The sequence below is a fragment of the Pinus tabuliformis genome, chromosome 7 (genome assembly GCF_031772625.1).
Source record: "Pinus tabuliformis cultivar Carrire ecotype Pingquan chromosome 7, CPIR1, whole genome shotgun sequence".
NCBI lineage: Eukaryota > Viridiplantae > Streptophyta > Pinopsida > Pinales > Pinaceae > Pinus > Pinus tabuliformis.
Window position 1 is genome coordinate 1782252724 of NC_142293.1, and position 288358 is coordinate 1782541081.

General features: G+C 38.1%; 1 protein-coding gene and 1 long non-coding RNA gene across 4 annotated transcripts; both read right to left on the reverse strand.

Annotated features, from left to right (window-relative positions):
* Positions 1-64714: 64714 nt before the first annotated feature.
* LOC149255487 (uncharacterized) lies at positions 64715-66279 on the reverse strand. The gene is made up of 4 exons (XR_016267248.1): positions 66143-66279; positions 65724-65866; positions 65440-65565; positions 64715-65262 (listed from the first exon to the last, which is right to left on the reverse strand). It is a non-coding gene; the product is annotated as an uncharacterized LOC149255487 (long non-coding RNA).
* Positions 66066-208592, reverse strand: LOC149255488 (RNA polymerase II C-terminal domain phosphatase-like 1). 3 transcript variants are annotated; one of them, XM_089460495.1, is made up of 19 exons: positions 207000-208592; positions 202961-203437; positions 201814-202024; positions 201487-201644; positions 191175-191237; positions 175141-175211; positions 174886-174991; positions 174680-174760; positions 173773-174378; positions 173598-173661; positions 155103-155224; positions 154887-154940; positions 154562-154658; positions 99798-100042; positions 99535-99612; positions 99201-99266; positions 98778-98851; positions 72771-72832; positions 66066-66700 (listed from the first exon to the last, which is right to left on the reverse strand). In XM_089460495.1, the coding sequence occupies exons 1-18, from the start codon at positions 207282-207284 to the stop codon at positions 72817-72819; spliced, it is 2874 nt and encodes a 957-aa protein (XP_089316621.1). In that variant the 5' UTR covers positions 207285-208592; the 3' UTR covers positions 66066-66700; positions 72771-72816. The 3 variants fall into 3 exon arrangements, with proteins under 3 accessions (XP_089316621.1, XP_089316619.1, XP_089316620.1); XM_089460493.1 differs by lacking the exon at positions 72771-72832 and having other exon boundaries at positions 207000-208586; XM_089460494.1 differs by lacking the exons at positions 72771-72832; positions 191175-191237 and having other exon boundaries at positions 207000-208585.
* Between the last annotated feature and the right edge of the window lie 79766 nt (positions 208593-288358).

A 288358-nucleotide genomic window follows, 5' to 3' on the forward strand; every position in this document is an offset into this window, starting at 1 on the left:
AGGCAGCAGCTTGGCACACATACCAAGGCAGCATTTAAGCAAATCCTTACAGCTGAATGTGCAAGCAGTAAAAGGCAGATTTTTCTTGAGCAAACAGCAAAAGGCAGATTTGTTTTTGCACAGAAATCGAGGCAGCTGATTTTCTGCACAAAAATCGAGGTCCGTACAGTCTGTCCATACCGTCCGTACAGCCTGTCCGTACAGTCCGTACAACCGTCTGTACCGTCCGTACAGTCGCCCGTACCGTCCGTACAGTGGCCGTACAGCATTGTGTTGCTGTTTGGAAATTTCTAGTGGGCTGTGAGGCTCAGAAATCGAGATAAGTTGTAAATTTGTTTGCTGATTTTTGCTGAAAATTTCTCACTGTAAAAAGGCATTTCCAGAAATAAAGAAGAGCTCTCAAACTGGTTTTCCCCAAGAGTTGTAGGGGGTTTTTCCAAGGTCAAGTTGACCAAAAATAACTGAGTTTAAATGTGTTTTAATGGCTGTTTTTAATTGCTGATTTTTATTTTTGCAATTTCCAGAATTTGTGTTTTCAACAATATTTTTTTTTTTTCAGTCTGTTAAATGTATGGTTATCAGAATGGGCATTTAACTACATGGGAGAAATAAGGTGAAACTGAAAACCAGGGTGGGAAACAAAATTTTACATGGGACACAAAGTTTTCTCAAATGATACAACAAATTATCATGACCATGGTAGTCTAATTCCTCAACTTGGTGGCATTGACTCAAGTTTTAAAATGCCTCTTGAAAATCAGCATCCTATGTGTATTATTCAACATAACTTTCGGGCATGATAAAATTATTCTTGAGTAAAATGGCTACATTTACAATTGGTCTAGAAATCATATCAGCAACTCTATTATATATACCTTTCTTATACCTGATTACGAAGTGGAATTGTTGTAAAAATCCCATCCAACGAAAGTGCCTTCACTACTGCAATTTAGTTTGAGATTGCAGATATTGTAGACGCTGATGATTGGTGTGAATAATGATTTATTTTCCCATCAAATAATGATTCCATTTATTCACACTTTGTACCAATGTGTAAATCTCTTTATCATACGTAGGATAGTTTATAACAGTACCAATAAAAATCTCAGAATGAAATGAAATGGGCTTACCATGTTGTAAAACAAATTCACCCATGGCATAGTCACTTGCATCTATCTGTATTTCAAAGGGTTGTTTCAAATCTGGCAATTCTAAAACTGGGGCTGAACTGATCTTTTGTTTCAGATTTGTTGTTTTCCTCCCCACCAGAAGACAACCTTCACGCTAGTCAACGCATGTAGTGAAGCTGCTATGGAGGAGAAATTGGAAATGAACTTTCTCCAGTATTGCACTACTCATAAAAAACTCCTTACTTCTGTGACTAATTTGGGTATTGGCCAATTCACAATGACCGAAACTTTAGAGGGATCAATCTTCATCTCACCTCCTCCAACTATGTGGCCCAAATACACTAAGGAATTTTTCCCAAATTCACATTTAGACATCTTCAGAAATAACTGTTCTTTTCTCAAGACATCCAACACTTTCCTAACATCCTTAACATTCTCTTCTCATGATTTGTTGAATATCAAAATATCATCTAAATAGATAATTAAAAATTCATCAAGAAATGATCTTAAAACATCATTCATAACTCTCATGAATGTAGTTGGAGCATTACAAAGACTAAAAGGCATAACCAGCCACTCAAATAATCCATGTTTGGCTTTAAAAGAAGTCTTCCAAATTTCCTCCTAGTTATTCTTACTTGATGATATCCACTTCTCAAGTCTGATTTAGTGAAATACTTTTCATTTTTCAACTGATCTAGGAAGTCATCTATTTTGGGCAGTGGGTATTGATTCTTTATTGTAATCTTATTTAGAGCTCAATAATCTACACGCATGCGTTAGGTTCCATCTTTCTTGGGTACTAATACAATTGGTGAACCACATGGCGAAGTAGAGGGACAAATTATTCCTTTATCTAACAATTCCTAGAATTGTTTCTTAATTTCTAAGCTTTCCAAAATTGACATTTGATACATACCAATATTTGGGAGTGGACAGTCCTGATGTAGCTGAATTTCATTTTGAATTCCCCTTTTTGGTGGCAATCCTTTTGGTTCTTGAAACATGTCTCCATATTGATTAACCACATCAACCAATTCATCTTTCAACTTCACATCACAGTTTGCAAAGGATTCTTGCTCTGATTCATTCTTCTACTTGATCATAAGAAGCACAAGACTCTAGCTGGAATTGACCAGTCTCTTCATTTCACCTACACTTTCAAAGACAGACTAAGCTTTCTGCAATGGGCTCTCACAACGTACTCCTCTCCATTTTTGAACAAATGATATTTGTTTTAAAATCTATGGAAAATGGTTTTCTTGTCATACAAATATAGGTTTCCCAATACAATCCCTAAGATATCCAATGGCACAACATCTAATTCAACTTCATCAATGAAATTTGCGTTGATTGCAAATCTGAAAACACATTTTTGTGTGACCTGCAAATTGGCATCCTTGGTTATCCAACCCAATGGATATGGTTTATGATGAGGCACGATTTCCAGATTCAATTTCTTGACTAAATCTGTAGAAATTAAGTTGGCCTGAAATCCACTGTCAAACAACGTATCGATTTTTGTATGTTTGGAAATAACTCAGATATGGAATAGTACGATTCGATTTTCCTCATTTGAAATGTTCTAGGAGTTATTTGTTGCACTAATACTTGCTACAACTACCTCTTTGCATTCTTTTTTCGTGGCTTTTCCCTTGGTGATTGTGGCTGCAATCTTGGTTTCATCTCTTGAGTTAGAACCCAAGTCTTGTTGTGCAGCAGTGTTGGTCTTATGTTTCCCTTTATTGTTAAATTTCTTCGTTCGTAATTCTGGAGGAAGCTTCAAACAATGCACTTCATCATGTCCCTCCTTGGAAGAATTCTTGCACACGTGCTTCTCCCCTTCTTTCTTAACAGAAACATTTTTCTTCTTCTTTCCTTCAAACTTCTTCCCTTTTTCTCCACTTTGAAATGGATTCTTCTTACCTTCTTCTTGTATATTTTTCCCTCTTGATTCGAGGTGTGTAGCTTGAACATAGAACTCATCAAGATTCATGAGACTAAACATAAGAATGATATGTCAAAGATAGCTATGCAACCCTCTTATGTATTTCAGAAAGGTATCTTATGATTGTAAGTATACTCCTAGAATAAGAGCTCTTTTTCTAAACTCTTGAGTATACTCTTGCACATTTTTCCCTTTCAATTGTCTTAAATTTTGCCAATTCATGATAGCTTTTTTCATATGAGCTAAAGGGTAGAACTGCCTTTTTATAGCAGCAATGAAATCAGACCAAGTAATAGAGATCTTACCATGGTTTCTGATTTCATCTTGAGTCCTTGATTGCCACCATACAAGTTTTGCACCCTCCATTCTCAATGAAGCCAACTGAATTTTGATATCGTCCTCTTGAAGGTTCTGAATTCTACAATACACCTCCAACTGACGAATCTAGTTATCCAACTTCTCTACATTAACTTCACCATTGTACATAGGGAACTCGGATTTAACATCAAGCTTCATAAAAGGTGATTTACCAACCCATTTTGAATAATGATAATGAGTATGAGTAACGGTAGTATTTATGGAAGAGGGTGAAGATTCTTTCGAAGAAGAAGATGAAGAAGATGGTGGAGATGGTGGAGGTTTTCCTCCATTCCTATTACCTCCTTTTCCTTTATCTTCTTTTAAATCACCTCCTCTTGAAGAGCCTTCTCCATTGGGAGGCTTGGAACTTTCTCCTTGCAACATGTTATTCCTCTCTTCATAGAGGACCTTAACCATCTCTTTCATATCAAAAAAATTATTTCTGAAGGTCTTCTCATCTTCTGTCATGATAGGTTCTCCTTCATGAGACATAATCTCTGGAGACTCAACTGCAAATTCTGCAACTTGAGGCTGAACTGGTGTAGAAGACTTTGGCAACCTTTCTCTTCTTCCACTTGACCCAATTTCAGGGCTTTCAACTAGTTTCCCTTCTCCTCTTTTGAGTTTTAACCTTGTAAGCATGACATAAACTTGCAAACAATTAAATCCTTCTTTCACTAAGAAAATCTAGTAAGAAAAAACCAGTGCTCTGATACCAACTTGATCTAAAATGGAGCAGATTAGTAATGTTGTGCTAATTCCCCATTCATAATAAAACCCAATATGCTTATCATTTTCTTTTCAAGTGCTTAAGGATTCAAAACTTTTTCTTAATTAACAGATTCCCATGAGAGTTTCTTATGTAAATGTTATGAACAATTTAACATAAAAACATATGTTGAATAGCAACAATATAACATAAATGAACATCAAAATACAACACACAGCAAGCACATGATAAAGGAGTTCACCCCTCCTGGGCTACGTCTCCTTGGTCCAGCTTCCAATGGCTTGGGCCTCTCTATTATGCTCAAATTACAACAAAAGTGTGTTTACAATACTCAGATGCCTCTGAAACCTGTCTCAATGAGTTCATAATACTAAAAAATGGATATCTAGTCTCTTTTTGCATCCAATTTGGATAAGAACTAAAGAATTTATGACTTCTCCCAGTTCCTCCACTATTTGTTCCATAAATATCTCTAAAACCGACCAAAAACCCCTTTTCTGCTCCAAAATTCGTTAATGGAGAAAAACATTCATCATTCAGCGGGATAAATCTTGTTAGCCTTATCGCAATTGCAATCAGCTAATTTGTGGGCTCTTAACACTGCAAAACATTGATATGTGGTGTTGCGGGCCCAAAGGGTTATTAAACCGAAATATATAACCTCTCGTGTCCGGAATCCACTGCTCATCGCAATCGGCGATCGGCTGTAGGCAAAGGTCTTGTTTACCCAACAGAACACTGTGATTTTGATTCCGTAGGCTTTTCAGGGTGTTAAACTGTGGCATATAAACCTATTGCGTCTAGGGTCCATTGCAATCAGAACTCCACTACATCGAGGTCGATTCTTGTTGCTGATGCGATTGTGATATGAGATTGCATCACATCGCAACTCAACCTTGTAGGGGCCGATAACCTGTTCATCGATCCATCTACTGCTGCAATATACGAATTGCGAGGGCCAATGGTAGGTTTCGGCTTGGCACCTTCTCATTTGCTGAAGACCTTGCCACACCATCCCAATCCTGCCATGTAGGCAAGTCAAACCTGAGCCTTAACTTGCTCTAACGTCTGCATACGAACTCACATTTGAGTGTCATTCACACCGTTGGATTCAGAATGACAAGCTCTTCAATTTGAAGCTGAGTTTGACAAGATTTTGACACTTTTACTTTTGAGCATAATTATGGGCACCTAATCAATAGAGGAGCTACCAGCCAGTAGCTGGAAGACTCAACTACTAAGACATTCTACTAGCAATATCAGTTAGAAAATCTCTTCACTCACAACTCTATGAACAACCATTTGCTAGAAGCCACCACAACCAATGAGCCTCACCCAACACCACTGGACTCTGGAGAAATTTTCTTCTTGTTCTGATATGTCTACTAGAAGGCACCCACCTTATCTACACATTGTCTATAATGAAGCCTCACGCCTTCAACACCTCCATGCAAACCACGTTTCATGCATTTTAAAATTGGGCTCTCAAACTTGCTCAACATGAGCAACCCATTAGCTACAATGATATAAATTCAAAAATGATAAATGAATATATGTAATCCATTCAACATAGCTACAAATATACAATAGACTAGATAGAACATTGTAGCACACTCTCACTCTCACACCAATAATCAATCCACACCCTCACTCAAAATATTCACAAGAATATAAGTCAAAATATCTTCAACAATCTCCAATCAATACCTTGGTTGCTAATACTAGGGACCCCTGTACCATGGTAATATCCTAGTCAATACCACAGGTAAATACCATGGTTATGACAATCCCACAAACACCTATACCATGGTAATTACTGCTCCACACACATAACATCTACACAACTGTCAAAGCACCCTGCAACTAACATGCTAACTAAGCAACATAATCACAAGAATCATAATCATAATACTTGCACATAAACACCAACAAAGTTACACTACAAGCCAAAGATACCAGCAACCTCTCAAACCAACTGCAAACATTTGCCCAGGTTGACATCAATGTTGTTGAAGAAAGTGTAACTAGGTTCGGTCTTCATAAATCTAATTTTGATCTCTGTACTTGTAAAAGAAAAGAAATATTATTTTTGTGAATTATAAAAATGATTTTCTTACTCATTCCATAGGTCTAGCACGTGTCGAAGTGCTATAGGAAACTCAAAGAGTCAGAGAAAATATTGAAGACCTCTTCTTGAGCATATATAAAATGTATATGAGTCAATCTAGAGTCTAGATCAGCTCTCCAAGACAAGTACAATCCTCTTGAAGAAGTCGGCCAGCAAAATGATGTAAAAGTAGTTATGTAGGCTCAAGAAAGGAGACACAATGGTTCACTGACACGTCGGCTAAATATGGAAGACTAACCACTATATATATGGGGCTAGGGTCACCACAGAAAAGACAGAACTCGTATTTTTCTCTGAACTTTGGATGGGTACAAAAAGTATAGGTGGATAGTTTCAGATGTCATTTTCAGAGGTTTGTTATCAAGCTCTGAAAATTCAGATGGGTACAGTAGGACACCTCTGCAATTTTCGTGGATAATTACAGTGAACAAATTATAGTCTCATCCTCCTCGGTGGTGACAATCTCGACATATCTATGATGATGATATCAGGAAAGAACATAGTCACTGTCTTGGTATAAAAGTGATGATAAAGACCTCAATGCTGATCATTATCTCGATATATTGGATGGATATGATACACTCACTGTCTTAGCATAATTTTGACCCACAGTAGCACACTCTCAACATAAGAAAAGCAGTCATGATCTCATCATAATAAAAACAATGGTCTCGACAAGGTCATGATGAAGATCTCAGTACATTAACGAAGACATGGAATCAAGGTCATGATGAAGATCTTGATAAAGGAGTAGTCATGGTGCAACAAGAATGAAGATCTCAGTGGTGCAGTAGTGATGGCCTCAATGGTGCAGCAATGATGATGATCTCAGTAGTGACAAAGAAGAGGATTGGTGTCTTGATCTTGGAGTGGCATAATAGGTCAAGGGTCATGGTCTTGGTATTCATCAATTGGAATCTCTATAAGAAGAATTTTGTGTGGGTTTTCCTCTCCAAGAGGGAGAGATTTTGGCCCTGGCAAAAAGCCAACATCTTGTGTTTTTGTCTCTTTGTTTTTGGTAACTATTTAATGAATATAAAAAGACACACTCTAAAAAGAATAAGTGAAGAACGTGCTAAGAATAAAAAATTATAAATACCTCACAAGTATGACTAGAAGAATATCATTAACTCTAAGTGCCCTAGATTCTTCAACAAATTCCAACCATCAAACACTATAACACAACACTTGTATCATCAATGCACCTACAACACAACCTTAATGCCAACAATATCCCCCTTTGGCATTGATGGTAACCCTAGCTGAACCATCCATTTGACATCGTCCTCATCAAACACTCCCCCTTTTATATCAATGAAGAAGGGTTAAACTCATCATTGGAATGATAATTGAATAATCAGTAACTCCCCTAGACACACGTTGGATGTAATCAAGCAGTGGCAACCATACATCAATCACTCTTCATAGTTGCACATAAAACAATATCAATCTCTTCTAAAGCAGCAACATATCTCCATGTCCTTAACCATCAACAATAGCAGCATCCTATGCACCAACAATAATAGCAACACTCAACTCAATAGCAACATGAGCATCAACAAAAAAATACTATAAACAATGGTTGCAACAAAAATAATCAATAACTCCATCCATAGCATATACTCTCAACCAAGGTAGCAATCTCATATAGAAAACCAACAACAATAGCATAGAAAGTAGCGATCGATATCATCCATATCCATCAAGAAGTAATATCTTAGAGGCATCAAAATCAATAGTATAAAAGCATATGATGGCCATTAATAGCGGTAACATAAACTCTTTGTCGCCTGAGGTAGTAGCAACAACATCCTCATGAAAATAATACCAAAGCAACAAATCCACACCATAGATGATCAGAAAACATACTCCCCCCAAGCATCATCAACATCCTCCAATGAAGACCTCCTCATTGAAAATGACATCTCAAAGAACAGAAGACTAACACTAGCCCAAACGAATTGACCAAAAATTATAGGGCTTTTGATCTGTTATATAAATTTGAAGGTGATGGGAAAATTTGCAAGTAAAATTTGAATTAGGCAATGGATCACTTTACAAAAGAACTTAAAATTATGGTTTTAAAAAGTTAGTTAACAACATAAAAAAATAGACAAATATACCATATCATAAACACATAACAACAAAAATGATAAAGGAGTTCACCCCTCTCCTAGGCTACATCTCTTGGTCCAGCTTCCAATGTTGGGCCTCTTTTATTAAGTGCTCAAATTTGTGTTTACATGGATTTAAAGTACTTAGAATGTAAAAATAATGTCTCCAATAACTCCAGAATAGTAAAAAAACCCCAGTTGGGCTCTTTTTGGGCTCAATTTGGCCAAAACCTAAAGAAGTTATGCTCTCTAGAAGTTTTTATGCTAATTTCTCTACAAACTAGACTGCTCAGCTAATTGTTCTATGAATTCCACATTTCTAAGGCACGCCGAGTGCCAATTTCACCCAGCGCCAGCGAGATTCCTGTCGATTTGGGTTCATTTTTTTGCTTCGTTTAAATGCCCAATAAGGCCTATAGGCGGAAAACTTGGACCACATGAGGCCATGCGCCCAGGGGCTGGGGCTAACTGCCTACCCCCGTCAACATATTCCCCAGGCTCTAGGAAATGGTTTTTTGGCCACCATATAACAGGGGGTCTTTCTCCAAAACTTCACACCCACCCAAACTTCGCTCTTCCTGTGCCACGATCTCGTGTGTCACCATATAAACTGGGGCTAGGCTTAACTATTAGCCCCCTTGATTGTTAGTGCTCTGGTGATTTATTGTCGTCTGGTGGTAAAATGTTATGGGTTCCAAAACCTTGGGTCAGGGCTAAGCCTGAGCCCTCAACTCCCTGCTGCCTGCAGTCTTGTGGGTGGTAAGGTGACCGGGAGCCAAGTCTTAGCTCTAACCCTATCCCCCAACACAACAACGTTGAAACTTTATATATAATTTTGTCACTATGTATATTAAGTTACACCATTGGCATTGTAGTAGAGCATTGTGTTGCTAGTTCTGAGGTCTTTTCTTTGAATTTCCCTAGTGGTAGTTCATCCTTAACCAATTTTCGCACAATACCAGGGTGCCACGTGGCACCTTGTGATTAGGCCACATGGCACCCAACCATTGGGCCACTTAAAATCCCAACCACAAATCAAATGCGCACAAAATGAACCAATCACATGAGGCCACTTGGAAGCATTCCATTGTCCCATAAGGTACAATCAGCTTGCCCAGTCACCCTGCCCAGCCAGTAGTCTTGCATCCAACCTCCAAATTATTTTACATGTTTGGGAAAACGATCAAAACACGATATCAGGAGCATACAATATCGGTTTTGAGTGATTTAAGTTTCATTGGATTTAGGTTGTCGAGCTCTACGCTTTGGAATAGGTTTTGATAACTTTTGAACACTTTGAATTTTGAGCACTTTATTGATCCCTTGAATCACTCCTCCCCACTAGAAGCTTTTGGACCTCCAAAAGACTATTTTCAATCATCAAACAGATGAGGGTACAGTTCCCTCACCCTTCCAATCTCAATCCATTTGGCTTTTCTTGGATTTTTACCTTTGAGCCCCACACAAAGGTACTTCACGTTCCCTCTTTTTGAAGTTCTTGTTTTTCTGTCAAGGATAGTGTCTTGCTACAATTCTTCAAGAAATTTAGGAGAGAAATCTTCTATTGAAGAAATATGAACATGCTCTCCTTGATATTCAAGAAAAGGAGGCTCATATTATCTCAAATTCTCAACATTAAAAAAATGCATACATTTGCATATGTGGAGGCAAATCCAACTGGAATGCGTTATTACCAATCTTTTCTAAAATCTTAAAAGGTCCATACCTTATTGGTTTCAGTTTTTTACCTTCTCCTTTAAGCCTTTCCTTGCTAATGTAAAGCCAAACTTCATCTCCAACTTGAAAATTGTGGTCAACATGATGCTTATCATGCCTTGTCTTGTACTTGGCTTGACTCTTTTCCAACTGTTCTTGAACCATCTGATGCACCAATTGAACTTGTTCAATGAATTGCTTGGCCTTATCAATGTCACTATGACCATCAATAGCAACATATTTCCCAAAGATAAAATCTAAAGGAGATTTTGGTAAGTATCTAAAGCATGCCTCAAATGGAGATGTTTGAGTCGATGAATGCTTTGCCCGATTGTAAGCATGTTGAATGTAGTGTAAGTGTTCATCCCAAAGCTTAGGATGTTTGCTGCAATAACCACGAAGAAGATGTACTACTATTTTTTTCACCACTTATGTCTAACCATTAGCTTGTGGATGGAATATTGTGCTCTTTTTCAACTTGGTTTCCATGAGTCCCCATAAGCTTGACCAAAATTTCCCAACGAATTGAGAATCTTGATTAGAAATAATAAATTTGGGCAACCCAAAATGTACCCATACATTCTGAAAGAAAATTTGTGCAATCTGTTCGGTTGTAACCTACTTCTTACAAGGCATCAAAATACACATCTTGCTAAATCGATCCACCACAACATAAAGATAATCATGATTTTTCCTATACATAGGCAGCCCTCCTACAAAGCCCTTAGAAACAATTTCCCAGGGACAGGAAGGAACTAGAAGTGGAGTATACAATCCTAACTTTCTATTGCTAGGTTTACTAGTAGCACATAAAGAACATATTCTTACATATCGTGACACACTTTCATTCATACAAGGCCAATAACAATACCTTTGTAATTGTGCCACTGTCTTTCCTACACCAAAATGGCCAGCAATAAGAGAAGTATGTGCTTCCCTTACGATGTTGACTCTTTTACCTTGTGGAATGCATAGCTTTCCAAGATGATACAAAATTTTGTCATGAACATGGTAATCTAATTCCTCTACTTGGTTTCCTTGACACAAAGTTGCATATACATCTTTAAAATCATCATCTAAAGCATATTGTTCAACATAGCTCTCATGAATGATAGAATTATTCTTAATAATAATTTAAGCACTAAAAATTGGTCTAGAAAGCATGTCAACAACTTTGTTATAGATACCTTTCTTATACCTTATCACCAAGTGGAATTGCTCCAAGAAACTCATCCATCTGAAATGCCTCGCTTGTTGTAGTGTAGTATTGCAATGGTTGATGATCAGTGTGAATGATAGTTTAATTTCCCATCAAATAATGTTTCCATTTTTTCACACTTTGCACTAAAGCATAAAATGCGTTGTCATGTGTAGGATAGTTAACTACTACACCATTAAAATTTTCAGAATGGTAACAAATGGGCTTACCATGTTGCATCAAGACCGCTCCCATGGCATAGTCACTTGCATCGGTTTGTATCTCAAATGGTTGTCTTAAATCAGGAAGTGCAAGAACTAGAGTTGTATTGATTCTCTCTTTCAATGCATCAAAGGCTTTATGCTACTTGCCTCCCCATTGAAAAACTTGTTTCACACTTTTCAAGGCATGTAATGGAGTTGCAATTGATGAGAAGTTAGAAATGAACTTTCTCCAATATTGAGTTGCTCCCAAAAAGCTCCTAACCTTTGTTACATTATTGGGTTTAGGCCAATCCACAATGACTTTGACCTTTGAGGGATCTATCTTCAATTCACCCTCTCCAACAATATGTCCCAAATACACTAACGAGGTATTTCCAAATTCACGTTTATACATCTTTAAAAACAAATTTTCTTTCTTTAAGACATATAAGACTTGCCTAACATGCCTAACATGTTCTTCATGACTTTTGTTGAAAATAAATATGTCATCTAAGTAGAAAATCACAAATTCATCAAGAAAATGCCTTAAGACGTCATTCATAAATCTCATGAATGTTTCAGGAGCATTACAAAGCCCAAATGGCATAACTAACCATTCAAACAAACCTTTCTTTGTTTTGAAAGTTGTCCTCCATATGTTTCCTTCAACCATTCTAATATGATGATAGCCACTTCCCAAGTCCAACTTAATGAAATACACAACAACTTTCAACTGATCAAGTAAATCATCAATTCGAGGAAGAGGGTAACGATTATTTTCCGTGATCTTGTTCAAGGCTCTGAAATCCACACATATGCACCATGTACCATCTTTATTTGGTACTAAAACAATTGGATATCCACATGGTGATGTGATTGGTTTGATGACCCCTTTATCAAACAACTCTTGGATTTATTTCTCGATTTCTGCATTCTCCATGATTGACAGCCTGTACATGCCAATGTTTGGAAGAGGAAAATATTGCTGCAATTGGATCTCATGTTGGATTCTTCTTTTAGGAGGCAATCCTTCAGGTTCCTGAAACATCTTATCATAGGTGTTAACAACCTCAACTAAATCGGATTTTAATCTTGCATCACATCCTTGGAAGGCTTCATTTTCAACATTCTCTTTTGGATTGATAATCAAGAGTACAAAATTCTTACTAGCATTAACAAGCCTCTTAATTTGTCCAGCATTCACAAGTGATAAATCAAACTTCTTGCTATGTGTTCTAACAATGTACTCAATCCCATTTTTAAACAAGTGATATTTTTTCTCATGGCAATGAATGATGGCTCTCCTATCATATAGATATGGGCTTCCCAAAACAATACCACAAATGTCAAGTGGAATCACATCAAGCTCTACCTCATCTACAAAGTTTGCAGTGATGGAAAATCTCAATTTACTTTGTCACATGAAACTTTTCATTGTCGCATATCCAACCTAAAGGATAAGGATTAGGATGAGTGGTTTCCAATTTAATTTCTTAACAATGTCTTCTGAAATAAGGTTTGTGTTTGATCCGTTATCAAACAAAGTATCTATCTTGGTATGTTTTGAAATGACTCTAACATGGAAAAACTCTATTCTTTCCTTTTCATGTTGAGTTTCATTGAGGCTAGTTGAAGAACTAGTACTTGCAATAGTTTCCTTACCTTTAAATCCCATGGCTTTGATATTTGTTTCATCCTCATAATCGGATCCTAAATCATATTGTGTAGCTACAGCAGTATTTTATTTCCCTTTGTTGTTAAACTTTTGTGGTCTCATTTCAGAATGAAGTTTCCAACAATGGTATTCATCATGGCCTTCTTTTGAATAGTGTTTACATGTGAGTTTTTCTCCCTCCTTCTTTTGACTGAAGCATTCTTCTTCCCTTTTCCTTTGAATTTACCCTTTTCCTTTGTATCCACTCTTGAATGGTTTTTTGTTTCCCTCTTGGGGAATATTCTTCCCTCTTTCTTCTAAATGAGTTGTTTGTACACAAATTTCATCTAGTTTTGTATAGTTAAACATGAAAATTGTGTGTCTCAAATAACTATGTAAACCTCCAATGTATTTGAGTAGAGTGTCCTGAGAGGATAAATCTATACCCAAAATCAAATCCCTTTTCCTAAATTATTGAGTATATCTTTTCACATTTTGACCCTTGGTTTGCCTAAAGTTTTTCCAATCCATTATAGCTTTTTGTATGCATGCTAATGGATAAAAGTGTCTTCTTATTGCAACAACAAAATCATTTCAAGAGGATAAAACCTTACCACTTTTCTTCATGTCCTCTTGAGTTTTTGCCTCCCACCAAATGAGTGTTGCACTTTCCAACCTAAGAGAAGCAAGTTGAATTTTGGTCTCATCATCCTTGATTCTTTGTATCCTACAATACACTTCAATCTGACGAACCCAATTATCTAATTTCTCAACATTTACCTCTCCATTGTACATAAGCAATTCAAACTTTATGTCAAGCTTTAACAAAGGAGTTTTACCATGTCCCTTTGGAGAATTTGGAGGTGTTTGTGAAAGGGTAGAAGTAGAAGAAGATGAGGATGAAGATGAGGATGAGGATGGAGGTGAAGGTGGTGGCTTGTCACCATCCCCTCCATTCCCTTTTGGAGATTTGTCTCCATTTCCTCCATCTCCTTTTGGAGGTTTTGAGCTCTCTCCTTGCAACCTTGAGTTCCTCTCCTCATAAAGAACTTTTACCAGTTGAGACATTTTAAAGAAATTTTTCTAAAATTTCTCTCATCTTCATACATCCCTTCAAGACCTTCTTCATGTGCCATAACTAGTGAAGCTTGAGATATGTGTGTTCTCCTCGAAAAAAATCGAGACCTTGGCTCCACAAGTTCTCCTTCTCCTCTTTTGAGCTTCAACCTTATAAGCGTCATAAAAGACTTGCAAACAAAATAAACCTTCAAAATAACCTTGAGCTCTGATACCAAACTGATCTGTTATATAAATTTGAAGGTGATGGGAAATTTGCAAGAAAAATTTTAAGTCTATTGGGCAATGGATCACTTTGCAAAAGAAATTAAAGTTATGGTTTTAAAAACTTAGTTAATAGCATAAAATAGAGACAAATATACCATATCAAAAACACATAATAGCAAAAATGGTAAAGGAGTTCACCCCTCTCCTAGGCTACATCTCCTGGTCTAGCTTCCAATGTTGGGCCTCTTTCATTAAGTGCTCAAATTTGTGTTTACATAGATTTAAAGTACTCAAAATGTAAAAATTACCTCTCCAATGGCTCCAGAACAGTCAAAAACCCCTAGCTGGGCTCTTGTTGGGTTCAATTTGGCCAAAAATAAAGAAGTTATGCTCTCTAGAAGTTTTTCTGCAAACTGCTCTACAAACTAGACTGCTCTGCTAATTGTTCTATGAATTCCACATTTCCACGACGCATCGACTACCAATTTCACTCAGTGCTAGCGAGATTCTTATTGGCTCGGGTGCATTTTGTTGCTTTGTTTAAATTCCCAACAAGGTCTATAGGCAGAAAACTTGGGCCACATGGGGCCATGCGCCCGAAGGCTGGGGCTAACCTCCCGACCGTGTTGGCATAGCCCCCAGGCCCTTGGCAACGGTTATGTGGATGCCATATAACCGGGGCCTTTCCCCAAAACTTCGCACTCATCCAAAATCCACTCTTCCTGCTCCATGGTCCCGTGTGTCACCATATAACCTGGGGTTGGGCTTAACTGTTAGCCCCCTCGGTTGTTAGTGCTCCGGTGATTTGTTGTGGTCCGGTGGTAAAACGTTATGGGTTTTGGAACCTTAGGTCGAGGATAAGCCCGAGCCCTTGAATCCCTGTTGCCTGTGGTCTCGTGGGCGGTAAGGTGACTAGGGATCAAGGCTTAGCCCTGGCCCCGTCCCCCAACACAACAACGCTGAAAATTTATATACAATTTCACCACTATGTATATTAAGTCACACCATTGGCGTTGTAGTAGTGCACTATGTTCGAATCTCCTTAGTGGCAGTTTGGCCTTAACCAAATTTTGCACAATACTAGGGTGCCACGTGGTAGTCTGTGATTGGGCCACGTGGTACCCAACCATTGGGCCATTTAAAATCCCAACCACCAATCAAATGTGCCCAAAACAAACCAATCACATGAGGCCACTTGGCAGACTATCGTTAGCCCACAAGGTGGAGTCAACTTGCCCACTCACCCTACCCTGTCAGTAGTCCTGCATCCAACCTATAAATTTTTTTCCCTGTTTGGGAAAACGATCAGATTGCGATATTGAGAGCATATTATATTGGTTTTGAGTGATTCAAGTTGCGTTGGATTCAGGTCATTGAGCTCTACATCTTGTCACAGGTTTGGAGAACTTTTAAGAACTTTGAATTTTGAGAACTTTACTGGTCTCTTGGATCAGCGTCATATTCCTTTTACATGGCTGAAGCAATCAATTGATACCAAAAACCTCCTTGGACGCAACATTTACATATTTTCAGCTAATGCAAAGGGACTACATTAATGACTTCATATGACGGACACTAGAAACTATTTATGTCATGACCAAGGACTGAATATCACTAGAGTGATTACATGACTGAATATGCAATGACTATCCTAAACAAACTTCTAAAAATGGAATATACTTTGATTGGTACATTGCCTTACATTTCTTTCTTGAAGCATATTACATGAGCCAGAATAAGGTATACACTGTGTCTTTTTTACTAATTAGCAAATATAATGAGGGAATAGGTGAGATCATGTCCAAACATATGCAGCACAGAACCATCTTCTCTTAGCATCAACACATTTACAAATCTATCAATACTTTGCACCATATAGACTCAACTACACAACAAGCTAAAACATCCTTCATCATCCAAGTCATTGTTCTCGCCATCATCATCACTCTCATGGTTATCAACTATAGGGTTGGTTGGAAGTGGGGCAATTGCTACGCTGCCTATTATCTTCATCTTCATCTTTCTCCACATCCTCAACTTTAGAAGAGGAATATTCACCATCCTCCTGCCCATAGGAATCAAATAAAGAACCATGTTTGAAGCCATTATTTCTTACCTAAGTATTCATTGGATATGGAGGATTAGCACCATGGAGTAGGGAAACTTCTTTAAATGATCTCATTGGAAACAATTTTTTTTTGTTTAAATGGGTAGATCGATGCACAACAAATTATCTACAACAACTTTATCCACTTTTCAGTAAGGCCATGAGGGATGTCCTCCACTCCAACAAAGAAAAATTATGTGCACACACACACATTTAAATTGTCCATCTTCGTTAGGGTATAACACAATGCTAAATAACCACCACCTTGGTGAGAAATCAGTGATTATCCCTGATTTTAGTGTCGAATAGATCGATAAATAAAGTTTTAGTTGTTGCTTGGCCTAAAAGAATGTATTCAAAAAGATAGGTGAGACAGTATTTTTGGCTAATAAGAAAAAGAATGAAGCACCCTGCACTACCTCTAAATTATCTCTCTTACGTTCAGATCTGACTAGATCGTGTCAAATAGAACACACTGTATAAGATTTTGATCTACGTCTTTCACCCAGATGTGTCAATGTATATCCAGTTCAATGCAAGTTCAAACATAATACGAGCCCTCTCTCCATTCTAGCATCGTTAAAAAAATGATAAATACTCTTCTTCAAACTTGACAAAGTCTTCCGTCAATGCCAATCCTGCTAGAGGATGGATCTCTGGAATTCTTGAGAAACGAATCAGGGGTGTTAATATTCATTTGCAGGTGAGACTTGATCATCTTATTTCTGGTTAAGGATCATCTGGTTTCTAGACTAAAAGCTCTCCAAAATTCGGTTATCCCTTCATTTTCATCAGACCATCTACCAATTATTTCTCTCTTGGGAAGGGGATACTGGCCACAAGACATATCGTTTTAAATTCAATTATTCATGGTTGACACACAAGGATTTCATTGATATTGTAAACAAGGTTTGGAATTGATCTGAATTTAAACAAGAACACAACAAATTACAGATATAACCATAAATACAAAGGTGCAGCATAAATAATACTTCCTTTCATTAATATCAAATAATGAAATATGCTTACAAATAGAATGGAAATGAGACTAGCTCGGGCAATGGTAGCTTATCTCTGATAAGAGATGTGGAGGGTACATGCCTCTAAACTGAGTTATAATGAGGCTCAATGGCCTTTTTATTATTGAACAATAAGAGAAAAACCCTAAACAACCAAAACCCTAACCTGAGGAGATGTAACAACAAGAGTTTATGGGCCCCGTTGGGGTTAGTTGGGCAGCCAACTTCCCAGGGTCGTAACTTGGTCATATTATCTCTATTTGGCATGCATGATACCTTGTTGGAAATATCTCTCCAAGGAATAAAACTGAAAACGTGATTTCAATGAAATCTCCCAAAAGGAATATTGCCAAAAAAACATCATTTAGGGCCTCAAAATGGCTCCCGAAGTTCAGGACCCAAAAAACAGCCAAAATAGTAAATTGTGCTACAATTAAGGAAACTGAAAAACTAAAAGAAACAATGGTGGGGTTCCAAGTGGAATAGGCGGGTGGCCACCAATATCCACTTGGATCAGGAATGGACAGTTTCTATGATGTGCCTAATGGATCATTTGAGTAACAAACTGCAATGTCTTAAGTGGGAGGTTCACAAATGGGTTAAAGAACAAAGAATTGTTGACTCCAGCAACTTGGAATCCATCGAAGCCTCTTTGAGGGATCTTTTCAATCTAGACGATCCTCTGTTCACTTCCGAAGTGCGCAAAAATCAGATACTGGAACTAGAAGCTCAGAAAAGAGATTTATACAAGGCATAGGAAGTGGCTTGGAGACTAAAAAGCCAGGCAATTTTGGTTGAAGCTGGAGACAGGAACTCAAAATTTTTTCACAGATTTGCATCTATGAGGCAGAAGGAAAATGGTATATGGAGCATTAGTGGAGAAGGGGGTTCTGTTTTCACTACTCAATCTGATATTGAACAAGTTTCTTATCACCATTTCAGAGCTCTTTTCTTTGAAAAATAACTCCCTTTTAGAGATCAAATGGACTTTATTAACCATATGCCCTCGATGATATAGGATCCTGAGAACGACATACTACGAAGTCCTGTTATAATTGAGGAATTACATTGTGTTCTCCGTGTCTACGTCAAGGAAAAAAGTCTCGGACCGGACGGTTGGGGGGTCAAACTATACATTCATTTCTTTGACCTTATGTCACAGGATCTATTGAATGTTGTGGAAGGGTCTCAGGTTAGGGGTTGTGTTTCGAGTGTCATTAATGCTACTTTCATTGCATTAAGATCCAAAAAGAAGAGTTTGAACTCCTTTTTCGACATTTGCCCCATCTCCCTCTGCAACTTTGTCTATAAGTTCATCTCTAAGCTCATTGTTGTCAAGTTTAAAACTCTTCTTACTGATCATATTTCATCGAAGCAGTTTGGTTTCATAGAGGGGTGTCAAATTCAAGACGTGGTGGATATTGCACAGGAAGTTCTGCATTCTATTAAAGTCAAGAGCCATAATGTTTGCCTTATGAATATTGACATTACCAAGGCATTTGACAGCATCGACTGGGAATTTCTTAGACTGATTCTTTATGAAATTGGTCTCAATATCCATAATGCTAACTGGATTTTGGCTTCTGTGTCATCTGCCAACTTTGCAGTCATTATAAATAGTCTCCCTACTACATTTTTCAAAGCACATCAGGGATTAAGGCAAGGATGTACTTTATCCCCTATATTGATTTTACTTATCATGGAAACTCTTAGTAGGAAAATTATGGATTTCAGAGACAGAGGTTCGATCATGGGCGTCAATATGACTAGATAGACCAATGTCACCCATTTGATTTTTGTTGATGATATTTTGTTTGGTGAAGAGTCATCATATGTTAACTTCTTTCAGATCTGCCTTTGGTCTCATTAAGAATGCTCATAAATCTGAAGTGATTTATGCACAAGTGACAAGGGGTGATATCGATCGGATTTGTGGTTTATTTGGAATTTTTGCTTGGACAGTGGACTTAAGTTTTTCAATGTTTAGGATTTCGAATAAATCTGAATCAGTATAAAATCGTTGATTGGAGTTGGATCATTAAAAAAAATGATCTCAAATTAAAGCATTGGACTTTCAGGTGGCTCTCCATCGAGGGTGGGCTCATTCTAATCAAAGTTGTCCTTCAGTATTCATTTGTATATTGGATGCATCTTTATATGTTGCCAATGGAGATTATACATAAAATTGATGTGATTCTGGTAAGATTTCTTTGGTCTGGTAAAGAGCCCTCTTACAAGATCTACTAGATTGTCTCTTCTAGCCAAAGTTGTTGACTAAGGGGGTTGGGGGATCCTGGATACTCTTTCTTTTAATAGGGCTCTCATATGCAAAAGTATGTGGAGAGGACTGTCGGGTAGGGGTATATGGTCACAGATCATCAGAGGCAAATATTTGGCTTATCAGGATTATGAAGTCTGGATTAAAGGTGGAGCGAAAATTCCCCTCTCATCCTCATACATCTGGCGCAGTATGATGAGGCAAAGACATTGGTTATTTGTGGGGCTTTGCTGGGAGGTTGGTAATGGAAGTAGGATAGAGGTTGGATTGGACACTGTCAGAGGATTCCAAGGGGTACATATGTTATCTTTCCAGCTCCTTCAACACTTGCATGACAGAGGTATTTTTCTTCTATCTCATATTGTTACTTTTTGAGCTCATTCACCTAATTTACAATCTTGGCTTTGGGCAAAAGACATTGATTTGTCTGGTCGTTTGGCTACAGAGTGGACTCTCTATATTAGACAGATTGAGGCTGCAGACATTTTTATCTCAGATGAGATAGATAAGATGAGATGGGTTGGGCAAGTTCATAAGAATCAGATTGTGACCAACGACATTTACAATTCCATTACCATCCCAACTAATTCTGCAGAGGAATACTCTTGGTATCACAAATCTTGGAAATGGAATTTTCCTTTGAAGCTCAAATGTTTTGGATGGCTAGCCTTGAATGATAAAATCCTCACTTGGAAGAATTTAGCTTGCATAGGTTTCATTGGACCAAGTATATACATTTTGTTCAAACAAAATTCTGAGGATGTTGATCATCTCATTTTGAGTTGCCTGATGTTGATCATCTCATTTTGAGTTGCCCGGTAGCCACAGAAACTTTGAATTCAGTCCTTCATGTTTTTACAAATTGATGGGGTTTGGAATCATATTTCCCTAATGGCATGTTTTAAACATTGGTTTCTGTCTCAACAAGTATTTGGTACTTTGCCCTTCTTCATCATTTGGGGCATATGGCGTTGCAAGAATCTCAAGATTTTTGAGAACAAACAAGTTGATATAAGATACTCTGTCATGAGGATTGTGTCATATTTTTCTGAGACATGACCCATGAACCATGTTAAAAAATCTTGGCAGGTCATTTTGCAGGACATCTGGAACAAGTACTGAATGGTTTTCTTTGATGGGGCTTGTAAAATTGGACAATGCGGATGTGGTGTGCTCATTGTTACTGAACCTGGCAAGTATCATCACTTCTAGTGGGAGGGTGGTACTGGTTCCAATAACAGGGCGTAAATCATCACATTATGGGGGTTGTTATATACTGCTAGCTGGCTCAACATCAACACTCTGCAAATTTTTGGGGATTCTAAAGGATGCATAGATTGGATCAAGGGATTGTCATGTTTTGAACCTCCTCTTCTGGCGTATTGAACGATGCACATCCACATCGTTATACGATAATTTCAGCACATTGATTTTAATCATATCTAAAGTGAGCAAAATATCATCACTGATTTACTCTCAAAAAGAGGCATTTTATCAACTCCTAGTTCATTCACTATGTTGCATTCAACCAAGATTCCAGATTTCCTATTAGCACTATTCCTACATCATAGATATATCTATAATATGATATTTTGCTATATTTTTATTTTATTTTTTATATCTGAGCATATGTTGAACAATAGATGATTGTACAATGAATGATAGTATTCAGTTGCAGACCTTAGTCAATTTCTATTTGGTTTTTTCATTTTTCTTTTTTGGAAAAAATAGATGAATATATTGTGACAGAACTATGTAAATGTACTTTATTTTCTTAATATAAAAAAAATGCGTTTTTCCCACTTACAAAAAAAAGGGTGAGACTTGATATTGGATCCCACAACAGAGTCTTGTGTTCACTGCTGAACTCAGTCGACACACCATCGTCTCTATCTGCAGATCCTTCCTTCGACCGGATCGTTGGCATCTACGACCACAGCATCCAATTGATTTGATGCATGAACCTCCATAAAACAAATTACAACCGAGAGGCCCGCCATTCCTGTTCCAACTATGGTGATAGGTCTCCATGAAATAGGTTTTTAAATGTACATCGAATAGATGCCAGTAACGCCTTCGATGATATCATCGATGCACACGTACCGCCATCGAGCTCATTCTCCACTTTGACAACTTAGAAATCTGAGCATTCTTAGATCTCCTTCTCTCATTGGCTATATAACCATAGTTTGAGCAACTTTATACCATGTATCCGTTTGGATTTCACTTGCATGGACCAACTACGTGAATTGCAAGTGACCAGTAGATCCTGTAAGAGCGAAAGAGATCTGAATCCGGCGCCTCAACTTTTCTCAAATCGGACCTGCGCTAAAAGGACCCCACGACGAACCCTTCTCTTCAGACCCTAATATAATTTCCAGTGTAATCCGATGTTGAAGATGAAAGTTTGTCATAGCACAAAACTTAATTTGACCACATTCCAAAATCTTCTTTTCTTGTCTTGGTGTAGATTACCAAGTTTATTCAGAAGCGTTGAGAGAATCTTGTAGTTGAGCCCTTGTCCCGTGTAGCACAGTTTCCGCACAAGTATTTGTCCAATTCTGCTAAGCTGCAATTCGTCGAGGTGGTCCGCGTAGTCGGGGTGGAAGTGTGAGCTCGTTGATGAGACAGCAGGAGACTGGGAGAATAACATGATTGTGTGGCTTCTTTCCCTCCTCATCTGCTCCTCCTGTCTGGCGAAAGTGTGGTGGAACATTATTGGTAGCAGAATTTCAGGGGTTGACGGGCATTTTGCCCGTTATAACACATTTTAGCCGTAATTGACTGTTGGAATTTGTTGTTGCCCATAACCATGGAAACGTTTAAATTTTTTTAGAAAACGTTCTTACGTCCAATTTATTCGCCACTAGATTAAAAACTGGAAAGTTAAGAAAATCAGTCGGTTGAGTATGTGGCCCTGGGACTGACATTTTTTTTAGAAAAGAGGCGATGCCACATGCTCTTGCGTTATTTCTTATTGGTGATCCCCTGAATTGTATGCAAACGCAAACCCCCAGATTGAGACAAGTCATATACCAAAAATCTAAAAGTACCAAAATTTTCATCTGAAATTTCTATGTAAATTTGTTAACGCAAACCCCAGATTGCAAACCCCAGATTGAGACAAGTCATATACCAAAAATCTAAAAGTACCAAAATTTTCATCTGAAATTTCTATGTAAATTTGTTAATTCTGTTGGGTTAAGTTTTAACAATGAGAAAACCCAGAGAAAGATTTTTAAAAATCGGAGACATTCAGCTTTTAGAGAATCTTCGACGGAAATTCTTTCTTGTACAGAGGGCAGCAGGGTTAGAGTTGGAATTTTGTACAGAGGGCAGCAGGGTTAGAGTTGAAATTTCAAAACAGACATTTGTTAAATTTCACAATTTTTGCACCTATTCACCAGTATTTACAGTTTCAACAAAAGAAATATGACTTATATAAATTTCTTACTTGTATTAACGAGAAAATTACTCATTCACAGTTTCAACCAAAGAAATATGATTTATATAAATTTCTTATTTGTATTGACGAGAAAATCATTCATGACGAACAATTTTCCCATCAAATTCCATCCTTGATTGAGGCACTCAAGTTTAGAGTAAAACCACCTGAAGAGTCCCCTCAAATTCACCAACTGACAACGATCTTGACATCGAATCATCCATGACGCATTGACGATGACAATGTTTACTTTACTGAGAGCAGTCTCTGAACATCAAATCATCCATGACGCATTGACGATGACAACGTTTATTTTACTGACAGCAGTCTCAAATATCAGAGAAAATTAGTAAATTTCATTGAGTAGTAATTTGATCGTAGATTTCAGAAATTTAGAAACGAAATTAAATAGTTAATTTATTCATCTCAAATAGTTAACTCCACGCATGTCCCAGATATTCTAAAATTCACATTCTAATGACAGTAAATTCATGCGTGATCTATGGTGATTTGTTTTTCTGAAACAATTCTTTTTAGTGAAATGGGTGTCAGTCATTCTTCATAACTTGTGGGTGATTAAGCCTGGTTTTACCATAGTGCAGGCATTTCCTTCAAGCTGTTTTTTCAGCGGAGTTATCTGGGCGCGTGTTAAAGTATAATTCTAAAACAAAAGAAACTCAAGTTCTGGTGGAAGGTCTCCATTTTCCAAACGAGTTGACTCTAAGCAAGGATCACAGCTTTTTTATTTATGCATATTGCGTGGGAAGGTTAGTTTTCATGGCTCTCTTGATTATGGAATGGGGAAGTTGTTTACATGGGCATTCAACGCTCTTTAATTTTGGCCAATAATTCTGTTTTCCTCCATGGTGGAATGAGAAGGAATACAAATTTTAACTTTAAAAAAAAAAAAAAAAAAATGAGAATTGGTTTTATTGTAAAATTATTTTAATTAAAAATTATTTTTTAATAAATATTATTATGTTTATTTTAGATTTATGTAACATTTATATTATATAAATATAATAAAATTAAGTTTTAATATACTTGTTTAAATCAGTTTGACCCTTCGATAAATTGATTCACTTTGAAATAAATTTATTCCGGATTGAAGATCGAAAGTCCCAGTGAGAACGCTTCATGGATTTTATGATAGATTCCAAGTTATAATTTTTATTATGATTGTAAATATTGTGTATTCAATTGACATTGTGTTATGTTAATCTTTAAAGAAGTTATTCTTGTTTCTCCACTTATATATAATTTTTTTAAGGAATTTGGCTATTTTTTTGTGTTCATTTAAATTTATTAATCCATGGTGTAATATGATAGAATTTATTAATCCATGGTGTAATATGATAGAATTTATTAATATGTGTGAATATGACATGAGATTTTATTTTAATTTTCATTTATTGTTATGTATTGTGAGAGAATTTATTAAATCTTATAAGAATATGAAAGTATGATGTAGGATTTCTTTAAATTTTTTAAGTATAACATGGGATTTCATTTTAATTTTAATTTATTGTTATGTATTGTGTGAGAATTTATTAAATGCTATAAGAATATGAAAGTATGACACAAGATTTCTTAATTTTTTTTGTTTTTGGAAAAGGTAGTGCATATATAAAGAAGAATTTATTTTTTCCTGAGAAAAAACAATGCATTCCTTGTTCCATAAAGAAATAAATACATATATTGGCAAGTCATAAATACATACATTGGCAAGTCTCTTAGAGCAATGAATATCATACAACAATTTGTTCCAATTCAAACCTGTAGAAGAATCAACACTTTTTCAGCACGTACACAAACCCTCAATCAAAATTCGGAAATCTGAATCTGACATTTGACCATCAAAGAATTTTTATTGGATTGGCAGAGTTTGCTTACCAAGAAACTCTGAGCATACCCACAGGCCCTTCAAGTCCAAGTACTTCCTTTTAAGTCCAATTTTTTACTTTACATACATTTGTCCATTTTTTTAATCCTTTAGCCTTCATACTTTTAATATCAATACATATATATTTTTGAACAAAAAAATTGACAATGAAATGGTCATTTGCTATGGTTTTTTTTATTAGGATGGTGAATTTTATTGAAATTTTGCACAGATTTTTCAAAATTATAAATCTAAGTTATTTGTTTGCCAAATGTGGTAGAATTTTTTTAGTAAGTAAATTTATTTATATAGAAAAAAAAAATGTATTTTAATTAGAAGAAATCAAAATTTTATATAAATTATTATGTAAATTTTATTAATAAATATATTTCATCATTTATTTCTTAATATCAAATTTCAAGTCTGTAAGTTATTGATCTATTTTGACAATGGAGAAGATACAACTGAAAAGAACAACAAGAAGACCAATTAATAAAAAATGACAGGATGGTTTTAATCCATTAAAAATGGAAAACATGGTTAATTAAACTAAAAGTATTGAATTGTTTACAAACTAAAATTAATGATTATGATTGCACTGATTCCTCCCAAATAAAAATATATGTTCATATGAAAAACTCATTTAGTGTTGTGATACTTCAAAATATATTTTGGCTCACAGACCACCAGGACATATGGTTACAGTGAATTAAAAAATATATGTGTTTCTGCAGAAACATAAATTATGTGATAATATGATGATTTCTTTTATATTGTTAAAGTTAAAAGTATGTATGCACTCAAAGATCAACGAATATGGATATCATTTATATAGTTAAAGTTAAAAGTATATATGCACTCGGGAATATGGATATCGTAAAGCAAGAAAAAATATAAATATATTATTTATACTATATATGTCCAACTTCATGGTTTTAATTGAGTTATAGTAACTATAATAGTTTAGCATGTTTTAAGAATAAAGTCAAGGATTATAATCATAAATTATTACCAAAATAACCTCTTTCCTAAATTAGTTTTTTATTTATCTTGAGCTATGACTTATTTCTTAAATCTAAATTGACTTTTTATTTATATTTATTTTCTATTTGTAGATAATATCTTTTAAGCTAACTATGTTAAGTTTTTTTTGTAAGTTTTTTAAATTATTAATTTATTGTAATTGTTTTGCATGTAGGTAAATTATTTAAATAGAAATGCCTCCAAAAAGGAAGGTTCAATCAACTATAGACAAATTTTATGGATATTCTAAAACATCAAAGACTTCTAATGTTAAAGATATTCCATCTATACCTGATTTGAATGATGATGCTAATGAAGATATGGATGAAGAGTTTGTTGTTGATCTAGAAATTCTTGGCCATGAAAAGGAAGGACAAGATGGTGGATCTAGTAGTTCGAGGAGGAAGACTTTCTCAAAACGTGAATTTTGAGAAGAGTGGACGATAAAACATCCTTGGGTGTATAGTATCAATGTTGAAGATGGAAAGACTCATATGAAGTGCAAAATTTGTGAGAAATACAAGGGTCAAGGTACGTGGGGTATTGGAGATGGATGTAATACCATTCAATATGATGATGTGACAACTCATGCAAAATCTATTATTCATCAAACATCAACTCAGAGAAATTTGTATGAAACTGAAAGGTTGGCAAAACCCATTACAAAACACATAGTGGCTATAAGTGAGGCTAATAAGGAAAGGGTCATAACCACCATGAAGTTAGCATATTTTATTGCACAAAAGGATATTTCAATTGCTACTTATGAAGATCTTTGTCATCTTCAAATGCATCTACAGATGCCTAATATGCCTTCTCGAGTCGAGTATTCTTCTTACATAAATAGAAAAGCAGCTACTGAATTTATTCACTTTATATCAAATTACCTTGAAGAGGTGCAAACTAGAAAAATGTTAGAAAGTCCATTTTTCTCTATAATGTTAGATGAAAGTATAGACAATGGTTTGGAACAACACCTTGTTGTGTATTTTACATATCTAGACTTAAAAAGTTTGGGCCCTCCAGTTTCACAATTTATGAAAATGATTACTATAGTTCCTAGTCGAAAAAGAAATACTATATATGATACCATCATAAATTTAAAGGAAACAAGGTAGTTGAAAAATGAGAAATAAATAGCAATTTCGAATGATGGTGTTTCATCTAAGGTTGGATGTGAAAATGGATTTGTCACATTGCTAAAGAATGATCTATCAAATCTTATTGGTATCATTGCATTGCACATCGTGAAGCACTTTCAGCATTAGATGCTTCAAAAAAGATACCAGAGTTTTTGTATGTTGAGAAAATAACAAACAATGTATACTCATGGGTTGGAAATTCGGAAAAGAGAAATACTGAACTCATTTCTTTATTAGAGATAATGGAATTATAATCCTTGCAGGTTCTTCAAATCCATGGGATTTGATTGCCCTCTAGGTGTGAAGTGGTTGAAAGACTAGTTACATTAATGCCTGCTATTTTGAGCTTGTGGAAGAGAGAAAGAAAGAATTCATGGTATGATAAGGCAATAACTTTTTCAGTTCAATTTTGTTTGAATATGCTTGTTGATGTTTTGAAGGAGTAGAATAATCTAAACAAAAATTTTCAAGATAATGTGGATGTCACATCACTTGGAATAGCTATTGACCATGCATTAAATACTCTTAAAAGAGATTTCTACAAAACAGATTCTTTTGCAGAAGGTGTTGTACATATTACTAAATTTTTGAAAGACTCTAAAGATGGTTTCCTTGAAAATGTTGACAAAGAGGGTAATACCTATAGACATGATTTGTTGTATATTCTAATCCATGATGAAAAATTGCAACGACCAATGGAAGCATGCATTGACGGCTCCCTTGAGAGTTGCAAACAACTTACAAGAAATTATTTCCAAGCATTGATTGAGAGTTTCAATTAAAGATTTCCATATCTTCATCTTTTTAGTGCGGTAAGGTTGTTTAGTCCTTGTCATTATCCGTCAGATCTTTATGTCAGAGAAAATAATGCAAAGCATTGGCTTGAAATACTTTTTACACATTTACAACATAAAACATGTAATGAAGGTGAAAATGTGCCAACATTTGATATTACATCTTGTAAAAGAGAATTATATCAATTTATTGATGTGGTTTAGTTGAATGGAGAAAGATTCCCAATGAAATATGCATGGAAAGTATTTTCTCAAACAAAATATTGGCACTCTAGGTCTCTAAATATGCTAAAATTATGGCAAGCAATGCTTGCATACGAGCAAGCATTGTCACATGTGAACGAGGGTTCCTTAAGAAAAATATGATCAAATATATAAGGAGAACAAGACTATCAATTAACACACTTGATGCATTGATGTGCATATCATTAATAGGTCCTAACACAGCAGAGGTGGAATGGGAACGAGTTTATGAGATTTGGCAAGCTGCAAAGGAAAGAAGACTTTTTGACAGGTGAGAATTATTAAGTTATATGATTTTTTACTTTGCACAAAGTTTATATATATATATATATATAACTTTTTTTGTCCTCTACTATATTTATATTTTTGATATAACGTTTGTTGTCCTCTACTATATTTATATTTTTGATATGAAATTTTAATGTTCTTTGTGTATTGATGAAATGTGGAATATCGGCATGAATAGTTACATGGATGATGACTGTTGTAAGAAGAAATTGAAGATATCATTTGAAAAAAATTTCATATGTTATTGTTATAGGTTGATGGCACATGAAAAATGTCATCAAGGTTTAAAAATGCCCATATCTTACCAACCTTTTAGAAAATGTAGTAAAAGATGTGATGCATTTGGATTTGATCATTTTGGTATTGTGGCATATATTTCATCCCATTATGCTTCTCAAGATGCATTTAAATTCAATAATATTAGATTATCTTAATCATGACATAAACCATATAGATTAATCTACTTTTGAGTTTTTATTGATAACATTCAATAGTTTTGTTATGTTGGTCATCTTCCCGAGAGCATGTAAGGTAATTCCCACGTTATTGCACTAGGTTTGTGGTTGGCACCCTGTTTGTTGGGAATGGTGGGGTCTTATATGTCTGATAAGATCTCTTTAGTCATATCTCAAATAAACAAATGCTATGGCATGTTCAGGTCAACGACATTTGATTTCACATTCCAAATATTTTATTGTGAGTGTTTCATGCAATTTCAAACCAAAATTCAAGATTTAACAAGTCATTTGTGTGTTATAGTCATTTTGGTCATTTAATTATGTTATTGAAGGGTAATTTTTTAATCAAACCTTTATTGGTGAAGGGTTAATTTATTATGAGAACATCACTCTTGAAGGGAAAAAATTTAAACATAATGTTTCTTGAAAGGAAGCATAAGGACCCAAAATGCCAAAAAAAATTGTGTGACGGGTAAAGAGAAATCCAAATTCCAACCCTGTTGTCGACAATGAGGCAAAATGACTCCAAGACAAAAAAAAAAAAAAAAAAAAAAAACCATGTCTACTTCAAAATATCACTCCCACTTTAATCCCTAACAAATACATAGATTGAGTGGTGTTTGACCTTGGATATAGCTCTTGAGGGAGTTGTATCAGGTACTGCCACTTGCACTTCGCCCATTTAAAAAGAACATTATTCTTTAGTGATCCTACGCATTCCGGAGGTGGATGCATAATTTTTCATTAAAATACTACTACTATGAAATTGTCATCGAAATCACCATAAAATTCACCCTTCACCATGATAAGTATAAATGCCAAATTTTTCAATGTGATCTTACCTTGTCATTCACTATATATGTGCATTACAAACAAAACACTGACAACTCACATAAACCAAAAAACAAATAGATCTCTCGAGCTCTCCCCTTCTCCAACATCCACGGATCAAATCCCCTTAGAACTCTACTGCCTCTATATCCCCAAATAACAACAAGCATTTAGTGGAACTTGAAAAGGAGATCCAAGAAAAGAAAGAAAGAAAGCCACCCATGCACAAGCTTTTGCCATAAACACATCTATTTTGTGCCACTCTAATTTTTGCTTCGTATTTACTCTCTCTACATCTTCTTGTTGAGTAAGATCATGTTCTTGTTGAGACCTTAGGACCGAATTCTCAAATCCTGACTCAATAAGTTTAATAACAATAGCAGATCCCACTACTTACAAATTGAATCGATTCATACTATCTTTTTTAATCAAGATGTGACCCATTTATCAATCAACTAAAAAATCATGCCCCCATAACAAACCCATCAATGTGTCCACAATTAAAAAGAGTTGTCTTTAGTGCGACTTTTTGGACTTTCCGGTGCCGAAATCTGGTAGAAAAAATTGAAGTGGAATATTGATTTTTGTTATTTAAACTGGTTTTTTGACTGTATATATGGATTCAGCACTCTGAAAAACCCCTAAGGCACTTCGATTGTGCAAGGGTTACCCATCAAGCTTGTGATTTCAATAAATTCCTATGGATTTTAGAGAAATTAAACTGGAAAAACCCACCAAAAAAGCTTCCAAAAAATCTCACTAAAGACAACTCCCAATTAAAATAGTTAAATCTCTTGATTTCTTTTTTGACCAAATCAAACTACTGCTTTGAAGACCAAAATGCACCTTTCACACTTACTTCCATTACATAATGTGCAGACTAGATCAACTAACATTTATGATTAGACCAAATCAACGAACTTAAACTCATTTTTGAAATGACCAAGACATTAATGCACTATTTACAAGGGGTGATTTCCATGGATTGCACCAATGGTCATTATGCATGTGCATATCTTCAAACTGCCCAAAACAACTTATTTGATCAAGTCCAAACCAACATTAAATAATAAAGACTTTACAAAGCCCAATCGGACCAAAGTAATTTGTTGATTGAGCCGAGAGGCTCATTCTACAACCCAGTATGAGGGGATGTGTACATTTGTCCGTCCATCCATTTCCCTTTAAAATAAAAATTATGTTCTAAATCGAAAATAAAAATGTTTGTTATAATAAATAAATAAAAATGAATATTCTGTAAAACGAATATATTGTATGATATTTAAATCTTACTTTTCAAAAACATTTAAATAAACTATTTGAAAATCGATTTAACTAATTTATGTCCATATGAACTTTATATACATATATATATATAAAACAATTGTTAAAATAAAATATTTTAATGTTGTATACAAAAATATTCAATGTGGGTTATCATAAAATATTTTAATACGAATTAATATTGACATATACTTAAAAATGTATTAATAATAAAATAAACCATTTTAATTTGTGTGATAAAATGTTTGGATGTACATGTAATGTAAAATATTTTGATATATATTTCAAAAATACAAATTAAACAATGAAAAATAGGTTAAAACTTCCCTTCGATCCGGTATGAATCTCTGAATCCACCAGAGACATTCCAGTTATAGGAGAGCTATTTATGATCGCGATAGATTCGATCCGCTCTTTCATTGTGGTCGTCCAATCATCTTGATCTTTCACATTAATTGTTTGGGTTTCATATCCAAATTGATCATTAACTTCGTATGAATCATTTGCACTACCCATAGGGGTAGTCTCACTTAGTAATTTATTTTGTATCCGGTCATTAAGTTCACTCTTGTCTATATATCCAACTCGTGGAACGCGTCTTATTCCTGTAGATCCCATCAATCGTCTCTTCACTTTTTTGAAGATGGGTTTTAAAAATTTGGCAAAAAATCCTAGCTTTGAGGTTGGATCACCGAAAGGTATGTCAATTTCTAATCCAAAGGTCGTTAAATAACTCCAACGCAATCTTTTTGCAAATTGGGGTTTGGATCTATGCCAAGGCTTCAAACGAAAAGGAAATAGAAGCTTTATAACACATTGTATTTTGCATTCTAAAGAAGTTTGCACATGAAGAAATTTGATCTCTCTCAGCGCATGTTAAATCTATACTTAATGTAGATCTATGCTAGTGGTATGCTAGTGGTATTCTATTAGCAAAAATTCGATCGATAATTATTGAGTTCACATGATGTGAGAAGACTTCAAACACCATGCATTGCAACCTTTTATTTATAATATATTTTGTTCCATGCAAATTATTTCATAACCCGATCGAAAAATACGTTATACTTAGTCTCATGAGGCCAAATCAAGGTACAGCTCGTAGGATTATCATTATAATAAACTTGCATGCCAAGTCAGATAGCATATGCGTTGGGAATCAAATTGTTGGCAATCACTTCTGCAATGAACTTGGGTAGAAAACACCAAAATGTTTTCATATTTCTATTAGCATTTATTTTTCCTTTTTAAAAATCACGATTTGATAAAATGCAAAAACTATAACTTCGACCTCCTCCTGCGAATTCTTTGCAGCTAACAATTACATAGAAAAACTTCAATTTATTACTTATCTCTGATATTTGGCTGTCATTTAAGAATCAACTTCCTTCTTTTACTAACTTTCTCATTCTTATTGCAGGTCCACAAGAGATTCAACCTTGACTTTTGCACGAAAAACCTGGAACTCTGTGCTCAGACTCACCAGGCTAATATTCAATCACAGGAATGAATTTAAGAGAGGGACTTACACCCTTTGTTGATAATAAGTTCCTTGCTGGGAGGAGCTCCTCCTGAATTTATGAGATTTTGCTTCTTCTGTTGGATGCTCCTACAATTTGTTGAAATATGACCAAATTTCTAATAGTTAAAACCTCTCATGTTTCTCATACTTTTTTTTAACACATCCTTTGGCTTTTGTTCTTGATGGTGAATTCTTTCAAAACTGCTGCAAATTTCTGCTTTAGATTTTTCAATTTTTGCCTCATTTTCCCTTTTTGGCTTGATCTGCTTTCTTCAAATTTTCTGCAATTTCTGATCTGTTCTTTTAACTGGTTTTCAATCTATTTTTTAATCTTCCTTGTCTTGTCTAACTAGGTTTTTAGATCAGAATTTTCTTCTTTGAGAACAAACTCTCTTTCCTCAAGAATTTGGAGCAATTTCTTCAAATCTTTATTTTTAGCCATCATCTTTTCAATTAACCTTGCTTGAGATTTGTTTTCGACCTCAAGGGTCACTAATATTTTAAGTTCATTATCCTCATATTCCTGCACTGGAAAAACACCTTCCTCATCTCTTGAGGAATCAACTTCAAAACTCTGATTATCAACTTCTTCAATAACCCCAAAATCATCATCACTAGATTGGCAATGATAAATAAAATGTTCATGATTGAAAATGTTGTTTGCCATACCTTTCACTAGTAGAAGAGGTTCTCTCCAGATTTTGTAGCGGTCTTTACTTGTTTGCAGCACTTCTTCTTCTGAGATTGTTTCCTCTTGTTTTTTTCCATGGTCCGACGACCTTCCCTCAAATGATCAAGCTTCACTGAGAGAACCTTGCTCTGATACCAATTGTTAAAATTGAACTCACTATTGAGAGGGGGAGTAAATCAGTAGTGATGGGATATATTTATCTTTTAAAAACTTTTCATCAAAACGAACAAATCAGTAACCCATAAATTAGTATATGAAACCAGCATAAAATCAACTCATAGAAACACCATGAATAACATCAAAACATTCACGCAAAAGAACACAAAAATTTTCTGGTGTGAAACCGCCTCCATGGAAAAAAACCACCTGTCGCTACTACTGCTCAAAATTCTATTATGTTGAACAAATTATTACATAGAGGAGATATTGCCCATTAGCTTGAAGACTTGACTACTAAGACAATCAATTGGAAAGTCTCTTCTCTAACAACTCTACAAATAACCATTCGTTGGAAGCCACCACAACCAAAGAGCCTCGCCCAACACCACTGGACTATGGAGAAATCTGCTTCCCGTTCTGATCTATCTGCTAGAAGGCACCCACCTTATATACACATTGTCTATAATGAAGCCTAACGCCTTCAATACCTCCATGCAAGCCACGTTTCATGCATTTTCAAATTGGGCTCTCAAACCTGCTCCACACGAGCAACCCAACAACTACATTGATCTTATTCCAAAAATGATAAATTGATATATGTACTCCATTCAACATAGCTACAAATATACAACAGACTAGATAGAACACTCTCACTCTCAAACCAACAATCAATCAACACCCTCACTCAAAATATTCACAAGAATATAAATCAAAATATCCTCAACAAGCTTCGACCAATACCTTGGGTAAATACCATGGTTATGTTAATACCATGGACCCCTGTACCATGGTAATATCCCGGTCAATACCATAGTTATGACAATATCACGAACACTTGTACCATGGTAATCACTATTCCACACACATAGCATCTGCAGCACCCTGCAACTAACATGTTAACCAAGCAACATAATCACTAGGAACATAATCACAAGCATCATAATCATAACACCTGCACATAAACACAATCCAAAGATACCAGCAACCACTCAAACCAACTGCAAACATATGCGCAGGTGACATCAATGCGAACCATCAAACGTTATAACACAACACCTACATCATCAATGCACATGCAACACAACCTCAATGCCAACACCTCACTCAAGTACCCTAGCCTTGCCATCTTAATTTAACCTCTCTCCCTTGTTCCCTTATGCACTTTAACCCTTTGTTGATCTTCCCTCTTCCCCCTCTCTGCCCTATTCTTTCCTCTCTGAATTTTCTCACTACATCCCCCTTCTCCTTTTTCTGTCATTCTATCACTGACTTATTATCATATCATATAAAATAAAATAAAATAATTAACCCTAATCTCATTTTGGTAATAAATTATTATATTAATATTATTAATAATTAATACAAATAATAATTATTATTATTATTAACTTTATTAATAATTATTATTATGAACTTAGGATATTTACAATAATAATTATTAACTTAGAAGATTAATAATAATAATTATTAACATTATTATTACTATTAATTAGCTTCATTATTAGTATTAATTAAGTAATTAATACTAATAATAATAGTAATTAATTCTAAAAATAATGAATAATTATAATTAACTTTATTATTAATTATTAACAATAAAAAATAATAATTAACTTATTGTTAACTTTCATCCTTATTTTAACTATCAAAACTTATAATAATTTAATAAAATTATAAAATTATAAATAATTATTTTTGTTTTGTTGGTCGGTTCATTCCCATTTGATTTTCTTCCATCCCATATTTATTCCCTTCCTTCTCGCTCTTCTCTATAGGAATTTGTCCTGATGATGAGTCTTGTTGTAAGCTCGAAATGTCGACACAAAAATGGCTACTGTGGAATTTCCTAGCACTAAAAATTCTCAAAACACCTAGATCCCTAGGTTGGTGTTAGAGCTTAAAATATTGATGGTACCTAAAGAGACTATAACTTGATTACACCTTAGTCCCACCCCATTAGAGTACCCTAGTCGTGTATCTAACTTGTAACATTGCGTGTGTTGTGAACTCTTCATAGAGCATGTCATTTTGAGATATTCCATGTAACTTTATATATGTAATTATGAATACCTCCCTAGTTAAGAGGAGGTGTTGAAGAATGTAACTAGTGTCGGTCTTCATAATTGTATTTGAGTCATATTGTAATGTATTTGTCAAAAGAAAGAAAAAATATATATATTATAAAAGAAATTGACTTATTAAAGCATGGGTTTCATGCTTGGGTCAATGGTCAATAGGTCGACCCTCACAACGAAGGCTTCTAGGATTTTTGTTGAGTCAAAGTCAAAGTCGTTTTTGTAAAAGACCCTTCTTGGGCTCCTTAAGGTCAAGAAAAAATATTTGATGTGTCTATCCTCCACCAATTCGGCTTCCTCATAAGTCGGACTCAATCTCATCATGTCAACCTCAAAAGTCAGAGTCCAACCACTATAAATATAGCAACCATACTCAACCTGTTTGAGTCATTCAATTCATGAAGTTTATCTTAAATTTGAAGTGTGAAAAACGCTGCAGTTTGAATTGTGAAAAGGAGGTTTTAAAGGGAAGCAAAGAATGACAATGTTTAAATAAAAGAGTGAATTTTCCTAGCAAATGTTTTAGTTACTTTGCCACCTATGCGAATTGCAGGATCAAGGAAACAGTGTTGCAGTAAAGGTTGAAGATTCTAACTGAAGCAAATTTATGTTGTCATAAGGAGGTCGACTTGGTGGATGGAGAAGGGTTTTTGTCTTATTCAAGTGGTATTGGTTGTCTCATCTTGATTTAAATCTATAGTGGAAGAGTTTGACTAGGTTTTCCCCTTCTTAGGGGTTTTGCCCTGGTTGTGTGCCTATCTTTGGTGTCTTTGTGATCTTCTTTCTTGGAATTTGTCTTGACAATGTAAAGGAACATAATAGTAATAATAAAGAACTAAAATAATCACAAGAACTTGTCAAGGTATAAGGGAAATCTTGTTAAGAATACTCAATTGTATGTTGCCCTAGATTTCTCAACAATATGAACCCCAAAAACCCTTATTTTCTTCACTTGTTTAAAAAGATCTTAATTTTCCTTGAGCGAATTATTAAAATGCCTCCTCCTCATGCTTATATTAATTTTCAATGTGGGGAAAACTTGTCACTAGTTGGGGCTAACTTGTCAAAGGTAACATAATTAATAAGCTTCAAAAATTCATATCTTCTCACCCGTGAGGAGTCAGAGGGAGTACCACATATTATTGGAAGCGTCTCAAAATATACTTTCCAACCATCTATTTTATGCTTCCATTTGAGCTAGGTAAATGGAGTAAAAATGAATTCAAAGAAAGGGCATCAAATTCTCTTTTTCTTGGACATCATTTCATGTCAATGACGACTTCTTTCAACATATTAAGAAATACTGTTTTGGATTTTTGATGCCCCATTTGAATAACATATTTTTGAATGTATTTTTACTCCATTTACCTAGAACAAATAGAAGCATAACATATATGGTTGAAAATACTATTTTGAGGCCTTTCTAATGGTATATGGCACTCCCTCTAACTTGTCATGGTTGACGAGAAATGATTTTTCGAATATTCACTATACATTCTACCAGTTGCACAAGCCAGTCTAGCTAGTGGACAAGTCAACTTAGTCTAGACCTTGAATGCACTATAAATAGGCGCAAGAAGGAGCATTTTTGTTCACTCACTTAAGCAAGTTCGTATATATTCAAGCAAGCAAAGAAAAGGAGTTTTAAGGTTCATACCTCATGAACTAGAAGTGAAGAGGAGCTTATTTGGAAAGACTTTCTGGGGAAGGATTTTTTGCACATTTTTGAAGGGTTTTTGGCTTATTTGGGAAAGGTTTTTTGGCTTATTTAAGAAAGGTTTTTTGGCTTATTTTGGAAGGATTTTTGGCACACTTTTCAAAGGTTTCCATTCCTGGTTAGAAGATTGCTTGCAAACCTATTCTTAAGGGTCGAATTGTGTCCCCTTTGAAGGTTGAATTTTAGATGTGTGTAGAGGGTTGAATTCTAGTGTGGAAGGCTTACTTTCAAGCCTGTCTTGAGAGCAGTGACCAATCCCTATTGAGGATAAATTTCAGTACCAAAGTTCTGGTACAAACAAGGAAGAACTCAAGCTTATTTTGAGGGCCAAAATCAGGTGTGTTTGAAGGCGAGTTTGAAGTCTTTTTTGAATACCTAACATTATTCTTTGTTGAGGAGTTCGAACCTTGTGGAGGAGGAAAAATTCTAGAAGTTGAGTTCTAATTGCTTGAGGACTAAGTTTAGGTGCATTGAAGTCCAATTTTTAGCCATTTAGGGCATATTGAGGCCAAGTTCTGTTGATAAGAAGACCAAGTTCAAGGATCATTTGTTGAGGGAAATTTTTTTGCTAAGAAGTTCATGCTTGGAAAACCATTAGGGGAATTTTGAGGTCTAAAATGAGTCTCCTAAGGAAAATGTACAATCAAAATTCACTTTATGAGAACAAATCACATTTTAGGGATGACATCATCCCCAATGGTTGAGGTGGCACTGCTTAAGTTAAAGGTACTTATTTGTCACATTCTCAATGGTGGATAAAATCTCATGGTTAACCATGGTAGTGCTTCAAGTACATTTAGAGTCATAAAATAAAGTACTTATAATAAAAGTCATTTCACAATTTTTGAATAAAATATTATTATTGTCTTTTCATATTTTTTGAAAGAAACAATGCATATCTCTATACAAACTTCATGTCTTTACACACTTTTTCAATAAATATTATATTTGTATATTTTCATATATATATTTTTAAATTATATATTCATCTCATTTTATTTAATATTACAGTTTCAAATTAATTATAAGTTAATATCTATACATGTAAAATCAAAATAAATAAAAATGTGACCTTGTAATTTTAGGATAAATCAAATCTATGAATAATACTAGTATAATATTAATAACAATAAAATCATGTTAAAATTAAAGAAAAAAAATATATTAGTTTTGTATGATTTATGGTTTTTTTAATAAATTGATCTTACAAATTCTGCTTAATTTCAAGTTATTACGTCCCAAACAAAAATTAAATCTTTAATTTGTATAAATTATTTGATAAACTCTTACACAATTTTAAGACAATTGTAACCAGTTTATAAATTAATACATAAAATAATATATTACATTTATTATATTATATTATTTTACTTTTATATCCAAGAATTTTGGGCCTACTCCAAGATCCCTGATGTTCATCGAAAGGATGCTTCAAGGATGCTTTCAATCTATTACATACTTCAGACGTATGTTTCCAACTTGGCATATGGTGGCCACAAATGCGAATGGATTATCCGGGGGCCTGGCAGTCATATGGGATCCAAAATGGATTAAAGTGGTGGCTTTCAAATGTTTTTCAGGCATTTTTCTCCTTGCCTATTTTCGTGGCTCTTCAATGCCTGTCCATATTCTAAATATATATGCTCCTTACAAAGATCGCATCCCTTTCTGGGACCAATTTCTTTCTTCAAAAATTCTTGAATTAAACTCCCTAGTTATCGGTGGGGACCTAAATTGTACTCTTAGCAGCGATGAAATATGGGGAAATGGAAGAAAACGTGACTCTGTTGGTTGTCACATTCAGGATGCCATCATTCAACAAAACTATGTGGATGTCCAGCCATCTAATTTCGGCCCTACTTGGGATAATGGAAGGATAAACGAGGCTTTCCTTGCTAAGAGATTGGACAGATTTCTTCTTCATGAATCTTTGATTGATAGATTTGGGATGCCGATGGTAAAGATCATACCATCATTCATCTCAGATCATAGACCTATCTCCATTCATTGGATAAGATCTGGGCACAGACGTGGATATCCCTTTAAATTTAACCGCACATGGCTTAAAGATGACCTATTTAACAAGCACATTCAAGAATCGTGGCAAACAATATCTCGGACAGGTCAGGCTGGATCCCGACCTTTCTTGGACAGATTGGCTTCTCTAAGGGAGGGAGTAAAAAGGTGGCAAAAGGAAAAAGTTATGTCAAATAGAGCCACCCTGCGGGACATTCAAAAGAAATTGGACATATTATCAGCCCACTTTAATGGTTCCACTATCTCTCAGGCTATCCGCTCCCAAATTTGGGCTTTGGAAAAAAAGAAGCAAAAAATTCTATCAGAGGTAGAAGCCACCTGGCGCCTTAAAAGTCGAGCTATTTGGCTCAAGGAGGGTGATAAAAATACAAATTTTTTTCATAGATATGCTAATATGCGCAGAGAAGTTAATTCTATTTGGAGCATTAAGGATGAGGATGACTACACTTGTTCTACACAGGACCAGATCTCGGATGCTGCAGTAAAATATTTCAGAAAGGCTTACAGTAGGGACATTGGCTCAGATATTGAGGATATTTTGTGGGGAATAGACCCATATCCTACTATGTTTGATGAAGATCGGAACAGTGCTCTATTTTCTGCGGTCTCTGAGGAGGAATTGCTGGCTACAATGAAATCTTTCCAAAAAGATAAATGTCCTGGCCCGGACGGCTGGTCTATTGATTTTTTCATCCATTTCTTTGATTTATTCAAATGCGAACTCCTTAACATGGTGGAGGAATCCAGGACTAAAGGTCATATATGCAGAGAATTAACATCAACATATATCGCATTGATTCCAAAAAAAAGAGTGCCTAACTCTTTTATGGACTTTAGGCCGATTTCCTTGTGCAATGTTCTGTATAAGATCATTTCCAAGATTATTGTTGTTAGGCTGAGAAATACTTTATCTATCCATATATCCCCCGAACAACAGGGTTTCCTAAAAGATCGTAATATTTTGGAGGCGGTAGCTCTCACACAAGAATGCCTACATTCCATGCATATAAAAAAGTCTGAGGCGGCAATATTAAAAGTTGACCTTAAAAAAGCTTATGATTGTGTCGACTGGGGGTTCTTAAGGTGCCTGCTATTTAAGATTGGGCTTGATGGACAATGTATAAATTGGATTATGGCATGTGTGGTTGATGTAAATTTTTCTATCCTTGTCAATGGTATTCCATCTCCCTTTTTCAAGGCGGCTAGGGGTTTGCGGCAAGGTTGCTCTTTGTCCCCTCTGCTCTTTATTCTGGTCATGGATTCTTTGAGCCTTCACATAAAGGGAGCAGACCTCTCCCTATTTGCAGGGGGATATCCATATCACACAATTTTTTTGTAGATGATATACTTTTATCGGCACTGCTTTGTAGGGAGACTTGGATTCGATTACATAAAATTTTGAATTGTTTTCAAAAAGCATCCGAGATGTCTGTAAACGAAGATAAATCTTCATTTCATGTTGAGAATATACATGGGGACCTTATCATATTTATCTCTCAACTTTTCAAGATAAAAGTATATCCGATCAATCAAGGATTGAAATACCTTGGCTTTAACCTGAAATCTGTTGGTTATTCAGCTAATGATTGGTCTTGGTTACCTGAGCATTTTTATAAGAAAATTTCAGGATGGCAATACAAATGCTTGACCATTGGTGGCAGGATGATTTTGACTCAGGCGGTTCTAGCTCAGATAATGGTATATTGGGCACATCTTTTCCTCATTCCAGCTTCCATTATCAGCAGGCTCAACAGGATGACTGCCTTCTTTATTTGGGGCGGACTCAAGGACCAGAAAAAATTCCATTTGGCGAAACTTGAAATGTTGGCCCGCCCAAAAAGCATGGGGGATGGGGCATAATGGACTTAAATTTGTTTCGAAAGGCTTTGTTATGTAAATCTATGTGGAAAGCTGTCATGGGGGATTCCATATGGAGTAATGTTATAAGATCGAAGTATATGGAAAACAAAGCTATTTCTTTCTGGTTCCGAATGGGATACATTGGATCTCCTAGGGGTTCGGCCATCTGGAGAAGTTTCAGGAAGATTCAACAGTTCTTCTTAAAAAATCTGATCTGGAAATTCCAGTCTGGTAAGAACATTATTATTGGCTCGGATGAATTTGCTGGTGGGACTGATAGGATCCATTTTTCCCCACGTCTGATTGGGGCTCTGCACAATAGGGGTATATTTTATTGGGATAAAGTCATACTCAGATGGGAAGGAGCCATACCGATATGGAAATCTGCTGACGACTTGGGTCTTAGGAACACATTAGCTCAACAATGGAATGGGATTGTAATAAACTTGCGGGATAGAGGCATCTACTGATCTAGGGAAGAGGATTACTTAATATGGAAGGGTCTTGGAGGCAGTACTAATATATATGTCAAGCACATTTACCAGCTTCTTATTCAATTAGGAACTGATCAGTGCAATCACATCTTCCCTGCTTCATTCTGGAAAACTCGTTGTCCCCTCAGGATCATTCTTTTTGCTTGGTTGGTTTATCATAACAAGAACCTTACTTGGGAAAATCTCCAGAAGAGACAGTGGTATGGGCCGTCCAGGTGTCCCCTATGTAAGGCTGATGCGGAAAATAATCTCCATTTGTTCATTCTCTGTAAGCAATCTCAGTTTATCTGGCAGAATGTGGCAGCACATTTTGGGCTAAACAGAATCTCCTTCCCCTCTATTGATGAAGCTTTCACATGCTGGAGTGATATGAATAGTGACATGAGACCTATTCCATTGTTAGTCATCTGGGCAATTTGGAAGTGGCGCAATGCTTGTATTTTTCACTCTAGAATGGAATGCCATCAATCAGTTTTTGACTCCATACTGAATATGCACAATTCTCTGGACTCTCAAAAACACTCTTGGATCAGAATATTGGGGAAAGTTCCATCCATGGATCCATTGGGTATCCCTCGTGCCTACTTTGATGGTGTTGCACAGCAGGGTGTTTGTGCTTGCGGGGTCTTAATTATCCCTGTTGTTGGACAACAATATGAAATTTATTGGAATGGTGGGACTGGTACAAACAATAAGGCGGAGGTTATGGCTCTTGCAGGCCTTCTTTCCTTATCTGATTTTCTCAACTTGCAGGGTCTGAAAATTTATGGAGACTCAAAGATGATCATAGACCATGTCCGATCCAAAAATGCCATCAAGAACTATAATCTTTCAGGATGGCTGGAAAGGGTTATGTCTATATGGCACAACAGACCCGACTATTCCATTGAACATATTGATAGGGGCAAAAACACTGTTGCGGATGCATTATCGAAACAAGGTCTACATTCTCAGCATGGCAAATGGACGATGTACATCACTGTGGATACCACTTCCTATCAGATTTTGGATTTTCAAATGCCGGGTATATGACTCTTTTTTTCTTTTGTCCACAAGTCTGGTATGTTCCTACGACCTTTCTTTTGCATTTTATCCTGGATGACCTCTGCCGTTAGTTTGCTATTTCATGTATTTTGTTTAACAGTACCCTCATATCAAAGCTATGCTCTGAAGATGTTGAAAAATCAGTCGGTTTTCATATGTTTCTGGTTACCACAATTCACATATAATGTTCGGTATTTAGATATACAGGTTCTACTTGTATATCTCCATCATATATAGTATGTTTAACATTTCTATGTATATTTTTCATAATGCAATATATTAGCTTTTTTCTTGCTGAAAAAAAAAATAATAACAATAATAATAAATAAATAAATAAATTTAAAAAAAAAAAATACTTTTATATAGTATATTAATTAATTACATGTTAATTAATAGTTTATATTAATTACATGTTATTATATAATTTAATTGTATAATTTAAATAATATAAATTTTAATTAATAGTATATTATACAATTAATAATTTATGAAATTATATTTATAATATATTTTAAGTATAAAGGACAAATGCATTATTTGTTCAATGATAATGATTTTTTCTTGAAAAGTTCATTCTTATTTATAGTCACATCAATACAATTTTTTTATTAATTTTATTTTGGTACAACTTTTCAATTAAATTTAACTATAGTTAGATGGATTGTGGTGCAAAAAGTGAATTGCAAATTCATAAATACTATTTTATTGGTTTAGCTATTATTTTATTATTTCCTTAGAACGCCCATTTTGGACCTCAAAATTCCCCTAATATGAGTGCGTGTGAAGGACATAAGAGCAATTCTGAAGGGCTAAGTTTTTTCAATATATATATATATATATATATATATATAAGCATTTGATGGCTTTCTCACGCTTTGGGATTTCGCGTAAAATCTCTAACCTATGTATATTTATGTGTTTTGCTTTATATTTGTGGATGTGTTTACAAGTTTATGAAGTTACAATTTGTTAATATTGATTCACCCCCCTATCGGTATTATTGAATATTCCAACAACGGGATGGCACAATGTAGTTGTGCATTGATTACTAGCAATTAAATAATCTACAGTGAAAAACAAGTACCTGCTTCCCAAAATTGATGACATATTCAATCAGCTGAGAGGAGTTGCAGTGTTCACTAAAATATATTTGAGATATGGTTATCATCACATTCGATTTTTTTATGAAGACATCCACAAGCCCATGTTTAGGACAATATATGGACACTAGAAATTTGTGGTGGTGCCAAGTGGGCTCAAAAATTCCCAGACCACATTTATGTTCCTAATGAAAAATGTCCACAACCTGTATTTGGACAAGTTTGTATTGCCTGGTGTGGATGACACCCTGGTTTACTCAAAATTGGGGAAGAACATGAAAAGAATTTTAAATCAGTGTTGCAATTGCTAAGGGAACACAATTTGTAGGCCAAACTCGACAAGTGTGATTTCTTCCTATCATAAGTTTAATCTTTGCAAGATGTCATTTCAAGGGAAGGAGTAGTCGTAGATCCTGAAAAGATTAAGGCCATAATGGAGTGGCCCACTCCCTGAAATGTCATGGAGGTTAGCTCCTTCATAGGATTGGTTGGATATTACGAGTGGTTCTTTCAATATTTTTCAAAAGTTGGGCATCCAATCATAGCCTTACAAATGAAAGGAGTTAAATTTCAATGGACATCAAAGTGCGTAGCTAGCTATGAAGAGCTCAAGAAATTGCTCACACGTGCACCTATTTTGAGGATAGCATATCTAGAAAAGGACTTCTTGGTATACACATGTACCTGTGAGGAAGGACTAGGTGGAATCCTACTTCAAGGACATGTAGTTTGTTATATATCAAGAAAACTAAACAAGTATGAGAAGAATTATGTCACTCGTGACTTGGAGCTAGCAGTAATTGTTTATGCCCGAAAGATGTGAAGACATTACTTGCTTGGAACAATATTTATATTGATGTTAAATCATGGAGGACTGAGATACTTGTTTGATCAACCCAAATTAAATGCAAGACAAACCAAATTGTTAGCCCTAATTAGTGAGTTTGATTTTGAGATCAAGCATATTAAGGGTAAGGAAAACAGAGTAGGAAATGCACTCAGTAGAAGTCTACAAATAGGGCACTTGGACGATGTTAGTGGGTTTGACATGAAGGAAAGGGTAAAAGAGGCATTGATACATGATGATCATTTCTAGCGTGTGAAGGAATGATTACAGCAAGAACTAGAGGGAATAATGAGCAAGAATTACAAGCTCATTGATGATGGTGAGTTGTTCAAAGATAGATCATATGTGCCTAGTGTAACCGACTTGAAGAAGCTCATAATGAATGAGTTTCACAGGAGACCTTATTCATGTCGTTCTAGTTATCATAAAATGATATCAGCCATAAAGGAATCATATTATTGACCAGGAATGAAGAATGAGATTGTTGAATACATTGTCATGTGCCTAGAATGCCAACAAGTTAAGGTAGAGTGCAAGCACCTAGCATGATTGTTGCAACCCAATCTCAATCCCTAAGTGGAAATGGGAAGTCATATATATGGACTTCATTACAAGATTTCCTAAGACATCAAAACATCATGATGCCATTATAGTGATAGTGGCCAAGTTAAGTAAGGTAGCCCAATTTATAGTGTTCAAGTCCACCCACAAATCCATTGGCAAAGCTCAGATTTTCATGAAATAAATATTTAGACTACATGGCATGCCTACGAAGATCATTTCAAATTGGGATGCCAAGTTCACTTCTAATTTTTGGAAGGCATTGTTTGCTAGCTTTGGGACTCGTTTATATTTTAGTACAGTATATCACCCTTAGACAAATGGTCAAATGGAAAGGTTAAATCAAGTTTTGGAGGACATGTTGAGGATGTATGTCATGCATCAACCAAGGAGTGGTAAGAATTCCTACCATTAATTGATTTTGCATACAATGACAAGTATCAAGAGTGTTATGAATAAATTAATTAATAAACATTAATAATTAATTAATTAGTTAATTAATAAAATAAACATTAATAAAAATTATTAGTTATGAAAGTAAAAATCAATAGACATGACCAATCAAACCTTCATGACCAATCAATGCCTATTTAGGCACACCGTCACTAAGGAATCTAATCATCAATCATTTTGAAATCAATAATAAATCAAACTTATATACTTTCTTTTTTCAGAGGGAAATCCACATATGGCCGAAGCCTACAGATATTTTTTTACAATACAGCCGAAGCCAGCAGAATATGGCCAAAGCCAGCAGATTAATGGCCGAAGCCAGCAGATTCAATGGCCTAAGCCAGCAGAATACGGTGTAGTCGTTCGAAATCGCCCAGCGAGGGGCCGCCGCAGGACTCGATCGCGGCTGGGAGTACGAAAGCCAACCACCCCCGCTGTCTTAACATGCACGTCATGTGCAGAATCAAACTTATATACTTACATGCATATAAGTATTTTTTATACCTATTTCTTTCTACATTGATGGTATCAGAGCAGTCGCCCCTCTACCTGCAACCGCATAGTCATTGTTCTGTTGTGACTTTAAGTCAATTTGTGCCCTTATCCTCACATTGGTCTATTGCTGCAAAGTTTCTGTCATTCATTGTTTGTGTGTTTCCTACCAATGCCATGTTCTGCTCGTTAACTATTATGCTTGTGTTCATCCCTTATCTTTCGTTACCCTTGTGTTTCCTCTCATCTGATATACTGCAATTGCACAATCATTGTTCCGTCGCAACTCCAAGTCAATCCATGTCCTTATCCTCTTTTTGGTCTACCTCTACAGAGTCTATGTCATTCACTGTCTAAACCATCGTGGTGTACCGATGCAACCACTCCCCTACTGAAGTGCCTTCTATTTCATAACCTATAGGTCGATGTCATGACCTCATTGACCAGTGTGTTGTTTTTCTGACCATCGTCGCTACTCAGACACTTTTCTTATTTGTTGTCCTAACCGACAAACTGCAGCCAATGTCTGTCACCACGCCCGACCTGTCCCCCACCCTCATCTTGTAGATATAATAATATAAATATAATTTTATTATATAGTTAATTTTATTATAGTTTAATTATAGTTATAAAGTAATAATATTATAAATTAACAATAATATATATAAGTAATTATTAAAAAAAATTGCCAGTAAAAAAACCAGATCCATGATGGGGAATAATAATGAAGCAGATGTAAATAAATACCGAGAAGAACTCGATATTGTACATCAATGTCTCAACAACATCGAAAAGACGCAAGCAAAGTTAAAAGAAGGACAATGGGAGATAATTGAAACTTAGAAGCAATTAGCAGCAGATATCAATAAAATAAACAATATTGAAAAAATGTTGCAAGGAATGCAGAACCAAGAAAGCAGATATTTTGATTATCATTGGCGAGCCTTCTTAAAATTAAGAGAGGAAGACAAACATGAAGCTGCTCTTAGGCTTAACGAACGAGAGGAAAGAAATGACCAGCTAGTAGGAAGGGTGAATTCATTTTTTGTAAATCCGTTAAACGCTCAAGAACCAATACGAAGTCCCAAATCTCAAAATAGAGAAGACCCCCAAATCATGAGATTCTGCAAATATACTTCTCAGGTAGTCATTACCATACAAAATTTCCAGGAAAGGAATATCAACGAATTGAAATGGAGCTACCCAAGTACAATGGTAACATCCATAGGGGAGTCATTGTTTGGGTTAATAAAATGGAAGGAATTTTTGAATCAAACCCACCATTAGGTGAACATGATAAAATCATGACAACATCTCGCAATTTGGAAGGAGAAGCATATGACTAGTTCCAATGGTGGTCCGAAAAATGCAACGCCCATTCCTTTTATTGGAATATTTTCGTGGATGCCTTGCTAAAAAAATTCTACGATGAAGAAGTGTTGGAAATACTGAGAGGGGGGCAGGGGGTGAATCAGTGTTTCTTTTCAACTGTTATTTTACCAGTTAAAACATTTATATTCAAAACACAAGATGAACAACAAGAATAAATGCTTTTATTAATATAATCTTTGCAATAAAATAGATACAATATATATATGGTTCCAATCTGTTGCCAAGCACCAACTTGGACTTTTGTGAGGCTCCAACCTCCAGAGCACCAACTCTGTTTTTTCAAGGCACCAACCTTGGACTTAGAAGCACCAACTCCCAGGACACCAATCCTTCCAGTTCTGAGGCACCAACCTCAAGGGCTCCAACCCTCTGCTGTCAAGGCACCAACCTTGGATATAGGAGTACCAACTCCAAGGACACCAATCCTTCCACTTCTGAGGCACCAACCCCAAGGACACCAATCCTTCCACTTCTGAGGCTCCAACCCCAAGGGCTCCGACCCAATCTTGTCAAGGCATGTTTGATAGTGATTCTCTGCTCCCAAAACTCTTCTTTACTGAATTCTATCTGTTTACAGCTTCACTGTAGTCTCCATGCTACAGCATCAATGGCAACCAGTCTTCATATGAAGAAGTCTTTACAACTCTTCATACTGTCCACATAGAGTCTGCAAAAGTTATCTCATGATGATATCAAATAGCCATCATGATCTCTGATAATGTCTCCACACAGCTTTAGTGAGTCTACTATTAGTTGTACTAAGCTCTGCATGAGAACCAACTCTCTGTTTCAAGCCTCTGTTCTACCAGTCACAGTAAATGCTTCAGGCGTGACTGCTTCTCATTGTTCTCTTACTTCCCAAAAACAAAATCACATATGCTTCAATGCCACTGCTAGCCACTGCTCCCTTCAAACGATGTCAAATAAAACTTTATTTATTATATCACAGAATTGTTCTTCAGAATGCATTATGTACCTAATTAATTCATCACAGGTCTGAGTCTTTCACAGGGTAACACGATCAACAGAGTTGCTCGTCCTTCGACTGCCTCCTGTCCGGCTAGACCTTCATCTTCCTTCTGTCCTGCTGGACCTTCAGCCTCTTTCTATCCTGCTGGACCGTCAGCTTCCTTCTTTCTTCCAGTTCGCCAACAACCACTCATAAAGGCAATTCTCTATTTTCTTATACTGATACGCCTGACCTTTGGCTTCCCTTTCGCTCGCTTGAACTTCCACTTCCTCTGTGCTCGCTCGACCTTTTGGCTTCCCTCCTCCGGTCGCTTTAGCTTCCTCTGCGCTCACTTGTCCATCTACGCTCGCTTGATTCTTCGGCTTCCCAGTCCATGGCTTCCTCTGTCGAGAGGTCCCACATGCCACGTCACTATCTCAATCACAATCAGTGGTCCGACAGCGACAACCCTTATGATTTGTGTGACTTCCCCGATACCCGGACGCGATATTACATAAAGGTATATTTTATGGAGCTATCGGGTCCGCGTAGTATATCGCAATCGGCATTTTGACATAGTTACAGTTCTTCACGACTTGCGATATGCGACGGATGCGATATAACAATAAACAGAAGTTAATATACCTGTCGGGTCCGTATATATATATATATATATATATATATATATATATATATATATATATCACAATCACAGTTTATAGTGTACCATCCCTTTATAACTTGTGATACATAACTTCCGACACGGCGGACGCGATATAACATTAGGGTGTGTTGTAATAGTGGTCCTCGTTCCGCACCGTCGATTTCTTCTATATTAGATCCGACGATCAACACTCGGTCTGATCAACACAATCCATCGGAAGCTTGTTGCACCGTAGATCTCTTCTCTCTAGATCTAACGGTCCCGACTTAACCCGATCAACCCAAAACCATCCGTTGATCCTTCGTCGTCGATCAACCCGCGCTAGATCCAACGGCCTACATGCATTTCGGGTGAGCCACTTGCAAGGGAAATAACCACCCAAAAAGGTGGTTTTCTCTCTCCACCTGAGTGCTACGTGTCACTTGGTTAATGGAATCAGGGGAGCTCCTCTAAATACCGCTTACTGCCTAGCGTCCACCCGATAACCACTGCCACTATTACAAACCCGCTTTTTGGAATATAACCACGTGCATTAATCAATCACTTAAATAAAGCGCTTAATCGTTTAACCACGAGATTAACACTTAATCACAAGATAATCATGATTTGTGAATAAAAGCGTTAAGCACTGAGATTTATGTTTTTCAGTGGGAATACAAAGAAATACCCAGTTAACTGTTGAACGCAGATACACAGAGTAACGAGAGTCCACACCAGGCACGATTCTTGCCCTCTCGGCTCAATTACAACAATAAATTGACCTCTGTCTCAAATCCCCTCTAACACTCAACCTCTCGCTTCTCACTCAAAACCTAATCATCTCATCTCCCTTGACTTTCCGCTCTTCTCCGGTCTGATATGGCTTCTCTGTTAACTCCTCTGATACTCTGCAGTTCTTCTTTGGCATATATTACATGTGATACTCCTGATATGGCTCCTCCTCAATCTCCCGCTCTTACACTAACTTGGCTTTCCTGTGGCTTCTGATAACGCTCCAATACCTCTTCTCTGGTTTGATAGCTCTAGTCTAATAGCTTCTATGACTTCCGATATTCTCTCCAATGGCTTGACTATCTTGGCTTTTCTCTGGTTTCTCCTCATGGCTTCTTGCTCCTGTTTCTTCACAGATCTGCTCTACTTCTCCTTGGCTTCATATCGTCATTTACTATCCTAGAATATTGCCATGTTGACATACTCCTGTTGCTTCATTGATCTGCTCTACTTGGCTTCACATCATTGTTTACTGTCCAGAATATTTCCATATTGACATCAATGACAACCTAGATTAACAAGAATAAGATGATGTCTGCAACAAATTTGTACATCTTAAGCAGAAGGGGACTGTAAGCGACTATACCCATGAATGGGAAGTATTAGATACACGCAAAGAGGACTCATTGAAGAACAATTACTTAAAATGTATATATGTGGACTAAAGGACTATATTCGCGCTGAATTAAAATTGTACAAGACAAACATTATTGAATATGTTAGACATGCGGAAAGGCTTATTGAACAAAAAAACGGATTCAATAAGACATCAACTCACAGGTGCTGAGAAATCAAGCAAGTATTTGAAAGAAAAATCAAGTAAAAATTTCTCAGAGAAATCTAACAAGTATATACCACCCCAATTACGATAAGAAGGTAACCACTACCCAAATTCAGATAAGAATAAGGAAGGAAAATGATGGAAATGTGGAGACAAATATGCAACAGGTCATAAATGAAACACACAAAAACTCTACACTTGTAAAGCATGACAAGAGGAAGACTCAGCGAGCAGTGACTTAGATGAAGAGGCTAACAGGGAAATTGAAACCCCAAACATAGAACTAAAAGAAGAAGTCATGCTTAGGATTTCTCTTGCTACAATCATTGGAATAGTGCAACCACAAACCCTAAAATTAAGAGAACATAAAAAAAGAGATTGTTATTGTGTTAATAGAAACAAGAAGCACTCATAATTTTATAGATGTAAATGTTGCAAAGAAACTAAATCTATTTGTGTACCCAGTAGCAGATATAAGAGTCATGGTTTCAAACGACAAAAGAATAGATGGATTTGGAAAATGTCACAAGGCTAAATTACAATTAAACGATTATGAATTGGAGTCTAGTTTCTACATAGTACCCCTCGGAGTAGATGTGGTTTTCGGTGAAAATCGTTGCAAACATTGGGAGAATACTCTGCAAATCATCAGAAGCAATTCATTAAGTTCAAATGGGTTGGTAGAAGATATAAAGTATTTGGATTCCAACCAACTCCTACTCAAATTGTATTTGCACAACAAATGAAAGAAATTATTCGAAAAGGAGCACCAATATATATCACACAATGTCGACAATTAGAATTATTAACTACAAACGTAGTTCAATCACCACAACTAGAGATTGCATCCCTAGTTCAAAAGTATAATAAAGCATTTCAAGAATTGTTTGTGTAGATTCCACCAGAAGGAAGATATAACACAATATAGAAGTTAAACCAGATGTGGCGCTCATCAATATCAAACCATACCACTATCCTCATCATCACAAAACAGAGATAGAGAGGCTAATTCAAGATTTGCTAAAATGTGGAGTTATTACAAAAAGAAGAAGCTCGTCTACAACTCCAATGGTATTGGTTCAAAAGAAGAATGGCTCTTTTAGACTATGTATAGACTATCAAGAGTTAAACAAAATAATTATAAGGAAAAAAAAATCATCCTGTTCAAGATGAGTTGTTAGACGAATTCCACTGCACAGAGTACTTCTCAAAATTAGATCTAAGGTCATGTTATTATTAGATACGAGTATGGTTAGAAGGTATCAAGAAGGTTGTGTTCAAAACTCAAAGGACATTATGAATTCAGGGTGATGCCATTTGGATTAAAAAATTCCCCAACTACATTCCAAGCAACTATGAATGAGATTTTCCATCCATACTTATGAAATTTTCTATTAGTTTTCTTTAATGATATCCTTATCTGCAAGAAAACTTGGAAGGAGCACCTTAAGCACCTGGAGGAAGTACTTTCCTTACTAGAAAAGAAGCAGTTTTATGCAAACTTTTCAAACTGTATTTTGGTAAAAAGGAAGTTGAATACCTCGGTCGCATCATATCTAAAGAAGTCTAGGTAGACCCCACTAAAATCAATATAATCAAAGAGTGGACAAAACCAAGAAATACATTGAAACTAAGAGGGTTTTGGGGATTAACAAGATATTATAGAAGATTTGTCGAAAACTATGTGCACTAAATTGCACCCTTGACAAATTTGTTAAAGGAAAATGCTTTTCAATGGATAGCAAAGCATAAGAGCGTTTTGAGACATTAAAAGAAGTAATACTAGAAACCCCAAATTTTCCAAGCCCCTTGTGATAGAATGTGATGCTTCAAGGTTTGAAACTGGAGCAATATTAATGCAGGACAACCACCCAATATCGTTTCTAAGTCGAAACCTCAACAAAATGGAAAGTTTGAAGTCTACTTCTCGTAAAGAAATTCTTTCTATAATATATGCATTGTATAAATGGTGTCAATACCTCTTTGGAAGCAAGTTCTCAATTCGTACAAATCACAACAGTGTTCAATTATTGTTATAGCAAAATACTTTATTAACAAAACAACATAAATGGATGGAGAAACTCTCCACGTTTGACATGGAAATATTGCATAAAAAGGGAAGGATAATGTACTTGTTAACACACATTCATAAAAAGATGAAGACATAACAGCATGCAGCAATGGTAGTAGTTCATGACTGGTTAGATTAGATTCAAAATAAATATGCCAAGGATCGAGACTCTTATTTTATAATCGAAAATGTTGATCAAAATCCAAAATTTGAATGGAAAAATGATATACTCTTGTATGAAAGTAGAATATATATAATCCAATCCTCCAAATTTAAAATAAAGGTCCTAAGGGAACCACATAGTTCGTTGGTAGCAAGAAATGTTGGATTCTTCAAAGCATAATATAATACTCGTCAATCATTATATTGGAAAGGGATGAGTAAAGAGATTCAAAAATTTGTCACTGAATATGATGTTTGTCAAAGAAATAAAAATAAAAACGTCCTAACCCCAATATTACTTCACCCCTTACATATCCCAAATCAAATATGGGAGGAAATCTCGATAGATTTCATCAAACAATTGCCTATGTCTGACGGAAAGAACAAAATATTTGTTGTAGTGGATAGACTAACCAAATACGCACATTTCATGGAAGTTAAGAAGACAGACTAAACAAAAAAAATATAGAAATATTTTGCAAAAACATCTATGAATTACATGGCCTCCCAAAGGTCATCGTCGGCGATAGAGACGTGAAATTTAAAGAAAATTTTTGGAAGGATTTCGTAACTAGGTTGGAATATTTCTTAACATGAGTTCAACTTATCATCCGCAGACAGATGGACATACAGAAATAGTAAATAAAGTTTTGGAAATGTATCTTCATTGTTTTGTAACATATAAGCAAAATAAATGATCTCAATGGTTACATCTAGCCTAATGGCGGTACAATTCCACCTACCATACATCAGTGAAATGACCCATTTTTAGGCCCTATATGGATATGAACCTCCAAAACGTAAGGACTTCACAATGAGTGACTATAAGGTTCAAGCATTAAAGAATCAACTAGAAGAAAATCAAAAGATCATAAAAATATTAAAAGAAAATTTAGCAACATCTAGAAATCGGATGAAACAATAAGCAGATCAGCACCGTTCAGAGAGAGAATTTGAAGAAGGCAATTGGGTATTTGTAAGACTTCAACCCTAGAAGCAAATTATCACTGAAGCAACAAGGAAATAACAAGTTGGCTCCAAAATTTTATGGGCCTTTCCAAACAATCAAAAAAATTAGTGAAGTGGCTTATGGATTGAAATTACCAGATATTGTCAAATCCATAATGTGTATAATGTATCGTGTCTTGAAAAATGCTAAGATGAAATCAATCAATTCAAACAAAATAATTGAAGTTGATGATGAAGGAATAATCGTTTTAGAAACTGAAGGTATTCTTGCTATGAGAGAGAAGTTCCAAAAATAGTAAGGAATACTTCATTAAATGGAAAAAACTTCCAAAAGAAGATTCATCATGGAAACAGAAAAATTCTGACAACAATACCCATAATTACCCTTGCTTTGAGGACAAAGAATCTCCTAAATAAAATAATTATATTAAATAAATAAATAATAGACAATAATAGATAAATAAATAATAAATTAATAAAACGAAAATTAACAAAAAATTTTAGTTATGAAGGGAAAAGTCAATAGACATGAGAAATCAAATCTTTGTGACCAGTGAATGCCTATTTAGGCACACCATCATGAAGGCATGTAATCATCAATCATTTTTCATTTAATAATAAATAAAATTTATACACTTACATACATATAAGTATTTTGCATACTCGTGTCTTTCTGCAACAAAGAGACACTGAAGATTAGTCCTTTTGATGTATTTTATGGCCAAAAATGTAACACTCCTATTAACTAGGATGACCAGTGAATATAATGGTTCTTGGACCTGACATACTAAAAGAAATGGAACAAGAAGTGCTCAATATCAGGTAAAAATTGAAGGCAACCCAAGATAGACAAAAGAGCTATGCAGATCAGTAGAGAATGCACATAGAGTTCCAAGTGGGAGAGCATGTGTATCTCCGCATCGGACCAAGGAAGGGAACACTGAAAGTGGGGTATTGTGCTAAGTTAGCACCCAAATTTTGTGGACCGTTTCAGAGTTTGGAAAGAGTGAGATCAGTGGCTTAAAGACTAGCCTTACCACCTACCTTGAAACCACACAATGTATTTCACACTTCTTTGCTTAAAAATTATGTACTTGACACTAATCTTGTCTTTGATTATCTATGATACAAGTGGAATCTGAGGGAGAATTCCAACCAAAACCATTGTGCATCCTAGACTGAAGATAGGTTCCACTTTGGAATTGAGTAATAAAGCAGGCAGGGTGCAATGGAAGTACGTTCGACCAAATGAAGCACCATGGGAGATGGCAGATCAAACGAGGGAACTCTACCCATTTTTATTTAATGTATAAATGAATATAAGAGCAATAAATATAAAGCTTGGTATTTTTTTTATAGAACACCGAGGACAGTGTTCCCTAAGGGGGTGGAGTCTATAATAGCCATTTTTCCACACCCCCATGTGTAAATATAACAATGTACTACTACTGTGCGAGCCACAGCTAGCTGGAGCAAAACTTTGTGAACATTTAAAGAGTGAATGTAAATTGAATGACTAACATGAATGGAGGGATACACAAATTCACAGTTTGAGGGGAGGGTAGTTGCATGTCGTGAGAAAGCCCATAAACAGTTGCCTTGATTTTTTGCAACCCATACCAAGCTACATTAAATTCGCAACACCTTGTCAAAAAAATTTGAAGAGATGGGATTGGACTATAGGCAGAGGATTTCGTCCATCCCCATCCCCCTCGTGAATCAAGGCTAGGGAATCAGGGCCTTGATAAGAAAGACAGGGAGTCAACAGGAAATGCAATAGAAGGAGAATGGGGAAGATTATCAGAGGTCATTGTCAAAAAGAAAAGAACATCATTGCAGAGGAGGACACCACAAAAGTAGAACATGGCTAGAGTGAGAACTCCCTAGAAGTTGGACATGGAGCAGAGATGGAGTTTGTGACTGATCCTTGTGCTTAGAGACTTAGAGTGTTATCCCCTGCATTGTTTTTTTTAGGCCACTAGACTATGTGTCTAATCCTGATTTGTAAGTGGTAGGCTCAGTGGATGACTGAATCATTGTGGTGCTTATAGCTAGAGGGAAATTGACAAACCACCTGGACAATGGATTCTAACTCTTAGGTTGAGCAATGCCCCACCTGAACTTTGTGTGTGATCCTTATGAATTTTGTTTGAGGCCACTAGATTGTTTGTATGTGGTCAATGGGAGGCTCAGTGGATGACCAAATTACTATGGTGCTTGTTGTATAGTTGTGAACTACCTGGACAAGGCAATCTGAGTCATTGTGGTGCTTGTTGTATAGTTGTGAACTACCTGGACAAGGCAATCTGAGTCATTGTGTTTCTTGTTGGAGAGTTATTAACCACCTGGATAGTGGACTACAGACCCATGTGGTGCTTGCTATAAAAATTCAACTGATAGACTACCTAGGTTGTGGATTCAACCTCCTGGACTGAGCAATACCCCACCTAGACCTTGGGTGAAGCCTGTGATTGAACTCAGAGAAGTGGGTCATTGTGGTGCTTATTGTTAGATAGCAGTTGAGAAAACACCTAGGCAATGGACTCCATCTCTTGAGTGTATACTAAGCTTTGCTGTGAATATCCCCTTTGCAAGCATTCCCTCAAACTTTGGATCCAACTCAAGGATGTTCAGTTACAAGAAAGTTGCAGTCTAGTTGGCTTATGTTTGGGTGGAGAGTGGAATTCCCTCCTTTAGTTGTCAGTCATCTTAGCATAATCAGGTAAGTTTAATGTAGCTTTATATTGAGCTATGAAATGTAATGATTTATGAATGTACATGTCTAAAATGATTTCATGAATATGCATGATGTTATTGTCTTCCTGACTGATACAGACCTTTATTATGCACATGTTAACTATGATGTTCTATATGTCATGAAATTGATAAATGATTTTATAGTGTTGATTCGGTTATGATTACGATGAATATGATAGACTATGTTCAATGTTTCCTTTATCTTATATGATCATAATGGTTCTGGAACAATGGGTTTGGTATTGTAGGTCTTCTTGAGCAGTTGGGTGTTCCCCCTTTCACTAATTGGTCATTTAGATTCCCCAGTTATGTTTAACCAAACGATAGTGTCTCTACAGAGTTGGATTTCGAAGCTACAAAGTTAGACATGGGTGCTCAAACCAAACTAACAGAGTGGCATCATATCGCGAGTAGTAACTTACCATTAACTTTCCTATCATTGCATCTTAGCTTGGCAATGGATCCTCCACTATCGCGTTGGGAACTTAGTATGCCACAAAGCGTTGTGTTGCAGTCTAGTTGGCTTATGTTTGGGTGGAGAGTGGAATTCCCTCCTTTAGTTGTCAGTCATCTTAGCATAATCAGGTAAGTTTAATGTAGCTTTATATTGAGCTATGAAATGTAATGATTTATGAATGTACATGTCTAAAATGATTTCATGAATATGCATGATGTTATTGTCTTCCTGACTGATACAGACCTTTATTATGCACATGTTAACTATGATGTTCTATATGTCATGAAATTGATAAATGATTTTATAGTGTTGATTCGGTTATGATTACGATGAATATGATAGACTATGTTCAATGTTTCCTTTATCTTATATGATCATAATGGTTCTGGAACAATGGGTTTGGTATTGTAGGTCTTCTTGAGCAGTTGGGTGTTCCCCCTTTCACTAATTGGTCATTTAGATTCCCCAGTTATGTTTAACCAAACGATAGTGTCTCTACAGAGTTGGATTTCGAAGCTACAAAGTTAGACATGGGTGCTCAAACCAAACTAACAGAGTGGCATCATATCGCGAGTAGTAACTTACCATTAACTTTCCTATCATTGCATCTTAGCTTGGCAATGGATCCTCCACTATCGCGTTGGGAACTTAGTATGCCACAAAGCGTTGTGTTGGGGAGACCAGCCACTACTCATTGTCAGTGCCTTGTGCTTTAACTCCCTTGTAAATGAACTAGTAGCGAGGTATGGTCAATACGGCCATGGTTTCGATCCTTGGAATTGTATTGTTCAGCCACCATTCGCGGTCGTGAAGCCTAGTGTCTCTATAACCCTTGTGAAGACGAGCAGTTAAAGAGGAGTAGGTTGACCTGGCAGCGTTTCTAGAGTGGAACCTTGTCCTCAGATCACCACCACCGCAATGACCTTTGCAAGTTGTTTAACTTTGAAATAGGCGACAAGCGATGGGAGTTAGGTCGATCTGGTTGTGGTTTTTTGTAACTCATGACCGTCAGGTTTTTTGTAACTAGTTACCTTGCAGTAGGCAAGCATCTAAGGGAGTGGATGCTCACACATGACGTGGACCTAGTTCCCTGTTGAGTAAGGCATTATGGGCTCCACATGAGTGACTTGGGAGTGCCACCAAGGCCTAGTGGAGGTCACGTGGGTACCACGTGGATATTGGATGACATGGCCTCGTTTGAGAAGCCAAAACTTCTAACAAGCATAACTTTCGATTTGGGACTTGAATTAAGATGAATTTTATATTGTTGAAAAGCTCTCGACGAGTTGGACACTCTTGTGGTATCAAAATTAAATTTTGCATACTTGCAAAAATAAATTTGTTTTAACCCCGTATTCATAATAGACCTTGGAGATCAAGTCAAACAAATAGGTAACACCTGCCACAACCCGAGAATTCCTTAAGGGGGTGAAAAGGAGTTGTTCCATAGGTAGTCTTCTATCATCTCACTTACCCTTTTCATTTATGTCCTTTTCTAAGACTTATTTTCAATTGTAAAGCTAAAATACTTCTTTTCATGTTTCTAGTATAGTTGTGTACCTAGAAATACTTCATTCCCAAAAGCCAAGCTTTAGCTTCCTCACCAAGTGGTTAGATCTTTCGAACCTCCGCTTGTAAGGGATCTTTAGAAATTCTCCTCTTTATATGCCTAGAAGAAGATTTGGATTCATTGCTGGTAGATCCATTGGAAGTAATTGTTTTCTGACTTGAAGCATTTGATGATATATCAATATCATCATTGGGGGCTTGAGCCTTTTCACTATGAAATCTCTTCCTTGAAGAGTTTTTACCAACATTACTTGATACTTGTTGTATGTTTTTCCGCATTTCAATCAAGCTATGTAACAAAGCAACGTTGGTTTTAAATATATTTTCATTATCTCCTTTGCAACTTAAGCTCCATTCTTAAACTTCCCATAGTCTCTACCATGTCTAGAGGAGTCTCCACAACTCTTTCATGGGTCTTGAATTCATGGTATTGTGGCGAAACTCCTACGATGTTACTTTATCTCTCTATGAGGAGAAGGTAAGTTAAGGTTTTAGACTTTTATTTAAACAAAAATACAACAATAATGTCTTTATCATTTATTTTCCTTTGAGCTCATACAACCCTAAGTGTTATAATCTATGTCTGATACCAATTTGTAACACACCCCATTTATTAAAAATTAAAAATCATATATATAACAAACTTTTAGATAAGGAATCGCGATACATAGATATTTGATTTAATATTCTTAAATAAGTATCCAATTTTCTATTCCATAATCAAACCTTTAGACTTCCTTATGGAAATAAGAATCTCAAATTTCCTCCCTAACAAGAAATCCCCCCTATACTTGTGCCAAAAATGTAGGGGAGACACCTTGATAAGGATTAGTCATGGATTAATTCTAGGATTTGGTTTTCTATGCTACTCATAGTTTAAATAAAGTGAAGTTGATAAGGTAGGTAAGATACAAAAAATATAAAAAAAAATTCCTCACTTCCATATCTTTCCCTACTTGTCGTATCGTAGCCGCTAGTCCTTATAGGGGCTCATGTCTACTGCTCTTGATCATCATCATTTTATTAACTAAAAAAGTTATAAAAAAAAAATACATTGTACACAACACCACGGTATATATACCTCGTAGTGGTCAGTATAGTAGAAAAATAAAATATCCAAGCATAGTTTAGAACAAATTTAATAACAATTTTTTCAAGGAGAAAATTTGAGATATTACAAAAGCTTCCTAATATGCAAAATGTTCCAAAGAATATGTTGATCCGTTTCAAAAATTATACTAGGAGACATATTGTAATCCACTTCAACTAGATGTCTTACCCTCCAAAAATTTCATCCACAAATGTGAATTGCATGAATGCTAGTCAAGTCTACCATTATCAATTGACAATGCTTCCCTATATTGACTCATGTTTGCTCTGTTGAGATGTTGTCGTTGGTGTTATCGATGGCCCATTAGTTGTGCTCCATTTCATTATAGAAGAAAACAAATATCTGCCTATGAGGAATATTGTAAAATGAGCTACTTGTTTGGTTGTCCTACTAGTAGCCCTATCTTGTCACAATAAAAGGATGATTGTAAACATATTTAGCAATCTCTTTGAAACATATTTGCCAATCTAGGGAAATCCCTGAATCAGATTGATTGTGTTTCAAATTCAATGAAGGATAATAGTAATAGCTTGATGGTTGTCAAACCAAATACAGAAACCATTGATAATGAAGACTACGGCCCCAAACAAATTTGAATTAATGCACAAATCAATTGCTAGACAAATTTCAATTAACATATAGGGCGTAACAATGTATGATTATGTCGGCTGCTATTTAAAAAGACGTGTTTGTTTAGTTCAAGTTCAAACCACTATAAATATAAGTTGGACTTCTTCATTTTGGCCATTAAACTCAACCAAGGAGACAAAAAGAAACTTGCATCTGAGGCAAAAACATAGGGTTCACAACTCGTGAACCAAAGAAGTTAGGGAGCTAAAGATTTCTTGGGTTTTTGTGAGTCTTTTACGTGTGATTTCTAGAGTGTTTTAGAACAAAAGGATCTATATTTTTTGGATCTTTTTCAAAAGTTTGGACCCCTACCTACTCTGTCCTTGGGCTAGTACAAAACTTCATCACACTATAGGAGCAAACCCTTGTCCAACTTCAAGTTATCATAGTGTTTTGATAACATTACAGATTAGTCCTCTGACCCACTTATCGCGGCTCGGATTAGCCCTGAAACATCATAAAACAAAGCCTCGGCCCTGTGGTTTATTGATAACTCGGGCTTGGGATTGGTGACTGATCAAACCTCAAATTGGTGAGTAATTCGGACCTGTGATTAGTATGGTTTTTATTCTTCCTTGGATCAATTGGTTTCACCTTTCTTAAGTGCACATATCAAGCCTAGCTTGGGCATTCTTTAGTCATCATTGGAGCAGTGTTTGAAGGCAAACCTGTAGCAATACTTGTGAAGTAAAGTTGGAGCAGTTCATAAATGCCAGACTTTGAAGTGAAATTAGATGTCTCATTATAGACATTTTTGAAAACTATTTTGGATGTATTCCTTGACCATTGTTGTAGACCTTCTTGAAGCTTAATTGAAGAGTTGTTGATGTTGTTGTAACAAAGCTTGGAGTTATATTGGAAGATCACCTTTAAAAAGTTTGTTGGATCATTTTTTAGGTATTGTCTTAAGACCTCTTGATAAAGCAACATGTTGTAAAGACCATTGCATAGCAAACATCTTTGAAGCAGACAAAACTTAGAAGTATCTAGAAGCATCTTTGAAGATTTGTTGGAACAGACCTAGAGTAGATGACCTTCGTGTAGTCTTGTTGAATAATATCAATTGGATCATTATTGAAGTGCTCATGGAATAACTTTGAAGAAGATTGTTTATGCAAACATGAAGAGTCTTGGAAACACAAACTAGGCTTGCTAGAGTTGACGTTGATGCACTAGCCCCTGAAGTATTGTGAATACTATTTGAGGCATTTGTTGAAGTTGATCTTGTAGGTAATTGTAAGGCAATTGTTGGAGCAATGACATTGTAGAAGAAAACTCTTGAAAAAGGGTTGGAGTCCTAGAGGATAGAAGTCCTCACACAAGGTTGAAGCCTTGTCGAAAACCAAATCGTAGCTTAAATTGTTGGAGAGGATTGGAGTCTTCAAATATACCAAGTTGGAGCTTGGTGTAGTACAGGTTAGAGCCTAGTTTGTAATTGAAGATTGGTGTCTTCATCTAGGGTTAAGAGTTATTGTACAAAATGGAACTTGGATTGTTGTAGAAGAGGATTGGAGTCCCTATCATTCTTATTAATAAAATTATTCTTTTGTTATACATTGTGTGTTCTAGTTTTACTAAGTAATCTTAACTAGTACAAAATAACAATTGTAAAAAAATATAATGGTTCATCCCCCACCCCCCAAGTATTTCCAACATGCTCCAAACTCCTCTCACATATTACCTACTTTGTTTTTTTAAAAGGAAAAGTGCAAGTATTTAAAAGAAACATCAAAACTCAAAAAAACCTACACTACTTGACTAACTTAACACCCTGCCTAAAATTTTTGTTCATCTCACATCTCACACATGGAGCAACTACCACTAAGCTATGATGATTTTCATGCAAGGCGTGTCATGTCTTTAAAGGAAACTATCAAATTGATTCAGATATGATTGGGGACTATCACTGTATCTATCATTGCGCCAAGAGGGATACCTCTTGGCTTAAAAATAGTTTGTTTCCGGGTACAAAACTGCAACATGTGAAGGCCTATGCAACAACTTTCATGTATTCATGTTGTCTCGTTGTAATCAATATTGTGATTCATCATTAATATATGTTGCTACTATATTCATTTTGCATATCCATGCTCTCACATAGAAAACCCATGCACAAAGCATCACAATCAATCATTGTCTAGATCCTAAATCCTTACATGTTGACAAATAGATACAATTTTCCTCTACGTGTGATTTTTACCTATCCATGCTCTCACATACAAAACCCAAGCATAAATTATCAAAATCAATCATCGTCTAGATTCTTACATGTTGACAAATAAATACAATTTTCCTCTAAATGTGACCAACTATTCTCTACCATTTCACCATATAATTCTTCTTACCTACTAATCCACTATTCAACACAAACAAATGACCTTAATGCAAGTTATTCTTCTACCTCCATCTGCAATGCAATTTGATGGGTGCCAAATCTAATATTGTATTTTCTGAAAATGCCCCAATGATTAAAAACGAATTTGACCATTTTTCTTGCTTGAGTTATCATTTGATGTACCCAAGTTGTCTTACAAATGTGTTAGGTAGCTAGATTTAAACAATGTGATCCACAAGGAATCCAAAAATACCTGAAGAAATGCCCCATATTAGTCACCCGCACAGACTTGGATGCAATAACAACGACAAATTGAACTAGTTTGTCCTCACTTGGGGAGAACATGGTCTCTCTATATATCTCACAAATATTTAGTGGTCTTTATCTTGGTCATTCAATGAATGGTGAATGATTACAATTTGGACCAATTTGTCCTCCCCTATGGACAAGATGGTCTACTTTAATATTTCAAACAACTATTAAGTCTTTATCGTGTTCATCCAATCAATGGTAAATAATGAATTTACCTAAAAACCTGACAGATGGTATTAACCATTACCCATTGTAGTGCATCTCAATGACCCAGTTTAATTATTCCCAGCATTCCCCGCGTGGTAATTGTTTCATAAGAGATCCATATGCGACACCAAACAACCTATTTTACATGCCTCAAAGCAAACGGCTTCTAATAGTTTAAATAAGGCATTAGAGACAAAATGATATAAAACGAAAATAGTGGCATCTCCCTCCTTTCGTTCTAACGGCTTCCAAGGTTGCAATTTTTGTTGGGTCTTTATAACTCTCAGAGTAGGATTTCTTCACAATAAAGTGGAGTAGCGTAGGTTAAATTTTAACTCTATATAGTCACTTGATTCTGTTTTTAATGACATTTTTTTGTCAAAAGGACATTGGAGCATCTGATTTGGGGAAGGAACGTCCCCCTTTCTGAAAGGAGTGTTCCCATTTGAATTTCTGTTTGTTTCCCTCAGAAAAGGAGCGTTTGGGAAGAGCCCCAACGGAGTACCACATCCCCATGTAACACAGGTTTTAACATGATGATCTTCCCTGGATTCACATTGCAAGCTATACCAGAGTTGCTTAATTGGGAACGACATCCCCATGTAACTCAGATTTTAACATGATGATCTTCCCTGGATCCACATTGCAAGCTATACCAGAGTTGGTTAAGTCAATGCAGAGTGACGACAAGTTCATTGGCATATATTAATTGAGAAACATGTCCTACTATCAGAGACTTGGTTCAGATTACTTATGTAAACCCAGCATATACACAGCTTTCTGGAGCTACCACACGACACCCATGCAATCTTTGCTTCTCCTTGTGTAGCTGTAGAGTATTTCATTTGGTTGGAAACATTGCTAGTGCATAAACAAGAATAAACCCACTACTGTCTACACTACCAGGTAGAGGATGGTATAACCAATTATAAATTGCAGTGCCCGCTAGAATAGTTTTAGATGATTTTCCAGAGCTCTGTGATGTGAGTATTTACATCTGGCATGCTAAACATAATACTCAATTACAACGTGCCAAAAAGGATGTTACACTCAAATATCTACTCCCCCTCTTAACAACCTTCCCGAGCAAACATTCAAATATTTTTAACTGATACACTTGAATATTTTTAAACCGATACAAACTCGAATATGTTTAAACTCAAAAACAGACAATAACTCAGGTACATTTGACAAAACATGAACTTGAGTTGGAAAAAACGATTCTGTTTTAAAAAATAAACCGAAAACATCAGCATTTCGGTACTTATGCACCTTTTACAGCCTTTCCAACCAGTAACCAACACTATTACAAGTTAGTGATCCACCCCATTCTAATATTTTGAAGTCTGCCAAGGACACGCTATGCAACCGCATATTTTTTAAATCAATCTTTAGACATCCAATAATGAAAATCCAACATAGTGCAACCTAATAATCGTAAAACCCAAACATTCAAGGAAAGACATAACAAATGTTATATACTGTTTTTGTAGATGATGTGTTATCTACCTTGTATATACTTTCTGAAACTACAGTTTTTGGAAACCAACAGATGAGTGACATTGTTCCATTCAAAATGCAGCAACTGGATGAGCCATAGCATGCTCAACCAAAGAGTATTCACAGTCTGCAGATTAGCTTGCATCATCATTGATCCTGATTCTGTGTTAATTATTCTGTGGACTTGAGTTAACCAGTGTGATAAAGTTAATATAAACTAATGGCATACTCTATTCTATTATTTTGAATCAATCCTTGGAGACAGCCATGTAACGAACATATTCTTTAGAGCAGAACAGAGGAACTAGAAGACCCTGTGACAGCCAAAATAATAATGAGAAACATACACATTGGAGAAAATAAAGACCAAAGCACTCAATGAGAGCCATATAAACTTTATATGCCCTTCACTAGATAATAAAATCCCAGCCACATATATATCTCACTGTCTACAGTTTAATGTTGTCACAATTGAAAATGGAACGATGTACCATTCAGAAAGCTTCAATTGGATGGGCCAAAGCATGCTAAGCTATTTGCGGAGTGATCTCTGCCTGAGAGATTCTGCAGAGCACATTATCCTTCCCATCACATAGCTGTCTAGCATAAGTTCTATACTGCATTACACAAAGTAACGCTTCAAAAGTACATCTTATGCATTCCACATAAAGGATCATCTATTTGTTTTAGCCACATGAGCGCAAGTTGAATGGTCTAGAGCCACCTGAATGCCAGGAACATGATTGCAATCAAAAGTTATCTATAAATAATCTACCTCAGCTTCCAAACATGACAGTAATATTCTGACATGCCCCACAAAATCCTATACAGTTTGATTGATTGCATGCAAGGAACCAGAATATGACGCATAATCCCAGAGAAGACCCTAGATATCCACTGCTCCAATTTCAAATGACTCTGGATCCACCAAAAGATTTAATAATCAACATGGCATGCACATAAAGCAATTTAGCAGAAGTCCTAGACTTTATTAAATGGAGAAGCATGCTCCCTAAAGTCTAGTTTATATAATCAAATATCAAATCCTGCTAATAACAAGAAAGAAACATGTAAGTTCACTGTTTGACTATTAATTGTACTGCAGGTATTCTTCATATGATTAAATTGATAATCTATTAAATTTTGGTCTGCTTCAATAGATCATATCATCAAATAACAAAGACAGTAAATCACCTGTCTGATATTTTTGGAAAACGTGATAATGACCTCCATTCTCATTAACATTACAATGCTAAGAAAAGAGAAAATACTTCCTCATCGTTCAAGTCTAAACCCTGAATACAATCTTCCAGAGCACGATCTCCATTTCTTAAAACTGGCGAGTGTACAAAAAGAAGATTTATCTAGTCATTTAGCGAGCCCCTCCTTTTGTCTCTATTTCTTCATAAATTGGCACAACAGGTCTTAATTTCATTCAGCTCAATTTGAGCACTGGACCTTTCAGCTTATTTTGAGACATGAACATAGGAAGGCACTATGCTGAAAGAATCACAAAACATTTATGAAAAGTCTTATATGAGACATTCCATGCAAAATTGCCGTGGAAGAAGCTCCCCAAGCCACTATTGTACAAGCAAATTTAACTTGAAAACAGATTCATCATCCTCTGCTACATGTTAAGGAATAGGTGGTCCATTTTTAGGATATCTTCTTGGAGAAGGTAGTATCCGAGGTGCCGCACGTGACAAATCTGCAGGCTTAATCCTTTTATTTGGCTGAACTGACACTGGCCTGGACATAAGAAAAGTTAAGAGAACTTCTTAGAATGACTACTTGGTTAAGATACAAAAACGATTAGCCATGAAAATGAAGGAGTTAATTCTTCAAAATGAAAAAGTGATCCATTGCTGCTAAACCAAAATTAAGCATTACAAAAGCAATAATCAAGATACTAATCTGCAAGAATAAGTGGAACTAATACATATCTGTTCAGACAAATTAAGCAATTGAGCATTGTGAATGTAATAATCTAAATACCAATTTGAAGGAATAATATAAAGACCATGTCTTGACATCTTTAAGATGAAGGAAATGAAAGGATTCTGCACAAAGAATTAATGGTTACTGGTACAGTTAAGCAAAAGAAACTATATCCAAATCAGATGCAATATCAGTAGCACTTCAGATGTAGTTAGGATTTAACCACAAAATGAAAAGTTCAATATTGGTCTCAGGCTCAAGGATAAGAGCATATTTCCAGCCAAGACACTTTTCTGGCATGTCTTCTTGATATCCATATCGATATAACAATGAGAAATGTTTTATGTGAGTCTTATCTAAAAGTACTATTCTAAATGGTTCTTTAGCATTTCTGTAACCAATCTTCTAAATATCATCAACAAATACAGTATCCACCATTTAAAAAAAATGCCCTATCAGTGAAAACAAAAGTTTCATCTTATAATTATTAATAATGATAAATCTCTACGCATAGTGCCAAAATTAAGAAGACATTCTCCCAAATAGCTCAATCTAGGGTTTCCAATCCCTCCTGTGGCAGCAGTGGAGGGAAAGACAAACTCCACTTCCCCTTCTTTCTCCCACCCACTTTTCCCAGCAGTTTGGCCATTAAGCTTCTTGCAGATGGATCTCAACTTTCAAGAACTGGACTCGCCTCTCTAGTTGTCAAGAGAAGGAAGGGTTCTTGCAGCTAAAATAAAATGAGGTATACCTCTCTCCATTCCTGAGAGTTGCACACAACAATGGTTGGAGTTAGTTGCAATTCCTGGGAAACTTTGACATAATAGACACCACACCTGTTGCTGCTTAGCCTATGATAACCAAATTGACTGGTGTTAATGGTTACCCTGTGATACCCCAGTTTTGATCCCCAGACCAGAAACACGTGTACATGATGAACAGCTAAAAGCCAAATGATGTAATCTGTGAGATTGTACATTGAATGATCATTACAATAAATTACATCACACGTTGCAGAAGGACAAAAGAAATCACAAAGAGGAAAGGAAACAAAAGGCTGCCAGAAACAAAGCATCAGGAAAGCAACAAATGATAAACGAGGTCGATGGTGACTTGCCAGGTTGGTTGAAGCGCGTAGTTATTGTTTTATTTTTTTAGCATGGGTGGAGTTTGGATGCCTTTGAGTGAAATTCAAATTCATGGTGTCCAAATTATCCGGGGTTTGAATGACCAATCTACAGGAACTACCGCTCGAGTTTGAATCTTCATGCTATTTGAGTTATCACTCGGCGGCAGAATTCCGGTTATCAAGTATGGGAGAGCTCAAATTGCCATCCTGTTGAGGAAATTAGAGAGTTACTCCCACAGCTAGAACAACCATAAACATAGTATCAATGGACTATGGAAAGCTACAGCCATGAATTATGAGAGATTTGTGACTGTATGGAATGATAATCACTGTACATTACATACCCCATAATGCTAAATCTGTGTCTTAGCATCGTTCTGACAACAGAAAGCTACTTCATACCATCTGGAAGAAGCATATAAATCTACATTGATCCGCATCATACAAAGTGAGAGAAAAAGGTAAAGCACCTTGAACTACCAAGCATATACCCTGATTGTGTGGTGAGTAGATACAATCAAAGTGAAAGACCTGGTCTTCATTGTCTAACTACTGTCACCAGCATGGGCACTATGCCTAGTATTTAGGCAAAAAGAAACATCTGGTATCTAAGCCTATGTCATCGGGTTCGTCAAATTCAAGCCTTGAGGTTCAAAATGTGGTGAACCTCAAAAAATAAAAATCAAATTCATTCAGGTCCACTGAACCTCAAAGGATCCCAACCAGTTCAAATCCAAACATAAACCAAATTTAAAGGTGAATTTTAATCAATTTTTTACAGCATCGGGGGTTTAGTATTTGTTATTTAGTGGTTTAACAGTTTAACAAAAAAAAAAAATGGGAACCTTCCATCACACAATCTCATCCTTCTGCGAGGTGCCCCACAGAGTCCCATTCATTCCGCCATGCACTGCCAGCATACTTGCAAACCTCTCCACCTCCAACCCCACCCAACTGTAGCATGTAGCTCAAAATTCATTATCATGCTGCATGCAAACTTCTGTTCGGGTGAAAACCAGGACACATTCGGAGTAAGAGCTGTTAACTTACAAGGTTGAAGTAAGGCCCATAGGGTAAAATACTCATCTCTCTGCAGTGCACACAGGTGACAGGGAAATACCTCAATGGATTTGATGTTTACCTTTTTTAATAAAATACGGTTGAAGTTATAATTAAAAGAAAGGGATCAAATGTGAATGAGTACTTATTTTGCAACATTAAATTTTTCAAGCATGTATTAATTTTATTTTTAACTTTGTTCTCTTATTTTTAATATTATATCTTTATTTATTTTATGCTTTAGGTGGATCATTTAATTTTTTTAATTTATGTTATTCTTTTTGCTAAACATACAAATTTTAATAATTAGATCTTTTCTTTAATTTTAATTTCTATTTATATGGATTTGATCAATCAGATTTAAGTTTTAACAATATATTTTCAGACATTTAATGAAATGTGAACAAATAGTTATTCTTCCAAAATCCACTTATACATTGATTTTTTCAACATGCATTGATCTCGTAGTGTTGTGTTAATTTTAATTTATTTTATATTTTAAAAAATTTATTTAATATATGCTAATTTATGTTTATTTTTAAAAATACAATATTTATTATAATGGAATATTTGATATTTCTCTATTTTCTATTTATATAGTCGACAATAGTAAACCTTATCAGAAAATTCATATTTGAATCAAACCTAATTCTGCACCCAAACTCCAGTGAGAAGCTGGGAAGGATTTAGGCAAGGGCCAATTCTGTAAGTGTAAACAACAACCAAAAAAATTCAGAGTCAATAAGATAAGAGAGAGAGAGAGAGAGAGGGAATCAGTGAGCTCCTAAAACAAGTTTGAAGTTGTGGGCTCTGTCAAAATGATTAAAGGTCCAACAGCTCTGATCCTCCAATAACAGAAAAAGATTTCACAGTTGGCCGAGATGCACTGGAAAGAGAAGTCCCTTCCCCACCTCCTAAGCCCCCACCGGACCTCCTCCAATAACAGGAAAAGCTTCATGGATGGCCCAGATGCAGTGGAAGGAGAAATCGCTTCCCCATCTCCTAACCACCAGAAGCTCCAAATGATGGCCCCCTGGAAAAAGTCTAAGCACCCAAAAAGTTAGTTGAGTTGAGAGGACAAGTCAAAAACTGGGAAATCCCTCAATCAATCACCATTTTCCTGGAATCAGACCATGAATAGCCTCCAATCTTACCCTAGAAGATGACCCTCAGCACAAGAGGCCAAGAAATAATCACAAGGAGGAAAGGAAACAAAAGGCTGCCAGAAACAAAGCCTCCAGAAAGCAACAAACAATAAACCAGGTCTTTGACATAGGTAAAAAAACCCAAATACATGTCAACAGTGGATTCCCAGGTCAATGAAAGCAGGTAGCTAATATAACCACTACTACGGTTCAAGTTCTACTAATTAACATGCTAGTGCTTGCGCTCACACTTGTTGCTGTGAGCCAGCACATGCAACAGTGGTTAGGGTTAGTTCCAATTCTTAGGCAACTATGACGTAAGACTCAAGAGATATGCCCCACTTGTTGCTGTGAGCCAGCACATACAACAGTGGTTAGGGTTAGTTCCAGTTCCTAGGCAACATTGACGTAAGGGATATGCCCCACATGTTGCTGCTTAGCTTATGATATTTAAATTGGCTGGTGATAATGGTTACCCTGTAATACCCCAGTTTTGACCCCTAGACATGAAACACACATGTTGTCATGTACATCATGAATGGCTAAAAGCCAAACGATGTACTATGTGAGAATTTTCGGCCTGAAAAAAAATGTAAATTTTTCCTTTGGGCAATTTGATCTGATTTTTCCTCTATTTTTTCAGATTTTTCAGATTTTGAAAAAATTAATATATTTTGTATTTTTTAATGTTTGCAGCGGTTTGCCGATTTTTCCATCGATGTTTCTGAAAAGATGTTTTCTGGACCCTCGCCCATGTTTTGCCGATGCTGATTCTTTCAACACTGCATTGAATGATCATTAAAAAGAGTTACAGTAGAACAAAAGAAATCACAAAAAGGCTGAAAGGAAACAAAAGGCTGCCAGAAACAAAGCCTCAGGAAAGCAACAAATGATAAACCAGGTCACTGACATCGGTAAAAAACCCAAATCCATGCCAATGGTCACTTACCAGGTCAGTGAAAGTGTGTAGCTATTGTTTATGGCAGGGTGGAGTTCAGATGCTTTTGGGTGAAATTCGAATTAATGGAGTCCAAATTATCTGGGGTTATAATGACCAATCTGCTTAAACTACCACTCCAGTTGGAATCTTCATGCTATTTGAATTATCATTCAGTGGTGGATTTCAAGTTATCAAGCTTGGGGGAGCTTGAATTGCCATCATTCTGGGGAAATTAGAGTTACTCCCAGAGCTACAACAACCATAAGCAAAGTATAAACAGACTACGGAAAGCTACAGCCATGAATTATGACTCATGAGAGAATTGTGACTGTATGGAATGATAATCACTATCATTGAGAAATTTCACTACAGCTAAAAAGCACTGGAAGCCAACAGTGAGATTCTTGGCCAGCCTGTGCTGGAACTCTGGAGGGAAGTGGGATAGCCTAAGGTACTGCTAAGCAGAAAAGAGGATTCCATTACTTGGGTTGCACCGGTTGATGGAGAAAAAGATTTGTAGCTTGAAATTGCTGTTATGTATATATTCACTGGGAACCTGGGAGTTGGGCTGTGGGAACAGAATTAAAGACAGCCACAGTAAAATTTCACCCTTGTGGACTCATTTCCTCAGCTCACATGTGGCCTCTGTTGCAGAGAGAGTTCGCACTGCATGGAGCCTATGTTTGGCTAGAATGTCCTTCTGCAGAAGTGTCCATGACTGTATATGTGAATTGTGCTAAATTAATGCCATTAGGTAATGGATTTTATTACTTTCTGGCTTGTTCAGTCCCATTTGGATGTGTAAGCCTGCAATTATAATTTATCATGCCATTGTGTTTGAATGATTAATGATACTTGCATATGTTTGCATTGGCATGCCTCCCTCTCTTAAACAATTAATAGTAGGACAATGAGGAAATGCATCAGAGAAACAAACTTGAAGTGAAATTGGTGGTTTCAAGAAGTAATATATATCCTCCAAGTGTACAGAGGTACTGGATACATTACATACCCCAAAATGCTGAATCTGTGTGTTAGCATCATCCTGATAACAGGAAGCTAGTTCAGACCATTTCGAAGAAGCATATAAATCTATATTAATCTGCCACATACAAGTGGGAGAAAAAGGTAAAGCACCTCAAACTAGTACTCATGGAGTGAGTAAAATATTGGAGATTTCATCTAATCCTCGAAAGGAAATAAGAAACAAAAACTACCAGCAACGCAAGAAGAAATTGAAGAATTAGGGTATACTGATCTTATGATCCAGGAGGAGAGAAATGACAAATAAATATTTCAGTCAGATCATGCTTCAGAAGAATTCTGGAGACTAAATTCCAGAAGTGTTTGGTTAAAATTCTATAACAGGAATACCAAATTTTTCCACAAAATGCCAAACAGGAGTGGTTTTCTCTTCCAAATAGCAAATCTATATCTGATTTCACTGAAATATTAGAACAGGCACACCTCACCTTTAAGAAGCACTTAACAAAACCCTGACTATCAGGGAAGACACTCAAGAAAACCTCCTCTCTAGGTGATTGCAAAGGTTGATTGCAAATTTCTGTATAGACCTGTAACAGAGAAGGAAGACGGGAATTAAATTACCTTTTCATTCCATGTAGACATAGACCCGGGGCGAGATGGCTTCTCGTCAAAGTTCTACCAGCCTGTTTGGGACAAAATAAAAGATGGTCTTGTCACCATGGTGTAAGAGTGCAGAAAAGACCGAAAATTGGGGGATTAGAACAAATTTCACCATCCTTGCTCTTATCCCAAAAGACACCAATCCAGCCTCCTTCGCAAGAAAGGCATTGGCTAATCTCTATTTGCAATGTTTAATATAACATATATTCCATGGCTATTGCCTCGAGGATTAAGAAATTCATCTCAAAGTTAATCTTGGAGGAAATGCTCTGTCCCTGGCAGACCCATATGCAAAAATATCATTCTTGTTCAGCACACAGTTCACTCAAACTGTCACTCAAAAAGGAAGGATACAGGTGTGTTAGAATGTGTTATAATGTTGTCTACTGGTCACATTAGCTATTATGATGTTGGTAAATGGATCATTTGTGGCACATCAATAAGGACATCACATGGGTATCTTCGGAGATATTTGTGTGATGACCTGTTCTCTCAGGTAATGGTAACCTGTGTTAAAGTAAATCTCTGAATAATAATGGTCAATTAGATGGTGGACACAGGTCTTAATAAAGTCATTTTGAATTTAGTTTACCCTTTATGAGGAGGTTTTCACTACTCATTTAATCCATGCAGTACAAAAAACTCTCACGTAATATTGCTTAACTTTATGTGTTGATTTGCATGTTATCACAATATGCTATCAAATCTTAGTTTAAAACACAGATTCTGTGGGAATGTGATGACCTAGGCACTGTTGCCGGCAAACAGGGATTAAGGGATCACTGAAACCTAATTCTTCAATTTGAAGCCAGAAATCATTTGATTTTTCAAAAGCCAATTTTGGAGGAAAGTAGAAAAACGATTTTTTATTGAAAGAACCTTGCATATCATGGCTTCAAAAAAACAACAAAACAAAAGAACGACTGTACTGCCATGCAGCCACCAACCTGCTAGACAACTAATCCTTAGGGATTATGGTAAATCGTAAATATTTTGTAAATATTTAAAATAGGAGAAATCTGAAGAGTTGAGAGAATGGGAAAAGTCATTGAACCTTCGAAGATGAAACCAAAGCCATGAAATTTTGTATACAGGAATGTTTTGAGTTAATTGAATGCAATCAAGCATGGAGCAAATTTCTAAAACTGACAATGGAATCAGATCAAGCCATAACTCCATGATTCCCACTCAAAAATGTCTATCTCTCTGCCCATCAGATCTAACTCACTGGTAGACTAAACTCTACTCCTAAGGAGTCATGAGCCCATCAGATCAGTCTCTTGTTCTCCCGTCTCTGCAACCTTTAGTGTGTATTACCAAGCAAAAGTGGTAACCCTATAGGAGAAAACTTTTCTCCTATTCTTCACAGCCAGCCAGCCATGCAACCAGCAGCCCCTAACAGCCACCACTTGCTGATGACATGTCATTATACTTCCACCACTTGCATCAGCCATATGCTTCTCACCAATCCGGCATGAGCACATAGACAAAGGTGGGCTTCCAATCAAAAGGTATTTTAATCATTTTGCAATGGGGTGCTTATGCTTGTTTGTATTGGGGCATTTGATATGGATTATGGTGTGATCGGTAAGGAGGGGTTTTGACCGTGGTCTTGTTCTCTCATGTTAAATTTTGTTGGTACATTCTATGCTTAGCACAATTACTTCAATGTTCCTTCAGCAGCTAATTTCCAATTTAGTTTTCCAATAGCAATCACATTAAAAGTAACTGTAGATAGAACATATAAATAAAATGCAGAAGACAAGCCAAGACAAGAGGACACCAGATTTGGCAAATGCCAGGGAAAAACCCCAATGTGGGGAAAACCCTTTGATCAATTCTTCTTATTATTATGTCAAATGTTCAGCAGAGAGAGAGTAAAAAAATCAAAATTGACTTGCCAAATCAAAGTCACAACAGTCCTGTCAAATCTGCAGTCAACCACAGTCAAACTCAGCCCTAACCAGAAAGTCAAAGATGGTCAACACAGTAGTCAAAAATCTCCTTTGAAGCTTGGTCAAAGGCAGTCAAACTTGACCTCCAGCAGTGGTCAAAGTCAGCCCAAAACAGTCATAAAATCTGCAGTCAAACGTTGCCAACCTGAAGTCAACCTTGCAATCAAACAGACCTGCTATCAATGCAGGTCAAAGTCCTCCTTTTGCCTTGGTTCCTGTGCCCAAAAATGCGGCCTGCTGAGACAAAAATTCACCCTGAAAATCGAAGTCAAAGGATGCCCATAAAGTCAAAGTCAACGCTGGTCAAACTGCAGGAAAGTCTGAAATTTTCAGCCCTGTAATTCTGTCTGAAATTCATCCTCCTTGCCACACGTGTGAGAGAAAGAGAATGCCCAATAGCTGTACGGACCAATGAGAGGAGGAGAGAAGAAAGTGTGATGATGCCAAATGAGGTGAGAGGTCACTTGTATTTATACGAGTAGTTGAAGGTGAAGTGACACATCCATTGGGCTTCATGAGCCTACATGATGATGTGGCCGACCTGAACAATTTGCACATGTGAGGGCATAAATTCAAAAACACACTTTTGCTTGTCCAAATTAGATGATCTTTATATCAATTTTGGTCCTCTCGAAAAGAGGAATTTAATGCAATCATCATCTCCATCAAATGAGCTGTCTCAAGGTGGAATTTGGCCCTAGTTTCCAATTTTAACATCTCACCTTAAATGGGGAGGTTAACCTTTGATCCCAGTGCAGTGGGACCTCTCCTAATGGCCCAATGGGTAGATGAGGGTCATTACTTGGGAAGCCTAGATTGAGATGGTGTAGTTCCATCTATCCCATATTCCATACTCAACACTTTTCATCCTACATTACAAGCCCTTATCTCACATCCATTTTTCAGGTTCAACTGACCATTGGTTCTTTGTGATTTGGCACCTATACATCAACATACCTGGGTAGGGCCCGAAACTTTTCCCTGGAGGTTGACGCAGCTAAAAGAAACAGAAAAAGCATATCATGGCCACAAAATAAAATCAATAGGAGGGAATATCAAAAGGCAAATGATGGTCAAGCCATACACATTAGCACGTGGGAAAAAGCCTAGCATGAGTTGTACCTCACTCATTATTTCCATCACCCAGTTCTTGAGCACATGTTGCTCCATTACATCAAAAGGAGGAACCCTTGCATGTCCCAACCTCGGTGAGCGATAAATTGACTTATCATTGAGGTGTAATACCACTACTATATCATTCAAATCAAGCTCTAACCCTTGAGCTATGAGCAGTAATAAAAAGACAAATCAAAAGTAAATGGTGCACAAGACGGGTGGAAAAACAAAGGTCGGGTTGGAAACTCATGCATCCACGATTGCTCCATCCTCAGATTTTTACACTCAGGATGTGGATCCTCATCATGTACTTGGCCATGAAGTCTTTTGCCTTTCGTACCATCATTATTATTCATTAACACCTATCAATTGAAGGGTGGACTAAGAATATGTTACTCCCCATTAGGGGTTGAAAACACCTAATGTGGTTGTCCTTTAGCCACTCCTAACTAGGGAGGTAAGACCATTACAAGCTCAAAGCCCTAATTTTGGAAGGGAATCCTTATAAATAGCCCATTACATTCAAGCTTGGTATTGTCCCTAATGGTTGGTTGCTTTCACTAGAATCTATGTTGTGATTGTTAGGTGGTTCAATGGCCCATGTCCTGGGCACCTTACCCACAGGTACCCGATCCATCATAGGAATATAATGGCGCTAACAGGTGAAGCATTGAGAGCCTTGGGCCTCCTAGCAACATTGACACATCACACGACACTGGGCACCTCCTACACCGAAGACGTTAAGCCACTTTGCATTAGATTTGATGATTTTTTAAGATGACACACTTCGACCAACATGCCCCTAGGTCGAACTTAGCACCATATGAGGGATGGCAGTTGATTCAAGGCCTAGATGAGGATGGTCTCGCCTTTAGAGAATTGGGAGGACTAGTAGCAACTGGAAAGCCCTCAAAGTTAGAGTAGAGATGGACATAATCAGCTACTAGAGACCCATGGAGACCACTTTGTGTTGCCCCTGTTGGATTTTGGGACCACAAGGAACCATTAAGGTTGATTTTAGGGCCAACCCTCAAATCATGATTTTTACATGCTACTACATCACACTTGTCACCTTGTAGCACCAACGCATGACATTTGGAGCATAATTCATGCATGACGTTAGCCCTCCAAGACAAGCAGCTCACATGTGTGTCCTATTTTTGCAGTTTTGATCAAAAGCTAGTGGGTTGGCTTGTAACCCAAGGGTTTCTTGTGATTTAACTTGTTAGTAGGGGATTTTAGGCTAATATTATGACTCATTCTCCTCATATAAATAGAGGAGAGGATTTTTCATTTCATTCATCATCACTTGGACTAATTCGGCCTCTCTTGGAGAATTTCGGCCTTCTTGTACCTTTGGAGAGATGTGATCTATGGAGCATTTTGTTTATTGGAGCTATATTCTTGTCTTTGGAGAAGTTATCTTGAATCAATGAAAGGATTTTCCATGCATGATATCCTGTAAGTGAGCTTTTTTATTGATAAATTTCTATTTTTATGTCTATTGTATGGAATATATTACTAAACTTGGGTTTCTCTATTGTGCCCTAATTTATTGAAAATCAATTGCATAGAAACTAGATGTGATAATTACATGCATTACTCATAAATAGTATGTGAATGGCAATCTCGTTGGTAAATCTTTGATTTAGTTCTCCCAAGTGAATATTGATCCCTCACAGAGATAATAGTTAGGGTTTTGGTGTTAGGGCATCAAAATATCCTTACTCCTTTGCAAGATTTGGCTAATCTAGCAATCCCATAGACTCCATCCACCCAAGGACTATGCACTGGCCTTGTCTAATAGGTGATCAACATTTATCTTACCGACAACTAAGATCCGCACCTTTTCTCTCTCCCATTCTGGCCCTCTCAATGACAAGCGAGCTCAATTAGGGCTTAGTGTGAAATTGCCTAGGATAGAGATTATTTTCTCTCTCCCATTCTCTCCCTCTCAATGACAAGTGGGCTCAATTAGGGCTTAGTGTGAAATTGCCTAGGATAGAGATTTTTTGCATTGGAAGGATTCAACATTGATAGTAGTGGTGGTTGCCTCAAAATCATTCCTCTTCGTGGCTAATCTTTTCATTATTCTCCATAATTTTTCCTTTCCTAGCTATTTTTCCCTAGGAGAAACCCTAGTTTGGTTAAGCCTCGACCTGAGGGCTTCTTGAAGGTTTAATGTGTCATTATAGTGTTGGGATACATTGTAGGAAACCTTTCCTTTGTACCTTTACCTCAAGCCACTCCATTTCACACATTATTAATCAATCCCTAGGTCAAGGGTGCCCTAGTTTGGCCTCTCTAGCAGAAGTGAATTGCCTCTCCTCATTGCTTGAGCCTTGTTCCTAATTTGTGTCGTCCCTTGGAGGCCTATCATGTCACCTTATACCTTTAAGCCTAGAATATCTCTTGCAGGTGACCTCAACACTGGACTCCTCCCATTGGTGAAAATCCACAAAGAGCATGGGTTAGTAGTTGTGGTGACAGTGGGCTACCACCTTGTTATTGTCACTTGGTCTAGTGATTCCCTTGAGTACCCCTCTACAAGGCCTACTAGATTTTGTAGCAACAGTGTGCATGCAAAAATAACCCTCTACCTATTCTCCTAGCCATAACATTCTCTATGGATCGTGTACATCATGACTCAACCCCTCACCCCTCTATGTGTGCAAACTAGCCTTTGAATGGTGGAGCTTGTCTAGGGCCTAGTTCTCTTCCCATTCGCACAGCTTGAGAAATTTTAGGGATGCCTCCACTCACAGACTCTATTAGATGCTCATTCTCTCTTTATTCTCCTCATCACTAACAAGGATCATCCCCTCTCCACTCTCAACTCATGCGCGTCGAATTTTGTTACATCAAACACTTAGTTTCCACAAATTGTTCGAGGGTGTGATATCTAAACACGCAGCCCATTCACTCTTTAGTGCCTTCTCTATCTACCCATAACCTTGGTGCCTCCACAAAGGATCAAACACCCATTTGTAACCTCAATGAACCCGACGTGAAAAAAAGGGAGACTACAAGGGTCGGCTCAGTAGCATCAATGATTATCGTCTAATGTTGTTGTGTCTACTCCATTCTCATCTAGCCATAGTGGTGGATAGGGCAGAGTTTACAACGAAATAACAAGTGCAAGCTCAATTCTCAATGAACCTCTGAATCGACATTTGTTGCATGACATTTTAGTTTCTAAAAGCATGAAATCAACGACCACATTTCTCATTTGTAATTACTTATTAAAGTACAAATGGTAAATATTTATCTTTTGTGAAACTATCATCAAGCCAAAGAAAAATAACATCCTCTATGTGTGTTCCAAATTCATAGGCATTTATTTGCAATTCATATTAATTGGTTGCGTGGAAAAACTTTGAGAATATTTTGCAATGATTTTGTTTATAAAGATGTATTCTCTCATCTCCATTTTTAGTGTGGTGCTGACAGAGTGGTCCAAAAAGATCAAAACACACTATGATTATTTAATGATTTATGGGATCACATCTATGAAGGTAAGGTTTACGCTGGAAAAGAAGAGGACAGTGGACCTAACAAGTTGACATCAGAAAAGGTGCTAGCCATATGGAAGAACAAAGTCAAGAAAGCATATACCTTGATTGTCACGATAGTAAGTGAACAAGTGAGGCATCATATTATTTCCATTAAGGACTCTTATGGTTCTCTAAAAAATTGAAGGACTTGTATTACTCACAATTAGAACTAGATCTCGTACAGCAACTAGTGAAACTCCTTTATCCAAATTTGAAGAATAATGGCCCCATGAGCTTTACCTTTTGAGATGGCATGATAGAGATGCCACTGGAATGAAGATAAACATTCCTCTCACAACATTCATCAAGGCTCTCTATCCCACACATATTCGCAGTACCTTGAATCCCTGCCATCTACTGGCCAAATGAAGTCCATCTAATTTGACTCTGCACATTACATTGTTTCCCATTGCAGTATAGGAGAAACAAAAGATTTATTTCACACTTCATTTGCTTCTCACAGAGATGCATAGCTACTTGACACAAGTGGAACATGCCACATAACCTTCTAGAGAGACTTCTTTGAAGCTCTCAGTGACAAGATAGATGGTATAGTTTATTTTGTAGATAAATCAAGTCTCAAACCTTTGAGCATTGGCACCATCAAGCTTCAATTCCATGGATTCCCATATTTTCCTCCACATGATGTGCTCTATCTTCCATAGCTACGAAGGAACATTTGTCCCTTCTGCACACTCAACAACAAGGCCACTTCATTCATATCTTTGGTGGAAAGGTTGAGATAAAGAAAGCTTTTGACAACATGGTTGTCATTACTAGAGTGGAAGATGAAAGATTGTTTTAGTTGAAAGGGACATTTGCTCATGCATACAATTTTGCATACCTCTCTCATCACAAAGAAGGTACACTATGATCTAATCTTCTATGGCATTCTAGATTTGGACATATTAATTATGACATCCTTTGTTCATTGAAAAAGCATGATAATATTCCTACGAAAGTGAAGCACTGTAATGCTTGTATCCTTAAAAAACATAGCAAACAATCCTTCCATGATTCCACTTCCAAAGTCTGTAAAAAAATTGGATTGATACATTATGATGTGCATGGCCCCATGCCTATTCCTTATGCCAATGGCAATCCTCGCTTTTGATCCAAATTACCATGATTTGTGCTTTAGATCACATTTCACCAACAAATGCCCACCTTTCAAAATCCAGATCCAAGCAATAATTAGGTCTCAATCTTCTACAAATCCACAAGCCAGTGCAATCATTCTTTTCCTCTACACACATACTCTACAAGCACCAGGCCATCCACGCCCTAATACCAATTGTTAGGAATAAACATACGGGAGAAAATAGCAGATTGCAACATAGAAACAACATTACTTTACCCTGGGAAACCCAAACTAGGAAAAATCCTTGACCAAATCCAACGAAGTCAGCATTCACACTCGCCCTCCAAGCCCTTGGCAATGGAATATCTCAAGCCTATTTAAAGGCTTCATTAAATGCAATCCACGAGCAAAATACCATGCTTCATTGTGTCGAGTTTGACCTCACAATACCATGTATTTGATGAGGAGATTCCAGATCTTGAAGGGGTCATCCCTATCTTGGATCAATCTTTGAAATATATGTTTGAAGCACCATTGCCCCTTCATGATGTTTTGACCACTTCAACAAATCTGGAGGAGCCATTGGATGATATGATTGAGAAAACTAAAAGGTTGAACCTTGATGGAAATGCAACACCATCTCAATCTATGGAATAACCTAGACCATCTCATAAAGACCCACCAAATTGTTCATCCTAACAAGGTTGAAAAGACAGGGACTAGAGGTTCCACTAGACAAGATGGAGGTGACGTAGATAATTCAAATTAAGGTGTTGTAGATTATCTGGATATTTCATATGATTGCAAATTGAATTTATCTACTAACTTTGAAGCAATTTCCTTTGAAGAAGTTGAAAAAGGATTGCAAATTGAATTTATCTACTAACTTTGAACCAATTTCCTTTGAAGAAGTTGAAAAAGGCCATGTACAAGGAATCTGATGCTCTCATCAAGAATGGGACAATGAAGTTGGTGGACCTCCATTCAAAACCAAACCAATTTGCTGCAAATGTGTCTAAAATAACAACTACAAATCAAATGTATCACTCAACAAGCACAAAGCAAGGCTAGTGCCAAAAGGATTTCCACATAAAGAAGATATTAATTATGAGGATACTTTTGCCCCCACATCAAAATGTGCCACCATTGGTACTCTATTTATCAAATGGATATGAAGTCTGCTTTCTTAAACAGAGACCTAAAAGAGAATGTCTTCATGTCTTAACTAGAAGGTTTTGTTGTGAAGGGACAAGAACATAAAGTACGTAAACTCAATGGCCTTAAACAAGCACCGCCAGCCTAATATGAACAATTAACTGAACATCTTCAGAAATTTAATTTCAAACACTTAATCTTGATGATGCAACTCTACTTGTCAAGAAAGTTGGAAAAACTATTGTATACCTTGTAGTGTATGTAGAGGAGATTTTGATAATGGGGAACAATGAAGCTATAATGCATCCATAGAGAAATAGTTGAAGAAAGGCTTTGAGATGACGGATTTGGGACATCTTCAATACTACTTGAGCATTGAAGTGACTCAACATCAAAATACATATTTATTTCCCAAAAGTACAGTGGAGAATTGTTGAACAAGTTTGGCATGGTTGGAACTAACCTCTCCCTACTCCAATGGAACATTATTTAAAGTTACATCAAAAGTAGATGAATTTGAAAATGAAACCAAGTACAAACAGCTTGTGGGAAGTCTTATCTACCTTTGCCACAACCAGATCAAATATTTCATTTGTTATCGAGATTCTTTGATGGGGATGAAGAAAAAGGAGTGTCAACTTCAAGCTATTGCAAGAGTCTTGGATCAACTATTGTCTCTTGGAGGTCATACAAACAATCATTTCCAATAGATTCCACAGCAAAGGCAAAATATGTGGCCGTTGCAAAAGTACGAAAGGAGATTTTGTGGCTTAGGAAGATACTTGAAGATTTGAAAGAGTAACAAGTGAATTCTATTCCTCTTATGGGTGACAACACATCTACAATCAAGTTGGCCAATAATCCCCATAATCTATGATCAAACCAGGCAATATCATCATGAAGTACCTTCTAATTCAATATCATGTAGAAGCCAAGACTATTCATTTGAGACATTGTTGCATGAATGATCAAATTGCAACCATGTTCACCGAAGTGCTTGGAAGAGAAAAGTCTGAAAAGGTTAAAAAGATTCTTGAAATCACAAACACCCCTTCGAATTATAGGGAGAATGTTAGGCACTTAATCCCAAAGGATCATGGTAAATTGAAAATTCTTTGTAAATATTTAAGATAGGAGAAATATGAGGAGTTAGGAGAATAGGAAGAGCCATTGAACCTGAAGATGAAACCAAAGGTTACAAAATTTCTACATATGAATGTTTGCAGTTAATGGAATGTAAACAAGCGTGGAGTTGGTTCTTATGCCTGACAACCTGCATGTGAGGATCCATATGGAACCTAAGCCAGTCTGTAGAGTGCTGGAAATCAAACCTCCAAGGAGAAATTGAACCGTATTGATCTGCTACAGAACTTATCAGCCTGCAATTGAACCATATTTTCAGCATATTCAAGGAGAAATTAGCACAAATCTGGATGTTTTGGTGCTGGTTTTGGAGCAGATTTATCAAAACACGTGATTTTCAGCAATACGTCGCTGATATTGGTGTTTAGAACCAATGTACAGATACTCTTAATACAAGATTGCAGATTGATGAAGGAAGACCATAAATTTTCTTAGGCATCATGGTAATTTGTAAATATTCAAAATAGGAGAAATCTGAAGAGTTAGAAGAATGGGAAGAATCATCGAGCCTCGGAAGCTGAAACCAAAGGTAACGAAATTTGTATATAGAAATGTTTTCAGTTAAACATCTGTACAGTTAGTTCCTATGCCTGACAACCTGCATGTGAGGATCCATGCAGCTATACAGCATTGAAAACACAATCCCCAAGGAGAAACTTGAGCTGCCACTCTGTAGAGCACTGGAAATCAAACCAGCAAGGATAAATTGCACTTTATGGACTTGCTAGGGAACCATCAGCCTGCAGTTGAACCATATTTTCAGCAGATTCAAGGAGAAATTAACACAATTCTGTATGTTCTGGTGCTGGTTTTGGAGCAGATTTATCAAAATACATGTGTGAGTGTGTGGAGTCTATAATCTGATAGATCAATGAATAAGTTTCCAAGGAGGCCAGCAACCAAAATTTCAACAATTACCTATGCAATGGATAATGGAATTTTCAAGGGAGAGCTACCAGGAGTTCACCAATAGGACAATCCATTCACATGTTATATGAGTAATGCATGCAATAGATCATCTAGATAGCATTAAGTATATCTTCAACAAATTAGGGCACAATTAACATAACCTAGAATCAACATTATTCCATACATTAGACATGAAGAAAATAGATATTCAACAATTAGGTACACTTCCAAGATAACATGCAAAGATTCCATCCACTTGTCCAAAGAACTGCTCCAATGATAACCAAAATCAGCTCCTAATATCAAAGTGCATTTATAGATTCAATCTCTACCACAAGAAAAGAGGGCTGAAATTTCTCTAGAGAGAGAGGTCGAAATCTCCAAGTGTGTGATGATGATTTGATACAAATGATCTATCCTCTATTTAAATGAGGAGTCATAAAGTCTATTTTAGCCTAATGCCCCTAAAAATCATAAAATAATGTGCAGTAAACACCCTAGGTCACAAGTCAACATAGTAGCCTATGAAAAACATAATAACTCTCCACATGTGTGCCGAAATAAGAGAGAGTACTAACGTCGTGCAAGTGTAGGCCCTTCTAGGGCTGACGTTGAGGGCAATGGGTGCCATAATTAGTGTCGAAACCCTCTAAACTCAACCTCTAGGGGTTGACCCCTAGATCTCTGACATAATCCCTCTATGGAGCCCAATTTTGGCTTTGGGGCACAAAAGTGGTCTCATGAGTCTCCAAGTGGCTAAAATGTTTGTCTCTACTCCAATGTTGAGGGCTCCCAAGGTGTTGCTAGCCCTCCCATGTCTCAATGTGCGTTACCATGCTCATTTGGGCCCTGGATTAGCTGCAATCCCATCTATTCAATGTTAAGCCAACTGGGGGCACGTTGGTCTAGGTGCATCATCCCATAAAATTCAATAATGTGGGGCAAAGTGTTGGAACGTTGTGGGTGTTAGAGGTGCCCAAGGATGCAAGTGAACTGTCTAGAGTCCTAGACTCCCATGGCTCTCCATGCCTCACCTGTGGGTTTCAATATGTCCCTTTGGAGGACCTGGACCCTAGTCAAGTTGCCCAAACCCATAGATGGAACCACCTGTCAATCACACACAATATCCAGTGCGACAACTTTCACCATCAGGTACATTTAATCATTATTGCATCTAAGTGAACCAAGCTTGAAAGTGATGGGAAAATTAACACTTCATGTGAGGTTTCCCTTCCAAAAGTGTAGCTTTGGTCACATAATGGTGTTACCTCCATAGGTAGTAGTCGTTAATAGATGACCCTATTAGGTGTTCTCAACCCCCAATTGGAAGTGGCATGTCCTCGATCCACCCTTCAATCGATAGGTGCCATGTAAATAATGGATTGAATGGGAAAAGACTTCATGGCCAAGTGCCATAGTCAAAGGGACCAACTTGATGGGGATTCTTATCTTAGGTGTATAGTCTATAGATGTGATGAGGGAGCAATTGTGGATGCATGAGTTACCAACTCGACCTTTGTTTTTCCACCCCTCGAATGCCTTTTACTTTTTCTTTGTATCATTGCCCGTAGCTCAAGGAATGAGAACTTGCTTTGTATGATGTGTAGCAAGAGGCAGCCCATTGCCCACCAAGGGTTGGGACATGCTCAGGAACCGGTTGATGGCCATAATGAGTGAGGTAGAGCTCATGCTTGGATTTTTGCCCACGTGCTAATTTGAATGCCCTGACTATCCTTTGCATTTTGATTTTTCTTATGTTTTGTTGCCATCGTATGCTCTTTCTATTTCTTTTAGCTACATCAAACTCCCAGGCAAATTTACGGGCCCTACCCAGGCATGAGGATGTGTGGGTGCCAAATCCCAATGAACCAGTGGTCAGTTGAACTCGAAGAATGGAGATGTAAAAGGGGCTTGCAATGTAAGATGGAAAGTGGTAATCATGGAATATGGAGAGATGGGGCTACGGTATCTCAATCATGGCTTCCCAAGTAGTACCCCTCCTATACCAATCGGGCCATTAAGGGAGGTCCCACTAGACTGGGATTGAAAATATAACCCCCATTTAAGGTGAGGAAACAAGATCACAACCAAGACCCTTCTTTCTTCCAAGTTACCCAGAATCTGTTATGTAAAAAATAGTTAATTTTAGGTTTATTATTTAATTTAGGTTTAGTTAGGCGAAAGGGCACGATCATAAGATCATGCCCTTTCCCAATGGGTGTCCATGGCGGTATTTAAGCCAGGAGCCCCATTGTAATCAGACATCATCTGTCATTTTTCATATCTTTTAATAAATATTTATATATCTATTCTGCGTTCTAGCATTTTCTGTACCATCTGGTATCAGAGCCGGTTTGCATCCTCCACACTACGCTGTTGCTCGCTGGATCATTCGACTGACGCAAGTCCCTCACTGTTCGTTGTGCTCACTGTTCCCTCACCGTTCGTTGTGCTCACTGTACCCACATCCGTCGCTGTTCCGAGCCATCGTTTCATCTACCCATCGCTGTTCCGGGCCATCGTTTCATCTACCCACATCCGTCGCGGTTCCGTCGCTGTTCCGAGCCATCGTTTCATCTACCCGCATCTGCCTGTTGTCACGGGCCAAGTGCATTTATTTTGAAACGCAGACAACAGTCCGTTGATTTTTTCTGTAGGGAAGTAGTTACGTCGAGAGGTGATACGGTGTGAGACGTCATACAGTTTGAAGTTAACCACCACATCATACATTGCGTTAATACACACGTAAACGTGACCCTTCCTTAAGACGTGACTATCCAACGTTTATGATATATATAAAAAAATAATTATAGCTTGATTAATTATAATATATATATATATATATATCATATTTAAATTTATATATAATATATATATAATTTAATTATAAGTTATATAATTTATAACTTTAATTTATATATATATATATAAGGTTAATAATTATAAATTATAATTATTATAATTTATAATTAAAAAAAAAAAATATTAATTAAATTAAATTATTAAATTAATTTAATTTAATTTAATAAAAAAATTATTATTAATTAAATTAAATTAATTTAATTTAATTAGCTGGCAAATAAATACACGCCTCCGCAAACCCGCTCAATGTCGACAATGACAATGGCGGATTTTCAAAAAAGGTTGTTAGATGCAGAGCAAAAGATAAATAACAACCACGACGAGGTCAGTAAAAGATTAAATGAAGTCGAGAGCAAGCTTGGGGAGCAAGCGGACAAAATCAAAAATCTTGAAGATACGACAAATCGAATAGAGATAAAGATGGAAAGTCAACATGTCCAAACAGGAGTAAACTTCAGAGAAGTCTTAACAATGCTGAAAAGTCTGTGTAAAAAGTCTAATTGTACACCCGAAGAGCTATTAAAAGAAGGTGAAGAGAATCAAGAACACATCTCGTCAGAGTCAACTAAGTCCACAGACTCTCATGACAAAGTTGAATCCCCAAAAAAATCAGCGACACACCACCAAGAAGCAAGTAACATTGCCTTTACAAACAAGCAACTTTGGGATACCCTTACTAATCAACACCCTCTTTTTGCTCAACCATTAGCCACATACCAGAAGAGGGTAAAGGTTGAGATGCCTAAATTCGATGGGAACGAAAAAAACAATGTTGCATGGATAAATAAAGCAGAAGAATACTTTGAGATATATGACATCACTGACGATGACGAAAAGCTCAGACACGCATCCATGAAAATGGAGGGAGAAGCATATAACTGATATATGTGGTGGAAAAAGACAACACACGTCATTAGCTGGAGGAGATTTAAAGATGCATTCTTCAAAAGATTCCAAGGTGTAAAGGAAGAAGAGTTCTTTTCAAAACTCATCAAATTACGACAAAAAGGAAGTGTGGATGAATACACTCAAGAATGGGAGACCTTAGTAACACAAGTACCTGGGTTATCAGAATCTCGTTTAATTCAGTCATACATCTCGGGACTTAAAACCCATTTACAAGTAGAACTTGAGATGCATGACATTTCATCAATAGAAGTAGCAAGACGAAAAGCAAAAACAGCCGAAAAGAAATTCGAACAAATATTTTGGTCAAAAGCCGAAAAAACATATGCAAGACGAAGAACACCTCAGTATGCAGACACAAAAAATGCAAGATATGTTCCACCACATCGTCGTGAAGATGAAAAATCTAATTTGGAAGCGCAAAGGATAAAGGAGGGTAAATGCAAGCGCTGTGGTGAAAAGTGGGATCCCAAAGATAGGTGTGTTAAAGGAAAGGAACCAAAGAACCTATATAATTGTGAAGCAACCAATGATTCAAACAGTGAAGAGTCTGATATTGAAGAAACAGAAGATGCCCCAGAATTCTCACCAGAACTAGATGACGAAAGTGTGCCGCAAGTGTCATTATCAGCTATGACAGGTATATCACAACCTCAGACTCTAAAATTAAAAGGACACATAAAGAAGAACAACGTGGTGGTTCTCATTGACTCTGGTAGCACACACAATTTTTTGGATGCAACCATGGCCAAGAGACTCAATATTTTTTCATTTCCCTTACCAAACATGAAGGTAATGGTAGCAGACGGTAAGAGGATTGAAAAGGTGGGGAAATGCCATAAGGTTAAATTACAAATTCAAGACTTCAGTTTAGAGTCTTCATTTTTCACAGTACCATTAGGAGGAGTAGATGTAGTTTTAGGTGTCCAATGGTTGCGAACTTTGGGTACTTATGCCGCTAACCACCAAGTACAATTTATAAAATTCAAATGGGGAGGTCAAAATTACAAATTACATGGGTTCCAAGCACCAAAAAATCAAATTGTATCATCATCTCAGATGATGAAAATGATTCGAAAGGGAGCACCTGCTTATGTAGTACAATGTCATCAGTTAGAAATGTTATCTGCAAATATGACTAGTGAAGAGTCACCAGAGATACAAGATTTAATTAAGAAACATGAAGAAGTATTTCAAGATCTACCTCTAAAGATACCGCCTAATAGGGAAATTGAGCATACAATAGAAGTCAAGGCAGGATCAGACCCGGTTAACATCAAGCCATATCGATATCCACATCACCAAAAAACAGAAATCGAGAGATTAATCCAAGACCTCTTAAGGTGTGGAATCATCTCGAAAAGTAAAAGTCCTTACGCTGCTCCAGTGGTGTTGGTAAGGAAGAAAGATGGGTCATTCAGGCTATGTATTGACTATAGGGGATTAAACAAAATAACAATTAAAAATAAGTTTCCAATTCCCTTTATCGACGAAATGTTGGATGAGTTACATGGCGCAAGGTATTTCTCAAAATTGGATCTAAGATCAGGTTACTATCAAATTAGAATAAGATTAGAAGACATACCAAAAACCGCATTCCGAACACACGAAGGTCATTATGAATTTAAAGTAATGCCATTTGGATTAACCAATGCACCAACAACGTTTCAAGCAACTATGAATGAATTATTTCGCCCACATCTTAGAAAGTTTGTATTAGTATTCTTTGATGATATTCTAATTTACAGTAAAACTTGGAAGGAGCACTTGCAACATTTGGATAAGGTTCTTACACTACTTAAAGAACACCAATTTTACGCAAAAAAGTCCAAATGTACCTTCGGAAAGGAAGAAGTAGAATACCTTGGACACATTATATACCATGAAGGTGTAAAGGTGGACCCTAACAAAATCAAAGCCATAAAAGAATGGACCAAACCCGTTAATATATCCAAGCTAAGAGGGTTCTTAGGTTTGACAGGATATTACCGAAGGTTTATTAAAAACTATGCACATATAACTGCACCTCTAACAAATATTTTAAAGAAGAATTCGTTTCTATGGGATGAGGAAGCAGGAAGGTGTTTTGAAAAATTAAAAGAAATTATGTCTAATGCTCCCGTTTTAGCAACACCAGATTTTTCTAAACCATTTATCATTGAGTGTGATGCTTCTGGATTCGGTATAGGTGCAGTACTAATGCAACAAGGACATCCCATAGCTTTTGAAAGTAGGAAGCTCAATAAAAGAGAGCGCCTCAAATCCACATACAACAAAGAAATGCTCGCTATCATGCACGCACTAGCTAAGTGGAGGCAATATCTGTTGGGAAGTAAGTTTTCTATTCGAACAGACCATAACAGTCTCCAACATCTCCTTCAACAAAAAAAGCTTTCCGAAGAACAACAAAAATGGATTGAAAAAATTGCCGCTTTTGACTTGGAAATACTACATAAAAGAGGTAAAGACAATGTAGTAGCCGATGCCTTATCCAAGAAAGATGAAGAACCAACACTACTTGCAATGTCGGTTGTTGTTCCTGAGTGGCTTAACGAAATTCGAAGTGAGTATGCCAGGGATCCAGAAGTAACAGCAATAATCAATAACCTTCCTAATAACTCAAAATTTGAGTGGAAGAATGATATCCTATGGTATAAAGGAAGAATATATCTAAGTACAAATTCCAAGTTTAAGTTTAAGATACTCAAAGAATTACATGACTCACCGTCAGCTGGACACGTAGGATTCTTTAAGACTTACTACAATGCACGTCAATCCTTCTTTTGGAAGGGAATGAATCGTGATATTCAGAAGTATGTAGCAGAATGTGATACATGTCAAAGGAATAAAAGCGAAAATATTACGACACCAGGATTACTTCACCCCTTAAACATTCCAAATCAGAAGTGGGAGGAAATCTCGATGGACTTTAGTGAAGGATTACCAGTATCTGAAGGCAAGGACAAGATTTTCGTAGTAGTCGACAGACTCACCAAATATGCTCACTTTATGGCAATAAAGAAGTCATACTCAGCAAAAGAAATCGCTGAAATATTTTGCAAAAATATATATAAGTTGCACGGTTTTCCAAAAGTCATTGTAAGTGATAGAGATGCCAAGTTCAAAGGTAATTTCTGGAAGGAATTGTTCAACCATGTAGGAACTTACTTAAATATGAGTTCCGCTTATCACCCGCAAACAGATGGCCAAACAGAAGTTGTCAATAAATGTTTGGAGGCCTACCTACGTTGCTATGCTACAGAAAAACAAAATAAATGGGCTCAATGGTTACACCTTGCTGAATGGTGGTATAACTCCACCTATCATACATCAGCGAAAATGACGCCATTTCAAGCCCTATATGGATATGAACCCCCGAAATGGAAAGATCTAGCTATGGTCCAAACAAATCTACCTGCTGTTAAAGATCAACTAGAAGAAACCCAAAAAATCGTCCAAATATTAAAAGAAAATCTAAATAATGCAAGGAATCGTATGAAGCAACAAGCAGACCGTAACAGAACCGAAAGAGAGTTTGAAGTTGGAGAATGGGTATTTGTTAAGCTCCAACCATACAAACAATTATCCTTAAAACAGAAGGGAAAAAACAAATTGGCACCAAAGTTTTATGGACCTTATCAGATCGACAAAAAGATTAGCCAAGTTGCATATGGTTTAAGCCTTCCAGAGACAAGTCGTGTTCACAACGTCTTCCACGTATCTTGCCTTAAAAGGGCCCTAGGTAACAATCAAACAGCGCAAACAACACTTCCATCCCTAGATGATGAGGGAAGAGTCATTTTAGAACCAGAAGGCATTTTGTCTACTAGAGAAAGAAAGCTTCGTTATCGTACTATCAAGGAATATCTGATCAAGTGGAAGGACTTGCCCGAAGAAGAAGCTTCTTGGGAGAATGAAGCATTTTGTCAACAACATCCGTTGTTACGTATGCTTTGAGGACAAAGCATTCTTTCGAGAGGAAGGCAATGTTATGTAAAAAATAGTTAATTTTAGGTTTATTATTTAATTTAGGTTTAGTTAGGCGAAAGGGCACGATCATAAGATCATGCCCTTTCCCAAAGGGTGTCCATAGCGGTATTTAAGCCAGGAGCCCCATTGTAATCAGACATCATCTGTCATTTTTCATATCTTTTAATAAATATTTATATATCTATTCTGCGTTCTAGCATTTTCTGTACCAGAATCCATGTCAAATGCCCAAATACAAACAAGCATACGCACCCGCTTGCAAAATGAATAAAGCACCTTTTGATTAGAAGCCCACCTTCCAACGTGTGCTCTCGCCATATGAGCAAGGAAACATATGATTGATGCAAGTAGTGGAGATATCAATGGCACATCGTCATCAACTACTAGTGGCTGGAAAGGACAATTGGTTGCCCGCAAAAAGAGATGGTAGGAGAAAAAATTTCCTATGGGGCCACCCACTTTGGGTGGGTAACAAGACCAAAGGACATTGCTCAAACTATCTACACTATAGGCCTTGGATCATTTGAAATGGAAGCTGCAGGGTCAAGATCCTAACAATTTTGAAAAGACTAGACAATTTTTTACTCAAATTAAGAGTTATAATAAAAAAAAATAGGACATCATCGAAAAAGTTATAAAAATAATATCGTTGCTCTTATTATCTTGGTTGAAAAGTAATTGTCTCCTATTTATGATCCCTTTATCCAATCTCGCAATAAATCTCCTAAGATCTCCAAGAGTGCAAAAATTATGATTTTGAAGCATTTTGTAAAGGACTTATTAATTAACAAGACAGACTTGCTTCCCTAAGACAAATGGTTATTGGGAATGCCCATGTCATTCATGGTAGTTGCACTTATGTTTATGGTACTGTCAACAAGACCCCTAGCAAAAACAATGTTAGTAGTTTTCTAAAAAAGAACTGGAAATTATCCACAAATTGCAGAAAATCTAATCATGCAGAGAATCATTTTTTAAGAGACTTAACGTCCAGCCAAAACACAAAATCAAGGTGTAAAAGGGACTTCAAATGCACATGATACTAGGAAGAGATACATTACTGTAACCATGGTTTAGAAGATGATTCCTAAGATTGAAACTCATTAATCACCCTTACAATTTAGATTTTTTATCGTCTCTTGAATTCACGATACTAAGGTTTTTGTTGCTACCTTTTCCATGCAACCTAATTAGTCTCACCTTCCTCTATGCCTAGGAGTGACTCTATCAATGTATAATCTCTTTGATTGATTTTTAGACAATCACCTTTGGGCATTTTTTCTATGGTAACATTTACTTGTGCTTCCTTGGTGTTTTGATGAGAAGACCATATTCTTACATGTGCAATTTGGAGCACTTGTTGAGCTTGTTGAAGATAATGGTCATGTTCTTGGCTTGTGTGATTGGAGCATTCTTGTTGATCGTCGACTATTCTACCTCTTCAAATCACTTTCAGCTTTAATATAACTTTGGACTGTCTTTTTTTGGAGTTTTATTCCATGACATTATGTTCCTACTTTAACCAGTAATGCATGCATTTGAATTTAAGTTTCCTTAACGTTTTCTTCAAGTTTGTTCCAAGTTATATTTGCATTTAGACTCTCCACTTGCTTACCAATTCCAAAGAGGTTTGTGTAAAAATTTCATGCAAAGATATTTTTATTTTCTAGCACTTTGTTGTGGGCAAGTTGATGTTGTCAACATTGACCAGGCTTACAATAATTGTTGATAGAACTGAATTGTGCATGTTCGCAATTTATTAAGGATTTTATTGTCGATGCCTTGGTACATTGTTGCACTCAGCAACTTGCAATAGACAGATGGAAATTCATCTCACTTGACACTTTATTGGGGATATATGAAGTTGTCATTCAGGATGAATGTTAATGACATCTTCCCAGGTGTTTATGTAAGTAGAATGTTAGCATGTATTGTAATGTTGTCTATGTGAAAATTTCAGGCCCTCGGTGACTAATGACTTTATGATCTCAATCAAACAAGTAGATTGTTGAATTTAATTAATGCTGGAATTAAATTTCAAACCATAGCATCAATTGCATGATAGCTACAAAAATAATTCCTCCTTCAGATCAATTTTTCATTACTTAAAAAAACTGACAAGAAAACCTCTAAACACTGCCCAAAAAACAACATTGCATGGGTACCAAAAAACACCCTAAGTTGAGCTTGTATGACCTACTTGAGAAAGTACAACCTACTAGAAAAAAGCAAAAGCAAAAAAAATTGTTGTACAGCCTGAGGAACACCCTGTACAATTTATACACACAACTATACAGAACTATTCTACGCATATACTAACTAATGCCTACTACCCAGATTCACCTCTACCTGAATCCCTACTCTCTCTCTCTCAATTGTTCATGTGCATTGAAAGCCTTTACCTTGCGCTGCCTTTATACATTTAGTGGAAAATCTATTTTTAAGATTACTACTAGTCTAAGTCACGGACGAGTTACACTTTTAGACTCATCTGTTAAATATAAGACTTTCAATATTTTTTGCAAATGCAAATTACAAAATAGAATTATTTTTAGGTAATTTTCGAAAATATCTCAAGTGACCTCTCACATGTTAACATTGAACCTATGTGAAAGTTCTTGCTCAAGCTATCATTCTCAACGCTCCCTCTTAGCAACAAGGGAATTCTGCACCAATTCAAGTTTGTCCTTCAATGCCTCAAACTTCCCCTTGCTAAGGGCCTGGTTAGAATATCAGTTACCTACTGATCCATAGTTATATATTGGAGTTTCACTGCTATTGTCTGCATCCTATCACATATGAAGTCATCTCTACTCCCTCTAATAAGCTAAGTGCCACAAAGTTTGCTTCTTACAGAACCATCCAACCCAAATATCACCATTGATACCAAGCTAAAACAACACCCCAAGGTGCTCTTCCTATGTACTGCATTGCTTGCCCAAACTAAGTCAAAATACCTCTATATCTTCAACTCACCACCTCCAAGATATCTCAAACCATATTCCATGAACTGACTCAAGGTGTTCACTGCAAAACAAACATGGGAATCCTTCCCACTTATTTCAATGCCCTGAGGCAGCTACTTGGATACATGAGGAATCAGTTGGTCATTTATGGAATCCATATCATCCACTTCGCCCTCACTTCATTCTTGTTGTGAACTACCAAGTCATAGATCTATAAGCGAAGTCCCAACATCCTTGACAATATCCCAGAGATCATTCTCTTTAATAAGAGTGTAATCCTCACCTTCTTTGTGAAAAAATTCAAAGGCACCATCTAATCTGTCCTCAAACCTAAGCTTAGTTGATGCCATCTCTAAATCTACTGCACAAAATCGCAAATCTGAAAATTAAATTGAAATTCTCTAACTGTTGGTCCTTTACAACAGTTGAAGCTTAGTTGATGCCATCTCTAAATCTACTGCACAAAATCCCAAATCTGAAAATTAAATTGAAATTCTCTAACTGTTGGTCCTTTCCAACAGTTGATTTATCGCTACAAATCCTTGAGAATCTGAATCAGAAAAATTAGCTGTGATACTATGTGAAAAAATTCAAGCCCTAGGTGACTAATGTCCTTATTATCTCAATCAAAGAAGTAGATTGCTTAATTTAATTAATGCTGAAATTAAATTTCAAACCATAGCATCAATCGCACAATAGCTAGAAATTAAACATAAGCATAAAATTTAATTTCACACACACAGAGGTAATTACCCCTATGAATCAGCTTTCCATTCCCTCGAAAAACTTACAAGGAAACCTCCACATGCTGCTCAAAAATATAAATATCCAAAAAAACACCCTAAACTGAGCTTACAGACTACATACAGCCTACTGGAAAAAACCAGAAACAATAGAATACTGTTGTATAGCCTATCCATACAACAGTATAGAACTATTTCATACACCTGTACAGACCTGTTTGGTATCTGTACAAAACACTGACTGCAGCCCCGATTCACCTCCGTCTAAATACCTGCTCCCTCCATCAATCATTAAGCTGCCCAACTTACAAGGAAACATAAGCATAAAATTTAATTTCACACACACATAGGTAATTACTCCTACGAATAAGCTTTTCATTCCCTCAAAAACTTACAAAGAAACCTCCACATGCTGCTCAAAAGCACAAATATCCCAAAAAAACAAACTGAACTGAGCTTACAGACTACTTACAGCCTACTGGAAAAAAACCAGAAACAATAGAAAACTGATGTACGGCCTATCCATACAACAGTATAGAACTATTTCATACACCTGTACAGACCTGCTCGGTACCTGTACAAAACACTGACTGCTGCCCAGATTCACCTCCGTCTAAATACCTGCTCCCTCCCTCTATCGATCATTCAGCTGCCCAACTGCTCATCTGTGTTGAAAGCCTCTACCTTGCCTCAGATCAAGCAAACCAAGATGGTGGATAATGAGATAAGCCATGAGCTCACCAAGATTAAGGGAAAATGTTAGAATGTGTTGTAATCTTGTCCTGTGATCATATTTGTCTGCTGACACGTTCTTTCAGGGAATGATGGAATGCACTGACAACCTGTGCCATTCTTATCCACCTCCTCCCTTGTCTTTTGATGAGCTGATGGCTTACATCATTATCCACCAACTTGGTTTGCTTGAACTCATTCTTGATCTTGCTTTGTGATCAATGACTCAGGTTTATCCAAAGCACTATGAATATGGATCTTAGAGGCTCATTTCGAAGGGAGATTTTGTGTTTTTGATCCTATATGAACTACACACTTGTGAGGTTTTGAAGGCTATTGTCATGAGGGTTTGCCATTAACGGAAGGGTTGTTTTGGTGTGGATGTTTTCAAATTTCCTTACACAAGGGTTGTAACTTTTACCACCATAAATCTCTTCTTGTTTCTCTAATGTTTTAGTCTACATTTTCTTATGATGCTTATTGAATCTTTTAATGTTTCTTGCTTATTCAATATTTGCATATTCTTCTCCGTTCTTTACAACAGCAAGCAAACTAGACATGTTCAGTGCTTTCAATAAGGTAGATCACTCAATCTAATTGTAATGGAAAAATTTTATTGACTGTTGGGTTCTAGACTGGGTAAGGGAATGTATCTCGGATCTCCTCCCCTTGGATATCCCGTCTGGTCAATGGCAGATAATCAGATTTCCTTCAAGCCTCCCTAGGATTAAGGCAAGAGTGACACTGTTCCCCCTTCCTTTACTGGGGGAACCATTACACAAAGCTATAATTTTGAAAAGATGAAAGGGGGATCTCACAGGGGCTGCAAGACTCCAAACCAATCTGCAATACCCAATTTGTTGATGACACCCGCCTGATACGACAAGCCTAGAGCATAATCGCTAACAGATCCAAATTTCCTTACACAAGGGTTGTAACTTTTACCACCATAAATTTCTCTAATGTTTTAGTCTACATTTTCTTATGATGCTTATTGAATCTTTTAATGTTTCTTGCTTATTCAATATTTGCATATTCTTCTCCGTTCTTTACAACAGCGAGCAAACTAGACATGTTCAGTGCTTTCAATAAGGTAGATCACTCAATCTAATTGTAATGGAAAAATTTTATTGACTGTTGGGTTCTAGACTGGGTAAGGGAATGTATCTCCTCCCCTTGGATATCCCATCTGGTCAATGGCAGATAATCAGATTTCCTTCCAGCCTCCCTAGGATTAAGGCAAGAGTGGCACTGTTCCCCCTTCCTTTACTGGGGGAACCATTACACAAAGCTATAATTTTGAAAAGATGAAAGGGGGATCTCACAGGGGCTGCAAGACTCCAAACCAATCTGCAATACCCAATTTGTTGATGACACCCGCCTGATACGACAAGCCTAGAGCATAATAGCTAAGAGATCCAAATAAGTTCCTGACCTATATATTGAAGCCTCAGGGGGTGATCTGAGTTTCTGGAAATGTTCCATCTCATCAATCATTGCAATAATGATGAGCTTTTAAGAAATGTCTGCCACTCTCAATTTACCTTTCAAAATGTAGGTAGGGATATCTACAATACTTCAGCATCCCAATAGCTCAAGGCCAACTACATGTAGCAGACTGGCTCCATCTTGGAAGAAATGGAGCGGAAGACTGAAGTATGGAGGATTCAATGGCTAAACCCCCAAACCAGACAAATCTTGATCAAGTTTACTCTATCAGTTCTCCACCAAACAATGCATTGTGGCATTATAGGAAAAATAATGACATGACCTATGGAAACTAAAGAAAGAGAAGACATAAGAAAGGAATCCTAATGGACGAACAAGGCCTGAGGAGACAGCAAAGGAAGGACAAACAAAATAGGGCAATGGAAATTCTTTTGCCTGCTTTGTAGGCTTTTCGCACACAAAAGGAAGGAGAGGTTGTGCAGAAGGCTTTGATGCTAGGAAAGAATCAAAAGAAGGAATGTAGCGGAGGCAAGCTGGGAGACAGGGATGTCAATACTAAATAGATATTAGAAAAGGACTGAATAGTAACAGAAACCTTCAGAAAGAAGATGAAGGCTCTAATGTCACTTGGTAATATTGAAGAATTTTAGCATAACGTGTAACAATGTAAAAAATGTTCAGGATTAATAAACGCACATCCATGTCTGTTGAGCTATGGTCTAGTAGCGTGTCAAATGAATTGTTTTGCAAATAATCCAAGTTCAAATCCCAAGACAAACTCTGGTAGAAGGAAAGAAAGAGAGTAAGAAGAAAAGTGGCAATAAGAAAAGATAATCAGATATCAGATAATAATGAAGAAAATATCCAACAAAGAAAGCCGCATAAATATAATGAGAGTATAATATGACCCGTGATAATTAATTAGTAACATTATACGTGATACAAACTTATAAAGATACCTTTAAAAACTTGAAGGGCTACGTCTGAGATTGTTACAGCATAGTATTAATATCATTAATATCTTCCTAGTGGCAATCCATGTAATTTTGTCACTGCAGCTCTTCTTGGATGCAGAAAGGCCTCATATTAATACGTTGGCATTTGCAATCCATGTAATTTTGTCACTCCAGCTCTTCTTCGAAAGCAGAAAGATAGTTTGGCTCAAATCCAGGAATAAACATAGAAAAAACTATAAAAAATAATGCAATATAAATTTAATCTACATATAGAGACAGCAGCTGCTAACTTTCTGGGGAGGCAAGAACTTGCCAGATATGAAGCAAATATAATTTCCAGTAATTTAACATGGTTATAAACATATGCACCCATCCAGCAAACATTTTAGAGGCATCTCCTTCAATTAAACTGATATATATAGAGGAAATTTTATATATTCTTAATAATTACCTTGGAGAGCTCAAACGCTTTTGTGTCCGTTGACTGACTGTGGACTTAAAATTACGAAGAGCCTCCTCTGTAGCCTGCAATTCCAGGGATGTTAATCTATATACCCTCAAGCTAGAGTATCGAACAAGAAAGAGAAGGCATAAAATTAAGCTAGCGATGATAAAACTATCAAAGAGCATGCACATAATGTTTGTCAGGCAGATCTCAGACATATAAGTTAGCTGCAAGAGCAATGACATTCATACAGAAAATCAATTGAAATTCACTGTATATTTACAAAACCCTTGAGCGCAACCAGCACTCTATGCAAGCAATTCAAAAATTCCTCAACCTTGAAAATCAATGTAAATTTGTTTTATTTCTTATTAGAGTTATCTAGAGGCTCGTCTTATGATGTAGTCATCAACAGGGACAAATGAAAACCTGTAGCTTCGCTGCCTCCCAAGTTGGACCACTACCTTTTCCCAAGATTTGTCCAGCTACTTCAACCTAGTACAATAACCACCCATTCAGCCAAACTCACTGCTCAATTTCATAATGCATACAACACTAAAGAAAAAAAATTCTGATTTCAGCTGTATGAATAACCTAACAAACCTACTTTAGACTCAATAACCATGCTATAGAAAGTATATAAAAGAATTTACCAGACAAATAAAACTGATATATTAAGTCAGACATTACAGCACTTTCTTGAATTCATCTCCACCACAATAAAAACAACAGATCCAAAATTTTCAATGGACTAAGAACTTACTTGTGCCCAGCATTCCCTCCTGTTCATATTGCCAACAGCTGGTTCTTGGAAAAGAAGACTAAGACCTTCCACAGTGCACTGCAAACAGGAAGTCGCACATTCTTGAGATATGAAGAACATTTTTTTAAAGTCATAAGCAGTAACATCATTAAAAGTAGATTTCTGATGAATCACTAACAAATGACCATGAGGAACTGGAAACAAGGAATCGATTGACCCCTATGCTGTCTAGTGGGCAAAGCACTTTGGAGAATGAGGTATACCATTTCTTTGAGGGTTTCAATAGCATTATATGACTTTTTAGAGTCTTCAGGCAACCTCTGTTCACCATTTTTTGACTGCCCTGAAGTACTTGCGATGGGCATGTCCTCTTCCTTAGGTGCACCAACAAAACCTATAGAGCTCGAAGTTTCTCTTAAACCATCATCATCACCCCATGCATTAAAACTTGAATCTGTGTTCACGCGCCCAAGTGCTGCTCCTGATCCAGGTTGTGACATATATTGACCTACATAAAAATGGAAGTTGGAGCATGTTATGTAAATGACACTTTCATAAACTGGTACAAAAAAAAAGTGAATAGGTGAATTGAATAAACAATTGAACACTACTGCCCATTTTCTGATGAGAGAATATATAGTTACACATTCCACTAGACTAGGGACTTGGTTAGGCCAAACAGGGCTAAGTTCTTAGAAGCCAATTTCTTCCCAGGGTTAAGACCAAAAACAGTTGTCATAACTACAAAAAGGTTAATTATGTAACTCTGAAGTATATGAAATATAATTGGACAGATCATATATCCCATCACTGTCAGAATATGGGTTGTATGCCCAAGGGTTTAGCAATGATTACGTTCATATCAAATTCAAATTCTAATAGCGTTCAGATGATGTTCACCATTATGGTCGACTATTGTTAATTTTAGTTAACAATGGTATGTTCTATGCTTAGCACAATTACTTCAATGCAATTCTAATAGCGTTCAGATGATGTTCACCATTATGGTCGACTATTGTTAATTTTAGTTAACAATGGTATGTTCTATGCTTAGCACAATTACTTCAATGCAACGTTGCACGAAGCGGGGATGCGGAACGTCATTTCCCAAAAATCTAGGAAGCGAAGCGTCTCAGAAGCATCTACTATATATATATATATATTAAAAAAACATCCAAAATACCAAATTAGTTGTAGAAGACAAGAAAACATGCATATTTTTACATAAATCAAGATAAGATATGGCATCCATTGTACATCAATGATTAATTACTCCAGTATCAACCATCTACAATCTAGATTCCTCTTCTCTTGTCTAGCCTTTGCCAACAACTGTTTCTGGGATTATATATTGATTGGTTCAAGCTTCTACATTCCGGTTGTCCCTCATCTCCTGGAAATAACTGCTATGTATATTTGATGGGTCTGGATCAATGTTGCACGAAGCGGGGACACGGAAGCGTCATTTTCCAAAAATCTAGGAAGCAAAGCGTCTCGAAAGCATCTACTATATGTATATATATTTATATTTTTTTGCATTTATATTCAAAACAAACATCCCAAATACCAAATTAGTTGTAGAGGACATGAAAACATGCATATTTTTACATAAATCAAGATAGATATGGCATCCATTGTACATCAATGATTAATTATTCCAGTATCAACCATTTACAATCTAGATTTCTCCTCTTGTCTAGCCCTGGCCTCTACTTCAATTCTATAGTGATTTTAGTCAACATTGCCTAATTTTGATCAAACAACTTAATCCAAGCCTTATAATATGGTAGAGAAAGCTTAAGATGCCTAATCAATGATTTTGACTTGAGTGAAGGGTACATAATTGCTAAGGCCATGACAAAGGAGTTCAACAATCAATAACACCAACACTGGGGTACATATAGGGCTTGGTGCTCTTGATTAAATGCCAATCACATGCCCTCGTACATGATATAATCCAATGAAATGCCAATCCCATTGATCCTGAAAACTATTAAGTCTTGCTGAATTTTGAATGGGATATGAAATTCTATTTTCTCCATATGAAGTCTGATGAGGTTCGAACCACTCTCAAACATCCTGAGTCATTTCATGGTAATGTTAAAAATTTAAGTAAAAGTCCTTTTATTTTAAGAATTTAACATTACCATTAGGAGCATCTAGGAAGCATCTAGGGAACATCAAGGGGCACCTTGGGAGTATTCGGGAAGTGTAGTTCCTCACATAACAGTTCAAAATTTCAAACAAACAAACAAAAAGCCCCACGGAACCGTCAACCTTCTCTCGAATCCGCTCGCGATCCATGGTGGATACACGCCTGAACCTCCATAGATCCACACCCAATCCTTTCCGGATCGGGCAGTAGAAACCGCAGATCGGGCCCCCACGGATGCAATTTTCCAGGAATTGCCAAAAAAAGGTGGAACCATGGATCTGAATTTCCGATCCATGGTTCCGCCGAAGGATCAGTGACGGATCCATACGGGACGCAGATCTGCCTTCGGATCCTTGGGGCGGGGAGGGGGGGGTTCCTGCAACACTGCTTCAATATACTTTAAGCAGCCCAATGACAATTTCCAAATTAGTTTCCAATAGCAATCACATTAACCATAAATCACATTGACAGTAACTGTAGATAGAACATAAAATAAAATGCAGAAGACAAACCAAGACAAGAGGACACTAGATTTGGTGGATGCTAGGAAAAAACCCCAATGTGGGGAAAACCCTTTGATCAATTCTTATTATTATCATATCAAATGTTCAGCAGAGAGAGAGTACAAAAGTCAAAATTGACTTGCCAAATCAAAGACAAAACAGCCCTGTAAAATGTGCAACACTGCTTCTCAGTTAACAACAGTCAAATCAACCCTAACCAGGAAGTCAACAATGGTCAACGCAATAGTCAAACACTCCACTTGGAGCTCGATCAAACCCAGTCAAATTCAGTCTTCCTTGTTGGTCAAAGTCAACCCAAAACAGTCGTTCAAAGTCCAATTAAATTTGGTCAAATGATAGAGAAAGTCTGTTGTAATTTTCTACAGTCAAAGTTGCAGTCAACACTGGTCAAAGTGCCAAGTAATGCTGCTTAGAGAAACCGAAATAATCCTCCAAAAATCGCAATCAAAACTGGTCAAAGAGTCCCTGGTCAACGCTAGTCAAACTTGGTCAACTCTTGAAATTTTCATCCCTGCAATTATGTCCAGAAATTCGACCTCCTTGTGCCACACGCGTGAGAGAGAGGGAATGCCCAATAGCTATACGAACCAATCAGAGGAGAGAGACAAATGTGTGAGTGATGATGATGCCAAATGAGGTGAAAGGTCACTTGTATTTATACAAGTCGATGAGGGTGAAGTGACACGTCCATTGGGCTTCATGAGCCTTCATGATGATGTGGCCGACCTGAACAATTTGCACATGTGTGGGCATAGATTCAAAAACTCACTTCTGCTTGACCAAATTAGATGATCTTTATATCAATTTTGGTCCTCTCGGAAAGAGGAATTTAATGCAATCATCACTCCATCAAATAAGTTGTCCCAAGGTGGAATTTGGCCCTAGTTGCCAATTTATTGGCTATATACATTTTAGGTTCAGATGATGTTGACCATTAGGTTTGACTATGTACATTAATATAAATTATGTATAAATTAACATAATATAAAATAATTTATTTGCCCATGGGGCAAAGAGCAGTTGGTGATAGGGTGTTATGTTAAACTACGTCATGGTGAAAAGGTCTCCAATTCGAAACCCTGTTGGCACAAATATAACCATGAGTACAGGTTGGCATGGCCCAAACTAGGTGTGATCCATGGGTGATTTTGACAGCTTAGATGCCCCTAGGTCACAGTTTCTCAAGCCACAGGTTAGGCTTGTTAGTTTGCAAACAAAATAACAAACCAAAAAGTAATATATTTTAAATATAAAATAAAGTAAAATAACAATAGCCCTAAAAGATCAATATGTGTTGAACAAATCAATGCATAACAAGAGTATGGTAGAATAAATATCTATTCACATTTTCATGAATATATGAAAAGATATATATAAACCTGATTTTAAAAATCTATATAAGTAGAGATTAAAAAATTAATGAAAATATTTGGTTATTATAAATTTTAAGTTTAGCAAAAAGAATAACATAAATAAAAAATGAAGTGAAGCAGAGATTTATAGAATAAGATATATGTGTGTGTGTGTGAATGAATAAGATGATTTTTCACAATGAGGGCCCCTTACTTAAATACAGTCTTGGGTGCCTTTACATTAGGGGTCGTGATCTTTTGATCGTGCCCCTTCTTCCTAAATTAAACATTAATACACATTTAATTTTATACATAACATTGCTTTCCTCTCGAGAAAAATGCTTTGTCCTCAAAGCATAAGTAACGAAGGGTATTGTTGATGAAAATATTCTTTCTCCCAAGAGGCTTCTTCTAGTAAGTTCTTCCACTTAATAAGATACTCTTTAATGACTAGTGATCGCAATTTCTTTTCCCTGGTGGTGATGATTCCTTCTGGTTCTAAAGTTATCTTTGCCTTCATCGTCTAATGTTGGAAGTGTCATATGTGTTGTTTGGCATTTGCCACTGCCTTTTTAAGGCAAGATACATGGAAAACGTTGTGAACACGGTTTTTATCAGGAAGGCTGAAGTTGTATACTGCTTGGTTGATCTTTATGTTAATCTGATACAATCCGTAGAACTTTGGTGCCAATCTGTTTTTTCCTTTCTACTTTAGGGATAATTGCTTGTAAGGTTGAAGCTTAACAAATACCCATTCTCCAACCTCAAATTCTCTTTTTGTTCTATGTTGGTCGGCTTGTTGCTTCATACAATTTCTTGCAACATTTAGATTTTCTTTAGCGCTTGAAAGACTTCTTGTGTTTCTACTAATTGATCTTTTACTATTGGGAACTTTGTTTCGATAATGGCAAATTCTTTCCACTTAGGAGGCTCATAATCGTAAATAGCTTGAAATGGGGTCATTTTTGTTGAAGTGTAATAAGTAGAGTTGTACCACCATTCAACGAAATGTACCAATTGAACCCACTTATTTTGTTTGTCTATTGCATAACAACGAAGGTAAGCTTCTAAACATTTATTGACAATTTATGTTTGACCATTTGTTTGAGGATGATAAGCTAAACTCATGTTAAGGTATGTTCTGATTTGTTTGAAAAATTCCCTGAAAAAATCCTTTTAAACTTAGCATCTCTATCGCTAACAATGACTTTTGGGAATCCATGTAACTTGTACACATTTTTGCAAAATATCTCAACGATTTATTTTGTGGAATGTTATTTCTTTATTTCCATGAAGTGAGCATATTTGGTGAGCTTGTCGACTACAACGAGAATTTTATCTTTCTCAACCCTTCAATAGAGTCCATTGATATTTCTTCCCACTTTTGGTTTGGAATATTTCGGGGATGGATCAATCTTGGGTTCATAATGTTCTCATTTTTATTTCTTTGCAATTAATCACACTCTGCTTCATATTGTTGAATATCATTATTCACCCCCTTAGAAAAAACAACAGACTAGCATTATAATACGTTTTAAAGAAACCCACATATCCTGTTGCTAGCGAACCATGGGCGTCCTTGCAAATTTTAGACTTAAATTTTGAATTTGGGATTTGTTACCCACAACCTGTGCATGACCCCTATAGGAAAAAATTCTCCTAGATTTGTCTTCAATCAGCAACCTCTTGCAACCACCAAATAGCTCAATGTGCTATTATTCTCCGCCACCTAAGCCATCTATTGTGTACCCTTGCTCATTTGTAATGATCATATGTTTGAAGGTGGGCCTTCCAACCCCAAAGGTATGCCTTTTCATTATGTAATTGGATATTTATGCTTGCTTTTCTTATACACGTCTAGACATGGATTATTGGGGGGATTCAACGAAAAGAATGGGCTTGATTTGTACTCTTGTTCCCTTACCTCAACTGGGGGGTTAATCTTGTATCCTAGTCCTGTGGGATCTACTCTATTGGCTACTAGCTTTAGAAGCGGCACTACATGGGAAACCTTGATTTTGGTTATGTGGTCTTGTTTCCCGATACCATATATCTCACTCTCATCTGCTCATTACAAGCTCCTTTTCACATTTTCCCCATTTGGGTCCACATTTGTCCATTGGGTCCACAAGGTGCTAGCTTCCCCCTCCCCTTGTCCACACTTTGGCTTGGGCCTAGAACGATGCACTAGAGTTGATGTGGCTAAAAAGAAGGATAAAAGCATAATTTGGCCACTTACAACAAGAAATGTACCACAACATGCAAAAGGTGGCCAAGATATAAAAATATAGCACGTGGGCAAAAGCTGAACATGAGCTCTACCTCCTTGTCACTATCGCCATCAGCATAGTTCCTAGGGCTACTGAGTGCCCCTTGCATCATTAAAGAACCCATGGTTGTCCCAACCCCTGGTGGGCGATGAACTACCCGACCTTAAGGGGGTAATCATTGTTACCCACTTTGTTCCATCATTATTTCACATGACACCTACCATCTGATGGATGTACCATGGACCTGCCACTTCCTTAGAGGTTGAAACCACCTAATAGGGTCCTCCATTAACCCCTTTTGACAAAGAAGGAAACATTTGGGCATGTCTAAAGCCCCTATTTGGAAGGGCATGCCACTATGAAGTGCGCACTTCTACCTTGATTAACAAGCTTATATAGTCAATTATGCTAATGAATTATTGTACTGGAAGGTGAGGAGATGCATTAAATCTTATACAGGATTGCATGTGGGTCTTCATCTTGGGCTTGGTCTCCCTATATGGGATCCAAGCCCTCCAGAGGGTCATTCAAGTTTCAGAAATGTTTCTTCAATCACCGTGGTATTTTGATATAGTTTATATTCTTCAACATCTTTCGCCACCTCCTGGAATGTCAAGGAGCAAAGGTAGATCACTAAAACTCAAATCAGCGAAATTCTGCATTTTAAACAGTGCTCTTTATTGGAAAGATCCGAGAGGGGTTCTTCTTAATTGTTTGGTTGAAGATGAAGCTCAGCAGGTGATGCATGATTTTCATAAAGGTGATTGTGGCGGTCATTTGTTTTGGAAAACAACAGCGAACAAAGTGTTGCGAGCAGGATATTATTGGCCGACTTTATTTTCAAATTTGTATAAGATAGTGATGAGTTTCCATGAATGGCATTTGTAGGGTGAGCATTGAGAGCCATGGGCCTCTAGCATTGCAGAGCATTTATTTCCATGCCATGGACTTATTCAGCACCACCACATTGCTTGTTCATGCCCCAAACATACAGAGATGATGATGCACTTGGACCATGTTGCCCAGCCGGCCACACTTTGCACTCGACACTTGGAAGTTGATCCAGGGCCCAGAGGAGGTTTTGTCTCATCTGGAGAGACATGGATGGGCATGTGTCATCTTCTAGCCTTCATTGATGGAGCATCGACATGGTCTTGGGCCATTTGGAGACCCATGAGACCATTGCTTGTGCCCCACACCCACTTGGGTGCACCACATGATGTTTTGCTTGGAAATCAAGGGGCCACCCCCTTTGATCATCATCCATGGAGCCCTCCTCTTCATTGTGGCACTTTGAGGACTCATTCAAGCCTTTCAACGGCCCTCTTGCCCATTATTTTATCATTTCAACTAGCTTTGGATAGTTTATTTTTCATTTCATGAGCTATTTGGTGGGCTTGTCACCAAAAGACATGTAATTTGTACATTAAAATATTATTAGGGGCTAGATTAAGCTAATTCGAACTTGAGAAACCTCTTATAAATAAAAGAGTCCTCATTTTGTTTTACATGATCACTTGGATTTGCATCTCTCTACTTAAGAAACTCAGACCTGCACTTCTGGACGAATTTTCAATGTTTGGATGCACTTCAACATTTGGAAATTTTGCTATCTTTTCTTGGAGCTTCTTTTTGTAATATTGATGGATGGATATATTCTCATTGTCTTGTATGTACTCTTTGATGTTATATTTTACCTTGTTAAATGTCTAATGTATGGAATGTTATTTCATGATCTTTAATGTGCCCTAATTAAATGCGAATTTATGAGAACATTAAAATTATTGGAAGGATTGCATGCATTACTCATCGCCAATGATGAAAGAATGTTCCTAGAGGTCAATCTTGTATATTGCATCCTTGAAACTCCATCGAATATTGTCAACGGAGTATAAAATTCTCTTGCAGTTGTGAAGTTACCTCCTGTAGGGTTAGCAAAGCTGCACTAGATCTCCTGGAAGAGTGATATAATCAAATCAAAATAATTATTGACTCCATTATTCCCAATAGCCTGGCACTGGTCTAGAATCCTTGGTGATCATCTTCTTATTGACAAATCAATCTTTCTTCACCTCTTTCTCTCTCTTTTCTTCGTCCCTTTAAGGCAAAGAAGGCCTTCTAGGGCTTGGTGTGAAATCCTCTAGGAGAGTGCATTTTGAATTTCATCCAGATAGGATTGTTCTTTAGTTTCTCCTCTAGGCATCCTCCAGTTTTGAGCAAATTCTGAAGGTGTAATTTCATTTTATTTGATGCCCTATCTATCACACCAAGTGGGAACTCTTGAAGTTGCCCTTCACCTTAGGGGTTTCTCGAAGGTTTGTACTTTAGTAGCATATCATTCGAGAGCTTTTCTCTTGACTATCTTAAGCTTGGAAGAACTCTTATCTTGTCAAATATTTCAACGCTACGTCTCGTATACTATTTCTCTCAAGGGGCTTTTCATGGAATGTCATCCTAGCTTCTCCAAAAGTTCGGACCTCAATTGAACTTTTCCATTGAATGAGCCTTCCTTATCTCACTTTGAACTTTAGTGAAGACATATTAATCACAAGTGAAGGCTATTGGGACTCCTCTCGTCGATGAAAATCCAAGAGAAGGGGGCATAAGTTGTGGTGATAATGGGCCTTTGTCCCAAATTGTTGTTGTGCCCTCTATCTCTAGCCTATATACTAGGCCTGCTAGTTTCTGCAACAACATTTTTGGCATCATTGTCGGGGAAATAAGACGTGTGTCTCGTTCTAATACGACACTATCGATATATCCTTTTGGCGACTCCATTGAATAACAAAGCCCCAGTTCTTTATTGAACCTCAAAGTCGATGCTTGTAGGGTGAAGCAAGCATTAGTTAAGGCAATTCTCATTCACCTTGGCGACTCTCATGTCATATATATATATATATATAAGAACCAATGGCTATCAATAAACTTCTTGAGTGGTTCCCTACTTTGGATATCACTTGGATCCCAAGATACCCAAATGGCTTGGATAGAAGGCTTATACCAACTATGTCATGTTTTCATGGTGACCCATGCTCGGCAAATGATCGCATAGCAAAGTTCATCAAGTATGCCTCTGAGATGAATGTGACTCATTTGGATACCCTCATTGAGTTATTTATCAACTCTATTGGATATGAACATAGGGAATGGATTGATTCATGTGAACCTAAATGCATTTCTTCTTTTTCAACCTTAGTTGTATATTTCCTCATATATGAAGGCCCAAGTTCTCAATTTGTTGAAGAAGCAATTCAAGAATTGGACGGGGTATTTGAGGAAGCATGCAATAAACGTGAAGAAGGTCAAGAGGAGGAAAGGGATCCCATTCCTGAAAGCATTCATGAAGACCTCGAGGATTACATTGAAGAATAAGATCATGAACTTGAAAGCATCTCCTCCGAGGATGAAGATGAGGACCTTGATCCTGAAAGCCTCCAAATGTTGCAAGAAAGAATGGATGAATATGACAAGTCTTGCATAGATTTGGCGTGAAAGTATAAACACAAAGATCTCCTCTTTCATTTTTGTGAGCAAGGAGGAAGGCTCTATGATATGCGACGTGAATATAAGAAGAACCCTACAGATGCTCTCTACCTAGAAGTTTATTACCAAAATTATGTAGTCAACACTTTGGGTAATATTCTTCAAGAAAAGGAGAAAGGGGAGGAGTTCTCCCTGCCTCATATTGAAGGGGATAATTCTAAGGAAAATCGTGATGACCAAGAAAATGAGGAAACTATGGATGGCCTTGGGAATTTAGATGATGAGCAGGAAGGAGGGTCCTCCCTAGGTCCACATGATGAAAAAAGTGATGAAGGTAATATCAAGAACATGTGTGATAGGGAGGATGAGCCTATGGAAGGTGAAGTTGACGCTAAACCCACCTTTTCTGAGGATATTAGTTCTGATAATGCATTCTTTGAAGACCTTCGAGAAGGTGATCCCATTAATCCCTTGAACATTGACATTGGGAATTACTTGTGTGTTGAAAAGGGGAATAGGGAAATCAAGGGTCCTCAATTTGACAATGACCCTATTTATGATATTGTCTGGTTTTCCCTTTCCTCGGGGCATTACTTATAATGATGTATCTATTGGCTTTGATAGGGAGGATCATCATTTCCCCTGCATGAAGGAGGGTGGTTGGAAGCAATTGATCTCCATTTTAATAGAGGCCCTATTTATGATAATGATGATGACACCAATAGGGGCCTTGCTTCTCCCTGCTTTCTTCATGATCCTAGGAGTGTATTTGAGCCATCCATGAGCCATTATCTCTTCCCTTTTCACTCAACCATTGATGATAATGAGTCTTCTTCCCCTTTTGAGGATGGTCTTGAGGGAAAGCCATTCATTAGATAGATCCCTTCTTCCCATTCATGCTTTGAAGGTAATGAGCACGCAGTGGTTTCACCTTTTCAATGTAATCATCATATTGAGCAACCCACTTGTTGTGTCTCTTTATCTCATTAATCCCCCTTTCCTTCCCATCATGACCTTTAGGTAACCATGAAGCATGACATTGTCAGGAACGATCGTGATAAGGAGTTCTTGAGCTTGGTCATCCAATCTTCCATTCTCTACTTACCAGAAAGGCTCTAAATCTCCAAATTGGTATCCTTCCCCTCATCTAGGACTCCCTTCTACAACATATGGATATTATATTTTCCTACCTCCCACTTGCATCATCTTCCATATGATTGTTTCTATGTTGGCTTTTGGATTTATTGCATGAATAATCATATGGGCAAGTATTCTCATATTGATCTAATGATATGTTGGTTGCAATGGATTTATGATTACACTTAGCACTTGCTCGATGTAATATGCATGTTAGGGTAGGATTCATTGCATATTGATTTTGCATCAGAATTTAACATCATATTCTGTTATCATGCTAGATTAGGTGCATTTAGATTACATTTGCATTCTAAAATAGATTTTATTCCCTATTGATTTTATGGACTAACAAAAGCATGGTTGATCAAAGGACACCATCAAAACATGCTACATTGTTTGTTTTCTTTGTGATGTGCTGGTAACAGGCCTATGATCCCAAGAGATTGTCCCAGTTGGACCCAAATGTTACCCACCACCAGTGGATGACCCCTATAGGAGATTTTTTCTCCTAGATTTGACTTCAACCGACAAACAACAGCCCCTTGCAGCACCAGATAGCTCGATGCTGCATTATTCTTCGCCACCTAAGCCAGCTATTGCGTACCCTCGTTCATCTGCCATGATCATATGTTTGAAGGTGGGCCTTCCAACCCCAAAAGTATGACTTTTCATTATGTAATTGGGTATTTATGCCTACTTTTCTTGGGCACGTCTAGACATCGATTAGTGGGGAGAATGTGCTTAATCAGTACTCTTGTTCTCTTACCTCAACTTGGTGGTTAATCCTATATCCCAGTCCCATGGGATCTCCTCTATTGGCTACTAGCTTTAGGAGTGGCACTACATGGGAAACCCTGATTTTGGTTGCGTAGTCCTGCTTCTCCTTTTTCACATTTTCCCTTTTAGGTCCAAATCTGCCATTTGGGTCCACAAGGTGCTAGCTTCCCCCTCCCTTTGTCCACACTTTGGGTCGGGCCTAGAACGATGCCCTGGAGGTTGATGCAGCTAAAAAGAAAGATAAAAGCATAATTTGGCCACTTACAACAAGAAATGTACCACAAAATGCAAAAGGTGGTCGGGACATAAAAATTTAGGGTGTAGACAAGAGTCAAACATGATCTCTACCCCTTGTCACTATGGCCATCACTCTAGTTCCTAGTGCTACTATGAGTGCCCCCTGCACCAATAAAGAACACATCATTGTCCCAACCCCTGGTGGCCAATGAACTACCCAACCATAAGGGGGTAATCATGGCTACATCATATGCATCATGTTCTCATCCTCTGGAGCCTCGAGCAATAAAATGAAGAAAAATCAATGAAAGGAAAAAGGCATATGAAGAAGGGTGGAAAAGCAAGAGTTGGGGTAACTCATGTACCACGGTTGCTCCCTTCTACATTCATACACCCAAGGTGTGGGCAACCTTTATTATAGCTACCCTTGTACCATGGCATGTGGCCTAGAGCCTTCCCTCTTGCCCCCACTATGTTCCATCATTATTTCATATGACACCTACCACATGATGGATGTACCATGTACCTGCCACCCCATAGAGGTTGAAACCACCTAATAGGGTCCTCCATTAACCCCTTTTGCCAAAGAAGGAAACATTTGGGCATGTCTAAAGCCCCCATTTGGAAGGGTATGCCACTATGAGGTGCTCACTTTTGCCCTTGATGAGCAAGCTTATTTACTCAATTATGCTAATGAATTATTGTATTGGAAGGTGAGGAGACACATTGGATCTCATACAGTATTGCAAGTGGGTCTTCATCTTGGACATGGTCTCCCTATACAAGATCCAAGCCCTCCAGAGGGTCATAATGGCACTCGTAGGGTGAGCGTTGAGATCCATGGGCCTCCAGCATTGCAGAGCAATGATTGCCCAGCCATGGGCTTCTTTAGCACCACAACATTGCTTGTTCGTGCCCCAGCCATACAGAGATGATGATGCACCTGGACCATGTTGCCTAGTCTGCTACACTTTGCACCCAACACTTGGCAGTTGATCCAGGACCCACTTGGGAGCACCAAATGAAATTTTGCTTTGAAATCAAGGGGCCACCCCCTTTGATCATCATTTATGGAGCCCTCTTCTTCATCGTGGCACTTTGAGGACTCATTCAGGCCTTCCAACCACCCTCTTGCCCATTATTTTATAATTTCGACTAGCTTTGTATGGTTTATTTTTCATTTCGTTAGCTATTTGGTGGGCTTGTCACCAGAATATATGTTATTTGTACATTAAGATATTATTAGGGGCTAGATTAGACTAATTCGAACTTGAGGAGCCTCGTATAAATAAAAGAGGCCTCATTTTGTTTTTCATCATCACTTGGATTTGGATCTCTCTACTTGAGAAACTCGAACCTGCAATTTTGGACAAATTTTGGATGTTTGGATGCACTTTGACATTTGGAAATTTCGTTATCTTTTCTTGGAGTTTCTTTTTGCAATATTGATGGATGGATATATTCTCATTGTCTTGTAAGTACTCTTTGATGCTATATTTTACCTTGTTAAATGTCTAATGTATGGAATGTTATTTCATGATCTTTAATGTGTCCTAGTTAAATGCGAATTTATGAGAACATTAAAATTATTGGAAGGATTGCATGCATTACTCATAGGCAATGATGAAAGAATGTTCCTAGAGGTCAATCTTGTATATTGCATCCTTGAAAGTCCATCAAATATTCTCAACGACGCATAAAATTCTTTAGTAGTTGTGAATTTGCCTCCTCTAGGGTCGGCAAAGCTGCATTAGGTCTCCTTGAAAAGTGAAATCACCAAATCACAGTAATTCTTGACTCCATTATTCCCAATAGCCATCCACTAGTCTAGAATCCTTGGTGATCATCTTCTTATCAAAAAATCAATCTTCCTTCACCTCATCTCTCTTTTATTCATCCCTTCAAGGCTAACTGAGGCCTTCTAGGTCTTGGGGTGAAATCCCCTAGGAGAGTGTGTTTTGAATTCTGTCCAGATAGAATTGTTCTTTAGTCTCTCCTCTAGGCATCCTCAAGTTTTGAACAAATTCTGACGATGGAATTTCATTTTATTTGATGCCCTAGCTATCACACCAAGTGGGAACCCTTGAAACTTCCCTTCAACTTAGGGATTTCTTGAAGGTTTGTACTTTAGCAGCATATCATTCAAAACATTTTCTCTTGAGTATATTAAGCTTTGATGAACTCTTATCTCGTTAAATATCTCAACTGTTGGTATCGTATAGTATTTCTCTCAAGGGGCTTTTCATGGAAAGTCATCCTAGCTTCTCACAAAGCTCGCACCTCATTTGAACCTTTCCATTGAATGAGCCATCCTTGCCTCACTTTGAACCCTAGTGAAGACATATAAATCACAAGCGAGGGATATTGGAACTCCTCCCATCGATGAAAATCCAAGAAGAGAAGGGGACATAGGTTGTGGTGACAGTGGGCCTTTGTCCCCAATTGTTGTTGTGCCCTCTAGCACTAGCCTATATACTAGTGCCTACTAGTTTGTGTAGCAACAGGCTTAGGTAAATTCGTACATTCCTTTATCTATCATTTCATCCATCTACTTAAATTTTTAACATTACCATGAAATGACTCAGGATGTTTGAGAGTGGTTCCAACCTCACTGGACTTTATATGGAGAAAGTAGAATTTTAGATCTCACTCAAAATCCAGCAAACTTAACAGTTTTTCAGGATTTCATGGTTGCGCGTATTCAAATGTTTCCATTGAATTCTATCATGTATGAGGGTATTGAACTAGCATTTAATCAAGAGCAGCAATCTCTCTATGTACACTGATGTTAGTTGCATTGATTATTGAACTTCTCTAACGTATTCCTACTAAAAATGTACCCATTACTCAAGCAAAATCTTGAATTGACATGCTAAGCATGTTTTATCTTATTTTAATGATTAGAGGGTGATATTGATGACAAAGATCCCAATATAGACAAAGATTTTGATGATATGTAGGTATTTGTTGTAGCACGATTTTTTTTGGATGCTAGAAGTCATCTAGGTTTTTCTTTTTGATGTATTTTCAATTTAGGATGGATTGCACTCGATCCTATTTTGGTTATGTGCACCCTTACATTCTCTATAAATGAGAACTTTTGCTTATTTGTGTATAAATGGTTTGGATTAATATGGATGCACATGAATATATTTGGTTTTCTTTAAAATTTGAATATTTTATGTGCTTTTGGTTGACTGGTTTTTCAGTCCGGTTTTGATTCAGTTCTGACCGGTCCCCGATCTGGGGTGCTTTACTAGTTCGATGATCAGTCTAGTTCTGATAACATTGGTGATAGCTTTAATGTTATTTGGATCTACTTTTACTCCTTGTGATATTGCATGTCTAAGGTACTCAACTTCTTTTCCAAAAATAATTTTCTTCTCGTACAGCGAGAACTTGTTCCAGGTGTTGTAGATATTTCTCCCTTGTTTTACTATAGACTAGAATATCATCAAAGAAAACTAGAACAAAGTTCCTTAAGTATGGTCAGAATACCTCATTCATGGTAGCCTAGAAGGTTATTGTTGCAATGGTTAACCCAAAAGGCATTACTTTAAACTCGTAATAACCTTCACGAGTTCGAAAGGTAATCTTTGCGATGTCCTCTAATCTTATTCTGATTTGGTAATATCTGGATCTCAAGTCCAATTTTAAAAAATATTTGGCCCTATGAAGTTTATCCAACATTTCGTCTATGAAGGGAATAGGGAACTTGTTCTTAATCGTTATCTTGTTTAATCCTCTACAATCTACGCATAGTCTAAACAATCCATCCTTTTTTCAAAATAGAATCATCAACGCAGTGTATGGGCTTCTACTTTTTGTGATGATACCACATTTTAATAGATCCCGGACTATTCTTTCGATTTCAATTTTTTTATGATGTTGATATCTATATGGTTTGACGTTTATAGGGTTCGATCTTGACTTGACTTGGATTATATGCTAATTTCTCTTTCAAGAGGCATCTGTAGTGTAGGATCTTGGAATACTTTATTGTGTTCTTGAATTAACTCATGAACCTCCAACGATTCTTTGTTAATCAATTTTGAAGCCAACATTTCCATGTGATGACATTGCACTATATATGTGGGTGCTACTTTTCGGATTAGCTTCATCATCGGATGGGATGATACAATTTTATTTTGAGGTGGTTGAAAACCATACAACTTATATTTTTGTCCTTCCCATCAAAACTTTATAAATTGTTTTTTATGGTTGGCAAAGTAAGCGCCTAAGGTTTGTAGCCATTGGATACCTAAGACCACATCCACTTCCCCAAGTGGTACGATGTAAAATGGGGATTCTAAATAGTAATCATGAATCTGCAATTTAACCTTATGGCATTTCCCACTCCTTCGATTTTCTTTCATTTGCTACCATCACTTTCATATTAGGCATTGGATATGTGAAAATGTTGAGCCTTTTTACAAGATTTGAATCCAAAAAATTGTGAGTGCTTTCTGTATCAATTAGAATCATTACATTGCTCTTTTTGATATGCTCTTTTAACTTCAAGCCTCAAGGTTTGGGGTTGGGTTATTCATGTCGTGGTTGATAGCAAAACTTGTGGAACATTTTTGTCGTCTAGTTCTAGGGACAATCGATGAGAATCCTCAACTTCTTCAATGTTTGATTCTTCACTATCTGAATCATTGGTTGCTTCACACTTAGTTATTGGTATCTTTTCCCTTAAATCATTTGTGTTTGGGTTCCCTTTTTTTCCACAATGTTTGCATTTACCTTCTTTTATTCTTTGCACCTCCATATTAGATTTTCCTTCTCGTAGATGTGGTGGAACATACTTCATATTCTCCATGTCAAAGGTTTGGGGAAACCTTCCTCTTTGAGTATACTTTTTCAATCATTGGCAACGGTATTCTTTCATATTTCTATTTTGCATCTTTTGCTTTTTGTCTTGCTTCTTCGATAGATGTAATGTCATGATACTTAAGTTCAACTTGGAGATATGGTTTAAGTCCAATGAGGTATGATTGAATAAGTCGTTTTTCTGATAATCTGGGTACTCTTGTAGCCGGAGATTTCCATTCTCTTGTATACTCGTCCACGTTTGTTTTTTGTTGTAATCTGGTGAGTTTTGTGAAGAACTCTTCTTCCTTGACACCCTAGAATCGTTTAAAGAAAGCATCTCTGAATTTACTCCAATTGGTTGCATATGTTGACTTCTTCCACCACAAGTACCAATTATATGTGTTGTTGAAGAAAGTGTAACTAGGTTCGGTCTTCATAAATGTAGTTTTGATATTTATATTTATCCAAGAAAAGAAATATTATTTTTGTTATATTTATCAATGAGTTTCTTACTCATTGAAATAGGTCTAGCACATCTTAAAGTGTTATAGGTGAGTCAAAGAGTCAAAAGAAAATGTTGAATACCTTAAGGGAATGTTACACCATGTATATATTTTTATAAGAGTCAAAGAATATCTCTCCAAGCAAAGTCAAAGTCCTCTCCATGCAACGACATCATCAAAGAAGCAATTCTGATGCAAAAGAAGTGAAGTCAACCTACTGTTCTCAAGTCGGCCTAAAGGAGGGACAGTCCTCTATATATAGAGGTTGTCCACTCCTCCAACAACAAGCCTACAATACCTTTGAAATCAGCGAGAAAAAAGACGAGTTAAGGGTGAAGGGAAAGCAAGTTTAAGGAGCCTCTAGTGCAGCGAAGGATGAGTAGTCTAACTGAAGTTGAAGGGATTGTTTTTAGGGTGAAAAATAGTCACACGTGCGAGAAAAGAAGGGCAGTCTACAGTCATAACAGCAACAAGATCACAATCATACATATCTTATCGTTTGGGCTAGTAAATTAGGCCTATAAGGCCTCCTACTCAAGCGAAGAAGAGGGTCTCTCAAGCGAAGGAGAAAGGAGCCAAAAGTATAAGGGAAACCTCCCACACGTGTGAGAAACTAGGGCTACAGTGCTGTCACATCAAATTTGCAACTACACATCAAGAAGAAGCTCGGTTGGACAAGAGAAGGAAAGTATCTTCATAGGTGAAGGATCTCACTAAGGATCAAAGATAAGTCTCTCTTCTAGAGCTCACATAACAAGGTCTATCACCAGTTGTCGAAAGGAGGACGAAGTGTCAGGGAACGAAGTGCTGGGAGACAAAGTGCACGAAGAAGGAAGGATTTGAATTGTTCTTGGAGGATATTCTTGTCAGGGTCTAGGGTTTGGCATTGATCAATAAGAAGCTTCAATAAGAGAAATTTACGAAAGGGTTTTCCTCTCTAAGAGAAAGAGGTTTTTCCCTGGCAGAGAGCCAACATCTTGTGTCCTTGTTCTTATGTTTTTGGTAGCAGTTTGATGAAGTAAACACACATGCATTAATAAGAAGAAGAAGACGATTAAGCTAACAAGATAAATTGTAAAAGAGCTTCACAAACTGTTATCAAAGTCGAGAAGAATCCTACTATGCCTAATTGCCCTAGATTTTTCAACATGGAATCAGAGCTAAGGTGACACATCAAAGAAATGGCATCTCAAGAACACTCATCAAGGAAGAAAATCTACAAGGTTGAAGCATCAAGCCAAGAAGTCTCAATCACATCAAGGACAAGAAGGTCTACCATCTATCATTCATCAAGGAAGGCTACAAAGCAAGAAAAAAAGCCTTATATAAAGGCACCTACAAGAAGAGAAAATCAAAGAGGGGCCTACATCAAGCTACAAGTCATCAAGCAAGTCCACTTGGAGAAAGCAACTTGAAGAACATCAAGATCTAAGGAAGGCAAGCCATCAAGTCTTCAAGAAGAGAGCAAGCCCACTACATCTCAAACTCTATCAAATAAGTATATGTCCCCTTCTGAATATATCTCAATGTCTTTTTGCAAGGAAAGCAACAAGTGTCGGGAGACAAAGTGCACAAAGAAGGAAGGACTTGACTTGCGCTTGGAGGATATTCTTGTTAAGGGTCTAGGGTTTGGCATTGATCAATAAGAAGCTTCAATAAGAGAAATTTACGAAAAGGTTTTCCTCTCTAAGAGAGAGAGGTTTTGCCCTGACAAAGAGCCAACATCTTGTGTTCTTGTTCTTATGTTTTTGGTCACAGTTTGATGAAGTAAACACACATGCATTAATAAGAAGAAGAAGAAGAAGAAGAAGATTAAGCTAGCAAGATCAATTGTAAAAGAGCTTCACAAATTGTTATCAAAGACAAGAAGAATCCTACTATACCTAATTGCCCTAGATTCTTCAACATGTGTCACCCTTTACCTGCATGGATGAATGCTTGATTTTTTCATCATCATTGTCAATATTGTAAATCTCAAAACATTTTTTTGCCTTATTAAACCATGCTACATCGTGTTTTCATTACCATCAAACTTCGACAACTCGAGCTTTGCTCTTGTTATGAACAAAGTTCATAAACAAAGTAGAATACTCAGAAGATCTGAACCATATAAATATCCATGATATGACAAATATATTATATAAGAAAAGTACAAATGATACTATATATATATATATATATATATATATATATATATATATATATATTCACAACAGCTCTTCATTGGTATGTGACAACTGGTGGATTGAATACAAGAACTTGGTTGGGCATCAATATTTTTTGGAGATTCGGTATATTGTTGTCTGGCTCTGGTGTGGTAGATGAATGTTGAGATTCAAGAGAATGATGTGGGCTTGATAGTTTTGATGTATTCAAGCAGTCTTGTTGTTGAGTGGTTGCATTCCAATGTTGGGCAGTGGCAGTGCTAATTGCTTGAAAGATCATGTTTAGCATACCCATCACTTGATTGTGATTATGATCAAAACCTGGTTTCACAAGTCTTCGTGGGCCTTCCAAAGGGCATTATAATTTTGTTGAAGCTGATTCTCTAAACTTTCTCGAACCTTCAAAAATTTATCGTCACTCTAATTAACTTTATTCTCCAATTCCTCTAGCTTTTTACTAAATTCACACATTGTCATTGTTCGAGCTACTGGCGATGTAATCCTATCCATTTTGATTCACTTCTTTAACTTTAATATATAAATAATATATATAAAGTATAATACTATAAACTATATAACTATGGATTATGACTATGTAATTATAAGTTATTATATAACTTACGAGTAACGATACTAGTTATTCAGGTGACGGGGCAATGGCTGCAGCCGCAACTGTTGAGGCTACAGAAAAAACGCCGCAGAGTGGTCAGACAACGAACGAGGACAAATGTGTCCGGGGTAACTTCGGTTGAGACGGACAGCAGCATATGGGCAGGAAAAAAATGACTTGCGTAATTGGATAATTGACGGGGCAGGATGTCAGAAATTCTGACTCAGAATAGAGATGGTGGACGAGCAGAGTTATGGCAGTAGGGACAGTTTCAAATGGTCGTGGACAGCGAAGAGTGACGGTCCTGAATAGTAACAGCGAGGAGCGCAGACAGCAGTGGAAGCGATGAAAATCGATGAATAGAACGAATATGCTTGGAATGACAGCGGACTACGCAGCGGTTGCCCAAGAACGAACTGCTCTGATACCAAATGAAGAAGAGATTTATAAAATAAGATATTTATTTATATATGAATGAATAAGATGGATTTTTACAATGAGCAGCCCTGGCTTAAATACAGCCTTGGGTGCCTTTACATGAGGGGGCATGAGCTTTTGATCGTGTCCCTTCTTCCTAAATTAAACATTAATACACATTTAATTTTATTCATAACAAAAAATCACCTAAAATATAAAATAAATAAAAATTATAATATTAAAAATAAGATGAATAAAATAAATACATGCTCAAAAAAATCAATGTCGAAAAGGAATTGGCAAAATAAATACGCATTCACACTTCATTCAAGAGTTAATGCCAAATCCTTTGGGAGTTTATCCAAAAAACTAATTTAAAAAGTTAAACATCAAATCCATTCGGATATTTCCGTCACCAATTGTGCACTGCATAGAGATGAGCATTTACACTTTGGGATTCCCTCAACGTTGTAAAATAATGGTCCCAACTCCCGAACCTGTCCCACTTTTCACCTGAGCAGAAGTTTGCAGGCAGCAAAAAAATCAATTTTCAAGCTACAGACTACAGTTGGGTGGGGTTTGAGCTGGAGAGGTTTGCAAGTATCTTGGTGGCATGCTGCAGAATGAACAAGACTGCGCATGGCGCAGCAAGAAGGAATTGAGACTATCTGTGGCAGAATGAGACTCTGCAGTGGAGGGTGCCCATTGTTTTTTTCAATTGTTGAACCACTAAACAACACTAAACCATTTCAATTAAAATTTGCCTTTATATTCAGTATGAGGTTCAGATTTAAACACATTCAAACCCATTGAGGTTCGGCCTTGAGGTTCACCGCGAATTCTTTTTATTTTGTTTTTGAGGTTTGCCAAATTTCGAACCTTAAGGTTCAAATTCGAGGAACTTTGTGATAAAGATTGGATGTAAGGTTTTAAAGAAAGTGCAAGTTCGGACATACATAAACTAATAGTTTTAAGATGCATAACATTAAATCTCTGAATAACTAAATGGTATATTGGAGCAAAATACATAATCAATGAAGCTCTAAATGACCCATGACTTATCAAGATCATCAGCATAAGCAGAATCTCCAGGAATATCCTCTGGATTAGCCTCTGCATCTATTGTACTCCCTTCTTAAGGAGATGCCCCAAAATGCCATGAAGCTCACACATCCACCTCAAACTCAAAACAGAAAGGGCAAAAATTTTGCAAAAAGCCCTGTTCAATCTGCTAGCAAACGGGTAGACAACAATCACAAAAAGATTACCAACTGTAATTGGCTCCAAGATATTGTAAAATCACCAAAATGCCATAAAAGGTTATCTTCCGCACATAAAACTTCAAATGCAAGTTTTGAAAATAAAAATAGATAATAAAATTGGGGGTCGCTTCTTACCAAGGTATGTTAAGGGTTCAAACTTTTTTTTGTTTTCTCTCGTATGTTTTTCATGCCTCGACCTGGCCCACAGACTAATGTGTTCATCATGTCTGACAGATACAGATTCAGCTAAGTTCAGAGTTTCAGTCTAACTCAACCAAGTTAGAGAGTGACTTGGACAAATCAGAAAAAAAAATGTTCAAAACCAAGTCAGAATCAGAATAGGTGGTCTAACTCAGCCAAGTCTGACTACATTGGGTTCAAGTCTTTCTGAAAATTGGGGTCTGATAATTCTCTGGTTAATATAAGAGCAAAAAATTGTTGGGATCCTTCCAACAATCTTCATAGGTTTATTGTTCTTATTTTATTGGTGTTATTTCTATATGCACTTTAAAGGCATGTCATTATTAATGTGGTATAAGATCCCAAGGTTTGATTTGCCAAAAGAACGTATTTTGTGTGAGTAGTGTTCATGACAATGGGAGAAAAAGTTATCAGATGAACATTTGAAGAGTTGGCCATCTTCATTGCAGAAGCTCACCAGAAAATGTTTGAACAAGTTGATTCTGTGGGTTTCAATCTGCAGAAGATCAAAATGAGAATATTTTGTGTGAGTAGTGTTCATGACGATGGGAGAAAAAGTTATCAGTGTGAACATTTGAAGAGATGGCCATCTTCATTGCAGAAGCTCACCAAAAAATGTTTGAACAAGTTGATTCTGTGGGTTTCAATCTGCAGAAGATCAAAATGAGAATATTTGTGTTGGAGAAGGACCCGGTCAGGGTTTTGTACAGCACAAAACAAAATCAACAAGTCAAGAAGAATGCAAGTTGGAAAACAAGGATGGATATTTGATTGGATGCTTCATACTGAACTTCAGTGATAATGTGGTTTGCAGTGCCACATCTTCAAAAGGTTCTTCAGATCACATGACAAGCAAGTAAGAATTATATTACAAGTCTTTATGATGAAGATGGAAGACTCAGAGTATGGGGTCTCTTGGCACCCAATTTAGATCCACTTGGCAATGTGGAGTTCAAAGATCAAAGGTAAGGATGCTATGATGGCTCACAATGGAGGCTTGTCAGAGCCTTATGAAGGTCTTGCTGTAGCAGTAGGAATGCAATCCAGTCTGACTTTGCAGAAGGTATGTTCAAACTTCAATCATTATGATGGAGGAAGTTAACAGAAAAAATGTTGGATTGATCTCAGAGACATCTACAGCACTTTACTCATCAAGTAGTAGAGGGGAAAAGAAGAGTGTATTTTGTGACAACAGCACCAAAAACCCTTAAAAGAAATAATAATACTAATGGCAAGGAAGAAGAAGAAGGGTAGGTGTCATCATTGTAGCCATGAAGAAAACTTCAAGGAGGATTGTCTTAATTGCTGACAAGAAAAATGAAAGTTTCTTGCAGTGGTTCCTGAAGCTATTCTTGGAATCAACATTTGCAATTGCAACCTTTCCCCAATATTGGTACCTGGATTCGTGATATATATATATATATATATATATATATAACTGCATGCTTATTTAAGGTTTGGGAAATAGGACAATTAATTAGTCAACCACAAATATTAGAGCCACTCATAACTCAATCCTTTGAAAATTTTAGTAACATATCAAATGACCTTCTTTCGCTGCCTAGTGAAAATTCTCCTTTAAATCTTTCTTTATATGTATGGCCTTCATTGGATGCCTCTAAATGCAAATGTATTGGGAAGTATAGGTTAGGTGACTTCAACGCGCAGGATTGAAAAGGCATCTTTCAATAGGAATTAGAAAGGGCCTTCCTCTGGTTTCAGCTGTAGAAGAGATAAAAACTTTCATCCTTACATTGTTGCATGGCTAAAAAAGGATTTTTCCCAATATATTCCTCAATGATGGAGAGGGTCGTGTTGAAGATGACCCCTTCAAATATCCTATCAAAACTAGGAAGAGCTCTAACGTGAGATTGGAGAGTGGCAGGAGGATTAACAGTGTAGGGAAATGATCTCAAGGAAAAGAGAGAAAATCGCACATTTTTATTGCCCAAAATAAAGCTATCAAAAAATTCAATGATGAGAAATAAAATATATTTTGGAAGGGACTCTTAACACATGGTATGTCTCAGTGAAGCTAGCCAAATTCTTATTTTGTCGTTGAACATCAGGGGCTTGAGAAAAGATTCCTAGCAATTTGTTTTGAGAAGGCTTACTGATATCTGATATCATATTGATCCAAAAAACAATGGGAAAGGGGCATAAGTTTATTAATGGTTTTCAAATTCATGGAAGGAGTGAAAATTCTTAGGCTTAGATTCAATAGGCCCTTCGTGGCATTTGTTCACTAGATGGGGAATCAAATCACTAAGATTGAAACATTTGGTGATGATGCATTTAAGGATTGGAGTTGTTCTGTGTTCTTTGGGTCTTGGAAAAGCCTTCAATATTGTCAATATATATGGGCCATGCGAAGAGAAGATCCCTTATAGGATGATATGTTGGATCAATAGTTTGTAAAAGTTGAAAGGTCGAGCTTAGGTGAAGATTTAAATTTCGCAATTAAAAGAACTGAAAACTACAAGAACTCAATAAGGAAATATCCCTAGGCATTTTCCTCCCAATGTTTGAAGATGCTAGGCTAATTGATGTGAAGTCTATTAATTCCCAAGTGGGTTAACGGACTATTGTATCATAGGGCTAGTGATGGAAATTATTTTTCTATCAATTTTGATGCTTATTCTTTCAATAAGGAACACCTTTAGGCATGTCATCACAATTTTTAAGGCATTTCTACACATATGGATGCATCACACATAATTTAATGGGTTTGTTGGCATGATGATAAGTATCTTAGAGAAATGTCCTTCATAAGATAGTCAAATCAAGCATCCTAGAGGAGCACCCACCACATTAGGAGACCTTGGGGAGTACCAATGGCATATCTAAAGGACACATGTAGCAAGGAATAGGCAAGAACTCCACCTCTTTTTTATTGCCACATGATGAGATAGGGTGCTAATTGATGAGGGCATACAAGCTTCAAGAAAACTAATAAGCCTCCTTGAGCACTCTCATAGGAAGGTGACACAGCAACAAAGATTCACTCAAACAATATTATGTGCATCTTTCAAACACTATGCGCACACAAGTTGAGAAAGTCAAAGCACGTCATTGGATGAATATTTTATCAATATTTCTAGAGGGTAAAAGCAGATCTTAAACAAACTAAATATTATTTTATTATAACAATGATTGAATTCAACTCTATAAAAGGACTCCACCTCATTCGCAAAGCCTAGTTGATGACATTTGGGAGGACAAAGTTGAGGGTTTGTTCTCTGTGAGGTTCAACATCTTCCTCTTGTTGTTGGATTTTTTTATTGTTGGAATAATATTGTGGTAAGGATCTTAATGAAGGGTGATTTTACCACAAAAGAACGGCCAAGGTTGAGGTGAAACCCTTGTGTTTTTGTCGATTTTCTGTTAATCAATAAAGAATATGTTGTCATTTCATTGAGAGGTTGCTGCTATTTCTTTCTACTCATGGTAAACATGTCTTGTTAATCATATTGAATACTTCTTGTGAGGAGCACCTTTGGATGGGCATGCCCAGTGCCTATAATTTCCTACAATTTAATTAAATCCTTTGGGTTAGTTAGAGCATGTTTATAACATCCCCTTGAATGCAACTTTGGCTCTATCACTCACTTGACAGGCACTAGCCCTGATCCACTATTCCATCATGCACTGGCTAAAGAGAAAAGTGTTGATGTGGGGGTGACATTGGACAACCATCCTGATTTCCCCTAGGGTTGCACTCAGATCCCAAGGTTTTATCACTTGGAGTGCAACTATAGGAGGTAACAAAGCCTTTAAAGCTCTCTTCAACAAGGAGAAATATGAGGATTGGGAAGGGGAAAATAGCTAAAAGGGTGGACAGATTTTGTGTCTAAGTTAGTCATGAATGACCAAGAAAGGACTAGGTTTTGGATAGAGGTAGGAGGGGATTTTGATCATCTCTCAATCCTCCTTCATAAAAACAAGGGGGAAAACCTTATAACCCTATTAAATTTTATGCCCGATGGTTAAAAGATGAGGGGCTTGTGAACCTTATCAAGATTGAATAGATGGGATATAATGCCTCTCCAAGGAAAAATGTCAATCTTCAAATGGCAGCGAATCTCAACAAAAGTCAAAATTGTTGTATCAAAATGCACTTTTGACAAAAAAAGTACAAAAAAGAAAGCTCTTATCGTAGTTGAGATCGACAAAAAAGAGATCTAATCTCAAGATTTTGACTTAAGTTTTTCTGATATGAGTAGAATGAAGAGTTTGCAAAATGTTGAGAGCAAATTGTTAGAGTAAAAGGGAGCCCTATGGAAGTTAAAGAGCAAGGCTCTTTGGCTAGCCAATGGGGATGAAAGCACAAGATATTTCCATAGCTAAGAAAGGCATGGAAGAGAATTACTCTCAAGATTTTGACTCAAGTTCTAAAGGATTCTAATTAGAGTAGACTGAAGACTTTGGAAAACGCTAAGTAGAAACTATTGGAAGAAAATGATGCCCTATGGAAGGCTCTTTGGCTACCCAAATGAGGATGAAAGCACAAGATATTTCCATAACTATGCCAATCATTAGAAAAATACCAATAGTATCTAGGCAATGCAAAATCCCAATGTAAGTATGGCAATGCCCTTCAAGGATTTAGAAAATATGGGAGCTAGTCATTTCAAGAATTTATATAAAGAACCAGACAAAATGAAAAAACAAGATATTTCCATAACTATGCCAATCATTAGAAAAATACCAATAGTATCTAGGCAATGCAAAAGCCCAATGTAAGTATGACAATGTCCTTCAAGGATTTAGAAAATATAGGAGCTAGTCATTTCAAGAATTTATATAAAGAACCAGACAAAATGAAAAAACAAGATATTTCCATAACTATGCCAATCAATAGAATCTACGCAATGCACAAGCCCAATGTATGGCAATGTCCTTCAAGGATTTAGCAAACATGGGGGCTACTTATTTTAAGAATTTATATAAAGAACGAGTCAAAATCAATTTTAAAATCCTTCTTCCCTAATTTTGTGGAGGAGAAGAAAAATGAGATAATGCAGAGGAAGTGTAAAAGAAGAATTAAAAGTTGATATGGGTTCCTTTAAGAAGGATTAGAACCCAAGGCTGATACATTTACAATGTAGTTCTTTATAGGATTTTATGATATATTCGAAGAGGAGTTGCTAAGGGTGGTAGAGGATGCTAAAAGAACAAGAAAAGCACTTGCAGCATTTAATTTCACTTTTCTCTTTAATTCCAAGGAAGGATAGTCCAAAGCCCTGAGAGGCAGCTCAACCAGCAATGGCCATGTAAATGAAGTAATAGTGTGAGGTCTATTGTTCAAATCCCCCCGATTCACCTTGTGTGTGCGGAAAGGGGTCTACGTACATGCCTAGAGTTTAGAGTGGTAGTAGTTAGAATAGACCCTGTGTCATGCGAGTACGAGATTGGCCTAGTTGTCGATTCCTCTAGTCATAAAAAAGGGACAGTCCAAAACCATTTGATGATTTTGCGCCCATATCCTTATGTAACTAAATCTATAAGAGAATAATTCAAATTGTAGAAATTGAGGTTAAAAAGGTATTTTCAAAGTCAACATCAAAACAATAATTTGGTTTTCTAAATGATAGACAAATTCCCCAAGTTATTGGGCTAGTACATGAAGCTTTGCACTCTATCAAAAGAGGATTAAATTATTGATGCAACAGTCATGAAGCTAGATTTATCTGAGGCTTATGATAGATCTTCCTGGCTCTTTCTAAATCTATTCTGCCTCATATAGGAATTTGCATCCAAATGATCAATTCAATATTAATGTGCATTTCCTCAATCTCATTGTTGTTTCATTTGGAGGGATTTATATTGGTATTTTCAAGCCCTCGAGAGCATCAAGAAAAGGGTGTCCTCTAGCACTTCTTGTATTTCAATTTTTTGTTGAGATAACCAACTTATTGTTTGTTGACGTATATTTTTTTTGTGATGTCTCTAGAAGGGAAGTACAAAAACTATAGGAAGTTTTTTATTTATATTGTACAACCTCAAGAATGGAAATTAATAGCTGAAATCTTCCATCACATTCGATGGGGTGGAGCAGAAGTCTATTAGGAGGTCCATGCAACTCTTTCCCTAGCAGCAGTTACACTTTTAAGCAGGGTTCAAGTATCTAGACTCTTATTTCAAATCATATGACTACACGATATCAAATTAGAAGTGGTTGAATAAAATGATTAAACTAAGCAACGATGTAATAGATGGCTTTCTTTGGGAGGCAAATTGACCTTGGTCAAGTCATTTTTGGAAGAAAAACTCCATTTTACTTGCATAAAATTACTTTTGAAGGGGTCCTAGAGTTACTCTGAAAAAGGTGTTTTAAATTTGTTTGGTAAAATGGTGAAGCTTAGCAAAACATACGGTTGAAAATAGCAAGTGGCTTGTAAAAAACATCTCTTTAAGAAGGCCTTGGTAACCAAAATCCTTCATAGGCTTATATCAAATCAAGGGGTGTGGACGCAAGGAATAATCCAAAAGTATACTAAGCCTCTCCCCTAAGGACATGGATCAAGAAGGAAAACAAATCCTTTCAAAACGGGTCCATAGTTTTGAGTGCATTGGCTTCGCCTTTTCCTATGGTGTTGGTTAGTTTGGAAGATAGGGAAATGCAATAAAGTCAAATTGGGGCAGTTACATGTGTTGGAAGTGGATTATCATATAGACTTCATTGGGCATTAATTGTCACATGCAAAATCAAGGTATTTGCACTTTGGGGCAGGCTGCAGATGTTACACCCACTACATGGTTGGATGAAGGCTACAAAAATGAAGAGGATCTACGATTGGTAGAACCTGATTCCAGGTTGTCAAAGGCTAATGTACGCCTGCAAAAAGAAAGGCATATCAGGCAAAAAGATGAAGAGGATTCTTTAGTTTGGTCAAGGAATCATGTTACGGAAGCCTACACCATACAAAGTTCTATGTTTAAATATAGGCGGAGGAGTGGTCGTGAAATTCATTATCAAAGATGAAGGTACAATCAAAAGTTAGAGATTAGATGTGCCCTTTCTTCAAGACAAAGCATTGACCTAGGATGTGCTCCAAAATAGTGGCACAAATCACCCAGGCAGATGTGCCTTATGTAAGGAAGTTGGCAAATCTATGGATCACTTGTTACATTATTTCCCTTATGCCATCTTGATGTGAGCATTGATGAGTTCGTAACAACTTACAAGCCATCAGCCATGTTTCACATAGACAGTCAGCGAAAGAGGCCCTAAAAAATTGGTTCCAGAATAAAAAATTGAAATCCTTCAATGATCTTCCTTTCGAGGCTGTGTAGGGAATATGGTTAGCTCATAATTTGGATATCTTTCAAGACAGACACATCCCATTTTTCCAGTGTGCAACCTCGATCCAATCAATTTTTGGAAATTAAAATCTACCCAAAACAACATAACACCATAATCTTAAACCATCCACAACTTGATAAATCAGTATTTTTGGTTTATTTTGACAGAGCAAGTGAAGGGTTCTGTGGCCGGTGCTCGTGGTTCTTTATATCTCTCTGATGAACATTTCGGAGATCAACAACTATTCAGAGATAATGACATTAAAGCTACTTCTAAAAGTGGCAAGTGATCATGAGATTTCTCAGTTGGAGAGCTATGGGGACTCTGATCTGATTATAAATTGGATGAAGGGCAGCTACAGGCTTTGGAATTTGTGTTGTCTCCAAATCTGGAAAATGTCAAAGGCATGGCAACTTTGTTTTCTTATATTTCTTTCCAGAATAACTTTTGGAAGCCGCTTACTCAGGCCTGTGATTTTAAAGTTCCAAGGAGGTATCAGACAGGGTGATACTCACTTTCTAGTAGATGTCCGTATATATTTTCAAAAGAGTGCAGGAGGAAGCACTGTCTTGGGTTCCTTGAAATGTTGATTCTAAAATCTATTTATTCCAATGTTGGTATATGGGGTCCCAATAACTTTCAGATGCTGATGTAATAGGTGAATCATGTAGATCTCTCTTTTTCTAGTGGTTTGCATAATGACTCCGAGGCCTTAGAGTGCTGCTTTGCTGAATCAAATTAAATCTGATAGTTTTCTTTATCCATTGTAATGGTTTGGATAGGTAGACCACTGTCTGCAAGTACCATTGTCATAAATTTGGCAAATGCTAGCAGCTAATGACAGATCTGGAAGATAATCTCTGTTCCTTTTCCTTATGAAGATAGCCTTCTGTCTTTAAAGCTACTGATGTAAAAGAACGTAGGAAAGCCATTTTGAAACATAATCCTTTTACTACACTAATAAAATGATGTGACCTTTTTCCATGGGAAAAATTGCCCCACAAGAAAATAAGAAAAACCTATTCTTCCTATAAAAATAATCCTCGAAACATTAGCCAATGCAGTTCATGAAAACACACTGTACTATGAGTATGAATATAGCAAGGCAAGCTTATAATAAGAAGCGTTGATAATTTCTTCAAGAGTGCGTGTTCATTAAACTTTTATTTTATGCATTAATTTTGCCTATTCACACCCTTAATATTATAATAAAAATCAACAAATTTGCATAGTTCAGCCATAATTGTTTGTATTTCCATTGTTGTGCATGAATTTGTATTTTTTCTAATTTTATGTATTCTTCCTAGAAACTAGGAAACGCATCTCCTGAGATCATGCACACATCTATCAGATAGGAGACATCACAGGAACTTGAAGAGCCCTTGATACAGAAGAAATGTCTTCCTGAAGACTTCAGTCATACTGACCAATGTCCCTTTGATGGAAACAAATATTGAGATAAAGACCAAATTTTTGGCTTGAAAGTTGAAATATTTAAATGTCGAAGTTTTGTAGTTCTGATGATATATTTGTAATATACTATAGTCTAAGCTCTTCTTGGGCATGCCATTTTTTTAATGCATGATATTAACACATAGGCAATTGTTGAATGTTGAAAATTTTCTGATTTTAAAATCAGAATCTTGAAATTTCGGTTTGTATTTTTGTTCTTTTTTTTATTCACATCCTCCTTTGATATATACCCGTAACCCCACATCTCCCATTACCTAGATTTTGAAAATGGTGCACCATACTCGCACCTACACCTCCTAGTAACTCTAGTATTCTTTTATTTTTTCTCCAATTCCAAAGTTCACAATTTTTCTCACAACAAGCTTCCACTACTTTACAAGATACAAATTTTGATTCTCCAGGCAAAAATCTTTCCTCCAAGAGGAAACAATTATTGTTGCACAAAAACCAGTTGTCTGTTTTGCTACACACTGCCTTCCCAATCGCACTTCTTAGACTGTACCTCAGATTGTATCCTATAGCCTACACAGATGACTGGCAACACTGGGTGCTCTTGTGAACAGATCTGTGTGCCTCAGTTACAGCAGTTAGAACTAGACAATGAGGATGCAGTTTCTCTCCCTATATTCAACAGTAAGACACATTAAATTATGTTGGAGTGATTGTTGTTCTATTTCCAGCAATCTAATCTCAACTGTTTGCATGCAGTTTGCATGTGTTAGTTCAGTTTTATTCAGGCAGTTTTCTAATTTTGACACAAGTCTAAGTTCAGTTAGGTAAGGCACAAGCATTCAAGAGAACTGATCTCTAGGAGGATGCATTCTTGCATGCCTCAGATCATCTCTAGTAAAGTGCAATTACTTCGCTCATCTATCAATGCAACAAAGGTGCACTGGGATTAGGAGTCAAAACTTCATTTGAGGGATTGATGTCCATGTGTGTAGGTTCATTGTACCTTCTAAACGAGAAGGCAGGGGTATAGCTTTAACTCACTTTCAGTTCAGTAGGAAACTATTTTGTTGCTTTTCCTGTAGAAGATTTCAATCCAGAATTAATGAGAAAGAAGTGACAAGCTTTGACAGTCCATCTATTGAGTTTCAGTGGCATATTTTCTACAGTATGTGTTTATAGATTCAACCATTACTAGACTTGCGGATTAAGTGGCTTTAAGTTTTCAGCAATCTAGTTTTTTAGCTGTTATTTTAGTGTGGAGTCTGTTTACAATGGCATAAAAATTCACAACACTATGGTTTCTGGGGCTCATTGAAAAAGTGGGAAGCTTATATACTAAAAAGCAGAGCGGGAAAAAAATATTTATTTACAACACTTTCGTTTCTGGGTTAGTTAGAGTGAGCCCCACTATGGAGCTGAAGGATGTCCCCATGTCTCCTATGACAATAGACATTGGCGGTACATCCCCGATACACCTCCCTTTCATAAGGAACAGTTGAAGGATGTCACCTACATTTGGAGGATGATCAGAGGCGGCGTTGAGGCATCCCCATCCCTATATCATTGGGGATACAAGGGATGCATCCACAACCATGCCAAGGTATCTCTATGGTGTGTTGATTGGTGCAAACACTTAAAAGACACTATTCCCCTCGCATTGCAATTGTGATCTACGAATTTACTTGCATTTTGCAGAATCTAATTAGTTCTGCTGCATTGAGTGTTATGAATATAATATAAATAATAGTAATAATCATAATAACGATTAATTAAATAATAATTGATTATTGAAGGGACATGTCCCAAAGGGCATGACTAATCGTGAAGGGACACCTTGCCTAGTATATAAGCAGGATCCTCACATGATCATACCATATCCTTTGTACATTCAACATTCTTATATAAATATATTACTTGTCCTATAATGGACATTCTTATATTCCATATATTCTGAATATTTCCACTTCAAGCTTATATTCCAGACATTCAAGCTTCTCATCTTTTAAACACTTGATTTGTTCTAATAACCTTTTATTAGGGTTTTTTAAGCACAAATTTTCTTCTTCCTTCTCTGATAGATTCTCTTTGAATTTTTTCTCGAGAACTTGTAGTCATTTTTGTTTTGTAGCTTTGACCTTCTTGACTTGTGCAAGTAGTTTTTAACTGTGATCTCTTAAGCCAGAAATTTCTTCCTTTTTATCTGTAAGAACTTCATTAAATTCTTGTTGTGTCCTAAATATTGACTATTGATTGTCTTGACTACTAATATTTGACATATCCTCTAGGTCCTTGGATGGAGGGATTATCGAATTGGAGTAAACTGTAATGTCCTGAAATGTCACCACCTTTTTATCGAGAAAAGTTAAAAGCTTCTTTCTGTTGAATTTCCACAATCTTGGGTCTAGGTTAGAATCTTAGAATCTATAACGCTACCAAACCAAGAATCTCAACAAGAACTTCTTTGCACAGCGGAAAATAAAAAGCCGTAAATCACATATGCACAAGTATACACAATTTTTAACAAAATGTTGTACAATAATGTACAACCCAATCTTTGTTATATTAAACCAATCTTAATAATACAATAGTCTATGGAATACAAGACACAATGACAATCTTTGTTGGAGCTTCTATGTCGTATCTTGTCTTATCAATCCTTCGCTTCCGTATTGCTCTATAGCTTCCCCTTAGTCCTTCAAAGGACAACACATAGAGACACCAGGAGGGCTGCCATCTAACACTGCAACAAGTCACTTTTGTCGCGTGTACACAGGCTGATCCAATCTGCTCTCTAGGTTGGCCAATCCCTGAATTCCAATTTTCCAATCTAGCAGTCACTTTTGCCCATCAAAGTGTTGCACATTAGGCTCCAAACTTCACCCAACCTTCAAATGTCTACGTCACTTCAAGACTACTTGTCAAGGGCTACTTTGGGTAGCCAACATGTTGCCCTCCACCAGATCAATGGCACCCAATCCAATCAATGCAATATCTACTCCTATGAAGGCTCCTAATCACCAAACCAAGCCTTCAACATGGCTCCCACGGACTACAATAGAAACTGATCTAAAACCTACAAGAATGCACTGAAATACATACCTTAAGCTCATTGTTTGAGGTCTACTCCACTCCCTCTAAGCCTCTGGAACCTGGACCTTCTTCTCGGGAACCAGTAGACCTTCTTCTCGGGAACCTGTACCTATACCTCTGAAGCCTGCAACTGCAACTGCTTCTCTGGAACCTGCACCTCCTCCACCTACTTCTTCCCATGAACCATAGGCCATGCTCTCTAACTCCAAGCACACAATCCCATCGGAGCTACGGCCTCTATTGCCTGAGTCTTGCCTTCCCATCTTCGAACAAGACCTCAAACCCCCCTTCTTCTCAATCATCGAGACAGAAATCACGCTATATTTGAGTCTTATTACAAACAGTACATCCTGGACCCGCATCACTCGTCCTGTCTCCATCCTGAATGGCACAACTCCTGATACTCGGATCTCCTTTTGAATCTTGTCGCCCAACACCATGTGCAACTTCGAGTCCCACTCAGCTAGAGTCTCAAAAACCTCTTGTGACTTTGTCATGCGTTTCGTCGCACCATTGTCCATGTACCACCCATCCTCATCGATAGTACCCTACGAGAAATGAGAGATCATAGAAAATTCCTCCTCCTCCAACCTTAAGGTGAGAACATCTATCTCAGCAAAAGTGGCAACACCGACGACCTACTTTCCTTTCTTCTTCTCGTCGTCTCCCTTCTTCATCAGACATCTCGACGAAAAATGACCCATCTCGCCACAGTTGAAACACTTGACTTTACTCGAGTCCTTCTGCTTACCCTTCATTCACGCTGCAAGTGCCATGTCCTCCTCTGAAGTCATCTTCTTCAGATGAAAATCCTCGTCTTGCAACTCTTCCTGAATGAAATTGTCCCACAACCTATTCTAATCTGGCAACTTCTCTCTGGCAACAATCCCTCTAATGAAGGGATTCCATTCCTCGATGAACCCTTTCAAAGCAATCCTCACCATATCAGAATCTGAACTAGTCACACCAACAGCAGCAAGCTCATCTTTGACTTGAGACAATCTCGTCAAATACGAAATCACTCCTTCACCCTGTATCATCTTGGTGGACTTCACCTTATCCTCCAATACCAATACTCGGTTCTCGTTCTTATTCTGGAACAAATTATGAAGAGCCATCCACATCTCATGTGCAATGTTCTTCCCGGATAAATGAGGTATTAGGGAATCCTTCACACCATCAAGGATGATCAATCTGGCCCTCGTATCAAAATCCTCATACACTTCCAGCTCCTTTGGGTCAGTTGGCTTCTTTATGGCTTTCTTGGCGAACTCCCAGATCTTGTTTACCTGTAAGACCAACTTGATCCTTTCCTTCCATGGACTATAGTTGGACAACCCCTCCAACATGTCCTCATACTGGATACTAGCATGCAACTTCGACATTGTCACCTACAACGTGACCAACTCCCTCTTATGTTGTACTTCGTTGTGCACAACTCTAATTCACTGACTTCCAAAGTAGCTCAGACAAGCTCTGATACCATGTTGAACTTTCCCGATATAATACCAACAACGTAAATTTCACAAATTTCTCCCTGGCAGCTTAGCGACTTGAATCCCTACTACACAATTTCTCCATCACAAAACTCGAAACCCTGTGGATCATGTTCAAAAATGGCGACTTGATTCTTCTTCTTCTGTCGTCCCAAAATTCTTCGCAACAACTCAGCCTTGTGAAGCAGCAATTCGATTCCTTCCTGTGATCACGAATTTCCTCGGCGGCTCAGACTCATGAAGCAACGGCGCAATTCTCTACCGTCATGAATTTCTAGCGCCGGCTCAATTTTCCTGTCGTCACGAATTTCCTTAGCAGCTCAAATTCGTCAAGCAACAACTCAATTCTCTATCATCTGATAGCTCAGACCCTATCATTTGATTCGTTGTCATCCTTGATAATTCTAACCGACTCAATTCTTTCCTCAACTTGTCGTCGCAAATTTCCTCAACCCCTTGATGGCTCAGACCCTTGTCATCTGATTATTGCAGAGATTGCACAGCAGATTGTATAGCCTTCAGTTCCTCGATATTTATCAAACAATGATACATTTCCATCACTAATCTATGCAATACCTAGGCCTTTACCCACTTTGACTTCCTCACTGGGTATCTAATTCCAAATTACAAAAACTGGACACACAAAGAACCCAAGAACACCAAAGAAATTGGAAGAGAGAGAATACTTCTTGAATAATAAAATAGAGAGTACACGTTCTTTTATAGTAAAGGATTAACAATCCCTATGTGCATAAAGCTTATAATGAATTTAATAAATCATTAATATAACACCAAAGATTGAATTCGACGAAGTCAGGAATTGACCTTATTAATACGATTAAGTCTTTAGTGCAGATCACCATTATGAACTAAATAACTCTATTATTGTTGTTTGGAGACTTCTGTGGTTGAGTTATGAAGAATGATATTTTGGAAATGAATCACTCTATTATTACTTGATGGCATGTGAAAGGCCACAAAAAATCATTCCAATAATTGGATAAGTGGCATCATTGCCCAACTCCTATACGCTAACCTCTTGTTCTTGAAGTTTGTTGAAACCATTCTTGTTGAAGGTCAGGTGTTTCAATCTTCCACCATCTACATAAAACTCTCTACATCAAAGTTTGTGTTAATGGAAAGGCATATGAAAAGACACAAAACCATTTCAATAATTATATAAGTGACATCATCACCCAAGTCCTATATGCCAACCTCCTGTTCTCAAATTTGTTTAAAGCATTCTCGTTGAAGGTCAAGTGTCCAGACCTTCCACTATCTTATGACACTTGAAAACACATGACTCAAATTTGTGTTTCCTTGCTTCAAAGAACGCAAATATTCCTTGTTTCCCTTTTGACCCCTTCAAGTACTCCTTTCTTAACTCCTCTTCTTCTTGACGAGGACTCCTTCACTCTCACTAAAATTGTCCCTAAACATGTATCCACTTTGATGAAATCATCTTGAATCTTCTTGAAGGTGAGAAACGTCTCACAGCGCATTTAGTGTTATGTGAACCAAATTCAATGTTAAGACACAGTACCATAAGCTTAGATGTTGACTCATCCATTACAATGAAAGTTTTTGCACTCCCTACAAAGCGCTTCTGTTGTCGTTTCTTTTCCTTCCACTTCATGATGAGGGTTATATTCTACCACTCCACCACTCTCACTAAAAATATCTCTAAACTCATCTCCTCTTGGACAAGATTATCCCAAAACTTCTCAAAGGTGTGATGTATCTCACAACCACAAACAACCCAAACAAAGGGTTCCAACATGAAAAGCACAGATTTAGTGCTATGGGCACTATTACAGCAAAACCTATCAGGCTTAGTGCGAAGGCCCACCAGGTAGATCGAGACCTCGTGGCAGCAAGAGATCAACCACCATTGTCACATCAGTAGCCTTTCTCTAGTTGTTTAGTGGTGACCTAAATCATAAGGGAGGCTTCCCTATATAGATCACATAAAGGATATTCAGCAAGAAGGCTTAGTGATTGAAATAAGGTATTGGTGGAGCCAATAAAGCTAAGAAATTATTTGCCAAAGTTCAAGTACTCTATCCTTAGACCACTTAAAGGGATTAGCAAGCTATTATAACTTAGGGTTTGATAGATATTCAATGATATCGAAGTAATGTCACACAATCGCTAGAAGAAATAACCTTACAAGCATAGGTCTACAAAGTAACAAGGCTATCAATTAGGCATCCAAGGTTTAGGTTATGCAATTGAGTTATCACTGAAACATGCATAAAAACAACCATTATAAAAACTACGTCAACCATAGTATTAGGGTTTTATTAAGAAATTAATGTTACATTTTGTTTTTTTCCAATTATTAAATGAAATCCCTATTAAGAGAGCAATAACACATCAAATGAAATTACTTTTTAGCACAATTTCAAGAAAATTCTAACCCTATAACCTAGATACCTAGAATTTAAAAAGAAGAGAAATAGAATAGTTATAGAGAAAACATTGATCAACACCTCCTAGATTAGCGCATTCATCTACATGGGCAATGGAGTCTTACAGGGTAAATTAATGAAGACAGCCTTGATGAAGAGGGTGAGAGGACAAGAGCCTCTTCTTACAAACCCTAACGACTTCCTTAAATGGGAAATTTTAAGTTCAAGAGATGCACATATCAAAGTTCTCTCGAAGGATTCAAGGAAAACAACTTTGCAAAGCACAAGGAAATCAAGATTTCAAGATAAATATTGTAATTACAAATACGACTCACATAGAAACCCTAATTCACATAGGATAGCATGTGAAATATAAACTTATCAAATTTCCACAAGAATCTCTTCAATCTACCCCAAAGAAACCTCCTCATGGAAGAATCTGTAATGACAATTCACACTTTGAAATTACATTGCGTCCAAGTAAAAGAGAAGACAAGACCTAGTGCACACTTCTAGAGAAGTGAGATGAATGACGATGATGAAAATGAAAACTGACTCCCCTCTATTTTTATTAGGGAAACCAAGGCACTTTTTCATGATTTTACAAGCAAAGCCCTAAAACAAGCTTACTTGAGCGTTCAACTAGGTCATTGGACACAAGTCGTCCTTGAAATAGCTTTAAACTTTAACAAAATGCCAAAAACAAGCCACACATGTGGGAGAAAAATGGCCTCCACCATGCCATCCTCCAAAATAGGTAATAATGCATCAAGAGAGGCAATGGTCCAAGAGTGATCCTCACTTCAAGAAAACCAAAGAGCGTGTACATCTTGTTGTCACCCTGGAGACAGTCCCCGACTGCAAAGAAACCAGTGCCCCGGACATCCAAAGAAATTGATGAAAACTTTTAAAATGACTAGTCGGAGTTGGGCTTGAATGAAAGACTCTAATTCACAAACCCATCAATTGCAACCAGAGTGGCCATATCCCTGAGACTTGCAGAAATCTTTTAAATAGAGATGACTAGAGGAAAAACGAGAAAGAACAAGTTTTAATAACCCAGACACCCAATAGTCTGAGTGTTAACTGTGTAGAAGGAATGATGAAATAAATGAATGAATTCTTGGAAAGGCAGAGTGCCCATTAAGGCATCTTTGACAAATTGTGGGTGTCATTTATATAGATAAATCCACAATTTCCCTAAGAGAACCTGCTACTACAAATGCTTGTTCCAACAAAAGAAAAATACACCATGAAATGATGAATACATAGTAAGAAAAACGAGACTGCAACTTAGAGCATTGGAATCAAAATTAGTTTTATTTACTTCTTTCTGAAAGATCTTCTTCAGTACATTATGACTCCCTCCTCTAGACTATTCAAGAATCAGTTATAAAACTGATTTTAAACTGTTATAAACTACTTCTTCCCATTTTTAATATATAAAAAAATAAATATAGGAATACAAACAAAATGAGTTGTTAAAAACAACTCATATTTAAAGTCTCAATCCACTCCTTAGAAATAGAGCCCACCCTCTTCAAAACCCTTTACACTTCATGTCAATGTATTTTGTAATAGGCTTTGATTTTACAAATAAATAAACATTAAAAGCGGAACTCATCCTTTTTTTCGGTTCTAAAGCCACCAGTATGTAGAAGCTAATTCCAATCGAAAATTTCCCTGGTCTATGCAATTGTTACAACATTGATTGAGGGGATTCCATACGCAAGGACCTCGGAACATACAATATTCTCTTATTTTTGTTGGGATTCAGTCGACCAAACAGAAATAGAATAACTCCTGGCGGGAATAGAATCATTTTATCCCGTTCCTTCTCGATACTCATCAAAATTGTATTGTTGCGTCAGAAGAAAGCTAGCTATACTAGTCCAGTAGACCTCAAAGATAGCCTTGGTATAACATTGACAGTGGTTGGGTTTCGGGCAAAAGACAGATTCTATCTATACAATCTATAGATAAAGATGAAGCTTACTAGTTGACATCTACAGATGAGACTTACTAGTGTGGTACCTCTACGGAGGAGGCTTACTTACAGATTCTATCTATCAATCTATAGATACGGACTATAGATACGGATGAAGCTTACTAGCTTATATCTAAAGATAAGGCTTACTGACAGGTTGTCTTGACTAGTGGTACCAATAAAGATGAAGCTTACAAGTGTACGTCTACAGATGAGGTGCTTACCGACAAATTCTCTTCACTAAGCAGACAGATTCTCTTGACTAGTGAAGCCAACCAAATTCTCTTGACTAGAGAAGTCAACCAACATACTACTGTACAGTAACGAATGATGCCCACCATCGTGCAGACTAGTGTATGTTGATGCTTATTAACAGATCATAATGTGTCTCTAGATGAAAGCGGATCGGATAAGCAAGCTTGTTCTATAAACCACCTAATCTTGAACGAACGAAAACGGGATCGGATAAGCTTGTCTCTAGAAACCACCTAATCTTGTCGGGAACTAAGCGGCTACTTTTATCTAGATGATAGAAACCAAACCTCTCTAGACGAAACCTAATCTTTGAAGCAACTGATGCGGCTAGCTACTGGATAAACTGGTGCTGCTACTAATGGATGGATCAAAATATGAGAATGAACTCGCTCAGGTCGCATACCTCAACTAATGCCAAGAATCGATCTCCTAGCTTTATTTCAAGTCTCTGAGAGGGTAAGTAGCCTCCCACTCGCTCCCACCCACCACCCGGCTCGTGGACAAATCAAATTATTGATTACCCCATGCTCGTATATAACTCGTATCGTTAACGTGCCTCGAGAGACAAGCCAGCCTCATGACAGATTGTGCACGCTTATCCCCATGACAAATTCAGACGATGCCCAAGAAAGGAAAACACCTAGATGTATGCGGGTAGTCAATCGATGCTCAAATGTCAATGAACACCTAGCATTCACCGAAAGTGTACCTCTAACCGAGACTCACAATAGAAGAAAGCATAATTACATAGATAATAGCAACATTGTCTACAATCACAAAATTACATATATGATGAGATTTATTCCGGTAACTAGAGAGAGAGAGGAGAACAAAAAGCATAATTACATATATAATTCATGAATGGAAAAGAGTGTCATTGCGAGATAATTCCCTATTTAAAATAGTGCATGGAAGGTTCAAAGCCTTTCACATCGAACAAGATTCAACCAAATCACATCGAACCACGACCTTGCGGGGCAAAAGGCAAGATGAATGGCTCCAACCCAATGTCAAGACCATCCAAACCAAGGGTGGTAAATAAATGGGGTTGGCTTGCCAGATGTATATTCAATCGCAGTTGGTGATCCATACTCTGCTTTCGTTGCGGGGAAGCACCTCGATAATCCCTTAACGCTGGTACAGGTCATCAGCACTACTCTACCACAAGTGAAAGGTAGGATAAATACAGACGGGTTGGGGCAACCCCACCAGTGGGATGCTTTCAATTACCTTCTGATATGAATCGTTTAACCTTTCAGAGACACAAAGGTACATTATAGCTAGGATTCAATCTGGATGTGTCAAGGGTTGACCTTATAGCTATCATTAGTCAAGTTATAGGATTATGAGAGTGACGAGCACGCAGTAGATTGGCTGTAACCTAGTTGATTAGCTTTGCCACAAGGGTTCATGGGTCAGTGGGGTATATAAAGGGTGGGTCCCACCAATACAATAGAAAGTGTTAGGTTTCATCATTAGTGACCAATGTAGATGGTTCATATTGGTGCTTTTGGTGCTTCTTCTCCCGATTGATAGTTGGTTCCATTTCTGATCCATTTTTGTTTCTGATCGTTCGACCATGATCTCGAGTAACTGAGTTTGGCTCGTTGCGCATCCAAATGGAGGCATTAAAGGTCGATCTGTAGTTCAAGAAGGCTAGGATGGGTATACTTAGGGAGTATGTAAAAGCCTCGTTAAGTGTGTTGATGAGACACCAAGGTCTTCCTCCTAACTGAGCTAACACTAACTGGATGGGAGAACTGGTATTGTAGTGTACACTTTATACTTGCACAATGAGGTCCCATCGTATGGGCTTTCACACCTGCACAATGGATCTAAATAAGTCCCCATAATATAAGCTTTCACACCTGCACAATGGTTCAAAGGAGTCCTCATGGTATAGGCTTCAAACCTGAAACAATGAATCAAAGAAGTACCATAGTATAGGCTTAAAACTTGTGTAATGGCCTTATCATACATTTAATCATTGTTTAATCTCTATCACGAATGATCTTTCATCAATCCACAATTTAGTCAGTTAAATATAAAGATCACATGGTATAAAAGTTGATCTTATATAATATAACACATAGAATCAGAAACAAGCATGATAAAATAGTTGTAAAACACTCGCAAATAGCCATTTATATGGGTTTCCATTCAGAAAGAAAAACCATCAGGAGTTCATTCATCCCAATCATCCCTATTGACTGAGCACACCTTGGTCAATTTGTGTTCCAAAATCTTGTGAAATGCCTTCGTTGTGTCGTTAGCCTACAAATGATACGGTGTATACTTGTGGTGATGTATCATGAATTTCTTTTCCAACGCAACCACCACACCATCAAGAAAACGTTGACCCTTATCGAAGGCTATGCGAGCATCCAAACCTAGTGACGATATTATAAAAAATGAACCTTGTTGCAGTTTTTGCCAAGCAATCTCGGGTTGGTGCACCTTGTGCCCATCGCATCAAATAATATGTTGTCATGATTATATACCTATCCCCCGAATAGCACATTGGCAGATTCATAGGTCCAATAAAGTCCACAACCCAGGACTGAAATGGCTCCCCGACCACAATGGGTTGCAACATCATTTCATCTCGTGATGAAGGTCATCCCATGGCAGTCATAACGCTGCTTCACATATTACACAGCATTTGTAAAGAAAGTCTACCATTTTTCCCTGTGTGTAGTCCCTTCCGTGTAGTAGCCTTCTATCTGTGACGCCCACTGCCCTGGCCATCATAGCCCTCCCACAACAATGCATGTATTTCATGATCCAACGCACATCTACGTAGAATCCCATATGTGGCTAGCTTATACAACTACACTACAATCAATTGATAATTCACTATGTGTACCACAAGCTACCTACATTGTAATTGATTAGTCTTTTGGCACCAGTTTGGAGCTTCGGAATTCGTCAATCTCGGCGAAGATGTCGGGCACTTATTCCACACGAAAGAGATCGAAATTGGGCAATTCATCAACTATCCCAACAAGTTCCCCATTCTAGATTCAAGAGAGATGATCAAGCCCCACATTTTGCTTGTATGGCTTAACCACTACCTTGAAATCAAATTCCTAGAATAGTAGTATCCAATTGCAGATCCAATCTTCCAATACTAGCTTGTTTACCAAATATTTGAACATAGAGAGTGATCAATGAAAAATGTGAACAAGCAACATAGGAGGTAATGTCTCAACTTTTGGAGCAGATACATCACGGCTAACCCTTCCCACTCCATTGTAGTGTAAATACGCTCAACCCACAACAATTTTCCACTCACAAAATAGACTAGGTGATCTAATTTGCCTTCCCTTAGATGTGCCAGAACATTTCCCAGTTCAATACCAAATGCATTCACTTGTGCAAGAAAAATCTTACTACAATCCGGAAAAACTAGAACGGAATGGTCATCATTCATTGTTTTAACTATGTACACCCTTCCTCCCAGGCATTCGCCTAAACAAATGGGACTCCAATCTGTGGAAGCTCTTCCATCTTCGTTGTCAATTTGACCTACCCCTTTATAAACTTGTGGACCTATAACCGCCAAGGAGAATGGGGGAAGCAGAAAAGGCAGCAACCAAGGTGGGAAACGCAGGTGTTGACTGTTACCAAAAAGAGCAGATTCACCAACACCTTGATAAGCTCCCCTTCCAAATTGATAGCTATAGCCCGGTGTTCTGGTTTCAAATCCAGCCCCATAACCAGTAGACTAAGAACCACTTGTAAGATCTTCCATACCTCGAGTTAGACTCTTGCTTTTCTCTTTCTACGAGATCTATAATATCAAGGGTGGGCTAATCACAACACTATTAACTGCTACAGGGAAGTCTTACTCATGAAGGGATGCAAGGAAGGTTATCAATGCTAATAAGGTTACCAATAAAGGCATGTATGCGTACCAATTGAAGGAAGGTTCTCAATGTTAACTCCCTACTAATGCTACCTACCTACCAATGCTAATCAAGTTACTAATAGATGGATGATCTACCTAATTAATAATCGTTTAATACTTCAAACTTAAATGGATGTATCCCCTCTAGGGCAGCGTTGAAAAGCTAAGAGAACTCTCCCTTTCAGTGAGCTTTCAGTCCGTGATTTCATGGTCAAAGAATATATCCTCGCCCTAACCCAACAAACTAAACGAACTAAATGGGAAGAGCAATGGGAAGAGCTTAGAGAAACGTTATTCCTTTCATGTCATGGATAGATTTCCTCGCAATAACTACCGGCTAACTACCAAGAAGAGTTGAGTGTCGCTTTCCTTGAAGAGCTAAGAGAAAAAAAATTCTATTCAATGAAACTCCTTCCTATACATAATTTTATGGAACTTGGAAATGAAACACCAGAAGAATATTTAAAGCCTTTCACTAAAAATTGGTTGATATTTCCGCATCTTTTCCTATCTTTCCAATTGAAAAGATCTTACAATCGATTCATAGAGCATTTTGATTATAAGGTGATAGGTCTGGTGGGCCACTGGTTGTCGTCACTTGCCACGTCAAAGGTGAGGTGGATGTTTTGCAAGCTCCTATGGCAGTTGAATGGTGCGCTAGTTCCTCGAATCTTGATCATACACACGTCAATGCACATGTCATGAGTCATTTGTGGTTTTGGAAAACCACAAACTACTTAGCGACACCCCCTTAGGTGGTTTTCAAAAATTAAGGTGAGGGGAGCACAACCAATACAAGGCATTTTGTGGTTCACTAGTGGTTTGCAATTCAGTTTTGTGCCACCCCTCCCCTCCATTAAACTTTGATTGAATAGGCTCATCACAATTTTTTGATCTGGAGCATGAAGCATGTGAACCATCGATTATTTTGTCAAATGTAAGAAATATATCCTTGACTTTTGTTGACTTGTATTCCTTCATACTTAACTCTCCAACACTAAAAGATAGTATCTTGGCCATTGTCTAATGATTCTAACCTACCTTCTGAGAATTACACTCTCAGTCTGGTTAGAGATTTGTTACTTTATCTTAATAGTCATTCGGACCTCGAAAGATCATCATGGTGTTAAGTTTAATCATAGAGTCTGCATAAAAAATTCAAATATGACATTAAACTCTTCCAAACAACTCTAGGTATCTCTTTACAACTTGTTTTAGTTTCCAATCAACATTTTCTTACAGGTTGAACTTTCACCCATAGCAAAAACAAAATCTTGTCATTCATCTTCTCATAACGTGATCTTTCGACACCATCAAGCAAGAGTCCACTATTATTTTAGATCTCCACTTTGCTTAAAAAGCTTTTATTCTTTGTAATAATGACAAGTTCTTCGTGGTTTCAATTGAATAAATTTGTTTTACTGTTACAACAAAAAACACCATTTTCCATGCCATGTTTTGCACCTTAGCAAAACCCTTTTCTTGTTTTCAAAGAAGAGGGGCATGCAGTTACAACTTTCTAGCCTCAACACAGACTTGATCTAAGAAATCAGTGGTTTCATTTTGTTCGATGGTTTGAGCGTATGGTATAATAGTTGACATCTTACAAATGTAGATTCCACTAGTTGTATTGACCTACGTACCATCTTTACCAAAGTGATCTTTCTCCATCATCTGAAGTGATTAGTCACTGATACAAGAAATTTCACTCCTTTCCCTCTACTAGAACTTGATCAGTGTCTTGAATTATTGATTTATCAAATGTTTAAAATTAGCAACATAGATTGCATGGAGGCTCTCTCTTCTTAATGTACTTGTTTTTGACAAAGTTGATACAATTGTGAACTGGCAAGGCAAGCACCCATAGAAGGTCACTCCAAGTGGAGGTTCCATGATATTAGTCGGAATACAACAATACTGCTTCTGCATCAAACTCCTCGAAAGCTGCTTTGTTACATCATTCACACTTCAACGAGCACTCCCCTCTGGCATACCTTGCAATGCCCGTACATTATGGAACCATAAGTAAAAACATCAGGAGTCCAACCCTTGGTATGCATATCACGAACCATCATTCTGACTTCCTTCCATTTTAGTCTGGTCCCTTGGCTGGCTTTCAAAGTCATCTTGTGACTCAACAGCTTTTTGAACTAGAGTTTCATAGTCATCTGCCAAAAGTTGTAGGCACTTACTTTTACGCTTTGGCCCAAATGTATCTTGGAAAGACTCTATGTCTAGAAGATGCACTCTTGTTTGATTTAAAATCATATTGTAAGAATTCGACAACCGTCTTTGCATCTCTACTCGAAACGTTTCCAGCTCCTTTTGATTGACAACTCTTGTATTCCCAAATCAACGTCGGTCAGGCTGAATATGAATAGAAGGAAGGTCCTTCGACTAGTACTCATGTTTCAGAATACAGCCATTTATGTTACGTTTGGTATGGTAGTTGTACATGTGAAGCCACCTAACAGTGGAAGAATTTCGCAAGTTCGAGTCCCCATCTTTTATGTTGTCATCCAAACTATGCTTAGGTTTTCCCTTTCCCTTCGTGGTGCTCGTGCCCGATTTCTTCTTCTCTTTCACATTGCCTCAAGTCTTGCTAATTCAAATTTTAAATTCAAGGGGGCCTGCCAATACCTCCTATAGTCTTGAGCCCGCGCCTCTTTCATTCAAGGATAATAGGAAGGCAAGGTGATCATGAGTGTAGACGATTGATCCTTTTGTTGTGCGTGCACCAGCAAGAGCTTTGTTGGTGCTTATATGCACCAACGTTCTCGTAAGCTTTCAACGCATTGAGCACTTATACTAATCTCCTTGGTGGGATCCTCCCTTGGTTTGGCGCCTTGTCTAGAACTTCCTTGTGATTTGTTGTTGCCTTTGATAATGGCATGATATAGGCACTTGGAGATTGGGCGTTGAACCCAATATTAATAAAGAGTACCCTTCTGCCTAAAACATCGAGAGCACCAATTATATTATAAAATTCAATTTTGGCCCATAAATTTTTTTGAAAAATTATAACCACTAAGCTTCACATTGAAGGGGGTAATTTGTCAAACCATACCCATAACATCATCAACATATATTGTTTCCAACTTGCCAGTTTTCCCAATTTTAAATGACGTTTCTATTGATTTTAATTCTTGGTTCAAATCCGCTCTAAAAATTTTGACTTTTTTGGCTATGCAAGTTTAAGCTACAACGCATCTCAAAAAGGCACCTCCTCCACTATCATGTCAACCAAAAGAAGACCTACATCACCCCTTCCATGCATGTAGGAGTGACAAGGCGCCACTTAAGGCAAGTGTTGGCATCAAAAAGGGACGTGCTAGCCCTCCCATGTCATCTCAATGGCAACCATCCACTTTCGGGCTCCGGAACAAGGCACCATCTATCAAACAAGGTCAAGGCCAAACTATGTGCATTCTGGGTCTATCTGGGCACATCATCAAATAGTCTAATGCCCAAGATTTCACGCTCAGCATTTGGAGGCTCATTAAGAGGTGTAAAGGCATGTGGACGCTGCTCAAGGCCTAACTATTGATGTTTGTAGCTCAAGCAAGTGCTTCTTTAAAAGCCTAAGTGTCTAGGCATGCAGAAGTAGCCCAAAGTCTCCTTCAACATTTGCTCCAATATAACAAAGTTGAATTTGTAAACTTAGCCTAAGTTAGACTTAGGAAAAGAACATAATTATTATGTTGGCTCATTAGGCTAAAAAGAATTTAGGAAAAGTAAATAATTTACTTTAGTGATTATGCTTTAATCTCAACCCTTGATCTCAAGTGAGACGAAATCTAATCTCGACCGTCAACCACTATGCAGATTTGGGTTAGGGATTTAGCTCAATGTAAAGTTATAAGAGCAAGGCTAAGGAGAAGGAAAAGACACACCATACAACAACACAAGATTGATAGAGGCATCTCAATGAGGAGCGTGACACTAAGTGTGTTGGGTCTGAAGAAGGGGTCAACAATGAGATCTAGATTAGCCAAGAGGAGCTTGATCAATTGGATCGGATCCATAATTGTACATGCATTTCCTCAAACAATCATTCTCCCAGGATGGGAGCCGAAGTAGGTTCTTAATAGAATTAATGAAGAATTAATTTGATTGGGCAGAATTTATTGTGTCATTTATTTTGTGATTGAGATTGATATATTTTGCTTCCATTGAATTTATGTGTTAATGAACCTACTGGTGCAATTAATCAAATCAAGTTAATGAAGAACTAATTTGATTGGGCAGAATCTATTGTCATTTATTTTGTGACTGAGATTGGTATATTTTACTTACTCTGAATTTATTGTGTTAATGAACCTACTTATGCAACTAATCTGCTAAGAATTAAGTGTCGAGTGCTAGGTTTACAAGAAAAACTAACACCAACACTCGTCTCTAGAACATGGCAAAGAACCCCTTGAAAGGCGTTGAAAATGTGTCAAGCTATCCCTCAAGGGATCTCTACTGCATGTATGATATCACCCGAACAAAATCTCTCAAGACCGAGTGAGGTCACTTCATTAGGGATATAAAACCATTAAAGCATCACAACAGACCATATCTAATGCTGGGGGAATAGACATACTTCACACAAAACTCCCCTTCAAATATCTAACTAAAACAAGACCTATGAAAAAGTTACCTGACTTATGTTAGGGATGATTAGGTCAACAACCCTATTAGGGGTTTCCAAACCCCAAGGAGAGTGGCATGCCCCAAGTTGACCCATCAATCCATAGTTTCATGTGATATGGTGGTCATGGAGTGGGAGTAACTTCAAGGAAAGACGCCACAACCATGAGAGCAGCTAATGGGAGGTCGAATAATTAGAGTGTAATGATGTAAGGAGTGATCAATCGTGGTGGCATGAGTTACCCCTTTCCTTGGCCTATTTTTTCCACCCTCCTGGTGTGCCTTTTACTTGAATGATTTGCCCTTATTTGGTGCAGAGCTTAGGATCCCATGCTTCCTTTATGCTTTTCCAATACCCCTTTAATATGTAGCAATTTCTCGCTCATCGTGGATGGACATACAAGAGTTCATTTATTTAGATGAAGCGTTGAATGCTTTAAGAATTGGGTAGTAGCAAATGTTGGAGGAAGGGCTCATGCCAAGCTTTTTTGCCCATGGGCTAAATATGTCCTAGCTATCTTTTGAATTTTACATTTTCTTTCTATTGTGGCTTTATATGTTTTTATCGTTCGTTCAGCTATATCAACCTCTGTGACCAAGTTTGCAGGTCCTAACTCAAGGATGTGGATATAGGGTGCCAATCCCAATGACCAATGACTATCCACCCAAAGAATGGAGATGGACAATTAGGAGAGGTGGAATGTGGCATTATGGATTACTTTAGACACACTATATCAATCAATGCCTCGCCAATGGTGTCCTTCCTAAACCCTAAGGTCTCAAAGGAGGTCCCATTGGCCAAGGGTGAAAGACTAACCTCCCAAGTGAAGGTTGGGAACAAGGATACAATCGAGACTAAACAATCTTCCAATTTGCCTCATGATCCATATTGATATGCCCACAACATTAAATGAAACACATGGTTGCTAGAATGGTTAGAGTACATGTTGATAGATGAACCACCTTCCTTCAAGAAGAATGTCAAATAGGGTGAGAGCATTGATCGGAGCAATACGTGGAGAATTGTGACATAATGCTATTCGTTCAACGTCGACCATCATAGGGTTATTGGCTACCTGGTTGTCAAATAAGGAGAAAATTTTTCTCCTATGAGTTACCCACTTTTGGTGGGTAACGGACACCAACTCCTCGTTCTCAACATTTGCCCCGATAACAACAAATTGATTTTTAATTTTCAATATAGTGATCTTCATCAAGCAACTATCCATTGTGTTTGTAGCTCATGTATATGACAGTGAGCATATTCCTTAAGAGCATTTCACAAAATATATTCACACTCTAGTATAGAGTGATCATGGCATCATATATATCATTAACCAACTTCCTATTCATAATGTGAGGGATCAAGTGGTCCTTCACAATGTTCAACCAAGAGTGTATAATTAGTAGGAGTTGTAACTATTACCCACCAAATGTGGGTGACCCCGTAGGAGAATTTTTCTCGTAGACATCTCTTTAGCCAACAACCCTTGACAGCCACTGACGTAGTCAATGTATTGTGCCATTTGATCTCTACTCCCTTAAATTAGTCATATGTCCCCTCACCAATTTGTCAAGAGCAAGTGGTTGAAGGTGGGTAATCCAACGTGGAAGGTATGTTTTTCATTGTGCAGATAGGTGCTTATGCTTGTTTTTCATAGGGCACTTTAGGCATCGATTATTTTGTGGCTTGAAAGAAGGAATGGTTTTGATCGAGGTCTTGTTCCCTCACTTTAAATGGGGGGTTAATCCTGAACCCTAGTCTTGTGGGATCTCCCCTATTGGCCTATAGCTTTAGAAATGGCACTACTTGGGACACCCTGATTTTGGTAACACGGTCCCATTTTCTCGTTCCACATTTCTCACTCCCCTTCGCACATTACAAGCCCTATTTCATCATCTTCCCTCTTGGGTCCACATAACCACTGGCACACCCCCTCCCCTTGTCCACATGTCTGTGTCGGGCCTAGAAACGTTTCCCCGGAGGTTGACGCAGCTAAAATAAAGTTAAAAGCATACAATGGCCACAAGCAAGAAACAAAAGAAAACAATATTATAAAATGCAAAAGATGGTCGGGACATCATAATAGCACATGGGCAAAAGCCAAACATGAGCTCTACCCCTTATCATTATGGCCATCACCCTGATTCCTAGGGCCGATGAGTGCCACCACATTATCAAGGAACCCATGCACATCTGAACCCCTAGCGGACGATGAACTGCCCCACCTTAAGGAGGTAATAACTACTTACATCATACACAGCATGCTCTCATTTCTCGAAGCCCTGAGCAGTGATGCAAATAAATATCAAGAAAAGGCAAAAGGAAAATGAAGAAAGGTGGGAAAACAAAGGTCAAGGTAACTCATGTATCCAATCGTGCTCCCTCCTACATATGTATGTCCAATATGTGGATATTCCTCATCATTTTCACCCTTGTACTCATGGCACTTAGCCTTGAGACCCCTGCGTCCCCATCCATCTCGTCATTACTCACATGACCCCTATCACTTTAAAGGATGTACCTTGGACCTGTCTTTCTCCTTAGGGGTTGGAAACACCTAATAGAGTTGTCTATTAACCACTCCTACCTAGGGAGGTAACACTACTTTGAGCTCAAAGCCCCACATTTGGAAGGGAAACCCCATATGAAGTCTCCTTGTGCCCTTGACTAACAATTTTGTTCACTTAGATGCACTAATGAATCATTGTACCTGAAGGTGAGGATGCGCATTAGACATTATATGTGATTGGCAAGTGGTTTTATCATGGGTTGAGCAACTTAACTGGGGCCCAAGTCCACCAAAGGATCATATTGACACCCCTAGGGGAAGTGTTGAGAACCATGGGACTCTTATCATGTGCAGAACGTTATTTCATATGAAAGGCACCCTCGGCAGTCTACTCGTTGCCCCAAATTATTCACGAGGTGATGCACTTGGACTAGCATGACCCAACCAACTTAGTAGTGTACGCATGGTTTAGCAGCTAACACAAGCCCAAAGGAGGATTGTTTCATCCTTGTGGACATGGGAGGGAAAGCACCATCGTCAGAGCCCTCAGATTGGAGCATTACAGGGTATTTTATCATCAAGAGACCCATGAGACTAGCATTTGTGCCATCCCCTAATTCATACTTTATGGAGCCCTCTCTCACATCTAGGCACCTAGAGGACTCAATGCGGCCCTCCATTGGCCATACTTCAGCATTACGTCATCAATTCAACTACCATATGGTTGGCTAATTCATAATTCGTGAAAGCTACTTGGTCGACTTTTGACCAAGGCTTGTTTCATGCTCATTAGTTTAATATTTTGGGGGCTAATTTGACTTAGTGAGACTCATATAAATAGAACTCAAGTTCATTTGTGAGAGATCATCATCACACTTGGGAATTTCAACCTTCTTGGCAAATCCACACTTTTTCTTTGGTTGGCTATTGGATCTCTTAGATGCATTTTCACATTTGAGGCTGAAATTTTCGATCTTCTTTGGAACTATCTCATGATTTGTGGATGGATATATCATATTGTCATCTTGTAAGAACTCTTTGTTGAATATTCTCTTGAAATAATGTCTAATGTATCGAATTATTGCAACTAGGTTAATGTTATTGTGCCCTAGTTTGTTGAAAATCATTTTGGAAAGTTATTTTGTTGGCAATTGCATATGTTACTCATTGTATGGCAAATGATGAATGTTCCCAGTGGATGAAATTTTGTCTTTCCTCCATAAAATTCCATAAATCTTAGAGTGGGTAAATGTTGAAAGTCGGTAGCTAGGGCATCAATCTTTAACCTCCTTAAGGATGGTTTTGGCCAATTTAAAAGCATCTAGGGCTCCATAGCCCAAAGGAGAAGGCATTGGTCCAAGCCATTCGGTGATCAACTCCTTCCTTCTCCATATTTCTCCTCCTCAAAATTTCGTCCCCCTTCCTATTGGATGGCTAGGTTAGGGCATCAAGGGAAATCCTTTAGAGAGTAAACTGGCGAATTTCGTGAGGACAAGACTCTTCCTTATGGTCTTGTCTAGAGGATCTCCGAGTTTGGTAAGTTTATCATAGTTCTCCATAAAATCTTGTGCCCTAAAAGGGATAAACCTAGCTTGTATCTCCTTGGCTTGGGGACTTCTTTGAGGGTTGTATGAGCATAGTATTCATTGGAATAAACCATAAGAAGCCCTTTCCCATACTTGTCTTGATCTCGAGAATGTCTTTGACCACGATACTTCATAAAAACCTAGGTCTTGTGCAAGATCTTGCAAGGTCTCTTAGAAGGAGCGAAAGACCTCTAGAAGTGTCAAGATATTGCATTGAACCTCCTCTAAGAGTTCCTACCTAATCACCTAATACCTTAAACCCTAGAACATCAATCAAAAGGTGATTATCTATCTACCGAGACTCCTCCCATCGATGAAAGTCCGTAAAGACAAGGGGACTTTGACTAAGGTGATAGTGGGTCATTGTCCCATTGTTGTCACTTAGTCTAGTAGTTGTCCCATAGGTTTTCCCTCCTTAGGGCCCTGCTAGATTTTGTGGTAACAGTAACTACAGAGTTCAACCTCCTCCAACAACATCTACAGTTTGCACTTTCAAGGTGTAAAATTGGAAGCACCCTTTAACTCATCCAACAACAACTATAGTCTGCACTTCGAAGATGTAAAGTTGGAAATACCCTCTAACCGATCACTCTCTAGAACCAAAACTAGTTTCTCTTGCAACTTCCAAAGAACACCTCAAACAAATAGCTCAGCCACAAATTAAACAAAATCAGCACCCTATCACAGCTGCAGATCGCCTCTCTCAAAAATTAACAGCCCAATCACTAGAGTCACATCTTGCACACAAACTACTCGTAGGTCCATGCACCTATCTCAGACACAGATCAACTTCAATCACCAAAGCTAGTGTATCACACCCATTGAAATACTCCAACAACTCCCGCTCACATGCAGTAGCCCACTACATGCACAAACTGCGAGATTTCAGATGTAGAGTGCTGATACCATGTTAAAATTTTCAGCACGTCATAGTGAGATATGTACTTAGAAAACTAAACCGACTGATAGGAAACTTCAACCAGAACAGCAAAGTCTGAAGACTAGATCTACATCCACAAACAATCTGAAATTATGAACAGAAAGCTACAGAATTGAAGCAATCAATCGAATCACAATTTATTAACTCAGAAAGAAAAAAATTACAGAAAATATGCTAATCACTAGCAAAAGCAAAATTGACTTACTGACAAATGTCCTCTTGCTTTTATAGAATAAGAAGAAGTGCATTACAATTAATGCTGCTGGCAAAAGAACAACTGACCTTCTGACCAGTGTTGAAAACATCAGTATCAGCAAAAAAATTTGCAAACATTAAAAGATACAAAATATATTCATTTTTCCAAATCAGAAAAAATCGGAATACATCAGCAAAAATCTGAAAAGAAAAAATAAGCAAAATATCGTGGTTTTTCGGCACATCGCCAAAAAACCGGCAATGTTATCAACAATGCTGACAGTGGAGTGACCTCTTGCTTTTATAGAATAAAAAGAAGGGCTTTAAAATGAATGTGCACCGGTGCACCTCTGTCGATAAGTAAGACCCTAGCCCTATAGGCACCTTGAAAGAGTGCAACTGAGTCCTCAAGTCAATTGCACCTTCCAGGAATAGTCAAAATCACAAAGCAGCACTTTATCACCTAGGGATCACCTCTTTTCCAAAAACCTGAAATCTAATTTTAGAACAGCATGAAAATAACCCTTCATGCAACGTCACTGCTAGAAGCCTACAAAAATAGTGCTGTGCACCCTAGTTTGCTCTAAAACTGCTCCCTCACCTACAGAGTCCACACCATCATGCTGCAGTGAGATTGATTGTGTACAGATCTGTTGAGCCCACCATGCTGCTGTGAAGGAAAACAATCACCAAGCAACAGGTAAAACTAACAGTCAAATCTGGCCACACTTTCAGTCAGGATCTATTGTGTAATTGTTTCATCACACATCTCTTTAACTAAAATCTGTCGAGCTTAAAGCTCTGGGTTTTTTTTATTTTCATTCCTGGGAATAGTTGTTCACTGGAAAAATCATAAAGTTGCTCAGATACTGGAAAAGATCTAAAATCATCAAGCCCGGTCATGAAACACATCAATTTACTTTTAATGGCACATAATCCAAAGAATATGTATTTGTCATATCAGTCCGTTTTCAATTGTAATTAGAAAAATATATAGAAGGCATTACAAATAAAAATGCATCTACATATACAAAATTAAGATACAAAAATCCACAGACCCAAGTTGCAATTTGTTTCATAGCTAAGATAATGTCATTATATTAATGTCCACCAAATGACAGCAAAAGCTAGGTCCGTGGGGCTGGAGGAGTACAATTAATGTAATACAAAGTGGAAGTGTAAAAGCAGCTCCGATATCAAAGCCAAAAACGACAAGAAAAGATCTACGAACAAAGCACAAAAAGCGGAGAAACTAGTCCAAGAACTCAACACTGGCAAACTCGAGGAGAAACAAATAGAATATGCATGGTTAGCACAAATAAAAAAATGAGGTTTACAGGAAAGGATAATGAAAATTAATAAGTACTTACTTGCCATGTATTTAAGAGCATCTTCAGATGCTCGATGTTGTGCTTCCTTCTTGGTTCTACCTATGCCTGCACCCACTTTTTCACCACTAAACAGGACCTGGATTGAGACAATATTAGAATAACCACAATTTTGCAGATAGATCCATTGGTTATGCACTCAACTTTTACTGTTTACTTTTACAAGAAACTAACATCAACAAAAGATTCTAAAGGTACAAGTAAACAGAATCTTAGATTTTCGAGAATTACAGTATTAATTGAGCATTTGTATTCTACTATTAAACTTATTGCTGTTTAATTCTCTTGAAGTGCACAACAAACTCACCTCAACCGAAAACTCTAGCTCCATTGTTGTATTCAGCAGTGAAATAAATTCCACCTGAAAAACAATAAAGTCAATAGTCTAACAGCATATGTATCAGCTTTAACCAGACAAAGAAAGATAGAACCTGTAGATTAAGCATAAAGCATAGAGATAAGTAGTGAAGAATATAGCGTTATAGGTAGCTGATTATAAAATGACAAAGTCCATTCTAAATACCTTTGCACCACACTTCGCAGCAATTTCTTGCAGAACACCAACAGTATTGGAAGCAATCAGTGCATTCACTCGTCCAGGTTTGAGGTTAGATGAAGTTTTGTTCATAGAGGAATCTTCATCTTCTGTTCAATTAATGAAAGTAAAGTAGTTTCAGATATCATTTATATATGAAATGAGATTTTATCAATGCCATAAACAGACTGAAAGCAAGCAATGAAACTAAGAGGACTTTATCTAACCCAGTTGTTGGGAGTTGGAACAACTGAGTATATTGTTAGAAAATTGGAAACTGGAAAAATCAAGTGAGTATGAGACAGAGAGCAAATGGACAAGCTAAGAGCAATGACTCCAAAAGGCTGGCATAAGCAAAAAGCCAAGTGATTAAAATTTAAAGGAAACTTGGAAAAACCAGTATGATTTATTGCAACTCTCAATTCCCAAAGTCATCATCCACAAGAAAACATTTATTCTTTTGCAGAACATCTATAAAAAGCAACAAAAGAAGAAAACCATAAACAGACAGGACTAAGATGCAATAATTACAGCATTGTGCAATTCTTAGCAGCATTTGTCCTATAAGATTAAAGGATCTTGGATATCCCATCCAGATATGTGTTAGATTTCCTTAAAATCCAGTAAACTGATTCGCAATTTTTATGTGTAAAAACCAGAAATACAAATAACTGCGTTCTGGAAACTTAAATCATAGATACAGTGAGTTTTCTATCTTAACATGCACAGTAGAAAATAAATCAGAATACAAACACATCAGCACATAGAACACAAGATATACCCAGGAAACCCCAACTCCATGGAAAACCTGCAACTGTGTCTTTTATTTTCTTCAGCAAAAAGGTTTTCCTTCAGAATTTTACAGCAAGGGAAACTTCCCCTTTATCACAGGAAAACAACTGATCAATCCTCCAAGATAAATCAGAGGATCACTGCTCATTCAATCTGCAAAAAGGCAACTCAAATCTGCTTGTCTACTTGCACGTGCGAACACAAATCTTCTCCTCTTGCACACACGTGCGAACTGGAGCTGCGCAAATGAGGTCTGAGCTAAGGCAATTTGGCCCTCACTCAAGCTGACACTCTTGGGCGCTGAACCACTGCAAACTGCTGAACCCTCGTCTCTTCTTTCGCTGATCTGACTCAATTGACTTTCCACCAACTTGCTCTATCTTCTCTTATAATTTCAATCTCAACCCCAATCTTCCTCTCAACAACTGAGATTAAATTGTGATCAAGGGATAAGATTAAATCATAAGTTAACTTAGGAATTTTTAATTTTTCTTAAGTCTAACTTATGGAATAGTTAAATAATTAATATTCTACTAAATTAGTTGTCTTGTGGGTTCTTCTGCTAGCCTTAGCACCTAGGCACACAAAACCCTCATTTCTCTACTCGAATCAACACTCCCTCTTAGAGAGAAAGGTGTTTTACACTGCACCCAACTTCTTTCTAAGTTAAACAAATCTAGTCCCTGGCAAAGCCTTGGTCAGAATGTTTGTTGTCTGCTCCTCTGTTGGTACACGTATTGGAGAGATACTATACCTCTCTGAAAACTCTGATGTGGTAATAACGTATGTCAATGTGCTTAGAGCGAGCATGAAACACTAGATTTTCAGAGCTTAATGCAACTATGATTGTCATAGTGGATCACAATGGGCTCCAACTCCATCCTGAACAAACCCACGAGAAGCTTCCTCAACCAAATGGATTTGCACCCCGCCAAACTAGCAACCATGTACTCGACCTCAGCTAAGCTCAATGCAATTGATCTCTGCTTCCAGCTAAACCAAGAAACAATTGTTGATCCTACACTGAATGTGCATCTCTATGTGCTCTTCCTGTCTATGGAGCTACTTGCCCAATCTACATTAGTGAAGCCCTCAAGCCTCATATCTCATCAACCTGTCTATACCATGCTCTATTGTCCCCATGAGATATCGTAACATGTGCTTGGCAGCAACCCAATGCAATTGTAGAATAAATAGTTATTCTTTTATTATTGATTGAATGAATGATGAATACAACCTCTCGTGACGGTGTGCCTAAATAGCCATTGACTAGTCACAAGATTCTTGAATAGACATGACTCCTGCCTTTCGGTAATTAATGTGTTTACTAATGTTTTTTATTAATTACCATTTAATTATTATGTACCATTTATTATTATTTATTATTATATTCATAACATTGCCACTCCCTTGGAGATGATTTGTCCTCAAGCAGAGGTAATGATGGGTATCATTGTCTGAACTTTTCTATTTCTCATGAAAAATCTTCTTTTGGAAATTTTTTTCCATTTAATGAGGTATTCTTTAATGGTTTTGGAACATAATACTTTTTCCCTAGTAGCAAGAATGTCTTCTGCTTCTAAAATGATTCTTCCTTCGTCATCAACTTCAAGTATTTCTATTTGAACTGATTGATTTCGTCCTAGCATTTTTTTAAGACACAATACATGGAACACGTTATGGATCCTATAGTTATCTAGTAATTTCAACCAATAAGCCACTTCATTGACTTTTTTTATTATTTGGAAAGCTCCATAAAATTTTGGAGCCAACTTATTCTTCCTTTGTTGCTTCAAGAGATAATTGCTTGTAGGTTTGTTATCTAGTAGCTCATACCAAGCAGAATCTGAACACTCCATGGCCCAATGTACAAGGGCATCATAAATTTTTTACAAACCAAAAGTCATCAGGCACCTGTTGACCTTTTCTCTCTCCTCTTTCTAGTTCTTTCTCTATCAACTTTTGCAACCCTGCGTGGAATTGTATTAAATGTCACTAGGATAATGACCATTTGTAAAAGGCTTAGGCAACTTAAGACTCAATCGTCAAGTAAGTACACTCTAGAGTGTTGTTTTCTTAGCTAAATATTCTTGCTTTTCAGTGATGAATAATTAGTTGAGTTTTTTTAACTCACATACCTCCAAAGTTGAGTGACGGCTTCATGATCGAGCCCGGGGTTCATCCTAGTGCCTACAGTCGATGTATATTACCATACTAGGACATCCTAGTGCCTACAGTCGATGTATATTACCATACTAGGACATATCTTAAGTGTCGCCGAATTATATTAGGATTTAGTAGGATTTTTTAATTTATTAAAAATTCCCTCAGGATGGGATTTTTAATTAAATTATTCAAAAAATAGTAAATAAGTGAGCCTCGAAGATGTTGGGGGCATATAAGTACTTAAAATTCATGCTCTCCACCCCAACATTCGTTCAAGGTCCACTTTAAGGGTCAAAAAATAACTTCTAACACCTCAAAATCCACTTTTCCTATGTTAGTGGCAAAAAAGTGACATAAATGCAAAAAATTAATAAATGGTGAACATACTAAATGTGTCACTGTGAGGAAATGAGGTGGAAAATGAAAATCAAGTGAAAGTACAAATGAATAATGACTTGGAAGGCCACGTTAAAATTCGGTTTCCAAATAATGACAAGGTCAAGTCAATTGTCAGTTAGGGGGCTCGAATTACCAAGTCAGCAGCTCGATTTCCTTGTGAAGATCAGCGCAGATTTGGTGGGATAAATCAAGTTTAGTTAACTTACATTTTTGGAGAGGATCTACACACTTAACTCCACTCACCTCCACTTGATTGGCTGCCATCTAGTACACGGGTTTGTTAGCAGTTTAGGCCAGCTCCATGTGCAGTGTACTCTAACAGTACACAGATCCTCCTACAGCTATCACGCAACGCCAAATTTGATGGGAATTGGTTGGAGTTATAGCAGTATCGACTGGGATATTTCATTCCCCTACCACACCACTCTCCTCACACTTGTCCACAACAAGGAATACGTTGCCAATCAAAGAGGTAAACTCACAGTTTGGAAAGGGAACTTGCAAGCCAGCAATGACACCTACAGCCAGCCTTGTTACACATGGAGAATTCAACCCTCATTGGGATTGACACCATCTTGCCACTTGTTGATCAACATTTCTTGTGATTAGCTCCCTAATCTTGTATAAATAAACCCTCTGAGCTCCCATTTGCTCAGGGTTGAGAAGCTCATGCTTGGGAAAACTCTGTTGGATTTTGTAATCTCTTATTTTCTCTAATAAAATTGAAGACTTTGGAGGTCAGAAGGTGCTCTCTCTTCCTTGCTTGTGGTGGAGGTAATTTGTTGAGTTTCTAGTTTATTTCATATCTTGTATGCTTGGATCCTTGGAGTGATAGTGTTATCTCAAGGAAGTGATTAGTAAGTATTTGTTTTTCACTTGGTAAACTAGGCATTTAATTTAATCATTTGTAGGTACTTGTAAATAGCTTACAGTGATTATTTTCTCTTGCAAAGTTTCCAGCTATGGCTAAAAAGCATCTGGAGGCATTTTGGTGCGTATTTGCAGGCTACCTCTAGTTTACAAGCGGATTTGAAGTATTCATTCAACCCACCTCCAAAGGGCTGCCATAATGTGTTCTTAAGAGTAATTTTTGGGAGGCTCCACTAGCCCCTCTTTGGCTTCCTTTCATCAGTCAATTTCTATATATACTTTGGGATTATGTATTTGTACTTGCATTGAAAATCTACAACTCCTAGGCTCTTCCAAGGGGTTGATTGTTAATATCAGTCCCATTTTTGTCCAAGGAAACCAAGATTTCCTCGTCTCCTTGGGCAAACAAAGTTTCCTTTCCTTAGTTCATTGAAATCAATAGTTTAACAGGGCTTAGGATCTAACTATTGGTCATCTTGCTTTAGATTTTCTATCCTTCCTAACTTGATTACTTGGCTTCCTTATCCCACAAGTTTGTAGGGCTTTTGGGCAGCAAAAAGACTCTCTTTCTTGGACTGATCTGGCAGATTTTTAATCAGTCTTCCTTGACTGATTTTGGAGGCAGCAAAGGACATTCTAGCGTCCCTTATTGACTGTTTTGGGACAACGAGAGCTTATTCTCTTGGACAGACTTGAAGTTGCTTTCCTTCTTCAAACTTGGTGCCTCCAAAACTCATCAAAGGAACCCTTTGAAGTTATACCATTGTAACTCACCACTCTTGGGAGGCCTACTTCAAATTCCAAGGGAGTCTTTCCCTCTTTCATTTTTGGGTTGTGGATCTTGAAGAGCCAAACTCAAAGGCGCTTTGTAATTTCCTGTTTCATTAGGCTCACTCTCTTTTGTAACGAAATCCTTTGGGAAAAGAGCAATTCCCCTTTGAGGTAAAACACTTGTAAACTTTTCCCAAGGAGAAAAAAACTTCCTTTGCATCCCTCATCACATAAGGGGGATCCTCACTCTAATAAAAATAACATTTTCTCTTTGGAGCTTGGGGACCTTTTCCCCTTGGCATCCCACTCTTCACCACTTGGGGAAGGTCCTCATGTGATTGATTGAATGATTGGATACACTTTCATTCACTTTTCATTTCATGGAACATAGTTCATAGTCTCCAAACATTACATGCAAAAAAAATTTGAACGAGTCTTATGGATTAACCCCATTTTTCTTATTTCATCTATTTTTTGAGTATTTATTTCCTTGCAAAACTATTGTTCACAAATGATTTTATTTGCTTACTTGCTTAAAAATCCTCATAATCTGCTCTTGTTCTTTCTTTTCAAGGCATCATCTATTTATGCAAGGGATCTTTATCACAAATTAGGAAATTGCAATCATTTCATTTCCTTTCATTCCTGCAATCATAATTTAGCTTCGTCATTTTAACTTGCTAGTTCCATTGGATTTGAGTTCCTTTGTATTTAGTGAAATTAACCTCCAACTTAACTAGTTGTATAATTTAATAGGGCCACTTTTCACCCATTTCTTTTTCCAAGTTTGAAGACGGCAAACACTCAACTTGCTAAATCATGTTGATAAAGCCCAATGTTGGATCTACTTACGAGTGGGTTGACTTGAGAAATCAAGTGGATACTCATTAATGAAGCTAAGCTTCTCCACGTTGGATCTCCTTGCAGCCATACTTATCTTTGCTAGGATAAGTTTTTGGAGGAAAAGTTTCAAATTAGAATAGGTGCAATCTCTATAATTTACACTAACTCGAGAGACAACCTAATTAACTCTATAATCAACCAAGAGGCAATTCATCACACTTTATATTTCACATTGTGTACTTGATTGAGATAGCATTGCTTTTGTTGTACAAATTTATTCACAGATTGGCTAATTGCTATCTAAAAGCACTTGATTTCAAGCAACTTTTATTTCAAGTACTTTGCTTTCAATCCCTTTCATTTTCAAGTACTTTTCTTGCGAGCATCTAGTTGGATTATTGGCAATAGTCTCTTAATTGATCATATATTTATATTGCCCAAGTGCTTCATTCATTGGTTTGGCCCTCTTATATATGTTTTGTCATGAATGATATGTGATGCTTATGTACTTGCAAAATCATTTCTTATGTTGAAGCATATGTGATGGTCTATATTGTAAATGGTGAATTGTAAATTGGTTTAAGTCATATTAACTCCTAGAACTTGTTTAGCATAGCACTAATCAAACCTTAGTTTTCTTCTTTAGGGACTACCCCCCTTGGCTTTGCTAGGAGTTAGCCTAGATGGAGGAGTTGGGAATTGGGTGGCAACCCCAACATGCAACTTGCCCCCAAGGCCACACCAAGTGGAGTTGAAGACTTCCTCCACGATAATCCCCGGTGTGGATTTAGGCGGCAACAAGGTTGAAGTTTTACAAATACACAATCGTCTTTTTCAAATTCTCTCTCTAAACGGTGTTGATTTGCTTCTTGTCTCATTTGATTACTAGTTGTTAAATTTTCTTTCAATATTTTAATGATTTTTTATTTTCTTCAGACTGATTCTTCACTACTTGAACCTTAGAGTCACTTAATGCGAAGTCCTTCCATTTGGGAGGTTCATAACCATATAAAGCTTGAAAAGAGTCATTTTAGCTAATGTATGGTAGGTGGAATTGTACCACCATTTGGCTAGATGTAACCATTAAGACCATTTATTTTGCTTATTATCTGTTACAAAACGACGAAGATATGTTTCCAAACATTTATTCACTATTTATGTTTGTCCGTCTGTTTGAGGGTGATAAGTTGAACTCATGTTAAGGGATACTCCAACATAGTTACAAAAATATAGCATTTGGTTACTCTATCCACCACAATGAATATTTTGTCCTTTCCGTCAGACATAGGCAACCCTTCAATGAAATCCATCGACATCTCCTCCCACTTCTGATTTAGGATATGTAAAGGGTGAAGTAATCCTAGGGTTAGAAGTTAGAACGTTCTCATTTTTACTTCTTTGACAAATATCACATTCGACGACAAATTTTTGAATCTCTTTACTCATCCCTTTCCAATAGAATGATTGACGAGCATTATAGTATGTTTTGAAGAATCCAACATGTCCTGCAACTGGCGAACTATGTGTTTCCTTTAAAACCTTCATTTTAAATTTGGAGGATCGAATAGATTCTACCTTTATACCATAATATATCATTTTTCCATTCAAAGTTAGGATTTTGATCCAAATTTTCAATTATAGAACAATTTTTGCCATATTCAATTTGAATCTCATCTAACCAGTTGGGAACTACTACTAAAGTTGTGCATGTTGTTATATCTTCATCTCTTCGCAAAAGTGCATCAGTAATTATGTTATCCTTCCCCCTTTATGTAGTATTTCCATGTCAAATGTGGAGAATTTCTCCATCCATTTCTGTTGTTCTGTAAATAATGTTTTTTGTTGTAACAAGAATTGAACACTGTTGTGATCTATATGAATCAAAAATTTGCTTCCCATGAGGTATTGATGGCAAGCATTTCTTTATGATAAGTAGACTTTAGGCTTTCCCTTTTGTTGAGATTTCGGCTTTCAAAAGCTATTGGGTGGTTCTCTCGCATCAATACTGCTCCAACTCCAAACCCTAAAGCATCACATTCTACCACAAAAGGTTTGGAAAAATCTAGAGTTGCTAATATTGGAGTAGATGACATTACTTCTTTTAATGTCTCAAAAAATTCTTTTGCTTTGCTATCCCATTGAAAGGTATTTTTCTTTAACAATTTTGATAAGGGTGCAATCAAGTGCACATAGTTTTTGACAGATCTTCTAGTATAACCTTTTAATCCCAGAAACCCTCTTACTTTCAAAATACTTCTTGGTTTTGGCCATTCTTTGATTGTCTTGATTTTACTAGGGTCAGCGCCTTGACTCCTTCCTTGAATATGATGTGACCGACGTCTTCGACTTCCCTTTCACCAAAAGTACACTTTCATCATTTTACAATTGATTTTTTTCTACTAAGGAAAGCACATCCTCCAGGTGCTTGAGGTGCTCCTTCCAAGTTTTTCTATAGATAACTAATAGAAACATCTATAAGTGTGGATAAAAAAGCTCATGCATAATTGCTTGGAATGTAGTTGGGGCATTTCTTATTCTTAAATGGCATCACCTTGAATTCATAATGTCCTTCATGAGTTTTGAAAGCAGTCTTCTCAACATCTTCTAGCCATACACGTATTTGATAATAACCTGACCTCAGATCTAACTTTGAGAAGTACTTTGTGTCGTGGAGTTCGTCTAACAACTCATCTATGAATGGGATGGGAAATTTGTTTTTTATAGTTCTTTTGTTTAACCCTTGATAGTCTATACGTGGTCTAAAATATCCATCCTTTCGAACCAATACCATTGGAGTTGCATACAAGCTTTTGCTTTTTGTAATAACTCCACATTTTAATAGATCTTGAATTAGTCTCTCTATTATCTTTCATTAAGGCGGTAACTTCATTTGCAATTCCTAAAATACTTTGTTATACCTTTGGACTAAACCTGCAATCTCTAGGTGTTGTGGTTGAACTACATTTGTTGTTAATAACCCTATTTGTTGACATTGTGTGATACATATTGGTGCTCCTTTTCGAATAAGTATTTTCATTTGTTGTGCAGATACAATTTGAGTAGGAGGTGGTTGGAATATGAACAATTTATGTCTTCTACCAGCCCATTTGAACTTAAATAATTTGCTTCTAATGATTTGCAGAGTACGTTCCCAATGCTTGTAGCCATTGTATTCCTAAAACAGACACTCCTCTAAGGGGTACAGTGTAGAAACTAGACTCCAATTCATAATCGCTTAATTGTAATTCAGCCTTATGAAATTTGCCAACTCCATCCTATTCTTTTGTCATCTAGCACCATGACTCTTATGACTGATTCTTGTGTCTACTAACACAGTGACATCATGGTGTTTGTCGGTGAATCGGTTTGGGATTAGACACGACAGAACGAAGGTATACACACAGTGTTTTGGCGACAGGATGATTCAAACGCGACAGAACAGTACCGCAACCAGTGGGGACAGGAGCAGAACAACAAGGAAATTGCAGACAAAAAGACGGGAACAAGGAGGGCGGACATAACATGGCGAGAAGGGACGACGACGTTGGACACGAACCAAACAACCGTATGTAGTGGAACGAGCCAGCCTATGCAATGGTTTTTGGCCAGAGGATTTAAATGCTCTAATACCATCGTTACAAATACACACATGCAATTGTAGAATAAATAAATATTTTTTTATTAGATATCATTTTTGGGATTCAACTGCGTTAAGTAAGTCATTCACGTATGACCATTTCCATGAGAGCTAGTCGTAACTGACTAATTTCTCATGATTTTTGAATAGTTCACTTAGCACTCATTGCATCGGGTGATGCTCACAGGGGTGAAGAAGTGGGATTGAAACTAGTGAAATGAATCACATAGCATCAATCATCACTTCCGGGGCTTGCACCCGGTAACCAGGACTTCCCAGGAGGTCACCCATCCCAGAACTCTGGCTCAAGCGCGCTTAACTGTGGAGTTTTCCCCACAATCAAGCCCACTTAGCTTGCTACCCCATTTGCAAAACCTTAGCAAGTATTGTGCCTCATGAACCATTCAAGTAGAGATCCCTTGACTCTTTTTGAATTTAAGTATGGGGGTTTACGCAGTGCATTATATTAGATATCATTTTTGGGATTCAACTGCGTTAAGTAAGTCATTCACGTATGACCATTTCCATGAGAGGTAGTCGTAACTAACTAATTTCTCATGATTTTTGAATAGTTCACTTAACACTCATTGCATCGGGTGATGCTCACAGGGGTGAAGAAGTGGGATTGAAACTAGTGAAATGAATCACATAGCATCAATCATCACTTCCGGGGCTTGCACCCAGTAACCAGGACTTCCCAGGAGGTCACCCATCCCAGAACTCCCCTGGCTCAAGCGCGCTTAACTGTGGAGTTTTCCCCACAATCAAGCCCACTTAGCTTGCTACCCCATTTGCAAAACCTTAGCAAGTATTGTGCCTCATGAACCATTCAAGTAGAGATCCCTTGACTCTTTTTGAATTTAAGTATGGGGGTTTACGCAGTGCATTATATTAGATATCATTTTTGGGATTCAACTGCGTTAAGTAAGTCATTCACGTATGACCATTTCCATGAGAGGTAGTCGTAACTGACTAATTTCTCATGATTTTTGAATAGTTCACTTAGCACTCATTGCATCGGGTGATGCTCACAGGGGTGAAGAAGTGGGATTGAAACTAGTGAAATGAATCACATAGCATCAAGAAGAATATCCAAGTCTTCCTCGAATGATCATCTATGAAGGTGGCATGATACTTGTACCCACTAAGGGATACTATAGAGAAAGGACCACACACATTTGAATGAACAAGGTCCAAGATGCCCTTGGTCCTGTTGTGTCTACTAAGAAAAGATGATTTGGCATATTTGCCAAGTGTGCAACCGTTGCAGACCTCACGTTGATCCATGTTGCACTGTGGCAGCCATATCACTATCTCCTTAAGAATCTTTAGCACTCCATGGTGCAGATGCCCCGTGAACTTATGCCATAACTCCCCAAGCTCATTACCTGAGCACAGCCTCCTCTACTAGTGAATGTTGCAGCTGTCTCAAACTGTAATCTATATAGGCTCTTGTGCCTAACCCCACTCTGCTTTGACACCTTGGGGTCAAGGGGTTTTATAAAAATGTGACCTTGTTTGAAGGTCACCTCATACGCCTTATCTTCCAAAGCTTAAACTAAAACGAGGTTCTTCTTGAGCCCTCGTACATCTCAATGTCAAACTGCATGTCCTTTACTAACAGTTTGTTGAAATACTTCTTATTTCCCCTCATATGACAGGACACAATGTTGTCCACAAACCATAAACTGGTAGCCACTAAACTTGCCATATAGGCAATGAGTGAAAACTCCTCAAAATGACAAGAGAACTCAACTATCTTAGCAGAGGCTGCTACTTGGTCCTTCTTGGACCCTTTATTCCTATTAAGGCATTTAGTAGCATAATGCCCAAACTAGTGGCATGAAAATCACTTGATCTTGTTAAAATATTTTTTCTTCTTCTCGGCCTTAGAACTCAGCTCATCACCACCACTGCTCTTTTTACCTTTGGACTTGGCCCCCTTACTGTTAGAGTAAAATTTTCTTCATCTTCCTCGCTCGTAACGCAAGATCCAGCATGATCTTGTTTATAAATCTCCTCTTCGACGCAGTCACCCCATAAACACTCCCAATCTAGAAACTTTTCTCAAGCACATACCCCATCCGTGAAGGCTTACCACGACTTGCTAAAACCTAATAGGGCAAAATTTACCAAATCCCTATCTAGAATTGTCTCACCCACACCAATCAACTCTTCCTTTACTTTGGAAAAATTGGTGAGATAAGACACTGTTGAATCTAACTTGGACATTTTAATGCTTCTAAGTGTGTCCTTTAGTCCCAACTTTCTGACTTCGCTCTAATGCTGATAGAGACCAATGATGGTTGTCTGCATTTCTTTGGCTTTATTCTTCCCAATTAGGTAAGGGATAATATGGTCTTTGACACCTTCCAGGATAATCCTTGTTGCCCTGGCATCCATCTTATTATGTTGAGCCAACTGCTAAAGATCAGTGAGCATAGATGGGACATTATCAACAAAATCCCAAACCCCCTGTTCTTCCAACACCACTGTTATCCTTTCACACCATGGACAAAAGTTGGACACACCATTCAATCTGTCTTCAAATCTAAGACCCTGATATGCCATCTTGACAAATCGAACTAATGAATACAAATTGCACTGTCAAAAACAATGTGCATTGCCCAGAAACCCTAACAACCAAATCGATCTGATAAACTCGTTCCCTTTGAATTGCAGAACTTGCTCTTGAAGATAAAATATGTGACTGGACTTCAATCAAAAACCAAGCTTTCATACCATGTTAGGAAAACTTGCAACTCTGTGTCTCTTTTATTTTTATATTTGATCTCAAACTTTTGTGATCCATATCGATTTTTGCAACTGACTTTTGGATTAATCACATCAATAATATTTGATGGTCGACGTTTCGAACCTTCTAATGAGGTTCATCCTCAAGACCAAGGTGAAAAAATCGATCTATCATTAGGATTAGATAGCTGAGATGCATCTTGTTCCAGAATTAGTCGTTAAAAATATATAAATTATTTTAATAAAAACGAACATTAGGAAGAATTTTTGGTCAATATATAAGAAAATATTAATAGTTTGGTCAATATATAAGAAACTATTAAGATGGTTAAGGAAATTAATTGTCAGAAATAGAAAGAACCAAAAGATAGGGAAATATAATAGATAAAAGTAGGAAAGACCAACAACTTTTGACTAAATTAATAATATATCATTATATTATTATATCATATAATAAATTAAGGAAAAATAATAGTTTTTCTTATTATATTAGCATCAATTATTATTATTATTTTTGTCGATCAAAAAACATGCATTATATTATCATAGCATAAGTGTCAACAAAATACATCACCACTACAACAAGATACAATGTCAAAGGCTTAAGAGCGAGCACGAGCCTTGCTCTGAACAATAAGAAGCCTGAAGAGAAGCCAAGACAGTCGGTGTCATTGGTTATTGCCGGCACAAAAGGAGCAAAAATACATCTCTCAGAAAATACACATTAAGGAGGGTGGTTAGGGGAAATGCAGGAGCTGTAAAGAACGCAGCCCGCTCGTGTGTGTGATAGTCTATGTGTTCCACCCGAGTCTCCAAGGCGCGGAGATGGTTGTTTGTGCATCGGAGCTGCCGTTGATGGCCTTCTAACAAAGTCCAAGATCTCATTCTGCATGTGTTGGAGGTCATTGATATAAGCAATGCCGCACAGAGTCCAGGATCTCATTCTGCATATGTTGGAGGTCATTGATATAAGCAACCAAATCATTCCTGTCATCATACCTCTGTTCCCTCAGTATTTCCATGATGAGTTGGATGTTGTTCAGTTGGGCCGCGATGGACTCCAAGGTGACCAAAGCTTCGACGTGGCCCGAGGAGCGACCTAGGGGCATGGCTATGTCCGCATCGGAATGGCAACTCTCGATCGACTCAGAGTCCGAGTTGGGCTCTCCATGCTGCTGGCGTTCATCCATCCATGGGTCGACACCCCCCCTTCGAGCACGTCCTCATTGTCGAGGCATACAGCCAACACTACCACCATCAGTCGCACCACCACGGGGAGAGTGTTATATGCCCTGAGAAACACACCACACAATTCTAAATTGAATAGACCAAAATGAAATTCCACTTATAGTACCAGAGCCAAAGAGCCCTAAGTGTCCAACACCAGCACCGTAACCACAGCCTGCAAGGAAGTAGGGAGGCACGCCATTGGTCCGAGGGTCCGCTTGGTACGAACGGCTCCAGAGCTAGCGCCAGAAGTCGTTCTCCCCAATAAACTGATGCTCCAATGGAGCTTCCATGAACCAGAGATAGAGCCAAACCGAGGAGAGCTTTGTGTCTGCTCCCCACCCACACTCTCCAGCCCCAGAGCTTTGTGTCACGCCGGACAGAGAACTCTTCCCCCAGATCCCATGGCCAAGCTTTCTGCAGGTGCCAATTCTTCTCCCAGCCACATTTGACGTTGTCGCCCTATTATGTTGCCCCAAGCCACAGCCTAAGCCAAGACACAAACAACCCACAACTCTTCCTCTCCCAGCACTCTCTCCTCATCGCCCAACGCCTACTAATGCCCACCATCCTGTTCCTGTGTTCCATTAAGTATTGCTCACAAGGAGCGGGGTACAGGTCCCAACGACCCTTCAATTCCATCGTGTGGCACGTGGAGGCCCCTTCGACTCCACGATCCGATGCACCGCCAACTGGCCCTCGCAATAATCACCCCCATCGAAGAATCAATTATTATTATATAATATTATTTTAAACAATAAAATTAGGAAAAATAATTTAGGATAAACGTCAAGGAGGAAAAAAAACATCAAAAAAAATAAAAAACATATAATGGAGATAAAAAAGAATAATAATAATACTAGGTAAAGGAACTATTTGAGGATAAACTAGACTATAAATTTACTATAAAAGACTAAAATAAGTGAGTGAAAAAAATAGTAAGGGGAATAAAAAATTGATAAATAATATTATTGGAACACTAAATAAAATTATAATAGCAAAATATATATAACACCATATAGGCATGTGCCAAGATTATTTAGAAAAAGAAACAAGAATAAGGAAAAGGAATATATATGTGTGTGTGTGTGTGTGTGTGTGTGGTTAAAAAAAAAATCAATCATCACAATGAGAGGGCAAAAATCCAACTCAAACTCAATTTCCAACCATCATCCCTAATGAGATTTTTCACATGTTTCTCAATTTCAATGGCCTCTCTCAACTTCCTATGGTGGAAATGATCAACCATCACAATGACCCTGGAAACCTCAATGCAGACACGGTGCTTAGTTTTCTCCGCGTGTTCAACAATAGATGAGGAGCAGGAACGATTGTGGTTAATGTTTGTTGCATGTTCTTGAATTCTCAGATTAATGGGTCGACCAGTTTCTCCAATATAGGGAATCCCACATGAGCAGGGGATTGAGTAAACCCTTTTCATGTCCTTCGGGTTCCCAGGGTCCTTAACAGATCTAAGGGCGCTTCTAATAGTATTAAGGGGCTTGAATGTAGCAGAAACATTATTCTTTTTAAGAATACGAGCAATCTTACTAGTGGTCCCGTGGATGGACGGAAGTAGAACATTTGAAACTTGTTCATCACGAGCTTTTCTAATCCTCAGACCTTTACAAGCTTTTTGAGAAGCTACAAGACCTTGATGTTTACTATAGCCATTATTTTCAAAAACTTTCGGAAGATGGGAATTTTCATCTTCCAGATGGTTATTATCTGAGATCCTCAGTGCACGAGTAGCAAGAGTGTTAAGAACTCTGAATTTTTGCACCGGGAAATGGTGAGAATTGGCGTGAAGATATTGTTCCATGTGAGTCTTTTTGCGAAACACCTTGTGAGACACGGAACCATCTTCCATTCTAGAAAGGAGAACATCAAGGAACAGAAGGCTACCATCTACCTCAACCTCCATTGTGAATTTGATGGAGTCAAATTGAAAATTAAGATGAACAAGGAACAAATCTAACTTCTCACGACCATGGGCCCAGACAACACAGGTATCATCAACAAACCTTTTCCAAAGCTTAGGTTGAAATTGAGTTGAGGCTAAAGCATTGGTAAAAAACTTCCATGAATAAGTTGGCAACAATAGGGGAAGCGCAAAGAACCCATGGAAACTCCACATGTTCAGCAAAACGGTTTTTCTTCAGAATTTTACAACAAGGGAAACTTCCCTTTTATCACAAGAAAACCACTGATCAATCCTCCAAGCTAAATCGATTTTATCACTGAGCACCCAATCTGCCAAAAGGCAACGCAAATCTCTATGTCTACTCGCAAGTGCAAGCGTAGAGATTGTCTTCCTAAGCACACATGTGAACTGGAACTACGCAAATGAGGTCTGCGCTAAGGCAATTCAGCGTTCACTCAATCTGACCCTTTCCTAGACGTTGAACCACAGCGAACTGGTAAACCCTCGTCTTTTCCTTTCGCTGATCTAACACACTACTTGTGCTCAACTAACTTTCCACCAACTCGCACTATTTCCTCTTATAATTTCAATCTCAACACTAATCTCCCTCTCAACAACTGATATTTAATCGTGATCAAAGGTTAAGATTAGATCATAAGTTAACTTAGGAATTTTTTTTTCCCTAGTCCAACTTTAGGAAATAATTAAATAATTAATATTCTACTAAAGTTGTTGTCTTGTGGGTTCTTCTGCTAGCCTTTGCACCAAGGCACGCGGAACCCTTACTTCTCTACTCCAATCAACAATACGCGTCCAAAGTTTCTGTCACTATTCGAAATTTATTGTGCATCCTTTGTTATCACGGCAACCCCATGTGAGAGTGAGCAACCATCAAAACTCCAATAATTCAAAGAATTTTTCTCTCTTTTATTATTATCTTCTAAGCACTACAATTGCACAAAAAATGATCTTCAATCTAGAAATATGAGCACCTAGAGTGTTTGCCCACCCTAGGACTGATGGATAAGAAATCAAACCCAGGTTTCAATTCTATGTACGGCTATTTTAACATCTATGTTCAGCAGGAGCACTCTTGAAATGAAATGAAATGAAATGAAATGAAATGGGCATGTAATCATAATAGGTGGCATAAAAGGGAGTGCATCAAGAACATTCATTGTAAATTTTAAAATAAAAGAAATCAGTACACTAATCCTGAGACTCAGGGAGGATATTTCTTGGTCAAACTCAACCAAGACTTGCCTCAGACCCGCCTCGCAAACTCAGCACTTGGCAGACTCAGTAGATACACCAGTATATTTTTGTGCACAAAATTTATCATATTTTGAGTTTTTCTGTTTTCCAAATGCTGGATACTCACCTGGCAAACTCGCCTTATACTCCGCAAACACACCAGTATATTTTTTGTGCACAAAATTTAACATGTTTTGAGTTTTTTTTTTATTTGTGGAGTCTTTGACAAGTCTGAGCCTGACAACTTTGGTCTTGAATGAAACTTGCAAGTTGAATCAAAGCAAATATCCTACTTTATGGAGCCTGCGCAACCAAAGAAGGAATCTTGGCATGTTAAGCATACAGACCAGTGTTGCAGGAACCGTCCCCCCCCCAAGGATCCAAAGGCAGATCCGCGTCCGGTACGGATCCACCACCAATCCTTCGGCGGAACCGCAAATCGGAAAATCGGATCTGCGGTTCCTCCTTCTTTTGGCGATTCCTGCAAACTTGGATCTGTGGGGGCCCAATCCACAGCTCCTACTACTCGATCCGCGATTCCTACTTCCCGATCCGAAGATCCAAAAAGGATCAGGTGTAGATCTATGGAGGTTCGAGCGTGTATCCACCGCGGATCCGAGAGAAGGTAGACAGTTCCACGAGGCCTTTTTTTTTGGAAATTTCAAATTGTTCTATGAGGAACTTCACTTTTTGAATACTCCCAAGGTACCCCTTGGACGCTTCCTCGATGCTCCCTAATGGTAATGTTAAATTCTTAAAGTAAAGTGACATTCTCCTTTATCTCTCATTTCCATCATTTTACTTAAATTTTTACCATTACCATGAAATGACTCGGGATGTTTGAGAGTGGTTCCAACCTCATCAGACTTCATATGGAGAAAATAGAATTTCATATCCCATTCAAAATTCAGCAAACTTAACAGTTTTCAGGATCAATGGGATTGTGGGGTTTCATTGGATTATATCATGTATGAGGACATGTGATTGGCATTTAATCAGGAGCAACAAGCCCTATTTGTACCCCAGTGTTGGTGTTATTAGTTGTTGAACTCCTTTGTCATGGCCTTAGCAATTATGTACCCTTCAATCAAGTCAGGATCATTGATCAAGCATGTTAAAATTTCTCTACCATATTATAAAGCTTGGATTAAGCTATTTGATCAAAATTAGGCAATGTTGACTAAAATCCCTATAGAATTGAAGTAGAGGCAAAGGCTAGACAAGAGAAGAGAAATCTAGATTGTAGATGGTTGATACTGGATGCCATATCTATCTTCATGTTTTCATGTCTTCTACAACTAATTTGGTATTTGGGATGTTTGTTTTGAATATAAATGCAAAAAAATATAAATATATATACATATAGGAGACGCTTTCGAGACGCTTTGCTTCCTAGATTTTTGGAAAATGACTCTTCCGTGTCCCCGCTTCGTGCAACATTGATCCAGACCCATCAAATATACATAGCAGTTATTTCCAGGAGATGAGGGACAACCGGAATGTAGAAGCTTGAACCAATCAATATATAATCCCAGAAACAGTTGTTGTCAAAGGCTTGTAATCTTTCAAAAACTTGTATCAAGCATAAAGACAAAAAGTCTACTGAGTTCATACACAAGGAAAACATCTTGTAACAAACTCATACATGATACTTAGAGAGAATTAAAGATAAATGTACATGCTAGACAACCTATATGCAGGAAGTGTATGCCATGAAAACAACGAAGACAAAATATACAAGTAAAAAGCTATAGAGACTGAACATGTACAAGGTAAGTGATATGATTTCTGCTGCATTGGAAAAGCTTTGTATCTATTTTATATTTTCTTCCAGAAAAAGAAATACCTGAATGGGAAAATGAATCCGGAATCATGTGATTGTTTTTGAGTTTGTCATCTCCAAAATATCCCTGCAGAACAAACAAACTCAAGCAGCAACCACATCAAAAAGTACGCTCAAGAGAAATCATCAACAATCTATTACTCAACGCATTGAAATGAATAAAAAGTGAATTACCCACATCTTCAGGTAACCGCCTTTTAGATTCATCAAAACACCTATCATTGGCAAGAGAATTCTCTGCACCATGATAATATGAAGGTTGCGGGAGCCGTTGCTTATCAAAAGAGAGAGAATCAGGTTGAAGAGGAGGTCCTTGAGATGGCCTTGTAATTTGCCTAGGACTCATCTCCTCCTCTGGTCCAAGCCATCCACCAGGAGCTTGATTTGGGGGCAATGTAATTTTCAATGGCCTAACTGGGAAAGGAGGATCAACAGAATTATGTTTCCCAGTGTCTTGGCCATGCTGTAATATGAGAAGCCGCCTTCTTGTATCCGGATCCAATTCAGTATCATGGACTTCACCTTCTTCTCTACTTGGTGAACCTTGCACACCAGATTCTATAGCATTATGAGTTTGAGGAACAAAAGGTTTAACTGCTGCAATCCCCTGAGAATATTCTTGATTCTGCTCAATTGCAGGATCCATACGAGAAGGTTGTGCCTGACTGTTAGTTGAAGGTACAACAGTTGGTTGCATCTGATCAACCGGAGGTGTTGTCATTTTTATATCTTGATTGTCTACACCATTAGAGGTAGTGTCAGGTTGTACAGCTGCATTCGATTCCTATAATAAATCCAACAAGAAGTATACTTTTACTATATAGCAAAAAAGCATAACAAGAATCTGACTCGAACAGGCACATTAATGTCCAGATGATTGTCACTAGGAGCAGATATGTATTCAAAATATAAGCAAAACTAGAGGCAAGATGCAAAGAAAAGTGTTCTGCATTGTAACTAAAACCCATATTTTACAATTGTAACACAGCAAAACAACCCTGTTTATAGTGTTTCTAAACCCCTTATTTACTTGCCGATCATTTTTCCAAGCTAACACTGACAGAGCAAAGAGTACAAAAATATACTTGTGGGATAAGCCTCCTTTCCACCTCCGAATCAGCCATGCCCTCTGGCAAAGGTAGATCTCTATTCACATTGAGATCATCCTGATGGGAATCACGGCACGTTTAATTCAACAATTCAGAAGTTAAACTTAAAACAGCTTTACCAAAACAATACTCTCAAAAAAGCAAGCCAAGTAAGGAAAGAATATGGGCCAGAGATAGATTACATCTGAAATCAGATAATTGCTCACATCAGGTGCGGGAGGAAGACTTTTTACATCAGCTTCATAAAATACATCAGCCATCTTTTGCAAAAGACCCTCATCAAAATCCCTGCCACAAAAGAAATGAAAATAAATCATATTAAATATCTGACCTGCTCAAGAGCAAGATTCTAAGAGAATTCACCATATCAGATGACAAAATATGTTTGAAGAGTTCCAAATGCATTAGAATGTCACCATCAAAACTGTGTTACTCACTTGAAAAAACCACCTCGTACATTACAAGCAACGTTCCTTGCAACACACAATACTGGAACAGGGCAACTGGTCTGTACATCCAAAACAATAATTTGATAAGCTTCACACAAATATTACAGAAAACAAAATTCAAAGGCATTTATATTTACAGAAACTTTGTACATATTGATAGCAGAAGCAGAGATGCTATCAGAACGATACATCTAGCTTTTTTTAACATTTTAGACATGTCAGATGACATGGGGCTCCGAAGACCTTGCACACTCAACAACCCACCAGAAACATTAAATGGGGCCTAATTTAAACATTTGAAAGAAATAAAATGCATCTGTCATGGAAGTTTGGACCTTTGTCACATTTATGTGCCTAACAACAAAACAGTTAAGGTGCAACTCAAACATGACCCTTTAAAAATATCTCAAATTACAATCATTACTAGATTTTATATTCTTAAGCAAACAAGAAAAATGCGTAATGGTGGATAGTGTCAAAATAAATTAATCCTAGTATATCCCTAGGATTGTATTTTATTGCATGATTGAAACCCCCAGGCCCCTTTGAAAAGTAGACTTGCCAACATTACCCGTCTTACCTATTTGGATTCTCAATTATTTAACACAAGCATACCAGACTCTTAACTATTGGAATCATAACTGATATGGCATCCAACATCTATAGCTCCAGATCTGATAAAAAAATGTTATGAATAATCTCATTGCTAGTACTTTGGAAGTTGGAACTATTGTCTATAGATCAGCTTGCGGTATAAGACCAATAAGAAAATTCTGGTTGGAAACCACATCAAAATATTACTAAACATATTTTACTAATTTCTCTAGGAATTGTTAAGGATGGGACTGCACTTCAATAGGTGGTCCTTAAACTTAAACCCAGAAGAGGAGATCCCATCCACAGTCCTCGTTGGGTAAGACTCACGCACCTCCCTCTCGACCTCTAAGGCAAAAAAATCCCTCTAGGCCATAGGGACTAAACTGTGAATGTAATGTTCCAAAATAGGAAAAACAATGATACGCAAGCAAATAACAATTTTTACCACAGAAATTTCAAAACAAGAAAACGTCCATAACTATCATAAATATGGAAGCAGCTGAGCCATTTTATTATAAACTGGTGCAAGAGTACAAAATATGGAAGGAATGCACATGGCCTAGGAGCTACAATCAACTGACCAACAGCTGCATTGTGCAGTCCCCAGCAATTTTGAATTGTATGTTGCAAAGATATGGCTGAAAACCCCACCTCCGATGCTCAGAAAATTCTGCAAATTTATATCTAGGCTCCTCAGGCAAAACCCACAAAAACCCAAAAATGGTTTGGCCTGATTTTGACCTCCCAAAATCAACTCCCAAAATCGACCCCCAAAAGGCACTGTGCAGTCCCCAGCAATTCTGCACTGTCTGTTGCCAAGGTATGGCTGAAAATCCCACATCTGGTTCTCAGAAAATTCGGCAAATTTATATCTAGGCTCCTCAGGCAAAACCCACAAAAACATAGAAATGGTTTAGCCTGATTTTGACCTTCCAAAATCGACCCCCAAAAGCCCTACGCTTTCCAATAGTTGTTGAAGCACGTTGTCTGTCAAACCACCAACAAAATCCTCCCCAAACACTCCTGAAATGTAGCAATCAACTCCACCAATACTTCCCTTATTTCTCCCAGCAAGAAATAGCCCCAATGGCTGAAACTCTATCTCCCACGTATGCCCAGTTTCTCTCTTTTGCGCTGGCCACAAAGTCTGCAAAATCATTCCTGAATATTGTTGCCACTTCCAGCCCTCAAACTCACCCAATAGCCAACAAATATATTGAGCCTTCTCCTAATTTCTCCCAGCAATAGCCCTCCGGAAGAATGTTGCAATGGCCACACTAGATCCACTACTGCGTCCTCCAGAAATACGCACTGTTGGGGCGAACTGAATACAAATGCTGGAAATCTCTCTACAAATCTCCTCTGGATGATAATGGATGAACCTCTCTAGGGTGGCACTCGAAGTCCCCCGAAGAAAGGGTGAGTTCTCCGCTTGGAAAACTCTTGCTAAACAACAAGTGACCCAGCTAAACAGCTCGAGCAACAGAATCAAATTCGATAAGCCAAGAATGTCAAATGAAGTGTGTTGCCTTCCTTTTATAACTTCTGCAAAACCTTTCTTCCCTCTCATGCATTTTGAATTATTGGCTTAGGGGGTGCATATTTCTTATGTGAGTGGTTCCCACATATCATTAACAAAACAAAATAATATAAAATTAACTTGCCTCTAACTCCTAAGTCTTCTATCAAAAATCAAATGGGCCTCGTCTTCACCAAAATTGGCCCCCAAAACATAGAAATAAATCTTGTTCCAAAATAATTTAGGAAAGGGCATTATAGTCCTCCCCGCCAAAACTTGCTTGTCCTCAAGCAATGCCTGAACAAGTGCCCTCTCTCACTGTTGATCACCACTGTAACCACCAATAATACCAGGGTCCCAAATGTACCATTGAGTCATCCCCAATCTCAGCACTGTCCCGACATGAAGGAATCCCTCGATACCAGGATCCCAAGCCATCCTAATCAATGTGAAGCACACCTTGCTCCACTCACTATCCAACTAGATACAGGTACCAGAATCCCTCTGCATACTACCAATAAGTAGAGCATCATGATAATGTAGGACTCTGCCCAACTCCCCATGAAATTTCCCTATTGAGTAGTCCATCTCATGCACTACAAGAGTAAACTCCTGAAGATGCAATCCAATCCTAGTGGGATTGAACCCTCGTCTACCCAGGCCTCCCCTGATCTCCTCCTGTTGATCACCCTGCCACACCAGTGAAGTTCTCGTCTACCCAGGCCTCCCCTGATCTCCTCCTGTTGATCACCCTGCCACACCAGTGAAGTTCCCCACACCATCAACGAATCACTAAAACCAAATGGAAGATCTAGATGACCCTCCCTTGTAGAAACCAGCTCACCTCTACGGGTAGTTGAACTGCTCAACCCTATTATGCCAGAATCCCCTGCCCGTCGTAGAAGGAACCTATCCTGTTGACATCGTGACACTCTGGTCATGACTGACTGCCTAGCATGCTCGTACCAAAGCCTCCTCTCCCATAACTCTCGACCATAATCTATGCGATGATCGAGGCTAGGCCAATCTTGCCAAAGCGACTCAATAGTGCCAGCGCCTATCACTCCATGGCTAGCCCCAATCCTGAGCAACAATCTGCCTCGTCCTATGGTGAGGGCTTCGGTGATCCCCCATGTGTCCGCCTGTGAATGAATCAGTTTACCTGTTATCCCAACCATGCTCACTAAGGAGTGGAGTATCCCACCAATCCACTGGATCCTTGGATCCCATAACCATACTGGAGGTCCACAACCCCCAATCCTCTCTGCCTGTTGCTGTGATATGTTGCTAGTTGTTGGGACCCCTCTGTGCCCTGTCTCTACCTCTTGTAGGTATCCAATAGGTAGGCATCGAGCATCAAGAACCTGTGCCGCAAATATCCAATAGTTTTGTGCCTGCCAAATCACACAGCGAGATCTATTATCCCAGCTCCTGATGATGTGCCTGGGTACTATCGAAAGCCTAGGCATCATCCTGCCAACAAGAACTACCGTCCTCCGCACCTCATGCTCACCTAACACCTCGAGTTGTCCAACAGAAAAAGCACCATGTAACTCCCTCACAATCACCTCCCCAAGTGTGATTCTAGGGGTGGAACATGCGCTACCTCGACAATCAACCATGCCATCCCTAAGCTTGTAACCGTCATCTCGTGCACCTACCAAGTGTCTCAACTGGAGAGTCTCCTCTCGGCCCATGACACGCAGTGTCTCATACAACCGCCTCGGGTGAGCCTCCCATGCCCTGCTGCCTGAATGGAGAGTGTCAAAGGGCAACCGCCAAACCCTCTGCGACTGTAAGCAACACTGTTGGATGATGGGTGGGTATGTCCCAAAGAGTATGATCAAGAGTCTGCCGAAATGCTCAAGAGTAATCCTATGGAGAACCCTCTCTCCGCCTCGGATATGTTGATAACCCCCTCGAGGCCCTACCTCCACTAGACATGGTGTCCCTAGATGCTCAACAATGTCCTCATTGATCTTAGGTGAGTTGCGTCCAATGGTACACCTACTGTCCCTGTCCATAAGTCTCCCTGGAGGCAACGCTCCAAGAGCCCACTGCGTCGCATCATGTGTCACTGCATACCACCAAGTACCACCGCACTCCTCGACATGCCATTGTACGCTGCAACCTATCCCTGTACACCACTGGATACCCCCGGCTACAGCTATACCATCCTGTACCATCATGTGTCCTGCCTGTGTCACTGCACCTGTCACTCCCCGCACGTCCTCAATGCGATGCGAGTCACTCCTCTATCCCACAGTGTAAACTGGCATGTTGTGGTAGGCCACCATGCATCTCCATGCTCCTTTGCAGGCAACTGCTCCTCGTTGCATAGCCCTGCACACCACTGGCTGTTATGGCCTAGAATTGGGTCTGTATGCATCAGGCCACATCCCTCTATATAACACTGGACGCTACGACTTGACTCTATGTAGTCTTGTGTACCACTGCCTACTGTTATACCGCATGTGCCAAAGTGTCTGCCACTATACTAGTGACCCCACCATGACACGCGTCATGTCCCCTCATCCATCTTGGTAGACCTGAGCACCCTAACTCCACTTCTGCTAGAGGGGATATCTCTGTTGTGTCGATCCTCTGTGACCCCGAGTCCTAAACCTCAATGGGAGAACATCGTCTCCATACAATATCCAGTCTGATGGCCTACCCATGCCACCTCCTGCCAGAGAATGCTAATCATCCTGCGCCCCCATGCGCAACCAACATGCCAAAACAACCAAACCAATGGAGTCTGCTCACAAACCACCTGGCCACTAGCGCCGACTAGAACTCCCCTAAGGAATGTATGCGCTTAGGCACTGGGTTGACTGCGTTATCAATGCCATAGCCATCCCACATATCTGATATCGTATAGGAAGCCCTGCCTGGATCCCAATGCCAACCTGGGCCTCGAGTACCCTTGATGTCTTAGAGCTCCCACTGAGCTTCACTCTAGACTACAACCATCTCCATGAGTCTAGCCCACTCCATCGGGTACCAACTCAAAATCTCTCATCGTCCAACCCCAAGAGAGGGATCGAATGCACAACTTCCAACACATAAAACAAGCCCTCCATCCTGCGAGTGTTGCACCCTGGGCATCTCATGTCACCTCAACTCACCATCCTAGTCAACACATAAAATTTGTCAGGGGTCTCTGCATCTCTCTCTCCATGGTGCAAAGGTAGTCTAGCAATGTTGCAAGCCCCATCTATATAAGCCCAAAGAGAGCTACTATCAGGAAGTATTGCAACTCTGTTGACAGTCTGTGCATCTATCTGCTCTAAGTCAGTGATTGGCCCCAAAGAAGACTACTCGTTCTCCTCCATCATGGGCTCAACATGAGTCACACACTGCCCCTCCATCCTGCGAGTACCCCAAGAGAGGGATCGAATGCACAAATTCCAGCACATAGAACAAGCCCTCCATCTTGCGAGTGTTTCACCCTGTGCAGCTCATGTCGCCTCAACTCACCATCTTGGTCAACACATAAAATTTGTCGGGGGGTCTCTGCATCTCTCTCTCCATGGTGCAAAGGTAGTCTAGCAATGTTGCAAGCCCCATCGATATAAGCCCAAAGAGAGCTACTATCTGGAAGTACTGCAACTTCGTTGACAGTCTATGCATCTATCTGCTCTAAGTCGGTGATTGGCCCCAAAGAAGACTTGCTCGTTCTCCTCCATCATGGGCTCAACATGAGTCACAAACTGCCCCTCCATGACTAGCTCACGCCCCTCTATGTGCTCTCCATGTTGTTGTAAGTGATTGTCATCCCGCAACTTTGTCGTAGATTTGGGTGCCTTTGTACCTATCAACTCCTCATCAAGGGTGGTGATGTCTCTCGGCACCTCATCATCCTATCATGCGTTGCTATCACGTGAAAACTCGGTCACGACCCCAGATACCTCATCAATGGATACCTCAACAACAGACGTCACCTCCTCAACAGTAGACATGTTTGTGTCTCCTAGCAATTGACAATGGATGGCCCTATGGGTGTATGCTCTACTCTCTCCCCCAAAGTGTCAATTAGTGCTATCAAAGAGGCCTCCAACAATGGTGACTCTTGTGCCACACTGGGTATACCAATGTGCTCCTCACAATCCTGCGTGTCCTCTGCCTCATGCTCAATCTCCTCCTCAGGGCCCACATATCTAAAGCCAAGTCTCCAGCAGCAAAAGTGCCTCCTTGTCTCACCATCTAACTGTTCTTGTCCTGTCTACTCCTTTCGAGGAGATCTAGTGTCCTGAGTCTATCGATTTACCCCACATGGTGTAGATGGTTGCACCCCCACAGTCTGTGTACCTCTAGTGTCTTTGTTGTAAGGATGAGGATGGGTTTGCTCTGTCACCCTCCTTAGCTGGGCCAACCTCTCATTGTGCCAATGGATTCCACTCGAGAATTTCTGCAGACTAAATTTCTCTTGAAACATGAGTTTGCCTATGGCTTCACCTGTCACTGTGCCTACGTACCTGAATCTTCCATATCTTACTGGTTATACCCACAGCTGGGCCAAGATCATGCTCTGATACCACTGTAATGTTCCAAACTAGGAAAAACAATGATATGCAAGCAAATAACAATTTTACCACAAAAATTTCAAAACAATTAGAAAACGCCCATAGCTATCAAAAATATGGAAGCAGTTGAGCCACTTTATTATAAACTAGTGCAAGAGTACAAAATATGGAAGGAATGCACCTGGGCTTGCCTCAAAGGCAAGCAGAGCAAAGCCCAAGTGAAGCAATGACAACCCGAAGCTACAATCAACTAACCAACTGCTGCATTGCACAGTCCCCAACAATTTTGCATTGTCTGCTGCAAAGATATGGCTGAAAACCCCACCTCCAGTGCTCAGAAAATTCTGCAAATGTATATCTAGGCTCGTCAGGCAAAAACTCATAAAAGGTTTGGCCTGATTTTGACGTCCCAAAATCGACTCCCAAAAGGCACTGTGCAGTCCCCGGCAATTCTACGTTGTCTACTGCAAAGATATGGCTGAAAACCCCACCTTTGGTACTCAGAAAATTCTGCAAATTTATATCTAGGCTCCTCAGGCAAAACCCACAAAAACCCAGAAATGGTTTGGCCTGATTTTGACCTCCCAAAATCGACCCCCAAAAGCCCTATGCTTTCCAATAGTTGTTGAAGCACGTTGTTTGTCAAACCACCAGCAAAATCCTCCCCAAACACTCCTGAAATGTAGCAATCAACTCCACCAATACTTCCCTTATTTCTCTCAGCAAGCAATAGCCCCAATGGCTGAACTCTATCTCCCACTTATGCCCAGTTTCTCTCTTCTGCGTTGGCCAGAGTCTGAAAAAACATTCCTGAATATTACTACCACTTCCAGCTCTCAAACTCACCCAATAGCCAACAAATCTATTGAGTCTTCTTCTCCTAATTTCTCCCGACAATAGCCCTCCAAAAGAATATTGCAATGGCCACACTAGATCCACTACTGCGTCCTCCAAAAATATGCATTGTTGGGATGAATTGAATAAAAATGCTAGAAATCTCTCTACAAATCTCCTCCGGATGATAATGGATGAACCACTCTAGGGTGGCACTCGAAGTCCCCCGAAGAAAGGGTGAGTTTTCCCCTTGGACAACTCTTGCTAAACAACAAGTGACCCAGCTAAACAGCTCAAGCAACAGAATCAAATTCGATAAGCCAAGAATGCCAAATGAAGTGTGTTGCCTTCCTTTTATAACTTTTGTGGAGTCTTTGTTCCCGCCTTTTCTTCCCTCGTGCATTTCGGATCATTGGCTTAGGGAGTGCATATTTCTTATGTGGGTGGTCCCCACATATCATTAACAAAACAAAATAATATAAAATTAACTTGCCTCTAACTCCCGAGTCCTAATTCTTCTATCAAAAATCAAATGGGCCCCGTCTTAACCAAAATTGGGCCCCAAAATGTAGAAATAAATTTTGTTCCAAAATAATTTAGGAAGAGTATTACAGGGAAGTTGGTAGCCAGCATTGAGATGAATAGGGGCAGTTCACTTGTGCTCACCGTTGTGTGGAGGTAAATCTGGAAGGACCCCTAGATGCAACTGAACACCAAATCAACAATTGGATTCATGTCCAACTCTTGGACTATTATGTTTTCCCTTCAAATGCAATGACTGCCACACACATGGGCACTTCAATTGTTATTGCCCACAGAAAATCAACCCTACCTTAGAAAAAGAAGGGGGGTTTAAACCTGCCCACGAAAACAGGAGCTCTTTGGGAGTGTTACCCACCACTTTGTGGGTGATATCCCCAGGAGATTTTTTTCTCCATGATGAGCCTCAGCTAGCAGCCCCTTGATGCCTCCTACTAGCTCGTTGTGCCATTTCTCTGCCACCTAAGCCAACCATCTGGTCCTTCACCCACCTGTATTGATCATATGTTTGAAGGTGGGCCGCTCGAATCTAAAGGTGTGTCTTGTCATTTGGTAATTTTGTATTGGGTTTACTTATCATGGATACTTTTGGGTATGGATTGATGGGGGGATTTGACAGAAAGAGTGAGCTTAGTTTGTGCTCTTGTCCCCTTGATCTGTTTTGGTTGTTACCCTTGGATCTTAGTCCCGTGGGATCTCCTTTATTGACCATTTGGTTCTAGGGTGGTACTACTTGGGAAACCTCGACCTTGGGTGTGTGGTCCCGCTCCTTTACCTGCACATGCTACTCCCTTTCCACTCACTATACCCCATTCATCGTTTCTCCCACCTGGGTCCACATTCCCATTCTGGGTCCACATAGGGCTAGCCTCCCTATCCCCTTGCCCCCACCTTGGGTCAAGCCTAGAACGCTGAGGTTGAAGCAATTAAAAAAAAAAAGCATAATTGGCCACATTTAACAGGAAATTGTACCACAAAATGCAAAAGATGGTCGAGACAAAAATAATTAGCACATCGACAAAATCCATTACAGGAGCTCTACCCCAATCCATGGCCATCACCCTGATTCCATAGACCCTAAATGAGCCTCCTTTGTCATTCACAAAGCCATGATTGTCCCAACCCCTGGAAGGCAATGAACCACCCTACCTAAAGGGCTAATCACTATCATATCTTACACATCATGCTCTTGTCCATTGAGCCCCGAGCAGTTAATTAAAGAAAATTCATGAAAGGCAAAAAGCATATAATCGAAGGTGGAAAAATCAAGGCCATGGTACCTCATGTACCACAATTTCTCCCTCCTATACATTACATACCTAGGTGTGGGCTTCCCCTTATCATGCTACCCCTATGCCCCAATATGTGGCCCAGGATTGCCCCTCGCATTCCCTACTCCATTCCACTTGTTTATCACTTGCTACCCCATTAGAGGGATGTACCTTGGACATACTATCCCCTTTAAGGGTTGAAACCACCTAATAAGGTACTTGGCTAACCCCCTTTGGAGCTTGGAGACACTAGCACATGCCAAAGCCCACTACGGAAGGGCATGCCATTATGAAGTGCCCACTTTGTTATCCATGATTTGTAAACTCTTTTACTTGATTATTTTAATGATTGGTTGTACTGGAAGCCTAGGGGATGCATTGGATCTTATGCAATATTACAGATGGTTTCCTTTTGGGTTTGGTCTCCCTATATGGGATCCTAACCCACAGAGGTCTACATTGGCACATATAGGGTGTGCATAGAGAGCCATTGGCCTCCATTGCAGTAGACAGTACTCCATGGATCTTCATCGATGCTCAAACACTACTAGCGATCCACTTTTGGTATGATGGTGATATGCTTGGTATATTATGCCCAGCAAGCCTCGACAGGAGCCCCACACTCTTGGCAAGTGTCCCAGGACTTGAACAATGTCATGGCAGCATTCATTCCACCCCTCAGACCCTTGCAGAGGGTCTACAGGCATCTTTGATTCATATAGAGATCCATGGGGTCATTTATGTGCCCTCAGACCCACTGAGAGCACCACAAGTCTACTACTTGGAGAACAAGGGGCCACCCCCTTGTCCATCATATTCCGAGGAATTTATTCCACGGTATGGCACTTCAGGACATTATTAGGCCTTTGGAGGGCCTCACAACATGTACATATTATTATTTGGCCCCTTGTGAGGCTTATTTTTACACTTGTGAGCTAGTTTGGTGGGCTTGTCATCAATAGGGGTTTTATTTGCACATCCATAGGCTACTTTGAACTCCTTAGGAGGCTATATATTGATGTTAGATACATTCATTTGGATCATCACTTGACTTGGGATCTCTCTAATCATAGAGAACTTCACATTTTTCCTTGGAGGACATTTTTTGGAGATGGATGAATTTTGACGTATGTATTTGGGCTATTTATCTAGTCCTGGAGCTTTGTCTTGTGAATGAAATGTTGGTTGGATATACCCTATAACGTTGTAAGTAAATTTTGATGTTATTATTCTTATTGTTGCATACTGCTAGAATTAGGGCTAGTTGTTGCATAATCGAAATTTGGAATTGAGCATGTTTTAGTTAATTTAAAGTATGGGCCAATGTTATATGAATGAAATGTCCAAGAGATTATGTCTCGATAAACTTGCATCGTTTGCTTTGAAGAATAAATGCTTGAAGGTCACTTTTCTTTTCTCTCTCAACATTGGACGAAGCTGAATTTCCAAGCCTCCTTGATCAAGAAACCAAGTTCTTACTCATCATCATCCTTGACTCCATATCCCCAAGTGAATTAGGCATTGATCCCTTAAAAGGGGTGATCATTTAAACCCTCTTTTTACCATTTTCCCCTTTTTCCCTAAGTCTAGCCAAATTAGGACACCTAGGGCATCAATTTCCTGGGAATTGACCCAAGGAAAAATTTTGATCTCCTACGGACCACTGTGTTGGTGGGTCCTCTCCCTCTCCTCCAAATTTGAGGCAATTCTAACAGTGGAATCTCAAGCCCTAGCTCTAGGATCGAATTTTGCCCAGGCATCCCCAAGGCTAGACCTCAACAAGATCAATTCAACCTTTTGAAGTAAGTATTCTTGTTTGGTCCTTTCCCTTCACCTTGTCCAGTATAGGTACATCACTGGTTGTTGCATTCCATCCCCGAACCTGGGTTGGGTCCACTTGGCCCCGTGTGGTCCCACTTCTCAATAAAGATTATTTGCCAAGGACCATTTGGGAATCCAAGTTTCCCAGGGACTATAGGGATTGAGAACCTCGTCTATAAGCCTATCCTTTCTCCCTCAACCCTCCAATCCTCACCCCTTACCCCTGGTGGACCAAGTCCCTTGCTTAAAGAGCAAGAAAGTTCCATTCTTCACTCCATCCTTGGGAAAGGGTTTTCAAGGTCACTTCTCACCTATCCATTGACATATACTTTACAAGTGATCCCTACACTATCGAGACTCCTCCCATCGGTGAAAGTCCATAAAGAGCAAGGAGACTTAGTTGTGGTGGCAGTGGGCTAAGCCTCCACATTTGCCCTTAACCTAGCAGATGCCTTCTGAGGAACCCCTTTTAGGTCCCTTGCTGGTTTGAGAGTTAATAGAGTGGAAACACGATTTGACCCCTCGACCCAAAAATAAAGCAAAAATCTATATCCATCAGAATCAATTTGCAGCCTTGGAGAGTGTGTTGGAAGAACAAGTGCCCAGCAAAGAAGCAGCTCTGCATTGTCCACTTGAAGACATGAGATCCTTACCATCAACTGAGACTCAACAGTGTTAAAATTTGGGTGCCAGAGGTCAAGTGGTTCCCTAAGGGTTTGATCTTTGGCCTAGGGAAAAGTGTCCAAATTTATTTGTACTTTTCTCCTAAAGTGACTTTACAAGTGGTAACGTCAATTTAATTTAAAAGTGACTTTATAAGTGGTAAAGTTACATTCTAATTTAAATGTGACTTTATTAAAGTCAATGAAGAATTAAAAAGTGAAAAAGTGACTATGGAAATAACGCTAAGTGGGTCTTTATTTAAGTGGATGAGTTAAAAATAGAAAGCGAGAATTAAATGCACATTTATTCTCATCCTAGATCTAAATGAATCTTAGCCATTATATCTTAGGGTAACCCAAAAGGTCATTTAGAGAGTAGAAGGAGAAAAGAAGAGATCCCCTTTTCCCAGCAGTGACGGCAGAGCGACCGGGATCTTTGACTTGATTCATACCAATGTGAGTGGTCGGATGTTTCATGTATCCTTGAGTGGCTATGAGTACTATGTTTTATTCATTGATGACCACTCCAAGAAGACCTGGATTTATTTCTTGAAGACCAAGAGTGAGGTCTTCAAGCGGTTTCAAGAGTTCAAAGCTCTTGTGGAGACCCAGACAGGTAGGAAGATCAAGGTCCTCAGGTCGGACAATGGAGGGGAGTATACCCTTGGTGAGTTTGTTGATTTTTGTGCTGAGGCAGGCATTAGGAGGGAGTTCACAGTTCCTTACAACCCCCAGCAGAATGGGGTTGCGAAGAGGAAAAACAGATCCATTGTAGGGTTGCCAAAGCCATGCTTCATGATCAGGGGTTACCTTTATTTTTGTGGGCAGAGGCCTGCAACACTGTTGTACTTGTAGAACCGGAGTCCACATCATGCCTTGGGGAATGTGACTCCGGAGGAGGCTTTTTCTGGGAAGAAACCTGATGTTGGGCACTTTCGTATCTTTGGGTGCCTTACATATTCCTATGTCCCCAAGGAGAACAGGACCAAGCTAGAGCCCACTGCAAACAAGGGCATCTTTATGGGTTATAACAAGACCTCAAAAGCTTATCAAATTTATATTCCTGCGCAAAGGAAAGTGGTTGTCAAGCGAGATGTGAAATTCGAGGAGGAGAGAGCTTTCAGGAGGTCACGGGAGTTAGAGTATCCAAAGTCACCAGATCCTCGGGAGCAGCTGAGTCAGTCACAGGGATCTAGTGGTCAGGGATCAGGAGGTACATCAATTACAATGTCAGGTCCATCAGTGAGCAGTGGCTCTCGGAGTCAAGTGGATGGTTCTTCGAACAGCATGCAGGGCAGTCCGCAAAGCAGTTCATAGGGTAGTACACTAATGGAGAGTTCGCATGGTACTTCAGCATCTACAGGCACAGATTCAGGCATGAGGTCAGTTGACAGGGCTTCTGGAGTTCAGGCTTCTGATGATGATGAGGATTCTTTCACTCCGATGGGAGAAGTATGCTCAAGGAAGAGGAAGCCTAAGTGGCTTCAAGACACCTTGCGTGAGGCCACATCAATTGTTGGGCCAAAGAGACAGGTTAGAGAGAGTAAACCACCTGAGCGGTTTTGTAGTTACATGGCATTGGTAACAAGCATTGTTGACTCCGAGCCTTCTAATTATGAGGAGGTAGCTAGCCAGCAGGTCTAGAGAGAGGCCATGATGGAGGAGTATTCTTCTATTATGAAGAACGATGTTTGGGAGGTAGTGTCGAGGGCTGAAGGTAAATCAGTTGTTACTTCCAGATGGCTCTACAAGATAAAGCATGTTACAGATCGCAGCATCGAGAAGTTCAAGGCTCAATTTGTGGCAAGAGGGTTCTCACAGGTAGAGGGAGTTGACTATGAGGAAACCTTCGCTCCCGTAGCTCGGTATACATCTATTCGCTCCATTATATCGATTGCAGCAGAGATGGGTTGGAAGATCCACCAGATGGATGTGAAGACTGCATTTCTCAATGGCTTCATTCAGGAGGAGGTTTATATTGAGCAGTCGTAGGGCTTTGAGGTGCATGGGAAGGAGTCCCATGTATGCAGATTCAAAAAGGCACTTTATGGCCTGAAGCAAGCTCCTAGAGCTTGGTACTCAAGTATTGATACATACTTGCAGCAATTGGGTTTCACAAAGAGTGAGGCTGATCCGAACCTATACGTCATTGTGGTGGGTGAGGAGCCTCTCATTCTAGTGTTGTATGTTGATGACTTGATCATCACTGGTGCAGAGAGACTCATTGAGGGCTGCAAGAGAGATCTTGCTTCAGAGTTTGAGATGAACGATATCGGCTTGATGCATTATTTTCTAGGATTGGAGGTGTAGCAGGAGGAAGGGTATTTCTTCCTGGGACAAGGGAAGTACATTGTGGATATTCTTAGCAGATTTCACATGGAGGACTGCAAACCCATGTCTACACCTATAATCACTAACTGAAAAAAGTTTCACGCTTCTGATTTCGATTTGGTGGATCCTACTCTATACAGACAGTTGATTGGTAAATTGATGTCTTCGGTCAACACTCGACCAGATATATGTTTTGCAGTTAACACTATGAGTCAGTTCATGTGTGAGCCCAGGAGAGTGCACTGGGTGGCTGCAAAACACATTCTTCGTTACTTGTAGGGGACTGTGGATTTTGGTCTGGATTATAGACAGGGTGATGGAGTGAGACTGGCAGGGTACACGAATTCAGATTGGGCAAGTTGTGCTTCAGATAGGAAGAGTACTTTCGGGTGTTGCTTTGGGTTGGGCAGTTGTGTTGTGGATCAGCCGGAAACAACAGTTAGTTGCATTGAGCTCAGCTGAGGCAGAGTATATGGCTGCTAGTTTGGCTAGTTGTGAGGCCATATGGCTTCGCAAGATGTTGTTTGGTCTATTTGGTCAGGCATTGAGACCTTTAGTAATTTACTGTGATAATCAGAGTTGCATAAAACTCACGGAGAATCCAGTTTTTCATGACAGGTCAAAGCATATTGAGATCAAGTATCACTTCATTAGAGACTATGTCCAAAAGGGAGCTGTCAAGCTTGAGTACATTTCCACAAATGAGCAGGTAGCAGACATTTTCACCAAAGCCTTAGCACAAGGCAAGCATGTCTACTTCAGAGACAAGATGGGAGTGGTGAGGAACACTTTCATCGCTAAGAGGGAGTGTTAAAATTTGGGTACCAAATGACAAGTGGTTCCCTAAGGCTTTTATCTTTGGCCTAGGGAAAAGTGTCCAAATTTATTTGTACTTTTCTCCTAAAGTGACTTTATAAGTGGTAAAGTCAATTTAATTTAAAAGTGACTTCATAAATGGTAAAGTTACAATTTAAAGGTGACTTTATTAGAGTCAATGAAGAATTAGAAAGTGAAAAGGTGACTATGGAAATAAAAGGCTAAGTGGATATTTATTTAAGTAGGTGAGTTAAAAAATAGAAAGTGAGAATTAAATGCACATTTATTTTCATCCCTAGATCTAAATGAATTTCATCCATTAGATTTTAGGGTAACCCAAAAGGTCATTTAGAGAGTAAGAGGAGAAGAGAAGAGAAAAATATCAATTCATTTCAGCAGTTGTGAAATCTCTAAATTTGTGTTTTCAGAAAATATTGTCATTTCTAGATTTTGGAATTTTTATCATGCTTGGATTTAAAACTAAATGCATGGAGTGACAAAGAAACTAATAACCGGAGTGGGGGTTGAAATTCTTCAAACAGTTTGGATCAAACCCAAGAGCAAGAGAAAATCCCAGCAGAAGTTCCACGGAACCAAACAAAGGAAGCTGCCTCAGAAAAGGAGAGAGAAGCCAAAGAACTGAAGGGTGAAATCTTTTCAGGCGCCCTCCCACTGGTAGAATCCCGTCTACATCCCCCTCGTATGCAGGAGTGCACTGGAACGCCATCCTTCAACTCACCCCAGCTTACTCAGGGAAGAAAATCCAAATCTGGAATGCAGAGAAAGAAAAACTGAATGGAAAAGAGATCTAGGCTACCAGTGCTCACTTGCTAGATACAGATAATTCTTGGAATGACATGAAGTGTTTCTGTCTGTTTTGTCTAATACTAATGTTATTTTATCGGTTTAATAAGCAATACACCTACAAATTTTTTAGTCAAAGAAAATGGATATGCCTTCACAATGTTTTTTCATGATCTGTGACTCTACTTATCAGTCAACTTCAAGCTATGGTTTCTTAGAATATATCACTTTTGTAACTGTAGTTCTTTTAATACAGAATCTTAACCTTTGCTGTCAAATAAATAAAATTTAAATAAATTACCTTGTCATATCTTAAGCCGGAAAGCGATGAGTTCTTATTCTTTGATATTATGTTGATGGAGAACTTAGAAGATGCAGCCAGTTAACCGCAACCAAATAAGATAAGATAAGATAATTTTATCAATGTCAAACGAATGACCAGAAAAATAAGTCAAAGGGACTGAAAAGTACATACTGTAGTACGAATATAAATTGGGAGGGCAAATGCAACTCTGAGGAAATGCATAGAGTGCTAAAAAGAAATACACACATATAGTGCTAAAAAGAAATGAAGCAGATACTGAGACAGAGATCTAACTTTTGGCTGGAAACTTTGAAAGTTGAAACGTTTAACATTTTAAATTTTGCAACTCGGATATTATCAATGTAATAGACATAGTCTAGACTCTTGTTGTACATACCTATGTTTCACTAATGAAAGATGATATGATATTCACAATTGTTCACTGCTCATGGTTCATCATTTTATGATTTTAAAATCTAATTTTTAAAATTTCAATTTGTACTTTTAGTTTTTTAAAATTAATCTCTCCTTTTACATACTCACATCTTCATGTTTCCCAGTACCTAAATTTTGAAAATGGCATCTCTTTACCCATACCCAGATCTCTGAGCAACTATGGCTAAGAGCATTGTTTTTAGTTCCTAATAATCCACCAATTAAAACATGAAATAGGCTTGAGACTAGGGGAATGAAGGACAACACATAAATCCAAGACAGAGTGAATGCTATCTCATTCCTTGCATCAAGACTATAAGTCAACCCACTGTAGCATAGATCCATCCTAAACCCAGTATCTATTATATATTGAGGTTTGCACCAAGGGGGATCAAAAAAACTTGAAGTGTGAACTTCAATCTTTTATCGCCAGCACATACTATTTAATAAATAGAGGTTTTCATCTCACCTCTTATGATCCCTCTCTATTTAATAATAGAGGTTCGCACCCCACTTCTTTTGATCCCTCTTGACACTTAATAGATACAAGCCTAAAATGGATCTATGTTCATTTATTGTCGTTTAAATATGTTAATAAATAATATGACATCTTTTTGACATAGTGGTAGTTTAAAAAATGACAGCTCATTTCTTTTCGTTTTATTTTATTAGTTTTGTACACATGACAGAAAGATCTCCCCCACCAAACCATTGTTGTGAACATCTCGATAGCATCCTGATTTTATCTCGAAATCACGATTTTTTGGCCTAACCTATGTTTTCTGATTTTTACAGATATTTTGATAGTATCTTAAACTTTCCAATGTTTGCCGATTTTTACCGATTTTTTGGTTTTTCAAACCCTTGCCGATTTTATCCCAATGTTCGCAACATTGCACCAAACTGTAGAGCACCTTGCCTGTCTTGGTCCAAGTATTTACAAATTTCAGACTCTAATAATAATAGAACATTGTTACTTTCACACGTTTAACCAACAACATGGATCTGAATGTCTAAGATTCTAAAATAACCTGATGTTCTTTAAAATCGCTTTTGGAAAAAATAAATCTTCAAATAAATGTAGAACCATATTTCAGAGGATTCCTACACTATGTTATGAAAATGACCAACTCTTTTATATGGCCATCACTTTATAGCCAAAAACTCCAAGATATCAATTAACAATTGAGGCAAGCCTACTGTCGAAGGCGTATTGATATGTTAATATGTTGACATTTTTGCTCGTTTTTATATTAAGAGATAATATCTTGTGTCATGCTTAAACATAAAATATATAATAGAAACAAATATGACTTCTACAGGAGGTCCAAAAGACTACAATATTTTAAACCCCAAAAATAGTTGTTGCCCTCCTCAATTATCCTTCATAGTATTTCAAACAAATATACATTTAAAATGTGTCTAAACCAAAATACTTTTTTTAAGATCATATGCAGAAAGGTTAGATGCAAATAGATGCTCTGTATATTCTCAAATTCTCTAACTACAAGAACAAAGGTATCATTAATCTAGTCGAGGGCCTTAGCCCTTGCAGTAAAAATTTCCTTTCAATTTAGTTAATGATGAAAGGAGAAAAGATTACCAAAATTATTTTTGAAACCATAATTTACCTATTTGAATAGTCATCCTCAACTAATTATCAGCTACGTTTCCATCTGTAATGCCCCAATTTTGACCCTTGGAATATATTTGATCTGATTATATACAAGTTATTAGTAAGTTGTTATTTTGTCAAATATGGTGCCATGTGCACTTATTTTAAAATGCACCCATGATGAAAATATTGTAAATACCTTGTACAAATTCCAGTGCAAAGCCTAACTAGAAAGAGATGGAAGTCTTAGACTTCAGCTTGGTTTGTTTATCATTTTTTTCTAGGTAACATATCCTGTGGAAAACCTCTCAGGCACTTCCCCTCATTTCAAGGAATGTACCCAGGATAAACCCTAGATGCTTCAATGAACAAGCCCAGACCAAAAACTCATTATTAAGCCAAATAATGAGTTCATCAACAATCGGTTCACTAACAGCAAACATGTCACAAAGTAGGATTTCAACCAGGGTGGGCAGGGTAACAATTTTTCCTCAAAACCACTCAAGCTACACCCAACTGAGTTACTTTGTTTATCATATCTATGCCATGTTTTATATTTCCTTAGTACCATGTGCTGATGTTACCATGATACATAATAGCTTACATTCAAAAGTTATAAAGGTGAAATATAATATGAATTCCAAATTGCCTGCTAGGATAGGGAGAAAAGGATGGTTACGAGGCCATGAGAAGGGAAGAAGAAAAGGAGGTCTCGAGAAAAATAATAAAAGATTCTGAATGCATATCTTGAACAACTCCCCACCTTTCTGGCATGTGTCATTGATGAACATCACCCTTTTGGGTTTGAACGCACTACCAAATATAATCTCTCCTAGGATATTGTAACATGCATTCCTCATGCAAATGGGAACATATAATACATGTTATGAATTTAGAAGGTTTTAGATTGTTGGTTTTCTTACACAATCAAATGCCCTCTTGCTACGTGTTGATTTTCTAGTGCTAATTAGACAAGCACAATTTTCTGCAACTGATAATTACTTCCAATGATATATGATATTACTTTAACACACTCTAGAACATCATTAAGTAATTACACTCAGAAAATTCAACTGGTCAAACATTGACTGTCTCAGAAATTCGACTCCTTAGAAACTTTGGCATCTTCCTCAGGTAGCTTCCCACATGAGAGAGAGAAAAATGCAAGTGACAAGTGAATGAGTAAATGAGAAGTTCAAGTGTCTTTTTATAGTGATATTAGGGTGCCCAAGAGGCACGTCTCTTTGCAAATTAAATTAAATTTTCTTTCTTCTAAATAGTTGGGGAATACCTCCCACAGCTACCCAAAGATCAACATGAATTAGGTTATAATCCACCCACATAGTGTTTGACTTTGTTAAATTGTTCCTCCATAATTTATGCAATTCTTTGCATAAATTAAATATGCAGTACATTCTTTATATTTCGGTAATTAAACATATTTCCCAGGAATTCCTGCCCACCATAATTTATGCAATTCTTTGCATAAATTTAGGTAGGAGTAAAAGTAAATATGTGGTACATATAGATTGTAACAACCCCAAAAATTTAACAACATATCACCTGGAGAACTCCCCACCATTTTGGCCATGTGTCAATTGATGAACATGCCGCCCTTTTGACCATAGACTACCAAATATAATCTGTCTTGAGGTATTGTAGCATGAATTCCTTTATTCATGTTTTGAATTTAAAAGCTTCTCGCTCCCTCATTTTATTGCTCATTTGAACACCCTAACAAGTCTCAACTCATCTCCAACCTCAACTATAGTTCTGTACGCTGGAGAGATTGTAGCAACCAGACTGTTACAAATACACAGTTGAATTATGGAGAATTTCAGCTTGAATTTGTCAGTTTTACCTGTTGCTCCAAGTCATTCTCTTCAGCAGATCCAGTTCAGCCATGCAACCTTTAGCAGAGTTTGTTTAGTGCTCTATAGACAATGCACATAGAGAGATTCTCAGCAAGGGCACATTAGTTTTAAAAGTAGTTGGCGAGGAGCATGCATGAGAAGGCCACAGATCCCCATGCTCATGAGGTGAGCTGCATGAGGAGAATGTTCTATTCTGGTAGAGTACATGCATGAGGTGAATTTTCTGTTCTGGGGATCAAGCACATGAGAGAGATTCTCATGCATGCATACATGCATTTACTTTACATGAGTAGGCATTCCATTTCAGGAAAATGTATTCATGCATGAGGGCACATTCTTCCATGTCACATTTTGTGTTAGGTTTCACCTCCTCAAAGCAGGCACTTCCCGGATGTGTCCAGATTCATTGTAAACCCTCATTTCTCTTGTTCAATAAAAGAGAGTAAGGCCACTTCAATGTTTTGGTTAGATAGTTCTCTTTTGGGCCAGTGTGTTAAGCTAGTTGCAAACATAATGTTTTCTTTCAATCTAATAGAGAGATATATGATTGGTTGCCGCAATTCCTAGCTAGCTATTCTGATTTTTAGATTTGTGTATGTAGATCTAGCAATCTTTTATCCATTTTTTTGATAGAGGGGTTTAATCAGTTTCAGATTCATATCTATAGGGTTTTACTTTATATGAATGCAGATGCACTGACCAGGTATTGGAAATTTAGCAGAATTGAGGAGGACCAAATGGTTGTACGGAGCATAGAAGCTGTGAATGGTAAATTTTTGCTTAAGTCACATAACAATGCTGAATATTGACTGAATTTGAGCCAATGACTCCCTGAATTCCCCAGTGGTTGCCCTGGCAGAAGAATTCTAACAACTGCAATACTGCAGCAAATCTCCCAGAAGGATACCAGTGGCCTGGCATCTCCTTGCCAGAATTATTAACCTTTAGAGGATGGATTTCTTGACATAATATATACACAGAAGGAGGAAAAGTTGATAACTGAGCTTCAGTTAGGGAATGGTTGAGCAGATGTCCATTGGGCTGGTTAAGTGCTACTTGAGGAACCGACACTCTGAGATCCAAGGTAGGAACTGAATTCTGGATGAACTATGCTCACTGTGGGTAGGGTTGGATTGATATATAGGGACCCTTATAGGGATACTCCTCCATCCAGATCACCTCATAGTCTGTCCAGGGGTTTGTGTCCACAATGGACCCCTATGGCCGGGAGGTAAATTGCTCCTGTGCAGCCGGTTACATAGACGAATTATCTTTATTTTATTTCTGTTATTTATTTCTATGAATTGTGTTTTAATGCATACTCTGAGACTGTCACATGGTTCAGGTTCGAGTTTGAGTTTGACAACAATGAAGTTCGATTCAAATTCGAATTTGGCAATGAGGTTCGGATAAGGTTTGCCATTAAATTTGTCCATATACTAGGTCAAAATCTCAAAATATATAAAAATATTTATAATTATATATAAATTGAAAATTCTATATTAATTTATAGTTTATATCTATTTATTATTAATAGTATATAGTGAATTAATAAATTTATAAAAAAAATTATAAATATAAGTTATATGCATGTGTGTGTGAGAGATTTTAGAACCATAACCTGTAACACAAATCTATATGTGTGTGTGTCTCTGTGAGAGATTTTAGAACCGTAACCTGTAACACAAATCCGTAACTCACATGTGATTTGGACCCGTAACCCAAATCCATAACCGTAACCTGTAACACATCCATAACTTGCATGTGACTTGGCCGTAACCCAAATCTGTGCAAACAGGGTCACCTAGTATTATGATTTATCAATACATTTCACTAGTGCTCGAAATTAATAGACTTCCCCTTACAAAACACCACGTGAAATTGTCATAGGAATCACAGGTCTGATAAGGAGAACCTTGACGATGAAACCTACTGGCACTGCAGACAAACAATATTAACTTGTTTTGGCAGCAATTTTGTGATCAAAATGCATGTTGGGGGGTGCATGCGATTAAACTGAATCTAAATGAATCTAAATGAACTTAATGGATTTTTTTGAGGTTCATCAAATTCCGAATCTCAAGGTTCAGTTCCGGCGAACCCTGTGACATTGCTCTGAGATTGAGACTTTATGTTAAGCTGCCATGCCATCGGTGTGTAATTCCATTCATGGAATTATGTATAAGGCTAAAAGCATTAGGGATAGCAATGAATGCTGCATAGGAATAGTGAAACTCTATCTGCTAGTGGCTGTAGATATATTGGATGTTATGCCTTTTTATTTGAATGAATTTGATAAATAGCTAAAGGAATCAAAGTACTATTATGCATTCATAATTTCTACACGTAGTTGCATATAAAATCTAGTTTATGGACTGCCGGGTCTACAGTTTAGTTATAGCTCTAGATCAATTCATATCACATAAGAAATTTTGTAATTCAAGGAAGAGAGACGGCTGCCCTCAAGGGAGCAAGGGCGGGTACACTATGTTGTCATTCAAGTAACTCCAGCCTAATTATCATTGAGACCACTAATGAACTGGTTCCCATATGGGTGGAGACCGCATTCTCTTCAAAGCATGTAAAGGCAAACTAACAGGCTTTTATCAATCACCCCCTTCCATTTTTTTTGCAGGTCTGGTGGGGATTTGGAGAGTACCATGGGTCACTAGGACAATTATGAGCCAAATCATAAGCAGAACAACTGCATTGCTCAAAAAATCATAAGATGTCAGTGTCAACCCCAAAAAACACAATAAGAGCGTGGAGTATGTTCAAGCATGAGCTTTGCCCAAAGCCAACACAAAATTGAAATAAATTAATGATGAATGTGGAAAGAATTTTCAAAGTTCATTAAAGAAACATATATTATTTATTAATACGGTTCTCAACTAATGTTCATGTATTTTCCACCATACCATCTAGTTGTGCCCTATGCAATGGAAGATCATCCAGCTTGTATTCGTTTCAAAGTCTGCAAAGACTTAGGCAGGTTATCGTAGTACTAGAAATCTAAAAATCAAGGTTTCTACGGAATGCAGTCTAAAGAGGAGGAATATGAACAAAATAAAGAGCAAAAATAAACATTTTTCTCATATTGCTGACAATATGATCTCCTTTTTTGGACTGGCGGGGTGAATGCTACAGGCATGTACTGATGTAACGTTTTAATCTTAATAAAAAGTTGTGATTTTTCTGTGGGAGAATTAACGAAAATAAAAAACAATATGATCAGGGAAGGGAAATTCAATGAAGAATGAGAATAACACCAAGACCACAATGCACTGGAAGAAGAAATGCACAAAGAAACAAAATAGCAATCGAAAGAATAAGAGATGTGACAGTGCAGTGCAAACAATGGAAAGAAGATAGAGACACACATTAAGAACCAAACCATCTTTGCTAACAAAAAGCATGCAAGAAAAATTAAATAACAACAGGGGTAAATACAACATTCATGGCCTTCCTTACTTCCAACCATGAGAATGATCCTTAAAAGTTACACACCCAAGAATAAGGGTTCCAACATGGGAGAGTGTTGCACCTCACATTAATAATGCACCTTTATTATCATGATTGGTTTGACAGCATCAACAAAATAGGCACTTTTTGACTCATTATGTAACACAAGTGGTGAACCTAACTACCATTAATCCATGTTATCCCTAGATATATTAAGCATCAAGAGGTATCAAAATAAGATCTATAGTTGCACCTCAAAAATTTTGAACCCTCTTGATGCTAAATAGATATCAAATTAACATATATCTATTGCCAGTTTTTATACTTGTTTAAGTACAGTAAGTAAGAGAAATAAGAGGTTGATTGTGAAGCACATTGCTTGTCTGGGAACAACTAAGAAACCGGATTCGCTGAAAAGGGGCCATGTGTCCGAATCCCGCGAATCGGACACGATTTGTTGGGGATTCGAATCCCAGAAAGGGACACGTCGTGTCCTAACGGGACACATATGAATCCCATACGTGTCCCGTTAGGACACAACGTGTCCGGATTTTGGGATTCGAATCCCCAAAAATGAAACCCGCGGGCATGACAGATCTTAGTGGTTCTGAGGGAGATGACACATCTTGGATTTCCTGGTTTTGTGGATTAAAAGGAAATGAGTTCTTCTGTGAAATTGATGAAGATTATATACATGATGAATTTAATTTATGTGGTCTTAGTGGACAAGTGCCATACTACGACTATGCTCTTGATATGATTCTTGACAATGATGCTTTGAGTGGTATGGTTTTTACCTTTAACTCTTCATGAGATTATTATTCCTGTCACATCCGTTATGTGTTCCGTTGCTTAAATTTTCTGATTTTGTGTTCATAAATTGCCATTTTATAACTATACATCTAGTTGTGTCTCCAGCTATTTGGAATCAAATCAATGATTCAAGTGGATATTTTCAAAAACTCTATTGTTTCTATTCTGTCGCATGTAGAATTGATTTCTGTGCTGATAACAAGGACAAGAAATAAGGGATTATCACGTAAGTGTTCTTGGTTTTTGAGTTACATACAGGACCTATTTTCTGGGACACTGAAACTTTCTACTTGACAGAAAACAATTCAACTCAGACCATCTAGAGTGTTATATCAACTGTTACAGTGAAAATGAATGGTAGATTGCTGTTGTGATTTTTATCCAGAGGGTGACGATTGCATGGTGTGTAGCAATGCAGGAGCCTGCATCATACTCGGCAGGCACTTGAAATATTCTTAACAATTCAGGCCATCAGACAGTTCTATTTCTAGTCTTAAGTTACTATCAATACGAGAAAAGAAACCCACTGATTGTTTGTGCACATATAATAGTTGATTGGTAATGAATCTATAGTTGTTTTATATTTTCTATTTCTATTTGCCATTGGCATTGCACTACCTATGTAACACATTTTGATTTGATGACTTAATGAGAAAACTACAGTTGTCAGTGTCTTTATCTTACTATCTTGTAAGTTGTCTTTCATTTATGAATCATGATTTATGTGACATGTATTTGAATTTTGTATGTACTATGCATGCTATAATGTTACTAACTTACTAACTTACTTCGTAAACAGTAAAACTAACATCTAAATGAAGATCTATGTTTGAAATCAATGAATTTGTATCATTAATGAGAATTTGTGTAAGAAATATCTATTTTATTTATATATATATATATATAACGAATCTTACGTGTCCTGTTCCGGGGGGTCAACGTGTCCGAATCCGACTCTCAAATCCCCGTATCCTACGAATCCCAAATCCCCGTGTCAGGTGACTTAGGGGAACAACTATATTATTTATATTAAGCAAGTTCTTTACGTGTCCAGTAGAAAAAGTAACTATTTCAGTTGTACCCCATGTTGAATTCTCTAACTAATGAAGTAATCATTTCTAAAAAAAATCCCTGGAGAAAGAACAAGGCAATGATGCTTGAACTAAGCTTGAGATTTGGCATTTAAACTGCACAACATTGGCCATTTTGGACATATTTTACACCTTGAAACTACTGATGATTGTCAAAGTCAGGCAAGTTATTTATTAAAAAACTTAAAACCTTAAATTTTGTTAAGGCCATTTGACATTATGATTATATACATATATCATACGTAGAACCACATGCAGATAAATTCAACTGAGCCTGTAATATGTTTACCATTTCTTCCAAGTTGTAGTTCAAGGAAAAAAGTCCCCAGAAACAAAACTGACAGTGGAGGGTAACAGTGAAATGTCAACCCCAACTTAACCAAGAAAAAATTGCACTTCGCAGATAAGAAAGCTCAAAAGCAATTGCCTACACAGTCTAATCTCATGGACACAACTTTCTTGAAAGAAAATGTTACATTATCCAAGCAATGCTTTAAGGCACATTCTAAAGACTCACTGACTTGACACACAAGCTTATATAACAGGTTTTGTTACGATCATCTTCTTCTGGTACTGTAGAACAATAACTTTCTTTGAGATACCATTTGTGATATATCTGCCCAGCTAACTGCTTTTTTGTCACATAAGTGTATAAAAGAAATTAGCTTTCAGTGAAGCGGTAATTTTGTCAATGAACATATTGTTACAACAAGATGACTGATTGATGCTTAATAGGAAAAAGTTATTCAATATTAACATTAGTGTGCATCAACTCATTGTCTAAAACATTTTCTGGTATCAAAAAGTAATTTAGCAGTACTCTCCTTGTATAGATCCTTAAGTCTTGAACATATCTTTTGATACAAAAAATGCCCAAAGAATATATAAGTCTGTAAATCTCTAATGGTTGGATCTACCTATTAAGAGATGCCACCTTCATCACACTAACATGTGATACACCCAAAACAGAGTTATCACAATATTTTGCACCAAAACTTAAAATCTAGAAATAACATTACCTCTGCCTGTGGAGCATAATATGGTGCAAATGCAGGAACAACATGCACACGAGGTTGATCTTTGTCCTCCCAAACCTTCAGTCTATCATCAATTACCATTGCCATCTTAGGATGGCAGAAGCCATCATGAAAGACATTCAACAAGGACTTTTTTAAACCTAATTCAAAAAACAATAACGTGACCATGTGATTGACAAAAAATACATCCATCCAAAGTTTTCCTGTCATTCAGAAATAAGAGAGATCCAAATGCATATAACAGAAAAAAGCAAACCAAGAACAGTAAGGAAACTAAAAAATTTGAAATTCATTTCATATCAATTTTACCTGGCTTCACACAAAGTACACGGTCAAGGAGCTCTGCAGGATTAATTAAGCGAGCCTCGCTATCAAGGAGCCTCCACATCTCTAATGCATAATCCCTTTCAGACATAGTGCAAATATAAACTTCAAAGCGTTTACGTCCCTTTAAAGTTAAATAGGTCCTGAGTTCTTCCCAAGCAGGCCGTAACCTAACAAGGACACTGGTATCTCGAATCTGAAAATGGGCAGACAGTAAAGTAATAATTCAACATATCTGTCCTGTTATGAATTTAAATTAAATTTCTGCTGCAAATCAGACAGACAAGTTAATTTCAATGCATGTATAGCAAATAACGACAATACTACCTATATCATATGTACATATCAATACATTAATTCGCTCCTTCATATTTGAATAAATTATACATACTAGCCATTCATGTGTTTGAACTAATGGCTAGAAAACAACTGACTAAATAAAATACAAGCCATTGACATTAGTCAGAACAGATTAAAAAACCTCTGAACACAAACTACATATCCAAACTGTCCAAGAGATTTTATGATTTATAATCACAATATAGAATCATAGATTACCAACAGATTCAAATGAAAGACCACTGTTGCAAACCTTATAATGAATACACAGTGAAAATCAGGCTCTTTGAAGTTCGATAATCAAGATCTGGGAATAATAAATATACCATTTCTTTCCAATTAAAAAAAATTATAAAAGCATAAAGCAAACAATTATGCTGCACACTAAATTACAAAATCATTTTTCATTCGTGAATCATGAAATGCACTATTTCAAAAGAACGCATAGGAAAATCATTCAAACAAAGTTTAAACATACCAACACAACCCAAAACTCTCAAGGCCACAGAAACCGAAAGAGATAATTAACTTTTCAAAGGTGCGTTTCTGTACAGGTTTGCAAAGATAGCTGCAGTATGTGGTAAATATGCTTTACATATTAATGCAAGTGACAAACCCTTTCAATTGATTATTGCCAAAGAGAGCCAGATGCACAGTCCATTCATACTGCAATAAATGCTTACAAAGGGTATATCACAAAGCCAAACAAAAGTCATTTTAATATAAAATGTCAAATGCACTGAAAGCATTTGATAACCCAACAAAATAATGTCAAAGAGACAGAGATTCTTACATTAGGATTAATTCGGGTCAAAATCATATTTCTATCCTGCAATCTTATAAGTGGTCGAATAATAGGATGGGTCTTGTCTGACTGGGACCGAACAACTTCAGATTCAGCTTTGATGACCTTCCCATTGTCAAAAATTTGATCATTGTCAGCATATTGCTTCAAAATTGCCTTATCTTCCTGGTATCGTTTTAACTCTGCTGCCATTCCAGAAACACGCTGAGGATCCACTTCAGTTCCAATCTTGCGCTGGAGGGCATCAATACGGTCCTCAAAAGACCGCAAAGTATTAGCAACAATAAGTGTTTCATCCAAGTCAAATACAATTGCTAGGCATCTTAGATTGAGCATTCCCAGACAGGAATTGTACATTCCTGAAGATATATTATAACCCCAAAAACACGGCATTTGATCACGCCTATTTCTTGATAGCATGGCCACTAGATGTAGCTCCTTTCCTGCGATTGGTATGATAGCAGTCTGAAAATGGACAACAAACATCTCAACTACAAATTAATAAAAATCTCAACATCTGAAACAAAATTGATATTTAAAAAAAAAAAAACATTTATATAGATTATTAAATCAACTCTCGCCCATTTAAGTTTTGATGCATCATGCAAATACATAAACAAAGATGTGGTGCTTAATAAATGCTAAAAACAACAATCCGGGTGTTTGTTATGGTGGAGAAACAAAAAATGATATCCTGAAAAGAAATAATTCTATAAAAATATTGACATTCTAACAAAATACAAAAGCATATAACCAAATTGATGTTTAGAAAGTAGAATCACAAAAGGCTAGTGCTATTGGTAATGTCAACATCAAATTTTATATTTATTTTCCTCTACTTAATTAAATTGTAATTGTTCAAACTTCAAATGCCTAACTCTTTCCTTCTAGGTGATGTGAACAATAGGTGTCACTAAGTTTACAAGTGCTGCCACTCTCCTGCATTTCTGACTGTCTGAATTCCAGTGACACCCTGAATATTTTAGGATCATTTCAGGTTGCCCTATACTGTGTTTTTTTTCTCTTATTTAACTTCTTGCATTTTGTTGTGTTTCTGTTGCTTTTCAGTGCAAGCAACTTGTTCTAATCGATGTGAGAAAGTTGGCAGAGTTTGGTGGCTTCCTGCAATAGTTCTAGGGAAGAAAAAGTTGATTCTCAGTCTTCCCCAATCAAAAACTTGACAGTATTGTTAATGAAGAAAGGTAGGTGTAAGCTGGTGAGGCGCTAACAATGGGTTTTTGCAACCAGTAAAACCTTGGTTATTTTTTGAAACCTGAGTTGCTAGCAAACTCCATAGAAAGCTTAAGTTCCCTAATCTATCAATTCACAATTATATGGCCCTCAGCTCTCTTGAAGCAAACAAAAAGTCAAAATGGCCTGGGCATCAGATAGTAGACTCATCCCAAAAAATAATTTCTTGGTTTTTCTTTCATCGAGCCCCCATCGCAAGAATGGGGTGTTCAGAAGGGATCTTTGAAAGGGTTGAATATGCCTGTCTAAAGCTTCATGCAAAGGTGCTCTTCAGATTAATGTGGATAAGACCCGCTTGTATACCCATGGAATTCTAGCATAATTAAATTTTCACACAAGTAGGCCACATGCGAGGTTACTTTTAATGAATTTTAAGGTAACAGTGGAGTGCATCAATTTATTGCATGCAAAGTTATAAGTGCACTTAGACCTAAAAAACCATTGTTAGATATGATTAAGTTGTAACTGCTGGATTACAATTGGGATCAGCCTCTGGAAAATGAGACACATCTGTCAAAACCAGCAAAACATAGAAAACAGGACATAAACACCAAAAGAGACAACTGATAAGCCTCCAACTCTACCTATCCAATCATCCAAAAGGACCTTCCAAGTGGCAGATGGTCAAGAAGAAGCCTTCAGGAGCTTCAAAAACTTCAAGAAAGAACACACACCCAAACACAAGTGCAGTAGTTGTATAAGTGAACCCTTTTCAAGCTCTTCGGAAATTCAGGAGGAACATTCTAAGCTAGGAGAGGTTTTAGAGGAGCCTTAATGCCAGAATAATCCCAGGATCCAAAACAATCAGCCGTGAGAGCAGAGCAGCCTTTGGTAACAATTTCTCAACCTGAGATGGAATGACATAATGAAAAAATAACAGAGAAAAGTAAAACAGAGGAAGACTGGACACAACTGGATCCCAAGATCCAGTTAAGGATCAAACATATCAAATCCAGAACTAGCAGGAACTCTCCCAGAAAAGGAGAGACAGCAAAACAAGTTCTGTCTACATAGCACAATACTTAATAGATTTGAGCTTTCAGCCATCTATAGGGATCTGCCTCTTATTTCCTTTGGTTTTATGGTGTGATCTCATTTGTTGTATAATTCACACTTTCTGAAAGCTTGTCTATGATTTAAGTCTATCAGATCCACTTTAAGCCATGAGTATATTTTCAGAAAGATAGAAAGTGATTTTGCTTACCAAATAAAGAAACTATTCCATTGCCCTGAGTCTTGAGAGTAGCAGGCATGGGAAAGTAGCAATGACAGGGTAATTTTGTGAACTAAGGTCATTAAATTGAGTGATGCGGACTTCAAGGATAGTTACAGAGTCACGGGACTTGTATATCCTGCCTATGAGCACCCCTAATTCAGAGGATTGTTCTTAATCATTTGTATCATGATATGCCAAACAATCTCAAGTATGACACGTCAAATTTGAAAAGACAGGCTTCTTCTCACCAAACACAGGCCATTTCAAGAAAAAAACACTCAGAAGTTTAGGAAAGAGGAATCATGGATGGAAATTGAGGAAATCTGAACTGATTCAGGGTGGTCTCCAGGGACCTTGCCCTAGTGAATTCTGAAATAGGAGATACCCCTTGGGAGAAAGTCAGTGAGACTAGAAAGGCAACTCAGCAGCAAAGACAACAAAGGGACCTCAACCCCTTGACCCATTGGATAAATACTAAATAGGCTTCGGGTGAGGAACCTTATATCAGGCCAGCTACAATAGTCCATCTTAAAGGGGGCATATCATCCACAGTGAGCACTAACAGATGATAATTATCTGGATGCCAAATTTATTTATGGAGCAAGACTCCAACAACTGTGCTTCCCAATGCTACAACAACACTCCAAAGGAAAGCAATGACGAAGGTCATTCAGCTCCCATCATGTTCACAAAATTTCTCATGATCGTTTCAGCACCAGGAATGGCATGGAACAATGCCGCCACCCCTGCATGACTTTGGGCTATATAAATCTTTTTGTGATGTGTCTAATCTTTTGAAGCTCACAAGGAATACATTTCACGGCTTCTCAGAAAAAATATTCTCATTCTTTATGTGCATACCCATGCAATCAATTGACATTACTGGCTTTGATAGAAGGGGCAGCATGCCCCTCCCATGTAAAATTGTATTTACTCAGTACCATGCATTTTCTTTTTTAACTTGACCAATATAACAATTCCAATGTCTAACCCTAGTAACAATCTAAGACAAAACAAAAGCATATGCAAAAGTTGGAATTAAGCTTGCAATATCTTAGTCTCGTGGTATGTATACTAGCAATTTAGTAAACATTCAGAATCTATGACTGTTTCACTCTCCTTAAATTCTGAGGTATTCAAGATCTAGCCAATGCCTCTCCGCACATCCATTCAAACAAAAAAGTTTTTGTCTAGCTCCAACTTTTGGCATACTTGCATAATCATTGCACGTTCTCATCATTCATATTTATTATTCCCTTCTAGCAAACGAGAACAGTTTATTTCAATTATCGATAAAGGCTTTAAAATTTTCAAAGGAGAAGCTCTTGAAAACCGCACAGCCATTACTTTTAAAGAGCATTAAAATTTCAAAAGAAACTTCTAAATGGACAACGAAAAAACAATTAAACTAATCAAAACAAGCTGCGTTCTTAATCTCGATTTGCATGATAACAACGGAGTGATATTTGTGCAATCCCAATCTGAAAAGTAGCAGCATAGTGGTATTTGTAGCAAAGAAAGCCAAATTGTAGTGAGTTAGTAATAACAAATGAACGGTACCTTTGCTTCTTTGAGGCATGTGTTGTACAGTTGCTTTAGAGGTGATTGCTCGGATTGGGGCTGTTGTTCCTTAAACTCCACTTTCATAAAGACGGGACTGGACGTAATCGTGTGGAGCACTGCCAGAGGAGGGCATCTTTCACTTGGGGGTGACAAATGAGATATCTTAATCACCTCCTTAACTGCATTCAACAAGTTTGAATCCTCGTACTGAGGGCAGATGTTCACCTCTCCCAAACGGGTGTCTCCATGGTAAATGGTAGAGTTAAAAGTCTCCATAGCCATTTTAACAGAAAACCAAAGTTACCCAATGTCTCTATAAGATCTTTCACAGATCTGGGATGGAACGATTTGTATATACCCCAATGATTGTGGTGTACAGAAACCACCAGTACAGTTTCAGTTCCCACAGCCTGCCAATCCACTCTAGCATTGTGTTTGTAACTACAACATTATAAATGGCTTCCAAAGCTAGTCTCCCAAAACCATCTTCCAATGCTTTCTAGGTAGCTCAAAATCTTTCAGACCAAGAATATTTTCAAGCAAATAAAATTGGCACTGAAAACCAAGCTTGCTCACTCTCAACATACACCTGACAAGTCCTCTTCCTCAGGTTTACTGAAGTTGAAAGGTAGCAATAATTAGGGTAATGGCACCCACCAATTTGTTCAAGGGAAAGGGGTAAATTTCCTTTACCCAATTTCTTGCCTGTTAGAACTGAGTCACTTTACCTTTCTCGGAGGTAGCAAAGTTCTTGGGATGGTCTCAGAAGTAGATAGTCTGCTGAAGAAAATGACCAGATGCTGGCCTACTGGAAATAACCCACTTCAAATGAGACCACTTTTGTTTCCCAGTGACCAGCCCAGATGTTCTGCTGGTTGAAATAACCTACCCAGCCCTAATAGTAGATTTCATGCCTGAGAACCAAAAACCCCTTCTGCCCTTGACATAAGCCTATTTACCAGCAATTTGAGTTTCTTCAACAGATGTTTTTCCACGTAAGTATAACCCTGTTTAACCCTAATTCATTGGCTTCCCAACTATCAGTGTGTTTCGTTTATTCTATAAATGGTTGCATATAAATCAAACCGCCGTTGCTGCCACAGAAGAATCCCGGTGACCCATATAACACAAACTTAGGCATAGGAATTTTAGGTCAAGGGCAGGAAACCCTCGATTTAACAAAACCCTCTGTATCACACATTTATTATACTGTTGAGGGTGCAATTCATTTTTATACTGAGATTTTGTGTTTCCAGTGGACTTCCTCCTCCTCGTGGCTTCCAATGTGCAGAAAAGAAACCCAGGTGATTTACAGGCTTCCACACTTAAATCCCCAACTGGGTCTCCCCCATATTTAAAACTCTACAAATTCAAGTACAAGCAGGGAGATCATCCACAAGTAGGGAGATCATCGATGCGAGAGTATTTAAACGACGTTGGGGATGTTACTTTTCCTAGAATTAAAAATGCAATCCCCAACAAGAAATGCAGAAAACTGCAGAACGGGGAAAGGCTCAAAATGCACTCAAACTGCCAGTGCAAGATAATATTCGACTTCATACATCGCTATATATAATATTGGTCATTGCTTTAGTCCTTAAGCCCGGCAATTATATAATAAAATAAATTCCCTGAAACAAAGGAATTTATTTTTTATTTTAATTTTGAAAGTTGAAATCCTTTCACCCACCTGTAAACCCTCCTGAAAAAATCCAAACCCTCGTGAGAAATTATGGCTTTGCTCGTATAGATGGTATATCTATTGCCGTCATCTAACGGGTAATGTGATGCAACGGTGTCTTCGTACTGACCATTTACGTTGAGTTTGACGCTGTCAAAGGACGGTTTTAGTATCCGGCGACAGATGGAGCTAATCGCATCAATCTAAACGGAAAATTGTTTCGTCTTCTGTTGTTATAGTGGAAAGTGTTTGACACTTAATTTGACGGATTTTTAACTTCCTTTTATATCCTCACCATCCATCTTCAACGGTTTGGATGATTTATATGTGGACATCTTTATTATCCCTGTAAAAATGTAACTAAAATATTTAATGATTATAAAAAATATAATTTTAAAGTTATTGGTTAAATTAAACATCAAATTGGGTTGGAAGACTTTTTTTTGTTTAAGGGAATCGGTGGGACAACTGTAATTGATTTCAAACACCAAAAAATTTTATTAGCAGAAGTTAGTGATGGGACTTGCTTTCATATTGTCCTATCTTTTTCTATATTTTAATTTGAATTTATGATCTCTTGGTAAAAAAGCATGCTCGGATATATTATTTATGTTATTTGGATTTCGTTCAAATCATAAAGAAAAAAAATTTGTTGTTTTCCTTACTAAAATTCAAATCTCAATTGTGACATGTTCATTTTTTGTAGGTCGAAAGTACATTTTACTTAGTTAATAGAAGTGGATAGCCAATATAATACCCATCAAGGTTTAGCCCGGTTAATACCCTAAATAGTTGGGATGAGAAATAAGTTTTAATGAAACAAATCACCCCTTTAAAAAAACCAAATTGAATTGTGTTAATCAATCTCCTAATAAGTCCTCATGAAATACGTCACCCTACTAAAAATAAACTAAATTGAATTGTGTTAACGGATCTCTCATGATGTTAAATGTCGACTTTAATTATAATAAGAATAAGTTTATTCAAAATAATTATAATAATTATAAATAAGTGCTACATAGTAGCTAGTCCTTGCAGTTTAGTTTAAATGTAACTAAATTAAAGTAAAAATATTGAATTCGAGTTAGTGTTAATGTTTAGAATCTAGTCCATTTAAGTTTTACTAGTTAGTAAATTAAGGTACTTTGTTAATTGTAATTATGCATTTTGTATTGAAATTATTCCTAGTTGAATTTTAATTCTTAAACGCGTAGCAAATTGGAATTTATTTAGATTTTATTGATTTCGTATGCATAAAGGGAACATTTTTAAAGCCTTCAGCATAAATCCCTTGTAGCTAAATTTTAATTCCTACATGCATTACAATTAATCTTTGTTTAAAATTGTTTTAAACCTTCGGTATAAATCTGTTTTATTTAAGTTTTATATCTTAAATGCATGATGAATTGGATTTTATTTAAATTTTGTTCATCTTGTTTGATGTCGAAAATTTATAAAGCCTTTGGCATAAATTTCTTTTTGTTGTAGCTCAATAACCAAACTCAAGTCTGAGGTAATTGAAGACTTGTTGGTGATTATTGAAGTTTTAATGAATCGGGAGCGGAGAGAACGATGGAGCTAGGGTTTACTATGCGCAAGAACGTTTTCCTGGGTGCGGCCGCCTTGCCCCTGCCTGCTGTCGGCCTGAGGGATTGCCGTGGAGGCCAAGAATCAGGGCGGCAACGGAGGTCTTTATTCCTCATGAATGCATCGTTCATGCGAGGACTACCTGGCATACTCATAGCACATAGGCTCTCGGAGTTTTGCCCTCACCGGCAAACTGAAATGATATGGATGGCCTGCTTCTTGTTGAAACAGAGGGATGGGGAGGCTCAAAGGTTGCAGTGGGTTTCCCGCCACAGTTTGAAACACGCACAGGAATCGGGACTAGGTGAATATATACCCAATAGCGAATCAAGGCCTGCGTGGGGATTATTGTTCGCCCAAGGTATTCTGCAGGGGGCTCTGCCGGGAACACCTGGAGGTTTTTCGCGCCCGGGGGTGGATGCTGGACGGACTCCCTCTCTAATCGATTCACTTGCCGACATGGGCATTGATACCCTCTACCTGGTGATTGCTGAGAACCTCGCTTACACAGAGGAGTGCGAATCTCGGCGGCTATTACCCATTCCATTGATGCGCGCCCTGGGGGTCACAAGCGGGAGGAAGACAGCAGAGCCCAGACAGAACAATGGTACCGAATTAGAGCGGAGTTATGCATCGACAATCTGGATTCCATCTGGACAGCGAAATCCCAGCATAGTAGCAAGGGGACGGTCCACAGAGGCTACTTATGAGCTGGGATCAGAGACGGGGAACAACACCAATGTGACGCTTAAAAACAGGGGAGCGAAGGAAATGATACAGATCACATATAACCCACAGAAGCTCTCCCACAAGGCGGCTGAATGCTACCAGGATGGGAACAGGATTCAAATATTTATAAAATCTACTGTGGAAGGCCATCGATGCATGCGACTTCGTATGGGCTCAACCATACAAGAGCTTAAGAAAGAAATACAACAACAGCTTGGAATACCATCAAATCAACAGAACCTGATTTGCGCTGGACGATGTCTACAGGACCAGCTTACTATTAAGGAATATGGGATCAGGCAAGATACAACCATACTTCTCAACCTAAGGTTGCGTGGGGGAAGCAAGGGCTTTGGTTCAAAGGCGCCAGCTTCATTCCGTGATGCAGTCAAAGGCAAAGAAAAAATGCAGAACAAACCAGAGACACTAACAGAGCTACCAGGCCCATATATAGTAGATCAAAAACTGGAATCCCCAAGTCTCCAATTTACAATGCCAGAGGTAACAGCTCTTCACTCTGACCTCACAAAAACTGCTATAATATGTAGATTCAATGGCTTCTGGCCAAAATCTGATGCTTTACATCAGTGGATCTATTCCAATTGGACTTCAGAATGCGATATACATCTATGCTCAAAAGGCTTCTTCATTGTTGGCTTCCATACAGAAGAAGAAAGGGATAGTATCATTACTGACGGGCCTTGGTTTTGGGGTAATGCGGGTCTTTTTGTTACCCCTTGGTTTGCTGATTTTGATGCAAACACTATGAAAATCACAACTATGCCGGTTTGGGTGCGGCTTCATAATCTTCCACTACATTTCTGGCATCACTTAGCTTTAGCAGCCATTGGGAATACCTTAGGGAAATTCATAAAAATGGATGAGGACAGATTAAGCAGAGGTATCTTCTCCTTCGCCAGAATTTGCATTGAAGTGGATATGAGTCAGGGGCTGCCTGAACATATCACACTGAACTTCAACAACTCTCAGAGGGTTCAGCCCCTAGACTATGAAAATACAGCATTCAGATGTCGCGGCTGCAGGCAAACAGGACACCTCCAATTTGACTGCCCCCTGGTTAAAAAGAATTCCAAAGGAAACAAGAACAGGAAAAAAAAGCCCAATGGTTGGCAACACACGGAACCGCTGGAAGAAGAGGACATACATTCAGAACAGGCAGTCGACCAAGAGGAATCGGACACAAATATGGAACAGCAGGCTACACATAAGGATATTTCCCCTGATCCTCATCCGGAACCGCCCTTATTTCAACCCCAGCAAAATCCACAGCTGGATGTAGGGGGCATAAAAAGAACTCACGGTTCAGAAGGCTCTGAATCCGACAAGGAATCACCAGTGAACAATCTGGAATCCTCGCGGGCTCTCATTATCTCCTCCCCTGACTCACAAGGTTGGCGTAGGGTTGAGAAGAAAAAGGGCCGCATAGATTAGGATTGCGCCTATTTGTAAATATTTTCTTTTTATTTTGTACCTGTCCTCCTCATGGACGGCATATAGCATATGCTACTAGCATCTACAACATGTAATTTTCTTCATTTTATGAATAAAATTACGAACTCTATTTTCCCCGGAAAAAATTGAAGACTTGTTGGTTTTAATTCGGGGTTGGCGACGAATGGGTGATTGGACTTGTGCCATGGAGTAATTAAAATAATTGAGCCAGTACACTAACATGGAATTAAAGTGAGTATGATATTATTTGGTGCCACTCAAATTAAAAGGACATTATTTAATTTGTGATGTGAACCATGTATTCTTGATTTGTGAAAATCTAGGCATTTCTCCATAGCATGTGAAATTTTTTAGCCAATCAAATGAGATATAATTTTGAATAAAATAATTGTTTGCAACTTAGTAACCAAACTCAAGTCCGAGGTAATTGAAGAATTGTTGGTTTCAATTTAGAATTGTGTTGGGTCCCAATAATACTAGTGATTACCCCATTACTATTGTAGTTATACCCCTTATTTATATTGTTGTGCCCCTATTACCCCCATATTGTTATTTTTGTGCCCCATAGAATCCCTCTATTGTTATTTTGTGGCTTTATATTATTATTGTTAGGTCGGCTGGATTATATTGTGACTCCTTAGACTCCTATATATAGAAAGGAGGTTTTGTCATTTGTATCATCCAAGAATTGTTCATTTATGTAATGTAAAGGAGGTTGCCCCCTCGAAGAGGCTGAATTCTAAGGCGTTGATCTATCTTTTCTATCTTTTCTTGAGCTGGTTTCATAACATTTGGTATCAGAGCTTTGGATTCTAGGGTTTCGCTGCTCCAAACAGGTCATCGTGGCATTTTCGCTATAACTTTTTTTTTCTGTGACGTTTCAGAAGTCGCAAAAAAACCCATTTGAGAAGAAATTGCGCTGAACCTTGGGTCCGAATTTCAGAGCTTTTCACACGATATTTGCGGAGATATGATCTGAGGAAGTTGGTCTTTTTGCAGACTCCTGAATTACATTCAAAACAGGTGACCTGGGGAAAATCGTCATAACTTTCTCTCTGGGGATCGGATTGAAATTTCGTAAGAAGGTACAGAAAGAGGACGGATTGTAGTTTCTTGTATGTGTGTTTCAGATTCAAAGGTTGAAACAGTGACTCGTGGCACGTCGTACAAGTTCGCTCTACTGAACAAGTCTAAAAGCAAGTCACTGTGGGAGATTTCACATAACTCTTCCTTGGAGAATCCAATTTGGCTCAGACTTGTGGCATTGGAAAGAGGACGCAGAAGGCTACTACAGGTAGCAATTTCAGAACTGGATGATCCGAAATTACAGAGATACATCAGATTCAATATCAGGCTTCTATAAAGTGAAAAAAGGTGTGTAGTTTTTTTTTAAATTTTTGTGTAAGCTTGGTTTAACGGAATTCAAAGGGCATAGTAAAGCATTATTATCGGTAACTGATGCCCCGAGGAAAGAAAATGCAAACACCTAGTAAGGAACCTGAAAGCTCTAGCATGACTCATGAAGAAGAGGAAGAAATGCTACATGATATATCAAAATTACAAGAACAAGTGCAACAAATGTCACGCTCACAAAAGCTAACAGAAGCTAAGATAAGTGGCGTGGAATCTAAGATAAATGGCGTGGAATCTAAGGTAAAGGGCATGGAAGCTAAGATGGATGATTTGAAGATAGATTTGAAGACAGACATGGAAGAAATTGAAGAAGTTGCTACAAGAAAGGGTCACTAATGGTGAAAAGGTAGTAAAGGAAACTCATGATGAGAACAAAAGAAATGTTAATCATGATTCCATAGACTTAATGTTGGATCGAAGAATCACCATATTCCAAAAATCGATATGAGGAAGTTTGATGGCAAGGATCCTGCCACATGGATATTACAGATGGAGCAATTCTTCGATCTCAATAATGTGCAAAACGCACAAAAGGTACGTATGGCAACTGTATATTTGGAACCAAATCAGTTTGTATGGTATCAATGGCTTTGCTCTCGTAAACAATTTATCACTTGGGCAATTTTTACGGAAGAATTGATAGCACATTATGAAGATACAAAAAGCAACACTTTTTTTAGCCAATTGATAAGTCTCAAACAAAAGGGTTCAATAATGGAGCACATTGAGGAGTTCCAAAAATTGAACATAAGGGTAAAAGATATTCCAGAGGAGCATAGGATTGATGTGTTCATAGGGTCTTTAAAGGATAATATCCAACATGATGTTCGCCTTTGGGAACCTGATTCATTAGAGAAGGCATTCAGGTTAGCAAGAAAAATGGAAAGCAAAATTATGGCAACCAGGAAGCATACCACTCACAACTATAAAGACGGAAGTGTTGTTGCCCCTAGTCTTCCACAACCTATAAGGTTGACACCACAACAATTGGAAGAAAAAAGAGCAAAAGGGCTTTGTTACAGTTGTGATAGCAAATACACTAAAGGTCATAAGTGTGCTGAGAAGAAATTATTCTACATAGATTGTGAAGAGGAAGAAGAAAAGGAGCAAGAAAGGTCAAAAGAAGAAGATATACTCCAGGAACAAAGCCTAGATGAAGAACAAATAAATCCGACCATATCTTGTAATGCATTGGCAGGAATTACCACTCCTCAAACCATCAAGATAGAAGGACAAATCAAGAAGAAAAAGGTAATAGTGTTGATTGATTCAGGAAGCACCCACAATTTTATTCATTGTAGGGTAGCAAAAGAATTGAATTGCTTCCTATATCCAGCACCAGAGTGTCAAGTGATGATTGCAAATGGAGGAACAATAAATTGCTCTGGAAAGTGCCATAATATCAAGCTATCCATGGGAGAATATGTATTGACTAGCCCAATGCTTTCCATTCCAATGGGAGGTGCTGATGTTGTACTAGGAGTCCAATGGCTACAATCCTTGGGTACAATAGCTTTTAATTTTCAAGAACTTTTCATCAAATTTTCTACGGAAGGAAAGGAAGTTGAATTAAGGGGTATTGCAGGGAAACCAGGAAAGATAATCAGCTCTAATGGCATGACAAAGCTTCTAAAAAAGGAGCAAAGAGGTGTAATTGCACAATTATGTTCGCTAGATGTTTCCACATTGGAATCATCTATTTCTCCAGATCTCCAAAAAGTCCTGGACAATCATTCCAAGGTATTTGAGACTCCAAAAGGTCTCCCACCTATGCGTGATCATGATCATGCTATTCATCTGATTCCAGGAAGTGTTCCTCCAAACATCAGGCCGTACAGATATCCCTATGTCCAAAAAAGTGAAATTGAACGTATGGTTGCAGAAATGCTAGAGGCTGGTATAATTCAACCAAGTCAAAGTTCTTTCTCAGCTCCAGTAGTATTGGTGCACAAGAAGGATGGATCATGGCGCATGTGTCCGGATTATAGGGAGCTCAACAAGCTCACTATTAAAGATAAGTTCCCCATTCCTGTTATTGATGAATTGCATGGATCAATTTACTTCACCAAGTTGGATCTTCGTTCGGGATATCATCAAATCAGAATGAAGATTGAAGACATTCCGAAAACGGCATTTAGAACTCATGAGGGTCATTATGAATTTTTGGTCATGCCTTTTGGCCCAATGCACCTTCAACATTTCAAGGTTTGATGAATTCAATTTTCAAACCATTCCTTAGAAAATTTGTGTTAGTATTTTTTGATGATATACTAATCTACAGCAAGTCTTGGAAGGATCATGTTGAACATGTTGACAGGGTGCTACAACTATTGGAGGAGAAACAATTATATGCAAAAAGATCCAAATGTTTCTTTGGAGTCCAGGAGGTGGAATATTTGGGTCATATTGTATCTCATGAAGGAGTTAAGGTAGACCCTAGCAAAATTAAAGCCATTAAGGAATGGAAAATCCCCACATCCATAAAGCATCTGCGAGGATTTCTTGGGTTGACAGGGTATTATCGCAAGTTTGTTAAGAATTATGGGAGAATAGCAGCACCTCTAACAACATTATTGAAGAAAGATTCATTTTCATGGACTCCGGAAGCAACAAAGGCCTTTGAACATCTTAAAGAGGCAATGTGCCAAGCACCGGTCTTAGCTACACCGGACTTCACAAAAACCTTTATTGTGGAATGTGATGCTTCAGGAAATGGAATTGGTGTTGTTCTAATGCAAGATGAAAGACCCATTGCTTTTGAAAGTCGTCCAATCAAGGGAAAGTTTTTAAGCAAAGCTATTTATGAGAAGGAAATGTTGGCAATACTCCATGCACTTAAGAAATGGCGACCCTACCTAATGGGAAGACACTTCAAGGTAAAAACGGATCATGATAGCCTTAAATACTTTTTAGAACAAAGATTATCCTCTGAAGAGCAACAAAAGTGGGTCACAAAGATGTTGGGTTATGACTTTGAAATCATCTACAAAAAAGGGAAGCAAAATGTGGTGGCAGATGCACTCTCAAGAAAGGATGAGGATGTGGAAGCATTGTTGTGTGCCATTTCTATTATCCAACCAGATTGGATAAACGAAGCAAGGGAGGAATGGAAGAATGACGAAGAAGTGTGGGCACTTATTCGAAAGCTACAACAAGATTCCAGTACTTCTGATACATTTAGCTGGCAAAATGATTCGTTATGGTACAAAGATCGCTTATACCTCTGTAAGAATTCCCAGCTAAAACAAAAGATTCTTATGGAATTGCACACTTCTCCCTTAGGAGGGCACTCAGGATTTTTAAAAACTTACCACAGGGTTAAGAAGGAATTTTTTTGGGATGGCCTTAAATCAGATATTCAAAAGTTTGTGGCGGAATGTTTGGTTTGCCAGCAAAATAAAGTTGAAACAATTAAGACACCGGGTCTATTACAACCTTTATCCATTCCAAGCCAACGTTGGGAGGAGGTTTCAATGGATTTTATCACAGGTTTACCCAAGTCTGAGGGAAAGAGTGTCATCATGGTGGTAGTTGACAGACTTACCAAGTATGCACACTTTTGTGCATTATCACATCCATTTAAAGCCAGTACAGTTTCTACTGCATTTATGGAAACAGTTCAAAAGCTACATGGAAACCCAAAGATTATTGTAAGTGACAGAGATCCCATTTTCACTGGAAATTTTTGGACAGAATTATTTTCTTGTCTTGGTACTCAGTTAGCTCATAGCTCATCTTATCATCCTCAATCTGATGGGCAAACTGAGATAGTAAACAAATGTTTGGAAGGATATCTTCGTTGCTTTGTATCTGATAAACAGACACAATGGGTCAAATGGTTGCCTCTGGCTGAATGGTGGTATAACACTTCCTTCCATACAGCAACAAAAATGACCCCATTTATGGCACTTTATGGGTATCAACCACCATCCATCACATCATATTTAAGAGAAAATTCTAAGGTTCAGGCAGTGGAACATCACATCGAACATCAACAACAAGTCCTCCAACTCTTAAAGGATAACCTCGTGTTGGCACAAAATAGAATGAAACAACAGGCAGATCAACATCGCAGTGAAAGAAGTTTTGATGTAGGTGATTGGGTATTCCTACGGCTACAACCATATAAGCAAATGTCCCTAAAGCAAGCTAAGAAGGATAATAAATTATCACCAAAGTATTATGGTCCGTACAAGGTGTTGCAAAAGATTGGTACTATGGCATACAAATTGGAGCTTCCTGCAGCTTCTCGATTGCACCCAGTTTTCCATGTTTCATGTTTAAAGAAGGTTATAGGTGACAAGCTCCCAATTCAAACAATATTGCCAGAACTTGACGAGGAAGGAAAAATTATATTGGAACCGGAAGCAGTCACAGAAACAAGAACTCGACAGCTACGAAATCGATCAATTTCAGAGTATCTTATCAAGTGGAAGAACTTATCCGCTGAAGATTCCACATGGGAGGATGAGAATTTTATGCAGAAGTATCCAGAACTACTCAAGCGTTGAGGACAACACTTTTTTGAAGGAGAGGGCATGTTGGGTCCCTATAATACTAGTGATTACCCCATTACTATTGTAGTTATACCCCTTATTTATATTGTTGTGCCCCTATTACCCCCATATTGTTATTTCTGTGCCCCATAGAATCCCTCTATTGTTATTTTGTGGCTTTATATTATTATTGTTAGGTCGGCTGGATTATATTGTGACTCCTTAGACTCCTATATATAGAAAGGAGGTTTTGTCATTTGTATCATCCAAGAATTGTTCATTTATGTAATGTAAAGGAGGTTGCCCCCTCGAAGAGGCTGAATTCTAAGGCATTGATCTATCTTTTCTATCTTTTCTTGAGCTGGTTTCATAACAGATTGGCAATGAATGGGTGATTGGACTCATGCCATGGGGTAGTTAAAATAACTGAACCAGTACACTGACATGGAATTGAAGTGAGTGCGATATTATTTGGTGTCATTTAAATTAGAAGGACATTATTATTTAATTCGTGATGTGAACCATGTACTCCTAAATTGTAAAATCTAGGCATTTCCCAATAACATATGAAAGTTTTTAGCCAATCAAGTGAGAGATAATTTTGAATAAAATAATTGTAACAAAATAGAATAATTATTTCCTAAAGTTATACTTCGGTAAAGTGAAAAATATATGAGATGTTTGACTAAATTAATAGAAGGTCAGTCATTTACCTATTGCAATATACCAACCTACGGCAAGGATAATAATAAGATTTAAGTTAATGTAGGGGTGGCAGGAGGGGGAGGGATTTTGTACAACCCTGATGGAAAATTGGTAACAAGATATGCATGGGGACTGGTGCACATGACTAATAACTAGGTCGAGATGCACAGTTTGTTATTGTTAGAAATGTAGCAAGAAAAGCCTCCATTTGATTTGTGCCTTAGTCAAATGGAGAAATTTGATTTTCCAAATCAACAGGATGACTTGGATTGCAGTTACCTTGAGTGACATGGCCTTGTCAACTAGTAAGATCAGCAAATTCGAGTTTTTAGGCTTGGAGTAGAGTTGTGCATGTAGTGATTGCTAAAATTTAGCAATCTAGTTTAGTTATTTTCAATTGAACTCAATTAATTGAGCTCCAGTCATTAGTTGAGTTAGTTGAGTAGTTATGACTTTTGTTAACTCATTGATCTCTCAGTTAACTAGTCAATCAACCAAAAATAGCTTAGGCATGCATGGAATTCGAATTGCCTAGTTAGAGTGGAGGAAAAGGCACATTGTAATTATCAATTGTATACTAGTTGAGTGTACAGGCTTGGCAATTAAGCAAGTGATCAATTTCGTTGGATTTGCGCAAGGAAATAGGGAATTCCCCTATTCTTTAGGAATTCAATTTCTCTAGTATTACGCAAGGGAATAGGAGGAAGTTGGGGGCTTGAATAGGGTAAGTGTTGTCCAGATATATTCATTCAGCAAGAGAACGGTTTTATAGTGTAGGGTGTGCTTCAGAGCTTGAAATTGACATTGTAATAGTTTTTCATTCTCATTTTATTAATGAAAAGCAACGGAGGGGTTTTTCCCAGTTGGGTTCCCTGTAAATCATTATGTTCCTTGTGTTTTTATGGTTACATGTCATTCCATGTGTTTCTATATTGTGATTTTCTATTCCACATATTATAGAATAAATTTGTATCTCTTGATTTCAGTTCAAATTCATCAGTAGTAACAAATTTCTTGTCATTTCTACATGGTATCAGAGCTTGAAAACACAATAGAAACCAATCAATAGATCTTCTCCTTTAGAAATTTTGATTTGCAGATTCAGTGAAGCAGTTTTTTCTTTTGTGCTGGAAAATGTCTTTCAACGGATTGAGATTGGAGTATGCCCTAGAGGGAACCTCGAATTTCATGGCTTGGAAAGAGGAGATGGAAGTTGTACTTGATGATAATGGAGTGTTGGAATACACCCAAACTGACATTGCAAAACCAGCAACATCGTATGCAAAACAATTAACCCAGTGGAAGAAGGATACTACAAAAGCCAGGAGGATCATCCTAGAGGGTGTGAGAGACCACATAATCTCAAATTTACATGGCAAGGAAACTCCATTTTCTATGTGGAAGACCCTCGCTAAATTATTCAAAAATAACAGTGATGCCAGGAAATTAGCATTGAAGGACAAGCTCATAAACATCTGAATGCAGAAAAATGAAACCATTCTACAATACCTCTCTAGATTCACTCAAGTTCGAGATGAACTTGGAGGAGTAGGAGAAAATGTGCCATCTTATGAGCTAGTGAGCCTAGATCTCCTAAGCCTTCCAAAATCCTGCTATAGTTACTAGGACTTTGTAAATGGAGGGGACAAATTGCCAAATTGGGAGAGACTATGATATGATTTGGTGTAGGAAGAAATTTGGAGGAACACCAAAGATGTAGTAACATCCAAAGTTGAGGAGGAAGAAAAATTTTCCTTGGCATGAAAGGGAAAGAAGGCTAGGAGCAAGAAGGTGCAAGGCAAGCCCGATTCCATCCAAAACAATGGCAAGAAGAAGGACCTCAACAAGATAAAATGTTTTCATTGCCACGAATATGGACATTATGCATCCAAATGTCCACACAATAAATCCAACAAGAAGGCTTTATGAGGAGCAAGAGGTGAATCCCTCACCTCACAATTCAAATTGGACTTCACCCTGATTTCATGCATGGCAAGCACTCTAATGGGGAGTGTGTGGTACCTAGATTATGGTGCCTCGTTTCATATGATAGGATGCAAAGAATTCTTCAATAGCCGAGAGGAGAAGGATCTTTAGATGCACATAGAACTTGGAGATGATGGGAGTGTTGAAAAATGCAGCAATAAATTCTCATTTTGATTTTGCCTTGATTAAATTGAGAAAATTCGAATTTCCACATTAGCAGACAACTTGGATGTAGTTAATTTGTGTGACATGGCTTGTTTCACCCAGTTTACTTAGTAAATTCAAGTTGGAGGAGTTAGAGTTCGGTTAAGCATGTGTTATTGCTAATTTGTAGCAATCAAGGTGAATTATCTCAAGTTGTTTTCAGTTAAACTAGTTCCAACTATTGGAGGAACTAATGGAAGGTCAGTTCTGCAGTGGGACTTCAGTCAAACTCAATGATCATCTTGTTAACTAATCAATCAACCCAAAATAGCTAGTGCATGCAGAGAATTCAAGTTCCCCCACTGTGGTGGATAATTCCAAGGCAATGTAACATCTGTTGTAGACTAGTCTTGAGTGTACAGGTGTTGCATGCAGTCAGATGATCAACCTTGGGAATTTCGCAATCCATTTTGGAGAAATTCCTAAATAATAGGGGCCTAATTTCTCAAGGAATTGTGTAAGGAAATAGGGGCTCAAGCAGAGGCAAAAATTGACTAAGTCTGGGTCAGAGCTTCTCAGTGAGCAGAGAGATGGGTTATGCACTTACAGGTTGTGTTCAGTTGAGTAAAGCAATTGTAATATATCTCTACTCATCATATTAATGTAAGCAGGCATTGGGTTTTTTAGCAGATTACTTTCCCCAGGAAAAATGTTGTGTGCATGTGTGTTATTTCTTATTACATGTTTGAAATTTTTGTTCTAAATTGTGAATTAACTTCCACATAGCAGTAGAGTATGTTTGTGTCTTGTGATTTTGATTAAAACTTCATGAGAAGTTGCAAATCTACACCATAATTTCTACATGGTATCAGAGCAGGATTCATATTAGAGCAAGAATTCCAAAGTTGTTTCCTAGGAGTTTCGAATTTGCAGTTCAGTGTAGCAGGATCTCTTCAGAGCTGAGAAGATGACCTTCAACGGGCTAAGGCTAGAGTTTGCCTTGGAAGGAACCTCTAATTTCATCGCATGGAGGCAGTATTGGATGACAATGGATTGCTAGAATACATCAAGAGAGATGTTGCAAAACCATTAGAATCGGATGCCTAGAACCATGCTCAATGGAAGAAAGATGTAGCCAAGGCGAGGAGAAGAATATTGGATGGAGTACAGGACCACATTGTCACCAAACTCCATGGAAAATAAACTCCTTATGCAATGTGGCAAGCACTGATAGATCTATTCCAGAATAGTAGTGACCACAAGAAGCTGGCGCTCAAGGATAAACTTCAAAATATCAAGATGTAGAAGAATGACACTATCTTGCAATATTTGAGCAGGTTCACACAAGTTCGTGATGAGCTTTCATGTGTTGGTTTTATTGTTTCAGATGATGATTTGGTAAGCCCAACCCTTCTAGGCCTTCATAAGAGCTGGCATAATTACCAAGATTTGGTGAATGGGAGGGAGAAACTATCGAATTGGGAACGCTTATCGTCTGATTTGGTACAAGAGGAAATATGGAGGAATACCAAAGATGGAACTTCATCCAAGGGTGAGGATGAAGAAAAAATTTCATTGGTTGGAAATGGAAAGAAGGGAAAAGGGAAGAAATCTCAAACCAAACTAGAATCTAGCCAAGGGGGCAAGAAGAAAGATTTGTCAAAAATTAAATGCTTCCATTGTCATGAATTCGGGCACTATGCCACAAAGTGTCCACACAAAAAGGAAAGCAAGAAGACCTCAAGAGGAGTAGTAGGTGAATCCTTGACTTCACAGTTCAAGCTTGACTTTACCCTTATCGCATGCATGGCCAGCACAGTGATGGGGAGCGTGTGGTACTTGGAATCAGGTGCATCGTTCCACATGACAGGGTATAGAGAGTTTTTCAGTGACCCAGAGGAGAAAGATTTGCAAATGCACATCGAGCTAGGAGATGATGGAAGGTACATTGTAACTCGGGTTGATACAATCACCTTTCAGAGGTAGTCAAGATCCCCTCTCAAACTCAAGGATATCATGTTTGTTCCAGGTTTAAAGAAAAATCTTATCTTTGTTTCATTTTTGGAAGACCGTGGTTATGATGTGATCTTCAACAAAGGAAAAGCATTCCTGAGACACATAGCCATGGGACAGGTGAAGCAGATCAGGGTTCATGTGAAGAACTTGTATAAGTTAGATGTGGAAGATTGTTCTGCATTAAGCCTTAAGGTAGAGAAAGTGTAGGCTCGCGATGCCAGTGAATTTTGGCATAGAAGACTTGGCCATTTGCTTCATGGCGCTTTGAAGATTACGCAACAAATAACCAATTGCCCTCCCCATAGGAACACTAGAGCAGCTGGATGTATGCAAAGGATGTAAGTAGGGGAAGTACACAAAATCCACATTCCATGATCGAGACAACAAAGCACATGCAATCTTGGAAAGGATCCACTCTGATGTCTGTGGACCTTTCTCGACAACCTCCACTGCCAGACACAAATATTTTGTCATTTTTATTGATGACTTCTCACAGAAGTGTTAGATCTTCTTCATGCGGAAGAAAAATGAGACATTCTCCAAGTTCGTAGAATTCAAGGCATTGGTTGAGAAAGAAACTGGAAAGAAGGTGAAGGCTCTCAGGAGTGATAATGGAGGTGAGTACGTGTCGAATGAATTTAAAAATTTATTTGCAAAAGAAGGCATTCGACAAGAGTTGACAACAACCCACGTCAAAACGCGGTGGCTGAGAGGAAGAACCGTAGAATTATAGGAGCAGTGAGGGAGATGTTGCATGAACAAGGCCTACCTTTAAATTTGTGGGTTGAAGCATGCACACAACAGTCTATTTGTAGAACTGGAGTCCTCATCGGATTCTGGGCATGATTACATTGGAGGAGGCTTTCTTGGGGAGAAAGTTGGATGTGTCGCACTTTAGAACTTTTTTGAGCCTCTATTTACTTCCATGTCTCCAAAGAATCAAGGAAGAAGCTTGAGGCAACATCAAAAGTGGGGGTATTTGCGGGTTACAAGAAAACTCCCCACAACTACCATGTGTGCTTGCCATCCCTCAGAATGACAATTGTGTGAAGGGATGTAAAATTTGATTAGGAGAAAACCATGCAGTGCTCTCTTGAGAGGGAGCTTCAGATCCCACTAGAAAATGAGCTTTTAGCTCCAAAGGAGGAGCCTCAAGAAGTTGTGGAGCAGCCACAAGTAGAGGAGCATAGAATGGAGACATCCACTCAAGTAGAACCATCCAGAGAAGGCAAGAAGAGAACCAGGGAAGTTGATATACTTATGCATGATGAGAGAGAGAATGTGGGATCTCCTTTAAATTTGCACGGGGAGAGGAGGTTACCTGATCGGTACACTGGCTATATAGCTCTAATGATTGAGTTTGTAGAGACTGAGCCATCTTTTTTCAAGGGAGCAGTATAGAAACTTGTATGGGTTGATGCAATGGTGAGCATTACGAATCCATTGTAAATAATAATGTTTGGGAAGTGATCCCGAGACCAACAGATAAATCAGTTGTGGGTTCAAGATGGATCTTCAAGATTAAGCATGCAACAAACGGAAGCATATAGAAGTACAAGGACATATTTGTGGCCAAGGGTTACTCTCAAGTTGAGGGAGTTGACTATGAGGAGACCCTTGCTTTTGTAGCAAGGTACTCATCCATTAGATCAATTCTTGCTCTGATTGCGCAAATGGGGTGGATGATCCACCAGATGGATGTAAAAACAATATTCTCAATGGAGTTATGAGGAGGAGGTGTATGTCAAGCAACTAGAAGCTTTTGAGACATTTGATCGGGAGTCTCATGTGTGAAGACTCAAGCAAGCGTTGTACGATCTCAAATAAGCACCCCATGCTTGGTACACCAGGATCGATAGCTATCTCACTGGTTTGGGCTTCACCAAAAGTGAAGCAGATGCAAACCTCTATCACATCTTGGTAGAAGGTAAATTACTTATTATTGTCTTATATGTTGATGATTTAACTTTAACTGGTGATGAGTAGCTGATAAGATCTTGCAAGGAGGACCTTGCACGGTAATTTGAAATGAAAGACATGGGTCTCATGCACTACTGCCTCGGGTTGGAAGTATGGCAAAGTGATGGGGAACTGTTTGTCTCTCAAGGCAAGTGTGCAAATGAGATACTATAGAAGTTTCGCATAGAGAGTTGTAAACCCATGGAGACACCTGTAGTTAACAATTGGAGGAAGGAGGATGCCACCTCAGGTGAGGAAGTGGATGCTACCATTTATCAGCAGCTAATAGGTTCACTGATGTATCTTGTGAACAAACATTCAGATATGTGTTATGCATCCAACTAGTTCAGCCAAGTTGTGGTTAGGTTGACCAAATTATTTTGGAAGGCAGCAAAGCATGTCTTATGGTACCTTAAAGGCACTACCCAGTGTAGACTATGGTACAAACGGAGAAAGGGAGTGAATTTGTGTGGCTTCACAAATGCAGATTGGGTGGGGAGTCCATCAGACTGAAAGAGTACATCATGTGGAGTTTCAATGTTGGGTTTGCAGTTATTTCCTAGTACAACAGGAAGCAAATATTTGTGGCACTTAGCTTGGCAGAAGAAAAATACATGGCTGCAAATCAAGCAGCATGTGAGGCGATCTACATGAGAAGATACTTGTGGGACTATTTGTTCGGATGATGGATCCAACTGTGATCTACTTTGATAATCAAAGTTGCATCAAGATCTCTAAGAATCCTTTATTTCACGATCGATCCAAACATATAAATATCCGTATCCCATTTACGAGACTTGTGCAGAGGCGGATAATGTTGCTATAATGCATTCTGACACAGGAACAAGATGATGACATTGTGACAAAGGCCTTGTCAAGAGGGAAGTTCGAGTTCCATAGGTGTAGGATAGGGGTGTTTGATAATCCATTTCTTGTTGAGAGGGAGTGTTGAAAAATGCAGCAATAAATTATCAATTGATTTTTCCTTGATTAAATTGAGAAAATTGAATTTCCACATCAGCAGAAAACTTGGATGCAATTAACTTGTGTGACATGGCTTGTGTCACCCAATTTACTCAGTAAATTTGAGTTGGAGGAGTTAGAGTTCAATTAAGCATGTGTGATTGCTAATTTGTAACAATCAAGGTCAGTTATCTCAAGTTGTTTTCAGTTAAACTAGTTCTCATTGTTGGGGGAACTAGTGGAAGGTCAGTTGTGCAGTGGGCCTTCAGTAAAACTCAATGATCATCCAATTAATTGATCAATCAACCCAAAATAGTTAGTGCATGCAGAGAATTCGAGTTCCCCAGTTATGGTGGGGATTCCAAGGCAGTGTAACATCAGTGGTAGACTAGTCTTTAGTGTACATGTGTTGCATGCAGTCAGATGATCAACCCTGGGAATTGTGCAATCCATTTTGGAGAAAATCCTAAATAATAGGTGTTTGGTCAATTTAGTGTGTCCTAAATTGCTATTTAAAATGTCAATCCGGGAGTCGTAAACTGCTGAAGTGAAGTGCACTGTATGTGCAAGATAATCGTTTTATTAGTCTTTTGTCGTTTTTTAGTTTGTTTTTGGGTTTATCTTCTATGGATTCCCTAGTGTGAGATGGCGAAATTGAAAGTTAAGTATGGATGGTAATGGTGATTTCTACAATGATTTTCCAAACTTTAAAGTTCTCAAAAAGAAGGTTTCAAATTGACTGTGATGAAATCAATTCTCAAAAGGAAATAAATGTACCAAAACAGTGAACTAGTGACAATGGCCCAGTATCCTTACTGCTGTATGAAAAAGAAAATAAAAACTGAACTCAAAGCAATTCAAAGACTGAAAGCAAAGCAAACTAAATCACACTACTTCAACCCACATTCTGACCCTTCACCTTTCGACTCGCTCCGGCTAAAGGAAGTAATCATACACAAGTTGAGTAATATGATATCTAAATTGCAGGAAATCAAATTGCATAAAAGGAAACTAAGATTTAACTACTCATTCATATTTCAATTCTTGAAAATGACATAAGTAATTCAATCTCTAACTTGCAGGAAAGCAAACTAAATCATACTACAACAAGTAATATTCTGATTCCTCACTAATTGAGTCGCTTGGCTATAGAAAGGAAATCATAAACAGATGAGTAATATGATGTCTAAGTGGCAGAAAAGTAAATAAGCAAAGCAAAACTGAAAGAAATGACAATGCTGGAATTAAAACTCAGTAAATGAAAATCAGCAGAAAGGACAAGATGATCTCATGTCAGTAGTCATTAAAAATATGTAAATTTGCCCGGGCTGCCTACAAAAACCTGTAAGAAAAGCACTGATCAGCTAACAGTTAACATAAAAGGAAATATGGACAGCAGTTAACCATGAACATCAGAACAACGTAATATATACAAGCTAATGATTATAAAAGCAGTAAATGAAAGCAAGTAAGAAACTATACAGAGCTTTGGTGTACATGGGCCCTCTGCAACCTCAGCCAGTCAATACTCAGTCACAAATCGAATTCAGGAATGCTGTCTTCTCATATATTAAAGTGCAGTAATAAGACAAAGTAAAGCACAGTACAGTGGGTTTATAACAACAGTCAAAATTACATCTGCAAATCTAACTATCCAGCGTATACCAACGTGTTATTTATAAGTGAAAATGCTGCAACTAATTCCTATATTCTACATTGCCAAAGAGACACGTAAATCTCCACGGCCTAAGATCTAGCATTATGGTAATCATGACAGTTAAATCCATGGAGTGGTGGCTGCTCGATTCAGTTCACAGGTTGATCTACAGGTGTGCCAATACCTCCGGAAATTGAGGATCGTGCCACGCAAACCTTCACGTGGGAAAAACAGAGCCGTGCCACCGCAAGACTCTTGGTTTGGCCCTTCCTTTGACCATCTTTGACCATGACCGTTTATGAGTTATTTGGCTGAACTGAGGGGACACGCTCCATGTACATGTCACTTGCAGCTTGCCCATGTGGTCGGTTTCTCCATTGGACACCTGTAACATAGTCTTTAACAAAATGGCTGCGGAAACTTGAGCTGGCTGCGGAAAGTGACAAGTTTCCGTAGCTGTTTGAACAAAAATCTAAATCAAACAACAGTCATAAACATAGTTAGGAAACCATTTCATAAGCTCTTTTTAGACTAATATGCAATGATTTGACAGCTTGGTGGATGAAGTAAATGGAAAAGAAGGCTGAAAAGGTATATAGGGAAGTGCAGGTTTGGGACTCAACATACCCCCACTGTGAAGGTGTTGCATGTCCTCATGCAACCAAAATTTAGTCATTCCCCTCTAATCCATATGTTCTGAAGCTTCTGCTAGGACATCTAGCCCTCTTTTCTTCTTCTTTGGTGCTACCACCATCCTGGGTTTCCTTATTAGACATCTGAATTTGAGATTGATCAATGCTCTGCTCAACTTTTTGCACTTTTTCTTCAGTTTCTTGTTTTTCTTTTGCCATAGTCCCAAATGAAGCATAGTGTTATCATGAATAATTTTATCTACTTTGCTCTGCTCCTTGAGTGCTTCATTTTCTTGCTTGATATGCCTGTTTAGGACCTCTAATTCAAATACCTCCTGCTTTAAGGACTGAACTTGTGCATCTGGTGGCAGAGTGGTACTCGGACCTGCAGCTGATTTTTCTAAAGATTCCAAGTAGTCATATACCTCCTGTTGATTGGGATCTACTTCAGGTGTCTTTCTTGGACTGAGTTCAAAATCTTGTGGAGGAGGAGGACTGCTCTCTAGCTCTGGCCGAGAAGGGCTTTCATCATGTGGAGGACTAGTTTCAATGCTTGGCTGAGGACGAGGTGGACTACGGCCAGCTGGAGGTTTCTCAGGTGTCTCTCCACCCAAGTCAATGAAGTGGGGCCGTTTTATTTGTGTTTTACTCCCCTTTCCTCTTAGCCTGGTGCTTCTCCTTAAGTATGGTGGACTAGTACTCCTTTCTTGTATACTCTGTTTCCCTTTTTCCTTTTTCTTTGCTATGGCAGCCTGTTCTTGAAGATGCACTAATCTCTCTGACAGTGGTTGATAATCCTCTTCTATGGATGGCTCAGGTGATTGGTAGACTTCTTGGATGGTTCTTTTGCCTTTCTCTTTTCTCTGTTTCTTGTCTTTAGTTCTGTTCTCTTTTTCTTTTTGACCAACTTCTTGAGTTTCTGTAGTAGGGGAGTCTTGGACTATGGTACTCTTTTCTTTTCTCCTACTTTTTCTTGGTGTCTTTGGTGTACTACTTTCAGAGGCCTTAGATGGCTCTTGAAAGTAGTTTCTTATCAAGAATTGTTCCCAGGTATCTTTGTTTTTCTTTAGTTGGTCCTCAATGAGAATTTTTACAAGTCCATGATGATATAGATGAGGTTCTATATTGCCTATGTGTTTTTGGACTGTAATACTCATCTTCTTCAAACTCAACAGTAAGAAATAAGGCAAATTAAGAGTCTGATTCTCTAAGAAATTCATCAACAGTCTAGCATGGTACATGTACATTGAACCAAAGTGTCCTTCACAAGTGACAAATTTTTGGATAACTAACAGCAGACTGGCCCATTCTTCCTTCAATGCATGAACAAGAATTCCTTTAGTAAACACAGTGGTGTCCATACCTGGGTTTCTTAGCATAATTCTCCATGCCTATTCATCCACGCTTTTGTTTTTGAACCATCGCTCACCTTCCTGGGGTAAGCCTGTGGCAGCTGCTACTGTTGTTTCAGTCACCGTGAGCTTCAAGTCTCCAATCTCCACCATTTGGCCATCGAAAGACCGTGCAAAAGCTTTGGTTACCTCTTTATTATAGCCTTTAAACTTTTGGATGAAGCGTAACCATTTGGCTTTCTTCAGCAAATCTTTTGCTTGAGGGTAACCTTCTAAATATTTCGGTCCTTCTGGTTCTGCCCTTAGTAGTTTTCCCATTCCTTCCTCTGTTTTGAATTTCAACTGAGGATTCAATTGCGTGTGAGGGTTTAGCAGAGGGAAGGTAGCTCGGTTGCAGGGTTTATGGTAAAATGCAGTGGCTGCAATCGGTAGTAGGTAACGGGAATGCTTCGGATTACAGGCGGAACAGAGGATGAGCAGCCGCAAATGAGTTCACAAATTGAAATGCGTGTATGTGAAGAGGATGATCTTAATAAAATGGTAAGTGAACGGAGTGGAGTCGAGATTTTTTTGAATTAATGGTTGCGTACGAAATATCACACGTTTTAATGGATGGCTGCGGGAAATGCGGTGGAGAGGAGCCGTAATGGGATTGGTCACATCTCATGAGTACAGGTGGCAAATGAAAGTGCAGTCAACTTGAGTTTAAACCCGAAAATCAATCATGAGACCGTTAAGAAATGAATGCATGGTGTGTGGAGTAATATCGTGGAATAGGAGTGGGTAATGGAGCTATCGTACCGAATCATTGCACATAGTAGAACTTTTATGGTTTGATAACTATGCATAATCATGACTTTAATTGCTATTTGATAAAAAAAATTGCTCATACCTTTGGAAACTTTGTCATTTCTTGCTCATAGCTTTTAACCAACTGCTCTTCCTTGATGTCTTGGAGATGCTCCATGTCTTCATAGCATTTGCTCAATTACACCTGCATTTTCATGATTACTGCACTAACATTTTGACTGTGAATTTGAAAAACAGAGTGGTGGTAGCTGCGGAAATCGTTTCTAGCTGCGGAAACTGGGACAACACCCACTTAGCTGAACAAAGATAGTTAGAAAAGAACTAACTGAGTGAAAATAGTCCTGAAAGGGACTTTTATTGATGAAATGAAAATGAAATGAGTGGAATGGAGTGAAAGTGAAGCGGAGTGAAGTGAAATGAAAATGAGAATGAGATGGAGATGGAGTGAAATGGCAAATGAGGTGGAGTGAAGATGGAAAAAGAAGGAGAGGAGAGATTTTTTTTTTGGAAAATATAGAGTGTCAGGTGTCCCTGATTTTCACTCTATATTTTCTGTATAAGACCGCCAATCTATGATTGGTTTTCAGGCTTATACAATTTTTTTTGTTCTTTTTTGTTTTTTGTTTTTTGTTGTTGTTGTTGTTGTTGTTGTTGTTGTTTGTTTTTTTTTTTTTTTTTTTTTTTTTTAACTCAAAGAAACAAGGGCTAGGCTGGTGGGGAAGAAGGATTCTTCTTCACCAGCCTTATTGCAGAATTCTCTTGGAACATTTTGACAAATTCCTCTTTTGAGAGTGGCTTATGATAAATTTTCAATCGGTGGCCATTCACAATAAAAGGAGTCTGAAATTCATCAATGGTCTTGATTCTTACCGCTCCATTGTTAAAGACTTTGTCAATCTCATATGGCCCAAGCCAATGGGTCTGAAATTTACCTTTGAAATCTTTAAACTTGGAATCAAACAATAGCGCCCAATCTCCCTCTTGAAACTTTTTCTCTTTGATATATCTGTCATGCCACTTAGCTCTTTGATGTTGAACTAGATCAGTCCTTAAAATTGCTTCTTGTTTGATCTCATCTAGCTCATTCAACTGCTCCATTCTGTGCTTTTGGGCTTCTGATAGATTCATCACCAACTGGACTGCCATCTTGAAAGTCTTGACTTGAAACTCAATGGGGAGCAGGACTTCTTTCCCATGAACAAGTTCATAGGGAGAATGTCCTGTTGTATTCCTCCATGTAGTTCTGTAGGCTCACAAGGCTTCAGGAAGCCTCTCTGCCCAATCTCTTCTGTGTAGATGGACAATTTTGGTGATGATGCTCTCAAGAACTTTGTTTGTAGACTCCACTTGGCCATTTGCTTGTGGATGGTAAGGAGTAGATTTTCTGTGCTTGATTTTGTATTCTTCCATCAGCTTCTCCATCAAGTTAGATGTAAATTGACTTCCCTGATCTGTCACAATTTTTCTTGGGACACCAAAATGAGTAAAAATATCCTCATAAAGAAAATGAACAACTGAATTTTCAGTGACAGAAGGCAATGCTTTGGCTTCTACCCATTTAGTGACATAATCAGTGCATACCAATATATACTTCTTCTGTTTAGATGGTGGATTAATGGGTCCAATGAAATCTAAAGCCCATTTTTCAAAGGGTTCGATGAGTACCTGTGGTTGTAATGGCATTTCATTTGAAAGAGTCGGTCTCCCAACTCTTTGGCAGCTGTCACACCTTCTGACATATTGTTTTACATCTTTGAAAAAGGAAGGCCAATAATATCCTAAAGAAAGGATTTTATAGGGCGTCCTTTTGTCAGCAAAGTGTCCACCGCATGGTTCATCATGACATGCTTTGAGGATGTCAGGCATTTCATCTTCCCGAACACATCTTCTGATCACACAATCTAGCCCTGTTTTAAACAATTCATTAGAAATCCATGAATAATTCGAACTCTCCTGAATAATTCTTCTTTTTTCACTAGGAAATAAATGTGGAGGTAGCTTCCCTGTAACCAAATAGTTAGCAATATCTGCATACCAAGGAGTCTTAGTAGTTACTGCAAATAAATATTCATCTGGAAACTTATCCTCTACAGGAGAATCTTCATTAGTATTTTGGATTCTAGACAAGAAATCAGCTATTGTATTTTGTTTCCCTGGTCTATCCAACACAGTAATATTGAATTCTTGTAAAAGTAAGAGCCATCTTGTAACTCTGCCATTAGTAACAGGTTTGTTCATTAGATATCTAATTGCAGAATGATCAGTATGGACAAAAGTTTCATAGCATGTTATATAATGTCTAAACTTATTGATTGCATGAACAACAACTAAGAATTATTTTTCAGTCACAGTATAGTTTAATTCGGTGGGAGTCAAATTTTTACTGGTGTAGTAAATGGCATAAGGAACTAAATCCTTTTGACCCAACACAGCTCCTAGAGCTGTATCTGAAGCATCTGTAGAAATATGGAAAGGAAGTTTCCAATTTGGCCCTCTCAGAATGGGTGCTTCAGATATTCTTGTTTTCAAAGTTTCAAATGCAGATTGGCAATTAGGATCCCATTTGAATTCACAATCTTTTGTAAGTAATTTGAAGAGTGGAGATGCTATTTTGGTGAAGTTTTCAATAAATCTTCTATAGTATCCAGTAAATCCAAGAAAACTTCTAACATCTTTCTGACAATTTGGAATAGGCAACTTGGAGATGACTTCAACTTTTGATCTATCAACTTTAATCCCATCCCCTGAAATATGATGTCCTAAAACAATCCCTTCAGTAAACATCATAAAGCATTTTTCATGACTCAACGAAAGGTTTGTTTCTTTACACCTTATAAGGAATTTTTCCAAATTCTCTAATGCCTCTTCAAATGAATTACCATAAACTGTAAAATCATCCATATAAACCTCTACACAATCATGGATTAGATCAGAAAAGATTCCTAGTACTGCCCTTTGAAATGTTGCGGGTGTATTACATAATCCAAAAGGAAGTACTCGGTAAGCAAAATTTCCCCATGGACAGGTAAATGTGGTCTTATCCTGATCTTCAGGTGCTACCTGAATCTGATTATAGCCACTAAAACCATCCAAGAATGAAAAATACTTTTTGCCTGCTAAAGTATCTAATACCTGATCGATAAAGGGTAAAGGAAAGTGATCTTTCAAAGTTGCTTTGTTCAATTCCCTGTAATCAATGCATACCCTCCATTTACCATTCTTTTTAGGTACTATAACCAAAGGAGAAACCCATCGGCTATCTGAAATTGGATAAATGAAGTTTACATTGAGTAGTTTTTGGAGCTCTTCTTTCACTATCTCCCTAAGGTTTGGATTCATCCTTCTCTGAGGTTATCTGATTGGTCTACTGTTTTCCTCGATGTAGATGTGATGAATGCAAGTCTTAGGGTCAATACCTTTCATATCAGTATACTCCCATGCAAATGCAGTAGAATGTTTTTACAAGATTTTGGTTAGCTCTCCTTGTTGTGATCTTTCCAAGTTTTTGTTGATATTCAATGTTTTACTTGGAAAGATCTCAATGGCGGAACTACCAAACTCTTCCATAGAGAAAAGAGACATTTGTCTAGATGATAGATACTCAATGTCAGAATCTAACTGAAATTGTGTGTGGTCATATTCTGAAGATGTTTCAAAGTTTTCTAATGTGTTCAGAATTTGACTATCTTCACTGATTTCAGCAATGGTAAAGACAGGTTGTATAGTATCCTCATCATCAACCCACTCATTATCTCCTATTTTTGTAACTTCTTTTGCTGGAGGATACAGATTGAATTTCTTTGTTGAATTACCATCAGAAATATACATATCCCCAGACCTACAACTGATAAAAGCATCAGCTGTGACTAGCCAAGGTCTTCCTAAGATGAGAGGGTGTCCTCCTAAATTACTCTTGGGAGTTAAAATCATGAAATCTACTGGATATTCCCAAGAGTCTAAGGAGACCGAAATGTCTTCTAATACACCATCTAGTTTGATAATTGATCGATCTGCAAGTTGCAGTAAAGTAGGTGTAAAAAGAAGATTAGGAAGTTTTAGCTGTTCCATAGTCTGTCTACTCATAATGTTGATAACAGCCCCTAAATCAATCAAAGTATTTGGAATTTATACCCCATTGATATGTGTTTTGACAATTGGACTACCGGGATCTACATACTTCTGCATAGTAATTTTTCCCATCATGATATCTGCAATTTTTCCTACCAGGTGGATTCTTCTTGTATCTCTTGGTTTCCTTCCTGGTCTTTTAAGACTCAACTCCTTTATTGTTTTTGCTAGAATAGGAATCTCTCTAATGTCTTGTAACAAGGGAATCTTGATACAAACATTCTTTAATTCGTCTAGAAAATCATAGTCAGGCAACAAGATTTGTTTTTCCACCCCTTTGTCAATTTGTAATCTTTCAGGAAAAGGAGGTGTGGATGAAGATGCAGGTTGCTTAACTATAGGAGTTGTGGGGGTTGACTCTTTTTCTTTTTCTTTTTGAGTGCTTGGGTTTTGAAGAGATGCTTCAGAACCTTTATTGGCTTCAAGAGAATCTTCCTCATAAATTCTTTGCTTTTGGGCATCTATAGAAGGTTTATCTAAAACTCTACCAGATCTGAGTTGTACATCATTGAGAGGAACAATCATATAGGTAGGAAATTGTTGACCTTCTACCATGTAAGCATTTTGAGGGTTTTTATTATTGGGGTTTTGCAATGGCTGGGAAGGAAGTTGATTTGGCTTCTGTTGGAATGGAAGCAAGAGTTGAGAATTTGGATTCTGTTGAGAAGGTTGTTGTTGTTGTGGAAATGGCAATGATAGTTGTGGATTTTGATTTGGAAGTTGTGGAGCTTGTTGGTTTTGAAAAGATGGAGGATATTGATAAAATTGAGCAAATATCCCATAAGGATTTTGCATACCTTGTACCCATGATTGAAAAGGATTTTGAGGTTGGGACCAAGGTTGTTGCCAAGGATTCCAATTTGGTGGGGTTTGAAAGTTCATAGAGTTGTTAAACCCTTGGTTTTGTTGCCCCTGCTAAGGTCTCCTTGCAACAAAACAGAGAGACTCAATTGTATTCGGATCTTCTTGAAAGACAGCTTTGAGCCCAGGAATTGAAGGACAATCCTTGGTCTCATGGTTTTCTGAGCAAATCACACATGTTTCTACAACTTTTGCATCCAAGGGACATTCCCTTAGAGCATGTTTCTTTCTACATTTTGGGCAAAAGATGGCCAAAGCTTCAGCTTCTGCTTTTTGCTTATTTTGTATTTTAAGGGTGTCTAGTTGCTCACTAAGACTCCCTAAGATATCAGTTTTGAATTCATCAAGCATGTTGCCAATCTCAGCCCTACTTACTGATCCAGTTGCAGATTTGTTTGCTCTAATGAGAGAAGGATCTCTAGGCCCTTTTCCAGTTTTAGATTTTCCCCTTGAGAGATGGACACAAAGCTCTGCTATATCATGAAGTGGAAGTTGAGATATATCTCCTTTTCCCATCATGTTCAAAATATCTACCCATTCATCTCTAATGGCTTTTAATAGAAGGGCTTTCAAGGTTTCCTCATCTAAGTTACTCATTTTTGCTCTTTTCAGGTTGTATTAGAATCTTTCAAGTAAATCCTTCAAGTTTTCATCCTCTCTTTGCACCATTTTGAATACTTCATCCTTGTGATTAGTGGGCATACAATAGTCCAGGTATCTATCCAAAAATGTTTGTTTCATATCATTCCAAGTCCTAATGGATTGAGTGAGTAATCCCATGAACCATTTCAAAGCAGCTCCTTTCAATGTTGAAGGAAACAGTTTGAGTTTTTGAGAGTCTTCCAGATAATCATAAGTTCTACACACGACCTCAAACTCAAATAGAAATGTTTCAAGATCCTCATTTCTTAACCCATGAAAGTTTGGGAGGACAGATGGTGAAATGTTTTTCATTGTTGCTCGAGAATCCTCATCGATTATAGGAAATCCGAATGAGTTATCTCCATCGTTGTTTCCCCCATTGTTACCTCTACCTCCTCCATTGTTTCCTCCTCCTCCTCCTCTACCTCTACCTCTACCAAATCTGTTTACTACCTCCTCTGTCATGATAGCTTCCTCAGAGACTTCAGAGTCCTCTGGTTCCTCTACTAATGGCGATCAAGGAGGAATTTCTCCCTCTTCTTCCTCAGGTGATTCTACTTCTTCAATTACAATGTGTCTCCCTGTAGAAGGAAAGAAAGGATCTTTTCCTAATTCAGATTCGATGGATGGTGTGGGAGAGTCCCCTAATTCAACTACTACCTCTTGAATTCCAGGAATCCTAAGGCTAAGAGTGTGAGTTGGAGATGATGGAGGTGTCTTTTGTCTATTCCTTGAAGTAGATGGAGTTGTAAAAATTGAACTTTTTGCCCTAGCTAAAAACCTTCCCCTAGAATCTCTTGCTCTATGCATGTCATTTTTTTTTTTCTTCAAGTCAGGCTAATAATTCTCTTTCTAATCTTCCAGGTCACTCTATGTGCAAGAAGAGAGCATACTAAAGAAATTATTAAACCAATAACTTTCTCTTTTCTGATCCTCCAGTTCACACTAAGTGCAAGAGGAGAGCATACTTTGAGAGGTTATCAATTTTCCTTCCTTGAAATTTTCTTGTGTTTTTTTTTAAGAAATTGGCTACCTAGTTTCACTTCCCCGGCAACGACGCCAAAATGTTTGGTCAATTTAGTGTGTCCTAAATTTCTATTTAAAATGTCAATCTGGGAGCCATAAACTGCTGAAGTGAAGTGCACTGTATGTGCAAGATAACCGTTTTCTTAGTCTTTTGTCGTTTTTGAGTTTTTTTAGTTTGTTTTTGGGTTTATCTTCTATGGATTCCCTAGTGTGAGATGGCGAAATTGAAAGTTAAGTATGGATGGTAATGGTGATTTCTACAATGATTTTCCAAACTTTAAAGTTCTCAAAAAGAAGGTTTCAAACTGACTGTGATGAAATCAATTCTCAAAAGGAAATAAATGTGCCAAAACAGTGAACTAGTGATAATGGCCCAGTATCCTTACTGTTGTATGAAAAAGAAAATAAAAACTGAACTCAAAGCAATTCAAAGACTGAAAGCAAAGCAAACTAAATCACACTACTTCAACCCACATTCTGACCCTTCACCTTTCGACTCGCTCCGGCTATAGGAAGTAATCATAAACAAGCTGAGTAATATGATATCTAAATTGCAGGAAATCAAATTGCATAAAAGGAAACTAAGATTTAACTACTCATTCATATTTCAATTCTTGAAAATGACATAAGTAATTCAATCTCTAACTTGCAGGAAAGCAAACTAAATCATACTACAACAAGTAATATTCTGATTCCTCACTAATTGAGTCGCTTGGCTATAGAAAGGAAATCATAAACAGATGAGTAATATGATGTCTAAGTGGCAGAAAAGTAAATAAGCAAAGCAAAACTGAAAGAAATGACAATGCTGGAATTAAAACTCAGTAAATGAAAATCAGCAGAAATGACAAGATGATCTCATGTCAGTAGTCTTTAAAAATATGTAAATTTGCCCGGGCTGCCTACAAAAACCTGTAAGAAAAGCACTGATCAGCTAACAGTTAACATAAAAGGAAATATGGACAGCAGTTAACCATGAACATCAGAACAACATAATATATACAAGCTAATGATTACAAAAGCAGTAAATGAAAGCAAGTAAGAAACTATACAAAGCTTTGGTGTACAGGGGCCCTCTGCAACCTCAGCCAGTCAATACTCAGTCACAAATCGAATTCAGGAATGTTGTCTTCTCATATATTAAAGTGCAGTAATAAGACAAAGTAAAGCACAGTACAATGGGCTTATAACAACAGTCAAAATTACATCTGCAAAGCTAACTATCGAGCGTATACCAACACATTATTTATAAGTGAAAATGCTGCAACTAATTCCTAGATTCTACGCTGCCAAAGAGACACGTAAATCTCCACGGCCTGAGATCTAGCGTTATGGTAATCATGACAGTTAAATCCATGGAGTGGTGGCTGCTCGATTCAGTTCACGGGTTGATCTACAGGTGTGCCAATACCTCCGGAAATTGAGGATCGTGCCACGCAAACCTTCACGTGGGCAAAACAGAGCCGTGCCACCGCAAGACTCTTGGTTTGGCCCTTCCTTTGACCGTCTTTGACCATGACCGTTTATGAGTGATTTGGCTGAACTGAGGGGACACACTCCATGTACATGTCACTTGCAGCTTGCCCATGTGGCCGGTTTCTCCATTGGACACCTGTAACATAGTCTTTAACAAAATGGTTGCGGAAACTTGAGCTGGCTGCGGAAAGTGACAAGTTTCCGCAGCTGCTTGAACAAAAATCTAAATCAAACAACAGTCATAAACATAGTTAGGAAACCATTTCATAAGCTCTTTTTAGACTAATATGCAATGATTTGGCAGCTTGGTGGATGAAGTAAATGGAAAAGAAGGCTAAAAAGGTATATAGGGAAGTTCAGGTTTGGGACTCAACAATAGGGGCCTAATTTCTCAAGGAATTGTGCAAGGAAATAGGGGCTCAAGCAAAGGCAAAATTTGACTAAGTATGGGTCATAGCATCTCAGTGAGCAGAGAGATAGGTTATGCACTTGGAGTTTGTGCTCAGTTGAGCAAAGCATTTGTAATACATCTCTATTCATCAAATCAATGCAAGCATGCATTGGAGTTTTTAGCAGATTACTTTCCCCAGGAAAAATATTGTGTGCATGTGTGTTATTTCTTATTACATGTTTGAATTTTTTGTTCTAAATTGTTAATTAACTTCTGCAGAGTAATAGAGTAGGTTTGTGTCTTGTGATTTTGATTAAAACTTCATGAGTAGTTGCAAGTCTACACCATAATTTCTACAGGGAGGTATAGTACCAAAGGAATTGGTACCATCACTTTTAAGATGGAGTTAGGCTCCCATCTTCATCTGAAATATGTTATGTATGTACTTGAGGTGAAGAAGAATTTGATTTTTGTAGTTGTATTGGAGGACAAAGGTTATGATATTGTGTTCAACAAGGGCAAAGCTTTTTAAATCATGTAGCTGCAGGGTAAGTGAAATAGATTGGAGTTAGAGTGAAAAATCTTTACAAACTAGAGGTGGATGCTTGTGTTGCACTGAGTAGCAAGGCATAAAATGTGAAGAGTCGAGTTGTTCGAGAATTCTAGCACAGGCGCATGGGACACTCACACCATGGGGCCTTGAAAATCATGCAGCAGATTATCACTAGTCTCCCGAAATGCACCCTTGACCAGCATGATGTCTGCAAGGGATGCACACTTGGGAAATATGTCAAATACACCTTCCAGGGCCATGATAGCAGAGGTGGAGCAATCTTGGAGTGAGTCTACTTTGATGTATGTGGGCCATTTTCTATAGCCTCTACAACAAAACACGGGTACAATGTGATTTTTGTTGATGACTTTTCTAAAAAATGTTGGATCTTCTTCATGAGGAAAAAGGACGAAGTTTTTTCCAAATTTGTTGAATTTAAAGCATTGGTTGAAAAGGAGACTAGTCAGAAATTAAAAGACTTGAGAAGTGATAATGGAGGAGAATTTGTATCTAACACGTTTAAAAAAAAATTGTGCTAAAGAGGGTATTAGAAGAGAACTGATAGCACCTCATAACCCACAATAAAATGGGGTGGTTGAAAGGAAAAACATAAACATAGTGGGAGCAGCAAGAGGCATGTTGCATGTTCAAGGGTTGTCATTACATATATGGGCATAAGCATACAACACCACAATTTATTTGTAGAACACAAGCCCTCACAGAATAATTGGCATGATCACACTAGAAGAAGCTTTTTATGGGAGAATGCCAAATGTATCCCATTTTCAAATTTTTGGAGCTACTGTGTATTGTCATGTCTCAAAGGATAGTGGGAAGAAATTGGGGCCTACAACTGAGATGAGAGTCTTTGTAGGATACACAGGGATACAAAATAATTACTGGGTGTATTTTCCCTCACTCATAATGATAGTGGTGAGGAGAGATGTCAAATTTGATGAGGATAAGGCTATGAGATGCTCTCTAGAATTAGAGTTGAGTATCCCACCAAAGGAGGAGCCTCAAACAGAGATTCATGATGTTGTGGTTCAACTACATATGGAGGAGCAGAGAGGAGGACGAGTGGAGGCACCCACTCAACCATAATCTTCCAGAGAGGGGAGTAAGAGAACCAGAGAGACTGACAGGTTGGTGCATGATGTTAGGGAGCATGTGGGAGCTCCTACATCCTTGAGCAGGTAGAGGAGGTCACCAGACAGATACGTTAGTTATATGGCTCTCATGACAAAACTCATTGAGTTAGAGGCTTCCTCATTTGAGGAAGCAGTTTCTCAACCAGTGTAGGTTGATGCCATGATGGAGGAGTATGACTCCATCATGAAGAACAGTGTATGGGAGGTGGTGTTGAGACCATAGAGAAATTGAGTCGTTGGTTCCAAATGGATTTACAAATTGAAGCATGTAGCTGATGGGATCATTGACAAGTACAAGGCCATATTTGTGGCAAAAGGATTCTCACAGATAGAGGGAGTTGACTATGAGGAAACATTTTCCCCTGTGGAGAAATATTTCTCAATCAAAACCATTCTAACATTAGCTACGCAGATGGGGTGGAAGATCCATCGGATGGATGTGAAGGTTTCCCTCCTCAATGGAGTGGTTGAGGAAGAGATTTACATAGAGCAACTAGAGGGGTTTGAGACATATGATAGGGAGACACATATGTGTAGACTCAGGAGATTCCTTTATGGTCTCAAATAGGCACCCCGAGCATGGTACACTTAGATTGACACATATCTCACTAGATTGGGCTTCACCAAAAGTGAAGCAGATGCCAATATTTATCACATTGTGGTAGATGGCAAGTTGCTTATCTTGGTATTATATGTTGATGACTTGATACTTACAAGGGATAAGCAATTGATACACTCTTGCAAGGCGAACCTTGCAAGAGAATTCAAGATGAAGGATATGCGCTTGATGCATTACTTCCTTAGGTTGGAGGTATGGCAGGGAGATGGACAGTTATCTGTGAGTCAGGGGAAGTACTCCTCTGAAATACTCCAGAGATTTCATATGTAGGACTGGAAATCGATGGACACTCATCTAGCTACAAACTGAAGGGAGGAGAATGCTTCTTTGGGAGAGGCAGTAGATGCTACCATTTAGAGACAGCTGGTGGGTTCCTTGATGTATCTGGTGAACACAAGGCCTAACATATGTTATGCAGTTAATCAACTGAGTCAGTTTATGGTGAAGCCTACCAAGCTTCACTGGAAAGGTACATGGTGTGAAGCTCCAAGGCTTCACTGATGCAGATTGGGCAGGGAGCCCATTAGACAAAAATAGTACTTCAAGAGTTATCTTTAGTGTTGGGTTTGCAACTATTTCCTGGTATATCAAGAAACAGAGGTCTGTGGTACTCAACTCAGCAAAGGCCAAGTACATGGCTGCAAGTTAAGCAACATGCGATTCCATATGGATGAGGAAAATTCTTGTTGGTATTTTAAGTCAGGAGATGGATCCGACAATGATTTATTGTGATAATCAAAGTTGTAACAAACTCTCTAAGAATCCAATATTTAATGACAGGTCCAAGCACATTGATATCAGGTACCATGGCTTGAGAGATTATGTGCAAAGGAGAGTCATGATGTTGCAGTACATTCCCACTGAGGAGCAAGATGCAAATATTTTGACAAAGGCATTGTTAAGAGGCAAATTCAAGTTCCATAGGTGCAGGATAGGGGTGGTGCAGAACCCTTTTCTTGCTAAGAGGGAGTGTTAGAAATGTAGCAAGAAAAGCCTCCATTTGACTTGTGCCTTAGTCAAATGGAGAAATTCGATTTTCCACATCAGTAGGATGACTTAGATTGTAGTTAGCTTGAGTGACATGGCCTTGTCACCTAGCTAGATAAACAAATTCGAGTTTGTAGGCTTGGAGTAGAGTTATGCATGTAGTGATTGCTAAAATTTAGCGATCTAATTTAGTTATTTTCAGTTGAACTCGGTTAACTGAGATCTAGTCATTAGTTGAGTCAGTTAAAGGTCAATTGAGTAGTTATCATTGTTGTTAACTCACTCATCTCTCAGTTAACTAGTTAATCAACAAAAAATAGCCCAAACATGCATGGAATTCAAATTTCCTAGTTGGAGTGGAGGAAAAGGCACATTGTAAATATCAAGTGTATGCTAATTGAGTGTATATGCTTGGCAATTAAGCAGTTGATCAATTCCCTTGGATTTGTGCAAGGAAATAGGAGGAACACGGGGACTTGAATAGGCTAAGTGTTAGTTAGAGATATTCATTTAGAAGGAGAACAATTTTTTAGTGCAGGGTGTGCTTCAGAGCTTGAAGTTGACATTGTAATTGTTTCTCATTCTCATATGATTAATGAAAAGCAGCAGAGGGATTTTTCCCAGTTGGGTTCCCCTGTAAATCATTGTGTTCTTTGTGTTTTGATGGTTGCATGCCATTGCATGTGTTTCTATCTTATGATTTTCTATTCTGTAGATTGTAGAAGAAATTTGTATCTCTTGATTTCAATTTGAATTCATCGATAATAGCAAACTTCTTGTGATTTATACAGTTACAAGAATTGATTTTGGCCAATGAAATGCACATGACAAATATAGTTATTTTGGGGGATTCACTCATAATAATTCAAAATTTACACAAGGGAACATGGCAAAAGGATAAATAGCTCAAGATATTGTTACAACAAATAATAAGGTTATTGGAAGGTATACCACAAAAATCTTTCTTCCACATCCGAAGAAACCAAAACATAGAAGCTAATTGGCATGCCAGTAGAGCATGCCAACTCAAGGCTAGTCTATTAGAGGGTAATGGAGAACATGGGTGGAGAAACTTGCCTTGACCCTTCATCCCAATAAGGCAAGCAATGTTTCATGGCCTTGGTACAACATAAATTCCATTCACAAACTGGGCCATAGTCTATTTATGGAATCAAATGGAAAATTTGGAAAGGAGTCAAAATGTCATCATGGCACCCTAGGAAAACTTGAAGCATGCAAAGCAGGTGAGGCCAAAATCCAATCATAAGCAGAGTACCATATGATAGCAACAACCTTGACTCGACATTGAGAAACCACTTCAACTTGTAATTGATGACTAAGAAGTGGAAATAATGAACAATTATCATTCCATTAAGCAAGTTTCATGTGAGATCGAAGCTCGACTGTATAACTCCATGGAGAAACAAAGGTGCAGACCAAGAAGGCTTTCCCACTCTAGTAGTATTTAGTTGAGGAAACGTTGATGGTTATGGCAAATTTTGTGGTCATGCAATCACCTTGTTGATGTAATTTCATTTCTTATAGCATACGTTCCATTTACGCTCAATATTGACCTTGCAATGCCCCCTCCCACACTTACCTGCTTTTTCAGGCCCTCAAGGTGATTGTGAAACAGAGTGCCACGATGACATGACCCAACCTCCTAGCTCCAGTTAAGGAAGTGGGGCCTACAACTGAGACTTACTGACCACAAGATGACATCCTATAGGGAATATAGATCACCCAGGAGCTGAACAAACACCCCAGGTGGTCAATCCCTGAGCTAGAACTTTGTTTCAATGACCTAGACTCCCAACTGCACCCTTGACATTGCCTGCATGTGGTTGAAGGAGTCCAATCGCACTCACAAGCCTTGCTCCATGTAGAGGTGACATAAATTTCTCAGTTTAGCGCCCGTGGTCCCGATATTTGAGCCACAATTCCAGCCCAACCTCGAGACCCTTGCCTAGAATTGCCTCGGACTCATAATGATAAATGACATAAGGACAATGCTAAACATAAAACTTGAACAAGAACTTTACCTAATTACAGACCTAACCATGACAGTCATTTTGTCAAACATATAATGAACATGTGAGTTATAAGTCATGAATGCATATCTGATCATAGGAGTCTGAAACTTATCTGAGAATCACCAAGAAGGTCTAATGCCTTCTCATAATAGCTGCAATAACACTTGTTAGCCCATGCATTCATTAATCATCATATACTTATCAAATCCTGAACAAAGCCATAGCTAAAGCACATTTTAGATCTATACTTATAACCAACATATAACCATAATATTAACCATGACAAAACAATCATTAAAGCCATATATAAACATGTACAAGTGCTCATAAATCACCATAGGAAGATAACTCTTACTAACATATCCAAAAGCTAACCAAGTCAGAGACTTCCACGTACCACTCAACCATATATTGAGCTGAACCAAATCTTTCTTTCATCCAATCACCCCTGTGCCATGTTCCAAGCATGAATGTGGGATCTTAAAACATAAACAACCAGGGTTTCTCGGACATTAAACCACCTCCACCCTTAGGCTACCGCGATCTTGCCAAAACCAGCCAAGATATCACAAATCCAAAACAAGCTTGGATGCCTCAGAGTTACTTCACCATTACCTTGAGGAATTTTCTTGTCTCCATCCACCTGTCAAGGTCTTCCCAAAGATTAAACCACCTCCACCCCCAACCCTTGGGAATTTTCGCGAGACCACCTCACTCGGTTCCAAAACCTTCCAACAATGAAAAGCTCAACCAATAAAATAATCCCATCGCACCATGGCTATCCAGGAAACGACAAGGCAAGACTAAAACCACCGTCAAACCCGACAAAACCCATGCCAATGACAACAAATGAACCAAATATAAAAATTCATGTACCATGCATTCACATCTCAGCTAGGAAATCACACATGCAACCTGTTACCTACAAAATCCTCATATTGAAGCTGCTTGATCCAACCTTCTCCTTGCTTTCCTTGCTTGTCCTTTTCCTTCCTTTGCTTTCCTTGTCTTTCCTATGATTGCTTTCTTTCTCCTCTTGGTGCTCTTCTCTCTCTCTGTGAAACTAATTCCAAAGAAAAACTGATAAAAGGCTCCAAATTGAAACTCTTATGCCTTTTTAGTATTGATGCCTCTAATTTCTTCATTTTCCTTCATTTTTCCTTCAATTTCCCTCTCATGCAAATTTGTGAACCTTCATCTCCCTTTTCTCCTATTTTCCTTTACTTCATAAATAAAATTCCAATTAATGTCTCTTTGCCTTTTCCAATCCTTTGTCAATTTCCTTAGCCATAAATATACTGAAATGACACCCATTGGGACGTTTTTCCCAACATTCAACTTGGGATACATGTCCCATGGCCTTGGTCGTATTTTGCCTTTATTAACTTTTCTTACATGAACTTTTTACCCAAGGCTACTACAAACCCCCCCCCCTTTGGAGAACACCATCCTTAGTGTTATATGACACCTATACACATATAAACTTCTTAGAACCAAAACATACTGTCTATGGAGCTTTATAACATAGCTCGATGAAATATTTACAATGAATAACTACTGCAAATCGTGACCAACACAACAAACCTGACAATCATACAGCTTATTGGAGCTTTATAACACATCTCATCATGGTATCTACAATAACAACCATACATATATATGTACATATGCCAAAACTCCTTTGCCTCAACTGGCAAATAATGAATGATACATAGCCTACATCTGATCAACCATCTCCCATGTAGCTTCATTGGGCCCAAAGTGGTTCCACTGCACTTTGACTTGCTCGATTCCTCTGTTATGGAGCATGAGTTGTTTCATTGCAATATGCATTGTGCTTATGGGTGGAATTGTCCCTTTGGTTCCACCTACAATACATACCAGTCAATCACATGATCAACATCCTTCACATATCTTTTAAGCAATGAAACATGGAAAATATCATGGACTTTCACTGTTGGCGACAGTGAAAGTTTGTAGGCCACTGGTAAAATCCTCACAAGGATCTCGAAAGTCCCACAATACCAAGGTGCCAACTTGGCACATGATCCAATCCTCATGAAGCTCTTCTTGGGCTTGATGCGCATGTACACATGCTCACCAACCTGAAACTCAAATGCCCTGTGTTAATCAATATAACTGTTTTGTCTATCTTGTGTTGTCTTTAGATTATTCTTGATAACTTGCATTTCATGTTCCTATTAGTACCATGTTCATTGGCTTATTCCAACTGATAGGGGTATTGCAACTTCGCCCATAAAGTGCCTCAAACAGACTCATCTTCAAGGATTCCTGGTACCCATTTTTATACACAAACTCTACCAATGGAAGATAGTCTTTCCACTTCCTCTGTTGATGCATGACGTACATCCTCAACATCTCCTCAAGAATCTTGTTGACCCTATTCGTATGTCCATCTATCTATGAATGGTAAGCTGTACTAAAGGCCAACTCTGTCCCCAAATTTGCAAACAACTCCTTGTAAAACTTGGAACTAAACTTGTCATCTCTATCATATACAATATTCTTAGGAACACCATGTGTTGTGTGGAATTTATGATTGCGTACAAAGGTGAATTCCCTAGACCTAGTGGACTAGTATAGAACAATAGAAGGCAAAGAATCTAGAGTTTTCCTTAGAGCAATTGAAGAATGGGAAAGAAGCCTACTTGGAATTCATTGCAAGCTTTACTTTCCTCCTTGCTTGTAAGCTATAATCATAGCTATGATTGATATAATTAGAACCTACACATACAACTAAAACAAGCCAAGGATCCACAACATCTACGTAACATAATTCAATCACTCTATTCGATGAATCAGTAAGGCATTGGAATACATGAATGTAAATGTAACACAACACATATAGGAAAACAATATACTATTTGTATTAATAGGAATAGGAGAGAGTTTACAACCAAGAATAATAGTTGATCTTGTAGAGATCTCCCCAAGTTGACTTGTCCTTCCTTGTCACAAAGCACACCTCATTGTCACCCTAATGCATGAAGATGATGACTCCTTTAGATACAAGGCAACAACATGAGGGAATAATCAGTCTCCAAAATCCAATCCTAATGTTATGGATGGCAATAAATTTATAAGAGAGGGATGGTAGTTTAGAATTTACCATAATGAGCTTGAGATCTCCTATCTGTATTAATAGGAATAGGAGAGAGTTTACAACCAAGAATAATAGTTGATCTTGTAGAGATCTCCCCAAGTTGACTTGTCCTTCCTTGTCACAAATCACACCTCATTGTCACCCTAATGCATGAAGATGATGACTCCTTTAGATACAAGGCAACAACATGAGGGAATAATCAGTCTCCAAAATCCAATCCTAATGTTATGGATGGCAATAAATTTATAAGAGAGGGATGGTAGTTTAGAATTTACCATAATGAGCTTGAGATCCACTTATGACGGGAGGATGAACTCAAGGGATAAGAGGTGAAGTCTCTAAGGTAGGATCAAATAATACTTGAGCTTCCTATCCAAGGTAAATGGTTAAAACAACACATGGAAGCTTTTGGAAGAGGAAGCTTCATAATTCTTTTTAATTTTCCTGAATTTCTAGAATCAGCGCACCCTCAACAAGGAGCAACTAGTTCTTACCAACACTGGTGCAGAAGGGAGAAATCATCATTAAACGCAGGTGGATAAAGGGGAAGGGTGTGCTGGGGCTAAAAACATCGGTTTTGAGTAGTTAATCCCATAAACTCATACATTTTAGAAAGGTCATGCTTAGGGATTTGTGTAGGGACGATGACAACATGTTCAGGGATGTGGATTGATCCGATTTGCAGGCCTATTAACCATATGTGACAAAATGAACTATAACAGTAGCTCATGATTGAAGTGCTTTACCTTGTGATAGTTCGGATCGAGGAACAATTGGTCGAGATCATCATTTGTTATAATATGTTTTCATCATGATATCTTTATTGAGGGAGGCATACCCATGCTCAACACATAAGCTAATATTAAATGTATAATGATCAAGAAGTCTATCCACTGATGACAGAGAATGGACCCATCCTTGGATGACTGTTTTTATGATCATAGCCATCATACTTTTGTAATCTTGTATTAATCCTGAAAGCACAACCCTGATGGATGAAGATCCGACATCTTCTATCTCGTTCACTTGATCGTCAAATGTATGAGTCTAACCATGTGAATAAATGAGTTGGAGTCGAACATGGTAGATACCATCTGATTACCAACCAATGATGTAGGAAATTAACAAACATGAGATAAACCACTAATGATGTTAATGCTTCTCAAGGTACTGTAGTACAATTTGTATGGTGTGAATGAACGAGTTGAAGCTGAACACCACACAAAGTCTTCCGATTGAAGGCCAATGATGAAAACTTGCCATTGAGAACAAGGAAACTTTCCATTGATGTATGCAAGACCTAAGGTACCGACGGAGTTTCTAAGTCAACTTTCTAGATGATGAGCTAATGTCAACAGGAAGTGACTTGTCGCAAGAGGGCCTTGATGTATCCCCCATCAACGACATGAAATGAGAATCAAGATTTGAGACAAAATGATGTTGATGTGGAACTGGTTCAGGAACGACAAACATGAGTGAAGGCTTAAGAGCATCGTAGCAAATATCAACTGAATGAATTCTCTTGTGTTATCACTCAGGTTGTTCCCTTTGACTCCCAAGGGAATACGGCCGAGGTAACCACAAACCAACTTTGGATTACAGGTTCTAGCCTACCTGCAATCAGAGAGGGCTCTCTCTTTTGATTTAGCTTTGTTTTTTGGGATTTTAGGCTAGTTATGAAGTATAAAATTTTGTTTGAATTTTGGTTGTCATCTGTTGTCTGAAGAAGGGTTTGCAATGATCAAAGAGGGTTTATTCCATTGGGCAATTGGAGTCCATGACTGATTATTACTTAGTGCCTGTGATAAAAAGAGTGTTACTGCAGAGCCAGATAGGTATTCATGATACAAACCTTTGATTTAAGAAGAAACAGTATAGAATCACACCATGAAAGGCAACAAAGATTTCTTTCTTGGTGATACAGAACATAAAAGGCTGAATCTTATTCAAGAGCAAAAGAGAATTCTCGAATAGAATTTACCATAAAATTAGAGTAAACAGGAGCATTTAAGAATTCCATATTTACAGCTAATCTTGAAGAAAACATAGTTAGCAGGAATGATTGAGTTTAGGGTGTCTTACTGGACAAATCCTGAACTATTCATTTTCCTTCCTACTAAGATTATCAAACATATAGCATAGATGAGTTATGTAAACATATAAAACATAGAGACAGTTAGGAAAACACTTATTGCATCATGAGAAAACACGAGAGTTCTGCAACAGCTAACAATCCCATCACAACACGTCCAAGCATAGCCAAGTTGAGAAAACCAGCAGCTTCTTGTATTATACTTCTCAGAATATACAGCCGAGTTCTTCAGAACAAATAAACAACAACCCCCAAATAAGCTAAGCGGGGCGTATATATACAAAATTATCTTTACAAAATATCTCAAAATGAGTCATTGACTCATAACTTTATCTACCAACTCTCAAAAATAGTGGATACAATAGTTATTGCTATTAAAGAAGATTGATTACAGCTAGTCATTCCTGTCAGAGATCTTTGACTTTTGGAGCGTCTTGGGACGGCTGAGCACCTTTGCATTGATTTTGAGAATTCTTGCGTTTATGCTGCCCTGTCATGATGTTGCTGCGTTGGACACATCAATTGCATTATCCAGCTGTACCCAGACACTGTCCTTTTCATCTAGCTGTCTTCCACTGTTGCTTTAAGTAGATTTGATACATGAGTCATTTGAAAATGCTGACTTTAGGCCAAAATTAATTTATCAAAGTAAAGTTTCTATCATACTCCTCCACCATTCTTCAGTGGGCAATTGGTGCCTCTGCATTTTGATTAGAGTTTCATCAGCTTCAGTGTATTTGTAATAATTGGGAGGAACTGCAAAAAGGTGCCTGATCTCATGCTCAATAAAAAATAGATTTTCCAGCTTATCATAAAGATCCTGCCCAGATGGGGGCCCTGCTTCCTCTGGAGCGCTTGTAGATGTTGTTATTTGATTTGTTGCAAAGGTGTTGACCCTTTTGGCATAATGTTCATGCGATAACAATCTTCCTGCACTGGTCACCAAACTGGGGAGGCCCCTGTTATGTCAAAACTGTGATTTTTGCAATAAATTCATTCACTTCTGCTTGTATTTCTTGACACTTTCTCTCCAATTTCTGGACATAACTTCTCAGGGTAAGCACCCTTTTTATCAGCAGAATAGTATCAATCCTGTCTCTAATGCCCATTCCTGCTAGCTGAAGGCCAGTCCGATTGTTAAGGACATTTATCATTCTGTTGGCTATTTCAGGCATACTCCCTAAAGATGCCCTGGCTCTTTGATTTTCAGCTTGAGCTCTGCCCAGAAGATTCATTTGCTTATGAACTGTTTCAATGGACTGCCATTGGTCTGTAATAATTGGCCAATTTTAGCCCATAGAATTTTCTTCACATCAGCTATAGTTTTGTTCATGGTTAATTCATTTTCCAACTCCTTTATCTTCTTTTCCAGGGTTCTTATTTCTCTTGTCCTTTCAGCCACATTCTGCTTTGATTTATCATATTTTTCTTCCAGTGTAGCCAAATTTTCTTTTGCTACCTTTAGTTCTGCCATCTGTGCCTCAAGAGCCTCCAGTTCCTTCCTCATATTTTGCATGTCAACGCTGGGTGCCTGCTCTGGTGCTGCCACATCTGGTGCTGGTTCTGAAGGGCCTGCTTCTGATGTCCTTTCCGGGGGAGGAATTATTACTTGAGGAGCATCCTCAAGATTTATAACTTGCTGAGGTGGCTGAGTCACCTGTTCTCCTTCCTTTTGCTTTAGGGCCGCCTCCAAGGCACCCTCTGTCTCCACTAGCCTTTTGTGCAAGGTCACCAACATGGCCGTCACATCCTGATCTCTTTTTTGCTGGGCAACATCTTCAGTCTGAGGGTGAAGGGTTGGTGGTAGCTTAACCAGCTTCTTCAAAGCTGCTATGTCCTCATCTTTCTTCTTCATTAATTCTTGCACTCCCTTAGGGTCATTTGGATCATGCCCCAGTTCTATGATAATTTCTTCCAAGGACTTGATTCTGTTATCCTTGGCTTGAGAGGAAGCTTTCTCTAGCTCCAATTGAGCAGTAGTGTTATTCAGGGAGTTTTGCAACCTATGTGCCAATAGAGTCTTATCAGCCAATGTGGCATAAACCATCTCCCCTGTTTGTTTGTGCAACTCTATCTGATCCATAGGATGGATGTCCTTGGCAAAGACCTCTAGGTTAGTCCTAATATAGTCAGCAACTGATTGGGGTTGCAGCATGGTGGGCCTAAAATGACTAAGAGTCATTTTCCCCTCTTGGATATCATAGGCCGACGTAAGCCTTTCTTGATTAGTCGGCGCCATCTTGAGCAGCTGGTTATAGAGTTGGACTCTGATTGGCTCATTTCTTGCTTTTATCTCTATAAACTGCTTCTTGATGCTAGGCTCAGACCTTGTCTGCTGTCCTGATGAACTAACTTCTCCTCCATGCTGTATTTCTTGTTCCTGCTGAAAGGAACTGGCCGATGTTTCAATGTTGGGAGGGAGCATGGTATCAGTGGGTCTTTCAGGCATCTCCTCCTCAGAAAAGGGATTCAACCTTTGTCTTTTCTCACCTTGTTGATCTGTTGAGGTAGTGAGAGGAGTTTCCTCCTGCCTATCTCTCTTCCTGGTTCTTTCCTCATTAGCTGGAGTTTGTAGCACCGAGGTTTCCACTGTTACCTCCTGCCTAGGAGGGACTTTTTCCTGAGTTTGTTGCTCTGTATTTGAAGGTGCCTCAGCCATCTCTTCTTGTTGTTCTGCTTGCTGCTCTACATTAGAGAGTGGCTCCTCTTGTTGCATCTCTTTTCCTTTAGTTGTAGTTGCTGCTTGAGTAGTGGCTTGGGCAGATTGCTGGGGAGTAGTAGAAGAGGAAGCAGCTACTCCAAGATGCTTGAGTACTGGGGAGCAAACCTGTCCAAAAAATTCTAAGTCAACTGATTTTTCTAACTGCTTCATTGCTTTTTGTGCCATTTCTTCCCTAGAACATGCCTCCACTAGGGTGCCCTCTTTCCATTCTAACTGATTTGCATATTTTTCAATGTGTGGGATTCTGACATGGTCATAGCTGACAAGTCTGTAGCTGACTCTTCTAAGACTTATAAAATGATTGGGGTCATAGGGTGACCAAAGGAAGCTTGTTTGCAGCTGGAAGCTCTTTAGAATTTTATGTACTTCTTGCCATGCTTCTTCTCTTTTGTTAAAAATGAATGGGCCCAATTGGTGTTTGATTTTCAGCTGTGCTTTCTTATTCCTGCTATGAAAATGAATCATGTCTGCATTTCCAAATTGCCGGAAATACTCTAATGCAAAAAGTCTCATGGGAACATACTTTGGCAGTCTGTAAGGGGCTAGCTCACAGCCATATATTCTAATTACTGTGTGGTCTTGGTAGAAGTACCAATCTCCAATGCTATAATTCTTTGAAAGCTGGAGGATCTTCTGCATATCATCGGTGAGTCTAGGAGGAGGAGAACTCTGTAGCAGAGACAAGGCCGGATAGATGAACAGATCAATGAACTCACAATAGCTGTATGGGGAGCAAGAGATATGGTGACAAACTGATGACCAAAATACCACTGACCTCCTGTTTCCTTTTGCATCCAGCTTTCTCAAGGAAACAGGGAAACTATCAGGCTGAAAATATAATATCAAGTGATATATATAGGAGGTGTACTTGAATACCCTTTCCCTCTCCAAATTCATGAATTGCTCATGAATCTTGTCAGCAATGAATGTGGCATAATCATACTGGGCAGCAGGAGGCTGCCCTGGAGTGAACATGGATAACATCACCAAGGTTGTATCATCCACAAACTCACTGGTATTGAATCCCAGAATGCAGGATATCATGTCCACTAGCAGTCTCCCTGTATCATTGAACCAGACATGTAGATAAGGAGGAGGTTGCCGGGGCTGATATTCTGGCTTCATGAACAACTGGCCAATCTTTGTGACCTCTGAGCTGGGCAACTTGGCAGCTTCTTGGAGCAGAAAATTCATAGAAAGGGGGACCAGAGGTTTAGTTGGTTTAAAGTTCAGCATCTGATTTATGGATTGAGGAGTGATGTGGAATAAAATATTCCCAGATGAACCCAAAACTGCTCTTTGTGAGGGTTCATAGTGTTCACAACACTGATGGATGAGGTCTGGGAACACATTGACTTGGGGTAGGTAATAAATGGGCAAGTGAGACTCCCAGATACCTATGTCATCAGCACCACTCATGTATTTATCCTTCAGCTCACAAACAGTGTGTATGTGATATTTGGTAGTTATCTCAACTGTTTCTTTAATTTGATGATCCTGGTTAGCAAGGGCTAGCCAGTCCAGGTTCCTCTGTGGGGCACCCAGGGGGGTAATGTTCAAGGCCACAGGGGTCTCCATGCTTCACTTATCCTTTGAACTATAATTATACTTGAATTGTGGATGAATGTGGTGAATTTTGACAGAGAAAGAGATTTTCAGAGAGAAACAGGGTAGCTTTGGCAAAATTGAGGTGAAATGCTGTCAAAGGGGGCGAAACAAGGTGAATTATCTTGCTGTGGCGCGCCCTGCGACACGAAAAAACTTTGCAAAGGGTCTGGGTTGAGAGCAATGCAGTGAGTGATGGGATTGGATGAATTTGGGCCCTCCAATGGATACTAGTTCGGTTTTTGAAGGTACAGGAGTTCAGAACTCCGGATACTGGTTATTTTGCGTTTTTAGCAGAGGAAGACTGAAAAACCAGTTTGTGGGTGAAACGGGTAAATACCTGGTTGTCGCGTGACGGGGGAAGATGACCGTGCGGAATTCTGGGTGGCAGCAGCTCAAGGACGAATTTCTGGAGGTTGGCGGAAAAACGTCGTAAATGCATGCAATCAACAGAGTGCTCAAACTTATGAAAAATACGAAAAAACATGATTTTTGGGCAAAATATGGAAAAGTTAGTTTTTTGGCGCCTTTTTGACGGATGACGTCAGCATGACGTCATTGGTGGGGTCGAGTACGGCGGGATGACGTGTCAACCGGTGAGTGGGTTGACCTGGACGAGCGACGTGGCGGAGCTGTCGGAACCATGGCGAAACGGGAGCTGACACGATGCTGATGCGGCAATGACGTGGTGGTGATGCAAGGATGACGTAAGGCGGAAAGGCAATGGCGGTAAGCAGTTTTATCGGACCGCTTTTGGTACGGGCCCGGTTTGTGTCGGAAGCCGCCCGATACAATCAAAAGTCGACACGCGTCCACGGACAGACGTCATCATTCTGACAATATCGGGCGCTAAAGGACGGCGATCGGGGGCGGTCCGAAATCGCCGAGGACCGTCGGATGGGAGGGCCCGGATCCGACGGATGACGGGACGCGGAGATGGCAGAGCGATACGGCGGGGCCCATCTAATAAACAATTATTATTTGTGGAAAATCGCGCCGGGATAAACTTTGGATAAACCGAATTCGTGGGTTTTATGAAGTTTTAGGGACCAGCAGGTAAACTATATACAGGTTTATAAAGTGCGCTAGGGCTATTAGATCAACCAGATGTTGATTTAATCCCCCAAAATAACCTATGCATGCACACTTGCATTAGCACCTGACTTTATCATGCCTTTTCCTTTTAGAGTATTAAGGCTATATTGCATGGGGGGGATATATATTTTATGGGATTTTTGCACAAAAAATGGTATAATAATAGGGAAAAGGGGAAAATTGGGGAGCTAAATAGTAAAATTAGGGGTTAATATGGATTTGAGATGAGAGAGAGGAACTGAATACTAAGTTTAATGAGTAAACTTAGGTGCAGAAACAGATGAAAATGATCAAGGGTTTTACACAGGAAATGTGGCTTTCTTGTGTAATAGGAATCAACACCTTGGCTTGATGTTGCCATAATCAAAAGGTGATATTAGTACTCAATGAGGAAATCCCATTGGACCTTTAGGGAATGTTAGAAAGAAGTTTTGTGGGGAATGATTGGGGAGTTAGACATGCTTCACTGTGTTGTTACCAAAATGTTGAAACAGGTGAACCTTCTCTTGCCAATATATGCTTTCTGTCAAGGCCAGCAATATAAAGGAAAACAAGCTTCTGCAACCCCTTTCTACCTACCCATCTTAGTGCCTAGCATTTTTTATTACTTCAAGGAGGGTGCATTTAGACTTGCAAACCCTCAGTTGCTCTTTTTCTTTTTCTTTTCTTTTCCTTTTGAGTTTCTATCTACAACTACCCTTATCACTTCCAAGGCCCCAGATTAAGCAGTTGGGAACCTTTATTCTCTACCTAATCTACTAATCTGCCAAGATTAGACAGTTTGGACAGATTCTCTTTCTCTATTCTACAACATCAATTTAAACATGGCATGATCCAGATTGGGCTGTTGGATCACCCATCTAGAAGTAGGACACTATCCAAACTATATACAGACATGTTCTTCCACACAAATATGGGATCTTTGCATCATCAAAGTAGAACATATTTGGAATTTCCCCTGCCAATCATGAAAAATGAAACCTATTGGTATAGGAGGCTAACATCTTGAACATATCAATGACACAGAATGGAGTTGGCAGCATTGGTCCATAACCAAATGTGGAGGCTTTGATATGGTGTGATGAACCAAAAAGACAAGCGGATTTCCCAATTGAACAACCATGGATATGAAGTGGAAGAGTGTATGTTCAAGAGAGACTCACTGCCATTAATAGGTAGAGTACCATGTTTTCCCAATTTTCCCAACCATTTATGGTCCATACCTCTTTATTTTTAACAAGCTTAAGGATAACATATGCTTGATCTGTAAGTTCATCCTTTGGATGAATTCCTCTGAGTATTTTTAACGAACCATAAGAAGGAGTGGTTTGGCCCCATCATGTTCAACGAGTCCATCGTTGTTTGATGCTTTTACGAGTCCAGTGAATGTCTAACTCATCTCCTTTTTCATGTTTAGAGAGTTTGAAAAAGAGGCAAAAAATAAAAAATCCAAAGGTTCATTTTCGTAAATAGTCTCTTGAGTCCGAAAAGGCAGAAAATGATACTCAAGAGAGCCTCTTAGCTATGTTTGACTAAGGTATTCCTTTTTCGTAAATAGTCAATCCCATTCCAAAAAAGGGTTAAACTTATACCGAGTAGACATCTTTTAATTTACTTTAATAAGTTTGAAAATAAAAGTGCTCGTGTTTTGGGAGTCTGAAAAGAGCTAAAAGAGGACTCCAAGGTGTTCCTTTTTCGTGAGATTACAAAGCTCGAAAAATTGATAAAATATGCTCGTTGGTCAAAATGATATGTTTTGATTTAAACATCATTAAATTTGTCAAACAACTATTAACCTACTCAGAACATCACCAAAAGATTAAAATATCTAACACATGGTAAAATTAAGTCATATTTACATCAAAATAATAAAATATCAATAAAATAATCATGAACATGACCATAAATAGGCAAAAAGTAATTTCACTTTTACCATTTCAAATTTTACCTCTTGGTGAGTGAGCTCTAAGTGCATTTTTCCACCGATCTTCAACAACTAATAGCGGCCAATCCGGTGGATCATTTCGAGTGTTGTCACTTCCAAGTAGGAAATCTCACCTTCCTCTTTCTTTTTACGGTTCTAATTTTCCATTTCATGCATATTTTTCAAGTTTTTGGGTGACCTAGGGCTTTGATTTTGCACCCTAGCTCCAACACACCCCAACAGTTTTGAAAGATGCACCGGGCAAGCAAAATTTTAACTCTGAAGGGAACTACAACGCATTATCTCCCTTTGGCAGGCTGCGTTGGACACATTTCAAAAAAAATGTTTTGCTTCTTTCACTCAAATTTCTCTCAATTTTTTCGCATGGGATGCATTCTAATGATTTTTCTTGTCATGTTTCATGTAACACTCTCCTCCCACATTTACCCAAGCTAACCGGTTCACTTGGGTAAACATGTGATGAGAGGGTACTACAATCTGATTCAACTCCCCATGTACGATTAAGGAAGTGGAACTGACACAACACAACCAATATGATCTTCTGCCCATACCACAAAACCTATAGGAGCCAACCAACCCTTCCAGGTGATCAACCCCTACAACAAATTGACACTTCACTGTCCTAGAGCCTCAGTCACTCCCCTGACATGGGCATGCATGCGAGTGGGGTCCTCCAGTCGCTCTCACAACATGGGCATGCAAGCGACTGGGGTCGTTTTCAACTAGTTATGAGTTTGCGAACCAAGATTATGTGCCACATTTTCATGGCTAGGACTCAAGCCGCTGCCCTGATCTCCATGAAACTTTCAGGAATGAAAGTAACATCGAAACAATGATACAAATGAAAATACTTGAACTAAGACTTGGATGGATCCTTACAAGCCATGAGAGGAATTTCGTCAAACATGTCACAAATATGCATTCTACAGGTCATAATAACAGATCTAAGCATAGGGGTCTCATACTTATCTGAGAATCGCTAAGAAGCATTAATGACTTATCACATTAGTTGCATTATCATCTATTAGGTCATATATTCATTGTACATTTATTTACAAATCAAAACATGATGAGAGCCATACATCATCACTGTCATAAAACATGCTCATAACCAACATATCGCCAACATAAATAACAAGGATACATAAGCCATAAATGCCTCATATGATCCAGTACATTTGCTCATAAAATACCATGGAGAAATAGTTCTTATTAATAAATGATTAGGCCAACCAGGTTCGAGACTTCCACTTACCACCCGACCATAGATTGATTGAACCAAATCTTTCTTTCAGCCAATCACCCCTGTGCCATATTCCAAGCATGAATGTGGGACTTATAAACAAAATCAACCAAGGTTTCCTGAGGCTAAACCACCTCACTCTAACAATAGAACCACGCTTTACAATAATAACCACTGGATCACTAGGCCATAAACAATAAACATACAATACCAGGCTTTAACACAACCCTCACTAGATCACTAGGCCAAAAACAAGCATGGATGCCACCAGAACTCTCCACCTACCATGAGGGATTTGTCTATCCCAACCTCTCGAATTTACTGTGTATCCCACCATTACCGGTCAAGGGATTCCTAGACCTACGAGGTCTCCACCCTCTGGGCTTTACCATGTATCCCATTGTTGTAATTGCTACAACACCCTCCAAAATTTTGGCTTACACTAGATTTCAGAGCCTTCCTTGGTCTTTCATAGTGTCGTCACAAACACCGAAAATCATTTCATGAGATTTATTGAAGTATTTTGCTCCCTTTTTCAAGTTGGGTTAACTGTCGGCTTTTAGCATGATTGTTTCCACAAAATGTGCAGAAGCCTGTTATTATGGTTTCAAGGGTATGGTTGTGTGTATATGAGTTGTTCTAACTATGTAAACATCTATTGCACTCATTCACAAAGTTTTGAGCATTGTCACACAAGTGTTGTCACGATCGTCCAAAAGTATATCTTAAGTGTTGCACTTGTCGTAAATGGTCGTAAAGTGGTCACACAAAGGGAAATTCATTGTTCATGTGTCCTGGGTGATCTATGTTGTTATGTCATGAAGTATTCTAAGTGTGAGGTCACAGTTGAACTCTTATCACTGTTCACATCAGTCTAACTGATCTTACACTTCGCAATTTCTAAGAAGGCTTCTCGACTAAACAAATTGGCTTCACCCGTCCTCCCTGAACTATGCACTTCGTAGTTCCAATCCGCTAGCTGAGACCTTAGTCCTTAACATTGTGCAATACGAAGTTCCTGCCTCCCAAGACTGTTGCACTGCGTAGTTTCTGTGCTCAAGCTCTGGCCTTGACCTCTAGAATTGCGCAAACATTACTCCCAATCCGACATTCACTACGCACTGCATAATTAAAAGCCTCAAGATAATCCCCTGAGCCTCTTAACTACGTAATTGTGCAGTAGCCCTAGCTCTGTTTCCTCCCAAAACTGCGCAATGTGTCCTCTCAAGCTCATCCCCTCAGCCTGTCCCACTGGCTCTCAAAATTGTGCAGTCTTGTCCTTTAGTCTTGGTTGAAATACCCACTACGCAGTCTCAAAGCTCAAGCCTCACCCTTGGCTACTGGAAATGTGCACTGCGTAGCCACTGAGCCCTCTTCCTCGACCTGTCACCTGGTTCTAGCTCAGATAATGGACCAAAATGCACTATGTTAGGTTATGGTTTTTTCAGACTGATGTCGTCTCGTCATGAGTGAATTGCAGATGCAGGTACTCTATCACACCATGGAAAGATGATGAAGAAGGAGATGAAGGAGGGAATCTTGCTGAAAGATACACTTGTAGCTGAACACACAAGTTGATCAATCAAGAAAAGCAAAAGGGACATCAGTTTGCAATTGCAACTCAAGACTTAAGATCATTGAAGATTCCTTATCACCAAGTCATATGAAGGTGAAAAGAAGAAGCATACACTCAGCACTCAGCATCAACAACGCCTTGACATTGCCACATCATCAAGCGGTCCATGTTAGCAATGTTATGTCATGAGTAGTCACATGCCACACCTTGTGGCCAATGATGTAACATATGTTTCAGAAATGTATTGTAAAGTGAAAGTCCAAAGGACATGTGTGGAATACAAAGAGTCATGTAAAGTTGAAAAGTCATAGGAATTCAAACAATCATGAGGGTAGTCAAAGAGTCACAAGGAAGGGGAAGCATCACCCCTTGGTTATATATACTCCCTCATTGTATGAGCAAAGGAATTTTCACCTTGGCTCCTCCCGCAAAGCATTAGAGAGATAAGCTAGTTCTTTTGGGGAGAAAGGAGTGGCTCCAATTCTCCACTACCGGAGCTAGTGATGTAAATTGTAAACATGTGTCTTGGAAATTTTACTTAATAACAGAAGCCTTCAAGGCCAACACGTTCTTCATGCATGGATTATGAATGTTTGTAATACTATTCTGCGGATGTTTGTACTTCATGTTTGCTTTCACATGTGCTAAGATAGTTGAACTATTTCAGTTGTTTTAGTACTTATCTTATTGAGAATGTGTTGTAATGGTTATTATTGTTGTCCCATCCTTGTGGACTATTTTGCAGGATATTAGACAAATCTTTCCTCATTTGTTGGTTGTAACGATTGTTGCATCCTCTGTGGACTATTCTGCTAGATGTTAGACGGATCCTTTGGTTCATGTGTGTCTCTTCTTGGGTGGTACTATTCCCTCTCTCTTAGGGACTCACTTTTCTCCCCTCTCCGCTGTAGAAGAAACTTGACACATTTACAACTAAACACTCACCAGGCACACCTTCTTGATTTTTGAAGGCTCCATTGCATACCTCTCTCTTGCTGACAGTTAGAGCCAAGGAAAATCTCTAAGGATTTGGCAACCGAGCCTTAATATCGGATGGGACTCCTACACCAAATGGTGTGAGGTCTAATTGGAACTTCATATCAGGGAGATCCCCTAAATGTTGGCGGGTCCATCACCATCAAAACCCATCTTGGGATTCCTAGGCCCAATCAAGGGTGCTCACCACTAAGCTTTACCATGTATCTTGTGATTCATCATTCAAGGGATTCCTAGGATCAATCAAGGTGTTCACATTCAGGATTTATCGTGTATCCCATCTCGGGATTCCTAGGCTTTGTGAATAATCCTGGGATCACCCCACTCAGCTTTGATTCCATCTGGTAACCCAGCTCAACCACATACAAAATAACCCACCACACCATGGCTATCCGGAAATGATAAGGCTAGGCTGAAAAACACGGTCACACCTGGAAACACCCATGCCCATGACAACAAGAGAACCAAGAACACACATGCATAACCATGCATGCTAAATCTAGAAAGGAAATCACACATGTGAATCAATACCTGCAAATAATCCCGCTATAGCTGCTAGATCCTGCTCTTCCTTGCTTGACCTTTGCTTCCTCTTGCCTTCTTTTCTTTTCGTGATCCAATGTTGAAATGCTGCAAGAAAACTCTATCCAAGAGTGTGAAAGAGAGAGAATAGAGAGATAGCTCCAAAACTGAACTGACAAAAGGTACCAACTGATCCTCAGAAGCCTTTTTATTAACGAGGCCTCTATTTTCTTCGTTTTCCATTATTTTCCTTCATTTTCATCCTCCTAATTTCCTTTATTTTCACAAATAAAATGGCAATTAATGCCATTTTACCTCTCCAAAACCTTTTCCACTGCCTTTTCCAATTTCCTTAGACATAATAAACCAAATGAACACCAGGATCTCTTTCCCAACATTCAACTTGGAATACATGTCCCATAATCGTGGTTATTATTTTGCCTTTATTAATTTTTATTACATGGATTTTTGATCAGGGATGTTACAAAACCCTCCCCCTCGGGGGAACACTGTCCTCGGTGTTCATTGACACCTACAACCAACAAGACTGCTGAAAGCAAAACATACTGTCTATGGAGTTTTATAACTTAGCTCGATGCAATATTTACAATGATAAACCTATTGAGAAGCAACCAACATGACAACATAACAATATGACAGCCATAATGACATGACACCCATACCGTTTTTTTGGAGTTTTATAACACATCTCATGGCGGTATTTACATCCATATACATATACATACATATACCAAAAACATCCGCTCAACCAATGAATAGATAAGGATACATAGCCCGCATCTGATCCGCCATCTCCCATGTAGCTTTATCAGGCCCAAAGCGCTTCCACTGCAATTTAACTTTCTCAATAGCTCGGTTATGAAGCATGAGTGTCTTTCTCTACAATATACACTGCGGTTTCAGTTGGAATTCTCCTTCTGTCTCCACCTGCAATACAGACCAGTCAATCACATGATCAACATCTTTAACATACTTCTTAAGTAATGACACATGGAAAACAACATGGACGTTCATTATCGAAGGTAGTGCAAGTCAATAGGATACTGGCCTAATCCATTCAATAATCTTGAAAGGTCCACAAAATCGAGGTGCCAGCTTAGCACACGATCCAATATGCAAGGATCTCTTCTTTGGATTAATGCGCAATTACACCTGTTACCCAACCTGAAACTCCTTAAACAACCTGTTATGATCTACATAGATTTTCTGCCTGTCCTGTTCTGCCTTCAAATTCTTCTTGATTACCTGCTTTTCATGTTCCATCTCTACCAACATATACGGTCCAATCAACATCTTGTTCACTGGATCACTCCAATTGATGGGAGTATTACAACTCCACCCATACAATGCCTCAAACAGACTCATACTCAAAGATTCATGCTAAACATTATTATAAGTGAACTCGACCAATGAAAAATACTCCTCCCATCATCTCTGTTGGTGCATCACATACATCCTCAACATGTCCTCCAATATCCGGTTGACCCTCTTTGTTTGTCCATATGTCTGCAGATCATGAGTTGTACTAAAGGCCAACTATGTACCTAAACCTGAAAACAACTCCTTCCAAAACTTGGATGTGAACTTTACATCCCTATCTAACATAATCTTCTTTAAAACACCATGCAATCTGACCACATCTCTGATGAACACCTGTACCACATCACTAGCTGAATACATAGTCTTCACTGGAATGAAGTGCGCTACATTAGTCAGCCTATCCACCACAACCATGATGGAATCATGTTGTCTAGATGTCCTCGACAAAACTATAATGAAATCCATGGAAATGACCTCCCATTTCCATTCTGGAATCATAATCAGCTGTAGTAATCCACCTGGGTGCTTACACTCTGCCTTTACCCGCTGACAGTCTAAACATCTAGCCACAAACTCTGCCACATCCTTTTTCAAATGTAGCCAATAATAAAACTTTGTTACTGTTGTTAATGTCTTTTGGTAGCCTGGGTAACCTGAATATGGTTTCACATGAAACTCCCTTAAGATAATCTTCTTGAGCTCACTACTATCTGGCACATATATCATGTCCCTAAATCTGATCAAGCCATCTGTTGCGAGATGATAGTCGACATCCTGTGCACCTGTACCACTACCTGTACCTATAATATGAGGTAAACTATGCCCGAGCTCCATGTACCTATTATCCTGCTAACCTGTATGTAAGATATGATCCTATAGATCTGTCCCATAAGAACTCATAGCTGCAATGTGATTTACATGTACTCGCCTGCTAAGAGCATCTTCAACCCTGTTCTCTTTACCCTTGATGTACCTAATCTCAAAGTCAAACTCACTTATCTTGGTCAACAATCTAGCTTGCCCAACATTCAGATTTGGCTGGTCAACAAGTATCTCAACCCACTGTGATCACTCATCAATACAAACCTCTTACCAAGAAGAAAGTGCCTCCACATCTTCAATGCATGAATGATCACTGCCAAGTCAAGATCATGAGCCAGATAGTTCTGCTCATGTTCATCCAGTTTTTGTGACTTGTAGCACACTACATGTCCCTCCTGCATAAAGACTCCACCAAGTCCTCTCTTGCAAGCATTTGTACATACCACAAAATCTTTATACGGATCTGCAATATTTAACACTGGAGTATTTTTCAATAACTGCTCTCAAAACTTGCTGCACAATCTTCTGTCCATTCAAATTTCTTACCTTGCCTCTACAATGACATAATAGGATATGAAATCTAGGAGAAGTTCCTTATGAAACTCCTATAATAACCTGCTAACCCCATAAATTAGCTTACCTCTTCCACATTTTCTAGGAGTTGGCCACTCCATGATAACCCTTATTTTCTTTGGATCCACTGCTATACCTTCCTTGGAAACAACATGTCCCAAGCAATGCACCTCTGTCTGAAAGAAACTACACTTACTGAGCTTAGCATACAACTGATGCTCTCTCAACATTCTTAATATTGTTGCTAAATGCTCGACATGCTCTTCCTCATTCTTAGAATATATTAAGATGTCATCAATGAATACAATAACAAACTTGTCCAGATAAGGACGCAACACACTATTCATGATCTGTTTTTGTATGATTAGTTTTTTTGTGCTAATAACAATTATAGATTTATAAACATGTGCTTGCTTATTGCTTCTTGTGTTGAGGTTTCCTTAGTTGTTTGTGCATACAATCAGTTAAATTTCCTTAAGTTTAAAGTGACATTCATAAGCAAAATAGCTTCAAAAACAAATATTGAACAACAAACATTCATAGTGCAGCAAACCATCAAAGAGACACATTAACACAATGATTTTATGAAGGAGTTCACCCCTGCTAGGCTACATCTCCTTGGTCCAGCTTCCATGGCTTGGGCCTATATATTAGCTCAATGTGGAAAAAATGTGGTTTACAAAGCTCTATGGCTCCTGATACCTACACCAATGTGTTCAGAATGTCAAAATTAGCCTATAACACTCTTTTTGAGCTCAATTTGGTCTAAAATTGACTTCTCTAGAGCTCAGTCAATCTTTTCCTACATTTTCTCCTATAATTCTGGAACATCCCCAGTTAGCACCACTAAAATTTGTGGCAGGCTCGAATTTGGGGGCACTGTCAAATCCATTGCCAAACTAAACTTGCAGCTAATTAATATTTAAACTGCGCTTAATTAGAGTTAAACCCTTGATTAACGCGAAAACCGCGGTGTTTAATAACCCAACCATAACCTCCGCTGGAACTTGGTCACATGTGATAACTGTCACATTAATGGTTAGAGCAGAATTGGAACCGTCGGCTGACTGTTATAGTTATGGTGATGGCATTCACATGTGGATCCGTCGTGTTAACAGTTGGCCATAATCGTCGGAGCTAACGCAAACAATTTGCGGTTTCATAACCTTGTTCACATGGTAACCGTTTGCAATGCAGTATGGTTGGAGCCGCCAGTTAATATAAATGTTGCGGTTTCTTAGATTGTGTTCACATGGGGGGAGGGCTGGCCTGCGGGCTGGCCCTCCCCTAACTGCCACCCTCCAAACCTTTACACATTAAATATATGCAGAGAGTGTATTGGTTAAGAGTCACGGTGTAGAGGAGATGGTTAAGGAGTGTGGTTTGTATGTGTTAGGTCATGGGTTCGACCTCAAATTCACCAATAAATTTTTCTCCAATGCGTAGAACACCAACTTGACCTTTGGGAGGTGCCACATGGAGGCCTCCGGGCTTGCCATGTGACATTCTTCCATTGGTCCAAAATCAAACTAATAAAAACGCGCCAACTCACCATTGTACAATCCAACCAGATAATGCCACTTGTCGATCCCTAATTCGTCGTTGACCAATGTTGACCATGTGTAGTCACTTGCCACGTCAGCAGTACGGACTGCTGACTGTGTAGTGAATGAGCATTTTTTTGCAAATTTCTGAGATGAACGCGGTCGTTCAGGTTTCGAGCCATTCTAAGAACATTGATTTATGAGCTAAATACTGACCACCTAATCATTCCTCCCCACTATAATCCTTTTGGACCCCAAAAGATGCTATCAACTGTTCAGCAGGTGAGGATACAAATTTCTCACCTTCTCGGTCTGCAACCATTTGGCTTGAGAAGGATTTTGTCCCTTGAGTCCCACTCTAAGGTATTCAACATCCCTTCTCTTTGAAGTTCAAGTATGAGATCCTGCTAAAGCTCATCTAAATATTGGCGAGAAATCATCTATTGATGGTAGCTGAACATTCTCTCCTTGATCATCAATCAAAGGAGGTTCAAACAATCTCAAATTATCAACATTAACAACGGAGTATATTTGCATATAAGGAGGCAAATCAAGCTTAAATGCATTGTTACCAATCTTTTCCAGAATTTTAAAAGGACCATAACAGATTGGCTTAAGCTTTTTACCTTCCCCTTGAAGTCTCCCTTTTCTAATATATAACCAAAATTCGTCGCCAACTTGAAATTTGTGTTCAACCCGGTGTTTGTGATGCCTTGCCTTATACCTGCTTTGACTTTTCTCAAGTTGTTCTTGCATTGTGTGATGTATCAACTGAATTTGCTCTATGAACTTCATTTCCTTATCGATGTCACTGTGACCATCGATGGCGACATCTTTCTCAAAGATAAAGCCAATGGCGATCTTGGCAAGTACCCATAACATGCTTCAAATGGCTATGTATTTGTGGAAGAATTTTTTGCCCTGTTGTATGCATGTTGTATGTAATGCAACTGTTCATCCCACAACTTGGGATGTTTGCCACAATATCATATAAGAAGATGAATAACGATTCTATTGACCACCTCGGTTTGTCCATCTGTTTGTGGATGAAAGGTTGTACTCTTCTTCAACTTTATGTCCATCATGTCCCACAAATTTGACCAAAAATTCTTCAAATAGGGTCTCCAGTAGCCGAGCATTGACAGAAGGTCATTATTCCCTGTTTACATAAATTCTAATTTCCAATAAGTCTGCCGATAGTAAGTAAGTCAGTAATAAGTGCCCAGCCAGGAGGCCATTGCTAGCCGGTTAGCTACCAACAGCCAGTGTATCATCGCCAGTCACATTGTTGTCATAGGGTCCTTGCCATACAGCCGAGACTCCATATATTATACGACGTTTAATACCTGCATGTTGGTTATTACTTAAAGAGCATACACAGAGGGGAGGCTATGCAGCATATACATGAGGCTATGTTTGAGCTAGACAATCTTGATTTGGAAATAGAATGACCTGGTTGGTTTGGTTTGGCCCAGGCAATAAGTTGAGTTGGAACAGCATCATAGCCAGCAGTTTACATCGCTGATAGTTCCTCCTTGGCATAGTCCCTAGTCACTAGTCAAAGGCATAGTCCTTAGTCACATAGTCCCTAGTCAAAAGAGAAGTGAAGTCTACGTGAAGTTATATATACGTTGTTCAATTCATAGAGAAAAGAAGTAATAAAGATTGAGTTTCTTTAGTTCCGATACACTTGACTAGAGTGAAAGCCTTAGTCTTATGGGCTACTCCCAACAAATCGAGAATCTCGATCACTTACAACAGAAGTAGGAAGACCAAAATGAACCTAAATGTTTTGGAAGAAAAGATGAGTTGTTTGTTCAGCTGTAATTTTCTTTTTACATGGTGTTAGTATGCACATTTTGCTGAACTGATCTACAACTACATACAAGTAATCATGTCCTTTCATTGAAAATGGAAGACCTCCTACAAAATCCATTGAGATACTCTCCCATGGATGTGAAGGTACCAGAAGTGGAGTGTATAAACCAAGTTTCCTATTGCTAGGCTTACTTGTTGCACATAATGAACATCCTCTTATGAAACGAGAAACATTATCCAACATGCATGGCCAATAACAATACCTTTGAAGGTTTGCTATTGTCTTGCCTGCACCAAAGTGTCCAGCAATCAATGAAGTGTGCACCTCCCTTATGATATTGTTTCTTTCTCCCTGTGGAATACACAACTTGCCCAAGTGGTACAACAAACTGTTATGTACATGATAATCCAACTCTTCAATTTGATTTCCTTGACTCAATCTTGCATATACTTCTTGAAATTCACTATCATTTGCATATTGTTCTATGCAACTTTCATGCAAAATATAATTATGCTTGAGTATAATAGATGAATTTACAATAGGCCTTGAAAGCATATCGGCTACCTTATTGTAGATTCCATTATTATACCTAATAACCAAATGAAATCGTTGTAGAAAACCCATCCATCTGAAATTTCGTCACTGCTGCAACTTTGACTGTGACTATAAATACTGCAATGGTTGATGGTCGGTATGGATGATGGTCTCCTTCCCCATCAAATAGTGCTTCCATTTCTTAACACTTTGTACCAATGCATAAAGTTCTTTGTCATATGTGGGATAGTTAGTTACAACTCCATTAAAGATTTCAGAATGAACTGAAATGGGCTTACCATGCTGCAATAGAACTGATCCCATGGAATAATCGCTTGCATCCGTTTGAATCTTGAATGGCTGTAAGATCCGGAAGTGCCGAACTTATGTTTTACTTCAAAGCATCAAATGATTTCTGTTGTACGTCTCCCCAATGGAATACTTTCTTGACACTTGTCAATGCATGTAATGGAGCTACAATGGAAAAAAAATTAGAAATAAACTTTCTCCAATATTGTGTTGCCCCTAAAAAGCTTCTTACCTCTGTAACTATTTTGATATTGGGATAATTCAAAATGACCTCAACCTTATAGGGGTCGATCTTCAACTCACCTCCTCCAACAATTTGTCCCAAATACACTAAAGAATTCTTGCCAAATTCACACTTTGACGTCTTTAAAAACAACTATTCTTTTCTCAGGACATCAAGTACTTTGTTTACATGCATGACATGTTCATCTCTTGACTTGTTGAATATGAATCTAAATAAACAATGACAAAATCATCTAGAAATGGTCTCAACACATCATTCATTACCCTCATGAAAGTAGCTGGAGCATTTGTAAGACCAAAAGGCATAACAAGCCACTCAAACAATCCTTGTTTAGTTTTAAATGCAGTTTTCCAAATGTCTTCTTCAGCTATCCTAACTTGATGATAACCACTTCGTAAATCTAACTTAGTGAAATACTTTGCATACCTCAACTGATCAAGCAAATCATCAATTCTTGGGAGTGGATAATGATTCTTTACCGTGATTTTGTTCAGTGCACAAAAATCCACACACATGCGCCAAGTTCCATCCTTCTTTGGCACCAAGACAATGGGCGAACCACATGGAAAAGTAGATGGGCGTATGATACCTTTGCTCAACAATTCTTGAATTTGTTTTTTGATTTCCAAGCTCTCCATAATAGACATGCGATACATGCCAATGTTTGGAAGTGGAACATCCTGTTGCAACTGAATCTCATGTTGAATTCCCCTCTTGGGAGGTAACCCCTTTGGTTCCTGAAACATCTCACCATGCTTGCTCGCCACATCAAACAAATCATATTTCAATTTATCATCACAACCTTCAAAAGATTCATAATCAATATCATTCTTTTTCTTGATCATGAGAAGCACAAAATTTTTACTTGCATTTACTAGTCTCTTCATCTGCCCTGCATTAACCAAAGAAATGTTCAGCTTTTTGCGATGGGCTCTCATTATGTACTCCACCCAATTCTTGAGCAATATGTATTTGTTGTCATGGCGATAAAATACTGCTTTTCTATCATACAAATAAGGACTACCCAAAATTATTCCTGAGATGTCAAGTGGAACTACATCTAACTCAACTTCATCAATGAACTTTTCAATAATGGCGAACTTGAATAAACATTTCCTTGTAACCTGTAAATTTGCATTGTTTACTATCCAACGCAATGGATATGGCTTATGATGAGGTACAGTTTCAAGGTTTAGTTTTTTAACCAAGTCTTCTGAAATCAAGTTTGCTTGTGACCCACTATCAAATAATGCATCAATCTTTGTATGATTTGAAATCACTCCAACATGAAACAACTCTATTCTTGACTCTTCATTTGGAGTGTTGTTTTGACTATGTGATGAACTAGTGCTTGCAACAATTTCTTTTCCTTTTGTAACCATGGCTGAAATCTTGGTCTCATCACCAAAATTTGAACCAAGGTCATGTTGTGTGGTAGTGATCGTCTTTTGTTTTCCCTTATTGTTTTGTTTCTTAGGCCTTAATTCAGTATGCAATTTCTAGCAGTGGGCTTCATCATGCCCCTCTTTGGAATAGTGTTTGCATGTGACTTTCTCCCCTTCTTTCTTCGCACTTTCATTCTTCTTTCCCTTCCATTTTCCACCCTTCTCTTTCTCCTTGCCCTTGAATGGCTTCTTCTTACTACCCTCTTCCTGAATGTTCTTTCCTCTAGAATCAAGGTGTGTGGCTTGCACACATACCTCATCTAAATTGTTTGGATTAAACATAGGGACAGTATGTTTCAAATAGGAATGTAAACCCCAAATATATTTCAGCAACGTATCTTGGGAATTCAAATTCACTCCTAATAACAAAGCCCTTTTCCTAAACTACTGTGTATAATGTTGGATTGTTTGGCTTTTAAGCTGCCTAAAATTATGCCAACTCATAATGGCTTTTTGCATATAGGCTAAAGGATAAAACTATGTTTTAATTGTAGAAAAAAATTCAATCCAAGTGATGGATATCTTACCATGGATTCTCATTTCCTCTTGAGTCTTTGCTTCCCACCAAACTAGTGCAGCGCCTTCTAGCCTCAATGAAGCCAACTGGAGCTTTATGTCTTCTTCTTGAAAGTTCTGAATTCTGCAATAAACCTCCAACTGTCGAATCCAATTGTCCAACTTTTCTACATTCACCTCTCCATTGTACATGGGAAGTTCAAATTTTATGTCCAACTTCAGTAATGGATTCTTTCCTTTTGGGGTTTTTGAATGAGTATGGGTAGTTTCAGTGGTGGTAGTGGAAGATGATGTTGTGTGAGGTGATGGAGATGATGAGGAAGATGATGAGGATGGTGGAGATGGAGGTGGCTTTCCACCATTCCATTTGGAATCCTTCTTCTCATCTTTTTTATTCTCTGAGCTTCCTTTTCCAAGTGGAGGTTTAGAACTCTCTCCAACCATTCTAGTGTTGCTCTCTTCATAGAGGACTTTAACCATCTCAGTCAAAGTTTAGAAAGCTTTCTTGAATTCTTCCTCTTCTGAAGAGGGACCTTCAGGCTCTCTTTCTCCAGACATAATGGCTATGGATTTAGGCTCAGAAATTGGTACTACTTGTACCTCTTCAATCTCAGTTGAAGGCAAAACTTGAGGAGTTTCAAGTGCAGTTGGTATTGGAACTTGGGGTGGTGGAGATTGTGGCCTTCTGGCTCTCCTTCTTCTGGGCATTACCTTAGGAGTTGCAACCAATAGCTTCCCTTATCCTTTCTGCAACTTTAACCTTGTAAGCATCACAATTTTACAATCATTAAAACCCTAGTTGCACAAACTCAAGCAATCAAGCAATTCAAACATTGCTCTGATACCAACTTGATCTGTTTTTGTATGATCAGTTTTGAAGTGCTAATAACAATTAAAGATTTATAAACATGTGCTTACTTATTGCTTCTTGTGCTGAGGTCTCCTTAGTTGTTTGCGCATACAATCAGTTAAATTTCCTTAAGTTTAAAGTGACATTCATGAGAAAAATAGCTTAAAAAAGAAATACTGAACAACAAACATTCACAGTGCAACAAACCATTAAAGAGACACATTAACACAATGTTTTTATGAAGGAGTTCACCCCTCCTGGGCTACATCTCCTTGGTCCAGCTTCCATGGCTTGGGCCTCTGTATTAGCTCAATGTGGCAAAAATGTTGTTTATAAATCTCTATGGCTCCTGATACCTGCACCAATGTGTTCAAAATGTCCAAATTAGCCAAGAACCTCTTTTTGAGCTCAATTTGGTCGAAAATTGACTTCTCTAGAGCTCAGTCAGTCTTTTCCTACATTGTCTCCTCTAATTCTGGAACATCCCTAGTTAGCGCTGCTAAAATTGGTGGCAGGCCCGAATTTGGGGGCACCGCCTGTTGAAAATAGCAACAAGAAATGCTAAAAATAGAAGTGCTAAAAATACCACTGCTATAAATAGTATTTCAGGATACATTCCAATTTTAGTTAGTCCCTAAACTAAAATTGAGAATTAAAATTCGAATTTGATCTTAGCAGCTGTTTGTAAAATAATTAATTAATTCATCTTGAGTTAATTAGTTGTAGAAAATCAAACATGAAGTCTATGTGAAGACATGCAACAATTTCTCCATTGATTGAGGAAGTTATCCCTTGATTAAAGGAGATCACGATGGGTTGTACTTTGAGTTGTAATTAGTTAGCTCAGTTAACTGAGTTAAGTCCAGTTAGATTAGTTCAAATAGTTTGTTGAACTAACTGTGAGTTTAGTTAGTTAATGCGTGCATGCATGTAACTGCTGCACTTCAGATAATTGAATATTCTCTCATAAATAACTCATGCATGTCAGTTCAGTCAGAGACCCAGTTTAGATCTGGTGATGGGACAGTGTACTATCAGTTGCAAGAATATTCCATAGAGGATATCACTTGCATGTAGAAGGAATTCATTCCTTGGAGATTGCACAGTTACTTTTGAGTTTGATGAGGCCAATTCACACAGGTGGCAGCATTGGACCCCAAGAGAAACTGCGCAAGGAAATAGGAGGCGTGGAGGGTTGAGGGAAGGCATATCTTGTGTCTATTCAGTCTGTGAGCTATATTGTTCGATTGTACTGAGAGCAGGATAGCTTGTGAGCTAATCCTTTGTGTAATCTGAACATATTTCCACTTGTATGATAATACAAAGATCGGGGTTTTTAGTTGAGGCTTTCCCCAGAGTATTCTTCTGTGTTCATGTGCGATTGCTTTCTCATTCTCAGTTATATGTGTTCTATTTGATCTTGCTCAAAATCGATTAAGCTTCCGCAAGTTTGTTGTATGAGTAGATCTTGTATTTTTCTTTAGTTTATTGCATAATCTATTGATCAGTGGGAAATTATACACCGCCAAATCCGCCACCAAACTAAACTTGCATTTAATTAATATTTAAACTACGATTAATTAGAGTTAAACCCTTGATTAGCGTGAAAACCGCGTAGTTTAATGACCCAACCGTAACCTTTGGCGGAACTTGGTCACATGTGATATCCGTCGCAATTATGGTTAGAGTGGAACCAGAACCGTCGGCTGACCATTAGATTTATGGTGATGGCGTTCACATGTGGAGCCATTGCGTTAACCGTTGGTCGGAACCGTCGGAGCTAACGCAAACGGTTTGTGGTTTCGTAACTGTGTTCACATGGTAACCATTTGCAATGTGGTATGGTTGGCACTGCTAGTTAATATAAATGTTGTGGTTTCATATATTGTGTTCACATGGGGGGGGCTAGCCCTCTCCTAACCGCCACCCTCCAAACCTTTACACATTAAATATATGCAGAGAGTGTATTGGTTAAGAGTCATGGTGTAGAGGAGACGGTTAAGGCGCGAGGTTTGTATGTGGTAGGTTGTGGGTTCGACCTCGACTTCTGCCAATAAATTTTGCTCCAATGCGTAGACCACCAACCCGACCTTTGGGAGGTGCCATGTGGCATTCTTCCATTCATCCAAAATCAAACCAATAAAAACACGCCAACTCACCACTGTACATTTCAACCAGATAATGCGCTAGTCAATCCCTGATTCGACATTGACCAATGTTGACCATGCCTAGTCACCTACCATGTTAGCAATAAGGACTGCTGACTGTGCAGTGACTAGGCATTTTTTTTTGCAAATTTCGCCTTTTTAGCAAAGCGATCATAACACAATAACTTTTTCATACGAACTCGGTTTTCGACGAAATGAGTTGCGTTAGTATCGTTTTTCCGAGACGAACATGGTCGTTTAGGTTTTGAGCCATTCTGAGAAATTTTATTTATGAGATAAACACTAAGCACTTGATCAATTCATCAAGCACATAAAGGTAGTTGGAGCATTAGTCAAACCAAATGGAACTACAACAAACTCATAAAGCATGTACTTGGTCTGAAAAGTTGTCTTGTAGACGTCCTCTTCTTTAATGCATACTTGATGATATTTGGATCTCAGATCAATCTTTGAGAGTACTTCTGCTCCCTTCAACTGATCGAACAAGTCATCAATCCTCGACAACAGATACTTGTTCTTGATGGTCACCTTATTCAACTGCCTGTAATCAATGCATAACATGGGAGTACCATCCCTCTTCTTCAAAAATAATACCGCTGCACCCCAAGGAAATACACTTGGCCTAATGTATCCCTTGTCAAGCATTTCCTTCAACTGTAACTTTAACTCTACTAACTCTGGAGTGCTCATCCTGTAAGGTGCCTTTGATGTTGGTGTTGCCCCTAGTACCAACTCAATAGAAAAGTCCACTTCTCTGTGAGGCGACAACTTTGAAATCTCTGTTGGAAACACATCCTAAAACTACTGTAAAACTGGGTACCTGCTCAATACCTCCACATCCTCATCCTCCTTACCTTTTTCACTAGAAATATGTACTACAAATAATACACACCCTTTTCTGCGACTGTACTTTGCCTGCATAGCTATCACCATCCTAACTAATGTTGCCTTCTTCTTACCCTATAAGATTCTTTGCTCTTCATTGTCATCCAAGCACTCAATGGCTTTGTCATAACAATCCACCTTGGTCCTATGCATATACAACCAGTCCATACCCAACAACATATTGTATGATCCCAATGACAATACATTCAAATGTGCTGATGTAGGCATACCATTCAGTTCAAATGCACAATCTCTTACCCAATAATGAACTCTCTTCTTTGTACCCATAGGCAACTATACTAACCAAGATTCTGCATGCACATATTTATTCAAACCACACTTATCCACCAAGTCAGGACTAATATAACTATAATTAGATCCAAGGTCAATCAAAATAGAAACAACTTGATCACAAAGCTTACCATCCATCTCAATGATAGATGCCTTATGATCTGCTTGCCTATTATCCAGCATTGCATAGATACAAGGAATGCTCTGCTCAACATCCCCAATAGTCTACGCCTCCTGTGCACTATAAAGTTGAGGCCTACCACCCTAATACTATGGAAAATATCTCTTGAAATACTCTTTACCATATATCCAACACTCAAACCGTCTGGTACCATCACCTCTATTCTATTGTTGTGACCCATGTCCCTATCTAGTTACGTTGAACTTCTTATATGGTGCAACATTCTCTTTCTCTTCTGCATTCTGGAGCCTTGTTCTTTTTGGCTTCCATTTACCTTTAGCTTTGTCTTTCCCTTTCCAACCTTGCTGAGATTATGTCTTACATTTTGACTTCTCATAACAATGCTTCAATTTCCCAATAACTTCCTCCAATGACCGAGGCTCATCATACTCAATCTAATCCTTAAATGCTAATGGCAATCCACTGACAAATCTATGAAATTTATCCTTTTCACGTTTAAGATATGGTACATACCTCAATAGCTCGAGGAACTTAGTCGTATACTCATCTGTTATCGATCCCAGTTTTAGCTCATATAATTCCTTGGCTTTGTTGTCATATTACCTCTCCGACAAGTACTTCTTCCTGAAAAGTCTCTTGATTCACGCCAACTCAACTCTTCTATCCCGATGTCTTTGAATTACTTCACATCTTCCCACCAAATGTTTGCTTTACCTTTCAGGTTGAAGATAACTACTCTAGCCTTCATATTATCTGTGTAATTATGCAACTCAAAGAATTTCTTCATCCCAAGTAACCAAGCCTCTGCATCATCTAACTTCTTCAAATATCCATCAAAGGTAGGTGGCTTAGCTTTATTAAACTCATCCAGCAAATATCCCCTGTCACTCCTCCTGTAAGGATGATAACAATGACGATCATAGTGCATGTTGGAACCAGGACTAGAATATTACTTGTGTCCATCACCTCTCTAATCTGGAGTATTCAATAACCTGTCATCTCTAACTGTGTCATTGACCTATGCCCACCATGATATCTACTGCCATATGCACCATTAGTATTATTCTCATATCCATGGCTGATCCGAAGCGGTCCATGTCTCTGCAATTCTGACAAACTCTGAAGGATTACTACATTCTCTTATGCTTGTTTCTCCTGTGCTTGCATGATTATGTCATCATCTGCCTTGCAACTCCTTAATTCTTCCTTTAAGCTTCTAAATGTGTCTTCTAAATCAAAAGAATGCCCCACACGACATTGCTCATTTGATCCATAGGAAGAGTCTCATGAACTTCAATCTACCATCTTGCTATTCATCTTTGTTGTTTTCTTCTTGCAAATCATACCATGTCAGCTAAAACAAAATACAAACATAATCAACATACCTATGTATAGTTTAGGGAGGATATCTCATTTGCAAGATCAACCATATTAGTATAATACATGTATAAACATAATCATAACATCATATAGATATCATCCTAACCATAGTCTAGTCATCAATGCATGACCATATCAACCACACATCATGACGTCATGCATGACAACTACAACCATATCATTGTATGCATAATCAACATATGGACAACATGCATACATACACGATACATACAACCACTGATGTGCATAACCAATGCATAACTGACCTATACTCATGATAAAAACATCCAATAACACACCATCCACTTTCACATGGTGACATCACTTCAACCATGACCAACACCATGCATATGCAACAAGCACATAAGCCATAATATAAGTAACACATATGCAACCGACATGAATGCATGACCAACACACACTGCCCATCCAATCCAAGGGTTGAACCATGCTCTAGTACCACTCTGTAACACCCTCCTCCCACATTTACCTAAGTTAACCGATCCGCTAGGGTAAACATGTGACGAGAGGGTACTACAATCTGATTCAACTCCCCATGTACAGTTAAGGAAGTGGAACTAACACAACACAACCAATATTACCTTTTGCACATACCACAAAACCTACAAGAGCCAACCAACCCTTCCAGGTGATCAACCTCTGCAATAACTTAACACTTCACTGCCCTAGAGCCTCAGTCGCTCCCATGACATGGGAATGCATGCGACTGGGGCCCTCTAGTCGCTCTCACAGCATGGGCATGCAAGTTATCGGGGTCATTTTCAGCTAGTTTTGAGCTTGCGACCCCGGATTCTGTGCCACTTTTTCAGGGCCAAGACTCAGGCCACTGCATATAACTCCATGAAACTTTCAGGAATGAAAAGTAACATCAAAATAATGATACAAATGTAAATATTTGACTCTCTAAACATGAAAAAGGAGTTGAGTTAAACCTTCGCTGGACTCGTAAAAACATAAAATAACGATGGACTCGTCGAAGATGACAGGACTGAACCACTCCTTCTCAGGTTTCGTTAAACATACTAAGAGGGATTCATCTAAAGGATGAACTTACAAATCAAGCATACATTATCCTCCTCAAGTTTGTTAAAAAATAAAGAGGTACTGACCATAAATAGTTGGAGAAATTTGGAAAGTGGGATACTCCACCTATTTATGGCAGTGAGTCGCTCTTGAACATGGCATTCTTCCACTTCTTCTCTGTGGCTGTCGGGTTGGGAAATTTGATTGTATTTTGGTTCATCACACCTTTTCAAAGCCTTCATTTTCGGTTTTGGGTCAATGCTTCCAACTCCATTCAGTGTCACTGATGTGTTCAAGAGAAGTCATTCAGTTGACATCTACTATGATACTTTTAAGCCTTCATTCCATGTCTACCATTCCTGAACCAATTCCAAATCAACATCATTTTGTCTCAAATCACGATACCTGTTTCATGTCGTTGATGGGGGGTACATCAAGGGCCTCCTGTGATGGGTCACTTCCTATCGACATTAACTCATTTTCCAGGAAATTGACTTAGAAACACTTCCCTCAATACCTTGGGACTTGTATACATCAATGGAAAGTTTCCTCTATCTCGACGACATGTTTACGTCATTGGCCTTCAACTAAAATATTCTGTGTGGTGTTTGACTTCAACTCATTCGTTCGCACCATACAGATTGTACTGTTGTAGCTTGAGAGCCATTAACATCACCAGTGGTTTTTCTTGTGTCTGTTAATGACTTACATCATTGGCCGATAATTAGATGGTGTCTACAATGTTTGACTCCAACTCCTTTATTCACATGGTTAGACTCATACATTAGGCGATTGAGTGAACAAGATAGAAGACCCCAAATCTAGTTCCATCCATCCGGGCTGCGATTTTAGGATTAATGCAAAATTACAAAGAATGATGGCTATGATCATATAGATGATCATCCAATCATGGATCCAAACTTCATCATTTGTGGACAAGACTTCTTGATCATTTTACATGTAATGTTAGCTTATGTGTTGAGCATGGGTATGCCTCCCTCAACAAAAATATCACGGTGAAAATGTGTTGTAACAGATGATGATATCGACCAATTTTTCTTGATCCGAACTTGTCACAAGGTAAAGTACTTTAGTCATAAGCCATTGTTTCTAACTTTGCGTTTTATAGGGAAATTTGTTATAGGCCATTTTGTCGCATCTAGTCAATAGGCCTACAAACTAGATCAATCAACATCCTTGAACATCGTGTCATCATCCATAAACAAAGCCCTAAGCATGAATCTCCCGAATCCCCGAGTTTCTGGGTCTGACTGCTTCATTTCAATGCTTTTAAGGCCCAACGCACCCTAGCCCTTTAGGGATCTATGTTCAGCAGTAGGTTGCCCAATTTTGTACCAAATCTGATCAACAACAGGTTGTCCCTTGTTGGGGGTGTGTTGATTCTAAAAATTCGGGAAAATAAAATTTTTATGAAACTTACTCTTCCATAAACTTCTAATAGTTGTTTCAACTATTTACCTTGGATAAGAACTTCGAATCCTATCAGTTCCTACCTTGGATATTTCACCTCTTATCCCTTGAGCTCATCCTCTCATCAAGAGAGGATCTTAAGCCATATAAATATACAACCATCTACAACACCAGGGTTGGCTTTTAGAGACTCATCATACCCTCTTGCTACTACTTTGAACCTAAGAGAGTTATCATCTTCATGCATTAGGGTGACATTAAGGTGTGATTTGTGATAAGGGAGAACAAGTAAATTTGGGGAAATATCTACAAGATCAATTTCCATTTTTTGTTGTAAACTATCTCCTTTTTATATTAATACAAAGAGTATACCATTTTCCTATAAGTGTTATGTTAAATTTACATTCATATATTTCAATGCTTTGTTGATCCCTTGAATAGAGTGATTGGATAATGCTACATAAATGTTGTAGATATTTGTCTTGTGTTGATTGTATGTGCAGTTTCTAATTATAGCAATTAGAGTTATGATTGGAGCTTACAAGTCGAGAGGAGATAAGAGCTTGTGATGGATCCCAAGTAAGCATCTTTCTATTCTCCAATTTCTCTTAGGGGAACTTTATATTCTTGGTTTTCTGTTGTTCTAGACCAGGCCCCTAGGTCTAGGGAAGATACTTCTGTTAGCAGTCGTAAAATTCCGTCATAACATGCCCCCAATAGAAGGGTTCGCAATATGAGGTGAATTGGGTTGTTGTAGGTGTCCATACCCCCTTACATAAGGATCAGACTGCTGCTCAATTGTCGGTTAAGATGGAGGAGAAAGAGAAGACTGTGTAGTGTTCATCAAAGAAGTTCCAAATAGGATTCTAGAAGAGGATGACATGAAAGAAGTCCATGGACTGGATGCCGTGCTAGAAAATGTACCAAATAATGATTGGTAACCAAGCGAGACAGATGGGCTACCATATAAATGTGTCTTTGACGATGTTGCAAACATGGATGAAGCTACAACATGGGTTGTCTTGGTCATAGTGGTAGATGTAGGCTAGGAAACCATAACGAACTCAGTCATGGTTAACTATCTCAAAAAATATTGTTGAGGGAAATTTAAGGATGAGTGGGAAGGAGATGAACTAGACAAAGGAACTTGTGATGGAGTATGAGGAGAAAGAAAAGGATGGGCCTCATAAAGAGGAGTTCCCCTCAAATGGATAGGAGAGGAGGGTTGAGGCTCTTCTTAAGGAATCTCCTCAATACTCACAAGACCAAGTGGAAGTGGTTCACCGTCAGCTCCAAGATATATAGGTTGCAGTTGGGTCCAAGACAAAGGAAGAGAAGAAGAAGATATTGAAGTAACAAGTGTAGTTAACTGAGGTGCCTCGGGTTGTATAACCTGATGTTGTAATGTTTCTTATTCAAGATGATAAGGTTAAATAACCTCAGGTAATAAAATCTCAGAGGCCTTTGTTTCGACTGTGTTAGACTCACCAACAAACGAAGAAGTAATCTAAGGTTCAGTACTCACAGGAAGAGAGGACTCTAGTGGATCAATTTCAGAAGGAGGACTAGGAGGAGTAGCTCCCGAAGTACTAGATTCGGTAGTCTACATATTTTGTTCTTCTGATGATGTCCAAGAGTTGCCTCAGGAGGCAGAGGAGGCAATCTTTGCATCCTACGCGAGCGACCGAGTTGAGGGGGTTATTCTTCCATGTTGGTTGAATAAATTTTATAAATTAACAACAAAAATAAATCAAAAGAGGGTAATATAGGAAAAAGGGTTTACCAAGAAACTGTGAACTGCAATATACCACCTTGGATAACCAAGGATTTATGTATGGGCAGAGAATCTCTCCGAGTGTTGTGTTCGGTGTATCACAGTATACAAGGCGGCCGACTCAGTTACCTAATGTGAGGATAACAACGTAGTGTGGACTTCCAAAATATACCTGAAGGTACATGGAAGTGCAGTCTGTGTTAGTGTTATCTAATGCGTAATTGTATGATGAGAGTGTTCCCATATACTTTTCATTCGTGGAGCGCCATTCGATATACCCGAAGGTACGTGGAGAATGATTTGATACACTTACGTACGTGGAATGAGATATTACCCCTGGAATGTAACGCTGGGAAAAAATGACAACTCCTATGTTTATAGATGTCAGAACACGTCTCTAGCCTAGACCTATAGATATTGGCGTTAATGTTTCAAATGATCCTTAATATTGATTCTATAATTTTTAGAGTTTATCTTGAATTGTGTTTCAATTTTCAAGGTTCATTGCGAATTTCACCTGAATATCCTAAGAGTGCAATCTAGCATGATAAAATGAAAATTTTATTTTTAATGAAAAAAGAGAATAAAGAGTAATGAAACATACAAAATGAAGTAAAAAAAATGTTAAATCAATCCCCCTAATGCAACTGTTCCAATTTCCACTTTTACACACAAAGCCCTAAATATAATGCAAAATGCAAAATGGTGAGATTTTTCTTTTCGATCCTCTTAATTTTCAAATGAAATGAAAACTAAGATGCTTGATAAATCACTAATAAGAGAAACATTACATAACGATGACTGGAATACCAATGCTTTCAAGCAATCAATGATCAAGCAAAAGTTCGCCAATGACCTAATTAATAAGAACAAAGCAAAATCTAAACAAGTTCTTATCAAAGGCTATTAAAACCAAAAGCAAAAAAAGTGAAGGCTTTTCAAAGACCAAGACACACTCAGGGACAAAAGGAAAACCAATTGGAATGAAGCATATCAGAGAGCAAGGCAAAATAGGCAATTTTTTGCATCTTACAGGGATCAACGCAGGTGCAAAGAAGGAATAGGTGTGTTGGAGCACTCTATCTCTAGACGTGGGGGTGTGCTGAAGCAAATATGACCAAATTACGACATAAAAAATGAAATCAAGCTCAGAGAAGGGTTTTCCCAGGGTCAGTCAAGGTTTGAGTGAGGCAATCAAGGTTGGTTCAAGAGGTGAAAAAGGTGCTAAAGTCAAGGAAACCACTAAGGGAAGAAAACGCTCCCCAATGGAGTCGCTAAATTGTTATGTAGAATTTACGACTGTGGACAAAGGTGAATTACCTAGACCTAGTGGACTCGTCTAGAACAACAGAAGGCAGAGAATATATTTATTTTCCTTAGAGAAATTTAAGAATGGGAAAGAAGCCTACTTGGAATCCATTGCAAGATTTAATTTCCTCCTTGCTTCTAAGCTGCAATCATAGCTCTGATTTCTATAATTAGAACCTGCACATACAACTAAAAAAAACTAAGGATCCACAACATCTAACTAGCATAATTCAATTACTCTATTCAATGAATCAACAAGGCATTGAAATACATGAATGTAAATGTAACACAACACATAACAAGACACTCTTTGTATTAATAGGAATAGGAGAGAGTTTACAATCGAGAATAGTAGTTGATCTTGTAGAGATCTCCTCAAGTTGACTTGTCCTTCCTTATCAGAAAGCACACCTCAATGTCACCCTAATGCATGGAAATGATGACTACTTTTTATTCAAGGAAACAACACAAGGGCATAATTAGTCTCCAAAAGCCAACCCTGATATTATGGATAAAAATAAATTTATAGGAGAGGGATGGCAATTTAGAATTTACCATAATGAGCTTGAGATCCACTTATGATGGGAGGATGAACTCAAGGAATAAGAGGTGAAGTTTCCAAGGTAGGATCATATAGGACTAGAGCTTCTTATCCAAGGTAAATGGTTAAGAAAACCCCTGGAAGCTTCGGAAATCTTTTTAATTTTCCTGAATTTCTAGAATCAGTGCACCCTCAGCAAGGAGCAACTAGTGCTGATCAACCCTGGTGTAGAAGGGAGCAACCAATGCTGAATGTAGGTGGCTAAAGGGGTAGGGTGCACTAGGCTAAAAACATTGATTTTGAGCGGTTAATCCTAGAAACTCGAACTTTTTAGAAAGGTCATGCTTAGGGCTTTGTGCAGGGATGATGACAACATGTTCACGGATGTGGATTGATATGATTTGTAGGTCTATTGACCATATGTGACAAAATGGCCTATAACACCATGCAATCTTAATATCTCCTTGATGAAGGCTTGAGCTACCTCACTAGCTAAATTAGTAGACTTCATTGGAATGATGTGAGCTACCTTGGTTAACTGTCAACCACAACCATTATGGAATCATGCTATCTATATGTATTTTTCAAACCTATGATAAAATCCATGGAAATGGCCTCCCATTTATATTCAAGAATCATAATTAGCTGCAATAAACCACTCGGATGCTTACACTCTACTTTCACCTGTTGACAATCCAAACATCTAGCCACAAACTCTGCCACCTCTTTCTTCAAGTTCGACCAATAATAAAACTTCTTCACAATTGTCAATGTCTTCTGATATCCCGGGTGACATGAATACGACTTAACATTAAATTCCCTCAAGATAAGCTTCTTGAGTTCATTTTTGTTTGGTACATAGATCTTATCCCTAAATCTCACCAAGACATCTGTTGTGAGATGATAATCCACATCGTCATCACCTGTAATCAACTGTTGTAACCTGTGCTTAAGCTACTAGTACCTATCATCCTACTTCATTGCCTACAAGATCTGCTCCTACAAGTCTGTCCCATAAGAACTTATAGTTGCGATGTGATTTACTTGCACTCTTCTGCTAAGAGCATTTGCAACCCTGTTCTCTTTACCCTTAATCTACCCGATCTCAAAGTCAAAATCACTGAGTGTGGCCAACCATATAGCATGCCTAAAATTCAAATTAGGTTGTTCAAACAAGTATCTCAACCCACTATGATCACTCATAAAAAAAAACCTCTTGCTAAGAAGATAATGCATCCACATCTTCAATGCATGAATGATCACTGCTAACTCAAGATCACGCATCACATAATTATGCTCGTGCTTATTCAATTTGCTTGACTCATAACATACCGCCTGTCCCTCCTACATTGAGACTCCACCAAGTCCTCTCTTGCAAGCATTTGTACATACCACAAACTCTTTATCTGGGTCTACAATCTTCAAGACCAGAGCATTTATAAACAATTACTTCAATTGCTCAAAACTAGCTGCACATTTATCTGTCCATTCAAATTTATTTCCTTTCCTCCTTAAAGATGTAATAGGATAGGCAATCCATGAGAAGTTCTTGATGAATTGCTTGTAATAACCTGCTAACCCCATGAATTATCTAACCTCATCCACATTCCTAGGAGTTGTTAGAAAATTAAATAATAGAGCAATGGAACACATAAAATATTGTGGAAACAAAGACATAGAAACACATTAAACAAGGAGACACATATATACGTGGTTCACCCAATTTGGGCTACGTCGACGAAGAAACAACCAGTCCTTCCTTTTATATTATCTAGCAAAATGAAAAGATACAACCTACAACAGATCCGTTGTAATTTCCTCTTCGCTCTCACACAATATCCTCTCTCTTTTTTGCTTAGAATAATAATAATACATAGCCACAATACAATTCCCTCATATAAACCGAGGGTTGCATTCTAGGGAAAAAATAAACCTAAATTAACATAACTTATATTGTCAAATCATTTGCCTAATGAACGACCCAAATTGATTATGAAATTACAATAGTTTACAAGGCAATTTTTCATCTGATTTTAGGTTCAGGGGCCTGCTAGCGCCCGCCCCCCGAAAATATTCCTGGGGTATACACCCAACTGAAACAAGACCTCTAAATGAGGAAGATAATCAAGCTCCACACCCAACAATCTCCCACTTGGAGACTGATTATAACAACTCCAATGTTGCTTCACTTGCTGGAGAATGCTTCCACTTCAGATTTGGTTGTTTCTCATATTCATCATCATACTTGAAGACCAATTGAAAATGAGTAGAAATTCAGTTTCTCCTTGGTTACAACCTTTAGTAAAATCTCTACAGGATTCTGGCTAGTGTGTATATTTTCTAGCTTCAACTGTCCATCTTCCAAAACTGACTGTATGAAATAGTACCTGACTTGTGTATGTTTAGTCTTAGAATGAAATTCTGAGTTCTTTGTAAGATGAATGGTACTCTCGCTATCACTGTATAACCTGCCAATCTCTTGCTTCTTTCCTAATTCTTCCATAAACCTTTGTAACCAAACCATTTATTTGCTATCCTCTACAACAAAACATAATTTGCTTCCATTGTTGATAGTGCAATAATGTTTTACAATTTTTAAACCTAACTTGTAGTTGTTCCACCTACAATAAACATATACCCTGTGTTGCTCCTATTTTTATCTCTATCACCTACCATATTTTTATCAACACAACCTTGTAGAGCAATGTTTGAACCACCAAAGCATAATGCTCGATTTGTGGTACCTCTCAAATACCCGAGAATCCACTTCAATTTCATCCAATGCTCTTTTCCTGAATTGTCCATAAACCTACTCACAACTCCCACTGCATGTGCAATATCAGGCCTTGTTCAGACCATTGCACACATTAAACTTCCAATTGTTGATGCATATGAAAATTTACACATATAATCCATCTCTTCCTGAGTCTCGGGACACATCTCCTTACTTAGTTTGAAATGACTAGACAAAGGTGTACTAAGTTTTGCACTTTGCATATTAAATCTTTCCAACACCTTTTCTATGTAATCACTCTGAGACAATGTTAATTTGAGATTTTTCCTGTCTCTAGTTATTCTCATACCAAGGATTTGTTTTGCAACACCCAAATTCTTCATTGCAAATGAATTTGACAATTTTCCTTTGGGCACATTTATTTCCTGCATGTTAGACCCCGGAACAAGCATGTCATCTACATACAATAGCAATATAATATAACTTCCATCATTTTTCTTTTTAAGCTAAACACAATGGTCAGAATGACATCTATTATGTTAGTGTTCATACATAAACTTGTCAAATTTTAGATACCACTACCTTGGAGCCTATTTTAAGCCATATAATCTCTTCTTCAATTTGCACACTGACCTCTCCTTCCCTTTGACCTCATACCCTTGTGGCTGCTGCATATATATTTCTTCCTCCAAATGCCCATGGAAAAAGGTTGTCTTTACATCTAACTGCTCAAGATGCAAATCTTCTACAGACACTAGACTTAAAATATTTCTGATTGAAGTCATTTTGGAAACAGGAGAAAAAAATTCATCAAAGTCTATACCTTTCTTTGGTGAAAACCCCTTCACCACAAATCTAGCCTTATATTTGTGTTTACCTCCAACTTCTTCCTTCAACATGTAAACCCATTTATTCTGCAATATTGTTTTACTTGCATGCAACTTGACTAAGTCCCAAGTCTGGTTATGCATCAAGTAGTCCATCTCTCCTTCCATGGATTGCTCCTACTTCTTCTTGGTTTTTACCTGCACTGCCTCTTCATATCTTTCCGATTCATGAGAATCAGTCAACAATACATAATATAATGAAGGAGAGTATCATTCAGGGGGTCTACTTATCCTGGTAGATCTTCTAACACCACTTTCAGGTGCTTGAGGTGCTTATTGTTGTTGTGGCTGCTGATCATTATGATTTTTGGGCACTTTACTTTTTTTGTGGTCTCATCAAGCACTGTGTATTCTTTGTTTTCCTTTACCTGCATCTGATCCTTATAAAATACCTTTTCATTGAATGTGACATTTCTGCTCCTAATTATTTGTGATTTCCATAATGATATAAATGATAACCAAAATCATTAACACCATATAAAATAAAGGTACATTTCTTTGATTTTGCCTAAAGCTTTGTTCTATTTTCTTTATTGTTGTGGACAAATGCTTCACAACTGAAAGTCTTTAAAATGAATAGTTTACCCTTTTTCCTATCTATGCCTCCTCTCAAATACTACCATCCAAGGAACTTCAACGCCCTTTGTTTATTAGATAAACAACAATATATACAACATATGCCCAAATTTGTAAGGGCAATCCTACATGCAATCTCATGCACCTTGCACACTCCATGGTTGTCCAGTTCATCCTTTCTGAAACACTATTTACCTGTGGTGTTCCTGGAACTCTCTTCTCTTTGTGAATTCCATGCTCTGAATAGTAGTTATCAAACTCTTTGTTGCAATATCCACCTCCATTGTCTGAACTAGCACACTTAAACTTCTTTCCTAACTCATTCTCAACCAAAGCTTTCCATTTATTGAAAGTATCAAATACATCAAATTTATTTCGAATACAATAAATCCAAGTTTTCCTAGTTGCATCATCAATAAAAGTAACATAATAGCGAGAGCCATTGAGAGATGACACCTAAGCAGGTCCCCATAAATCTGAATGCACAAGCTCTAATTTTTTGCTCTTCTTTTCCTTCCAACCTCTGAGAAATCTAACTCTCTTTTGTTTTCCATAAACACAATTTTTAGAGAAATCCAAATCAACATGCTTCAAACTTGACAACAAATTTCTTGAGTGAAGAATATGCATTCCTTTCTCACTCATGTGCCCAAGCCTATGATGCAACGATGTTGTGTATGCTCTTGTGGAGGTTAAAGCATTAACAAAAGTAGAAATGCCATTGCATAAATACAACGTACCAAACATTTCTCCTTTTTCTGTTACCGGGGCTCCTTTAGTGACCTTCCATGTTTGTCTGTGAATGTAGTTACACAACCTTCACCACCTAACTTCCCTGTTGTTATGGAACATGCCTTACCTCCTTCAATAGCCATTGGTTTCTATTTTGTTGCTTTATAAAAACATTACCCATTCCAATGATTTTACAGGGCTTATCATCACCCAAACAAACCTGTCCAAAATATCCTTGAACATAGTCATGAAAATGTTTCCTGTCAGGTGTGGCATGGAATTAAGCCCTTGAATCTATCGGCAGGCATCAATAATATTCTCTAATGAAATAATCAAAGCATCTTGCAACAGGTCACCTGTCACATTCGATTCATGATTGTTCTCTTGTTGTCCATCTCCTTTTCCATTCCGAGATTTGTAGTCTTTCTTCAGGTGTCCTTTCTTCCCACATTTCCAGCACACGATCCCTGATCTGGATTTGGATCTGTCTTTTCTTGACTTAGTGTGATTTCCTGGTTTCGTTCCTCTTTCCATTTTTATTCCCCCAGTCTCTACAGTTAAAGCATTACCTGATGTCTCAGTGAAGCTTTTCCGTCGCATTTCCTTGCTAAGAATGGCACGAACAACATCAAAAAAATTTAAAGTACTAGATCTAGAGACAAAGTTACTAATAGTTGTAACTAAGCCATTCCAAATTTTTGGCAATGAGCACAAAAATAAAAAAGCCCTAACTTCATTATCAAAATTTACCCCTACAAAACTTAATTGACTGGTAACCGTGTTAAATTCATTTAAATTATCAACAATAGATCCATCTTTTGACATCTTCATATTAAATAGATGCTTCATAAGGAATATCTTAGTTGAGGCTGACGATTTTTCATATAGTTTGGCCAATGTTTTTATTAAACTTTCTGTTGTCATTTCCTTTGAAATGTTGAATGCCATCGACGTTGTTGGACACAACCGTATTGTTCCTAGCTCCTTTTTGTCGAGAAGATCCCATTCTTCGTCCTTCATACTCGTCGACTTCTTTGATTCTCTGCTCAAAGGTAGGTAATATTTTTCTGATACAG

Coding starts and splice junctions, on each gene's coding strand:
- LOC149255488 (XM_089460493.1), bottom strand. CDS start 207,284: ATGGCTATGGAGACTTTTAACTCTACCATTTACCATGGAGACACCCGT. Junction 203,438..206,999: donor CATGCCTCAAAGAAGCAAAG/GTACCGTTCATT, acceptor GTCCATTTTCAG/ACTGCTATCATACCAATCGC. Junction 98,852..99,200: donor GGGAGGCAGCGAAGCTACAG/GTTTTCATTTGT, acceptor CTGGAATTGCAG/GCTACAGAGGAGGCTCTTCG.